Source organism: Triturus cristatus, chromosome 9, assembly GCF_964204655.1.
Source record: "Triturus cristatus chromosome 9, aTriCri1.1, whole genome shotgun sequence".
Taxonomy (NCBI): Eukaryota; Metazoa; Chordata; class Amphibia; order Caudata; family Salamandridae; genus Triturus; species Triturus cristatus.
This window is the reverse complement of record NC_140592.1, coordinates 60,214,668-60,503,025: the sequence shown is the minus strand read 5'-3', so window position 1 is coordinate 60,503,025 and position 288,358 is coordinate 60,214,668. Positions and strand designations below refer to the sequence as shown.

At 46.3% G+C, this 288,358-nt stretch overlaps 3 protein-coding genes across 5 annotated transcripts in view; 2 read left to right on the top strand and 1 right to left on the bottom strand.

Moving 5' to 3' along the window:
* Positions 1-58,517: 58,517 nt before the first annotated feature.
* On the bottom strand, positions 58,518-189,309 carry TPRA1 (transmembrane protein adipocyte associated 1). Of its 2 annotated transcripts, none has more exons than XM_085624408.1 (11): positions 189,153-189,309; positions 109,412-109,602; positions 95,664-95,796; positions 93,869-93,955; positions 91,111-91,183; positions 78,062-78,141; positions 76,147-76,257; positions 75,811-75,871; positions 72,755-72,857; positions 69,077-69,157; positions 58,518-63,657 (listed from the first exon to the last, which is right to left on the bottom strand). In XM_085624408.1, the coding sequence occupies exons 2-11, from the start codon at positions 109,588-109,590 to the stop codon at positions 63,423-63,425; spliced, it is 1,143 nt and encodes a 380-aa protein (XP_085480534.1). In that variant the 5' UTR covers positions 109,591-109,602; positions 189,153-189,309; the 3' UTR covers positions 58,518-63,422. The 2 variants fall into 2 exon arrangements, with proteins under 2 accessions (XP_085480534.1, XP_085480535.1); XM_085624409.1 differs by lacking the exon at positions 189,153-189,309 and adding an exon at positions 110,166-110,785.
* A 667-nt stretch (positions 189,310-189,976) lies between these two features.
* MCM2 (minichromosome maintenance complex component 2) lies at positions 189,977-227,824 on the top strand. Its single transcript, XM_085624407.1, has 16 exons — positions 189,977-190,112; positions 193,567-193,751; positions 194,344-194,513; positions 197,871-198,137; positions 198,330-198,549; positions 198,696-198,903; positions 201,329-201,463; positions 201,925-202,116; positions 202,694-202,787; positions 203,370-203,620; positions 203,791-203,917; positions 208,336-208,448; positions 215,618-215,860; positions 223,354-223,536; positions 225,345-225,500; positions 226,546-227,824. Exons 1-16 carry the CDS (start codon positions 190,107-190,109, stop codon positions 226,654-226,656), a joined length of 2,661 nt encoding a protein of 886 aa, XP_085480533.1. The 5' UTR covers positions 189,977-190,106; the 3' UTR covers positions 226,657-227,824.
* Positions 227,825-255,875: 28,051 nt separating this feature from the next.
* Positions 255,876-288,358, top strand: part of PODXL2 (podocalyxin like 2) — a 277,786-nt gene continuing 245,303 nt past the window's right edge. The window contains exon 1 of one of the 2 annotated variants that reach the window (XM_085624405.1): positions 255,876-256,095. In XM_085624405.1, coding sequence (XP_085480531.1) covers positions 256,038-256,095 — 58 coding nt within the window. In that variant the 5' untranslated portion in view covers positions 255,876-256,037. Of the gene's footprint in view, positions 256,096-263,624; positions 263,747-288,358 lie in introns of those variants that run through there. The other variant, XM_085624406.1, reaches the window with a different exon arrangement.

Below are 288,358 nucleotides of genomic sequence, written 5' to 3'. Positions count from 1 at the left end.
GGGAGTATGGTATTACAGCTTATCTTTCCGTTTCAGTTTCTGATCTCAAGTAAAGTTTGCTGCCTTTTGTCTTTGAAGAGAGTATTCAAATTCTCCAAGAGGATGCTGTTCGTTGAAGCTGCCTTCAAATTTATGGTTACTGTTCGTTAGCCTGGGATATTTTCCTTATGAAGAATGGATTTTTTTCTTTTCCGCTGTTGCCGGATCTCAGACTGTGTTTTTTCTTGGACTTAACTGTTATTTCACAAAGAAAGAGGATGTAGTATTGTCTTGTGCTCCTTATATAGGGGTCTACTCTATGGTTGTCATGTGATACCCACTAAGGATTATGGGTATTGTAGTGTGTATTTGTTTTTACTTTTCTGATTTGCTGCTGAGAATTTTCAGTAAAGAAACTGAGAAGCATAATCCTCGCCTCCGTGTCCTTAATAGAATTGAAAATTCTTGTCACGAATGTTCGCAAATGTTGAATTCCTGCCTTAGCAAGCCTTTGCCTACTGGGCCCCTGGACCTTCCTCCTGGCAATCAATCAAATCAGATGCTGCAGAGCATCACTCAGTGGACTCCAGGCCGCTCTCTGTCCCAAGTGGGACGCAGCCCAGGATGTGAGCCCTCAACAACAAGGATCTCTCTGTCTTCTCAGCTGCAGTGCCTTATTAAAATTACAAGTTAGTCAACACAGTCAGCTGACTAGTCGGGAACAATGAACATTGGACAAACCTCAGGCTAAGCCACACAGTCATGTCACATAGCTCACAGTCGGCAGCCAGGGCGATGTAGTACTCTCAACTAAATTATTAACTTGAAGTGGTTACGTCGGTCGGTGTGCCACTACTGGCTCCAGCCCCGCAGTCAGCAGCACAGATGAGCTCTCGGGTCAGCTGACTAAATATAGTAAGTTTTAAGAGTCTAGTTGTCAGCACACAGAGTCAGTACTACCCACTAACTGACTCGACAGCAGCACCACCGGGCTGCATTGATTGGGCAAGCCTCAGGCTAAGGCACTACAGCGCAGCAAGTGCTGAAATATCAAAATGTACGTCTTCGCGTGGCTCGTCCCTGAACTACACAGTGTGTGACCTGAGTCCAGACAGAATGAGACTCTCCCTGTCTCACTGTGTGTGACTGCAGAGAACTTCAGCTGTGTATCACAGCAGGGCAGGCAGCTGATGCAGTCTGCGCGCTAAATTTATAAAGCAGATTTTAATAACAATCAGTGACATGGTTAGGCTGCTCTCTTACACTCGCAGATTCACTTATATTCGCAAGGCGGAGGGTGCGCCAGCCCAGACAATTTGGTTTTTGGGCCACCTACAGCCCTGGAGTGGAGTGGCCGCAACAAATCATCCCACTGCAAACACGGTGCTCGGGCTTCATTCTAGAGAGTCAGGCTCAACACACAGCAGCATCTGCACACAGTCAGTGCTATGACTGCTGCTCCGGGCACAAGCACCAGCCGTGGTCCGTGGTTTGGCTCCCATTTGCGCAAGACAATCATATGCATTTTAAAAATTTCACCGCGGCGGTGCAAGCAGCTCTGCCATTTGCCACAGTTCCACTCATCTGCCTATGCAGCCACCCCCGCTTGCGCCACAGGTGGCAGCAGAACGTAGCGTACGTACTGCCCTAGTCAGCCGGTCCGTGACGTCAGGCTGTGACAGTGACGCCGCGCCAGGCAGGAATGAACTATGGCTTTAAAAAAATAATACATTGTTGCATCCTCACTGCTGTGCTCTGTGCTACTGGCAGCGCGTGCCCGGGCCGGCAAGTGACGTCTGCCGGCGCAGGCCGGCCACACAGGCATGCACGCAAGCTAGCATCCTGGAGTGGCCACTAGTTTACTAGTTTAGCACTTAGTGTGACAGCAGAGAGAGTGGCATCAAATGCGTTACAATGCATTTCAGTGTGGTGATGCGGAGCACCACACTGAAATGTGTTAGTCTAACGCCTGATACGTGATACTTGGCAGGACTGAATTGTAACACGTGACCCAGTGCATAAGTACCAACATTTGCGAACACCAAGGATAAAGACATAATTTACCCAAATTGAAGTGAAGAACGTTTTAAGAGAGAGAAAGGATGCATGATGTAAATTTTCTATAATACAATTGTGAATCTTCCACCTAAAGTGGGAGTGTTGGCATGCATATATGTGGTTAAGACACTCAGGGCCTCGCCACTCAGACCTGTGGAACAGGGTGCAAAAGCACAGCAACCCTTAACCCCTTCGCTGCGGCGGGAATTCCGCCGCAGCGCTGGGGGGTGCGGGGGGGCAGCGCGGTGGCGCTGTGCTCATGACGGAGCCACTCCGTCATGAGCCACGGTTGAGCTGTGCTCATGACGGAGTGGTTCCGTCATGACTCCGCCCAGTTGCGTTGTCCCCCCGCACTGGCGGGGAAACAGCGCCGCGTGGGCGGAGCGGCCGCCAACGGTCGTGGCATGACGGAACCGCTCCGTCATGAGCACACGGCAACCGTGGCTCATGACGGAGCGGTTCCGTCATGAGCGGGGAAGAGGTTAAGATGCGTTTCATCAAGCCACACAAAGCCCCCTTAAATGGCCCTGAGTGGCTTGATAAACCCAGAGTAATGCAACGCTGCGCACATCACTGATTTGTGTTACACTGCCCAGGGGCGTCTCACGGGTGGTGCATGGGTGTTCCCATACATTTTTACACATTTCCAGTGGTAGACCTGGGATTGTGCCAAAACTGCTATGCATCTCCAGGGGAGGCATAACAAGGAGAAATATCTTTATTTCTCCAAATCTTTTCCTCTTCTTTGCATTCTTCAGCAAACATAGAAAGAGGAAAATGCCTCAAAGGATCTGTTTTGTACAGGAAGCTGTGCCCTCCTGCACAAAAACAATCCTGCCTGCAACCTAGGCACCCTTGCACCATGGTGCAAGAGTGCCAGCGTTGATGCTAGGCTGCACATTGTGCACCAGTGCTGGGAAAATGCAGGAATACTCTGTATTATGTTAAATATGACACATTCCTACCCTTTCCCTGTCATGCAGCGTAACAAGGTCACTATGTGCACTGCGTGACTTCTTCATAGATATGCCCCTCATTGACTCCAGAGCCACACTAAATGGGATGTGACTGGACCAGTTGATGAATCCTCGCCCCCCAGCGGCAGCTCTTCCGCTAAATTGGAGGAGCGTCGCCCCTCTGCTCTCGGAACAATACAAAGAAAAAGTAAAATGATAATAACAAAATGTTATTGTCATTTTATTTTTAGTTGAGCTTGGAGCCAGGATAGGGCAGGGCTGGGCTCGCCGCGTCAGAGGGAGGAGGAGTGGTATACTGTGCACCTTAAGTGCGCATGATGGTTTGGCCGGTTGTCTTGGACTGGCCAACCCATCATGTGCACTTAGCATGTTCTCCACCCGGCTGTATTGCACAGCCTGGGTGGAGAATATGCACAGGCTCCCCCTCCATGTCTGAGTGCCGAACCATGGCGCTCAGATCAATCACGATGCTGCTGTCATGTTGGTGATAGCAGCATTGCGATTAGCTAGGGGAGTCTGGGAGCTTGGGTGCTGCTGAGTGCCAGGAGAACAGCAAGGACGGAGGGGAGGCGGTGGCTGGTGACCAGCGACGAGCATGTAAGTCTTCTTTTTTTCTATTTTTCTAACCCCCACCTCCCCCACCATAGTTCCCTACCAGCCAACACTTTTCGCACCACTCTAACACAGTCAATATTTGCTATATAAGTTCCACTGACGTTTACTAGACTAACCATCACATGAAAAATTATTTCTTTGTCACTGAAGAACTCACAGGCAACAATCAATCCGCTTCTGTAGTTAACGCAGTTGTCTATGAGTGTAGAATCTCGAAGGACGATTAGAAGAATATAATAGCCTGTTCAATGACACTAAGCGCCCCAAAGATAAGATGGTGAGGCTTCACATTGATGACTCAGTTAGGCATGTCACAAGTGTTTGCGGGTGAGGTAAAAACTACCAGGACACAGCAGCACAAGCACCTCTTTCTAAGTTAAAAAAATATATATCCTCCAGGGAAAGAGAAAATACAGCCATTCCAGCATTAGGCGGCACATAGTAGTAAATCTGTGTTAGCTTCCTCATCATTCTTACTTCAAATTCTATAAATAGATTTTGTAGCATGAGCACAGGGCCCTAGAAAGCTTAGGTCCTGGGAAATAGTGCCCCATCTGTCGGCCCCTCCCTTTCTGACATCCATGTAGACAGTACAGCCCATAGCCGAAGGTAACAGCAGGTAGTGTTCCACATCTTCTAAAAGTTGGAAGAAAAATATGATATATTTGAGAAAGGGTGAAAGGTTTCAAACATTTATTTTTTCCGTAGGGTCATCAAACGAAAGTAAAAGCAGAATTACTCAGTGTGCATTTGGTGTCGATATACAACCCAACTGTGCAATCAAGAGAGAAAATCTCTTGAAACAAAAATGAATAGACACCAATGGTTCTCAAAACTTGACCTCAACTTAGAACACCATCTCCATTATTAGGATCTATATCAAGATAAATCCTTACTTTCTCCTCAGATATCAGCTTCAGAAGATACAAGCATGTGAATTTTGGAATGTCCAGGGCACCAGATGAATGCAGAACTGCATCAAGCTAATCCTCACTGTCTTGATTGTGGTCACTAATATCAGTGATGACATCCAAGTGTACGCACTTTCAAATACCATCTCCAAACTGTACTAACAAGGCTGAAAGAGAGTGGACTCATTCTCCATTGCCAAAGGGTGAGATTCTAAAGCATAATATGGAGTTCTTGGGATTAGGAGTTTACGGGTGCAGCATCCGCCCCCAGCAATGTTGAAGATGTTAATGTAATGGCAGTTTTAGTCTGTGACTGAGGTACTGAGTTTCCCCAGTGTTAGAAATGGGATTTCTGGATGGCTAAGGTTTGCACCCAAGCCAGGCAGAAACCACCACTCTCGTCAGGACAAGGGAGTTACACTCCCAAAATAACTCCTGCTCACCCCCTTGGTAGCTTGGCACGGAGCAGTCAGGCTTATCTTAGAGGCAGTGTGTAAAGCATTTGCACAAAACCAACAGGAATACAATGTAAGCACTACAAACGGACACCACACCAGTTTTATAAAAATATCCAATATTTTTATATAAACAAGACCAAATACGATAAATATTCACCATACAGTACTTCAGAAATAGTTACTTCTCAAAATGTCTTTTAGTTGCAAAATACGTTGAAAAACACAGTTCGTACGAGTCGGTAGCTCGGTCCGAGCCTACCACGATGCTGAAAACAACAGAGTCTCGCAGTTCCCGCTGACCGCGTCGGTACGGGCCAGCAACAGCGGGACAGATTCGTTCACAGTACCTTTCTTAGTGCGGCTCACACGGGTGTTTAAGTCGGTCTTGGCATCCGTCGCGGTTGCGATGCAAAATGGAAGCGGTGCAAGGTGCGGTGTCCCTCGATGCGGTGTGAGCAGCGGCTCAGTGACGATCGTGCAGACGGCGTTGGTGAGACCAAAGGCTTGAGGTGCAGGGCGAGTTGGTGCTCGATGCGGTGCTGGCAGGTTGCGGTGCAGGTGACAGAGCCGGTTGTGGCGTTCATCACGCTCGCGGTGCAAGGTGGAAGCGGTGCAAGGTGCGGTGTCCCTCGATGCGGTGCGAGCAGCGGCTCGGTGACGATCGAATAAACGGCGTCGGTGAGACCAAGGCTTACGGTGCAGGGCGAGACGGTGCTTGATGCGGTGCTGGCAAGTTGCGATGCGAGCGACAGAGCAGTTGGAGGGAATTGGCACTGGCCGAGCCGGACAGCTGTGCGCGACGAGTCGGTCACGGGTGTCGAGCCAGCAGCGACCGTGTCGGTGAGCCCAGGCCAGCGAAGTGAAGCGAGGCGATGCAGGTTGCAGGCTCTGTGACGGAGTCAGTGAGACCAAGGCTTGCGGTGCAGGGCGAGTCGGTGCGGCCTGCGGTGCCTTCAGGACACAAGGCCAGCGACGGAGTCGGTGACGGAGTTGGTCGCGGTTCCCTCTTCTCTGTGGCAACTGAAACAGCGGTTCCAGGAGCGGTACCCAGAGGTTGGTGAAGTCTTTGCAGTCCCTGAGACTTCTTAACAGGAGGCCAGCTCGGTTCAGGCCCTTGGAGATACTCAGCACAAGTAGAGAAAGTTTAGTCCAGTCTTTTCACTGCTCAAGGCAGAAGCAGCAGCTGCAGGCCAACCCAACAAAGCAACAACACAGCAAAGGGACAGTACTCCTCCTGGCAGCTCTTCCAGCTCTTCGTCTTGGCAGGTTCCTTGATTCTAGCGAGATCTAAATTCTTGGGCTCAGGGTCCCAATACTTATACCCCAAAATCCTTTGTCCTCTGAGGGCAGAGGGGCCTTTGCCTAGTCCAAACCAGTTCTGATAAGTCCTGGAGCACTTTGTTTACATGACTCCTTCTTTCCTTTCAGAGTGCAGGGCAGAGACATCAGACGCCCCACAGGAGGTGGAGCCAGCATTGTGGAGGAAAGGCACAGCCCTGGAGCACTCAGCTGACATGATTCCTTCTCTCCTTTCACAGTGCAGGGCAGAGACATCAGACGCACCACAGGGGGTGGAGCCAGCACTGTGGTGGGCAAGCACAGTCCTATTCAGGTCCCAGGTGCAACTCCTCCCTCCCATCTAGATGCAGATCTCTCTATTCATCACTGGGGGGACTCACCCTGTCTCCTGGAATTCCCCAGCCCTGTCACTCAAACTCCAGACAGAGAATACACAACCTAGCAGAGGCAGGTTTGGATAGTTATACAAGAAAATACCTACTTTCTAAAAGTGGTATTTTCAAACACAGAATGTTAAAACCAACTTTACTAAAAGATGTATTTTATCATTCTGAGTTCAGGCATACTAAATTCGAATTTCTACCATGTTCCCTGAGTCAGTTAGGATTATAAGATGCAATAATCAAACTGCCCATTCTGGCCTATGGAGAACAGGTAGCCTTTCAATAGTGAAAAACGAAAATGGCTGTAATTCACTATTAGGACATGCCACACACACCAGGGCATGTCCTACCTTTCCCATACAAGGCACCCTGCCCACAGGGGTACCTTGGGCCTACCTTAGGGGTGACTAACATGTAGGAAAGGGAAGGTTTAGGGACTTGCAAGTGTGTGCACTTGCCAAGTCGACATGGCAACCCCAGGCTGCGCACAGACTCTGCAATGGCAGGCCTTAGACACACTTTACAGGCTGGTTGCGTGGGTGGCACAATCCAGTGCTGCAGCCCACCAACAGCATTTGATTTATAGGCCCTGGCACTCGCAGTGCACTTTACTAGGGACTGACACATAAATCAAATAGCCAATCATGGAAACACCAATCAAAACACAGTTTACAAAGACAGCATATGCACTTTAGCACTGATCAGCAGTGGTGAAGTGCCCAGAGTCCTAAAACCAACACACAAAGGTCAAGGAAAAATAGGAGGAAAAAACAAAAAGTTTAGTGTTAACCCTGCTAAAAGGGCCATTTCCAACACCCAGGATAATTAATTATCCATGCCCATTTATCAAGAACCTGGCATATCAGACCGGCCCTCTGTGGGATCACCTTAAAAACAGCACATTACTGCTGTGGTGTAGCACCAAGAACAAGCATTGCACAATACAAAAAAAGAATGAAATATCAAATATTGCCGGTCAGAGCATACATACAGAACTTGCCATGTGTGCAGGCTCCTATAGGGGTAGGCGCCGTCAATTTTTCGATATAAAGTTATGATAAAGGGCTTCCTTTATATGCCAGAAAATCACTGAGATAGTAAAATGTTCTTCTATATTGAAAAGGAAAACCATTATCTTACTGTATGGGTGCCTTTGCCTCCATTTAAGTTCCTGTAAATCGTCACCACATAGACACTCAAAACTATAGCAGGTTTATTATTTATTTACATTGCCCTGTCGAACATTGTCGTAGGAAAGTCCCTTATTTTAAAGCTGCTGGAAATATGCAATTCTGCAGCTGGTGCATTTTCCTCATAATTGAGGATTTGCTGAATTTGCCACATAATCTGCCATCTGCAGCATAATTTGCAGATTTTAACCAAAAAGCATGATTCTCGCTCAAATGGATCATCTTAAAAAAGCAAATGTGGTTCTGTGCAGTTTCACACCGTTTGAAAATATTATTTGGCAACCTTTCAGTTTGAGATTCCTGTATTTAGGGGTTAGGCTGATGTTAATGAGGTGAAACTTCTTCCCATGCAATTTTAACGTGTGTTCAAATGAGCCAATGATAATGCTACAGAATGTTCTCCATTAGGATTTTTCTTGCCTTAATCTTGTCTATCCCGCCACATAATTTGACATTCCGTCGTTGTAGGACTCTAGCGGTTCTAATCTCCTTATTATCCGCTGCTACAGAGCACCTCAGCAAGATGTCTGGTTTCCTCTGCTGTAAGAATTGACCCATCTTCTTACTTCCGGTCGGTGGTCAACAGAAGCGCGCATCATAGCACGTGCTAACACCAACACATCTCCGACTAGTTGCAACAACAACATTACATCGCCCCTTTTCCTAAATGGCAGAAAAGATAAATTGATTAGAGATATAAGGAAATGGTGAGGGCAGTCAGGCACTGGGCCTCCAGTATGGGTAAGCACTGAAAGGGCTGTGGAACAGGAAGAACAATGGAGGAAGGGAGTCAGTCAAAAGAGAATCAAAGTTACAGCCCACAAAATAAGTGAACCCTGTGGTGTTGTGGGATGGAAGAATGATGTGCGCACAGTGGTCTAAGTGGGGGAAAAAAGTAGGGGAACTGTGGGCAGAGAATCAGAGGGCGGGAATAACCCAAGGATTGGATCAGTGGGCGGAGCCAGAGGTGTGGCCGGAATGCGCAAACATCCCAATTTTTAGTATCTGTTTGGCATTTTACTGCCCAGTTTAATCAACCAATGGATACACTTTATTATTTAGGGTTATAATGAGTTTATTGACATTAAAATGTATTCACAAAGTGGGATATACTTCTAATCACAGAATGTCCCAAATACGATAAAATGTGGAAGCACAAGATTTGCCTCCGAGCCATGGAGTTTCTGTCATCAGTACTTCTCCCTTCTTCCACAACAGCAGTTTAAACATGAATGGCAAAATATCCTAGTTTGCAAATGTTTTCCATATAATTATGGCTCTGCCATATTTGCCTCATAATGCAATATCTACTGCATGATCTGATCATTTAAACTAATAAATTGTTTGTAGCTCACACGTCAATAAAAAATGTGTGTTGCTGCAGAGTAGATGGCTTATTGCAAAGGTTGACTGATCACCTTTCTCACTGCTGCATTTGTATGTTACACGGGTACTAATAAGGCAAAATCTTTCCAGAGACTGTTAGCATGTGTACACCTGTCAAAATAATAAAATTTCAGAAAATATACTGCATTACGCTGCAGCCTTTTTTTTTAATGCATAATTTAGTCAGCACTGGGGCATACTTTTGTCCTCTTTTGCTGCAAAATTAATTCCAGTGGCCCACAGCAGGCAGCACATGTTAAAAGGGCTTGTGAATGAAGCAGAGAGACTGTGAAGTTTGTGAACATAGTTTGGTGTACGTGGTGCAAATCCTGCATTCCCAATCCCTGGTGAGTTGCAGCTACTACTGCTAAAACAAGGTCAATGGAGGTACCTATGGGTGAGGCAGACTGGCCTCAAGGGCAGGGCCTTAGCACTGGTGGTGCCCTGTGCATTAATGTTTGTTAGTGCCCCCCAATGACCACCTCTGCCATGGATTCCCTCACTACCACCCTATAACTGTGCCCCTCAAGTCTCCATAACCACACTCTCTCTCAGATGCATTTAATTTGATTTACAGTGCCACTCATACCATTGTAGGTGTCAGAGCACTTTACATCACACACATTACATAGAGACAATCAATGTGTGTGTAAATCACCGTATAGAATATGTTACATATGGCTAAGGACTACAAGGTGTAGGAGTCACATGACAACCATACTAGTAGGCCGTATAGTTTTATAGTGATTGGTGTGGTGAAACACAATAGCCGGAATTAAAAACGTCATACCATGGTTGGGGGTTCTCTTTAATAATCAGAATTGATTTCTGTCCAAAAGAACACTTTGTGCAACATTAGGATAATCAAAGACTGGGGGGAAAAACATAACGCTCTCATTTATACCTTCCAGTTTGTATGCAGCTCTTAGATGACAGTTAATAGCTCACTGTTCTATGGTAGGATTTTAATATATAAACTGCAAGTAACAAAAGGATCTATCTGACAAAAGCAGTAGCCCACTGACCTATTTACATTATGTGCACTTTGTGATCTGCATGGTACATGTTCTTTGCAGCAGGTACATTAACCCTCTAAGCTACCTTTCCATAAGTCAAAACTTCCACTAGACAAAATTGTGATCTCTCTCTAGGAAGAACATAAATTACCAGTCATCATGACATTTTTATTGCTGCCGAAAATTGCTGGAGGCCAGGAAGGAGGCAGCAGGCGCTTTTAAAACCATAATATACTTACAAACATGATGCCTCCACCTAAAGTCAGCACCAGGTGCGGTCACACCGGTTGCACCGCCCTAGAGCTGGCCCTTCTCAAGGGTCCTGTGACCTCAGTGACAGGGTCACTGTTGTTCTAGGGTGTGCTGTTTCATAGGCCTGTCCGCAAGACTGGAGGTGAACTTCAGGATGGATAGTGGTGGACAAGCCTTGAAGGTTAACCTACACTTGTCATGCTAGGGTCCACCTGCTGGTGCTACGACACCAGGGCTTCTAAGGTCTTGGAACGCCTTCTAAGGTCTAGCAAGGGATTGTGCTCCCTCAGGAAAGTGGTCTGGTGGACTGGTTATTAAGGCGGAGCCTGGTTCCCCAGTTCCAAATTGAGCAGCTCTGGCCATAGTGCCACATCCTCTCCCCCCCTGAACACCATACTGCCCCACTGAGAAAAACTCACACTGCCTTCAACTACAACCCAATTGTTGCTGGCTATAAACACATGGATGTGGCTCAATTTAAATTACGCACTAGACAAGAGAAATATGCAGCCTACAAAAAAAAAGTAACAACATCCTGGAAAGAGCAAACACTCATAGGGAATGCTAAATTTAGCAAACCATGTGAAATGTAAGTAGGAACAACATGGTTACCTTAACGCTTTTATACTCACTATTCAGAAATCAGTGAGTGCTTTTGCCTGAAAAGTTAAGGACATGACTACAGGGCCCTGAATGGACCCATTTCAATGTCCATTTCTTATATCCTTACAAAACGTAAGCAGTATGGTAAAAAGACCACATCCCTGGATGCAGAGCCGCAGCACACATTTTGTTTTCCAATCCACACATTGCAGTACCTCCAGGATTGGTGCACTAGTTCCAAGTCCAGCGAAAACAAAGACAAGAAAACAAAAATAGCGCTTCACTGGCAAACTCTGTAAAAGTGGCGCTAATGTGTTTGGGTGTGAATAAAATCAATGTGGCCAGTTTGCTACCACTCTGTCTTACTTCATTCAGTTATTTATCTATTTTTCATATTTTAACCTTTTATTCCCGATGCTGCACTATGGAATTAAAATGTCAGAAAAATACGACATTTCCAACCAAAGTGTTTTTCTATTTTGGATCCATTTCACAGGGGAGCAAATAAAAGAAAGGAGAGGAAAGAGAGTGAGAACCCCGTCTTGAAGTCACGGTTTTCAGTAAGAGAAGAGCTGCTAGACAGAAAGAGAGGGAAGAAGGAAAGAGTGGGGGGCGTTCAGCTGAAGCGGCAGAGCAGAAGTGGACACTGTCTTTTCTGGGCAAGAAGGAAAAGACAGAGTCCTGTTACTTCTCTGCCGCCCCGCCCGTCACAAACACCAGGAACGCCAAGCTTTATCTATAGGCGATGCCGATTTCTTCGTCCTGGGACGCATTATCAAAATAAAAAAGTAGGGGAACGGAATCTTTAGAATTAAAGAAGTAGGGGCACGCCGTACCCTTCCGATTCCGCCCACTTCGACCACTGGGTGCGCAGCAATAATGCACCACCTTCAGGGGTTTGACTTGGATTGCGTCTTTTGACATTTTTCTTTCCCATAAGGGGAACTCAGGACACCAGGATGACGGGCTCCGATTTGATCGGGCACCACAGGGCCATTTCCATCTGGGACACTCGTGCTTTTTGCTCTGTTTATTATTTTTTACAGATTTATATAGCGCAAACTTGACCCAAAGGTATTGGAGCACTTTACATGAGCAACAGTTACGTTACACAAGAACACATTATTATTTTTTTTGGTAGGCACAGGGAGAATAAGTGATTTTGCCTAGAATCACAGGATGTGGAGTTGATCCCGAGGCTCGAACCTTGGTTTCCCAGCTCCAAGGTCGGCAGTCTAGCCGTGAGACCACATCCTAGCATCCTAGCTTGAGGATGTCGATCATAGACTCCCCCCTCCCCGATCTTGCAGGATTTGTCCTCTCAATTTGACTGACGTGTACCCTTGAATGAATTGTGCCCTGATTTCCCCCTGCCAGTCCGAAACCATACACGTGTTGGCTCATTCTTAGAGGTGTGCATTGAATGAGTCTACTGAGACGTCGGGGTTTGAGGTGTTTGTCATAGGAGGAACCTCTCGTAGTCGGGGTTGACGAGTGGTCCAAAATGGGCTATGAGAGCTGTCTTGAGCATATTGTCGGTGTGTGGCGGCCCCGTCTCCATGATTGTCTTCAACAGTTTATAGACTTCCTCCCCGTTGGGGTGTAAAAGCAGGGGGCATTTCCAGTCATCATCAATAGCCATGGCCGCAAAGTAGGTCTCCAGTCACTCCACCCATGTCTTTCATCGTGCAGCCTGTGTGAGCAGTTGAGTGGTGTGCAGGGTGCTAGTCGCCTAACTTGATTAGCAGGTAGAGATGTGGAGAGTGGCGCCCTCTGCAGCAGGAGACAGGTAGCAGCCAGCGGAAGCAGGCTGCAGGCTATGGTAGGCCGCGGTCTGTGTTAAAAGTCCAGCAGTCTTGTAGTAGCCTTCAAGACTTGTTCTGGGCCGCCCTGGCCAGCCCGTTTATTTAGAGCAAGCAGGCCCTTATGGAGGTCCAATTGGCACACTTCACTATGACTGCGAGGGCCTTGAGATATTTCTCAAAGTATACATGGCTGCCGCCAACATCATCCTCCCAAATAACAGGTCAACAAGGGATTTGTCCATTGTGCTGTTTGAAGTGTCTCAATAGTCTCTCAAATGTTGATATAATGTTTTTGATACAGGCTTTATGCTCATCTGGGCAATTTGAAAGTTTTTTTAGTGTGGCCACAAAACGCCATAACATTCCATTGACCTGTGGCTATGGCGGTGTGATTTTGTGACGCAAAAAAACTCAGAGTCAGAGAAATCACTGAGGTCCTTCTAATTAAAAAGAGGCACAATGTTCAACTCAACATCACATGGTACATCTTAAGTCAAGAAAATTCCATTCAGCACGGCGGGGATGACCGAGAGCAGGGCTGGATTACTGGAAAGCAGGAATATGTATCCATAAGTGCGAGCAGCTGCTTACCAGGTGGGAATAAGCCAAAGAAATCCACGGCTACATTATCATATACACTTCTGGTAAATTAGACAAGCGATGAAGCTCTGGTACATTGTCCTTGCTCAGACTCTGACATATGTGCAGCCAGGGTGACTGACGCTGGAATCTGGGGATCACGGTTCGATCCCCGGCGCCATGTGACTCTGGGCAATAGCTTGCTTAATCTTCCCGACGGCCCCCAGCGCCTAGAGACCCTTACGGGTGATTGTTCGCGCTTTACAAATGTGGATTATTATTATGGTAACGGTGAAGCATCTTTTCAATTAGCCAGTCAAAGAATTGGAGAAACAGCCTTTTTGTGGCCACAATGCCCAGGTGCCCATCATGGCAGTTGCACGAGTGGAGTACGCGGTGAAATAGAGAGGATTAAGAGCTCAACATTTGACTACAAAAGTGACGTTACCAGTAAGAATTCGGTATTTTTCATAAAAAGAAAATACTCCGTAGAGATCGTCTCAATATTTACAAGGTATATAACAAGGAAAACACGATCGAGGAGAAGTCCCTTATAAATTGGGTTTAAACACGAACATACCGCTCTCCATTGAGTTGAAATCGTGAAGTTGCACATTTAATTGCCCTAGTCCTGAAGAGGCCTGAAATAATTAAGGCTGAAACGCGTCGACATACAAATTGAAGACACCCATATGAAGTCAAATATGATTAAATAGATACAAAGAGTACTCTAGAAATATATGGTGGAACGGATGAACCTTTGAGTCTCTTTAAGAGAGTGATCTTCATTTCAAAGGAATGCTGGTTTGATAAATTGTTTAAAGCATTCTTATTTGATTAGTAGGGCTAAGAGAAAAGGTGTTGAATATAAATGTGTGTATATATATGTAGAAAATTCTTTTATATACATTATGAGAAATAAATAATGATAATTGTTTTTTGATACCTATTTGTCAGTGTATATATTATTGTGCTGCATTACCTTTTGACTTTGGATTTGAAAATTTAGATTTGTTCACCATAATACTTCGGTTAAGAAGAGATAACTAAACTACCTCTTCATTGAATAGCATTTGTATCGATTCCTTGGCATTATATCACTTTATGACAGGTGCCCATCATGAGCAATCCCACAAACCTTGTTCCTCAATGACTTCATAATAATTGGATGTGTTCATTGATGACATACTAATTCACCTTGCCCAAAGCTCACATTTCTTTGGGGTTCCAGTGGCGATAAGCTTTAATGACTCATTCTAGGTCTCTCGAGCACTGAGATTCAATCATCTCAGTTACTGCCTTGAGCATGATGTCCTCAGGAGTGACCTGAATAAGGTCATCTCTGAGTATAATCTCAGGTCTAATCTTCTTGACAGTGTATTGAAGGTGTTCTTCTTCTATCAAGGCGCTTGACGACATGTTGGCCAGTGGAAAGTTGATATAAGGTCAGAAGGATTCTGATCCTTTCCTGGTTGGTGTAATATATAGAAACAGTATTTTGGAATGCACAGACCACACCTTTGAATCTTGTGTGGCATGTTTGCTTCCAGCTTTCCCATGAGGGTAATAAGAGTTTGGTGATGGGTTATCACTGTCAGGACTTGCAGGACACCAGCAGATGAAAATGCTCACATGCCCACAATGAAACGTTTGGCTTTCCTCCTCTACTTAAGAACATGACATTTCAGACTTGTTCAGACAGCGACTCGCATGTGCAGCTTCAGGAACATGTTTGTGTTGATCAAGGATGGCATCCATGCCCTTGGGTCTGACATCAACTATCATTTCAGTGTGACGAAAAGGGACAAAATAATCCATGTTTTTGGCTTTTGAAATGGAATGGGAAAAGTAGCTTGACAATCGCAAGAGCAATGATACTCATGTCTCCTTTTCGTCAGTTCCCTCAATGATGCATTAATGGGTGCAAAGTCTCGCGTGTATGTTGAACAACAATTGGCAAGAAATAAACATTCCACTGACACATTTGAAGGAACAATTGCTGATGTGAGTTCTTTTAATATCTCAGGATCAGTCCGCACTCCGGGATGAGAGAGTATGTAACCAAGGATATTAGCTCTGGATGGCAGAAATTACACTTACCATTGAGGAGGGTTAGATTGGCATCAGTAAAAAAAGGACTTACTTTACAACAGACTTTAGTACATTGGCACCCTGGTCCAGGGAGTTAGTTTCATGATGCACCACTTTGCTTATTTATTCATGACCAACTTCTGCTACTGACTATTCACAGAAACTGAGTGTGTAGTATCAGATTAGGCCCATGTGAGTGGCAAAAGTGGTGATATAGCATGAGGAATCTTCCATCGATCTCTGACTGATCACAGCCTTTGTTGAGGTCTGATTTGCGTATTGATGCACCCTCTTCACCAGATGCATCATGTCCTGGATTTGAGACGTTAGATGGCGTTCTTTCTGTATGGTAAGTTGGGCAGTCGCAAGTACAGACACATGCAGATCTGTTCCCCAGACTGTCATCTAGGCACTGGAACAATAGGGGGAAACCATGGTGCGAGACCAGTGGCAGGATCAATAATGTTCTTCTGAGGGAGGTTGTCAAATTGTAAATGTATTTATAGAGCTCTTCCAACACCTGATGAGCCATTGAAGAACTTTTTCAGAGAGTAGCACGCTACCCTTGACCCGATGAGCTGGAAAAGCACTTGTAAGTAACCTTGCAGTGTCAAACTGAGTAGGCACTCTGTACCAGCGGAAGCCTCAATGATTTATAAGTAGAACATACCTTTTCAGCATTCAGGAGTAAGTTTGGCACAGAAATAATCTTTGCTTCTCAGTGGTCTTCAAAAGATACATTTAACAATCGTTATCTTGACAGGGTGGTGTTAGGTGTAAGGGGGCAATCTTAACAATAATGGAAGTCCTAGTGTCAAGCAGGAACAAAATCTCTGAGCCGCAGATATCAGTACCTGGACCAAGTTCAGTGAAATTGTCATTCTCGTTGATCACCCAATTGCGGACCAAGTAGATTTCTTCTTTTTCTCAGCAGGGCACATTGACATTAGGAGGAAGAGGCAATGGTGGACCTGAGTTGGAGAGCTTGTTCCCAACTAAAGCCCCTATGTTTCTCGTCCGTCAATATAGTTCGAGGAGTTTGAAATGTCCTTTTATTGCACAAGCATCACACTCATTGTCGAGTTCAGGGCACCCACCTCTATGTGGGAGTCAATACCGCAATAAGCGCATTGATATTTTTATTTATTTTTAAGGTGCGCACTGTAATTCAAATTACTTTAGTTAATGGGGAGGGTAAACCAGCATAAACCTAACAAAAAACAAGAAAATGAAAGGAGTGACCACAGCATTTGTTTGAGCACAATATTGATTTAGGCATTTTCTAAAGTTAAGCAGTGTAGGTTGTTCTTGGCTATCCAGTGGCCCTCAGTTCCAGCGGCATGGACCAAGTATAGAAATCAACAGTCTCCTTTCAGAATAAGATGCATGCGAGACACTGCCAGCAGACTATAAATTCAGCTTAAGGACATCCTTTAGGATATAATCTTGGATATACATTGCGACTTTCCTTAAAAACCATTCTAAGTCCAGAGGAGAAGGTATTCCCTCTCATCCAAAGGTGATGTGGAGGTAACTCTCACTCTGCAAACATTAGGGGAGAGGATGTAGCCTTACGGCTAGAGCGGCCGACATCGGACCTAGGGAACCGGCAACGATGCAACATCCTGTGATTCTGGGCAAATTACTTAATCTCCCCGTGCCTAGCAAAAATGAATGTGTTCATCTGTAAAAAAACACTGGGGCTCATGTAAAGCGCTCTGATACCCGATGTCTCGGGGCTAGTTTGCGCTATATAAAACTCTCAAAATATTTTTTTTAAAAAAGGTGGGTGTTCCTAGAACATCTCAGATGAGCCTCCACCTTGGATTTTGTACCCAGAATACGACAGATTGATTAATTGAAGCATTTATAAAGCGCACAACCATCCAGGAAGAGGGTTTCCTGGAGGTGGGTGGCAAGAAGCGAAACGTGATTTGTATTCAGGAAGTCAAGAGTTGCACTTTCAGCAATTTACAGACCTTGATAAGATAACTTCTGTCCCTAAGACTGAAAATAAATATGTTCCAGGCATGGGCAGTGATGACAGAGAAGGATCGGCCATTCAACCGAGGTCACTTAAACATAGAGACTTACAAGTAGAGAACAGAACTTGAGAAGGGGGTCCTAGTTGGCTTATACCATGGGAAATGTGAGCTCATATAAGTAAGAGATGGAGCATAAAGTGCTTTATGACAGGGGCACAAGGGCACATGGACTGCACCTGCCATAGCCAGGTACTTTTCCAACTCACAATTCGCAACTCTCTCCATCAGGGGAAGAGTGGCAAATGTATTGATGGTCTCACCAGAATTGCATCTCACATACTGAAATATATACCGTTCTTAGTCGACATTCTTCAGTGGCAATAAGCATTATCTTCCACAGGCTGCCTTCCACTTTTGTGAATGAGTCAGTTTCCTTGTAAGATACCCTGGGGGATGATTCGCGCGCGATATAAGTGATCAAATACCTGAAAAATAATGCTCTCTTTGCCTCGGCCCACCCAGTACAGAAGAGTGGGTGTTCAGTATCCTTGATGCCTGTAGCGGGAATCAAAATGGCGGATTTCTTGACTCAGCGGTTCCCACGTGGCCTCAAACTGTGCACCACAAACATATCAAACAAGGAACGCAGAGGCAAAGCTAGCAAATGGGCAGGAAGCACAGTGCCAGTTATTTCAGCACCTATTGAACCAAAGACCTTCTTTCCAGTTAGGGAGATAACTTGTTGGGGGCATTATATGAAAACAATGTGGGCATGACCCCAGATTGTGCAGTGGTGGTACACTGAGGGGAGGGGAGGGTGAGGGACCACCTTGCTATGGAACTGTGGTGATATACTGATAGAGACGCTGATAGAGACGCTGACAGAGACGCTACAGCGGGTTCAAAAATTATTTTCTTTGTTAATAATGTTGTCCAGCTGGAAGGGAAACCAGGAAACCGTGTCATTTGAGGAATTAATCATCTTATTCACAAAGGAGGTTATTAGACTGATGTCTTATGTCCTGATGAGACCCGCAAATTGACAATGTTGGGTCGAAACAACAATATTTCAGGGTCTTTCTTCGAATATTCGGAACAAGGATCTTACAGTCATATTGGACTTGGCCTGTTGGTTATTGTTTTACATCCCTTGATGTATCAGTGTACGTAAGTCACACATTCGCCACTTTTGAGCACGGCATTGTACGCACTATTGTCTCTTAATCATTGTATCATGTGACTATGACAGCACAGAATCATTTCATTAACACAGAGAGGCAATTGGCTGTATCATCTTGCGTATATTTAAATTGAAGGAATAATCCACACAGGTTGGAAATATACATTAAACCTGTGAAAATCGATTTAATAAAACCACTGTGTTTTGGTTTTATAATTTATCTAGGGTCCGTTTGTTGGGCTTAAGAGTGACTCCTGTCACTCCTGTCAAGAGTGACAGTGTGTAGCACTAGACAACAAAGTAAAGCAATCCAGTGAGTGATGATACAAAAGGCTTCAAAACACACTCAAACATCAAAAGGCCTTAGGACACTCCAGAACAGGTATTTTTATTCGACTCTTGATAGGGGGGAGCAGGGGTTTAAGGAGGATATCGAGCGAATAATGTCACAATAGGTGTCAAACATTCTGAAATCCTGAGTTGGTGATTGTTCATAACACAGGAATGGGTAAAGAGAATTATGTGCTATTCTTTTCAGTACCTGGTCGCTTTAAAGCATGTTCTTGGCTTGAGAGAAGGGGCTTGCAGTTTTAATTTCACCATTGCTACAAGCATGCAGATCTAGGGAGCCCAGGGAAACAACATCACTGGTATAGGTTCAGTGTCTGGGATAAAGATTCACATTCTTGTTCCAGTCCCGATGCTCAGATGAATATCCTGCAATTACCTTCCCTTGTCTGTTGCGCGGCGCCTTTGCGCTGACGGCCATTAGAATGCTGTGATGGATTGAACCAAGAGGTATCTGCTCTAAAAACTTGTAAAAAATGGCGTCTGTTGCGCCAGAACAGCTGATACAGGCGGCAGACATGTGCTGATGGGAGCATTTCCCACCACCGCTGGAGGGCTTCTTGGCGGAGGCGTGATTAATGCGTGGATCCGCACAGGCGCGCGGGTCTGCGCGCGCCATTCATCAGCGCGCGCCGCACCTGTTCGCCAGTCAGGCCTGCACGCGGGAGATACAGAGCAGCGCTCGCGAGCTGGCCCGGAAAATGCTGATGAGGACGGCAGTACCTGCTGGATGAGCACAGGCAACTGCCGCAAATGTGCCCACCGTGATGATCGTGGAGAATTACTAATCTGCACCGACTGCTAAACTCACTCAATTATGCTAATTAAAAACGTTGACCAAATCAGGATTCATTTTACAAAAAAAAGCGTGTTTAGGGGTTTTGAAACTGAGGTTCACAGGCATAACACGCTTTGTGACAAACACGTTCATTTTGTCAATATGTTTGTCTTGGGATTTCGAGTCCTCGGTCTCAGCCTCCCTTTGAATGAGGTCAGACTTTGGAAACCGCCTTCATGTCAAGTTCCCGCGGTTGCAGAAATTATGAACAATGCTGCCCTCGCAGCGCCCGTCCCTGCCACCTTATGCGACCCGCACTGGCCTTTACAAGGGTCTGTCGCTGTAGAGACGGGCGAGCCAACAAATTAACGAGAGCCAGAGCCGAGCTAAGAAACTAGCTCGGATCCTGGGGCCCGTGAACGAGCCGAAGCCTGAAGATTTTGGGGCATATTATCAAGTACGGCGTTAAAAATATCGCCGCTTTAGCGCCAGAAAACTAATGGGCTTGATAATATGCCCTTTGTTATGTTCCAGGCCGCAGGGCCTAATGGGGGGGGGGGGGGAACGCTAGGAGCGCCGCCAGCGCGGAGTCGCAGACAGACGGGCAACCACACATGCACTGCAGTCGGAGACCTCGCCCCCGAGCGGGCCGGCTCCCTTTATTGGTTCTCGCAGGCCACGCCTGGCCTGTGGATGACGTGCGGTCAAACTTACGTGAACACTGGACCTTCAACCATTACATCCCTATCCAACTTTATCGAAAACAAAACATTTTTCCCCTCCATTTACAGGACAATATCGTTACCCCCAACTTGCACAGTTATACAGGTGGCGTTACTTGCGTGCTCCTCGTCCGCCGCCTCTGGATACCTCTCAGCAGGCAAAGTCTCTCAGTCTCTGACTGGGCCCTGGTTTGGGCCTCAGGTGGAATCTTCTGGGAGAACTTCGCAAGCATGGACTGGCGAGGGGTCCGCCGGCTAGGGTAGGGCTGACCGTGGGGGCCGTACTGTCCTCGCCCCACCCGGTGTGGTGGGGGGTGGGGTGGCTGCTAGTCCTTCCGTGGCGGTCACGGGGTGGTCCTGGGGTACTTCTTTGAACCACGAGACGTTGCGGGATACTTCTTTGCCTCCCCTTTGGGCGGTGACCATGGTCCCATGATTGGCGGTGACTGTCCAGCTCCCGGGTTCGTAGTTGGTCCTGAATTTTCCTCCGGGGCGGCGGTCTCGGAGGAGTAGGTTGGCCCCCGTACGAATTGTTCTTTCGGTGGCACACCGCCGGTGACTCACGCGATTATTGCGGCGGGTCCGTCGGTCTTGGGTTTCCTCCTCCCTCGGTGGGGGGGGCGCCCAGCCGGGACACATGGGGAGTAGATCTCTTCCTGGGCCCTGGAGCATCAGGGCCCAAGGACTCCTCTGGGTGGTGCAGTGGGGCGAACTTCTGTACTCCCGCAGGAATTCGTGGAGGCGCTTCTCGGGGCCGGCCTGTTCCACCCCAGCGATTCGGAACACCTTGTTCAGTGTGCGCATGAAACGCTCTACGTCTCCATTGGCCTGCGGCCATTGGGGGGTTATGCGTCGATGGCGTATTCCTCTCTGTGCAAGGAACGTGGCGAATTCAGCTCCTTGAAACGGCGGTCCGTTATCGCTGCGGATTTCTTCCGGGAATCCAAACATGGCAAATGTCTTCTCCAGAATGGCTGAAGACAGTGAACAACTCGTTTTTAGATGGAGAGAAAAGGATGGGTGACTCCTAGCAGGTACGCACGGGGAATGAATTGTAACAGGAAGGTTAATGAAGTATAGACACGGTCTCGTGCATAGGGGTTGTTTGGACTTTAGAGCCACGAACATGAAAGTATGCTTTTCACATAGGGGAGGAAAGAGAATAGAGAGCAGTGAGGTGAATACGAGGTATAAAGGTTGCAAAATGAAGGGAAAGAAAGAAGAGTTGAGGTGGGTGCTGCAATCACATTAATTTAATGCATGTGATTTTAAACGGGTGAAAGGAGAAAGAGTGTTTCCCGGAACTACAGGGGATTATGACACTGTGAAAGAGGTTTTCGTTACAATTGCATGTGGAAATCATGGAGAAATGAATTTTAAAAGACTTAGATTGTTTTCAAATGAGATAACTTAAATACATTATGGAGGATAATTTTGTAATGTCTGTCTCATTGTTAATTTCAGTTTCCCCTGACGAAGGGCCCACCGAGGCCCGAAATGCATTGGGTTAATAAACTGCTTCTGATGAATACAGCGCTTGTACGTGTTCTAAATTAGAGGTTCGGATGGCCCATTTTGAACATTAGAAACTTAAGGAAATGGCTTTCCTTGCATGACGGTTTGATGAGTTCCAAGAGTCAAAGAATGAAGAGTTTTTTGGAGTAAACAGGAGTAAACATGGTTTGAACTGATATACAAGATAATGCTAAACGCAGTACTGGCAGTGCCACTGGATACGGGGTGGAAAGTCGCCCTGATATGGGGTGGTTCTCCAGAATGGCTGCCACGTGAGCGAATGCCGTGGACGACACCACCTCCACTATGGGGTATTTCGAGTATCCATCCACGAGGACAAGGGTGTGTCTCCCCCCCGGGAAACTCCCGAAATCTATGCTGACCCGAGACCACGGGGCCGTGCATGCGTCTTCTGTGATTACCAGCGCAGGCCGTTCTGTGCCCCCAGTCAGTTGGCACAGCGGGCACCGTCTCACATACTCCTCTACCATCTTCTCCAGCTCCGGGAACCAGACCTTCTCTCTCATCCTGCATTTCATTTTCGTGACCCCTTGATGCCCTCCATGGGCTAACTGCGTGGCCTTCTGTCGCAACGCCTGGGGTATTACTAGCCGGGGCCCTCGTAGCAGGATCCCATCAGGAGTGGCACTGAGTTCGTGCCTGATCTGCCACATCTTCGCTGTCTGTTCCCGTTCTCCCGGGCCCCAGGAGTTGGCTTGCTTCAGGAAGTGCGCCCATGACCCTTCTTGCACTGCCTTCAGCGTCCGGGTGTACACCCCGTCAGTCAGGGCCGCTTCTTTTATGTCCTCCAGGGTCATGTTCAGCGGGCAGGCTGCCCCCGACACCTGATGCACGTACTGGTCGGCATCGTCTTCGTCCTCCGAGGTGGCTGTCTTGTCCGGATGTCGTGATAGAAAATCAGCCGGGTTCTTGGCGCCGGGTCGGTACACCACCTCCATCTTGTATGGTTGCAACTGGACCGCCCATCTCTCGATGCGAGGTGGGGGATTCGGCGATGTTCCTTTAAAGAGTGGCACGAGTGGTTGGTGATCGGTTACCAGCGTGAACGGCTGTCCTTTGAGATATAAGTGGAAGTGGTGACAGGCCCACTTGATAGCGAGTGCTTCTCTTTCTATCTGAGCATACCGTGTCTCGGTGGGCGTGAGCGACTTGCTTGACAAGGACCGGGCGGCCCACCGGCCTGGTTCTCGTTCCTGTGCCAGCACGGCGCCGAGCCCTACGGGACTGGCGTCGACCAACACCTCTGTCCGCTTCGCGGGGTCGAAGTATGCCAGCGTGGCTTCTCCCAGGAGGGCGTCTTTGATACCTTGGAACGCCTCTTCCTCCCTCGGTCCCCACTGCCACTGGGCGTCCGACTTTGTGAGGGCTCTGAGGGGTTCTGCCCGCGTAGCCAGTCCAGGGATGAACCTCCCACAATACGTCGCCATGCCCAGAAAGCTGCGCACCTCCGTTGGCGAAGTGGGTGTGGGAGCATCTTTGATCGGCTGAGACTTCCGTGGGTCTACCTGGATGCCCTCCTGATTGAAGATGTATCCGAAGAATTCCAGGGACGGTTGGAAGAATTGGCACTTTTCTTTATGGAGTGTGGCTCCATGCTCCTGGAGGCGTGCCAGGGTGTTGCGGAGGTGTCTGTAGTGGTCGGCCGCTGTTGCCGAATGGATGAGGATGTCATCGCTCACGTTCAACACTCCTGGGAGTCCCGACAGCATTTCCCGTATGGTGTTTTGGAACACCTCTGCCGCCGAGGATATCCCAAAATTAAGTCTTTTGTACCTCCGGAGCCCTAGATGGGTGCTGAAGGTCGTGATGTAGCGGCTCTCCTTGGCCAGCGGGAGCTGGTGGTACCCCGCGTTAAGGTCGATCTTCGAGAACCACTCAGATCCATTTACATTGGCTATGATATCGTCCATTGTTGGCGTGATGTGCTGCTCCCTTTTTATGGCTTTGTTGGGAAGCCTCATGTCTATACAGAGTCGTATCGCTCCTGGTTGCTTTGGTTTTTCCGCTATGACCATTGGGGACACCCACGGCGTCGGGCCCGATACTTTCTCGATAACGCCAAGCTTTTCCAGGTTGTCCAGTTATTTCTCCACTAGCGGCCGCAGATGGAAAGGGACTCTTCTGTGCCTCAACGTGACAGGGACGACCGTTTTGTCGATATGCAATTTCACTGGGTCGCACTTGATGCGCCCGAGGCCTCGAAACAACTCCGGGAACTGATTGAGCAGCTCCTCTACCTGGTGGGCCTGTACCCTCCTTGCAAAGGATATTAGTCCCAGATCTTCTGCCGTGTGGTTGCTTATGAGGGTGTCCGCCTCCCTGTTGATGACATGGATCGTCGTCATCACTTCGTGTTCATCGGCCTTGACCGGGACTATTATCTTCCCCTTGAGAGGCAGGGGGGTGTCGGCTCCGTATGCGTAGATCTTTGTCTTGGACGGCTGCACCGGCGGGCGGGGTTTCAGCCGTCTGTATTGCTGAAGGCCCATTACATTCACCGTGGCTCCCGTGTCGATCACGGCTTGCACTTCCGTCCCTGCCACGTGCACCACACACGTCGGTTGGGGCCTGCGGCGTAGCTTGAGCTCCCTCGCAAACGAGATCAGGTGTACCTCTTCCTCGTCACCGCTTGACGACTCCTCACTCACGTCTTGATACCTCCTCCCTCTCGTCTGCTCGACTGGTAGCCTTCTTTCGGTTACGGACAGTTGTCGTACCGCTTTTGTCGGCGGTTTCCGGCTTCGGAACTCCCGGCCTCTGGCGCGTCTCCAGCACACGGACGCAAAATGGTTGGGGACTCCACAGTTGGTGCACGTCTTTCCCTGTGCGGGACAGTCTTTTGCTGCGTGCGGTTCATACCCGCAGTATCCACACTTCTGCTTCGGGCCTTCTTGGTGTACCGCCTTTTGTGGGTCTCCTCGCGGTCTGGCGTGGAGGGCATCCGCCCGCTCCGTCTTGATAGTTTCTGTCTTCCCTGGGGCCTTGACCAGTGCTTGTTCCATTTCGTTGGTCTGGGCTGCCGACAAGTCGTGCGATCTTGCCAGTACCAGCATGTCCTCCAGCGCGATCTTCGGCTGGCGAAGGATAAGGCCTCTTAGTGTTTTGTCTCTGCACCCTTGTATGAGCTGGGCGCGTATCTCTTTCGGCTGGTCGTCCTCCGTGCAGGTGCTTGCCAGCTCGCGTAGCCGGGCATAAAAGACATCCATCGACTCCCCTCCCGTTGTCGGGCCTGGCACAACTTGAAACGCTCGAAATCTGAGTTGAGCTGTGGGTCGAAATGGGCATCAAGAGCGGCCACCGCTGCGTCATAATCCGCAGCTGTACCTGTGTTGGGTAGGTGCTTGAACAACTTGAAGATTTCATCCCCCGCATAGTGTAGCAGCAAAGACCTTTTTATTGCATTGTCGGTCTCCCTTGTGACAATGAAGTAGTTGTTGAGGCGCTCTATCCATATCTTCCACCGAGGCGCCGCGGTTGACGGGTTGTCCAGCTCACTAAAAGGGGGTAGGACCCCCGACACTGCATGCTGAAAAGGGACAGGGGCTGGCGCCGCCACTTGGCCGGGTGCTGCTCCAGGTCCTTGCGCGGCCGCCTGGCCACCGCCGCTCATTGTGCCCGCTCGTGTGGGGGCTGCGTTAGCGCAGAGTAGCAGGAGGTGCGTCACTCCTGTGTGTCCCCGTGTGAATTCCCTCCTTTTCTCCCCTCGTGGTCCGGAGCGCGTGAGTCCGCTCAGCCGTATGAGCGTGTCTCCCCTGGGCGCTTCCAAGGGAAGCGTGCAGGACCCCTGTGTGCCTTGTGTGCGGATGAGCCACTCCTCGGGACAACAGCCACTGGGATATCTGTATTTCCCCTCTTGGATTGGCCAATGATTGTTGGATAAAAGGCGGTTCCTTACTTGTAGCAGCCAATGCTTGATGGAAAGGCACCGTGTTACTGAGGTTACCGACGTAACCGCATGGATCAGAGGCCCCTCACTCAGCCGGCGGCAGGCAGGCTCTACCACGAGGTCCCAGGCCTCAGCCCCGTTGACGCGCACGTGTGCGCGTGACGCTTTCCCGATGCCGGGAATTCAGGCTGCAGTGCACCGCCGGGTGGTTCCGCGGGAGCACGCGAGGCCGTCCGCCCCCATCCTCGTCGCCAGTGTTATGTTCCAGGCCGCAGGGCCTAACGGGGGGCGGGGGGGAACGCTAGGAGCGCCGCCAGCGCGGAGTCGCAGACAGACGGGCAACCAGACACGCACTGCAGCCAGAGACATCGCCCCCGAGCGGGCCGGCTCCCTTTATTGGTTCGCGAAGGCCACACCTGGCCTGCGGATGACGTGCGGTCAAACTTACGTGAACACTGGACCGTCAACCATTACACCCTTGTGAATTCCCATAGAAGCCCATGTTCACCCCAGAACATGGGCTTCTATTGGAATTCTCAAGGGCATATTATTAAGCCCTTTATCACCGCTATAGCGGCATTTCTGCGCTAAAGCGGCGATAATTTTAATGCCGTGCTTGATAATATGCCCCATGGTTTGCTATGTAAACAAACATCACCTACAATATTAAAAAGTCCCTTGAAAATTAAAAAAAAATGTTTCTTTAACGCGGGGAAGCTTTGCCATTGATGCGTCACATTATACCACTGCACTGAGAAGTAGTGGCGTAGCTAGGGGGATGGGCAAAGGTGAGGAAGTCATGTCTGTCGACTACCACTATCCCCCCCAGAACAAGTCATCTGTCGTATGCCCTCCCCCCCGAACAAGTCGCCCGTCAACCCCCCCCCTGCCCTGAACAAGTCGTCTATCATCCGCCCCTCCCCCGTTCTTACCTGCACCGGCCAGCAAACTAGGGGGCTGCCCCGGATGGCAGGAGGTCTAGCTACACCACTGCTGAGAAGTACTTATTAAAAGTTATAGTTTCTAAACATGAACTATCAGTGAACTAAGAGGCAAGACACTTGTCATGTAAACCCTGCACCTGGCCCGGATTATTACAGAGCAACATTATATTCTATTAAATCAAACACAATAGGTTTTTGTACAACTGGTATTCAGAACACACATATTTGAAAGTGCTTTCATAAATTATAATGAAGAAAAAGGAGTTTGGTGAAATAAAATATTTGTCTAAGATCACACAATTTAAGCAGGAAAGCCACAATTTTTCCAGCTTAATCGTAACTTTATAAAAATCATTTCATTAAATGTTGTCCCAAATGTCTGGTTCCATTGGCCTGGGACCCACATATAGAATTTACCACCATAACACCCTGGTCACCTCAGAAGCGGCAAGGGTGGAAAGCATAGCCTGGACTATAAAATTATGTCTAGGACTTGGAATAATCAGTCCATTTCCACATTATTCATCTTCCGCTTCCCAGTCCTCACATTGTGAAGATGTTCCCAAGCAGAAAGCCCTGACAAGGAGCAGGATGGCAAAAAAAACAAAGACAAACAATCACAGCACCTCGTGGCTCTTTAATGTAAGACACCAAAAGAAAAAACATTCTGACCTCTGAGGCCAGTGTATGAGAATCAAAATCAGATAAGAGACTCGAGACAATCACTCATCCTGATCCTGAAATGGGATATGAAGGAGTGGGGAGACGTCCAGGTTGCTGCACTGGATATGTCCTTTAGGGAAGCCCCTTTGAAGACCAGCCAGGAGATAGACCGACACAAAGTGGAGCGATCCAGGTTCTGACTGAGGATAACAGACCCAGAATTCTGGCAGGCCAAAGAAAAGGAATCCTGATCCAATGACTCAGGGTCTTAGTAGATGGCCAGAAATATTCCATTTATTGTGTAATATCAGTGGGTCATACTGTTTCACTCACTAATGATATTGAGGATCAGTCTTAACAGTAACTTAAACACACCAACATAGTGCTCGGCTGATACACCACACAGGTTACTATCTATTTTTTCCACATTATTTGAACTCAAACGTGATTGGTCAACATACATGAGCTTTGGGCTTAACAAGATCACACCAACAAAATTCCACCAGCAGTTTTCACAGATACTAAGTTGATCCTAGTTCAACTTTGAAGTGAAGGTTCCTGTAGATACACACCATTTAATTGCCCTTTCTGACAGTACACTCTCCAACCCATACAGTCTACAGCGTGATCAAGTTTCGACTTAACTCAACCTGGTAACTCTGATTTCCTTGAAGAAGAAAAAGCCCATAGAAGGGGGCGAAACATGTCAGAATTCTACTGCAAGATCAACCAATGCTACATTCATTGAGAATACAATCCGTTTAAGTTTTAAAACCGATGGACATTATAATCAGTGCATGCAATAGTATTAAATCTTAGGATTTTAAAAGGATTTGAGGATTCTGTAATCCTTTTCAACGCTTTTGAAACTTATGCATATGGTGTGCTGCCATTTTGAATTGATGAATTGATATGGAGTTTGTTGCATTAACACACAACACTACTGTGTACTATTGGCAGCCAGGCGTATGATGGACGTAACATCCATTTATTCCCTTATGGATATTTACATTCTTTACTTTTTTAGGACTTTTGTGGATCTACATCATTGTATAATCACTGCCACCATTCGAACAGTTCACTCACAGCGGAAAGTCACCTGCCCTTACCAAAGATGACAAAAAGAGAACTGACCTGCCAATAGCACCTCCAACTATCAAGAGACAGAGTCATCAGGAAGTGATGCGCTGGCGAATCCTATTTGCAGCTCTTGTGGGAATGGGGGTAGGAGTCTAAGATAGACACTAGGTGTAACTGGTATAATGGTTTAGGGTATGGGGTAAATCCTGTCTGTAAGATAAGGCACACCTCAGGAGGTAAGGACTGGGAAGACAGATTAGTAGGTAATTATTTACAAATGCCATGGACATTTGAAGCACTGTCAGTAGAGTTATGGAACACTCTACTACCAGAGGGCAGGAATGCATTGAGTCTCCAATACTTTTATTGTAGTATTTTGATGCACCCTTAAATGAGTGAGTGAGTGACTGTGATGGGAGGGATTATTTTAGCCTTTACATATTCATTGCTCTTAGTAGAACTGAACTACTTGTTGATCAACAATGACATCAGAGTTTGATGCAGACATTGTTACAGGTACCTCTACCATGGGACAATGTTAGAACTATATTATTTAGGTCAGTAAAGTAGTTATTCATTCATTTATTAGAAAGTTTAACATAGCAACAACCTATGGCACCTTCCGTCAGTTCAGAACACTATAGCTGCGCCAAAATCTGCACTTTGTGAGAGGGAGAATCTAGAGTTAAAATTGCAAAAACAGGCCCCCAGTCTGATATTCTTCAGTCGCTGCCAGTTTGCTTGGAGATCATGTGAAGGGTAGCTGGAACCGCTCAGCTTACAGGATTTTCTAAACTACCTGTATGCGGCTTTGCCCCTTGGCTTGGATTCAGTGCAGCGCACACCGTGATGTTTTGAACAAGCAATGTGACACCTCCGACATCTCTCCATGATCAGTGTTTCCAAGGGCAGGTTCCTGTTGGGTAGATCACGGGGTGCGCTTTTCTGGAAGTATTGAGGGAAAGATTCACGAACCTTTCATGCGACGCAGTGCAGCAAGGCAACTTGCTGCGCTGCGTGAAAGCGAGAGCAGAAATGCGCTATAGACACTAAGATATGGCGCATTTCTGCTCTCTCGTAGTGCTGGCGCACTTCAAGCAGTTAAGCGCAAACGCACCACCGTGCAAGGATACCTGCGCTACAAGGGAAATTGTTTTGTGCCTTCCTGCACAAAAACAATCAGTCGAGGCATTTTGCTCTTTCAATGTGTGCTGAAGAATTCGGCACAAATAGAAAGAGGAAATAACGAGAAGAAAAAAAAAAGATTGATTTCCCCATTACGCCATCCTCTAGGAGCAGTAGTGATTTCATGCAATCCCAGGTTTACAAACGTTTGTAAATCTGGGATTGCGTGAGATCCATGGGTGGATGCACAGGAACGGCCATGTTCCACCCATAGAACGCCTCCCATTGGGTTGGGTTACATTTCTTTACAAATCCACACAAGGCAGCGTAAATCACACTTGCATAGCTTTGTAAATATCTACTAGCATTTTGCATCGTGGCTGCGCCACAATAGTGGTACAACCACAACACAAAATGTTAGTAAATCTGTCCCGGAGTCTCTTTGCCCTTAAAGTGGGAAGAATCTGCTTAGATGATAGATTTACGTTGGCACCTTTGACTACCTCACTGACTTGAGAAGCGAAGGAGCACCCAGAGTGAAATAGGATTCACAGGTTCCTTACTTTCAGAATGTTTGAGGCCAACAAACGGTGGTGAATGGGATGCTGTGTACCCTCCACTCTGACCGCAGTTTCGACTCCTTCAAGCAAAATACTCTCCCTTTCATTCCTAGGAAGGCACTGCCCAAGTATTCTGGCTGGTTGCCAGCATTTTGTCCAACTGGAAGTGGATCTGGGTACCACTGGCAAACATCTGTAGGCTCACCTGATACTGCTCTAGCAGATGTGGTGAAAGGCCTTGTACTTCTTCTCCACTGCAAATTCTAGATTCTCCTCCTGGGGCACAATTTCAAATAGTCCACACTATACAAGTAACACATAAATACCTACAGAGGCTGGCTGGGTGCGGAGGATGGAACAAAGACACAGAGAGCATGGATCTGTGGCTGAGGACTCACAGTGTTGTCTGACATGGGGTATAGCTTTCAGAAAAGGAACAGTGTAGACCATGATCCCAAAGAATAGAAGTCAAGTCTTCTTCATTTGCTCATTAAATAATGAGAAGTTGTAAACTTCATTTTAAGACTTTACAACTTACTTCTCTGGGCACTGTTAGAACAGTCCTGTTTCTCTCTAAAGTTAGTTAAATTGCAAACCCTCACGGATTTCATTTGTACTTCTACGTAGAAATAGGCAGGCTTTGAAAGGATTTGGAAACCAATGGTAGCTAGCGGGCAGTGAATAACCCACATTTGCACCACATCTAAGGTCTCAAATGTGGTCAACAGATCTAGATATCAGGGCTCTGGACACAGCTCTAGTCCTGGATTAGCTAGTGAATAAATTATGTCGCCTATGAAAGCAGAACAGAATAGATTCCAAGGTGGAAACTCCCTAAGGTGGAGGGGGCTCACATCAAAAACTCTTGTAGAATCAAACTGGAAGTGTCCTTTCCACCAGACCTGGCTGTCAAGGCAGTAGCTCTTCATGAACATATGCACGGACACACACGGTACAGCCAGGACAGCTATCCCGTGCCAAAGCAGTGGTAGTGGACTTTTTTTTTTTTTTTTTTTTTTTAAAAAGTTTTATTGTGCAGAGAAAAGGGTACAAGCACGGGCCTACAACCGCCTGGGCCGGCCGCTACTAGTCAAAAAAGATCAAACAGTGCAAAAACAATGACTGGCCCACAGGGGCTCCGCACGTTACAGAAGATCAGACTGCACATAAGGGAAATCAGGATACACCCTTTTAACATAAATAACAAAAGGCGAGGCGAGACGACATGAAATGGGCGTCGGACCACAGCAGGGGGACTCCACACCCGACCACCCGATAGCGGTCAATAAGAAGGAGGACTGAGAGGTAGGGGGGGGCCACGGGAGAACCAAATCTATACTCAGATGTGCCAGATAAGCAAGGAACCCTCAAGGATCAGGGGGACAAGGCAACCTCAGACGTATCCACCAGGGGGGGAGCACAGATAGTCCCACGATACACATTCCACTGCCCCCAAATTCTACCCCATGCCCCCGGTTTACCACGAGCCACATACATAGTCTTCTCCCTGAACATGCACCAGTCCATGTTCTCCTTCCAGACAGACACGGTGGGAGGCCGTTGGGAACCCCAAAGCTGTGCTATATCTCTCTTTGCGATCATGTTCCCCAGGGTCGCCCACCGAGCCTGGGCCGCATTATAGTCATTGGGCTCCCACACATTCAGAACACAGCGACGCACCTCCGGCAACAGAGTGACCCCAGTGACTCGTCTCATAACCTCATGCACCTGGTGCCAATATTCCGCCACCTCGCGGCACTCCCATAGGATGTGGAGAAAGGTGGTACTGAGCCCGCAGCCACGCTTACAGAGCCCGTCCTCAGAAAACCCCATCGAGACCAAACGGGGACCCGTCACGTAAACACGATGGAGAATCTTAAGCTGGACCAGACGGAGACGGGCCGGGATGGCAACCTCCTTAGGGGATGACAGTGCAGACTGCCAGTCCTCGTCGTCCAACTCAACCCCATCTCCCGTCCATGCCTCCCGTAGACGCACCAAGAGGTCAGCCCGATTGTTTATCAGTTTTTTATAAATCAGAGAGATAGTACTGTCGGGAACGTGACCGTCAAGTATGCGGTCCTCGAGGGGCCAAGAAACAGGGACCTTGGTCCCTTCCCCAAAGACCGAGAGCAGGGCATGCCGAACCTGGGCATAACGGAAGAACTCCCTTTCACTAAGCTCGTACTCGCTCTGGAGCGCCGCGAAGGTTTTAACCGCGCCTTTAACCCATAGGTCCCCCACTCTGCTAATGCCGATCGTGTCCCAGTGCTCAAAGCCTTTCGTTGTCCAGAGGCTTCCCAAGCGGTCTGAGGCGAATAAGGGAGTAGCACACGTTAAACGCTCACTCCAGCCCATCGCTACATTCGCCGCCTTCCACACCCGTACCGCAATCCTAGTAGGGCCCGTAAGGGTCCTACCAGCCGATCGAGAGTAAAGCGCTCTGTTATAGTTACCGCCGGGAAGCAGGAATTTATCCATCTCATATGCCGGGTTCAAACCGGGAGCATACGTGGCATGGTTAATGGCCGACAGCTGGGAGGCCCAATAGTACCGTCTAATGTCAGGAAGCGCGATGCCCCCGTCATACCAGGGGAGAGTAAGCTTTGCCAAAGCGATACGCGCCCGCCCGTCCCAAACCAGTCTCCTCTGCAGACTCTCCACTTCCCGAAAGTAGGCCACCGGAATGACATCGAAGGAGTTCTGAAGTGCATAAAGAAATCTGGGAAGAGACATCATTTTAAACAGTGCCGCGCGACCAAGCGGAGACAAGGGCAGCTTACACCACCGAGCCGTATCCACCCTCAAACGCCGGAGTGGAGACAGGAGGTTCTGCTCATAGCGGACCGCCGGATCCAACGAAACGTACACCCGCAGGTATTTAAAGCCGGATCGAGATGTTTGGATCGGAAGCCGAGGCGGCAAGAGAGGAAGGTCACCAGAGATAGGATACAGGCAAGATTTGGACCAGTTAATTATCAGACCCGAATTTCTCCCAAAGGAAGTAAGGACATCAAAGAGAACATTAAGCGACTGCCGCGGCGAGGTGAGGTACAAGAGAATATCATCCGCGTACAACGAGACCCGATCCTCGAAGCCCGGGGCCCACCGGATCCCTCTGATCGAGGGCTCCCAGCGGAGCCAGGCAGCGAGCGGTTCCAAGGCGAGAGCAAAGAGCAGAGGGGACAACGGGCACCCCTGCCTAGTACCCCTCCCGAGAGCAAAAGGCTGAGAAACCCGCCCATTGACAACAACCTGAGCCATTGGTCCAGCATAAAGAAGCTTCACCCAGCTAAGAAATCCTTCCCCAAAGCCAAACTTCACCAAGACAGCCCAGAGGAATGGCCACTCGATGGTATCAAAGGCCATCGTGGCGTCTAAAGAAACCAGTACGGCTGGTTCAGAGAAGTACTCCGCCCTAGCGAGGACGCCGTGCAGACGCCGCAGGTTGAGAGCGGTATTACGATGAGGGATGAAGCCGCTTTGTTCCGGATGTATCAAATCACAGACAACGCTCAGCAAGCGATTGGCGAGGACTTTAGCAAGGATTTTGGGTTCTGCGTTTAATAGGGAAATAGGGCTATATGAGGCACAGCGGTCTCGTGGCTTACCATCCTTGGGAATCACGACTATAGTAGCCAGACGCTGGTCGGTGGGAAGGGAACCCCTCTCGAGCGACTCCTGAAACATACGACGGAGGAAAGGCGCGATTTTATCCGGGCGTAATTTATACAGTTCAATAGGCAGGCCGTTGGGGCCCATAGCCTTGCCCGAGCGAAGGGAGCGAATCGCAGTAGCAATCTCTTCGACAGACAAGGGGGCATCCATCTGCTCACGGTCCTCGACGGATAAGCCGGGCAGGGCAATATCCCGCAGCAGAAGACGAGAGTCGTCCTCATCTCTATCAGACACCGGGGTGTACACCGCCCGGAGGTGGTCAGCAAAACACTCCACAATCTCACCAGGCTCAGTCACACACACTCCATCCGAAACCCGAAGCTCCGGGACCACACGATTCACTCTCTCCTTCTTATCCAGCCAAGCAATCAGTCTATCCGCCTTGTCCCCGGCATCATACAACCTACCCTGCTGCTCCCTATACATGGTCTTGGCAGCGTCAGTAACAAGAGACTTGTATTCAAACTGCTTCAGGCTGAGGGCATGGAGCCCATCCGGAGTGACACCCGCCTCCAAGGCTGCCTCCAGCCCGATATGTCAGTCTCCAGCTTCACCACTGCCTCATTCTTAACCTTCTTAGCCACCACTATCTGGGATAGGGCATGACCGGGGAGCACTGCCTTAAAAGCTTCCCACAGGGACACTGCGGACAACACCGACCCCTCATTCTCGAGGAAATATTGATCAATCGACTTGACCAGGCTATCGCGGATCGTGGGGTCTCGCAGGTACCAAGGGTTAATAGGAGCGATCCGCCCAGCAGACCGCATCCCAGTGTCAAAAAGCAACCACAGTGGGGAATGATCAGAGATACCCCGGGCCAGGTGCTTAACCTCTCGAATCCGGGCAGTCTGGGCCGCGGGCATAAGAAAATAATCCAATCTGGAGAGACTCCCATGTGCCCCAGAGTGAAAGGTGTACTGACACTGTGTCGGATGCATTAACCTCCAACAATCTACCAGACCGAAGGTCTCCAAGAGTCCGCCAAGCCACGCCTGGGCAGCAGGGAGGGCCCTGGGCGGGTGGCGATCCCGGTCACCCGAGACTACCGAATTGAAGTCCCCACCCATAAGCAAAAGACTGTCAGGAAGCTCAAGCAGCATACGACCCAAGTCTGAGAAGGTGGAGTTCTGGAGGCCCGGGGGAACATAGACAGAGACCAAGGAAAGGGACTGCCCCTCCCACCTCCCAGTCAAAGCCACATAGCGCCCTCTATCGTCCGGGACTACCCTGGTGATCTCTAACGGAAGTGAAGATCGCAGGAGAATGCCTACCCCTCTAGAGCCAGTGGTGAAACCAGAATGGGCCACGAGTCGGTAACCCCCCCTGTTCATGGCATGACAAACATTACCAACCAGATGCGTCTCCTGTAAAAACACCACATCAGGAGTCAAACGACGCAAATACTGCAGCACAACACCCCGTTTGATATGGTCCCCCAATCCGTTGACGTTCCATGACATCAATCTCAACCCGTCCCCCCCCCCATCCCCTCCAATAGATCAAGGGTCCCCCAGCGGATAGCGCAACACCCGAAACTGGACCAGAACCAATACCTCGCCTTGAAAACAAAACACACAAATCAAAACAACCCCTCCCACCCCCCAACCCCCCCCCCAAATCCAACTCCCCTCACCCTGCACCCCTGCGGTCCAAAAAACCACCCCAACTTGCAGTGTGCCTGTCGCCCTACAAACCCCATTCTACGAAAAGACCCCGGAGGAGGAAAGGGACCCGTCCCCGACCGCCCCCCACACAGATCATAATGAAACAAAATGCACAAAAGAAGTAGAACCCAGCTGAACAATACAAAATGGCAAAGTCAAGGACCAAAAGTCACTCCGAAGGAGACCCGCCACCCTCGGTCCCGGCAAAGGGCCCAGGCCGGTCACCCCGGTCCGGCAGCGAATCCAGCCAGTCACTCACAGTCGCGGGAGAGTCAAAAAAGGTAGTCCGATCTTCGTGTTCCACTCGGAGCCTAGCAGGAAAAAGCATAGAGTACTTAAGACCCAGGTCTCGGAGACGACGCTTCACCCCCTGGAAACCCATCCGCTGTTTCTGGACAAGTTGGGTGAAGTCCGGGAAAAAGTTACTAGACGAATTCTCATATCGGACCGGGCCATGGACCCGTGAGGCCTGCAGAATCGCATCTCGGTCTCTGTAATAGAAAAGTTTGGCAACGATAGGCCTCGGGGGGCCCCCGGTCGCGGCCGACCGCCTGGAACTCGATGGGCCCGCTCCACGGCAAAGAACTTACTCAGGCCAGCGGGGGCAAGCTGTTTGAGGATGAGCTCCTCCACCATGAGATCAACCGGGTGGTTGTCGGAGGACTCCGGAACGTCTACGACGCGGATGTTATTGCGTCGAGCCCGTCCCTCAAAGTCCTCCAGCCGCCGGGCCATCTGATCGTTGGCCGACTTGAGGTCGCCGAGAGTGGTCTGTAGGTCCGACACATCCGCACCAAGGGTGGACGTCCGCACATCCAGCGATTGAACCCTCTCGTTGGTCTTAGAGAGATCCGCCCGAATCAGTGCAACATCAATGGCCACCGTGTCGATTTTACGGGCCAAGGCCTCGTACTGCGTAGCGATGGTCTCCTTGATGCCGTTAATGGCGCCCATGATGTCCTGCAGGGACAGATCCGGAGAAACGGACGGGCCACCACCGGCATCGTCCGGGGGGACACTGGCCGCTCCAGGGGACCCTCTGCCTTGAGTGTAGCGGTCCATGTTGTTCGTCTGGACCGGTCCCCCACGGAGGGATGTCTTAGTCTTACGCCCCTCGGGGCCCCCCCTGCCACCCAGGAGAACCACGCTCGCCAAAGGGGACCACCGATCAAGCGTCGAAGGGGCACAGGCAAAGCAGACAGGAGCCGCACCAGAGACCGCAATGTGGCGGTGCGAGGGGACCAAAGTCAATGGGCACACTGGTGGCAGGCGGAGACAAAGGCATCAAGCAGAGGCCAAGTAAACACCCAGCCGCACCAAGCAATTCCACTGTCCAGCCCCTCAGAGATCCAAAAGTGAAACCGAAAGTGATGGAGCGGCCACTGGCACAGCTCCGCTGCCGTTGTTGTTCAATTACGCCCCGGCTCCACAGTTCACCCTCGCACCGGGCACAGCCATCGGTTGGGCCTCAAAAGTTCAAACCACAATAGATCAGGATTCCCAGGTCCGATTTGGTTTCTGAAAGGAGGTCAATGTTCAGCCAGCATTCATCTTCCAGATTCCGTCAACCAAGTCAGGATAAAGTCAGGATAAGTTCCGAGGAGCAGCGAGGGTCCGGGGAGCCCTGTGCTCACGCGACCATCTTGGATGCGCGCTAGGCTCCTCCCCAGTGGGCTGTTTCTTGACCAGTGCACAGCAGATCCTAATGCAGGTTAATTCCTTCAATAGGGGCCTCTTCTGCACAGCCTTCCTTTTCTTTTCTTTGGAAAATCCCATAAAAGGTTGATCGTCCACTCAATGCTTCTTAGTATGATCTATATAAAATCTCAAAGCCCTTTTGGGGTTCAATGGATGAAGCCTCTCCTTCTCTATCAAAGAATGCTGGTACAATGATGTACTGCCCAACGTGTAAAGCAGTTACGACTTGGTAAGTAGGCAACCAGAGTCATCAACACCAATTTGTACAGAAAAAAAGTGGTGCAGGATGGCTGTACTGACAGTGCCTACAATTCACTCACATGAAGAGCTGATATAAGCGCAATGAGGAAGACAGTCTTCAAGGTCAGGAGACACAGCTATTCATAGACTTGAAAGGCAAACACGACCTACACATGAGGAATGTCGAGACCAAATTAAGGTTCCACAGCAGCAATAAAAACTGCTTGAAAGGGAACACATATATCAAACCCTTTAATAAATGTCATCACATCAGGTGATTTGAGCAAGGGCAGTTGGTCCGGGAAAAGCAAAAAGTCTGAAAGGGTCAAAAATTAACCTTTTACTGTACCTACTAATACACATTGCTAGGCTAAAGGCAACACAAAAAGGATACTGAGAAATGGCATTGTTGCTGTGAATTAATTGATGGACAGACTTTGAATGAGAACTGGTCGTTTCACTGCTTGATTTACATTTAATATGACCCGCAATACCAGCTATAATTTTACGTCGAGCCTAGGCAGCGCATGCGCTCTCTTCAAGGCATGCTGTATTCACTATATGGGCTTACAGCCCACCCGTTGCCTTTTTATTCATTACTTTGATTGGTCCTTAAAAAAGCTTGCTTGCTAGTGGGTAATCTTTTCTCTTTGATCCTCCTTGTGTTCATTTGTTTCCTCCCACGGAGCAGAACTGAACTACTGGTATCGTTCCACTTTAGTGCTTATCGGTTCATGTCTGAGATTATTTTTTCTTTCTTTTCTGCTCGTCTTTGTCGTGGTAGCTTAAATGTATACAGCTTCCACAGAGCCCCCTAATCCTCACAGCACTTGCTCCAGGCTTCCTCCGTAAACAGGACTGCCAAAATGATGAGAAGGCTTGAGTTCCACTGTGCGGTCTGTGCTGTACAAAGAAGATGTGTTCTCTGTATTCCTGGTTAATGGGCACCTAATATGGAAGTGACAGCTATGTACATGTACAGTATTTGGCGCAGGCTGCAATGGAAACCCTTATCTACAGAACATACATTCCAACTTGTTACACTTAAATGCTTGTTAGGCATGGTTGTGGTTCTTTCTCCTTTTTACGCGATTTACACAATCAACACACACCAATGGAGCGTCAGTGTCAGACACTGAACTAAATAACAAAACCAATCTTCATTAGAGTTTCAAAACTATTCCTACAGGATTATTAAAGCCAACAGCGACAGAATTGCCATGTAAAACAATAGACAGGATTTTACACATTCGTATTTAAGTAGCAGTCTCTGTCCCTCCGAGCACTCCCAGATCATCACAAATGCGAAGAAATGGATATTGCTTTTCTCTGAGACAGGTTCTATCCCTAGGGTAAGTTAGTTGCACCAAATTTGATCATAGTTTTCACCACCAGCCTTTGATGGTGGTATTGGAACACTGTAAATCCTTTCATGTTCATTTGTGTGTGCAATCTAGTAATATTTGATGTAATCGATTTTACTATTTTCTGGCTGGTCATGCACGGCTAGCTTGTTTGAGTTGTTGACAGGGCTGAAGTGTGGGTAAGTTCCCGGACTAACAAGTCTTAAGGTAACACAGCACGGCAATCACACCCTTTTAGTGCTAACCTGTGCATTGGAAATGCTTAGAATGACCCATCATAATCCAAAATGTAGTTTATTTAGCTATTAATGGTTGCTAGTTTGTACTGCATGACACACACCTTTTAGCTTGAAGTTTGCACAGGACCCAGTGATGCTCCTAGGAGTAAAGATATTTCTATTTTTGTGAATGACTTAGTGTGCACTCTGAGTCCATCTCTTACATTAATCTGCTGATTTGATCTCATGTTTTGATCCTTCCATGTTGCCACTGCCGTGAGGTCGCCTCTGCTTAAAAGTGCGGTTGACTGCTGTGCATTTTACACTGGGTGATCCATTGTCTCATCTTGGTACGTGGCTTCATTATGATTAATGTTTTGTGAACGAACCAGATCAGTCTGGCTGACAGCTCCTTCTAATTCTACACAAAATGAGGATAATGGACTGAAGTTTTTGAACAAGGACTTCAGATTGCCAAGCACACCATAGTGGCTTTCAAGTGCTGGCCAACATTTTTCTATTGGGCTGCAGATAGCAAGACTGAGTGTGAACCATGTTTAGTCACAAGGTTCTTGCTTCCAGGGTCGGATTCCTAATTACTAATTCATTCTTTTTTCACCAAGCAGAAACTCCTAAGTTTGGCCACATAAGGGGCATTTAGCTTCATATGGAAAATCTATATTGGTGCCTTTCAATGAAATATTTAATCATGTTCCAATGATAATTTAGTGTCTTTACACCTCCTTACTTTTCTAGGACTGCAAGGTCTAGAGGCTTTCATGCACAGCTAAATTCCTTTCATCATTTACAAACTTGTATTGCTTTAGGGGTGCAGAGCACCCTCCATAATCTCTACTGCTGTTGGCCCCCTCACTGTACACTTTATGTTTCACCTTTCCTATGACCTTGATCTATTCTAGGCAAAATAAGTATTTAACCCGAATCTATTTACTCTACTTAAACACCTTCTCTTTCTTGTAACCACCATAACGTCTGTTACTCCTTTTAGACTCCAATCTATAGCAGTATAAGCTATGACGTTAACAGCTGGTGCAAGCAATAACTTGTCAATTCAAAACAATGTTGTGGTAACGAAGAGCCAGATAGTGCAGTATTATGTGTGTATTATGTGTGTACCCTTCTCTGGTGTCTGCTAGAGTGTCAGGGAGGACCTGCAGGCTGAGCTGGATACAACAAAGGTTCCTGGTGGGGTTTGTTGTTCTATAAAAACTTGACCCTTATATATATGACCCGTAACTACAAATTAACAAATGCATGAAGACTTTGTGCTACTAAAGCAATGTTTAGCTTCCTGGGCTGCATTCGTTCTACAATATATGCGTTTTCTTTGGTAAAACTTGAAAAAATACTCCCTTGTATTTCTAGTTCAATAAAGAATGTTTTTTAGGTTGAGCCTAGCGCAGCGCCCATGCGCTGCTCTTTGGGAGGCTTCATGTCAGCACTCTAAAGTAAACTTTTCTGTGGGGGTCTGACTCCCCCCACGCATTTGGTTGGCTGTTAGCTGTGTCAATTTGAAATGGGAGGCTGCAAATGGGTAAAGGTGGGCGCATGTCTCACCTCTTTTGCAAATGTTCACTCCCACCGTGTTTTGCTTGCGGGAGCGAGCATCGGTGCACAGAGTGGCAGCTGCATTCCTTACTTTCCTTGCAGCACGCGCACCACTCACCGGCATGTTTTCCTGGAGCCGCCATATGCATAGCCCACTGAGCCTCCGGGGACCTGCGTTTACAGGGGCTCTTGTGCAAGTTTCACACAGCGCGCGCGTGCGCACACCACTCACAGGCTTGTTTAAGTTATGCAGGACGGCTGATGCACTATCTCTCCCTCTTGATGAGAGTTGACTGGCCCTTCCTCTGTTGTTTGTCTATTTTTTAATTTGGAGTCAGGACGTTCCCGATTGCTGCGAAGTAAAAATGATTTTCCCTTCCAAGATGGTGACCGATTCGGCCAGCCGTCCCATTGTTGCCACGCCCCTGCACTGAACAGTATACTCATCCCCAAGTTGAGCTCCAAGCACTCCTCATTTGTGCATGTGGAGGCTGCACAATCTGTGCTCGTTGATTGTTACTATTGGGCATTCCGCCACAGGAGAGGGATCAATGCTTGACCCTGGGGAGGCAGACATATTGTTTTTTTAGTGTATTTGTTTTTTTTCTCTTTGTGAGGAGGGCAGTGAGAAACTCTGGTTCATCAAATGTACTGATGCAGCTCACCCAGTTCAAACTGGTTTTAGGTATAGTACCCCTCAAGCTTACTTTTTTTTGACGGGGGGTATGTGGAAATGCAGTGAACTGTAGCTCTGTTACGTAGCAGAAAGGAAAGAGAAAATAAGCCAGCTTTTGCTGAAGGCTCAGAAGACCTTATTCCGCCTCTAATCCCCACCAACCCCACCTACTCTCTTTCACCTCCCCTTTCCTCCTTGGAAAGCTCCAGCAGGCTTGCACCAGTCAGTGCTGCTGTGACAAATGCTACAGACAGCGGTCCCCCCCACGAAAGGAGCTGCCTAAATTCATGAGACCAGAAAAGCAACCCGGTTAGGTTTATACTGCTTCTGCGACACTGTCGGAGAAGCATTGGTTGATGTGGGTCATAAGAGCGCTGTGTGTTGTGCATCGGGAGGGCATCAGCCGGCAGGGACTATCTAGCATGGGGCGGAAGGCTCCACCATCGGTCATGCTTTTAAGAAGCACATGGGATTAACTGCTGCTTTCAAAAATAGCACCAGACAACTTTTTTCCACAATTTACCAATTGTTTCTAGTCAGTATTGCGTTGAAAGTTGTTACGCTTGATCAGTCAGCGCCGGAGTGCACAGATACATGGTAATATTGATAGACTGGCGAGTGCCTCTGACAGCTCGGCAGGGCAAAAGAAAGGGGCAGGAACATTTTAGAACTGGGAGAAGCAAGGGTGACTCATGACGCATACGCTGTGTTTTCAACTCAAACGTAAGTAGAGGTTAGACACGGTACGGTGTGCCAGCATGTGGCTGACCAATGGGCGTGACAATCTTACTATCCTGCAGGGACAGTAAACTGCCAGCAAAACATAGCAGCGAAATCATCTCACTTCATAAAACTGAGCTTCATCCAGTCCTCTGTGTTCTGCTACCAGCACTAAGCATTCTGGAACTTGTAGTTTCACTTTACTTCTCATAAGTAAGCCTACAGGCGCCAACATGTGAAGTATTGCTGGTTGGAAACCGTGACAACTGGCTGCATGCTCAAGTCATCGGGTTAGATGGTAGCTATAACAAAATCCCTGATTCCCCCAGTGGCCTGTGAGAGATCACAGGCTCCCAATCCCTAACGGGTGAGAGAATGAGCAGCTTTTATACTGCACTCAGGCAAACAAAGGCGAGTCCCAGACAATAACAAAAGAGGAAAGTAGGAGGGCGTGGCTTGGACGGCAGCGGTAATGGCTGCCTAATTCCATCGCTCGGCAAACGAAGGAGTGATTTAGGCTGAAGACCGGGAGAAGCACAAGTGGATTACAAGGAGGAGGCCAGATTTCACCTCGTAAGGACATGTGGCATAGATTGTGACCGGGTGTTCTCATACCAATCGCTCAGACGATCACTAAAACGAAGATGAAGTGAGCGAAGCACGCCTGCCTTGGATTGCACAAAATGGCGTCAATGCCCGAGACGGCAGAGAAAGTCATGGAGCTATCGTGAATAGAAAGTAAGCTGCTACGTACCCTCACCCTGTGAGATCTACTGGCCATGAAGGTGGGTGCTTTATGCTAGAGTTGTAATCGCTTGGCAGCTTTGCAACTGGAAGAATCAACCCCTCCGTGCCTCTGGCTGGCAAAGCGATCTGCCTGACCCTGCAATGGCTTACCTGGCGGCCACTATCTGTGCCCTCTCATCCTTTCATCGCCGTTAACATTAACGTATTCAGCGCGATTCAGTTTATACCTGTGCCTGCATTGCCACCATCATCCGGTGTTAGCCTCACCGCCTGCATATAGTGAATAGCTCCGCAGGACCAGCTTGTGCAGCCTGGACCCAAAATGGCGGATTAGAGACAGTGAATCAGAGGGTGTAACAACACGCGCCAAGACCTCTCCGCACAAATATGGCCTTGGCAATGTCACTCTAGGTCTGTTAATAATGCCACAAAAACATGCCATAACCGCCTTCAGCGAGCTTCATTGAGCATCTGTGGCACCTGTGGCGGAATAGAGACTGCTACACAGTGCGTGCAGTGTACAATTACGTGCCAAAAGCCATCGTGCACATGTCTACTGCAAGCCTTTGAGCTTCCTCGCGCCATCCCTGCAATGCCCTCCTGAGACCCAATAGGGGGTCTTGTTGAGAATGACCACTGGCCAAAACGCGCCAAATACTCTGCCATAACCACCGCTGTGAATTGTTGTGAGTGGTTTGGTGAAGACACCTGCTAACCTGAGGTTGAGGACCAGGAGGGGGGAGAAAAAGACGCCAAACCTGACACGCAATACAGAAGTGGAGTGAGCTGCTGTGAGTTGCATGTGGTAGACACCTGACGACCAGAGGCTGCCAACCAGAGGCTGCCAACCAGAGGCTGCCAACCAGAGGCTGACGACCAGAGGCCAAATACACGCCAAATACACTGTCATAACCACCGCGAACCAACGCACTGCCGTCATTGACAAAACGACTGCCAGTGGCTGTGAACTGTTTTGAGTGGCATAGTGAAGACACCTGCTAGCCTGAGGCTGACGACCAGGAAGGTGAGAAAAAGACACCAAACCCGACACGAGCTGCCACATGGGCACAATACTGAAGTGAATTGAGTTGCTGTGAGTTGTATATTGTAGACACCTGCCAACCAGAGGCTTACGATCAGGAGGGGAAGAAAAAGGCGCCAAACCCTCTACAAGTGACCACACGGGAGCAGTACAGAAGCGAATTGGCACTCCGAGGTTCTTCTGTGGTCTACATACTGATCAAACTCCCAACAGTCACCAACAGTCTACTAGAGTCTACTACAGTTTACTACTACCCAACAGAACCAGCGTACCAAGAACCAGCGATATTGCCGAACAGCGAAGAAGTCGAGCCAGAACCCTGTGTGTGCCCCTGACCACAACAATCTCCTCACAACTTCCTTGCAAACGGGGGTGAGGGGTTGGTGCCAACTACTCACGATCCACGTCACGAAGATGGCTGACAAAGAAAGCAGAGCTTCTTTTAAAAAGTCAAAAGCGGAACCAACTATCTCGGACTCTCCAATCAAGGCCAAATCGGATCTAAATAGCACAATGGACATGATATTGAAAAAAATAGCAGAGGTACATGACTTGGCAAAATCTACGAAACAAAATACAGACTCCATGCAGTTGGAGCTCACAGCATCCGGGCAGACATGAACACTATGAATTCAAAAATGAGCAACGCAGAGCAAAGAATAAGCGACGTCGAAGATGTGGCCACCCAGGCCAGCAAGGGAATTAAACACCTCTGAAACACCACAAGCAGCGGAATTAGAAGACCGAAATAGACGAGGCATTGTGCGCATCTTTGGAATTCCAGAGTGCTTAAAGGATGCTGCAGGTTCATGCGTGGCCTTTCTGGAATCCTGGATACCCATGATAACTGGGATACATTTTCATCACGGTTTGGAAATGGACAGAGCGCATAGGATACCGACATTCAATTCCTCAAACAGAAAAGGAACTCGCCCCATGATATGCAAACCGCTACGCTACCAAAATACAGAGGCCATCCTAAACTACGTCAGGAAAAACCACCAAGTAACCTGGGAAGGCCACCGAATAAACTTTACACAAGACTACTTAAAGGAGACGGTAGATACGAGGAAGGGGTTCCTTCAACTAAGTGACAAATTGAGAAGGAAAAACATTCAATTCTTATTTGCAGGCCCATCTAAGTTTAGAATCGTTGAGAATGGCAAACCAAACCCCCAAGATCTGGCGTGACACCTGGAAGCAGCTCCAAATCAGGATATGGAACTTTCCGCAGGGGCCTCCAACAAACGAAAGACTTGATATCCTTTGAGTTATGATATCTGGTTTACCCTTCTTATACCCATTCACTTGCACAATTGCAACTGTATAATCGTATTTGCTTTTGCTCACTGCACCTAAGTAGTTAAGCAGACACAATTGTTTTATAATGTTCTATGACCTTCATGGTAAACACTGTAATTACCCTGAGCACATTGGTTTAAGATTCAGGCGCTTATTCTATGTGAGTTGTCTTATAAGCTCTCTCGCTGAATACCGAGCCAACAAGTTAATAAGTTATATAACAAGGTATACTTACTAATAGCGGTTAGAGACACACTTGAGGGTCAGAATATTACACATGTTTATAATAGTCGTAACTATCACTGTTATACAGTTGGTTATACAGTTATTTCTTCTAAGTTTCTCCAGATGTGAAAATCTTCAAATTGTTATCCCCCAAGATGCCTATTGACGAACCTGCCGTCGCAGCTCATGCATTCGATTTTCTCAGGGAGGGAGGGGAAGGGGGGGTGGGACAGTGGGTAAATGTACTTGTGGTTGTTTTCGTTTTGTCTTATGTAAGTTCTATTCGTTCCTTATATTGCGTTGAAAGGACAGGTATGCTCTATTTCAGATACATGGTCTGGGACAGGGCCCTTATGGGCATGAAAGTGAACTGTTTATATTAGCTGGTCATCAGTATGAATCTAAGTTCTATAGTGCAGATAACGAGGACATTATCACACACACACATACTCAACATGCTGAATCACTTATATAGCGATCTCTAGATCTGACGATGTCTCAGACTAAGGATATAGCAGAGGACCTTAACATAGTCTCCCTAAATGTAAAAGGGCTCAGTCGCCCAGTTAAGCGCAGAAAAATATTCGACTACTTAGTCAAAACTAAGGGCGACATCATAATTCTCCAAGAAACTAAACTCTCAGAGGAGGATGTTGGTTTCATCAAACACAATTGGATCTCCCATATCTCCTGCTCACCAGCAGACCATAAGAAACAAGCATTGGCATAGCCAATAGGTCTCGCCTTTGGGACCTTATGTGTTTAGCCATGCAACAGTTGATGTTGTTGCACCGAGGATATTGTGCTGCATAACTAAATACTCATAAGGTCCCAAAGGCGAGACCTATTGGCTATGCCAATGCCTGTTGTTAGGCATGGGTAGATTAAGTGATTTGCCCAGAATCACAGAGAGTATATAGCCAAAACAGACCATTTCCCTATGTGCAGCCCGCTGTCGCTCTTTGCAAATGACAGAATCTATTTGCCTGTGTGCATTCCGCAGACTGCCAAAGTTGATGCCTGGGTAAACCCGGGGTGAGCTGAATGTGCCCTACCCACCCATTGTGCCCTTTATCCAAGAGCCTTCAGGAAGCCCCAGGTGTGGGAGAGGTCACTGCCTTTCCAAAGGGAAGCCACATGTCCATATCCTAACATTGGTAGTCTATCAAGGCCAGTCTGTGAGCATCTTTACTGGGGCACCCTGGCTCTTGAGCGTGGGGTGGAAACCCATATGATGGTGGGTAATGTGGTGCTCGTGACCTCAGTTCTATGGGGGCTGCGGATTCCCTTCAAGAGTTTTTTTGGGGGGGGGGGGGCAGCGTGGGGAGAAGGGGAAGCTCCTGCACACACGCACACACAGAAGTATGTTGATTCCCGCTCCTTGTCTGTGTGAAACATGCTCTTCTGTGCAAGTAAACGGAAGTGCGTGTGCAGAAGACTGCGCCCACCTCCTGAGATGTAAAGCAGAAAGGAGAAAGTCTTATTGATCACAAATATGACATTACATATGAAGGCAAAAGTAGCAAATAAAAATCGGTGCCGAGTAGATACAATAGTGTAACCGGTGAAAGAGTTACGTTATGAATCCTCTGAGACCAAAGGCGCTGCAGCGCTGTGCATCGTGACATAGAAGTTATACACCACCCGGCAGGCTGACGCTTTGAGGGTAGTATGCTGTGGTCGCCTGCGCGCAACTCGAGCTGTGTTTACTGCCTGTCTGTAAATTAATGTTAAGTTGTTGAAGTGTCTCGGATTTTGCTATTTCGGCTCGTCTGCGGAGAATGTCACGTGACTGGGGGTTGGGGGGGTTGCCAGGGTGTCCGAACAACAAAGAGAGCAGGAGAGGAAAGGTTGCAGTTGTTTAATTTCCTGCTATTAATGGATCTTTGTCTAAACACCAAATTCAAATATTTGCCTTTTCGGTCTTGCAGTCTTAACGCTTTGACAGGTGACAAATAACTCCACCGCGCTTCCTGCATATCTGCGCCGCTTAAACAACGTTCAGACAAGTGCCCAAGATAGGCCGGAAGTCCAGAGGCTGCCCTCATGCTCTCATCTGCAGTACTGCACTCCTATGTTGCTGTCAGGACGATAGGCACCGAGGTAATGGGAGGACAGCTGGAAAGCCTGCAGGAAGTGGAACGAGAGCAGGGAAAGTAGTGTACAGGATGCAGGGGGCCCATTCCTCTGTGGCAGGCACAAAAGTACAAGACCTGGTGTTATTTAAGGACAGTGATCTATAAAGGATATAAGGGATACGTTGAATGGCTGCATAATTGTAGAGATTGTATAATTTACAGTGAAGGCCCCTAATAAAGTGTAAGGGTCTTTCTTGGAGGAGCCTGAACACATTTAAGATGACAATAATAACAAGCATTGGCCGCGCGGCCATAAAAGTAACACCGCGCCGCCGTGAAAGCGAGTCATCGCAGTGAAAGCGATCGCGATGACGCGCTCTGTGCTCAGCACGCGAGGGATGCGCGTGCAGCAGCGTTGATTGCAGAGGCGGAGCGTGGCGCGTGCGCTTGTGCGCGTAACCGAAAGCTGGTGGCCGACAACCGACTTTGGAAGTATTTCCAAAAGCCACTGACTAAATGTCTCGCAGAGCAGCGCATGCGCTGACTCAGCGAGACATAAAAAGGAGTTATTACCCTTATAGCCAGAAAATCCAATATCACCACTGTCTCACACACACACGACGATGATGGGAGGATGCTAGTCACACACCTGAAGAGAGGAGATGACCCCATCCACGTGCTTAACATCTATGGCCCTAACTCCGATCAACCCAACTTCTGGGAAAAGATCTCAAATACAAGTGAGAGCTTTCCTCAAGATGACCTCATCATAGTAGGTGGTGATTTTAACCTGCTGTTAGACCCCCCTTATCGACCGCCAATCAAAGTGTAGATACCAACCCATAAGACTCTCAACAGAATCTGATCTAAGTTCAACCTTAGAGACTCATGGCGCCTTCAGCACCCAGATACAAGGGATTATACGTTTTATTCAGCCCCGCATAATTCCTATACTAGGATTGACTATATTTTAATCTCAGGTGCATTCACACATCTCATAGACCAAACGGATACAGCCCCTAAACTGGTGTCAGATCACTCTTGCATTAACACCAAACTTGCAGGTACTCATTCCATCCTACCTCCTAAAAGGTAGCGCTTTAATGATGAGGTACTCTCTGACCCAGTAAAGAGAGTAAAGATCGAAACTGCTATTAGGGACTACATTAAGGATAACAACCTCCCAGATACAGACACATTCACACTGTGGGATGCGCTTAAGGCGACCATCAGGGAGGTCATCATTGGAATTAAAGCAAGGATCAATAAAAAAACTAAATTTTGAACTTGAGCTACTGGAAAAAGAAATCAAACTGCTAGAAACATCACATGCTGAGGCGTTAGATAACAAAGTCATACTGGATCATACTGGATCAGCTTGTTCAGATAAAATATGAATATAACAAAATTGTGAGTAAACGAGTTGGTGTGGATCAATAAATTCAAGGCACTCAAGCTCTGCGAAGGAAACAAAGCAGGCAAACTATTAGCCTCGTACCTCAAGCACAAGCAGAGACAGTTCACCATTTCCTCGATAAAGGACTCCAATAATAGCATCCAGACAAAACAAAGAGATCCTGCGTGCCTTCCACTCCTACAAGGACCTATATAAAAGTAAACAAACAGTAAACTCGGACGAATGCACCAGATACTTAGACTCGCCAAACTTACCGAGACTATCAGACAAAGATAAAATAGCTTTGGGGAAGCCCATGTCCTCTTTCCCCCTCACAATTTCTACTAGCTTTGGAACAGCTAATGCAAGATATCAAACGCAATAATGAACTAAAAGGAGTAGTCTTTGGAGACTCTCAAGTGAAATTAGCCGCATATGCAGATGATATCCTCATTATCTCGGAGGACCCGAGCTTGTCCATCAAGGCCCTGATGCACACCATAGAAATTTACTCCACGCACTCGGGCTATAAACTAAATCGAGATAAATCCTAGGTCACGCCCCTGAACATCCACTGCACCCAGGAAATACTGGGAGAATCTGGCCTTACATGGCAGCCAGGGTATATCAAATATCTGGAGATAGAATTCGGTAGCACTATATTAGAGTCACTCCAACAAAATGAAGCTAACACCCTAGAGAAAATCAAAAAATCTCCTTGATGCATGGTCTCCCAAGATTTATCACATGGTGGGGTAGGATTGAGACCATCAAGATGATGATTACACCACTAGTGAACTATTTAATAACTATGCTCCCCCTCACTCTGTCAGAAGACTTACACCACAAGTTAGACAACCTGCTTTCAACTTTCTTATGGAAAGGGAAAAGAGCCAGAATTGGTCTGAAAAAACTCAGATTAGACAAATCCTTGGGAGGGGTCAATCTAGCAGACTTTAAACTTTACCAGACAGCATTCATGGCAAAACAGGGTTCGTATTGGCCAGTATGGCTAGAAATTGAAAAATCATTACTTAAAAATCTTGCCCCAGCAGCCCTTCTAACAGCTAACCTCACCAAAGTCATTTGCTCAAAGCCCATATTTAAAAACACTAAGTCTGCACTTCCGAAAGTGGATAAACTATTAGGCCTCGAGTCCCTTTGGGATAACCATAAAATCTTATATAAAGGGAATACTCTGCATAACGAAACCTGGATTAATAGTGGTATTTGTTTCCCCTACCAATTGTTCGACGCAGCTTACCCATTAACGTTCAAAGAACTACAGGCCAAATATAACCTAGATGCCCTGGAGTTTTACAACTTCTTAAAAATAAAGGCAGCATTGACAAAAGCGAAATTATCGCCCTCACCACCTTCCCTGCCACAATATGTGGCAAAAATAAATAGATTAAGACATCAGGTTTCCAGGATCTACAAGTTAATCCGCCCACAACATTCTGCTCTCAATAAGAAACTCATATCCTTCTGGGAATCGCGCTCCTCATCCCCGATATCGGAGGGTGACTGGTCCAAAACCTGGAGCTCTGTCTCGAGGAATAAGATTACCCCTGCCCTTTCCCAGACAAAGTTCTAGCTTTTGCACAAGGCCTACTGGACACCAGCCCGATTACATTTACACAAGATTCAAGAAGACCCCAATTGTTGGAATTGTAATGAGGAAATAGGAGACCTAGCACATCTACTACTACTATGCAAATGTGTGGATCCCTTCTGGGACACAGTTTTTGACTTCATCTCTAAACTTTTCCCATGCTCCCTCAGTAGGGAACTATCTACGCTGACATTCGGTTACCTCAGAGTAGAGTCACTAAATGAAAAAGATAGGGCGCTTCTTGACCTACTTCTAACAGCAGCCGTTAAGATCACACTAAATAACTGGGAAGACACGCAAAAGGCATCTTTCAAGTGTTGTGTGAACTGTGTCACTAACCTAAGGTGGGCTGACAACATTGCTCTTTAGAACTCACCATGATAACCCCCCCCCTTAGGCACATGTGGGACAGCCTTGATCTATTCTTTAACTCACACAAACCGCCATGATCCGCAAAGGAGACTTGACAAACTAGTCCCTTACATGTGATACTCAAACACTTGTTCGCTGTACTACATCAATAAAGAAATACTGTCAAACACTATAGTCCAATGGATGCTTACCGGTTTTTATATATTCTGATTTATGATATCCTCTGTATTCTCCCTCGCTGATTATGGTTTGTACATCTCTGTTTGACGGTGACTACAGCGATCCGAAGTTATTTAACACATATATCTGACATTATACCCTGACGGCATTGCCCAGATTGTCATATTGCCACCCTAATCTGAATCATTACTGTATTTGTTTTTATTGTCCTTATTGCTTATATTCTTATGTCCTTTCATTTGTATTATTATGTGTTTTGCTTTTTCTGAAAACCACCAATAAAAAATATTTTAAATCAAAAAGAGGAAAGTAGGAGCAGTTTAAAAACAAATTGTTTGGAGTTTTGAAACAGTGTGACAAAGAGTTGGAAGTATGGCTCAAAGGCAGATCTGCTAATGTTGTTCACAGAGCTTGCGAGTTGATCTGCAGAAGTCTCAAGATTCCAAGACAGACAACATTTTTAATTCACTCTGAAGAAACTGTTGACTAAAGTCTAGCAAACTCCGATCATTATGGTAATTTAAATAATTTAACATTGTTTTTATGAAGCTTTTGTTTCCACACACCTCTTGCTTCAAAGCGCTGCAAAGAATAAATGTTACTGTTACCAAATTTAATGGTACCCAGTTTACTTACCTTGGAAGGATGAAAGGTTGAGTTGGCCTTCCAGAATATCAACTATCACAGCAGACGTTAACAGGATTAATGACTGACTTGGCAATAAAGGCACTTCTTTGCTATGGACCTATGTAGGTTTTCAGAGGCTCTGTCCAGTTGTTACAGTCCTGCTATACCACGTTTTTAACGAAAACGCTATTTTCTGTTCAGCCTGGGCTGCTGGCGTTTTGAAACATTTTTAGAAGACAATCAACATTCTCCACTTTCGTTGGGTCATGTAGGTTCTATCTTGTATTCAAACAGCAAGCAAGAAGGATTTATATTTATTTTGATTTAGGATTTTAATCATATATGCTTAGCTGACTGCAGTATTCTCGGCACCTCCTGGTACCCATAGTCACTGGCAAAGCAGAGTGGGAAGGAATGGATACACCATCAGCTCAGAACCACCTTTCTTCGAGCACAGCAGCAGCCCTTCCCTCTTCCCCAATATTCACCGGAGCTCCGTACCCTCTCCTGGTCGTGCCAGTTCCTCTCCAGCCACCACTCTCACCAGGCGTGCAACCCTCATTGGGCTCAAAGGGCTTCAGCCCTCCCCTCCGTTGTGTGTGGCAGCCCAGTCTGAGACAGCTTTCCGGGCACACACACAGCCGCACCGAGTACTTGTTTGCCATTTTCTTTCCACCAGGGTTTCTTTTTGTTACATACTTTGCAACATAACATTTGTAGAGCCCTTCAATCCCTAGTGGGTGAGCACCCAGGATAATGTGCTGCATGGCTAAAAATTTATAAGGTCTCAAAGGCAAGACCTATTGGCTTTGTCAATGCTTGTTGTATACTTGACGCTGGCAAAATGTTTGTTCCTAAATGGACAAAATTTGTTTACCCCCAAAATTCATTTTCATCTTCATTTCTTGCATCATATTCTCTGTCTGTCTGTACCTCTCATAGAGACCTGTTTCTTTGCCTTTACATAGCTATTCCACAGTCACACACTGATCACCCCCCTTCCCATGCCATGTACTCATACCATTTAGCCATGTTAAGATCTCTCTTTTACTCTTTTGTTAACTTATCGCTCTCAGCTGGTATGATCTCCAACTCTTTCAAATGCATACTCTTCTGATTTCCTTTCACAAAACAGGTCTTTCTTTACCTTTCTAAAAGTAGAGTGTATACTCAACAACCAACTATTGTTTCCTTACGGTATCCTTTTTGGATATCTTTTTCGTCCCCTATCGGTACTACACTTTTTTTCTCCCATTATCTCTTTCTCTTGATTTTCTTATGCTTTCTAGGTGGATGACTCCCTACTTTTTGTCTCCTCATCAAGCTAAATCCAATACACTCAGGAAGGCTTGCCATATTCAATAAAACAGAAATACTCATACTGTTCAATTAGCTCCTTCCCATTGTGCTCATCTTGTGCCTCATGCTATGTTAATAATATCTCACAGTTCAAGTGCGTTACTTTTGATTCTTTCCTTACTGTCTGGAGTCCCATACCGTCAGTCACCAGCACCTCAGAGTAGCAGTTTCACAACACTCATAAAGTCCCATCTTTCTTAAGCCAAAGATGGATCTTCTTTTGCCCTATTACTCTGATCTTCTACTTCTATCCGTGCTTCCATCTGTTTCTGCTTCATCTATTAGCCTTCTCTAATGCTCTTGTCATCTAGTTCCACCTCGTGCATCTGTTCATTGGAAGTAGTTTTGCTTCCTTCTAGTTGTCTTCAAAGTGACTCCTAGATTGGTTTCAGCTTATCTCTCTTCTCTTGCTATTTTCCATGTCCATTCTTGAAATCCCCACACTGCGACCCATATCTGATTGTCTATTTCTGATCTTCCTTGTACTCAATTTGCTTCTCAGTCTTCCAATGTAAGATCCTTATTCTCTGGATCCCTCGCTCTCCCTTTGTCTCACCACTACTTTGAATCCTTTTATCTATCTTCTCAGAGATCACTTGTGTTCCTCTGACATCTCTACTGCCATCATCGAGCTATTTCGTTTTTTGTACAAATCATTATTGAAACCGACTTTTGCAATGATATACCACCTCTCTATGTATCAATCGATCATCAAACAAACTTTGCCCCGGATAAAGGGTGAAGTGTACCGAAACAGAGTTGCTTTTTTTTTTTAAGGAGTATCAGAGCGCTTTACACAAGCATCAGTTGAATTACATGAGGATACATTCAATTTCTTTTGTTAGGTATGGGGAGATTAAGTGATTTGCCCAAAATCACAGGATGGTGCATGTCCTTGCCAGTTCCCCAGATTTAAGGTTAACCGCCCTAGCCGTTAGGCCAACTCCTCTCCTCAATCCCCTACTGGTCCAATGTCCTACAAGAAGGGCTGTAAGGTTTTGAGCCTAAGAGGAGGAATTACGTTGAAACATCTCTGAAACATCTTAAATCATTTGAGAGCTCATCACATTGACATGTTTGAAAGTTGAAAAGATACAAATAAATACAAGTTTACATATCCAGTGCAAATAGTAGTTGGTTAAAAGCAGTTTGCATTTTATACTCCTCCTCCTACAAGTTCTTAGGTAGTCGTGATTCTCATAGCCCCCACCTCGGTCAGGTAGGTTTGGTACTTGTCAAGCTACACCCGCTACAGGTGTGCAATAACTGATTGTTCAGCAGACCAGATCTGATGTCACCCACAGTCAGACGAGGTGTTCATCCTAATCACACATTGTCCTGATAACTTATAGGATGAGCATCTCAGACTGTTTAGGGCTTGGGATGAGGAGCCTATGAGACAATTCTAAAAAACTGAGATTGGTTCAAACCAGTGATAATTTGTAATCAATCGGTTTAAAAAGGATTTTAACCTGTAAGGTTGCTGGGGTTGCTTTAAACTTTGCATAATGCCAAATCTGTTTATATTTTACTATTAGAATGCTTTCGAAAGTGCCTAACCAACACATCTATTCACACATGAAGACTAATCTCTGTTTAAGGATAATTTAGCTTGCGGTCAATTCTTTTTTTTCACCCAATGTATTTATTAACATTTTTTGTAGTACAAAATTTTACATCAAGAAAAGTAAGTATCTAAAAGGGAAAGCATAATTATTCAGACAGGCAGGAGTACAGTCACATATGATAGTAGGCAGTGGCGTCAAGTTACATAGAATCCACCATTCATTCTCACGTTTCCCAGAGGAGTCGGTGATGAGGGCTTTTCAGTCTCTTTTCCTATATCTGACCCATAGTTTTGCTGCCAGGGGCCCCAAATCTTATGGAATTTTCTCGGTCACCCACTTGCTTTGTAGGGGACTTTCTCTGCACTCATGTATAATTCCATTTTCATTTTCCATTCCTGTGTTGTGGGGGACTCTGGGGCACCCCAGTGTTTGGCTATGTCTCTCTTGGCCACAATGACTCCTAGATTGCAGAATAGGAGCTTGTTTTGGGGAATATCAATCTCTGAGGGAATATGCCCAGCAAGATGTATTTGCCATCCATCGGTATCTTTTCCTCTAGTATCTTGTCAAGTTTTACTAAAACTGTGGACCAATAAGATTGAATGCGAGGGCATTCCCATAACGTGTGTATGTATGTGCCTCTCTTTGTTCTACAAGGCAGACATTCATGCGCCTCTGCCCTTCTAAATCTGTGTAATTGGGCTCTATCATAATATATTCTATGGAGGATCTTGAATTAATTGTAGCCTTAGTTTAATGGCTACCTGTCTCTGGTGCATTAGCGCCGCCTCCCAATCGATGTCGTCCATTTCCCCCATTGTAATTTCCCATTGGGCCCTCAAGATATTCAGGTTATTCGGCATGTTATTAATTAGCGTCTTATAGGTCCATGAGACGGCCTAATCTCCTATTTCCCATTGGCGCAATCTCCCCTCAAGGGGCACTTATTCAGGAACATCACCTATGTCTTGCTTCTCTGCCCTCCATACATGCTGCAATTGTAGGTATTTAAACTGTTGGTATCGCTTAACTGGTATTCGCGTTGGAGAGAGCTGAAGGAGATCAGAGACCCATCTTCCAAGAGGTCACCTAGTCTGGATATCCCTATTATGTCCCATGTCTTGAATCACTGCAGTTTCCCAATTTCCGGCAGACATGATCCCTCCCACAGTGGAGTTTCTCTGGTAAGTTTTTTCCCCACCGCATTCGTCTTTCTACCCCCCAGGCTTCTATTGCCCCTTGGGTTGCTGGCAGTACTGGTCTTACCCCCTTACTCCAGTATATGTAGTGGAGATATGTAGGTGTCTGAAATTGGTATCTCTCTAGAGCATAGGTAGGATGGTCACCTGGTAGCTGTCCACAGTCATTAATTACTATCAAGTGCGCAGCACAGTTGTATAATTTTATATCTGGTAGCGCAATGCCCCCATTATACTGTAGTGTCACCCTCGGGTGACCCCCGTTCCATAGAAGCGTACGGCCTTCCTTATCCATTGTGGCAAAAATATCATCTGGGAGCTTATGGGAAGTATTTTGGAGAATGTAAAGCAATTTCGGCAGCGTAGCCATCTTGTACATGGCGGCCCTGCCTAAGAGTGTTAAAGGGAGTAATCTCCATCTCTCGGCGTTTCCATGAAATTCTGTCAGGACTCTCCGGATATTACAGTTGAGACTAGCCATAATGTTTGTGGTTATGTAAAGACCTAGGTATTTGAACCCATCTCTGTCAATGCGCAAGTGCCCTGGGATGTTTCTGGTCTAAGTGCCCGCCCACCGGATAAAGGCTGTACTTGTCCCAGTTCATTCTCTATTCTGCATGAGTACCATAATTGTCAAATAGTTGAAATATGAGAGGAAGAGTCACGTTCGGGTGGGTAACGTACAGGAGGATGTCATCGGTGTAGAGTGAAATTCGTTCATCTCTAAGTGCCCCCGATTCATCCCTAAAACCTTCAATGACGGGGTGTGCTCGAGCTATGCAGACCAATGGTTCTAGAATGAGAGCAAATAGCAAGGGGGACAGTGGGAAACACTGTCTGGTATCCCTGCTAATGGGAAATTCCACCAATGTTGCTCTGTTGACCCTTAGCCATCGATGTTGTGTATAGTCATTTTATCCATGTCAAAAATTTGGGCACAAATACGAATTTCAACAGAGCTTGACGCATAAAGGGCCAGTGGACGGCATCAAATGCCTTCTCTGCATTGAGGGACCGAAACATATGGGAATTATCTCTTTCTTTTACCGTATGTAGCCAGTTGGAGAGGCAACGGAAATTAAAACTCATTGATCTCTTTGGCCTAAACCCAGATTAATCATTATGGATAAGGGAAGCAATTACAGTCAATAGTTGTGTGGCTAAGATTGTGGCCAGGATTTTCGTTTCCACGTTTGATAATGAAATCGGATGATAGGAACCACAATCCATGCTGGGCTTCCTTGCTTTATGGATCACCACTATGATGGCATTGCGGAGATCTGGGGGGACCACTCCTTTGCCTCTACGAACATCTTAAGGAGCTAGGGGCTCAATAGTGCAGCGTTACTTCTAAAGAGTTCGTACGGCTGGTATTCCATTAGGAGTTTTCTCTGGTTTCCGAATGCCTATAGCTGCCACTACTTCTTCTAGGGTAAAGTAGTCTTCTAGTGCTGAACGGTCATCAAGTGACAGGGTGGGAGTAGTAACTGCACTGATGTGATCTGTGTTTTGGGGTTCGTCCGCGAGGACTTGGGACTTATAAAAGTCAGTGTAATTTCTTGTGAACACGTCGGTGATCTTTTATGCCGAACTGTATGTGGCTCCACCCTCTTGGATGGACTGCACTCAACGTGTCTCCATCTCTTTTCTGCCCAATCTGGAAAGCAACCTCCCCACCCTATCTCCCGCTATGTACAGGCAGTGTTGAGCAGATAGAAGTAAGGATTGGGCTTCTTGGCGTGCCAGCGCCTGGTATTACCTGCGGGTAACTGTGATCCGACACATTATCTAGCAGGTCTACTTCTGGCCCCAAGTGCCCCTTCAGATCTACGAGTTTGTCCTCTAGGGCTTCTATCTCCCAAACTTCTTTTTTCTTCTTATGGGCAATGTTTTGTGCCCTATCACCAAGTACAGCTTTAGATGCTTCCCACAATACGACTGCCGATGACACAGAGTCCTTGTTTTCCGTAAAGTAAAGTTTTGCAGTCAATTTGTATCCTTATGCACACATGCTTAGTAATTAGCGAGCAACTGTAGTCAACGTTCCAAGTTATGATATCTTTCATTACTCCTGTTGGTTGAACTGTTAGTGATACTCACACATTGGTATTAGATGGGATATTCACAATAATCCATAGACGCAAGGTAGCTATCAATATTCATCCTGGAATTCTGTACAGTTCATGTTTTCCTTGTCCCCAGTACTATATCTCTTCCAGGTGTGACTCTGGGGCCTGCAGGAGAGGAATTGTAGCGTTTGAATACCCTTGATGGAAAATACGATTGATAGTAATTTTTGGACAGGTATGAGTATGACGATTGAGTATTGTTTACAGGTGAGGAGGCAAAGGAAAAACTGTGTAGATGTGAGACATCTGCTTTAGATTTTCTAATGCCTTTTCCGATGCTTCCTTTGCCAGAAAGAGTTTACCAACACAAAAAGATTTAACATCACAACCAAGCACACACTCGGACTCACTGTGATCTTGTCGGCTTTCCTGCACACGTTAAAGTGGATGTTGTCACCCCAGTACTAATTTCAGTATAGATGCATTACTACACACTTAATTCAGATCAAAGACTTTAATGTAAAACATAAGAAAAAGCACAGAGACAGTGTCACAATTGCATACAGTCTCCAGGAATGTTTACAATAAAAGAAAACTATTTTGATAGCCTTAAATAATTGATTACTTAAAATTAATTAGGAGGCAGAAAAATAGGATATGTTTTTCATTGCATCAAGATGAAGAAATATCACCAATATGAATCTTGCAGCTCAATATCCAGCACAGAGCTACTAAAACTGCATAACTTTACTACTGACGCCTGAATAAATTAGGCGCTTCGAACACTGTGGGTACTTGAAAACCTGCGTTTTTTTTAATCAAATAGTTTCATCTTGTATATTTTTCATTGGATTGTCTTGCATACTTCTTGAGAACATAAAGAGAACTTCTAAATAAAGAGGAAAGGTTTAGGTACATATATCCTTTTTCTGCAGCCTGTGTACCCAACGCAATGTATCTCTAGCAGTAGCCACCTTCAGAAACACTGAAGGTGCACATCTTTCCATGAAAAACGGATGAGTTGAAATCCTTTTTTGCCACAGGAGACAGCCCATGCTCTGTCCTTAATTAAACTTCTGCACTTAAAAGAGGAAAATAGGGCAATCACGTTAAAAGCAATCATCTGTGCATTTTTCTTTCTTCTTTCAACCAGTGTATATTTGAACCAATATGTAGTCACATCAAAACATACTTCATTCTTATACAAACAAAAATATATGTTCCTCTGTATATTTTCTTTTTTACAATATTAGTTGTGTCTGTCCAAAATCATGCCAGAACCTGGGAACTGTTTACTGAGGGTCTGTACTTCCTGGGTAGCTTGATAGCAGCAAAATGCAGAAGAGATGGACTGAAAGCTGGGGTTCTCGGATGGACCCATGGTACCGCCCCTCCACCCCTGAAAGAGTTGACAAATGATCTTCAGCATCCCATTTTTATGTACCAGTCTAGGAATGACTAATCTACATGTCTTGAAATAGCACCGTAATAAAAGATGTGGAAAGTCAAGTTCCTTTGCCGCTAGACAAGCAGAGCGGTCTAGCTGCCACCGACCAGTTGATTTTCAGGGAGACGCTGTTACTTTAACTCACAGATTATGTATCCAGGAAGCAGACATAACAACATTAGTAATTTTGGTTTGCCCACGAGGTTTGAAAGGTTAGTGGTCAACTCTCACCAGACCTTGGTTTCCCATCCTATGAGTAAGCAATTCAGTCTGCAGTCACATCACACCTACATAGTATTTTGACTACAAGAGGAAGCGAGATAAACAAATTGCACTCTCCACTAGCACTTGAAGAATGTTTGACTCATGTAAAGAAAATATCAATACTAGATCAAACTAGGCAACCACACTCCCACCAAAAATCACTGAAAATGTGTACACAGCTCTGAAGATGTTTTTTGGGGTACTTCCCAACATATGTATAAGAAATAGGGATAGCAGGTCGGGTGCTAGTTCCTTGTAGGGTTTCACTGTCTTGGCTTGTATATGCCATGAAATACTGTATACTTACGTCTCAACATTGACCATGAGCAGTTCAAAAATCCCTTCACTACAGGCCAAGAGACGCACGAGCTTGTGGATTCTCCGCATTTGCTCTTTATTGCAATCCGTCCGCTACAACAAAAGTAGCTTAGCATGTCCTTGGTCACGAGCAGTCAATGATTTGTTGGCTGAAAAAGCAACCTAGAGACTGGCAGCCAATCGATGTAGGACAACTGTATTTGAGGAACAGAAACAAGTGTGAAGCTCCTTTTCAAAATACAATATTATCATGAACTGTTCTTGAAAGACGGATTTCACTTGAAGGGCCTGGCAAATCCACGTTTAGGTCAACATAAAACTTTTTACGTTGTTTTATTTCTTATTTTATTATTAGCTGGAGGCACCTTACCTACATGTAATATGTATTTTTTCAATTAAAATAAATTCCTTCCTCTGTCTATGCCAGACAGCACTCTCTTGGATGACAACATAAAACGTACTTGTAACTACCTTGCTTGCTTTTATTTCACCTACTTTGAAACGAAGGTCTAGCATTCTGAAATCCACCCGGAACTTTTTAAGCTCGGTCATACCAATTCGTAGATTTCTACTGTCACAAGGTAGGTTTCCAACTTCACAAAGTGCTCCCGAACAATGCACTTTCTTTGCCAAGATGCATTATAATGTTTATTTGCTAATGTAAAGTATACTTTTCACAATGCCATCCAGGGCAAGTGAATCGTACTGAATAAAGTAAAATGTTAACACCCTTCTTGAACTTGTCCGGTAAAACATGATTCTTGTCTGCCAGTTCTCAAAAAAAAATAAGTTATAATGAATGGGATAAAAAAACCAGGAATAAAGAAATATGAGGAAATAGTCTGAATACTGCAAAAAAAAAAAAATAATTTAGAATTGAATGCCTTGTGTGGGTGGTGAAAGAGCATGTCCTATAGACAAAAAAGAATAATCTCTTCCTATCACCACCTCTCCTCTTACCAAACAGCAGAGGTTCGATGAGCATCGTCACTATTCCTTACTTCGCGATGTAGAATGAACACGCCCCCGAAATCCAGGCGTGAAGTAGGGTCAAGGGTGTTTAATGTGTTGACTGTCTTCCCAATCTATGACTGAAATGATTTGTGCACTTAAGGACTGAGTGGATATACACTTTCAAGTCATTTGTTCCACTCGGTCTTCATATCATCAATACTATCGAAGTGCTGAAATAAACATTAGAAGTGCACGCGCATTAGTAGTGATCAATGGCAATAGGGGGCGCTATGGAGCTCACGTCATAAAAATGTGGACATTTGGTTTAGAGCACATGAAAAGTTGGACAGAAAGCAAAGAATCAAGTATCAGCAATCTGTGAACTTTAAACTTTGCATTTTGCTTAACCATCTCTGGATTTTGAAACAAACTGGTGAATCAACAGATCTATGGTCTCTGAAGACTAGTGAATCCCCCAAGCGGAGGTGACCATCTTCCAGTCACACTGGACCAGTCTGAAGGAAGCTTTTATGAGATCCCCTTTCACTAGCGGACAGTTTTATTTGCAATGCTGATTCATTAATTACAATAACTATAATTGTTGATGATCAGAACTACAATGAAGACAGATTCATACATTTCAACTGAGAAAATGATTCAATATAGAAACCTAAAAAAGATGATTTGTAAGGGCAATAAAGCCTATGCCGGCAATCTATGCAGCGTATACCACATATTAAAGTATCACGGTGGACTTACTGAGCATTGCAAACACTAGCAACTTAATATAAAAAGATCCACGCATTTCACAACTTCTCCGTTCCCACTTTTGGCCATCACAGATGGCATATTCTTGTGTACAGCGGGAGATTTGGAGAGCCGCTATATAGCAAGCTTCCGCAACATCAAAGACCATGAATTACTCAACAAGTTCCATCTTTCCTCGGTCAAGGAAGAGCAAACCTGCCTGATGAAAGGGATTTAAAAAACAAGTATGGAAATGAGCAATAAATTGATTGATGTCATCGTTAGCATAAAAAGAAAGTAAAAAGGATTATACAATAAAATATTTTAAAATTAAATTGTATGCAGACATGCAGCCAGTTGTAGCTGACGGCAAAGTCAGAGTGAAGCGTAAGAAGTGACAGAAAGGCTGCTGGAGACCTCTTGAAGCTGGGCCCCAGGTTAGAGCACTCTACATCTGACCCATGAAACAACAAAAACAACATATCTGCCTATGAGGAACCTGAGTCCCAAGAAACTGCAATAATCTGCTGGTAGGGATGGAGCCCTTTCTCCCACAGGATCAAGTTTTATACCTTCACAGGTACAATTTGCTAAACAGCCAGTGTGGCAAAATGCTCATTAAAATCTCTGATTCATCATTTCCTTCTTCTGGATTTTTTCTGTGGTGCACACACAACCGGTTGGTGTATGGGCTCCATTTTTTGTTCACATGATGCGGTATTATTTACATAAGCAATGTTGGCGTTGACCCAATATTGATGAACCAATAAAAGGGGGCGCTCTTGCTCATGGTAACCCTCCACACTTCAGTGCTTACTAAATCTGATTGAGTGAACAGTATTCTAAACTTTACTGAAAGTGGAAGACGCCACTGTGTGTAGCAGGGGTCCATGGTTTTTCTTATTAAAGAAACCAGAAGTAATACACAGATTGGCAATATTTGAAAATGATAGGATTGTTTAGATTTCTTTGTTAAACACTTCCCTGGGTCTGTACTCTGAAACTCTTTAATTTTCTTAGTGCTATCCGCTGAACCATCTCCCTTTGAAAGAAATGAAGCAGGGGCAAAGGAACAGTAATGGTAAATACATTGGCAGGTGTTCCTAACTTTGCAAGAGACAAAACTAAAGGTTTTATGATAAAGAAATGAGTCTGTGCATAATCTAAGATCAGAATTCAGAGATTCTACACCAATAACAATGACTGATATTACACAAACAGATTGATCATGCTAACTCCAAACTTGTGAGAGACCCATGGACTCACTGATACAATCGTGTTTACATGTGTGAGTTCCTTTGTTGATCTGTGTAGACATATATTTACCAAGTGCTTTGCAAGACCATGACAGGTTTCCTTCCTCTGCTCCTAAAGTGCCAGTGTTACCTAGAAGGTGGGTCTGCCATTTGCTATTCTTTTGCACCCACAATTCCTACACACCAAATATGGAGGGTTCTCTTTGAAATTATCTGCACTCCTTGTGCATGAGGAATATCATTCTGTCACAGAGAACTGGGAACGTGATGTGTTTGTCTTCTGAGAATTTTAAGTACACTCCTAAATAAAAAAAAAGTAAGAAAAAATCCTAATGTCCATTCCTCGACTGTAACTCCAACCACAGAAAGGAGAGGAACTTGATGGAAGTGTAAGAGTCCTCAGCTCAAATAATGGGCCTCAGGTGTTTATAGGCTTCCATCTTTCACTGTCAATGCTGTTGATGCTGCCGACATGGTAGGGCATGGACGCAACGTCGTCCAGGTAGGCTGTTGTGTCTATTTGAGTGTTGGAGTAGAAGCCAGCATCGTGCGCCTCCTTCTTGGCCACGGCATAGGCATGTGGAAGGTGCAGATCTGAGTCTTCTGGTTCATCAACTTGGGATTTGTATGAGAATAGGATCTTTGGTTCAGACCTGAAAATAAACAATAAATACATATGAAACTCTGGACTGGCTTGCTGGACTTGAACTACAACTTTTTAAAATAAATTAATTGGTCTTAGAGGCAACAGTAAAAAAGAAAAAACATCATCCACATCAACATGATAGTAAAATAAAAGGCACAAGTCAGCAATTAAACTACCAGTTTACAAATGCGCAGATCAGAAAGGGAGAACTAAACAGGTGTTTTCCCCCCTGTGGAGAGTTGTGGGTTCAACCTTCTAAACCTGCATAAGAGTGAAATAAAGGAACATCAAACAATGTCACAATGCACCAATATCATTAAAACCCACCATGGCAGGTTACAGCTATTCGAAATTCCAAACCTAGCCAAGCACAAACGGAGACTGGGAGTTCTTCTTAGAAAGTAAAAATCCAAGCAGATAAAGCTTGGGTAACTGGGCTTGGGTGCCACTCCACGAAATCCACCCAGTACCCAATTTTCAAAAACACGGACACAACATTGAATTTCCAGTATATATGCCAGACGTTTACCCTTTCTAGCCAAACGCTAGAGCAGTCGGAGGTTCAATTCTATGAACCACACATGTGGTTATATGAGCCCTAGTCTATCTACTCGCCCGTTTGGTGTAAATAAAATGTACTGAGATCTAAATGATCAGACCAATCGGGCGTGTACCCTGAACTTGCACTTTGGATTGTAAACAATTGGTTTTTAAACTATTATCTTATCTTACATTTTTATCTCTCTATTGGTAATTTGGGATATTGGTTTTAAAACGGAAGTTGTGTAATTGGGTTGTATATTTGTAAATTTGACATAAAAACAAAAGTCATACAGGCACTAGCACTTTAGCTCTGTTTTAACAGGACAAAGCACTTAAATACTGAAACTCACTGAGCCTTGCGCCTTTTACGTATTCTTGTATCAAGTTTATGGTGGATGCATATTTGTTTTTTAATAACTCCAAGAGTCTATATAGGGAATATTTTATAGTACCTTTTATCTTGTCTATTGTCATATAAGATTAATGTGCTTGCTTCTTTTATGGTGCTGTAAAACCGAAATAAAGACTTTTGATGATGAGCCCTAGTCATGCAATTATATTGAAAAAGTTAAATTCTATTAATAGTTAAACGACCACGTTAAATATCATGGAATTGGTCGCCTAAATCAGCCTCCCATATTTCTTTCATCAAGCCACTTGGTATAGACATAAAGGGTCATGGCTGGTCAAACAACTTAGAAACAATGTTTCCAACTACTATGAATGGCTGTAAATCCCAATTTACTCTGTGTGTCTGAAGCATCCTTGAGGAGATGGCCCATGGCAAGGGATGCCGACTGCTGGAATTCCAAACTCTCCTTAACAAAAGAGGACCTAAACTGGTCATAGGGATTAAACCAACTATCTCCATATAGTTGATAGTTACCCTCAATTTTGCTGCTGATCCTACCTGAAATAGTAGTATGACATTCCTATCCAACAAACCCAAGTTGTCACGTAACAGCTAATCGGTCATACACAATCTGCTTGGTTCAAAACTGTACTAATCTACAGAGCCTTGCAGGGTCATAGACTTTGACAATGTTGCCTGTGAGACCGGCTCTGGAGGAAGGTGGGCCATGTGAAGGCTATGGGAGGGGATCAGGGTGAAACCAGTCAACCACGTGTTTCAAGACAGCTTCCTGACAATAGGCCTTAAAGTGAGGAGCTTCCGTCTTCTCTCAGCAACATTGGAGAACCAACAAATAATATGCAAACTTAACCATTCCTTATTCCAGTAAACGAGGATAATATTTTTGCCAGTTTTTATAAATGCTCCATGACTTGAAATCCTTAGGGCAGCCATAAGAGCAATATCATTTTGGAGCAATTACGGATAGTGGAAATTCTTGTCAGAATCCCATCTGATGGGAAACCTTCTACACAGGGGCATCGGCATCAGATTCTTCTAAGTTTGTCAATCTCAGATAACAAAATGGTCCTCACCAGACACTGTGATAAACATTTTCTCCAACTGCCATTGGTCACAGCCAGGCAATGGGTATTTTACTGACGTATTCCAATTAACCTTCCAGCATTAAGTCAGCCCAAGTTTCTCCATCACTTCAAACTTTTCAGGAAATGCCACTACCAATTCTTTCGGTAAAAAGGTACCTTATCAGTGTATTGTGGTATAACTTGGGGGATACCTTAACAGTCCACAGCATTGCTGCCGACACAAGCTAATGGCTAAAACCAAATGGGATAGTTGAGAACCCTGAGGAGTGCCTGGAGAAACCTGTATCATAGAAGAGAACGTCTTTTGGACCAGACATGAGCCAGTGGCAATGTATACAACAAAGTCTACAATTTAAGGAAAACTTCACCTAATTACAGAGCAGTTCAGTCCAACATAATGTACCTGTGGTCCAGGGTATTAAACTCCTTCTGCATGTATAGGCTGACAAGGAACAAGCAGCAACTCTCAACCTTACAGACTGCTAATAAGTGAAAGAACCTTCTGAAAATGGCTGGTTTGTTTCTAATTTGAGTGAAACATCATTGGCCTGAATGAACCCGGCTGGGTAAAGTGGTGCCCAAATGAGTTGCAAGTACTTTAATAAGGATTTTGGTATCAATGTTAATGAGTGTCTGTCTGTACAAACCATTGGCATCGATATCTCTATCAGGAATTGGTAGTAAAACCATTAGAGCCTCATGAATAAAGGCATGTAGAATACCCTTTGATAATTGTTCTTAAAAATAATCAACAGTAACACAGCTAACTGAGTGCAAAATGTGACGAGCAATCCATCAGTGCTGGGATACGTTCCCTTTCAATAGACTTAATGGCGCATGTGATTTTTCCAAATCATGACACCGTAACCTCTCCCCACAGATCAGCATCCACAAATGCCCCTAAATTAAGCATCTGAACATCACACTGCTCACCATAAAGCCATTGAATATGTTCCTTAAACACATCACTTATGGCAACTTCATCCGGAATCAGCACACCCAACGGGTGACGCAATGCCAAAATTAAACAAGAGCTCATCCCATGTTTACTAATTAGACAAACAGCCTACACTGCTTCTCATCCTATGCATGCCATATGGTTAGGATGAATCAAAGTTGCCTTATATTTTATCACCCCTGGTATGAGTCAAGGGCTGAACTGTGGTTTGCTGTTAATGTATTCAGCTCTCCAGGGTGCGAATCTCTGCAATCACAGTGCTAATCACAGTGCTAATCACACACTATATGACAGTCAAGAAAAACAATGACCTCCGATCGTCACCTTAAATGCCTTCCATTCCTTACTCTTCTTGAGGCAGTGTCCTTGTTCTTGCCGAAACACTATTTGATCAAGTCCCTAAGGTCAGCACTGAAGGCCAGATTGTTCAACCAGGGGGTTCTAAACTTCCACTTTGCAGCTGATGCCATGGCAATATTCACCGCCAGAGGGGCAGAGTCAGACAGGCACCTGTCGAAATATGTGGTACTCAACAAGTTCTGCGTATTGTCCATTCCGGTCAATAGAAAGTCTATTCTAGAATATAAGGAAGAGATCACTGAGTGGAATAAGTAGGCTAGCTGATTCCCATGTTCCAATCGCCACACCTCTTGCAGACTGAAATCAGCTATCAACTTAAGTAAAGGCCTATTTGACATTTCTCTGGGTAAGTGGGAATGAGTCCAAAGATGGACTAAGGATGGACTAAGGATGCAATTAATGCCTGTTTACGAAACCAAATGCTGAATGGCCTGGTCACTAACGATCTCGGCCATCCTCAAAAATAGGAAGAGTCATTAATATTGGAGGCATAAGAGCACATCTGGAGATGTATCAAACCATCACTGTCACCCCCTAACCCAATGTGGCGGCTAGTAGTGCCACCAGGAGTCTTCTATTGCATGAACCAAATCAGCACAGCCTTGGCTGAGGAAATAAAGAAATAATAATAAACCTGCTCCTTCTCCCCCATGTTGAGCTAATAACCATAGCATTATAAAGCTACATTTCACGACACCGTTCATTCCCTGAATATTGCAGCTTATCACCATTCCATCAATAGGATCCTTTTTCCTAGCTATTAAGCCCAGAGTTGAATAGGGAGCACAGCCGAACGTGTTTACTTTATAAAGCTCAGTGTAATCCAGGATACTTGCATTGCAGAAACCTGAAGAACCATGGCTTCCCCTTATAACCTTCACTCTGGATTGTTTGAAACTATTGCCTATTCTTATAATGGAATCCCACAAACTAGGCGGTTGGAGTCCCACCTTCATGACTGTTAGATGGACAGGAGGGTACATGTTCCATTCTGACAGATAACCTAATATAACCATTGCAGACTGACTGGATCAAGAGTTTAAATGTAACTGCAAAAAAATTCACATCTCAGCAGATCCTTAGTACAACATATTTGATCTATTACTATGTTCTCTTGCTATGGATCACCCCACAATACGTATAAGTGAGCTCTGAATGTAATCTGGCGTACATCTCATCAGACAAAGCACTCACAGTAAATGAGGCAAATTGCATGTGCACTCAAAACCAGACTTGCGCCAAATCCGAGAACCAAAACCGGTTTGGGGCTGCTTCAGTTCCTATGTGGCAGGGACCTGGTCTTGAAAGTTCGGCCTGGCCTTTTCCTATTGGAGCAGGACCAAAGCAGATTGGCACATGCGGGCTTCTGTTTAGAATGGCATAGTGGACACATCACAATGGATTGTAATGTGGCCCAAGCGCTTGCCAGTAGAGGATATTAATGCGAGGATTCCTGTCAACCTTTTTTGTTGTTTACTGTGGTAAACGCTCAAAGAGTGACAGGCATGCCCAATGGGCCACAGGAACCATGGTATACCTCGTTGACGAGGTCTAAGTAGGCTGAAAGCAGTTTGAAGCTGCTTGTGGTTCCATCTGGAGAGGACCTTGACTGGCAGTTCGGGCTGGACTCTTTGTCCCGGAGATGGATCAGGAATGATCTGTACAAGGCAGGTCTCGGTTTAGAGTGCACCCGTGCACGTAAGCTGTGGCTCACTCCTACTTGTAAAAGGCATCCAAGCACACATGTTCTGGCGAGCACCAAATCAGACTACAACAAGTTTGTCAATTTATGTACACCAGATGGTGTCAGTGTCTTAGTTGTTAATTCCATCAATTATATTCACAATACATGTATATATTTTGCTAAAACGTCTGCAGATTTCATTATAAGGTGGCTCTGAAATTAGCGAATTAATATATAAATAACAGCACACACCGGGAAGGTTACTGGGGTGTCGGGAGCGCACTTCGCACTGGACAGTTTCCCGACCCACCATGTAGATTCTATTTCTACTTCTACTATCCCATTAATCCTAGCGTGATACCAATGCACCTGACAGGAAAGATTTCCATCTGCTACAAATTCAGTGTTTCATTTGGTACTTACCCAAAGAAGCCTTTCAGGAACGCCACATACATAAGAGGCGAGAACAGACTGAAGTAGAGGAAGGTGGTGACATCAACAAGGCTGCAGGGGGCAAAAGAAGTCAAGTGATAATTAGACCACTCCTGTGTATGTTAAAAGAACACGCTTGTCAAAAGTAAGTGAAAACTAAAGTGCTTTCTTCAGTTACTTTTGTAAGGTGACCATATCCTGCCACTGCCACATAGGGTTCTGTTGCAGTTCGAGCGTTGGCGCGGGCCATGAGAAGGTCTGATGATGGGCAAAGGCTGGTGCGACACCAAGGGTTCTGCTGCAGCTCGAGCACTGGTGCGGGCCATGAGGAGGTCCACTGATGGGTCTGAAGTCTGTAGCCCAATGGCTTCTTGTAGCAAATGAAAAGGCACACTAAAAGGGGTTACTAACTGTCCTCCCTGCCAATGGAGCTGTGACTGCCAATGGAGCTGTGACTTATGCTCTCATGGCCCTCTCTCATTGGCCATAGAAAGCATCTGAGATGGCACAATGAGGAGTTGGAACTTGAAAGCGGTTGTCCTTCACAGGCGCTGACCTGCACAGAGAACCGGTTGGGGCTCTTTGAAGGTAATGGTAGCCTTTTGGACCTTGGGTGTGCAGGAGAAGTGCTTAGTGCTAAATGATGATGCGTAGTTGTAGGGAGTCTGTGTATTGCATTGCACATCCAATGACTGACTGATCTGGCCTTCTGTGGAGAGGTAGAGAAGGCAAGCAAGGGCACAGAGTATCTTATGACATAGTGGAACTGCACAGAGGCACATAACCTCAAGTGATGAGGCATGGAGAACAGGGTGAGGGTCAGAAATGGCAAGTTAGAGGGAGATTATATTCTGGGTCTACATCTGAACCTGAAAGACAGGTGGAGGCATGGATGATTGCACCAGGTATTTTCTAAGTTACCCATCTCTTCTGCAGAACCTTCCAAGAGCACGCTTCTTAAAAGAAAGTGTGATGGTCATTTTTTTATCTATCACTCTGATAATATCTTTCTTATGTGGTAATATGCTTTTGTGGGTAGTGATAATGGATTCAGACCTATCGGGATAGTGCACTGGGAGCAAAGGAGTAACTTGGGGGTGGGACGGAGAGAGGAAGGGAGCACAGATGAGTTTTTGAACAATAGGATTATACTCGTCTAACTGGATTTAAGGCACTAACACAAAACGTTGAACTCCGAAACAAGACAAGGTTCAACTTATTAATCACTACGTCAAGCTGTACACGGAGTTCTGGTCTAAGCTTCATACAAGATCCTCGCTACACTCAGCCTGGAAACCAAATGGAAATATATACAGAGGTGGATGAAATGCTGGGTAGGTTTCATCCTGCTGGAAGACTTGGAAGGGCTCTGGTATATTAGAAGGAATAGTTCAAAGCTAGGAAATGAAATTCAAGGTTACGTCAGGTTGGTAATTAATTCCAGACAGACTCATGCAATGTACCCTGAAGGCAAGGGTTAAAGACTGTGTAGGAAGAGGCAACCACTGTCCATGGGTGATGGCAGACTCTAAATTACCAGTCTTTTGAAATCCATGGAGTAGTTGCGGCCATTTTAGGACATTCAAAGAGCAATCCCTTCCTGACAGACAGAGGCTACTGACCTATCAACGCATGCAATGAGGTGACTGGCAGTGCAGGCAGCAAAGTGACAGTCTAGACACACAGGCTTTGTCATCTGTACCCCTGAAGGGAAGGTTCCTACAGCTCTTACTGGTTAAAGTATTAAGGCTTTATGGGGTTCACTGACAACTTGGTAAATGGCACGGTCCATTCACACAACTTGTAAGTGTGGAGTAGGTTTGTTTTGGTGCTGCTGGTTCTCAAGGAAACAATAAGCACAACTCAAGTCTTAATGTAATAAAAAAAGTAACCTGAGACCTGCCCAACCTGACCGGACCACTGACTTGTCTTAGCAGTCTGAGGAAAGAGGACAATAACATGAATATACATTCCTCCAGGACTCTAGGAGTGTTTGAACTTTGAATAAAGCACACCCTATGGTCGGCTATTATCCAATTGAACCCTTTTCCTGGCCTGTATGGTTCTAGAGACAGCATTTTTTTTTTTTTTTTTTTAAATCGCTCTCATTCCCTAAACCCAGTCCAGTTACCTTAAGGAACTCACCTTGCCACTGATTGCAGTACGTTCTCAATGGCACCAAAAGTGGGAAATATTGAAGACAGGTAAATTCCGAGATAAAGTCCCCTAAACCTTAGGTATCCTTGGGACTTGATAGCTGGCTCTGGCCCATTACTACTATGGGTTTTTAACTGGATGTGGGACATCAGTAACTTTGGAAGGTGTCTTACTGGGACACAAATAAACCAGCCTGTGGACACCATTGGCTTAATCAATTAATGTTCAAAAGAACCTCTGAATTCAGTAGGGTAAGGCATCTTCTTCGAGATGCGTTAGAGAGACTTACAGAAACTCAGAGTGCAAGAGAACAGTGGCTAAGAATGAGAAACCACCCACCCCATGCCCAATAACGACTGACTCAGGACCCCATAAAAAAGGTCTCGCATAATACGACAACTATAGTGCAAGAACCAAAAGTTACATTCTGGGGGCAGAGTACAGGAAATTAGAAGAAATAAAATGACCAGAACAAAAAAACAAAAAAAAAAAATCAGAACAAATTATTGTGCAAGTAAGATGACCAGATCAGAAAAGAATCTTCCAAGGGTACTGAAAGGAAAGTACTTTGGAGGTTGAATGAAAGTCTAAAGGGGGTGGGGGTGGGGGGGGGGGGTAGGGTGCTTGGGGAATTCCACAATAGTTGAATGCCAGTACAGTTCCAAAACTGCGATTGCCTTAAGCAACACTTCTCTAAAACCTTCATTATGGGTAGCTGGAGCTATGAAGTGTCGACATCAAGTACTGGAACAGGACCTAACAAGCTGTGGCAAAGCCAATAAGGTATGCCTTGCAGTTTGAGTCCTGACTAGAATAGTAAGCTAAAGCAGTGGTGAAAAACAAAAACAACAATTGACTGATGCAATGTATCAATGAGCTAAAGAAATGCGTGATCGTTGAGGGTACTTTTGAGATGCACATTAGTTCCTAATGCACTGCAATGCATGCAATCCATAGGAGGACTCAACGATACACGAAACATCCGACAACATGAGGTGAGACACATATACTTCCCGGGGTGGATCCAAAGCCCACTCTATAGCTCAAACAATAGTAATAATAAGTAAAGGCAAATGATGCGTCAAGACAGACCTAAAAGGGGTGTTTTGGGCTGACGCAGCAAACCTTGAGCTCAATTCAAGAGCTCTCCAAGAACAGGAGTGATGTCATTGAGGTTTTGTGCACCTCTAATTACTATTTTCACACCATCAGGCAGTATTTTCCCTGGCAGTGCTTAATAACCAAGTATTACCGTGTTGCTATTTCCCAGGCAAATGTTAATCCTAAGAGCTCCTGCTGAAACTAAACAGTCTGAGGAGTCTCTCTAGTGTCTGCTTTCAGACAAATTGGATAGTTCCAGATCTATATGTACTTATTTCATGTTTTTTCAAATCCTTCCTCCAGTGCAGAATCTAAATCTACTGCCTTCCTCGCAGCTCAATCATTTTCCTGAGAACACTTGAAGGGTGCTTTCAGCGGGGAGAGAAGTGCGGCTTATGCTGGGATACTTACCATAATCCCTGGATGATATCCGCACACAGCAGCGCGCTGCCCAGGCCTTGAATCAGGTTCAGCAGAGAAAGAATGGCAGCATACACGTAGAAGCTTTTCCTCGCTGTGAAAGAAAGCGCAGATCCTACAATCAGACATGGCAGCTTTGAACACTGACTGTGAGCAGGGCGCACAACACACATGCAGACGAGATAACAAACCGAGAGCCTTGGCAGAGAATGACTGAAATAGCTTTTGACATATAATAATTACTAGTTAACCATACACTGGATAAAACTGTTTTGTGGTCTTACACAAATAGTCCAGGTTTGAAACTGGGATTCAGGGGGAATGAGGGCAGAGAATGACTAATATGATATTTATACAATAAACCTGTGCCAGAATGCTTTTGTCAGTGTTTTGCATGTACACCCACTTAGTGAGTGTCATAAAAGGTGAATTAAGATAACTATGAAAATAATAAAACGTGTAATCTGACATAAAAATAATACAATGCACATTATGTATTCAAAACATCCAATAAGATTTCAAATGTAAAATTTACTAAGAATAAAAAATATATTGAGCATACCTTGCATACGGCCAGTCGCTCGTCTGCAGTGAGCCGGCTGTTCATCGCGGATCTGCTTCTGGCCTTCCTCAACAAACAGGTTCTATATTCACAGAGAGAACAGCCTGCTCATTGGTCAAAGGCTGGACTGGCAGTGCAGGTGCTGCAAACTCAGCCCTCCATGCACATAAGGGTACTGTCCAGGTGTCCAATGCTTTCTTCTGCACTGGATTCCAACAGCCACATGGGTGTCTGGACAAGGGGTGTAAATGTCAGCAGGCCCAGGACTCTGACCGAGGTGCTTTCAATGGGTTTACATTCTACCCTTAATAAAGGGAGTGGAAATCAAATCATGGAGAAAATGCTCAGACTGTGTGAGCATTGATGTACAGGTCTTTGCAGACTTTTGTGATTACTCCCAGAAACATGTCTCTCCACTGCAAGCATTGTACTCTTCTCCACTTTCTTTTTTCATAAACAATATTGCCAATCCGCCCACAATACAATGATATGGTGAAACAGATGGCCATTGGCACCACAGGGCACTATCTCAGCACAGACACAATGCAGGTGCTCCAAAGCCACATCCAAGGGCAAATGCCTGTCAAGCATCTACATTACAGGAAGTAAAGCGGTTATGGAGTCATATTTTCCGCAAGTTCTCATTAACTATTACAGAATGTGACTGCCTTGCTCTTACCCCCAATCTTTCTGTGCCATGTTGTGGGGACAGTCGGCGGCTGATGAATGGGGATTAGGAGGGCCAAGCGTCTGCCCATTCCTCAAGTCCAATCGGTCATAGTGGGTGCATCTAAACACGTAATTTTGGTGCAATATCTCCAGACTATTCCTCGTTTATATAGGTTATGATGCATCTTTTAGTTTCTATGTCGTCAATAATAGTACGTTCGGAGTACGGCTGATCTGAAAGCCCAGTCTTCCTCTGCTTCTTTGGAATGACAGCTTTGACTGCGCCACACCAGCTACGCCCCTCACCATTATTACAATAGATACATTTACGATTGTCCATAGATTAACGAACAGTTGCTTTTTTTTTTATAAACTAAAAAGAAAGAAGCTAGGAATAACTTTATTAATTTTATAACCTTTTGTGATTGGTTCCTAAAAGGATAAGCATCACTTAACATTCAAGGGCAACACCTTTCTAAGTTCTGATAACTTATGAAGTTTATAAAAATTGGCAATCATTGCTATCTACGTCAGCATTTTAAAACTGAATTCATAAAAGGTAGAATAGCAATCAATAAGTGAAAGATCCCGAAACAGAAATTTTCAAGAATTCTAAAATGTTTTTCAAATGATTCAATAAACAGAACACGTATTCAAAAAAACAAAACTAAAGTATACAACAAAAGTGGTGGATGGAATGCTTGCATTCATCTCAGCCACTGGCAATTCCTCGAGCCGCATCCCAATCCATTGTTATTTTGCACACCATGCCACCTCAGTTTGGACACAGATATATGCAAATCAGTCATGATCCTTCTCCAATGGGAACAGTCCAGCCCAAGCTACCATGCAAGTCCTCCCTGAACTGGAACACAAGCAACCTAAGACTGGTTCCGCCTTTATGAGGGCTCATCAGTCGGGGTGGCTTGGTTCCAGTGGCACTTTGGGCACAGGGCCCCATGTCTGGGCATTCCTGTCCCACTTTGAGCGTCACACTTAAGTATACGAAAAAAGGGATGGAATGAATTCTTGAAATAATCTCAGCCACTGGTAATTACTCGCGGTCACACCCCAGTACATTTTTATTATGCACACCATGCCACCTCAGTTTGGACCCAGCTAAAATGATGGTCTGGAATGCGGCCCAGAGTGATCGCCAGTGTCTGAAATTAATTCAAGCATTCCTTTCATCACCTGTTGTTTTTGCAGTACACACCATAAGTGCACCGGGTATGCACAAACGTGGGTCCTGTGATTACTATGCCATAGCACTCAAGTTATAGTTCTGATTGGACCTAACTAGGTCAAGATGGCCTGCTCCTATTGGAATAGAAACAAGTCTGATTTTCATAAGGTGGGTCTATGTCCTGAATGGCACAGTGGGTGAAATACTATGGTCTTGAATGCGACTCAGAGTGATCAACAGTGGCTGAAATTAATAGAAGCATTCCTTTCATCACCCTGTTGTTTTTGCACAACATGCACAAGTTGGCAAAATTCGTGCCTTTTTTCTGTTCTGCCACTTTGCTACATATATTGTACATTTTGTTGAAACACCACTCAAAGAAAAGTGAAGTAAAGAAAAAACAAAGCAGTAATAGTGCCTGTTAGTAATAACTACGGCAGACAGTGAAGTGTTGCCGCTGCTCCTTTAAGAATCTTGAGGGCCGCGCTGTCCCATCATGCCCAGCAGGGTCCTGATGATAGGAGAGGCATAAGATTCTATCCAAGACCCTATGATGCAGACCACTCATTGTGTCCTTATTGACAGCATCAACGGACTGGTCACATAACTACACAACAGCTAGTAACTTACAAGGAAGAGCAATCCGGTCTTTCACAGGTGTTTTTGGAAGTATGACGACCAAAGAATATACCTGCAGAGGAGCAAAAGAGAAAAAAAGAATAGTGAGAGCTTGTCCATGATGAGCAGTTTAGCAGTCTCAAGTTCCACCAAAAGCAACTTAGGTCATTTCAGACTCATTTGCCATAGGGACAGCTGACAAGCATCCAAACCAAGACTCAAGTACATTCAAGTTCGTCTGAAAAACTTACATTTTTGTTTCATGGGCAGAGCTGCCTCCCCTATGCATTCCACCCAATATCCTTTTTTAGGGCGTCAGATTGAGAATATGGCCAGAACTGTACTTACCAGGAAGAAGAAGCAGGAACTTGCAAGCCAAAAGTGTCTCCCTCCATGGCCGTAGATGTTGAAATCTTCTGCGGAGAGGTGGGCATCAGGATATAGGATTTCCAAAGTCCCCTAAAACACAGGAAAGAGATATTCTAAAGTGTCTCAAGCTGAGTTTTGATGTATGCTTCTTACAAGTACTAAAGGGTCAAAGGAGTTCATTTGTACATCGCACAACTGCAATCTCAGGGCCTGATTTAGATCTCTGGAGCAAATGAAGGGCAAACCCAATATACCCTTGAGGGCTTGGGCAGATAAATTGAAAAGGTAAAAATGCCAACAAGGGATTTTATTTGGAACAAACTATTTAGTTATATATTTCAGAAAATTAATTAGTAGGTGTATTTAAACAAATTGACACCTAAAGGATATTAATCAACTGATATAATCATCAAATATAAGAGGCACACACACGGGAATTCTTTTTCAGACTCAGACTTATTGTGGTTACAACAAAGTTGATGATTTCTCAAATAAAATCACTACTAAAGAGAAGCTTGCCTACAACATGTGCAGCTCAAAGAAACCTACTGGGGGCCAACTTGACTAGCTTGGTCAAAGAAACATCAGCATTCACCTTGATGTTCAAGGTGTTGATCCCTTTGGAGGCGGAAGGGTAGAGGGAAGGTTTACTGGAGGGGGGGGGGGGGGGGGGGTTTAGATCTTGGACCTCCATATTTACCCACTTATCGATTTAAGAGGAGAAAACTTGAGAATAATTTTTCTAAATATCACAGAGTGCAATGTTTTGTTACCTCTTCCCATGGTCTATTCCTCTGCCTACTCCTCTTCCCTCACCATTAATTCCCTCACCTAAATTCTTTCTAATTGGTTTAAGGGGTTCTGAGCTCTTTTTCAGGTATATTCTGTTTAATGCCCGGTTGTGTTATCGTCAGTTAAGAGGACTGAAAACTTAAGGTTGTGCCAAGAGGTCAAACTGTGGCAACATTGTGGAGCACCAGAGATCTAAGCGGGCTTACACGACAGACAGATGGGTAACGAGGTGATACTCTTCTACGTCACGATGCCGCTAAAACCAAGTCACCAGAGGAACCAGAGTACAGGAGCTTCCTGCAGTCAAACACACTGGCTCCTCTGCAGGGAGGGAATGAAAGACTGAAACCAGGAATCAGGCTTTAAGAGTGCAAGCTGGCCATGTGGATGGCCGGAGTCATTGGGCCCATCTGAAGCCAGTGAGAGGCAGTACATACTGCAAACTCAGCGCTGCTGAGCAGCCCATCGGCTTAGCAGGTTTCAGAGGCCTTCGCTGATGCCAGTGGAGCTTGGTCTCCCAGATGACAGACAGGCTGCACCGCCAATTGTTAGGGTGGGGGTGTTTTCCAGGAGAATTAGATGGATATTGGCAATAATTCAAGAATTTCAAGCTCAAGTCAATACAACGGAAATACGTGTCCCAGAAGGTTAGAGGTAGTACGTCGCAGATCGATTTCTGGAGCAGAGACTGCCCTTTTCCAAAATAATCATTATAGTTCAATGTAAGCAGCAAGTCAGTGAAGCTGTGATACTTAGCCCCAGTGACAGTAACAGTTTCACCACAGGTACATTTAGCTGAAATGCACAGAAGGCTCATGGTCTTCTTACAGCTTTGGCCTATATTTTGAATGCTAAACATGGCCATGGAGGGGGCATGGGAGGGAGTATTAGGGGAGGCGGAGAGGGGCAGTTCCGCTCTGTTTTAATTCAGTCAATGTATGTCCAGTTGCACTGAAAGTCCAAGCCCTGTGCGGCTGCATGGCTGGGGCACAAAGACATACCAGTGACCCTTTAAAGATGAAGCACATTAATAATATTTGTACAGTTCTACCGCTGGTCCTGTCCTGCGAGGACATTCCGCAGAGTGGAGGCACAGACTTACCTGAGTGACCGAGTATGCAAGAGATAACACTGTGGTGATTGCCAAGATACGCTTTACACTAGACTTGCTTTCAAGGTGACCTGCAAGAATGAGATAAGAAGCTGTGTTAAAACCATGAAAAGATCTCAACACAAAATAGACTATCACTCATAAAACTGATCTAGTGTCACCGACTGGCCCGTATGAAAGCATCTATAAGGGCCTTAGCAGCAGAAACATACATGCCAAAGCGCAAGAAAGCATTTAGTTTAGCACAACCAAGTATAAATAAACACACCAGGCTTGCGTTTTTAGAGAGACATGGATTAAAAAAACAAAAGAATCCTGTACTTAACTGCAGATTCCATCAATGAACCACATATATCCTCTTTAATTTCAATGTGTAATTGTGTTATGTCAAATGCTACATCTACAAAAAAGGCACTCTTAACAGAAACAAATATAAAACTATTATTTTATTTGCCTGTAAAATATGATGTGCATCGTTAAAAACAAATGTGATTGAGAACATGACGGTCTCGCATTTGTGTTCCAATAGGCTCCTCTGCGTTTCCTAAATATACACTGCCTACAGGGGCTCCCGGGATGTCTTTGAGAAGGATCAAGGAGGTTAACTATTGTAGAATTGGAAGACGCGCCATCACTGGAACTCCTAATCTGTGGCATTAAACGTGAGGTAGTTTTCACTTTTTTTTAATAATCTAAATTTACTTTCATTCTCTTTTTTTTATTTTTATTTTTAGAACTGGGCAACATGCACAGTGCTCAAGTGCTGGATATAATCACCAAAAAAAAAAACCAACATTCCCCTTCAATCGACATGATTAGCATTTCAATAATAATCCCACCGCTTCCTCCAAATTTTCCAAAGCCTCCAGAGACATCCCGGGGACTTCCTGTCTTGCACACCAGTTCATAGCTGTTCACCATTCCTCATAGGTGGGAGGGGCGAGTAGTTTCCATTTTTTTGGCAATGTCCCTCTTCACAATCACTGTTCTCATCACCACCATTATGTGATTCCACTAGCACCCCCCCATGCTCCAAGGTAACCAGGAGCACCACCCTAGGTGAGGGTTCTACAAGCCTCCCCAAAATGAGCAACAGGGTGGGGGAAAAATCCTCCTCCAGTAGGTCTCAATCAGTGGACAGGCACATGGAGGAAGTCTGCCCCCTCCCGAGCGGGGTGTAATGTAGGTAGTATGTAGGTAATTAAACTTTATGAGCCAAAGTCTCACTGAAAAAAACAAGGGATCTGGGTGCCATTCGTACATCCCCTAGTTGCTGTTGTCTAGGGGTCCTATCCAGCCCACCCATCTGGTTTTCTGCTCCAGGAAGAGTTCGGGTGGGGTGGTGGGGGTGGCGTTAATCAACAATGATTTATTCATAATTTGGGAGATCGCCCCGTTCCCCATAGGACCCATGAGGATTCGGGCTTTCAGTGGACTGTAGTCCGGTACTTCAGAAAGGGGGCCCAGGTGCTGTGTTAGGGTACAACCAATCTGAAAATACTTATAAAACTGTAATCATGGAAGCCGGAACTCCGTTTTGAGGTCCTGAAAAAACGTCATGTGGTTACCCTGCCAGGTGTTCCTCACCATCGCTATCCCAATGAGGTCCCACTTTCTAAATTCTGTCCGGTGGACACAGTGTTCCACCCAGCTGCTGTGCCACAGGGGTGTCTCCAGGGTGATCTTTTGGTTCCAGCAGATCCACCTGAACGCTAGGCCAAGAAAGCTATTCTCGTTACTTTGGTGAGTGCCTATGGGAGGGGGGACCAAGGAATTTATTCTGTCCCATGAGGTCCACCTCAAAACTAAAGGCTGTGTCCTGGCACACCCCGCACAGTAATTCAACACCAGGATTTGCGATGCCCAATAGTAAAGACGCAAGTCTGCCATGCCTATCTCGCCGTCAAAGGTCGATTGTGTGTATCGGCCAAAGTGTATGAGGCAGTTTGCATTTTCAAGTTTTTCCAGCTAAACGAGTGAAATTGCTGACGCCATTCTCTGATATTGAGAGCAAAACAAGAACTATTACAGCCATAAACATTTCACATGGTTTGCTGTAAATGGGGTGACCTGGCAACATTAACTGAATGATAACAGGCTTTGAGGGTAGCTCTGCAGGTGTATTGGTTATCTTGATTTTTCTTCTGCTTATTTTCTGAAGCGAGTTGTGGTGAAGATCTTAATTTATGTTTGCTGATTTTCTTTGGTCTTCACAAGTGGCAGAGGAGTAGAAGTGGCCTGCTAGGTCACAGGAAGGATCCGATTCCTAGTGCCCTATTTTTGGTCAGCCTTGGTTTTTGGCAGAGCATTAACGGAAAGGGAAAACTGAATCACAATACGGTCTGTTGAAAGCAAGGGGAGAAAGCAGACTTGCTTAAAAAAGGTATGTCCTAAGGTTTGGAAGAGGGTGAATGAATGAGGGCGGGTGCATGTAGACACGTGTCGACAATCAACAGGGTTCACAGGGGCAATGTGGCAATTTTAAATTATAGAAAATTATGAGATTTCTGATGAGCATTGAAACAGGGGCTGCAAAGCCACAGAGAGGGAAGAGAAAAAGGTCTTGCGACACTAAAGTAGACATCATGGAGAAAATAGAATTTTCATTATAAGGATGGCAGAAACTTTGGTGCACAACTACTGCAAAAAGATTGTAATACATAAAGGTTACCAAGCTAGACCTGAATTTTGGTCTTTGAACCACAGTAATGTTAACGTTGGGAGCCAAAAGAGGCAAACGGCAGAGAAGAAAGTGCCTAGATTAGATTCCTGAAAACCGTGTCGACCAACATAGCCCCTACCATCAGGGATCTTATCAACATCTCTTTCTCCCAAGGAACGGTGCCCTCTAATTGGAAGAATGCGGTTGTCAGGGCCTTGTTGAAAAAGTCCCATCTTAACCCGGACGACATGGCCAACTACAGACCCATTTCGCTGCTCCCATGTGTCAGCAAAATTGCGGAGAAGCTAGTGAATGCGCAACTGTCCCAATTTCTTGAGACAAACACTCTTCTGCGTCAATCCCAAACAGGATTCCGGCCCGGCCATGGCACGGACACTGCCCTCCTCTCCGTCATCGAGGAGGCAAGGTGTATCCTGGATTCAGGAGGATCAGTGGCAGTGATCCTCCTGGACCTCAGTGCCGCCTTTGACACGGTGGACCACCGTGTCCTTCTACATCGCCTGGCCAGGGCAGGAATTGTGGGAACTGCACTAGCATGGATTGAATCCTTCCTATCCGACCGCTCCTTCCAGGTGTGGGACGGTAACTCACGTTCAGACTTACTATCACTTAAGAACGGAGTTCCCCAGGGATCATCGCTCAGTCCCACCCTGTTTAATGTATACATGGCCCCGCTAGAAGATGTCGTGACCCCGTACGGGATAAAAATAATAAACTATGCTGACGATACTCAACTCGTCGTTTCCTTGTCCCACCTGGATAACCACCCAGACAGCCTGCTGAACTGTCTCCAGGACATTCACATCTGGATGTGTGAATCCTCCCTGAGGCTGAATGGTGAAAAAACTGAAATTATGCTCCTAGGCAATAAATGGACGTCCATCCCTCCATCAGTATGGCCGGACGCCTTCGGTGAAATTCCAACACCAAAAAAAGAGATCAAAACACTAGGAGTATGGTTGGAACCTGACCTCACCATGAGGACCCAGGCTGTCAAAACAGCTGGCACCTGTTTGGGTCTCTTGCGATCGGTTCGCAAGATCCTCCCTCTTCTCCCCCTCTCATCCAGGAAACTTCTGGTCCAGGGGCTCATATTAGCCAGGCTCGACTACAGCAACGCCATCTATCTTGGGGCACCGGAATTCACTCTGGCCAAACTCCAACGCACCCAAAATGCGGCGGCCAGGCTCATTATGAACCTTCCACCCAGAGCTTCAGCCAAACCGGCTCTTAAGGCCCTACATTGGCTCCCCGTTCGCCAGAGAGTAGAGTTCAAAGCCTTGTGCACCACCCATAAGCTCATCAACGGGGTTGGTCCGGCTGCTCTGAAAGATATGGTCATCCCCTACAAAGCCCCCAGATCCCTTCGCTCCGACGCCGAACACCTGGCCACTGTTCCAAAATTCAAGAAGGCCCGCACAGGTGGTCGCCGCTTCTCGGTCAAAGCGTCCACAGGATGGAATTCTCTTCCACGCAGTCTACGTTTGGAATCCTGTCACGCTCTATTCCGAAAAAAACTTAAAACCTTCCTGTTTCCCAAATAGTCCATCCCCTCCTCCCCCTCTCCTGGTCCACATGATTTATAGCGCGGGGATGCCTTTCGGGTCACCAGGCGCTTTAGAAATCAATAAATAATAAATAATAATAATAATAGATGGAAGATACAGTGAAAAAAGTGTCGCTGTTCAAATCAGAGATGATTCGGCACAGCTAATCTACGATTACAGAGGACGCCGTGGATTGAAGAACCTGATGAACAAGCTACTTATCTTAAGTAACGCCTTATGTGGTCGAGACTATCTAGCCGCAGAGTCCTTACCTTCGAATATTCCCCAGGTGTCAGACCGAATCTAGAATTTTTTTGAGCAATCAGCTTGCACCTGGTATGTGGCGTTGCTGGGCTAAGCGTGAAGTAGGCGGCACCAGAAGGGACGTGTGCAGTGCATTTATAGATGCCACTCAGCACGCTGACCTCAGTTCATGGCTGTTTTTCCCCAAACGAAGAATGGAGCTAAACTGAGTTGAAATGACCAGTGTACCAAAGTAAGGTCTAGCGTGGCCTGTCGCAAAACTAAAGTGGTGGTTTTGTGGGGGGTGTTAGGGGAACAATACCTTTTATTTTTCAACATACCGGTCGCTGCCACCGACGCTGCTGGCCGCCTTGGTGTTCCTCTCCTCCCGGCATTCACTGGGGCACAAAGCACAGGCTCCGCACCCAATGCAGATGCTGCTCTCATGTTATACCAAGAATGAGAGAAGAGCCAGGATTGGCCTGAGCAGGCTGGTCTGATGCTCGCTCCGGCACTGGGAGCCTATGCCATTTCTACACCCGGAAGTGCAACACAGCTGGGTTGGAGAAATGTAAATGCGCATGTCGGTTAGGCCGTCCTAAGACTGCCGGCCAAACTGACATTCGCACTCACAGTACCCATCACTCCTCCTCCCTGCCATGGCCCAACCCCGCCTCTCCTTATAATCCATGGCTCAGTGAGTCAGTAGAAAATAAAAAGATTATGTTTTATTATCATTTTATTTTTCGCTGTCGGACCCGGAGCTTTGGAGCGACGCTCCGCCACCATTACGGAGGAGCTGCCGTTGGTAAGGTCCCCAAGGATTTCTGCAATGTTACAATACAGTTCACAGAATGGGGAGCGTCCGTAAGGAACCTACAGCTAGATAGAGTCTCAACCAGATAAGTAATTACAGAAGGTAAGTAGCTTGTCAGTCTGAGACTTGCAGCTGCAGATTCCTTACCTTAGAATACACACCAATGCAATCTCTCCCTGGAGGAGGGTCTGTGAACTGCTTACACTAAAGTGTCCTGAAAGACCAAACGGGTGGAATGCCTATCAGGCTGACTAGGCCAGTACTTTTTTTTTTTTGGTAAACTTTTTATTAATTTTTCCAACAAACAAGCTGGTATCATCACATGACATTCAAAGATAGCACTGAATAATCCCCCCCACCCAGTCGTACATTTCCAGGCCAAGAAGTTACACCGACCTCTACAGTTTCTTGGGAAAGTGGCACATCTTAATATGCGTTGAACATAGCACAATACAGTGAAATATGAAGCTTAATACAGGATAAGATAGGGGCCATAGAGGGACCCTGGTATCAAAGATTCAGAGGAGTATCCCCCACCTGCGCCTTCAGTTGGGCCATCAATTCGTTCCGCAACTCCACCGTCGGAGAGATGCAGATGTCCCCCCTGTATTTATTCCACTTCCCCCATTTATGGTCCCATTTCCTGGGGCATCCACGGCCTTTAAAAACCGATCTTTCGTCAATCATTGCGACATCCATGTCGCTTGCCCAGGCACCCTGTAGTGGGAGCTCCCCAACCCCCCATTTTTGTGCAAGGTTTCGTTTCGCGATGGCGAATCCCATCACCACCCAAGTTTGTTCAGCCTAGGAGAGATCCGTAGTCTCCCAGATATTAAGCAAGCATAGTTGTGGAGATAGCTGTAGAGACCCACCACAGGCCCGCCTGAGCTGATGGACTATCCCCCCCCCAGAAATTCTGAATGTGCAGGCATTCCCATATTATGTGGGAAAAAGTGCCTACTTGGTTGCAATGCCGGAGACAAAGCGGGTCAGGCGTCTACCTATCTTCAACAAAAGTGTGGTAGAGACTGTGCAGAACCTCAAGTTGCAAGAGTCGCATATGCTGTCGAATGGCCACCTCGCGAGGGGACGCCAGGGCGTCTCGCCAGTCCTCGTCCTCCATCACACCCAAATCTTTTTCCCAACTCCCTCTCAGCTTTTGCATCGGGTCCGTCCGATTATTGACCAGTTTCCTGTACGTAAGTGAAATGGCTTTATGATCCATGGGATCCAGTAACAACCGATCCTCCAGGGGGGAGGAATCAGGAAGGGGGACGTCATTCGGCAGAGCAGTCGATATGGCATGGCTAATCTGTAAGTATCTGAAAGTCTCTGTTTGGGTCAGCTGGTACCTCGCCTGAAGCTCCTCAAACGTGGCTAGTTTTTTCTTCCCCCAGATGTCCCCAAACGTCGATATCCCAATGGTGTCCCATTTGTCGAACCCTGGGCATTTACTGAGTTGTCCCAGTATGTCAGGTTCCCATAATGGTGTTGCCTTTGTCAGCCGCTTATGCCAGCCCAGTCGTTTGGTGACTGTATGCCACGTCTCGACCGTGCGAGCGGTGGGGCCAATCAGTTGAAGTGTGCGAGGGTTAGTGTACAGTGCTCTGTTGTGCCCGCCTCTCCCCATGAGCCAGCGGTCTGTTCTAAAGTTAGGATCATCGTGGGGGCCGAAGACCCACCTGTTAACAGCTACTAATTGTGATGCCTGATAGTAAAGATGCAGGTCCGGATGCCCGATACCCCAGTCATACCAGCCCATAGTGAGCTTGGTCATGGCGATCCGTGGTCTTCCCACAATAGGCCACCAAGTGCACCGTCTATTTGAGAGAAATATGACTCAGGGATAGGGCTGGGGGTGTTCTGTAGCACATATAGGAACCGCGGGAGCGCTAGCATTTTAAACAGGGACGCAAGTCCCAGGAGGGTAAGAGGGAGAGAACGCCAATGGGCGACGTCAGATTTGAACCGCCGCAGGGGCCCAAGTAGGTTCTGCTAAAAAAAAAAAACAGAGATCAGCATCCGGGGTGACAAAAATACCCAAATAGCGAAAGACGCGTAGAGCCACCGGAATATCATAGCCCCTGGGACTGGCTGGTGGCCTGCCCCACAGCGCATACATCTGGGACTTGGACCAGTTTATACAATAGCCCGAATGGGCTCCAAAGATGTGGAAAATGTGAAGTACCCTCCACAGCGATCGTCCCAGGGAAGCCAAATACAAAAGCATGTCATCCACATAAAGCGAGATGCGGTCTTCATGGCACGGCGTCCATCGAAACCCCCGTATCCCCGGATCTTCCCTGACCCACACCGCCAGGGGTTCAAGAACTAGGGCAAAGAGTAGTGGGGACAGGGTACAACCCTGTCTCGTGCCACGGTGTAAGGGAAAGTAGGCCGAGCGATGATTATTAACAACCACATGTGCCGTGGCTTGCGTGTAGAGAAGTCTAATCCAACGAATCAGCTTAGGTCCGAATCCCATTCGGGCCAACACGGCAAAGATAAAGTCCAATTCTATGGTGTCAAACGCCGTAGTGGCGTCGAGCGAAAGCAGAATCGCCTCCTCCTCAATCAAGTGTGGGAATCCGTCCGAGAACTCCATGTACACGCTGCAGATTCCGGGCCGTATATCTCCCTGGCCAAAACCCTGACTGGTCCGAGTGGACAAGGTCTGTGATATAGGGGAGGAGTTGATTGGCCAGGAGCTTGGCCAGGATCTTAGCCTCGACCGTCAAGAGAGATATGGAGCGGTACTATTTGCGATCTTCCACTGGTTTATGCGGTTTGTGGATAACCACAATAGCCGCCGTACATATTTCCGCTGGGAGTCGGCCTGACTTAAAGCACTCAGTATTGAGAGTCAAGAGATGGGGAGCCAGCACCGTCGTCATGGGCTTAAAAAGCTCAATGGGAAGCCCATTGGGGCCCATTGCCCTGCCGACCGGACATCTTGGATAGCTTTTTGGATCTCTGTCACCGTGACCGCCGCCTCTAGGGCCTCCCTTCCCTCTGGAGATATAGTCGTCACCTCAATAGTGGCCAAGAGTTCAGCCGACCATGGGGCTTGAGACGTTGGGGTACTAGTATAGACCTGCTCATAGTGAAACGCGAAAGCGTCCGCTATCTGTTGAGGATCAGTGAGGCGTGCACCCTCCGAGTTCGCTATAGTATGCACCCATCTAGTGGCTCGTTCCCGGTGCTCCAACCATGCCAATAGTTTGCCTGTCCTCTCGCCCTGTTCATAAATCCTATGCCGGGAGGCCAGGGCCTGTGCCGTGGCGTTCTCCTGGACTAGCTGCCTGTAGTCCAGCCTTTTAAGCATAAGGTTGTGTAGGAGTGTGGGGGTTTGGATCACGCGCCTTCGCCTCCTCTAGATCCGAGATCTCCAATTCTAGTTCAGATACCCTCTTCCAGCGCTCGGTCCTATGGCCCACCATAAGGGACAGTGCCCTGCCCTTGATGACTGCCCCGAACGCCCCCCCATACCATCACTGCTGAGGCAATCGAGCCCACGTTTTCAGTAAAATAGTATTCCGTATCCTTGCAGAGAGCATCCTTAATATGTGGAATCTTAAGCGCCCATGGTTGAATAGTGATGGTTCCCATTCGCCCCGTCCGCGGAGCACTCAGCGAAGCCCAAACCGGGGAACGATCGGAGATCTCGCGTGCCAGGCAGCCCGACCCAATAAATAGATGAATGTCCTGGGCATGCGTGAATATGTTATCGACCCTAGATTGGCTACAGTGTACCCCTGATTGGAACGTGTACCGTGTGTGCAATGGGTTAAACCACCTCCATATGTCCACCACCCCTAAAGCGTTAGCAAACTCAGATAAAGACGGGCCCCTCAGCGGATCCCCCCGGGGCGGGAGACGGTCCACAGACCCATTAATGGTGAGATTAAAGTCTCCCCCCAGCACTAACACACCCAACGGAAGCTTCAATAGCAGGGACCCCACATCGCGCAATGCCAAACCCTGTAGCCAAGGGGGGGCATATATAGCCATTACGTTGATTGTCCGTCCTTCCCAGGTACCCGAGGCCGCGGCATATCTGCCCTGAGTGTCTGTCCAGGTTTTGTGCAAGATGTACGGACAACCCTTACGAAGGAGAATCCCCACCACCCCCCCACCCCCGTGAGCCGGAGGTGAAGCCAGAATGTACAATCATATTGTAGCCCTTCCTATTCAGAGCTCCACAGGAGTTCCCGACCAGGTTCGTCTCCTGCAGCAACACCAAATCAAGCTCCTGTCGCTCAACATATTGCAACACTAGTTCCCTTTTAATTTTGTCCCCCAGGCCATGAACATTCCATGTGGCCAAGCGAAGCGCTAACCCTGGGGCCATCACGTCACCTCAGAGGGAGTCAAATAAAGGCCTTCCATTCCTCGAGGCCTGCAGCGGCCGACACAAAGGGAACCTGGAAAAGTTACATTGATACCAAGTGTGCAGGTGGGACATTCAGCAATCAGGTGTATGGATACCAGAAACCAATAAACATTTAAACATAGGAAAAAACAATCCCCCTCCCACCCCTAAGGAAACCTCCCCCCCACCCTACCTCCCTGCATGACCGGTCTGTACCCACCCGCCTCCCGCAACTTGCAGAGTGCCTGTCGCCCACCCACATCAACTTCGGGAACGTATGCAACCCCACCCCCTCTAGCAGAAAGTAAAAACAAGAACCCAGCCCCGGCCCAAAGTCCCTCATATCAGGACACCCTGCTGCAAGATTGGACCCACAAATAAGCGCTTTAGCAGATCAGGCTGTCAATGTGCCAGTGCGCAACAATCCCCAAAATGACACGCCCAGAAACAATCCGCACAGTGCACATCTATCCAAAAAAAGACAGGGGGTACCAGGCCACAATAAAGCAATCAGTCCTCCAGAGTCACAAAGACCAAACAGTGCCCTGCTAAGGCCCCCGAAGAGGACGGCTTCTGCGACTCATCCCGGAGGGCCCAGGGAGCTCGCCTCGGATGGTGGCGGGCATCGATGTCGTTGCCGCCAATCATTGAATTCTTCAGCCGCTGCGATTTCTTGCCAACAGTGCGCCAACCATCAACCCAGTCCCAGGCCTCTTCAGTTCTAGTAAAGAACCAAAGTTTGCCATCGGATTCGACTCCCAAGTTTCGCCGGGAATAGCATGGCGTACATAACTCCGAGGTCTCTGAGAGCCCGTTTCACCTCCAGGAAGCTGCGGTGTGGTTTCTGGACTCTTAAGGTGAAATCTGGGAAAAATGATACCTTGCTATTCTCAACAGTCAAGGGGGGCGCTGCTCGTGCAGTCTGCAAGATCACGTCGCGATCCCGGTAGTTGAATACTCGGGCCAGAAGGGGACGTGTGGGAGCCCCCGATTTAGGCCTGCCCCCCGGCACTCTGTGGGCTTGTTCAATCGAGAAACATTTGGATAGGCCTCTCGGCTGGAGGTGTTTTAGGATGAGTTTCTCTACATATAAATCAGCTGATGGCCCCTCTGCCCGCTCAGGAACACCAAAGATGCTAACATTATTGCGGTGCATTAGTCTTTCGTACTCATCCAATTGAACTGCCTTCGCCTCCTGGGAGGCGCGCTGCTCAGTCACCTGCTTCTTTAGGCTGGCCGTATCGGACACCAGGTCCGCCGTAGTAGTCCCACCAGCAGCTGTAATTTTTCGGAGCGAAAATGGCCCCACGAGGCCAACTCCAGGTCCGCACCGCAACTCCAGTTAGCGGGTCTCCTCCTCACCCTCACGGCAGCCAGGCGTGGTAGAAGCGTGTCCCAGAGTCCAGGCGCCCACTTTCACACCGGGGGCACCCCAGGGGCCCATCCAGGAGACTGCGCAACGGGCACGGTGGAGGAAAGGGAGAGTCTGGGAGCCCCTGGAGCCTCGACACCAGAGGGGTCAGGCCCACCTGCAATAAGTATGGTCACTCACCGGAGTACCTCACACAGAGCCAGCAGTCACCTCCTAGAGGCATCTCTCCGATCCGAGGGGAGTCTCCCCCTCAACGTATGGGCCTCGTGGTCCTTGGCGTTATGGCAGCTTAAGGTGTGTCGTGGCAGCGCCAATCAGGCAGTTTCACCCCCTCCGCTTCGATCCAGCAGCTGTAATCACCCCTCCTGCCTCGGGTCCGGACACTCAAATGGTCGCGGGGCCCCGCGACTCAGACCACCCGCACTCCGTCACCTAGGCCGCAGCCACGGTCTGTCCCCCACATGGTCGCACCTCCGGCCGGCCGCGTCACTGCTGCTGGTGCCAGCGTGCGGAGCCCTCTGCGATCGGAGCCACCGATCGCCATGAAATTTCTCCCGCACCCGGGAGAGCAGCCTAGGGCGCCTCAGAGACAGTGGGAGCATTGATCGGGCCGGGGCAGATGTGAATAAACGGATTTACTTGGGAGTGGCGCGGCGGAGCTAAGCTACCGTGCAGCCATTCCCGTCGGCAGTTGGCCACACCCCCAGGCCAGTACTTCTTAACCTTTTGACTTCTGTGGACCCCCACTTAATCATTACTGAAACACAAGGACTTCCACCGAATCATCATTGGAATCCGCGGACCCCACTGAGTAATTACTGGAAGCCAGGGACACCGATCAAAGCATTCGCGATAATTTGAATCTCAGAACAATACATAGAAAATACTAAAACAAGCATTCATCAAACAAATATACAAATGATGAAATATTTTATTTAATTCACAAGCAAATATAAAAAGAAATAATCAAAATTTTAATGGGAAGGTTGGAGCTTATCTAATTTCAATTAAGGCCACTCATCATCAACCCTATATTCTATTTGATGCACTTGCACTTCTCCCATTATTCAATCTGAGGATAATAACAATGTTTAGCCTCCAATTTCAAACTCCTTCATGTTTACAGAAAGTATTAACATTTTCAAGTCTACATTTTGCTTCCTTGGTTCTATACACTTTAATACATTTGTTAATATTATTTAATTTTCTAGTCAGTCACAGACACCCTGATTTGGCTTCGTGGACCCCAGGGTGTTACATTATGTTTCCACACATAACTTAAATATGGCAGCATCCTTCTCATTACCTTCAAGTCTACCAGCTGGAATTTATCCGATCCAGAAGGCACGGGTGCACCACCAACATGTGCTATGCTGCTCCATCCTCGCCTAGTTCACCCATCGTCCAGTCTCTCCGATTGGCTGCTGCACCCACGTCCATCATCCACAAACTCATCATGACTGCCTTCTAAGACCTCCAAGTTGCAGTCTGCGGCTAAATATCTCCCTAAATAAGCACTTCCCTCTGCGGTTTCTTTTCTCCTGTGCATCTGTCCATTCTGTATGGCCCTCCCATGTCTGTCCCCAGTCTACCGTCACTCGGCCCATTAAGTCCAATTGTCCAGAACAGTCCGACACTCGCTATCCATCAGGACCTGTCATTTACCACTTCCTTTTAAATCACTTCTTAATATCCTTTACTTATGCAAAGCATTTCCCCTCCTGCATTACCCTCCTTTTCTATCTCCATCACTTCCGCATAGTTACTTGACCCCTCCCAAGCACACCATGCCCTCCCTGCACCCCACCACACACACAAACTGTCTGTAAATGTATTTTAAAACTGCTAAGTATATCCAAGACGACTCCAGTAGACCACAGAGCAGCAATAACTGTTGCACCCGGCATGTACAGAGTTGGTAGACGTTACGAACAGATGTGAAGCTAGGTGCCTGTTTCTTTCAATTTTAATTTCAACTTTTCAAAACAAAAAATGCAAGCACTTACCAAAGGCGAGGCCAAGTATTATTACACTGAGTTCAATGGCCAGAAGGAAGAACCTGGTTATTTCCCACAGAATCTGGAAGCAAAGAAAGGAAAAAACAAAATGATGAGCAGGAAATGCTGGATAAAAGGACAGCGCTGTCAAACATCTCCAGTCTTGGGGTTATTACTCATGGTTTAATAAGAACCCAAAGGATGACGTAGATCAGGTGCAAGGATCTGAGAATGATCACTGATCAATTTCTGAGAGCCACAGATCACACATTTGATCCATCAACATGTGTAAAAACTTTCTTGCAAATCAACCATCCATTAATGCAGATTTTTTGTGGGGGGGGAAGGCTTGTGCTGGAAGTGAGCATGTGCTGAGGCTGAAGCGTGGCTCTTTCTTCTGGGGTTCGGGGTAACGGCTGGAGGGCTACGTCCAACCAAACGCAGCCAATCCATGGTGTGGGAAACATTACTGCTCCTCAGGATAGACTCCCTGTTGGTTATCTGGGTGCTGTGAGCTGAGTAAGGACAACTTGCCCCTCGGTTGCTCGCAGATCCAGGATGGCCGTGGACCGTCTGTGGCTCGCGGAGCGTGAGAGCAGGGCAGACTGGGGATGGTGGCCTGGATTAGGAAACTGGCTTTTGGACTTCAGAAGGCGCAGACACTACATTAACTACTCACTCTTAGGCTGAGACTGGTGATACGGGGACAATGTGGGGGTGCTGCTTTTGGGGAACGCAATGACAAGATTGTGATGCTGTTTTACACCACTGATCACCATAGGGATTTTAAATTGTGCCAGGAAACTTCTATATTTTTGGAACGGACATGACGGTTTTATGGCGCTGTTGGAGCAGAGTAACATCACAACATAAAATGATGGACGGAGGGCTGAAACTGTTCAAACACTCCCAGTCGCAGATCCATCGTCGCGTTTGGCCAAAGGCACCAGTTTTTTCCGGTGGGAACATCGCTGATAAAAACAAAGTCAGGAGCAGAGCTCCGGATCCGTGTTGGAAGGCGCAGAAACAAAGGAACTGGTGCTAGTGTGTGTAAGGCTGGTGTGTTTATCTGCGACTCTGCTCTGCCACTCCTGGGCCAGTGTGCACATACAACCACACAATGTGACCAACAGTGCGCAAGAGCACAGCTACAACATTCTCTGGCTCGAGTCTGGTGCCTGGAGGAATATTCTTAGGGGAGGAATCTATGGTTAGAAGTATCCATCAGAAACTTCTATTGTAAGAGGTATCCACTGAGAACTACTTTCTGCACTCAATACAATGTTGGAAGTCTGTTGTAAATGGCATGCATGGTCGAGGGAGGCAATCGTTCAATATCCAATCAATAACAAAGTCAATCACTGCATTCTTTGGCAGACACACAGGAAGTGGGTGTGGCGGCCAAAGATGCATATATGAGGGGGCAGTGATTAAACACACCGAGGGACACTGTTTTCAAATTCTGTGAAGTGACCACATTCTTTCCAGAGAAGCTTTGTTTAGTCCTCTCTGTGGTACAGACAGTTCCCCAACCGTTGGGAGAAAGTGAGAGCAGAATACTGCGCCTCCGAGTCGTGTTCTTCCTTGTCCCCGATGGCGACAGCCTGGATTTTTTGCCATGGATTCTTGTGCCTCCCGCAGTGCCCATAGGACTGTCGGTCAACGGGGCTTGCTGCAGAAAGAACTTTTGTCACAAAGACACATTTGAACTTCAGGCGTTACTATGGGGCTTCTGACCAGCACCGGTCATCGGATCCACCAACGTACTTAGGTTAAATTTAGGTACTCTCATGTAAAGTGTTTCATGATTTGAGATTTGTAAGTTACAAAGGAGGAGTTCACAACTCTGTTTGTTCATATTGTGGGCTCAGTTAGGATCAGAGCATCAATGCCAGTGCGGGGAAGCCTTCCTGGCAGTCTATTCATTCTAGCCCAAGATTCTTGCTTCTGGTGTTTGGTGGCCAATAAAACCTGTGTATTTGAACCCAGAGAGAAGGTAAAACATGATGAACCCTAGTGTGCGACCTAGTGGAGCTGCTGTTGAGAGTCAACCCGGACTTACACCACCATCAGGTGTATCCTGAAGGAACAACGTGAGCAAGACAGAGGCTAAATCTCAGTTCTTACAGGAATCCGCCAGCGTGGGCAAAGAGTCACTGAGTGTAGGCAGAGCATCACAAGCCTGGTGCTCTGTCCTCAACCACGGACACAATGCAAGAGTGGAGTGTGAGTGCGTAAACATGGCCACTAATGTACAGTGCAGGAATAGAGCTGCAGTCTCCAAGCGCATACCCATTAATGTACAGTGTAGGAATAGAGCCGCAGTCTCCAAGCGCATACCCATTAATGTACAGTGCAGGAATAGAGCCGCAGTCTCCAAGCGCATACCCATTAATGTACAGTGTAGGAATAGAGCCGCAGGTTCCAAGCGCAAGATCAAAAATACCGCCAACATTATTTAATCTTTGGTTCCTCGGAAGACCTCTGTCCTCAACCACAGACATAATGCAAGAGTGGAGCGTGAGCATGGCCACTAATGTACAGTGCAGGAACGGAGCCGCAGGCTCCAAGCGCAAAATAAAAATACCGCCAACATGATTTAATCTTTGGTTCGACAGAAGATAGCAACAAGGTACTGAGCAGGAAGTTAATTCAAAGAAATAAAGCTCATGTCACTCATTTCCCCCCTCCGGACCTGCCAGTCACTGCAGGTGACAAACTGCAGACATTTCTTGTTAGTTGAAGCGCCTTGAGGCCTTGCACTTACCTTGTCAGTCACCGTGGCGGCGCTGGAAGCACTCACTGTCATAGACACAATGGCTCGAGCTATTCCGACAGCAGCAACAACAAACACCTGAAAAACCAACCAGGAGAGACACCGCTTTTATAATACCCACTAGAGACCACAAAGTGTCATTCTAAGCAATCATTATGTGTTCTGCTATTCAGTCCCGACATCACTGATCATATACGGATGGAAATCAAAATATTAGCAAATTACTGAAGCTGAACTAGCAATGTGGCGCACAACGTTCCACTCTGAGGATGAGCATATAAGCGACTTCCGCTTATGCCTTGAGTCAAAACACACACACACACTTTATTTACTTGTCATGTCATGTGGACTGAACCAGGAAGTCCTTCGCCCTGGTTATCTATTGCACAGTCAGCATACTACACTCCTTGGTGATCAGCTGACAGCAGCCAGGTCACAGATTGACATTCACTCACAAGCCAGGAAGTTTGGGGTGTGGGGCACCAGGGTGAGGTGGACTGTAGCAGGCTGCAAAGTGCGGCAGAAATGTGCCGTTACTCAGCTGCAACAGTCGATTCACAACACGGATTAAGATAATCCAGCGAAGATTCAACCCCTGCAAGTTGCACCGTCTGCTCTCCACGGTTCAGTCTCTCTTCTTCTGCGGTGATAACTTTAGTCTGCCATTCTGTGCGCTGCAAAACATTATATACGGGGATTTTTTATACTCCCATAATTTCACTCGGAGGTTCTGGTGACATTATCATGAACCATAAGGTCGAAGGCTACATTCATTAACCTTTCGTGGGAGACTGTTGGTTGAAATCCATGCTTCACAGGTAAAAAGTCACTCCTGTGAACTATTTCCTTAAATTCAAGAGCATGGTCGGATAGAGCAATAACAACTAATCGTGCCAGGTACAATTGTGTAGGAAATGTGTTGTGCATAATTGAGCCATTTGCTGCCTACAGAAACGCAGATTTGTGGTGATGATGATTTTTTCAGCATCCTACAGTGATGCTCTCTGAATGTCATAGAAAAGCGGGTATAGTCTGTCCCCCCCCTCTGAACCAGGGATGCTGCCATGGCTTGTACCAACCCCATGGATCCAACAGCACTCCTCCAAAGAAGGCATTTCATTGATTTGAATTAAAAGCAGGTCTTGATCCTGATCGGTTTCCATATTACTGTACACAGAATAACCTGTACACGGCAGCAATAAAAGTGAGATATGTTTGCCAAGGTGTGTTCAGTCCGGCCAACATGGCCTTGACGAGCAGGGAGACCTGCTCCAAGCACCGCCCCCCCCACCCCTCTCCCCCCCCCATGCATGGATGCCAGATAACCATTCAGGCGAAAGTTTAACGGGATCACCTGCAAGTCAGATTTAGCCAAAGAAACTTTTAAAGGGAACTTGCCAGTGTGCATTTTTTTTTTTAATTGATAAAAAGAAAATCTGACCAAGGGAATGCTGGGGTCTGCTTGTTACTAAGGCTGCGTCATCTTCATCTCACTCCAAATCTCCTTCTTCCACCACCCACACTTCTGTCCCTATCGCTCTCTTGCGGCTTCTTTTCATCCTTTCTTTCTCCCTTTGCAGCGGTTGTTCTATCTGTTTCTTTCTCCCGTTACTCTCTCTCTCTTACTCTGGATCAAAGTTTGATCATGTAAAACGTCTTGTCCCCAAAAATAAGTGCCAGTGCTCATCACCAGTTTTCACCGGCACAAATTAAGCACTGCTCGACCTACAACACTGAGGAGCATGTATTAAGAGCAGAAAAGGTTTCGTCCACGACTTGTACTTACTAAAATGTAGAAGGTTGTAAAGATAGGACTGGAATTGGCGCGGATCTTCGCTCTAGCTGAAGGCAGTTTCCAGAGCAGGAACGCAAAGAACAGCACATTGGGGATCAAGAGCGAAAGGTCCCAATATCGGACTCTGAAAAAATAAAAAAATAGTTTCAGGTTTTCAAAACCAGAAGCATTATTTCCCCCAAAATACAACATCAGTATTTGATCTGTAGTTGACTTTAGACAAACTCACTGTTAGGCCATCACCTACTAACGCCTTATCACTCAGAAGTGAAGATGCAAACATAAAAGAAGAAATGGCAGAGGGCCTGGAAAAGCACGCAGTCCCATCAAAAGCTCCACAGCATTAATTTCAGTAAAAGGGGAGTGAGAAAGGAGCAGGAGTTACAATGGAGGCAAATTAGATGCAGTCTTAGTTGAGAGCATTGATTGTGATTAAAACTTGGTGGAAGGCAAATTAGGCCTCACTTCAATTGCTCCAAATGACGACTTCCTGCTTCATGAGAGCCATGACACTGCCAAGGTTGAGATTCAACTTTCCCTGAAATGTGCAGCATTATCGCACTGTGCACCTGATCACAGGCCCAAAAGAGAACTTTACATCTTTTTGAATAAATCTCTGGGTCTACAGCTCACTGCGAGCTGATAGGGTAAGTGTTCCAGCCACAAAACTCACCTTCCTATGATCGCCATAACAATAACAAAAAGAGGAGGAAGGGCCGGCCTCACAGCAAGGCTCTGAGTAACGACCATTGGCAACGCCAACAGGTCTCACCTATGCAGGAGCGATTGGCTTGGCCTATGTGTTTTAGCCATGTTGCACACCGGCGTGGCTGCTGTTCAGCATGACTAAAATTTAGTGCTGTAGAAGAGACCGACCTAGCGTCTGAGTAGAGTGGCAAACAGTGGAGAAGAGTGACGAAGAGTGGAGTAGTGTGGAGTGGAGGGTTGTGGAATGCTGTAGAGTGGAGTGAACTGAAGTGAAATGAAAATGAAATAAAATACCAGCATTTGTAAAGCGCACAGCTACCTCCGAAGAGGTGTCCATGCACTGGGGGCCGTCGGGAAGATTAAGCACGCTATTGCCCAGAGTCACATGGTGCTGGGCTAACCTGCCGCCGGTGCCAGGGATCGAACTGTGAACCCCATGGTCCGGAGTCAGGCACCCTGGCCGCTGCGCCACACCTCATCCACGAGTAGAGTGCAGAAGAGTGTCACAGAATGGAGTGGAGTAGTGTGGCACAGCCTGGAGTAGTGTGGAGTGTCGTGAAGTGGGATAGAGTGGAGTGTCGTAGAGTGCAGTGCCATAGAGTGGAGTGCAGTGCCATAGAGTGGAGTGCAGTGCCATAGAGTGGAGTGCAGTGCCATAGAGTGGAGTGCAGTGCCATAGAGTGGAGTGCAGTGCCATAGAGTGGAGTGCAGTGCCATAGAGTGGAGTGCAGTGCCATAGAGTGGAGTGCAGTGCCATAGAGTGGAGTGCAGTGCCATAGAGTGGAGTGCAGTAAAGTGGAGTGGGATACAGTGGAGTGGAGTAGTGTGGCACAGCCTGGAGTAGTGTGGAGTGGGATAGAGTGGAGTGTCGTGGAGTACAGTGTCGTAGAGTGGAGTAAAGTGTCGTAGAGTGGAGTAAAGTGTCGCAGGGTGGAGTAGTGTGGCATAGGGTGGAGGGGCGTAGGGGCATGGAGGGGCATAGAGTCGAGTGGAATATAGTTTTGGAGTGAAGGGGGGTTTCAGTGTAGTGTCAGAGTGGCATAGCGTAGAGTGGATTAAAGGGTCAGAGTGGAGTGGTGTGGCCTGAAGTAAAGTAGGGTAGAGAAGCACTGAGTGTTGTAAATTGCAGTGGGATAGAGTGAAGTGGCACAGAGTGCAATGGCGCAGAGTGAAATAAAGTGGCACAGAGTGGAGTAGAGTGGCGCAGAGTGGATTAGAATCGCGCAGAGAGGAGCAGAAACGCGTAGAGAGGAGCAGAAAGGCGTAGAGTGGAGCAGAAAGGCGTAGAGTGGAGCAGAAAGGCGTAGAGTGGAGCAGAAAGGCGTAGAATGGAGCAGAAAGGCGTAGAGTGGAGCAGAAACGCGTAGAGTGGAGCAGAAACGCGTAGAGTGGAGCAGAAACGCGTAGAGTGGAACCCCTAGAGTGGAGTAGAAACCCACTGAGTGGAGTAGAAACGCATAGAGTGGAGTAGAAACGCATAGAGTGGAGTAGAAACGCATAGAGGGCAGAAGAAACGCATAGAGTGCAGTAGAAACGCATACAGTGCAGTAGAAACGCATACAGTGCAGTAGAAACGCATACAGTGCAGTAGAAACACATAGAGTGCCGTAGAGTGAAGTGGAGTTGAGTGGTGTAAAGTGTTGTAAAGTGAAGTGCAGTTGAGTGGCTTAGAGTGGAGTAGAGTAGAGAGAGTGTAGGGGCCTAGAGTGGAGTGGCACAGAGTGGAGTATGCATGGTGTGGTAGTGAACTGCCATTACAGACAACATATTTTTAATCGAAATGACCATTACATATACACAGACATACAGTTTTACTGATAAAACTATACAGTGTACAAATGATAATGTGTGGAAACTGCATCACCTTGTGAATTGATTTATTTTGATCATATTAAAATATTTGTTTTCAGAATACCAAATTTACAACTTACAGTACTTTATTGGGGTTTTCCTAATTCTGATATATTTTGAAATATTTGCACAGTTCATTTACAGCCATTTAAATTTTGTTGTGTGCTAAAAAAAAAAAAAAAAAATCAAGCCTTTCCTTACACACCACCAGATTGTCAGATATGTCCTCTCACTTTGAAGTCAGAGATAGAAAAATAAGCACCAAGCTCTCTGGAAGACATAACCTGACATTTGACCTCGGTTTTTCAATGCACAGAAAATGTGACAAGAGAACAACAAAATTTAAAGACCTGTTTATGGAAAGAGAGCACTCGTGGAAGAATACAATAAATAAGTTACGCTCCTCGAGAGGGATAAAGACAAGCTGGACAGCCTACAACAAAGCCAGCAAGCAAATGTGAGTTACAAACCAAGCAGCCAATGGTAATCAATGGACAGAATGCACTCCTAGGATATTTTCAGAATGTCCCCAAGAGGTCTTATCAACCAGAAAGCTACACTGTCTGGTAGGCTTCAACCTAAAAAGCAGCCTTAGACAAGCCGAGCTAGTTAGATAACAAGTAACACATTTAAAGAGTACAGAAGTAACCACAGAACAAGTAATCAGATTGAAAGACGTGAGCCAAGCTCATGTACTACACTCATGGTATCAGAAAAGACACCTCCTGGTCACAAAGATTTAAAAGCGGAGAAGTTTCACATTTGTAAGTGCCTCTCTTCACTTAATGTGAGGCTGAGTCAAATATACAACATTTTCTGAACCCGGTTTGCGGCTGGGCGGCTATAATGTTTGCTAGCAGGACCAGACCACATAGACCTCTTCAGGAGCATACTAAATGCTGCAAATGTCCACTGCACTTGAGCAAGTGGTGGGTTCTTAAGATGAAATACGTTACTTCCCTGTAACTACAGTATGTACTGGAATTTTGGGTATTGGCTTCAAAATTAAAGGAATTGGCAGTTTCACTTCTGGTGTGTGCCATAATTCTGCTGATGAAAGTTTTTGATGGCACGTACTCCAATCTTCCAAGGAGGCATCAGTAGCAAAAATATAACTGATTGCTGGAGAATTAAGGTTAGACTCACACTGATGTTGTCTGTCAAGCCACCATTGTACAGATGACCCAACGTGAGCTGTAATGGCCGCCTTGTCCACAAAGGAGCCTTGAGACTGCAAACAGTTTGGCAGCTGATTCAACTTGCAGAGGACTGTTATGAAGGCTCCAGTTTGGTATCAATGGTACACATGCAGACATTGTCTATAGTAGAGACTTAAAAACCCGTAATAATGTTAGTTTCATTCTCTGAAAGATTGTGGCTGTGTTTAGCCGGTGCACGCACTGATCTGTAGGCTACAGCAAGCCTTTTCTGGTGACAAGAATGGTTCATTAAAAGATGTATACAAATGGCTGGAGAAGGAGAGATGATTTTAATTTGAGTTTGCGAAAGAGCTGTAAGCAAGCCGTGGTGCAAAGAGCAGGTCTTTTCTTGGGCTCAGGTTGAGGCTTTTTAGCCAGCAGATATGACGTGAAGCCTACTAATTCCACTACTAGATCTAGACTGTTTACTGGGAAGGAGTAGAAGCAGGCCGAAGAAAACTTGAGCTCTTAGATGAAAAAAGGGAAGAGCAAAAAGCCTTTGAGAATTCCAGGCAGCTCAAATCAGCAGTTGGAATACCCAGCTGAAGGCAGGACGGGGAAATCCAAGGAAAAAAGCAGGAATCACTGGACACCTACTGGAGTGAGGAACAAGGAGAAGAGCAACATTGTGGAGCACCAGACAGGCTGACCAGTCGCTTTCTACATGCCCAGAGAGCTGACCTTCAAAGAGAAGAGAAAGAATAACAGAAAGTAAGTCTTCATGACGGTTTGGGAACTACTTAGAAAGTCAATAACCTGAAATAATATTTGCCACAGGAGTACCTGGGAAGGATTACAAAGACATACAAATAAAGGATCAGGATTTTGACAAGGGTTACTGAAAATATTATGAAATGGCATCTTCACAAGAAGCAAAGAATCAGCCTGGCTTGTTGCAGGAAGCGGGCATGCATCAGGAGAATGCGCCAAGGAGGTACGCCAACTCCCAGATGAGCACAGCAAAAGATGGGGTTGGAAAGTCACACTAGCCGTGGACATGCACAGTTACACCAAGTCCGCACACAGATGTGTCAGCACTGAACCACCAATGACAGTTGGCAAGGCACCCGACAAAACGCTAAGAAAGGCTGTGGCAAGTTGTGGTTTAAAATCGAACTGCGTTTTTAACAATGTTTCTTCTTTGGGGAGCTGTAGTCTTTCTCAAAAACATGGCAGGTGGTGGGCTCTGCTTTCTCAGATCATAATCTCCATTTGATGAGATAGTTGTCAAGGTATGAGAATACCTGATGGCCATAATGTAGGAGTGCGGCCATTGGAGCCATGCTCTTTGTAGAAATACAGGGAGTGGATCCACGACCGAATTAAAGAACTCAAAACTGACAGCGGCAATTGAAATTGGAGGCCCCTGTGATGTTTGCAATGTATGGAAATTTAGTAGTATGCACTCTGGAAATCCAGCGATGCCTTATGTTGTTCCATTTTTAAGAGTAACAAGATAGCCTGTCGGGTAACAATCCTAAACAAATGCCTTTTGAGGAATTTGTTTAAGCATTGTAGACCTAGTATCAGTTGCCATTCTCCAGATGTTTTCCTCCCAACGAAGAACCTGGACTTAAACCTTTATCTTGCTTAGACTTGGGGATTTGTTTGAGAGCCCCCTTTTTGTATCATTGAGAGGATGTAGCTGTGGAAGGAGCAGATAATGCTCCCAATGGGGAAGAGCGCATGATGATTTCTTGATGAATCTGAGAGTTTGGCACCACTGGCTTAAATTCACAGCCCATGTGTTGGAAGCGATGCATGACCATTCTTGTATACGGGCATCATCTCTTCTACCGAAGTCCTCAGGGGGATGGGATATGAGTGTATCTGGTGCCTGTCTGAAGTCACTGTCTTCTAGAATCATGGGATTGGAGTGCCTGCTTCTGTGCTTCATAGATGGCATGGAATATGACAGACCGTGAAATCGAGCTGCTTGATGGCTGGGAATGTTAATATGGACATCTGCAATATGGCTTCTGAACCAGCAGCTGTTGGTGGCTGTATAGTTGGTAGGAGGAAATGAGATACGCATCTGCGTACCCCTCGTAAAGATTGTGGGTCAGAGTGCCTGGAGGATGCCTAAGGACCTTGCTGTCCCCACGTCTGTTTTAATATGACAGGGACGTCCGAACTGCAACACTCCATCAAAAGGCAAATCCAGGTAGCAAATCTGTATCACCTGCCTAAATGAGGTGCACCTGAGCCAACTTTGGGCTATAATACAGCAGCGCAAACTAGCTCTTGAGAATCAACATTGGTTGAGTATAAGGAAGCATCGATGATCACCTTAAATGCTCTTTCTCCTTCACAGAGAACAGCCTTGATTTCTTCTTTTCCCTGTAGTATGAAGACTAGATATGGAGTTACGTCATTCTACATCTGCCAGTCTTAGCTACCAGGATGGCAAGGGAATTGGCAACATGGATGACATAGCTATGTGGGAATAACTCTTTTCCTAAAAGATTCCTTACGGCAACTTTCCATGTCAGAAGGCCCAGGACAAGGTGTGGATGGATTGCAGAAGCAGCTCTATTCACTACGAGTGATCACAATCTGCTTTTGGCTGACCAGTCTAGCAAACTAGGGGAGTTATCAGATGCTTGTGCTTTTTCTCAAGCCTAGGTTCTGTTGCAGGAACAGAGGATGGGTTTTGCATAGGTTTCTTCCCTTCCAACCAGATGGTGTCTACAAATAGAATGGCCTTGGATGCTATTCTAGATGGCTCACTAAAGGCAAACAGTAATTGTCTTACTGGACCTATATTGACAGATAAAACATCCTCAAAGCCCTCTAAACCAAAGCATGAAACTTGGTGATGCCATCTGGCAGGGACTTTGCCAGTGTAGGTTCCACATCCTCTAGGATGGGGGGGGGGGGGGCGTTCTGCAATATGAACATCCCACTCTTGTCCCTCAGTAGGTGAGGTTACAAACTTTTCATTTCTCACCCTACCTGGAAGAAATCTGTATCACAGTGAGGTGCTGGATCCGGAAGAAGTGAGGGCAACTGAGGAGGTGGATGTTAGGAATTGGAGATGCTCATGCAACTGAAGCAGGGTCTGTGGTTCTACTGGTTCAGGCTGGTGTGTCTGTGGTGCTGTAGGATGAGGTAGTGAAGGAAAACTGGCTAATAATCCACCATAATGGATAGACATTACTGCAGCAGATTTACTTGCAGCTGCTTTATAGGTGGGCCGTTGTAACCGTCCCCATGGTGCTCCTCTTCATAATAAAGATCTTACTATCAATCACAGTGTGGATGACGGCAGCCACAGGCACGACATTCATTCACACCATGATAAGAAGATGGATGTGGCTGGTATTTATCTGCATCTAAATTAAGGTCATCCTGACATTTGACATTAAAGTGGTCTGGGCTGTAGGCTGGTCCAAAGGGGTCATCATAACCGGATTCATCATCACCCCTTCAATGTCATTTCCAAACATTTTCCCAGGTGGGGCTGGCAACACCTTGCTTGGTGACCTGTGAACTGGCAAAAGTGTAGAAAGTATGTCCAAAGCAAATTTATGTACTGTCGTGCTGCTACTGTCTTCAGCAATTATGGTTTCTTGTCAAAGAGGATGTTGTCAACTGAGTCCTTGACGATGTACTGTTAATGAGAAAACTGAGATGATTACAGTCATTAATGATAATGAAGAGGTCTTAGTCGATGTTGGATGTGTCTATGTGGGTGCAGCTATCGAGGTCACTAGCATGGTGATCAATTGAGCCTTTGACAAGGATGCTTTTGCAGGTGTTATCGTAGACTACAGTCTGGCCAACAGTGGAGTGTTTGATGATGCTATGTCCACAGAGGGAATGACGGCTCCTTGATTGACAGTGAAGATGGCGTTGACAAAGATTTGATAGACGGTGGCTCTGTTAAAGATATCCTATATGTGCCTGCCTCTTAGGGGTGAAGGGTGACTCACCTCACGGTGCTTTAGTGGTTTTGTCCCTGACTTTTTAGGCACCTTCAAGTGTGGTTTGGCTAAAAGTAGAATTGACGATAGTTGAGGACGGAAGAGACGCGTGCGTACTTTTCTGTATCAGACTTGAAACGCGTCAGCTTCTTTTCTTAATCGATGGTTCCTTGTCAGGTAATCACACTTCCTTCTGTTTCCTCGTAATTAAAAATACTATTTTCTGTCCTGGAGGCTTTCTTTTCAAACATTATGCCACATGTTGCACTCTAGAGGGTTAATGTGTTGGTGCAGGCAATAATTGCACACATTACACTACAAGTCACACGAGGCCTAAAACCAGGCTTTTGAGCTGTCTAAACTCAACTTCCTGGCTCCAAATATCTGCAGAGGCAACAATCTTATAGGAAAAGCCCTGGACGAAGTGCTGGCATTTTCAATGAGTTGGATGGGCTACTAAACTAATGGTTTTTGTGACTTGTTGATGTTATGCAGTCCTACTCTATGTCACTAGAGGCTCGCCTCTCGACAACGAGGAAGGATTCACATGTGTAAATCCATAAGAGATCCAGGGCTGAAGAAGTGAAAATCACACAGCAAAAGCAACAAGGTAAGACAGTTACAAATGATAAAAAATGGGAGTTGCCAAACTGATAAAGGTATACCCCTATTATAATGAAAACAACGTTACCCCCGTACCAAGGTAGAGACATCCATTAGCCCAGCACGAATGCCTTATGGACTTCTACATTAATGTAAAAGAAAAACGTTTAAATGCTATTATTTTGTCCCATAGCCACTAATTGATTTACAAACTTCTGCAATCATCAGCTTCTCTCAAAACTATGACAACATGAGGAGAACTTGCTAAGTGAGTTCTGAAAAGCTAGTCGTGCCCACAGGATGGATGCAGGTGCCGTGGTTTGTGTATTTAATGGGGCCAGCGGCTACGAGATCCATTTGTTTTAATTAATCGGACTTCTCAGTGTGAAAAATAAACTCAACCAATAAAGATAAAGTAGAACCACCAATGTCTTAAAATTTGAATAATGAAAACCTTAACAGGAAGCAATAGTGTTAATTGTGTACGATTGATAGGCTGACTCAGGAATGTGTACTCAGTTGAAGAGAGTGGGTTTCACTTCAGGTCTCACCAGAGGCTTGAGGAGCTGAGAGGTGCCCCAATGATGCCACACAGCATGCTCCTCGAAGAGCAGTGACACAGCGAGGTTAATATAGGGCAGTGTGTTATTAGATCCCAGGGGCATAGCTTAATAAAACTTTCCCTACAGGCCTTTAAATGTAGCACCTTTTAATGTATACTATGGCGGTGTATTGGCTTTGGGAGTCATGCTGGCCTCTTGAGATGACCACCTGTTGCCCACGTAGGGAGCTATATTGGTTTTGACACCCTAGTTGAAGACCCAGCAGTCTTAAAGACGATGCAGGGCCAATAATGTTCTGTCTGGGTGGGTATCATTTTACTGTGCTTCTTATGGCATCCAGCAGTAGATATTTCAGAAACTATCCTGGCCAATTTATGGTTTTTGTTGGGAGTAGTTCCAAGAAACAGAAAATGCATTCTTTGTAAAACTTAAGAGGGAAGCTAGCAAAAACTCACTCACTTTCACTTCAGTATTTGAAAGACAAATGCCATCGTTGTTGATGCACAGGACTGAAATACCCATATCTCTTGATCAACCACTCACAAGGCATCATGAAATCACTAAAGCAGCTCAAAGAAATCTACTGTTTTTGACAAGGGAATCAGGAAATTATTTAAAAGTGAACAAAATGGTATAATCTGCATGTTTCTGTTTCGAGCCCTAGATACTGCTCCGCTATTAATGCCCAATCTTGTGAAGTCAAGAACCTCACTTATTAAGGTATGGACATCAGCCGTCCTAACCCAAACCAAAGCACATACTTTATACAACAGTATTTTCGACCCCCATAAACACACACACAGCAGATCCTTTGGATAAACCAGTCTATTGCAGCGCTAAGTATTTACGGACACACTCGTATGCATGATCTCTGTAAGGGCATGTACCATGAACACATGGCGCACAACTCAAGGAACCAGCTGCACAAAATCTCCAATCACTGCAATGCTCCTTGGTGGTACTCTGTTCACACGAACCGGTACAGAACAGAATGAGAGGACACACGTTACAAAGTCTGTCGGGTGGAAATAAACAGTTTAAAGAATAAACACAATATCATAAACACAAAGATAAGCAGTAAGCACGCATACCATCAATGCCAAATTTAGGTCCCAAAAAAGGAAATGAAATATCAAAAAACAGTTCATAATTCCAGAACATTTGAAGCAAAATAAACAACCTAAAGGGGACACGACTCAAACAAAATAATAAGTAAGCAAATCCACTGCCCACTTCTAAAAGCTCATATTGCAACCTATTTGACCATTTCAGGCAGTTTTTCGTTTAAGAGACAAACAACTCCATGTAAAACAAGCATTGGCATAGTCAATAGGTCTCGCCTTTGGAACCTTATAAGTGTTTAGCCATGCAACAGTTGCATAACTAAATACTGATAAGGTCCCAAAAGCGAGACCTATTGGCTATGCCAAGCGGCCGCGAAAGTGATCGTGATCAAACATCAAAGCGGCCGTGCGGTCGCGAAAGTAATCGCGATCAAGCGCGGCGCGCGCGCGCCCACGCACATGCACTGTAGCTCTAGGCTGGCCATGGTAGCACTTTTTGGAGCCCTCTCAAAAAGTCTCGCCAGACCAGCGCATGCGCTGGGTCAGGCGAGACCTAAATACATTCAGTTCTTACTCTTCATGAACAACACTTCTGCTACCTTCCAAAGTTCATAAAGCCCACCTAGGATAGGACAATGGCTTGGCCTTGGAGATGCAGCTTGAATCAAAACTACTGCGGGTCCAGAAGAGAGTGAGGGCTCTACTCGCTGACCACCAGTATCTTCCATCTGCATCTCCTGGCCGAGCTTCTGGATACCACTGGAGGTTATCACTTCATAACTAACAGCGTCATCGCAAAAGAGTACTTGCGCAACTGAGGAACTTGCAGAAGCAGCAGTAACAATCCTGTTCAAATTGTGGACTGAGAGGGGTTTGGCGGCGTAAAGCATATGTGCATTTCTTTCAGCGAAGGAAACAAAGAAACTGGGGGAAAAACTCCTTCAACTTGACTTCAACATTCGAAATGTATATCTGATGGTTATTAATGCGAAGCTTCATGCAGTCCTTGTGGATATCACACACATATAAATTATTTTTGAGAGGGTGAGTAAAGCTTATAAATGTAATGCAGGCCATGAGGACATCTCACACACAATGATTTATTGAGAGGGTAAAACAAGGGTGAGGCACCAGGGATTGTTGGGCAAAAGACCCCCTTTTTCAAAAAAGTCCTAAGCAGCCAAGCTCCCACAAGAAGGAAAGACTGCCCTGCGTGAAAACGGTGGCAATGACATCAATGCTAACCGCTGAATACGGACAAAGCAGTACCTGCGGCAGGCCTGCGAGAAAAGGTAACAGTAGGTGTATTTTTTCACGCTACTGGTCTGCATGTCACGACATAGTTGACTTTGCTTGGTTGTGAGCGCTTGACTGAAGGAGACGGGCACGCAGAGTGGGGAAATATGGGAACCTGTGTTTTCACAGAATTGGTGCCAGAAGCCTGGTCCGGATATCATCTCCCTTTGACAGACATTCTATTCGTTTTTGCTGTACGCCAACGCATGGAATCGAAGAACAGGAGTAAACCCGTTAACCCAGCTGAGACCCGGGTAGAGTTTGTAACCGAAAGACAACGTCTCAACCCGTAATCATTTGAGGGGGCAAGTACTAGGAGAGAAACAATCACTCTGGACAGGTAAAAAAGGAGACCACAAAAAAGATTCATCAGGAAGTAAATTCTTATTGCAAGTAGTTATATCGGCACTACAATACAGTTTATGCAAAAGTAACCAGAACACACAATTGTGCACTGAACGGGCTAGTGATAGTGAATGGTGCAGTGACACAAAGGGGTGAAGAACAGCGTGAGCGGCGCAATAAATATATACAGAGATCGAAAAGTGGTCAACGAAGCAATGAGGATTATATACGGAGTCAAGAGCTCTTCGTTAGGGCTGTTTAAGTAGACCACAGTGATACCAAGTATACACTGAATAGTCGACGGCGTTTCGACCGGTTTAATTCCAGGTCATCATCAGGACAAGGTTACTGTATTCAAAGTAGAGCTGAGACGGTAGTAGTGAGAGGGTCCAGAAGGTATTAAGAAATTGGTGGTGCTGAGCGGCTGTCAGTTACCCGCGTCGTCATAACTGACTGATTGCAGCGACTGCGACTGGCACTGTGCATATGGAGTAGTGCACATGCGCAGTTTTAAACGGGGTTGCAGGTATGCCGATGAAGGGCAACTACCCGGTATAACTAACAGAGAAAATTGGTGCAGTGTGGACAACTGACCCTTACCCTGATGAAATTGCCGTAAGATCACATAGGCAATGAAACATGATGGTTTTAATTGAGCAGACACACAGCAAGGAATAAAGTAGTATAGCTAGTGGCTGTCTAGCTCGTTTTTAGACTAGGTATACTGGGTATATATGACAGGGTTCATATATACCACACTGAACACGTTTTTGTTCTTTTTTCTTCATCACCTATTTGATTTATAAGTTGGCAGTTGCTAATGAGGAGAACCTGAGGATGCAGGCGAGTACCAGTCTGCAAACTCCCATGGTGTTACTCCCGTGAGGCACTGCTAACTTTCTCTCACCTTTTTTCACACTTCTAATTCATTGTTACATTACTCCACCCTAATAGTTTCTCTTCACATTAGAGGGAGGGCTATACAGGGAGAGACAGCACAAACACCAGGTTTGTAAGGAAATTAAGTGATTGAAGTCCCCTTATGGCAGATGGGAGATATTGATCCACTGTCCTGTCACACAAATTTGTGTGATTGCAAAAATACATGGTGGACGCCCATAGCAGGTCATACAGTTGATAGAACAGGTCTTTTCTTGTGTTGAATTAAGAAATTGGAGCCTGGAGGCAAATGTGTGGAGGTAATTCCTGATTTAATCTGTACCATGTAAGGACAGGGCGATCCAAGTGAGAGAATTGGGACTGAGTAAATTCGCAGCGTGCCTTGGTCCACGGAGATCGGACCGTCACTTCTCGTAGTGAGGCCAGCGGTCCACTGGGGGATCAAGGTGAGCATGCGGCTGTGTTAGAGGAAAAAGGTGGATTCACGGGGTGCTTGGGTCATGAGTAATCGGACCGTCACTTAATTTGGAGAGGCCAGTGGTCCTCGGGGAAAGCAGATTCGGGAATAAATGCGGCTTCGCAAGTTAGAAGCTAGCGTGTGGACAGGAGAATGAAGCGCCACGTCAGTCATCCAACGCATGTCCAAGTGGTGTCGCCAACCCAGGGAGACAGTCAATAGGAGATCCTTACAGACCAGGCTATGGCATGCGCTGAAGTGATCTGCCAGAGGGGCTCTCCTGCACAGAATGGAGTTCTCCAGCGTTGTTCCCGACCACATAAACACGGAGTACAAATGAGGATCACACCAATCCATATATTAATTAGTGTCCATTCAACTTGATGGATACATTACATTGAGGATCAAATTACTAGCTGAATGCATCTAACACGCTACTGTTTTATTATTTTGTCAAAACCACAGTGTCGCATATTTTTAGCGTCTATTAATTGGTTTATATTTTTTTAAGTGCTGTTAGTGCAAATCATATATATATATATTTTTTTTTAAGTGCATAAATGTAATTATGTTTTTATTACTCCAGGATGAACCAGCCTTATGGTGACATGCATCAGTAAAGATATTCAAAAGTACGATATTCAAAACAAAAGTTTATGTTGGCTACATTTTTTTAATAAAATGACTGAGATCTTACAAATATTTATACTGTTTAACTTAATGAACAAGCAAAACAAACAAAGCATGACAACTCAGGGGGTGACTAAATTAAAAAATAAACAATCACTCAAGGAAGAATCCAGACCCGTTCATGCTCTTGGTCTCACCTAGACTTTCCAATGTCCTCGTATAATATAACCAGGCACAGGTGCGGAAGTGTAATGTTGGTGTCGTTGGTTGCGGGCTTCGTTGTTTGCATGGACGTCACATCCGTCGCAGTCACGAAAGCACTGGTGTAATTGTCCACCAACGGAAAGATTGTTGCAGACTCCGTGAACTCCAGCATCCTGCCTTCAATCTAGGAAGTAGAGAAGAGAAAGGCGCGTGACTTCAAGTGAAGGGTAATAGAGCGGCTCTCTTCAGTAGCCACCCATATAGTAGGTGCCTTTGATATCAGGATTAAAGGGCGCGAGGCGATTGGCCGTTTTTATGATACAAAGGTCTACACACATTGGATATTCTTTCCCTCTTATATTAAGTCTCCATCAGTGTCTTCGACCAGGAGGACTGTGTTACTTTGTCACCAGTACCTCCATTGTGAAGTTTTAATTGCTGTATTAGCTTGAACAACAGCAGTAAATGGCTGCGTTTGTCTTCCTTTGCCCACCTTTATAGGCACAGTATACATTTCGAAGTCTGTTCTGCAGCACATTGCAGTTTCTGCATTAGAGTAGCACATGCATCTTAATAGTCACATGATATATTAGCAAACTTATGCAGCATTAAACCCTAGGAGTGGTTGAGCACCTGATCCATTAACATAATATTACAAATTCTGTACATCAACTCATTAATATGTGCATCTCGTGTATGAATCCTGTGCGTTTTTCCCTATCCCATTGCATACGTCAGAAGCCATACCTATGAGGGTCAGAGGCATCTCTAGTATTCTACGCTGTCGCACAGCTCCATCAGTGTTGGGGTAAGTAGGCGTTATGCAGCCCTGTGACAAGTGGCCCCAAAGTTCAGTTTTTGGCAGAGAATCCAGGAGGTGTGTCCTAACACCTGACAGGTACTGAAGCTTTTCGTCTAGTCATACTAGCACTACCTGCTCAAGGTGCCCTTGGACCTAAGTATGGGTTGTGGAGGGATTTGATCGAAGGGAACCAGCAAATTGATTAGAGAGGTGGAGAGTCAAACTGAAGTGGCAGGAGAGTGACAGAGGGAGAGAGAAAGAGATGTCGACAAAGGGAGAGAGAAAGAGAGGTCAACAGAGGGACAGACAGCAAGAGATGCAGGGTGAGTGAGATGGACAAAGAACAAAATTAAAACAGAGAGTGAGAATAAGAGCAAGGAAAAGTGAGGTAGAAGGAGAGGGAACAGGAGTAAAAAAGAAGGAGAGCAAAACCAGAAGTACGCGCAAATGTGACAGAGCGCGCGTGAGAGAGGGCGAATGAGAGCAAGAGCAATGGAGGGAGAGAGCAAGGGAAAGAGAAGGAGTGTGAGCAGGAAAATAAGAGAGCAAAGACAACAGCAAAAGAGAGAACGCAAGGGAGAGGAGGAGCAAGGGAGAGCGAAAGATCAGACGTGGTGCCAAGAATTCCTCAGTGAACAAACACAGAGGAGGGCATAATAAAACAAAGAGACAAAGTCCATGCCCATCAGCTGGTGATTCACAGAACATTAACCAGGACAGGCCGTTAGAACATTCACTTCTCCATGACTGTTCACAAAATCTAAGATCCAAAATAAAGAATCTAACATGTACAGAAAATAAACATGTAAGTAACGCCATGCTAATGCAGTGATGTCATTTGTACGAAGGAAAGTTCATCCATGGCATTTCAGGTCATATCCAGTTAGTCATCACAGCTGGTGAGTAACTGATCCATCTTGACCATGTAATCACTCAGCACAAGACCTCTTACACAATCTTTCAAGGTTTGCAGGATTAGTGGGTGGAGGTTTTAAACACTCATGTTTAGAAAGAGCCAGTCCATGCCACTAGAATGCAATATACAAACCACTCATAAACACACCAGCCACTATGTAACAATATATGTAGGGTGCAGTGACCCCCAGAATTTGGCTAGCCAGAGCGGGAGGCAGATCTCTGGCTTCGCTGTGATTTACAGCATGGAACAAGCTTCCTCTAGATCTTCGTGCTGTTAATAATTCAGCAATTTTTAAAAAAAGGCTGAAAACCTGGCTTTTTAGACAGGTCTAAAAACATACTTTCTTTTCAACCTGTGCGGTGAGCCGGGACCTCTGCGGAGTAGCTGAGCACAATACAAGTCGCTTTCATCCTCATCAGTACCCCAGGTGTTATCACAGACATCAAGTTGTGTGTGAATACCTTGAGCCTTCTGCCTAACAAATATTATCAATCATTGTCTAGGCATCTTACCAAGGTCTGAAACACTAGAGGAGGGAAGATGCCACACTGGACCTTAAAGAGAAAGCAAAGGGGGGAATCCGCCAATGCACAACCTTCCGCAAAGCCTGTCAAAAAAAGCTTACACCTTGTTTCCAAGGCCCCTTGTTGCTGAAAGAACAAGACTTATCCATCTCAGTAGAACAGGGATGGGGCCCTCAGGCTACCATATGATATTTCTCTAGGCACCAACAGACCAACTGCTGAAATGTGTGTACCATACAATATTCTGCATGGGGACAAGCCACAAAATACTACACATTTGCAACACATTTCTCTCCCTTCACGATAGCCCAAGGCTGTCGTCTAAGACTGGTCAGAAGCAGATAGTGCCTTGGATAGCCAAGCCGGCAGATCTCGAGAGCAGACACAGCACGCCTCAAAAAGCACGAGATGCCAGAAGCCAACAGGGACTGAGAAAAGGCAGTGGCATGAGGGTCCATCTGCTCTGCATCAAATTCACTGCTTTGAAGCACACTTGCATAGCAGCCATTACACTGAATACCACCATTCAGGCAACACATCAACACTGCAATGAGCTTCTTGAGGTTGGTGGGATAGAGTGAGGGTTGGTGTTACCTTTAGGACGAAGGTTAGGGTTAAGGGTACAGATGAGGTAAAGCTTAGGGTTAGCATTAGGTTTGGGGTAGGAAAGTTCTAGAGTGGTTTAAGGGTAGTGCAAGGTGTAGGCTTAGGGGCATTAAGAGGGTTACAGTATGCGTTAGGGTTAGGCTTAGCTATGTTTAGGTAAGGTCTAGACATAAGTTTAAGAGTAATGCGAGGTGGTGGCTTAGAGGGATTACACGTGTTATGGTATGTGTTAGGTTTATGAGTCGGCGGAGGTCAAGGTTATGGTATGGGGTAATGTTGGGGTACGTGTAGACACGGTGTTGATGCACTGACTAATAGCACTGCATACATACGTAACTGTTGAGTGGAAGTTCGATTTAGTGAGTACTTGATGTAAAGCTATCCTATACTATGGCGAGAAACTGTGACTAGAGCCTGGCACACTCACAGTGGCCACCGTAAAAGCAGTTGGAGGACGGTGTCATCCGCACACGCCCTGCCTGCGTACTAGGAATGCTGCACTGGTATGTGGTCTATCAGGAAGTATAGAGACTTTCTGTGCATAGGCATGTCTGACAAATATTGAATAACTGCCATAGAGTGCTTGCAGTCACCGTCTGCAGGTCTTACAATGACCCAATTCAATCTCAGACTATTACCCTAGGATGAGGGAAAGCAAGAGCTGCTCTTCTGGGATTTGAAGCTGGGACCTGCAAGTTGCAGAGACCAAAACGAAAGAATGTGTGTTTTCATGCTGCAAAGAAGGAACCAATGCAATGTATGCGATTTATTTTTTAAATCATGGAAAAAAACATTTTTTTCTTGCTAAAGTAATTAGGAGGAGTTGGATGACTGAGATGTGGCACATTAAATACGAATGTAATAGCGTATGCTTTCTGAATTGGCAAGTTTCTTATGGAAGCTGTTAATACAGTATTCGGAAAGCCAGAAATGCTACATGTCACCAAGGGATTAATGTGAGCCTAGTGCAGTGTACCCATTACACAGTTGGCCTAAACATGCTGTTAGGCATGCATTTTGCACCTACACAGAGCAAACATGGCACGACACACTCGGATGCTGACAGAATCTGCTCATGTTATTGGACATTACTTTCCATTCGTGAAGTGCACAGCCGGCCACTGGTATGCCCTTGTTGCTTAGCCGGATAGCTGGGGTCTGTTCCACACACCTCCAGTGATCCCACCAGTGGCTGATAGTTCTGGGATGAGAGGTTTAGGGTGCTCTGGTCCATGGATATTGACCGCACAGTGTGACCTGCTTGACATGAGGTTATTGGATGCATTAAGATATATAATACATAGAGGAACATCACAGCCCTTTAGGATCATCATGACACGCATTGGCAGCACTGGGCTCTGGGGGATTGATACTTGGTCCAGAGCACGAGGCCAGTGGGCTTTTCTACCTGCTTATGTGTTTCTTAAACCACTAATATGCACTTTGCCCAAAATCGCGGCTAGTCTGACCTCGCCATGAAGGATGATATGAGGGCATGGTCTTTTGCTATAACTAAGTACTTGACGTGCCAGTTATACTGTAAAGGTTCGGTCTACTGTGTACTGCTGAGGGGGTTATGGGACTTTATGTCTCAATTATGCATGCGCCTTATGTTTACAAGCAGGGTGCACACTGTTTTATCATGTTCAATGTGTAATAGACATGACCAACAGTAAACAGGAGCTAGGGTTCTGCAAAGTACCAACTGCACCCCTGAAGTTTGTCAAATTCAGTAAACTTTGCACATTACCAAGGTGGGTGAAATTTTCAGACTTTGCCAAAGAATTGTTTTTTCTTCACCTGGCCAAGGAGTCCTCCATGCAGCTGCATGCTCACAACTGGAAAGGCAGGCCATTCGACTGAAGGGAATTGTATCACTGGCAGCTAGAAGGGGTGGTTTACCAGCTTTGCCCACATCTTGCCCTAAGCGTCAAAGGGCAGCTCTACATTGGTAATTCTCTGCTGCCAGAAATCCAACCCTGGCAAGGTATTTCACAAGCATGGTCTAGCATTTCTTCATTGGCTTAAATACATAAAATTATGTAAAGAGGAATTAAAGGGCAGCAAAATCTTAATTGTTTTCCAGACTTCTCTATTAAGAGGAGTCATTAACATTCACAAGCGCATGTTTTTCTTTTTTAGGGCAACCCAAAGTTTACACACCCTTCCGCTAACTCGGGGGTTAACATAAGTAGCAGGGCAATTTGCTGCTGTGACCGTAAAATGCTGGACTAGACGTAGAACTGCGTGGAGCCCCTGAACTGCTATCCTCTCTGAGAAAGAATAGGATGTGGACCGCCCTGAGTTGAGAACTGCTTTATCTTCTTGGACCAGATTAGAGGTGCAGTAGAACGAGGTTTTCTATGAGGATCTATCGTCGTAGCTCACAGCTCAGATGGCATCGGTGGCGACAAGTTCCAGAGGACAAATACACCTTAACACACGGCTTGGATCATAAAATAAAAAATAAGATTCTGATGACGAGAACACTGCAGTGAGGTGCAGCAAAAAGAAAAATGTGCAGGATAAAAGTAAAGAGCAAACAAAATCCTTGTAAATTCTTCATTCAGAAACCCTCTCCGTTGAAATGCCCATGGTGTAAGTGGTAGAAAGTGGAGGTGTGGAAGCCCCAGTTACAGGGTGCAAATGAATCCTGGAAGGAGTCGAGCATTGCAGGACCAACACTCCCGAACCACTGTGGAGCTGATGTTGGGTGATGTGAAACTGAACCAGAACAAAATTACCTGCAGGTAATGTAAGAATTCAAGTGCAGCCTTGTGAGGACTCCCCAATAAACCTGCAACACCAAGTCACCTAACCTCGAACACAGACCTGCAAAAGTCCAACTCATTATTGTATAACATTCAGTCAGTCAGTCAGTCAGTCAGTCAAGTAGCTTTATTTCGATAACAAGTATCATAAAAGCGACATCATTCTTACATTCCAGAAACAAAAATTAAGAGTGATCATAAAAACAATAATAAAAGTAAGTACGTACATTCCAACCGAGCATGATATACAAAGGATTGATAATTTTGTTGATAATAATTAACAATAACACACTAATCTCTAAATCGAGATGGAGAATTCATTTGTGCATTTGATAAATAGTAAAATGTAATTAGTGGATAAAACTAGGTAAGTGAAGATAAAAAACATTACATCTTTTTCAGCTATTTGATGACACTTAAGAGTATAGAAAAATGCATTCACAGTGTAAAATCATGCCTCCCTAAGCAAAACTTTTGTCCTGACAAGCCAAATGCAGCCAAGGTACTTCGCCACACCACAGACAAAAAGAGCTCTTGAATCTGATCTCAGGATCTGCAGAGCAACACAGTGATCTGAAGTACCCAGCTGTCTACAGATCGGTTTTATCCATCTTGATCTAGCCTGGGAGTATGCTGGGCATGCGAACATGAGGTGTGCCACACTCTCTTCTGGTGCCTCACAGCAGGGGCAATCCGCGATTGTCTGACGAGGAGGACTCCATTTTGCATTGAGCTCACGAACTAAAAGGGAGCCGACCCTAAACTGTATGTAGAGTTCCCTATCTCTTGGGATCTGGATAAAATCTAAATAAGGTTCCAGCTGTATGTGCTGCTTAAACTGGTAAAAATAGTCTGCCATCCTACCTGCTCTGGGATTACTGAATTGCTGTGTGTCAACCCAAGCCCAATATGCTTTTTTGAGATCGTCCTTGCAGGGTGGGTTCCGGCCTTCCCAAGAGTATTTAAGGCCCTGGGCAAATACTAATTTCTTAACATTGTTAATCCAACTAACCCTGTGGTTGCCGTCTAAACTAATTACCTCTTTAAATGCGGCGGCATATTTGGCAAGTACGGCAGTTCGCAGCAATCAGGCCCAATAAAACAGCGGTCTTGAGCTAGCAATGTCTCTGTAAGAGCGTCTTCCCATATCACTCATCAAGGGCTTGAGTGGGACATTTCGGGGAAGGCTCACTAACTCTCTCAGAAACTTGTGTTCGGATCTACAGATCTCTTACACATTGTTGAACCCCCACAGTTCCGCACCGTAGAGGGCCGAACTAACTGCCTTTGCGGTGTAGATCGTGAGTGCTGGGGCAACAGGTCTGCTCTGTGAGGAGCGATGTTCTCTGCCTATTGCCCCAGCCTCACGTTTATGATTCAGGAGCATCTTATTAATGTGGGGATTCCAGTGCATTGTTTCGGAGAGTTGGATGCCCAAGTAATCAAAAGTGCAGACTCTCTCCAAATGCGTTCCACCCAAGGTAAAGATGTGCCTGAAAGGCTTATCGGGGTTGAATGTCATCAATTTAGTTTTTGTGGTGTTGATAATCAGCCTCCTTGAGGTACAGAAGAGCTGGAACCTATCTAAGAGTCTCTGCAACCCTACCGGGGTCTTAGAGATCAATAGCGTATCATCTGCGAGCAGGAGGGTAGGTACTCTATCTCCTGCCAGGGCCGGGGCATCAGCTGGGATTTCCTGAAGGAAACTAACCACCCCGTTCACATATAAGGAGAACAGGGTAGGCGCCATAACACAGCCCTGGCGTACTCCCATGCTCACTGAGATCCTATCGTTTTTTTGCTCTTGTGACCCCCATCTCACTTGTGCGTAATTATCCTCATGCAATCGAACAAGCAAGTTAAGAATAAACAGGGGAATGCCCATATCATCCAAGACTTTCCACAACCGATCCCGGGGGACCAGGTCGAAGGCAGTCTTCAGATCGATAAAGGCAAGGTAAAGACTGCCTCCACCTATCACAACTACCTTCCAATAAAGGAGAAGCAGCCTGAACGCCTGGTCAACTGTCCCAGTACTGGCCCTGAAACACGCCTGATATTGGATGAGGATATTCTCATCCTCAGCCCAGGATTGAATTCTCTGCAGCAGCACCCTGCCAACTACTTTTTGGATAGCATCAATCAAACTAATAGGTCGGTAGTTGGCAGGGTCCTCCCTAGCACCCTTTTTAGGTCGAGCCTGTAGCAGCGCGCATGCGCTGCTCTGCGAGACTTCATGTAGGGGCTTCTGAAAGCTGACTACACGCTCGTGTGTGTGCTTTTGTTTTCGTCGGCTGCAATTGGCTTTTGCGTGCATCTTTTAAAAAAAGACAGCACGCAATTGGTGAAAGGCGGGTGCATGTCCCAGATTCCTTTAGAAATGTAACTGCCCATGGCCTATTGGTGTCTGTTACGTGCAGCAGTGGCATCTGGTTTGAATTATAAACATGTGTTTATAATTAGCACGTGTTCGCTTTGCTGCCGCGCTCCCTCGACCCCGCTACAATGTGGTGCGCGCGCACCACTGGTTTCGATTCCGTGCTTGTTGTCAAGCTCTCGTTTTTTCAAAACCTTTTTTTTATACCAACGGGCATGGCTTAAGTTTTACAGCTTCCAACTTGCAAAAGAAGGGGCATGATGCGAGGAGCCATCGTGTAGCTAAAACCTTTTCTTTTTACTTCAAAACGCACACCGTTCTTTATCTTTAACACGTTACCTGCTTTAAAAAAAATAAAATAGAGAGCGTGCCGCGCTTTATCTATAACAAAGGTGCACACTATTAACAATGGTGCCCGTGGCTCGTAGCCAGTCACCCCGTCCTGTCCCCAGGCGCCGTGCTTAATGTTTAAGCACGGCACCAGCATATGGCTGCCGCGCACCTCTTATTTGAAAATGCGCGCTTCACCCTTTTTTAATGTCGGAGGGCTGGAAAAAGACCATTAGCCATCGATGCAGTTTTGTGTCCCAAAAACGTGCCTTCATTGGCAACGCGTGCACGTGTGGCGATTCCCTTGCGGGAGCGAGCTTTGACCGACAGAGGGGTATGAGCTTGCAAGGTCCGGAAGTTCCAAAACCAAGGCCTCCATGTTAGCTTTGAGCCCCTCATATTCTTTTTTCACTCCCATAAACAGTTCACTCTGGGGCTCCCGAATATTAACATGTGCTGCAGCAGTACATCCAGACTTTGTGGGAAAATCTGTGCATATGAATACAGCGGACCTTCACTGCCATAAATGGTAATGCCACCGTTAGCTGAAGAGCGCAATGCAGTTTTATAACCTTGTTGTAACCCATTTCATTAATAATTAATTTGTTTCCTTTGTGTCAAGCACTCCATGCACTCTGTGTTGTGTTACCCAAGTACTTCTCACTCATTCACTTACTGGTGTATTTCTCTTCATTGCTTTCCCCAAAAGTGGCCCCTCCAGCCCTTCAATCCCTGTTGGGTTTTGCGCCCCCTCTCATGTTGCTGTTACCTCCCAATATTGCTGTTACCCACCACCCTCTCTCGTGTTGCTTCCACGTTCCACCCACTCATCCGCTTAAAAAAACAAAAACATTTGCAATGCACTAGGTTAAATAGCTCAAACTTTCGCAATTGCAAGACCTATTGCATTGCAAATGCTTGTTAAAAATAGGCACCACCTCGGTGCCCTTCCACATTCAATACCAAGTCTTAACTAGCTCTATGCAGTCTACACAAGTGAAACTCAGAACGCAAAACCTGCAGCCCAAATAGCTGAACTCAAAATCCATTAAAAAACAAAATTTGAAATGTGGTGAACTAAAAAAACCAATTCAGACTCTCAAAAGTATAACAGTTTTAGAGTGTGGGCATACTGGTTGCTCTTTTTCATGGCTGGTTGGATCCACAATATTCCTGCTCATTGTGCAACAAAGCCTACTTCTAGTTAGAGCCTCGATTATCACTACCAGTGTGCACGGAGATTGCCTCTGTGACGTGGAGATTCTGGGACTTGTCTGTTCCTGCCTCGCCCATTACTGAGAGACTCTTCTATATGGTATAAAGCAAATGACAAGCAAAGACTGAGGTCAACAAATGCAAGAAGACCAGAATGTGCACGCAGTTCACATAGGTCAACCAGAACAGCATGTGCTGCACCTTGGCTCGGATACATTTTCCAGAATAAAAATCGTGTCCCGGATCAACCAATAAGCTGCCCTGAAGCAACAACACTAGCAGTTAGGCGAGAGGCCAGAGAAGGCGTTGGAAGGGGATGATACCTGCTTGGTGACCAGACTCTTGCTCCATGCGTTAATACAGTTCGCAATAGCACTCAACGTTTTGTAAGCTGAGCTCATGCTAGGGTAGTGTGCAGGTGTGCACTGAAGACGATACTATTCCCTTAGTGTCACCACCCCTGGTGGAGAAGAATCCCTTTAAGTACCATAGGCCCCATTGTCCATCTGTCTCAGAAGAACATTAGGATAACACCCTTGGTTCTGAGTCTTTTGGGTAATGTCCCTTTCAATAAAAGGGCTCCTAGAGTTTTTTAAATCTTATTCTTATCAGTCAAGCTAATGACTTGAGACTACTTTCATCCTAAATCTCAGACCACTTGGAAAGCATGAAGGAAAGGAAATGGATCCAGTCAACCATTTGAAGATGGGTTTGTTACTGGGATTAGGAGGGTTTGCAAAGATAGATTCTGCAGCATTGCCCTGCCTGCTGAGCTACGGAGCTATAATTTGGTTGGGAACTCACAGGCACCAGGCACCGTTATAGCAATTCAGCACTGAAGTCAAGATTTGTAAACACGAGTCATATCTACTAGCCTGGTTTTGATATTGCATGGTATAACACTGAGCAAAGTAGTACTCTTTGTGAATGCAAAACCCTAAAAAGCAATGTATTAGGTGACACGGAGTTGCAGGATTGTACGTATGGTAATGCTGCGAAGTAAGGTCTCCCCAAAAAGTACTTGAGTTGACTTCATATGATCTGGACCACAGTGGTGAGGCCATGAAAATACCCCATTACCATAGGCCTTTATTCCCTTCATTATGTCCCATCCATTCGATTTGAGAGTCTCTGCATTGTTAACAGAATGCCCCCATAATACCTGCCTGGAACTCATTATGAAGACATTAATTAACTATATTTCCAAATCTTCCCTATGCTCCGAAACTCCTGGATGCCAAGTAGGCTCCTCTTTCTGGCATCACAAAACTCTCGATTGGTCTTTTAGGTTGCAGGCCTCACGCCCGTGATTTCTGTACCCAGATTCATCTATCTTTCAAGTGTTAGTGAGTGTGAAAAACGTGACTTTCCAATCAATAACAGGCAGTCAACTACTGTATTGATATACAGCATTTGTATAGCGCCTAGTATCCCAATGTGGGCCTCCAAGGTTCTCGCCCACCCAGATAGAAAATGAAACAGTGCAGTGTAGGGTGTGTGATTGGAAGAGTTATGGTTTTGGTTTAAGATTATGTGGGAAGTGTTCTCAAGTTGTGTGTGATGACCACTGAGATGCAATTATAGTGTTATAGGACACAATGCCTGGTGGTGTGATGGGCTAGGGCAGTGATACTCAAAGTACACCCAGGGTGACGCTTGCGGCCCCCTTGACCATTACATGTGGCCCCCGGTGAACAGCAGCATGAGCTGCTGTTTAGTTGCTGAGCACTAATATTTAGGATTTTTTCAAAAAAATAAACAGGCAAGCATTTATTAACCTGCAAATAAATGCTTGCCTGTTTGTTTAACATGTTTTAGCCCTCCTTGCACAATCCCTGACCCACCCAGACCTGCTACCGCCACCCTTGGGCATCAGTGCGGCCCTCGGTCACACTACAGGCCGTACTTTGTGGCCCCAGGGCAAATGTTTGTGAGTTCCCATAGGATAGGGTATGAGAGAGATAGATACACAAATTATAACTCTAATGAGGATTAATACATACTGGCAGCTACACAGCAAAAGGCAAGCCATAGCGGTACCTGGAGGTTTTATGTATGTACACCAAATAAAGGTGGGGTAATCAAAGAAGATCCAATAATCCAAATGGCAAGGTGGGCCAGGCAGAAGCTCTGTCCAATGAGTAACAAATTGCAATAGGGCGGAGATGGGAAAGGATGACACGTATAGTAGTCATGCACCATTTTTTTCTTTTTTTTGTAATGAGGAGGACAGTCCCTCCCTCTGACCAAATACTGCTCATGAATGAGAAAGAAAGAGCAAGCAAGGCCCAGATTCCGCCAAAACCTGCTAGGGCAAAGCAAGCCAACATTTTGAGTAGGTGTTCCCAACCCAAGCCAGAGGCAATCGAGCCCAGTCTGGGGAGCCATATTCGGGTCGCGGCTTACACCCTGGCCAGACTGGCACCCGCCACATGCACGGGTGAGAGACATAGCACTTGGTAAGATGCTGCCCTGACAGTGCAAGAGTGAATCGGATTGCCTTATGTTACTCTTTTCACCCCACCATGTAACCCCAATACTCTTCTTAAAGCCCAGCGACCCTTGCTAATTTTTCTAGTTTACATAAGGAGGAACCCACCATACATTGTCTGCATCTACAAAAAAAAATGTTTTGCTAAAGGCAATGAGATGTCCGCGGGATTATGGTACTTGATACAAAAAAAAATATAAATTCTCAAAAATATTTAGGATCTGCAATATCTACTTTGTGAATCTTCAAGCGGGAGAAGGTAAAGGTGGCAGTGAAGGGGTGCACCCACTCGTCGCACGCGAGGTGCAAAAGGAGAAATAAAGAAGAGTCTGTTCCGGCTGAGAGGTACAGAAGAAATGAAGCAGGTAATAATCCTGAAGTAGCCTCTGGTCAAGCTCAGCTGTTAAGTACATACTAAGCAGGGTCTGTTCAGGGTGAGCAACAGAGGAGGAAGAAATGTGTCCAAACCACTTTTGTCAATTTATCAGATGAATTTGATTCGTCAGGTGCATGGTGTTTGGGTTTTGTTAACATTGACCATACTCTGGTTTTCTGATGTCAGAGTCTTCTGAACATCACCTGTGAAGAGCCAGCCCTTTATGGCTTTCCTGAACCTGGCAATATGCAAAAATAATCATCGTGAGGTACTAATGAGATGTCCTTACTGCTCAGATCAGATGCACCCACTGATTAGCCTTTGATTTATTTTCCCCAAGTATCTATAGTTATTTTCGGTGTTCATTAATATGCATGGAACGGAAACAACTGTATTAACATTGCTCTGAGGTTCAAGGCCTCTTTCCCACATTTCAAAAAGGCTGTACTCAACTTTTCAAACTGTACAGCTGATCATTCAAAACAGTTGTTTTCTGCATATTCTGCTTACACGTTTCTACCTCTTATGTCTCTTCAATCATTATTTCCTAAAATATCGTATCTTGGATCACTGTAGAGATACTTTACAAGCTCAATACACCACATATTTGGAAGATAGAAGTGCATAGTCACCTGAGTGTAGCCCCCCCCTCCCCCAAACTGCCCTCAGAAAGCTCATTATCCTGAAGGGTGTTCCTATGCATTAGTCAAATACAGGAGTCACCTCTCTACCTGAGGCCGCTCCCCAACATTTTCTACTCGTATCTCCTCGTTGCTCTTCAAATCGCAGCTTTAGGTTTACTAGGTGACATTTTCTTGCAAGCAGTACATACTGTTTTCAGACTCTTACAGGTTTCTACTGTCTATGATGGGCTGTTACCATTATTCACATTTTCTTTGAAAACAGCCACTAATTCACATCAGGTTTCTGCAATGGGCTTTTTTACATTAACCATATCTTTCCTCCTGAAGTAGGGCCCAGCCCCCGGCTTCTCTCCAAAATACAACTTCCCGCCTCCATTTCTCTAGCGTAGTGGACACAGCCGCTTTCCACACAGTTAAGGCCAATAGTAGGAAAATCTCAGCAAACTTAGTGAGTGCTTTATTCTTTTTGGGTAGCGGGTGTATCCCCAGCAGGCGGTCCTCCAGTCCCAGGTCAGTTTTCCCTACTGCGGGACTCACTCAGTCCATCACTGCACAGAATTAATTTTCTATCACAGGCAAGCACCACATCATGTGCTGAAAATTTGCGGTCTCATTTCCACACCTAGGGCAAGTAGAAGAGGCCCCTAGATATATCCAACTAATCTTGCAGGGGGTGAGGTAACCTGAACATATCGAAAGCAAGCATTACAAGATGCTTCCTATGGTTACTCTAAGGCTCTTCGCCGATCTTTGACACTGAAGACCCGACCCACCACCGGTTCCCATCTGTTCCAGAGCCCTTGCAGGGAGGCACCTGTGTGTTCTAGCCTAGGGTTATAAAGCCAGAATGCCACTTTCTGGCGCCGCCCTATAGTGTATAACGTCTGCATCAATTCATGTGCAGCGGGCTGAATGGTGTCCAAGTCCAATTGTTGCCGGAGAGCATGTACCTTTCTATTATACTCTAGAAATTGAAGGGGTGTCTCATTCATCTACTAATGTTTGAAAATCTATGATGGTACTATAGCAAAACAGGTGTCCTATAGCGACAACTCCTGCTGCATCCAAATGATGTAAATCTCGGAGGGTTAGGGGCCCCAATGTAGTCGGGAGTCTCTTCAAGGGACTCGATGGCGCAGAAGCCTGAACCAGCTTTGTGGGAGCCACACTCTGCCTCAGAGATCCCCGAGCTGACCTCGCCAGTAGTGGACGGTTTCTCCCGGAATTATTACATGGCATCAACACTGCCTGTAATGCTCCCTCGCAAAGACGTAACTTTATGGTTACTGTTTTGTCTAAGTGGTGATTTGCCAATCAGAACACAAGCCACAGTAATTGGGCCGCCATATAGTACCCTCTTAAGTCTTGGACTCCCATTCCATCTTTGTGAGTCGGCAGCTTCGGCTTTACCCGGACCACAGTAAGTCTCTTTGCCCCCATAGCACGGTTACCAATAATGTATCTAGCTCCTTAAAGATCTGTGCCGGGAGTATAAATGGGATATTTGAAAAGTAGTACAATAATTATGGCAGCATTACTATTTTGACCTCCTCATTCACCACACCACAGACAGCCGTAGCGTGGACCGAAAGACCACCTGTGATCTAGGGGATCGTATTGCTCTGTGCATATTACCCCCCATCACATCCACTGCATCAATATATATATGGATATCCAAATATTGAAAGGTGTGTAGTCCCCGTGTACCATTCGTGCACCCATGACGAGTGGAGCTGCAGCGGCGACTGTCTAAGGGGAAACATGCACGACTTGCTATAGCATTCCAACATTCTCGAAACTTCCCCAAATTCCTTGATCGTATTCGCTATTGATGTCAAATCTATCTCCACATCTCGCACATATAACATCATGCCATCTGATTATAGGGACGTGGTGCGTGTTGTATCCTCTAGCTGTATCCTCCATATGGGTCTACTCGATCTTAGTTTGCGTACCAGGGGTTATATAAGTGGCGCAAACTATATTGGGGATACCAGGCAGCCCTTGGTCAGCCTTTGAATGATGTGAGGTGGAGTGGACTCACCAGATTCAAACCTCCAAAGTTAAAAATAAAAAACAATATAAATCATACATGCACACCCCAACAGGCTACCCCCCACTAACACCTACAACAATAACTGGGCTGTGTGGCAGCCTGAAAAAGAGCACTTTTTAAGACAGCCTGCTGGCAAAATACAGGTGGCTTGAGTAGGTTTCTTCCCATCATCTGCAGTACAGGTCTGACTTTTCCGGGATTCACAAAGAATCCCAGAGCACTCCTATAATTCGACTACAGTTGTAGATGTCTACAGGGTAAAATTCACACGTGCACATTTATCACCTGCTGAAAAATCTGATGAGCAGATCATTATAACATTTACCACTTACATTTCTTAGCTACGTCTTCGCTTTTACCACCCTCTAAAGACCCCTGCCTGTGACGGGAGTAGTTTGGGGAATGTTCGATTGCAAAACAATGGAATAGACACAAATCTGCGAGTCTATAGATGTACAACAGACATGAACATCTTTACTCGGTTACCCACTTTCCTGCACATAACTCTATATTATATAATTACATTTTCTACAGTTGTGCTTCCAACATTTCAATAAACCTGGACTCTGCCAATCAAGATGGGGAATATCAAATCACTTATGGCTTTTTTGCACACAAATGCTACTTCAGTGGGTCAAGACCTGAGTGATCAAGTTGTGGACTTTTTCAGTAAGGTACCTGAAGAAATAGGGACTGGTCGCTGGCAGGATCAAGGATCGAGTTGGGACGCAGGCTGATGAATTTTGTTCGCCAAGTAGCGTGAGCCTAGCTTGCGAGTCGCCTTGCAGACCAGATAAATATCCTTCGGGTTCAGATTCTGTTTCACAGGCAGCTGATGTGAGGACTCAGCCACTGTCCCAACGCTCTCCTCTATGCAGGTTCTACAGGAGTGTGGTTGTGACAAGCTGAAGACAGCAGAAGCCATCTAAAAACAACGCAGGAGTTCCACCAAGTCCCTGCATAAAGGTTTCCTAGTGTTACTGGGACGAAATAGAGGCACTGGGTTTTAGTTAATGCAGATTTGATTTGCAAGTAGCCTTTCTGTGAATTTCAACTGCAAACTAGGAAAAGGCCTGCTATTTTAAAGTCTTAAAGTCTGTGGTTCCTGCATGTAAGCCAACAGGTTCAAGAAACCGAAGACTTTTCTACATTTCTTGTTCTCTTGTAGCATTTTAAATAGTCACCCTTTTAAGGTGCATACGAGTTTTGGAACCAGTTAAAAGTTGCTTTTGCTGGCTGATTTTCGCAGAAGCTGAGGAATTCCTTTTGTGGGCTGGTTTTGCATTCTTTAGCCAAAAATAGTCTGACTTCTAAGTATCTGCAGGCTGTAAAACTAACTTTAAATAAAGCAGAAGTGAGATTTCTATTTATAGTACTGTAAGGTGGAACAGACTCAGGCGGTGGGGGGAGTTGGAAAGGAAGTGGTGGTGAACAAAGGAGACTTTCCCCAGCTCTAGGCGGTCTACACTTACACCATGCACAATATGCAAACAACATACCGATAATCAATCAATGTTGGTGTACCTTGTACGTAGCTCATCTTGTGTTCAGATACGTTATTATCAGGATGTGGGCACATGATGTATACTTCTTTATTTTATCTACAGACTCAAAACTCACCACTTTATGACAAAGACATCAGGAATTACTTCCCATTCTCTCTATTTCGTGGGATACAACTGCTCTGCTAAGACCGTCATCTTCTTACATTCTGTCCTTGCTCCCCATCTCTCTTGCCGTAGCTACTGGAGAGGAGGCCATGCTCTGCGGTGTCTCATCTGGAGTGCTGGGTCACTTGCCAGGCAGTGTATGGGGAACAGTCACTGTTAGATGCTCATTGTGTACTCCAGATCTGCACATCTGTCATTTCATGGACTCTAGTTCAGGAGTGCATCTGGATCGGTGTTGTTCCTTGTTGAGGCTTTGGAAGCGCTTAGGAAGTGACTGGGTATCTCCATGACTGTTTTCCACTGCCCAAGGGTCCGTAGAGTTGGCCCTACTATTAGAGTAGGCTCTAACAGGGTAGCACAGGCGTAGAAATAATGGGGGACGCCACACGACAGCCCGTGTTCTCAGGGTCCTTTACGCGACTGCCTGGGCAGCCCCGCCACTGGATTATTTTTACGAGCCGCCACGTCACGTGCGACCCATCCATAGCCCGCACGTACACTGGGGTCTTTGCCTCAGCATCTTGGTTAGGTGGTACATTACAGCACCAATGTTCTGGTGCCTGGGTCCCAATACCAGGGTCCATGATCATGTTCCATGGTATGTGCCCACTTGAACCCCAAAACCCATTACAGTAATTTCATATTCAAATACTGAAGTCAGTCCAGATGCAGCTGTTATTTACCCATGATTCGACAATGACACGGCTATGTAAAGACTTACTCTAAAGCTGTACCACAAATTGCTAATACCGCCTTAAATAGCAGACAGTGGTCTAAGCCATGGACAAGGCTGCTATTCAAATGTGAACTTAAGTGCAGAAACGTCAGGGGGGAGGTCAGACCAACAGGGCAGAAGTGAGTTACCGTTTGTTCCAAGGAAGGGAAGCGCACCGATAATGGAACGATATGTTGATTAGGCCAGAGGAATTCTTTGAAAAAAGGAAATACAGACAAAGGCAGGAAGATCACCAACCAATGTAGTGGTAAACAGAGGAAAAACATATTTATTTCATTTTCCTCTTGTTAGAGGGTAGCACCGTTACATGGACACTATAAAAGGGAAGCTGTTTCGTGCCCTAGGGGTTACTCTGGTAAGGTGAAGTAGAGGCTAGAATTCCATGTTTTAACACTACACCAGTGTGGTGCCATGCGATATGAAATGGAAGTTAGCATTTAACTGAGGGTTGTACACGGACTGAGGCACTGGGTGCTGCCTTCTCTTGGGGGGAGGGGGGGCAGAAGAGCTTGGCCACTGATCTGAAGACAGTGAGCAAGCAGCTCACTGCAGCAGTGTAATTGGGTGTGGCCAGAGTTCCTAAGCCTGACTAGAGAAGAGATGTCCTGGGGTAAGCTCTGTCAAAGCAAAAGTTCAGCTACAGGTCGAGGTTCCAGAGCTACACACCACAGTTTACGGTAGGTGCCAGCCTCCACGGGACCCAAGAGGTAGGCCATGCTGCACCAGTGTTTCAGGTGGGTAGAGATTGATAGTTAAGGTTCCATTCAGGAGTCGTCACTGAGACAGTGGTGACTACATTAGCTGAGATCAGTATAGTATGAAGCAGAGATCTGTTTCCTCACACTATGGTGATACATTTATTTAATAAAATCGAGTGTTGAGAAGTCCAGGTGGGGATAACTAATACTTTAGTGCCTCTGTGCCCAGGAGTAGAGGTTGCTCTCAGGAGGAGATGAGCACCATCTTGAAAGGGTGGGAGGACAGATAAAGAAGTGAATGAAGGGCAAGAGGGCTTTCCATGCTCGAGAAAGAAGTAAGTGGGACAAGCTGTTTTACAATGCATGTGACGTTTTTAGTACAAGAGGTTTAAGAATATGAATCAGCAGGGGCCTAAATAGCACATAAGATGGTAGTTACAAATATTTATAAAGATAAGCATTGAGACAAATGTCCTTCCTATTACTTGATCTTGAACACTAGGGTCCAGGACTTCCCACACAATGTCTGCAGGAGCCACAGTCAAAGTTGCAATCTCAAGGCCGCAGAATACAAAGCTGTGGAATGTCACCCGGTACCACTGGAACATAGAAATCACCAACCTCTTAAGATCTTAAACCATGATATAGTTGTGAAGCAAGGTGGATCAAGGGACCTTATATTACCAGAATTTGAAGTCGCTAACAATACCCACAATTGTGGTACGGGCCACAGAGAAGGACTGTATTGTAGTGGGTTGTAGCAGAAGCAACCTCCTGAAAACTCTATGGCAGTTTTGGTCTGGCAATGCCTTTTCAAAGATGGCAACAAAATACAGTCCAATTGTGAATCATCATAGCTTGCAGGCACGGACACACTCCACTATTTCGCCTAGAATCATCCTGGACACCAGTCTCACACTTAAGTAGAGAACAACTTCAGAAATGATGTTCAAGCCCGCTTATTCTCACTTTTGGTCTGGGGTGACATCTGCTCTGTGGCCTCCCACCCTGCACACTGGCACCCCTTACAAGCATCCTACATGTCGCTGCACATCTCATCCAGTACTAGAAGTAATATGATCACATGACACTCATCCTAATGGCACTCCAATGGCTCCCCATGCTGGCATTCATATCTTCAAAACCATCTGCATCACTTACAAAGTCCCACTTTTATTGCAGACAACCTCAACATCTCTGGTGGTTCTTGAAAGATCTGCACCCAGGACACCATCAGACTGCAGGCATAGTGTAAAAGAGAAAAAAAAAAGCAGCAGGCCTTTTCAATCTACGCACCCAGGATTGGGAACAGCATCCCAAAAACCATCAGGACCATTCCAACGCTGTTCCAATTAACAAAAGAGTTGAAGATGCACCTCGTTGAGGAACACTACATCACATGCCTTAGTCATATATGAACCAGGTACCTCTCATCACTCGTTGACTTTATGCCTGCCTTTGGCCCTGTACAATGCCCCACCACCTTTTGGCTTGGTTGACGTTATTGTAATACCAAACACATATGCAAGTATCATTTGACATTCATGACAGTGGGCTCAACAGTAGTTTGAAATACTTCTGATATATGCTGTGTGTTTTCACACTATGTCATCCACTGTCTGAGGCGGGAAGGCTAGGAGACCAACCAAGCCTACATTGCTTAGGGAGGTCAAAGATTCCCCTTCCGAGTCCACGATGGCCAGGATTTCTTGAAAACCTCAAGGAGTCAGTTCCTGCACTTGTGAAGCTGCAGAAAGTGCGGTCTGTCTCTCCTTTCAGGCCTCATAAGAAAAAGGGGCACCTTTTGGTGTGGGAGGTTTTCTTTTAACTCCCATGAATGATGCACAGTGGTGCTGGCCTGTTAGGGGGGAGTCCAGAAATGTTATTGTCCTGGCACCATTCACCATAAAGTGGTTCACCAATCTGGCACAGCACACAATAGCGTGCTTGTCACTAAAGTTTACATTTTTGGTCACTTTTGGCCTACACAAAGCTCCTGGGAAAGGCAACCCAGAACACAGGGAGTTCTCTCTCTGTTACGAACATGGTAATCTCTCTCTTATGATCCAATCTTCCACATACTGGCTTAAGTTAACACCTTCGAGGCCCTCTGGTAAACCTATGATGCGGATGCTGCTGTGGCGGAACCAGTCCTCTGAATCCTCAACCCTGCCCTCCAAGAGTCTGACCCAGTTAGTCAGATCAGGTACTTGTCTTTGCAGTTATAAAGATTTAATCTTTACCAAATATGTGTGGAAGGAATAATACAGCTGTACAGCTGCAGGGGTCAAATGTCTGGATCCAGCAGCCATTTCCATGAGTTGGGTTTTCAATCGTTTTTCAGGAATCGGTCTTAAAATGTTGAGAATATTTACATACTGATCATCCCTGTTTGATCAAAGACAACACCCCCAAAGCGAACCTTTTGCAGTACGATGGATAATCATGTCTACCTGGAAGCCAATTCAAACAGTCCCCTACACTGAGAGAGGCATTCACATCCACAAGTTTCAAGTCCTCTTGAAGTCAGAGTCACTCTCAGCTGCGCTCTTCACGTACAAGATTCCACCTACACAGGCCTCGAAAAATCTACTTGCCCACTAGCTATGGCAAGTCAGATTTTATCAGGTCAAGCTATATTTAGGACCTACTCGCCTGTTCTGGTGAGTTGACAAAGAACAGGTGTTCTGTTCAGTCAGAAAGTGAAGGAGCAATAAAGATGCCTTTAAATCTTGTTTTAATCTTGTCACTGTTGCTCTCTGTGCAGAGGCAGAGGTCAGAAGTCCGTTTACAATTACTTTTCCTTCTCTGACTGCAGAGTTCCAGGATTTTGTAAAGTGGACTGTCTGACCTGCTCTATGAAGTGTGAAATTAAAGGCTGTTTTTCCTAACACACATTTAAATAGCTAATAAGTCAACTGTTCAAACATTTCAAAATATATTTCAGTAGTCGTAAAAGCCCATTTACTGTACTTTAGTGTGATAAAAAAAATATTTTAATAGGATGAAAAACAAATCAGAACAATTTACTTGGTGATATGCAAATGGAAAATATGTTTTCTGAACCCCAATTTTCATAGATTATTGTTAATACACTATATAGTTTTATCAGTAAAGCTGCAAGGTAGTGGGAAGGTTTTTGGCCATTTCTTGGAAATTTACTGTCTGTAAATGACACTGCGCTACAACATCATACCTTAGAAATGTATTTATTAAAAGTGAGTGTTTAAACATGAACTGAGAAACAGTCCTGCCCTTGCCTTGATGGCAATGCTATTAGTAAACTGAGAGGCAAGTCAGGGATTATGTGTACCCTATATGTGGGCTAGATTACACATGGAACAAAGATTTAGTCTGCTTAATCAAACAAAAGAGTTTTGTTTTGTACAGCATAAATGCAGAACTCACATTAGAAGGTGCACTCATGTGAGAATGAATAAAAAGGCGACTCTGTAAAATACATTATTGCCAATGATCACACAATTTGAGAACAGTTTACGGGTCTAATACATTACAATTAAGTTGAGTAGATTATTTAAATTACTCGACCTGCAGGTGTAGTAGCATTTTTATGATTTTTCAAGGCCTGCTACATGACCAGAAGTGTTCTATACTCATTGGTGTTTCAATTCAATCAAATGTGACTTAACTTTATTCGATATTTGTCCTTCTTCACATTCTAACCAACATGACTTCTCTACATTCATCACTTCACCACAGACACAACAAGAATCTTACTTCGATTAGAGGAGGATTACGACTAAGGTTTGATCAATAATCCAGAGAACCACAGGCCGTGTGTCTTGTTCATGAATTGAGCAAGCGAGACAGGCTATACAACCCCCACTGATCTTAAGTGTCAGCAGATGTGACAAGCTTTACCTCAAAGTGGAATATGGAAGCCACCATACTCTCGTTAATGGAACGGCCTGTAATGTGAATGACGACTAGCTCACAGTATCAAACATACGTTACAGCCAGGTTCAACAAGACAACCCCCAAAGAAAGGAGTATTCAAGTGCGGGTCATGCTCTTTGGTCAACAAGTGGAAATAGTAACAAACACCACAGATTCCAAGACAGAGGGAGACAGAACTGAACAAGAGAAGCAGGCACTGCCAGGACTGTATGCATGATTGAGAGAGGCGGCAGCTAGAAAATCCTAGAAGGAGAAGTTGATGAAACTAAAGAAAAAGACATAGACTAACAGAAGGCTACTCAATAATCATAGAAAGGAAAGTGTTCTGCTTAAAATGGAGAGAAGTATGTTTAGGTGAGCAGAAGAGGTTCCACTGTGAAAACCTATAGTTATTGCAATGATAACAGAGTCCCACACCTTGACCCCGAATCAAGGTGATTATCTCAATGAAGGATGTGTTCCTCACCAGGGGCAGGCATAGTAAGTTTATGGATATGCCACAAAGGAGTGAGCGCCAACATAGGGACATGGGCACAAAGACACAATATATCCATAGCAAGGCCATAGCAATGGCCAAAGTGCATTATAGTGGAACATAACAAAGGCAAATGAGAGTGAATGTCTGGTTGAAAAAAGGACCAAACCATCACTGCTCCTCCGTCTCCACAGAAGGAAAACAGACTGAAAAGCATGAAGTGAGGTGAAGGCAGCACACACCCTCAAGTACAAATTAGATAATTAGATGCATTGAGCAGCTGGCCCCACGTTAAACTTTCCAACACACCAAGGCCACATGCAACCAAACAAGCACTGCAATATTTTGTCAACAACTTTATTTAACAGTTTTTCCCATGCATTACATAAATTAGTACAGTGCAGTCGACAATTGGGTCAATCACATCACGTTCCCAGCATCCATCAGAGCAATGGCTTTTTATCCGCAACTTATTTAAACCAGTCAAATCTCATGTAAGGTACTAGATAATTCCGCCCAATTTTCAAGAGAGGGACAAGAACAATATGGCTGACAAAAACATACGAGTGATTAATTTGCCCACCTGATTCGTCACGGGATGCTTGCTATTTTCACTTAAGCTTGGAACCCATAATATGAATGGGTGACAGAAGACTAAGAATCACCGGCACCTCTTGGGCCAGTTGGGACCAAAGGTCCTGAATTTTTACATGATACCACTAAGAGTGAGCAACAGTCATGCCACAATCCAACAGAGATAGCATGACCCAAGCACCTACTTCAGCCTCACCGGTGTGAAAATCAAGCCATGGTTTCTTTTATATTATTTCTCTTTATACTGCAAGTATATAGAGAACTTTTGTGCTCCAACCCACATTGTGACCACATTTCCTCTGAAATAACCTTATTCAGTTCCACTCCAAACTTGTGTATAAAAGCATGTTTAAGCGGTTATGTGTGAAAATTCAACCAGTTGTAAAGCTAGTGTTTCTCTCTTTTTTAAGGGATTTTTGATCAATGTCAAATCTCTCATCCCCTTATTCCTGCAACCACAGGAACAATTGGATTAATCTAAAGTTACCACCCGGGCCAAAACAAATGCTTTTAAATATGCGGCATCAAGCCAAGAGCAAGCATATACCCTAGAGAAGCAGTATTCCCTACCTCCAGTTTTGAAAACCAGGTCCATTCAGGCTTAACGGTAAATTGGGCCTGAAAGTTAAATGAGACAAGGAGATGGGTATGACCCAAATTTATGTTTTCAAACTACTATATCTCAATGTTCCAAAAGCAGCTTTTCAGAATAATGATTAGAATTGTCCAAAGCCCTGTGGTGTGCCAGCAGCCACATAATATATTGGAAGGGAACAGATGACAGACCCCTCTCAAATATGACCCAAAGTTTAAAGCATGGACGTTTCGACCATGCTCGTGCGGAGTGCAGCTGAGCCATCATTATATAGGGACTTATGCAAAAGAATGCATTCGGTTAAAGTGGTCGTAATTTACGCACTCTTACCCAATGCACTTTTTTTTGTGAAAACCAGACAAATAGGTCTATCACAAAATACTGAATCGTGGCGGGTCGTAATTTGAGCTGCCTCATGAATTTTATCAAGATAGGTCACAAATTGTGAACAACTATGATTCGCTGCCATCACCTGGATCGTGACCTATTGGGGTCAGCAGACCACCACCTCTGTGATTGGATTTAAATAAACGGATCAGGGAAGGGCATTGTCTGCAGTTAAGGTAATATTTAGTGTCCATATATTAATGCTGTCCGACATATATATGGTTCATTAATGCAAAGCTATTATTAGGGCGAGCGCTCAAAGGAAAAATAAGCTCGAACTGCACTGCTGACAGGGGTCCCAGTATAAAAATGTGTACACATGTTTGCAAAATTTAACAATATTTGGCTATGTTTAATGCTCCCAGAATGCTCTCTGATTAGATGCTAATATTTGCAGAAGCTTGAAAGCAAAATTGAGGAGTCTTTACTTTCAAACTGAATGTTCACAAAAAATGCAACTAAGAAAAAACATTTTGCGTTTTAAACTACTGTGAAATTTTAGTTACCATTTCTTTGAAGCATCATCTACTAAAATGGGTCGATGCATGCTAGTATTTCAAAAAATATTTATAATGGAAGAATTAGTGCAACCAGTTTCAACAAGATTATGGGAAATATGAAAATAAGCAATCGTTGGCAAAGCAATTAGGCCTGACATTGGTGGTCAGCCTTTTGGTTTTGTCAATGCGTGTCTTGTTTTGACATGGTTTTTAGTAAAACGTTATTGTTGTGGGAGCTGCCAGGCTCTCAACATTATACCAAACATTGGCAAAAAGCAATCATATTTTTTGATGTCAAAAACCACACATTGCCACAGTAGCCTCTGGCACAGAACAGAACCACTTTGTGTGCCGATATGCTCCTTGTGAAAAAGCAGAATGCTGTCACTCACAGTGAAGCCAGTCTATAGATGGAGAGCGAGAAAGACAATTTTAATAAATATGGTCTTGGTTAACTCAGAAGCTAATTAGGGGCCCAATTCTTAAATAAAGTCACAAAAGTGCACCCAAGGCATACATGCCCTAGTATTAGTGCAGATTTGCAGCTTTATTGAATTCACAATAATTTACAGAAGTAGGCCAGGAAATCGTACCCATAGAAAACATTTGTGAACTGCATTTTAGCATGACCAAATATCCATGTGTACATGTGTTCATGCGAAAATATGTTGAGCATTTACAAGCTCACTTTCCATCCAACAACTTTTTTCCCTACCTGTGGAAGAAGTTTTATTTCTGCCCTTGTCAGGAGTAAATTTCCAACCTTTCTCAGTATGGGAAAACATTAGAGAAAAGCTTGTGAAAACCCCTAAAACAAGCACGTTAGTAGGTTTGCAGAGGATCCAAAGCGCATTCCAACCCTAGAACTAACAGTACCTCTATAACCCTAGTACGTAATTTCTACAAAGGTGGCAAAATGTGGAAATTGCTAGAATTCAAACCCTACTATGGTATGAGCCCCGGCATAATCAGACCGAGATTGCTGCCATCATTTATTGCCGCAATATGTGCACCAAATGGACAAGTGGATTTTTTGTTTTTACACGACAAGCATATTTATGTTATGTTATGTTATTCGCAATTTATGTAGCGCACGGGCACCCAGAGGTTTCATGGCGCTAGAGAAGAGTGAAGATGGTAAGCAGTATCCTAGCCGTGTGCTTGTTTGAACAACCAGGTCTTCAAAGTGCCCCTGAAATCCATTAGATTAGTGCAATTCCGAAGAGATAAGGGAAGCGAGTTCCAGATCTTTGGGGCCCAGTAGGCAAATCGGCATCCACCAAGGCGTTTCTTATTAAAAAGAGGCAAGGTAAGGAGGGACAGGTGGGCAGAGCGAAGATTACGAACCGGTTCGTATTTCTTTATGAGATGGTTTATAAACTTGGGGCTTTTTCCATGAAGGGCCTTAAAGGCCAAGCAGCCTACTTTGAAGGTTACCCGTTGGGCTAGAGGTAGCCAGTGAAGGGTAGCTAGAAGTGGTTTCGCCGAGCTCCTACCATTGCATTTAAATATTAGTCTGGCCGCTTGGTTTTGCACAATCTGCAAGCGATTCAAGAGAGGCAGGGGGATGCCTAGATAAATGGAGTTAGAGAAATCTAAGCGGGAGAGGACCAAGGCAATTACCACCTGGATGAGGGCGGAGCGCGTGAGCAGATGAGCAATCTTCTTGATCTTCCGTAGCTGGAAGAAGCATGAGGAGATCACAGTTCCCACCTGACTTTTTAAAGACAGATCGGTATTAAGGGTGATCCCAAGGCTTTTTACTGATGGAGAGGGAGATGGGGAAGATCCCATTTCGGGCGGCCAGAAATGAGGGCCCCAGCTGGTCACACTTTTACCCGGGAGAACCAACTCGGTCTTTCCAGGGTTGAGTTTTAGATGGTTCATCTCCATCCAACCTTGAATGTGCAACATGGTGGCCTGAAATTCCTCCACGGAGTCTGTGGAGTTTAATGGGAATATGAGCTGCAGGTCGTCCGCATAGTTGTATATTGTAACCTTCCTGTTTTTCAAAGAGTGCAGCAAAGGTTTGAGATATAAATTGAACAGGAGGGGGGACAATGACGAGCCCTGTGGGACGCCGCAGATGGTGGAGAGTTTGGGCGCCGTAAAGTTCTGAAGCTTGAAAGCCTGGAATCGGTCATTCAGAAAGGACTTGACCCATCCGAGGGCCGTGCCACGTAGGCCGGCCTGTTCGACACGGTGTAATAAGATGGTATGATCCACCGTGTCGAACGCTGCGGACAAGTCCAGAAGCACCAAGGCCTGATGTATGCCCTTATCGGCATTAGACCTCATTGTGTCCAGGACAGCTAAAATCACTGTCTCGGTAGAGTGCGCCTGGCGAAAGCCGGCTTGATTGGGCTCTAGAAAATCAGATGTCTCTATGAAACTAGAGATACAGCTGGCCACATGGGCTTCTAGAATCTTTGCACCGAAAGGGAGGAGTGATATAGGCCGGTAGTTCCATAGGTTGGAAGGGTCATCACCAGGTTTTTTAATTAATGGGACCAGCGTAGCGTTCTTGAAAGAGTTGGGGACTGTTCCTTGTAATAGGGACTCGTTCAGAAGGGGAAGTATTCCTTGGGATAATGTGGAGTAGACTTCCTTCAATATGTGCGGGGGACAAGGGTCATTGGGGGACCCGGATGTTACTCTGTTCATCAATTCTGCTAACCTCGATGGATCTATAGGAGGGATCACCTTGAGTTCGTAGGGATTTCTGCAGATATCCACTCTTTCCGCGGTAGTCAGGCTAGACTGAATACTCTCTTTTATGATTGCAATCTTATCCTTAAAAAAATCATTAAGCTGATTGCACATCAATTGAGTGGGAACTTGAGAGGGGGGAAGTTCTGACATCATTACATAGGTCATTTACGACCCTAAAGCTTTCTCTAGATTTGTTTTGGGCGTTAGAGATTTTTTCGGAGAAGAAAGCTGCCTTAGCAGATAGGATAGAGTTTTTATACTTCCTGCGGGCAGCTGTAAATAAAGATCTATCTTCATCAGAGTACCCATGTCTCCATTTTCTCTCCGATTGACGCAGTTCTAATTTTTGATTTTTTAGGTCTGCAGTAAACCACCTATGGGCATCCATGCGGCGAGCACGTGAGAGCTTAGTTAAAGGAACGTGCTTGTTGCTGGCTGCCAGGAGCCATTCAGTAAGATCTTTATCCATGAGATTAATGTCTGGGGAAAATGCTGGAAGAGAGTTGGCCAAAGTGGACAGGAAATCTTGTTTATTTAATGAGCTCCATTTCCTTACTAGCCCCCCCGCAGAGGTGGGAGCCTTTAGATGGCCGTGAAAGGTGATGGAGAATTGCAGTTGGTGATGATCCGACCATATGCAGGGCGTTATCATTGGGGTGGATAGTGGGACATTACGAGACCAAATCTGGTCCAGAATATGTCCCCTTTTGTGAGTTGGAATCAGAACTGATTGAGAAAAGTTCATGTGGGAGAGAAGCTCAAAGAGTTCTGTGGCCTGGGGTCCTGCTTCCGGGTTATTGTACCAATAGTTTAGATCCCCGATCAACATGACTTTATCGTAATTAACGATTAGACTGGCCATTTGCTCAGACAGCGAGACTGGGAAAGTGAGCATGGTTTTGGGTGGACGATAAATCAATACCAGCACCATAGTTCCTTTGTCTGAATCAGATTTAATTACGAGGGTTTCTGTGTCTGGTAGGTCCAAGGGGGGTAGGGTGGTAAACGTATGGTTTCTATGAATGATTGCGGCAACGCCGCCCCCAGATTTTCCTGGTTTTCTATTAGCTAATAGGATGTAATAGTCTGCCGGAAGAGCTGTGAGAATATCTGGTAAAGAGTCCTCCGTGAGCCAAGTTTCAGATATAAGTAGTATATCTGGTGTATCAGATTTAAGTAATAGGAAGATATCTAGTTGGTGTTTCACCAGAGATCTGGTGTTAAGATATAAACAATGAAGGGTCGGGACATTTAGGCTTGGAGTAAGGCTAGTGGAGGAGAAATTTTGAGGTATGGTATACGGGTTCTCCTCTATTAGATAGGGAGGATAGATGTTATTATCCTTTAAACGGGTGAGTATGGCAGGGTCAAGATCGGGGGTACCAGAGTGTTGCAGGGACAGGAGTTCAAGAGAAGTGTAGCTGTTTATTTCTCCATTCTGTCTAGTCCCTGGGCCCGGCCAGGCGCGGACGGGCGCAGACGGGCTTGCCTTAGGCGCGCCTTCGGCGCGCTGGCGGCGCGCCCGCTGCGCTCGTCCGCTGCGCGTCCTTGCTAGGCACATAGTTATGAGGAGGGATGAGGGTGTGGCCTAGCGGTAGTGGGCGTGGCTAGTGCGTGTCCCGGGGAGATGGCGGCAACAAGAATAGAGCCCTGCGTCAGCGCTAACCTCCGCTGCACGGGTGATCCTGGAAGATGCCCTGTCACCAGATCGGGTGCAAGAAGGGAATAGTAAGTAAAAGCACAGTGATAACAGTCACACATTTTAAAATACTGACAAGTTTTAAAATCCTAACAGCAATCCTCCCGGCTTCCGCCTCAGGAGTTAAGACTTATGAAGCAACCTGGCCTATGGACAAGTAGATGTTTTATTAAATTCCACACCCCTGTTGCCAACATTCACAAAAATGACTGGTCCCTTGGGGACTGCTTCAAATTTGCAAATGGGTGACCACCTCCTTTGAGGTGTTGGTAAACTATCAATGGCTTGCAGCCACAACTGCGGTCACAAACCATTGATGCATACCTTCAGAAATGGCAAACTGGAAAAGACATCCTAAATATACCCCTTTAAATCTGCGATTCTGTATGTGCTCGGAAGTCTAATTTGGAATTCGGAAACGACTTACCAAATCAAAATGCAGATTTCGTACATACCCAAAATCTATCTTGTTGTTGAAAAGTCTCAGATTTTGTGAATCAGAGCCTTTGTGACTACAAAAGAGCTTTGTTAAAAAGGCCCATAGTTTTCAATAGCTGGAAAAACAATGCAATTTAAGTGAAAATACATTTCTATCAAGGTAGATGCGTCACCAGTCCTTCCTCGTTCCATAGTTCTCAGAACAAATAGTGAATTAACTAGTTGGGTATGGGCTACTGTGTCAACACTATATATAAAGGAAATTTGTAGAAAAAAAGGACAAGGGAGACAGAAAGTGTGTGCGCATGACTGACAAATCTACAGCAAAAGTGACTTCTGAAGATTCCGAGATTTAAATCGTCCTGAAAATGCTGACCAGAGAGATCTCTATAAGCTGCTTATTATCTCATAGTGCACGTTTGATGCCGGCACTGACAAACATCACAGAAGGCGACGAACTTCCCTAAACAAAGACAAGGCTGGTGGTGGGTTATGGCACAACACAAGTAGCGTGAGGTACATGTCTGGCATGTAAGTTTTCACAGGAAATGTCTCCATGTCTATTACTATTGCTTTTAAAATCACATTTGGAATGCTGTCTTTGATTTAATCAGGTCAGATGACACCTACCTACTGGAAGCAATCATGCAAGGCTGATCAGGACGGCTGCGCCTGAAGTAGTCTTGGTGTTAGAGTTAGGGTAGACCCTCAGTTCAATGAAGTGAGCCCAGGAAATCTGGACTCTTAATATCAGTCTTTAACAGGGTCACTGTGGCTGATCTGGTTCGAATTACTTGATCGCCACATGCTACAATGTTTTAGTTGCCAGAAACTGGACAGGGGGAGGGGTTTCAATTTGATGCATTCATGACACAAGAAAATGGGCTTCCCTTAGAGAAGAAGGACATGAGCTTTGTATAATGCAGGTGTTGAAATAGGAATAAAGAGCAGCGGGAGGTTGTAATGAGAAGTTTGGCGGTGAAGGGACAAGCAATGGACCAAGTAACTTACAACCGATAAATAAATCCATATTAGCCGTCACTTGAGCCATGGGCACTCTGGCTTGTAAGTGCAATGCACACAAGAACTTGTGCTGGCGGCCTTCAGAGCACACTGTGAACACTCAGAGGAGGAACCATGGGTTCCAAACACGGACTCTGGCATAAGCCCTCAGGCAGCAGAGTCATGTGGGTGCACAAGGCTTGGCTCTCCCTGAGACAGCAGAGCTGGCCCTCAGCCTGTGCATGTTAGAGCAGAGCTTGTGACCTCCCTCAAATTGGATCTCAGGAACAAGTCACATTTCCGCCAGGCTGCTCCAGGCTCATTCCGGTCTCCTTTGAGACTGTTTTCTAAAGTATCCCAAGACAAGTGTCTTGCTTGATAAGTTGGAGGACACATTCATAGAACTGGCTCTGGAGTAAGTTGGATGAGTGGGGCCGATTAGACATGTGCTGGTTTCAGTAGCTGGACAGAATTGCATATTACTTGAAGCAACTAAAACATGCATGGGGGGGGGGTTCAATTACGCATTTCTTCAGCTGAAGATTGCCTTTTCTTCTTGACCACCATATTATACATGAGTTTTGATGTGCTTATAATAGTGCCTACAAAGCCTGATGGACAACGTAGCACATACAGGGAAGCCATGGAAGAAAGACTGCATTAGAACAAAACAAGTCACTAACTTGAAACAGGGAATTGGGTTCTTTTAAAATGTACAGGTATAAAGAACAAATAGCGTAAATCAAATATAACTTATTAGGGATTAACAATATATAAATTGATGACAGAAAATCCGGAGGTTTCAAAAACATTGTAGTAAGATCACGCTAGACACCAAAATGATGGAGACTTCTCTCAGTGTTTCTAGGGGCATTGGTCATTAGAAATAGTAGCGCAAATGAAGGGTGCTTCGGGATGGGAGGACCTCAAGAAAAAACGTATCGGGCAGGGAAAACATTGCCTTGAAGGGATATAATGAGGCCGCCAAAACAAAGAAGAAGCCTCACGAACATGCATGTATCCCAGGTACTCAGTGAGTGACTCCGATACCCAGCAAGGGGACCTAATAACAATATTTACTGAATTTTAGAACTTACCTTTTCTTGTGTGTTTTTCCATGTAGAGTTTGACAATAAGACATCGTTCCCATGATGGTCCCGGGTCTAGAAAATTATTCGTAAACTCGGGTAAGACACACTTCTAACTAACTTGAGGATTGGGGTATTCCTCTTTTCTCTGCTTTATCCAATGAGTGCAGGAAGGGTAGAGTCCCTCTTCCTTTTTTTAAGAGCTTGGCAATTGATGTGTCCACACAAACTCACGGGTGCCGGTTTAATTTTAACCGCACAAGTATGCTTTTAACTGTGGTGGATCAACCGAATAATCGAGAAACAAAGCACAACACTGAGGTGTACTAGCGAGGGTTATTTTATAATGGTATGAAGAGAGCTTTCTGAGGGGGAGCAAAACATAATTTGTATGTGTTATTTCCCTTACAGAAAATGCACATCCTAGTGGAAAAGTAGAAGGTGCATCAGAAAAAAAATGTTACTGATAAAATTCTAAGTGCCGCAAAGACCAAAGAGTGGGCTAAGACCATTAGCACCAAGGGATCCACACCCTGAAGAAGGCCTCGTTGACCCAAGGGGGATAAATAGGAAGGCCGAAACATGTTGGTACTTGCAGCGGGGATCTATGAGCAGTTACTCCTCCTGTATATCCCCTAATCACTTCATTTTTTAATCCTGCCAAGGGGAACCAAGAATAAAGGTAATAGAAAGGTATCTCCTTAGACAGTTTTAATTCATCTTTTTTTCTGCACTTGAGATCCCTTCTCAAGGGAATATTCTTCCCTATCCCTAAATTCCTTTTTAGGTCTCGGCTAGCGAAGGCTGCGCTTGCGCAGTCTCGCTCGCGAGAATTAATGACTTCGGGTGTTTTGGAGAAGAGGGGCTTGAACCCGCCCCTCTTCTCTCCTCTTCTCCATTGGCTGGCCTCTTAAATGCTGGCCACCCATTGGAGAAGAGGCTTGTCGCGCAAAACAGGCCCCGTCCTTTTCAGATTGGGGGGCGTGTTTTTTCGTTGCTTTTCGCAGGGCGTGTTTTTCTCTCCTCCAGCCAATGGCAAGAGGAGAGAAAAAGAAACACGCCCCCGAATCCGAAAACGCCACTGCGTTTCTCCGAGGCATTTGTGCTTCGCCTCGGAGAAAGGCGGTGGTGTCTCGGTATGTTCTTGCAGGGCTCAGGATGGTACCGCACACACAGTGCAATGTTTCACCCTAGCTCTACACTTGTACACACAGTGCAATGTTTCACCTCAGCTCTGCGTGTGTACACACAGTGCAATGACCCCCAGCTCTGCACGTGCACACACTGTGCAATGTTTCACCTCAGCTCTGCGCGTGCACACACAGTGCAATGTTACACCTCAGCTCTGCGTGTGTACACACACTGTGCAAACACACCCAGTTCCGGGTGTGTATGCAGTCACAGTACAATGTTTAACCCCAGCTCTTCAGTTATACACACAGTGCAATGTTTCACCCCCAGCTCTGTCTGAGTACACGCCGCCACGCTTTAAAAAACGTTAGCTCCCTAATCCTCTCTTGTGTACCAACACAGGCTACAGACATCATCCCTTCCATAGTACTCCTCCAGTGCGCATGCGCACAGAGAGCCGACCTGCTTCCCAATGTGGGCTGCACAAACGGCAGCATCACAGCCCCGGCTCCTAAAGCGACCACCTCTCTGCTCCTCGGCGTACACACCAAGCGGCAATATACCCACCCCCTCCCCTTGTCCCCCCTCAGTCCGACGTCAGAACTCAGCGAATAACTAGATGAAAATTGCGGAGCAGGGTCGGCCTCTCGGCGCTCAGCGGGGCCCGGGTGGAGGGGGGAAGGGAAGCGTTTATTTAATCAGAGGGGGCTGGGGATGCCTCTGTATGCTTCCCATTGGACGCTCTTTAGCGCCTCTGTGGGGATTTCACGTGCGCGGCGCTAATGGGACCACTGCAGACATGTTAGTCGTATTTTTTTAGCATAATTTAATCTACGTTTTAGGTGATTGGACGTGGCTGCATCCCGCCAGTCACAAGTTCCACTTTCAACCCAGTGAGGATGCTCTGTAGGTGAAGTTGACACTAAAATCGGTGTGCGTCCTGCATGCCATGAATTAATTTGTGTCACACAACTGTTCACTGCGAGATTCACCTCCAAAGTCGATACACTGAACACAGTCGAACCGGCGTCGCCACACCTGTTAATCACACCGGGCTTATTTACAAATAAAAACCCTCTCCCTCCTTACATAATTAATGCAATTGCTTGTTTAAACAAATTTTGAGGAGAGCGGGCGCACTTTGGTTTGTTGTTCGGCGGTGTTTTTCTGTTTTCAATCTTTTGCTCTGCAAGAAGTCGTGCGGGTGGGCTCAAAGATGGCGACTTTTGTGAGCGAGCTGGAAGCAGCCAAGAAGAGTCTGAGCAAAGCATTAGGGGACAACATCAAACAGTGAGTACGACTATGGCATTCTGGCGTTTAGTTCACATTTCTTTGACATAGACGTGCATCTGGTAGCAATCATCCCAATTATCTATTTGGCCATCACTCTGTCTAGCGTGTGATGGCCCCTCCTTCATCTTCCGTTTTCCTTTACGGGGATGTGCATCTAGAAACAATCATCCCGATCGCATCTACAGTGCGACTTTTACATTTGTTTATTCTTGCTTACTCTACCGGCAGATCTGTGCTCGCCACCCTCTGTGTTTTATTACCCTTTGCGCGAACTCAGAGAGCCGATTGCTGTTTCCATACTCGCCCTATTTTAAGAAAAGCAACAAAAAAGCAAACACATTTTTAACGTTTCCCCTTTGGAATGTCAGCGATTTCCAAAATACGCAACATCTTCTGGGTGACCCTTCAGCTTACACAGAGTCCTAACTGTTCAGTTTTAGCGCTTCCAGTTCATAATGTATGTTTTTAAGGGAAGCCTTGCCTCCTGCTCAGGTTTCTCCTTTCGGTTTCCCTTTGTGGTGTGTTTTTAAATATTTCCCCGCTTTGTGAGTAATTGGGGGCGCCCGCTTTAACGCAGTGCCCACTTTTATGTTTAAAAGGGCAATAGCTTTACGTCTCGCAATTGCGAGACTTATTAGATTGCAAATGCTTGTATTTATATCTGCCCAGCACCCACAAAGTGTTTTTGGAATAGCTTCAGCCCTTTATCTAATCTCCCCGCAGCTGTATAATTTGGTGGACTGTTGGCGTCTTACTCCTGCATACATCCCTGTATCTGTATATAATTATATTTGGAACTTACGGTGCTCATCTCATCTCATTCATTAACGAGGCACTAACAAGCGCTCTTAAAGCAGCAGTCTCCGTCTGTTCTTTGTAGCCAGGACATTCATCAGCGAGGCACTCACAGGCACCCTTACGATAGTCTCTGTATGGTGCAAAAACACCCTCGCTTAATTGACCAGCACAACAGCAACAACATTTTTTGGCCATGTCTTCAGCAGTTTCTCTAATCTCCCCACAGCTGTCGAACTTGGTGGAATGTTAGCGCTTTACTCCTGCATACATCCCTCAGCCCCTCCTCCATTGAACTCCCGGACATCGTGCATTTTTATTTATACCTGCAAGTGTTTTTGGAATTTCTTCAGACCTTTATCTAATCTCCCAGCAGCTGTATAACTTTGGGGAATGTTCGCATTTTACTCCTGCATACAACCTTCTCCCTTGCCATCGAACTCCTGGACATCATGCATTTTTATTTATATCTGCACAGCACCCACAAAGTGTTTTTGGGATGTCTTCAGCCCTTTATCTAATCTCCCCATAAATGTTTAACTTGATGGAATGTTAGTGTCTCACTCCCGCATACATCCCGTCAAACTCCCGGACATCGTGTATTTTTATTTATCTCTCCACAGCACATGCAAAATATTTTTGGGATGTGTTCAGCCCTTTACCTTATCTCTTTGTAGTTGCCTAACCTGGTGGAATGTTGGCTGCATTACTACCGGATATCGTGTATTTTTAATTATATCTGCATATAATTATATTTGAAAATTACAATGTTCATCTCATTCATCAACTAGGCACTAACAGGCGCTCTTAAAGCAGCAGTCTCTACTATCATTTGGTGTCATGGGTGTACACGCAAGGCAATATTCCCAATCTCTTCTTAGTAGATATATGTGAGAAACAGTGGTGCAATTTTAGGTGTTTCAAATCGGATGTGATGAGTTGCTTTCATGTTTTTATAAGGTTTCAAACTACAAATGTTGATAAACTCCCAGACAATGGCATATCTGGTTTGTGAAGTCTGGAGAATGGAGAAGTGCTTGTTTTCAGGGCTTCTGAGTACTGGCAGTAATGCAGAACTTCTACTTTTACGGAGGCAAGTGGCTACAGAACGAATTCTGTGGTAACACTGTACCACCAGCCCTAGGCTGTACTACAACAGAGTGGAAAATAAATAGCTGTGGCATGTTTTAAAGGGCTATTTAAAAGTGTGGCTACCTGGCTGGTCAAATTTAAATTTTCACTTTGCGCCATAGTTTTCAACATAATGTTTAAAGCATTCTGTTATTTTCTATTAAAAAAAAACGCAAACAGCATTCCAAGTGTGTGTGGGTGGCTCTGTGTGTGTGGGTGGCTCTGTGTGTGTGTGGGTGGCTCTGTGTGTGTGTGTGGGTGGCTTTGTGTGTGTGTGGCTCTGTGTGTGGGTGCAAATGCAATAAGTCTCGCATTTGAGAGTAATTAAGCTATGGACATTGTAAATAACAATGCCGTTTCTTTAAATGTTTTAAAAGCAAAAACAAACAAAAATAATGTCATGAGCAATGTCAATAGCTCTAACTTTAACAGTGCCGAGACCATTGCATTGTAAATGCTTGTTCTACCTTCTATCTATCTCCCTCACCACTGTATATATAAAAAAAAAAAACGCGCTCCATCCAGCGTGTTGGTCTGCACCTGGACGTTTGCAGCGGCCCTGTGATGAAGCATGCCACTGCATAGTGGGTGAGGGCAGTATTAAGAAATGTTTCCATTTTCCTTCTCTCTCATGTTTCTCATTTAGCAAGGACTGTTAGATAGCACAAGAACCTTATCATTCAACCCAGTTTTTTTTCCCTGGCCCTGTTTTTTACTGTCCTTCTCTCTTTTGTGAGTTTAAGATATCGAAAGGGGAGTCAGAGAAGGCTCATTCCCTGGTCTCTTTTTTGTGATTTTGACCAAACTAAATGTTACAGGTGAGCACCTCATGAAGTTATGGTTTGGGATGCACAGATCATGTAGGCGTGTACATCAACTAGAGTGATATTGCTCAAATTGTCCAGACTTTATAGACGTGCGCCCTTTACAGCCGAGATACAAACAGTATGTTGGGAAGCAGTAGTTTGAGCTAGCCGTTGAGTTCCAGGCAAAGCGGTCTAAGAGTGCACATACTTTAGAGGCTTGCACCTCAGAACCAAAGCAATCTTTTAAGTTAATGCAGGCAGGTGCCCGAGGAACTTGGGTTATCCATCATGGTGTACAGATGCTGCAGGCCAGTAAATTCAAGAGAAAAGCAATGGAGTGGGTGGCACAGATCTTACATATATACTTCAGCTTAGCGCTCTCTGATGACACAGATCCAACAGGCACTGGCTCCAGACAGCAGATTTATCCGTGCAAATCTATCCATGGTTACTCGTAAGTTGTAAATCAGCACCTCATACAGCAAAGATATCCCTCACCATACTTGATGCAGAAAAGCGATCACTCAAGGTAAACGGGAGATACTATTCTGAACCTCAGAAGAGCGCAGGGAAGCCACTTCCAAAGCATAGCCATCCTCGAGGTTACAGGGGACACAACAAGGCATTTGAAACAGTAGCCTAGTCCTTCTGATGATTGAGTAAGGCAGCACAGCCATCCCTGAAGTCAATGGCTTCCCCTGTAGAGACAGAACTGCGGAGACTCCAGCCGTAATGATGGGGTGCATCTCAGAACTTTGCTAAGGCACCATGAGTGTGAAAAGCTCAGAATCCTTCTCATTTCCATAAATAATCACTTTGGGCTGATTTGTTAATTAATTGATGGAACACAGAGCAGACTGTTCAATGATAGCCTAATGTCAAGGGATGAATTTTAGAGGGTACGTAAGGTCACCTGCCTCAGATGCTACTATTCAGAAGATGCTGCATATTTCTTGGTTTGCTGGCAGGAAGGATGCTCTGCAGATTTGAGCAACGCCCCACTTTGGGATGCAGATGTCATCCTGCCTTAAGTGAGACAAACCAGAGGTTCTCAGCCTGCTCAAGGGATTCTTGTCCACCAGCAAAAAGCAGACCTCTCTCTTGGTGCAACACATTTGCATCGCTGAAGAAGCTTCGCCCTGCTGTAGGTACCAGCCACCCCAAGAACCAAAAGTAGTTGTAGAAAAATGTTCATGCCTCCCCCACAGTGCACAGAGGGCAGCAAATGTGCCCAACCTTTCTCAATGAGGTTTGCTGAAAGACGAAGAGTTTATAATACAAACTTTCCCAAAACACAACGGTCCTGAGGGGGAACTAATTAAATATTCCAGTACTTCTGGACTGGTCACAGTACCCAATAGCAACTTTCTGATCTCCACTGCGAAAATGTTGGTATGGGGTTGGGGCATCTGAAGTGGGCACAAGTTTGACTAAAAGACAAACTTGGTGCTCATGGATGCAGTTTGGGGGATGAGGCGTGTGGGTGCATGAGATAGCCATAGACCATGCCCTATACGCTAAACCCAGAGGGCACCTGGGTAAAAGAATAGTTAGGATGGCAGGAGACTCACTTTTACAACTGTACGCCAGAGGGCAGTAGCACCCACTAAATGGTTGCTAGGGAACCTCACGTCAACACTGCAGTAGAGGACGGAAGGGCTGGACAAAGTCAGTAATCTGGGCGTGCCTTCTTATGTGCCTTTGGGTATTTCACTGGCGTGGTGTGTGGGTGTGTGCAGTCCTCTGCCTGCTGTTTTGTCTGATTGATCCCAGCGAGATGCCCAGGATTCTACATCTCTTGAACCCAGCTGGAGGGAGAGCTACACAGTTGGTGTTAAGTTTTCCACAGTTCTTAGTGCCGGGTAAAGTGCTATAGAGATAGAGACTTGTCGGCCAGCTCCTCAAAAGACACCTTTTTAAGCACTATTCAAGCAGGCCTCTCCCAGTGCTGAGGAAGCTGCTATCACAAGCAGCTTACTGGGTGCTGAAAGCCAAGAGAGCCGCCCTGGTACTGGAGTCTGTTGTACAGAAGGCGCCCAGCCTTGCTTCTCTTCGGTTTCAGTCCGGTTCAGCTACGCCTATTGGCATGCCAACTGGGGCACAGGAATCTCGCCCTGCAGTAACAGTCTATGCCCCATCCATTTATTATAATTAAGGCTTCCAGTTTGCCGTTTTTACTGATTGACGTAAAACAATCTAGGTCTGTATGAATTTTAAAAGAGGAAAATTACAGAACATTGTGCTTGTTGTGAGTGACACTCCTTGTTGTCCTGCATGAATTCCAGACCAACTGCTAAGCAGACAGACACCATGGAGTTTTAACAACAGGAAGCAATTCCCTTAAATACAGGCATATGTTAACATATATTTGTGTATAATGCGAATAGTTACCTGTCAGTGTAGTGTTTTGTTATATTCGGCTGGCTAATTTGCTAAAACGCAACAGGCATCAAAGTATGAGTGCATGTATATTAGTTAAATAAAGGTGTAAATGTACCATTTTATGACTCACTTTATTCTCAAAACATAAAATAAATATTGATAAATACCAATAAAATGGCCAAAGAATAACTATGGATAAATGCAGATGGAAATGTTAAAAAATCATCACCACAAAAGCGGGAGCCGTAGTTATAATGCCAGTCCTCCCCTGGATGCAGCTGGAGAGACTTCTTTCCCAGAATTCTTAGTGAGGCCTAATCAAATATGGATAAATAATCAGAGTGGGAGAGAGTGCTGTGCTTCTCGCTCAGCCCGCTCCATACACGTCTGTTAATTTTGATGACGTTCCTACCCATCGAGGGTCACTAAACAAGAATACTCAGACAGACAGTGGAGGCTAGCGTTTGAGTCTTCCTTTGGATCTGGTCAAGCTCCCACTGGACCAGGGACATGAGAAAATTGGTGAGGGCACCAACCTAAAAGTGGCTCCCATTAGTTAATTAGGAAGCCAAAATGGCGGCCCATAACCGCAGATTTGTGCAGGTTTGAACTTGTAACGACATGCTGTAGAAGTGTTTTGCAAAGTTTGGAAGACTGTGTGGATCTGAGCTAACTGCATGCAATGATTGTTTTAAAAAAAAAGGAAAATAAATCAACAGTAAAAACTGGCACAGGAAACAATAAAACCAGCCCACAAATAGCCAAAAAACAGCCCCCACACTGACCTTCCAGAGCAGCCCATTGGGCACTGCCCGATTGCCCTTTAGGCCAGTCCGACCCTGCCCATGACAGAATCACTTACAGTGGTCACTTTCAGCCTCAGCCCCTGGGCCTGGCCTACAGCCCTCTTGTACACAGTAAAGGCCACGCCCGACACTTCTAATCTGCCAGGAAGGAGCCTCGGCAGCAGCATGTGATCCTCTGTGGGGAATGGTAAACTTTGACCAAGTAAAATACAAACAGCACTGTGTCAGCAGCCCAGGACATGGGAGCGTGCTTCCTTGACACTCCCGAACGTAACCTCACTTCCGCTAGGGCAGAAGGCTCCGCGGATCATAAATCAAGCTGTTAACTAACTCTTTAGTCTCAGCCTGGCCTTCTCCAGGACCTATGTCCTGGGAGGGGGTGACAATCGCCAAAAGCTGCCCGAGTCCCTGGGTGAAGTGGCACTCTTTCAGCGAGAGAGAGGAGGTGGTTTGTTTTAGCCTGGACTACTGGAATAATGCAAATATGTGGCAGCAGAGTTTTCCGCAAAATTATAGATTTGCCTCATTTGCACATAATTTATCAACTTCAGCATGATCTGCAGATTTTAACAAAAAAATATGTTTCTAGCTCAAACGGATCAAAAGTTACCAAAAACGTTGCAACATGTGTTCCTTTGCAGAGGAAGGCCCTTCGTAGCGGATGACTGGACTTCTTTCAGCCGCTTATTGCTAGATTTTGTTGTTAAACTGGTACTAATGAGGTGAACTCTTTGCTCAAATAGTGCTATAATGAGTAAATGAAATGACAAAATAATGAAATAATACTATCACAAAGTGTGCCAGGTTATGGCACATCATTTTCATTCTCTGGACACATTATTTAGTCAGCACTGGTACACAAGTTGGTCCTGCTCTGCCGCCTAGTTCCAGTGGCCCTGGTTTTAGCAGGGCAGGATCAACGTGCCGTATTATCCATGCCATGGCAATGATGTGGAGTGCAGTTCTCTGGTGCCAATATTGCTGAGAACGTGGACAGGGGGTAAGTAAAGCTGATGTACAAACTTTCAAACAAGAAGAGTGTTGGTCAGGCGATCAAAGGTCAGCCTGGCAGACACGCTTCATGCTCGGGTCAGGTAGCCAGGCACTGTACATGCGCTAAATGTGCAGGCGTCTGGCTGCCCGAGACGAACTTGCTGGGCAGAAGATTTCACAGCTCTGTGAGCATGACCTCCTCAGCCCGGCAAAGCGCTGCAAGGTCCTCTTTCTCATGACGAGGGGGCACGCCCTTGAAAGACTCGGACACGGGAACTTCCGTTTTAAGCCCCAACGTGCCAAGGACGAATCTCCATCAGTGCAGTCTAAGTGCATTTAAAGTGCATTTAAGTCCATCACCCATTTGCACTCTGTCAGATCTACTCATTCTGATGTCAATAGAAAGCAGGGCTTTGTAGCGCCTTTTTAGGTCTCGCCTGAGCCAGCGCTTTAGCGCTGCTCTGGCGAGAGCTATAGAAAGCGGGATTTGGAAGTGCAAATGAGTGCTTTTCAGGCCGCTAACTACAGTGCATGTGCGCCGGGCGCGCCCACCATTTGGCAGCCTGCTGATCACTTTCGCGGCCGCTTTGATGTTCTCAGTGAGCCACGCGGCCACTGAGAACATCAAAGCGGCCGCGAAAGTGATCACCATATGCCAGCCTTCCCTGTGTTGCTTTAGCACTCACCGCCCACCACCTCCCTTCCATTTCATAACGTGGCTGATATCCTGTCCCTGTTATTACATGTTCCCTGGAATAGACTGCTCCTGCAGGGGGAAGAGTAACTCCCCATTTTCTACCACAGATGACCATCAAACAAATAGTGTCAGACCAGCGCTTCATGTCCTGCGGTGGTTTTGGGCAGTCCTTGTGACGGTATTGCCATTGTCCATGGAACCAAGGTGGATGCTACAGCGAGCTCACTGGATTTCGAAGTACCTCATATAAGGCTTTCACTTTCAGAGGGTAGAGGGGCCGAAGAGTCATGGCTTAGTCTTGGAGGATGGCAAGCGTTAGAACACCTCTTTGAATTAGTGCGTGTATAACTCACAATAAATATAATGTTCAATCCGTGTTATTCTTTCCGAAAAATAAATTAAATTTTATTCACGTTAAGTAAAAGTAGCTTCTGGAGGTTTTATGAAATTAATAAATGTCCTGCCTCTGGGCTGTCTAAAATCTGTACCCTCATATGTACTCTCACATTTCCTGTTTACGTTCGTGACAAAGACAGTGGTTCAAAATGCAAGTGTAACTCTAGTCAGATTGCCCCCACAACCTGAAGTTGCCAGAATCTTATTGTTTTGTATATGTCTAGCTTGCACATGATTGGACAGTGGATTGCACATGGAAAACGCACTTTGCTTGCACCATTGGTTGGTGCTATGCCGTGGTGTCTGTCTCTTCATAGGGGCTGTGGAGACCATGGACGTGGTCCGCAGTGCCCTCAGCGCCGGACGGCTTCAGTCTCTCCCTTAGGAAAGGCAGCACTGGGTTCAGACAGTCACCATGCACGCACCCTACCTGCTCGTTTGGTTGCAGTTGAGATGCCATCAAAGCGATCTCTTGCGGAGTGGACAGACATTTGGCTACTCATTAATTGCTGCAGAAGAGGAGAGAAGAGGAGAGAAGAACAGAGAAGCAGGCAGTAAAGGTACACAGCAGCTTTCCCCATCACTAAACCATTTGGAGTTCCCTTCCACCTTAAGGTCTGCATACACATGCTAGTCTTAAAAGCAGCCCACCCATTGGTACCCAAAGCACTGCTCACACTTCACATACAATGATGGATAATCAGGAGGGGTCCGTCTTGATATGTTGCACAGATTTACGCACAAGGCGCTGGCAGTTAATCTTTTACTGGGAGCAGGTAAAGGGGCCTCTGTCCTATAGCTGTTAATCAGTTGCCGTCAGCTGTCCTGTTGTGACCTGGTCTTGGAGACCGTATTTCTCCCGTGATAAAATGGAATGCCACTTAGGTTTACACCTATTGTTCAACAGGTTTCAGCATTGTTGTAAGCAGCAGACCAAAACATAGCTAACACATTTGACACAAATGAGTCTTGCACATGTAAACCGATCGGGTCATTCAGAATGAGCACATGAAGAGCTAAAAGCCACAGGGCTACTGTCCCAGAGAGTTTAGACCTTCATGCCAGGTATGGAATATTCTAAAAGTTGATTTTGCTCTGTAAAAAGTAGATTGGCGTGCGCACATTTAAATTGCAAATTCTAAAAGTTCACTCGTTACGCATGTTACATTTTTGTGAATTTAACAAAACAAAACTTCGGAAAACTAAACCAGTGTGTGGACATTCTTGCGTAAACTTGCTAAAGACATTTCCTGTTTGACCTTTGCTAGAGAATTTTCCAACAAAGAAAGGGGTATTCCTGATATGTATTCCAGAAAAAAAATCCTGTTTGCCCAATTTAAATGAAAGAAAACCTGGAACATCTTTGCAATGCTTGAAATGTTTGGCTAAAAATGTTGCTGCACGCCTCACACTGCTGCACGCCTCACACTGCTGCACGCCACACACTGCTGCACGCCACACACTGCTGCACGCCACACACTGCTGCACGCCACACACTGCTGCACGCCACACACTGCTGCACGCCACACACTGCTGCACGCCACACACTGCTGCACGCCACACACTGCTGCATGCCGCTGCACGCCGCACACTGCTGCACGCCGCACACTGCTGCCCGCCGCACACTGCTGCCCGCCGCACACTGCTGCCCGCCGCACACTGCTGCCCGCCGCACACTGCCGCACACTGCTGCACACTGCTGCATTACTCACTGCTGCACACTGCTGCATTACTCACTGCTGCATGCTGCACAACACTGCTGCACGCCGCACACTGCTGCACGCCGCACACTGCTGCACGCCGCACACTGCTGCACGCCGCACACTGCTGCACGCCGCACACTGCTGCACGCCGCACACTGCTACACGCCACACACTGCTACACGCCACACACTGCTACACGCCACACACTGCTACACGCCACACACTGCTGCATGCCGCTGCATGACACACACCGCTGCATGACACACACTGCTGCACGCCGCACACTGCTGCACGCCGCACACTGCTGCATGCCGCACACTGCTGCACGCCGCACACTGCTGCACGCCACACACTGCTGCACGCCACACACTGCTGCACGCCACACACTGCTGCACGCCACACACTGCTGCATTACTCACTGCTGCATGCTGCACGACACTGCTGCACGCCGCACACTGCTGCACGCCGCACACTGCTGCACGCCGCACACTGCTGCACGCCGCACACTGCTGCACACTGCTGCACGCCACACACTGCTGCACGCCACACACTGCTGTACGCTGCTGCATTACTCACTGCTCCATGCTGCACAACACTGCTGCACGCCGCACACTGCTGCACGCCGCACACTGCTGCACGCCGCACACTGCTGCACGCCGCACACTGATGCACGCCGCACACTGATGCACGCCACACACTGATGCACGCCACACACTGATGCACGCCACACACTGATGCACGCCACACACTGATGCACGCCACACACTGATGCACGCCACACACTGATGCACGCCACACACTGATTTTTTTTGCAAATCTGTTTTTATTAAGTTTGAATTGTAGTACAGGAGTATATTGTACGGCATCATGCTTCACATACATTAAGACATAAACTTATACAGGCTGGTAGAACATGCCGACTGTCTAGAGGGGGGGGGACAACCTGATGTCTGTTTGCGCGCCCACCGCCACCCCCCTGAGATCCAGTCACTTCACCCTTAGCAGTTCCGATGCCATCTCTTGAGGAGGGGCCAACACCACCACCCACCAGCCATTGAGCCGTACAAGGAAACTAAGCTCGCCTACACAACTGAGGCATCAATAAAGTCGAAAAGGTTACATGCAATACAAAAGGAAGAACCCATAACAAAGGCAGCGTTTACAGTGATTCGCATGGTGTGCTCCTACCACCATCCCACCCCGACCCCCCCCCCCGAACTCCAGGAGCACCCCTCCAAGCCCCAATGGGTGCAAATATCCCCAAGTGTTCCCAGACGCCCCATCTATGGGCCAGTGATAATGGGGGCTATGCTATCTCGTCAGCGAGGCTGCCTACACTGCGCCGCCGCTTGCGCCATTGCCATCCTGTCTGGCCTCACCCGTGCAGCCTGTGGTACCCTCCCCCTCCGAGCGCCAAAACTCAGCAAGCAACTGTTCCCAGCGGTCCGCCATGGGCTCCCTCCGCAGCCCCAGTGTATCCTCCCTGCGGATGGCCGTCCCCTCCGCTCTGGCCCATGCCTGAAACGACGAACTCCAGGCCCTCGCGTGCGGTGGGTCGGGTGCCTTCCATCTCCTGGTGATGAGGCGCTTCGCCACCACGAGCCCCAGGTCCAGGAATCGGGACGCTACCTTGTCCTTGGGCGATCTGGTAAACCGGTGTAAGATGTGTTCGGGCCAGTCAAAGGGAATGCTGCGCCCCACACTCCCCTGCAGCTGCCCACTAACCGCCCTCCAATAGGCGTGTAGCGCAGGGCAGCCCCACAGCATGTGTAGCAGCCCCGCCCCTAGCTCACGGCACCGAGGACAGAGCGCATCAGCGCAGTGGAAGTACCAGTAATCAGCTCAGGTGTGAGGTAGGCCCTGTGGACTATGAACAGCTGGATTTGATGGAACCGCATATTGCGGGGGATACGCACTGGGCTCTTGAGGACCCTCTCCCACTCCCTGTCCATCAGCGGCCTCCCCAGGTCCAGCTCCCACTTGCCGCGGAGTGGGCCCAGATCAACCGCCATGTGCTCCCGCAACGAGGCGGCGAACCAGCGGACCAGGTGCCCGCCCCTTCCCATGACATGCAGATATTGCATGGGGAGGTGTTGGGCAGGCTCTGTAGCCATGCTCCCCCATTTGGAGGTCAAGCTCGCCAGCAGTGACCGGTGCGAGAGGAATCCGCCTGGGTGCCCGTCCTCCGACACCAAGGTCACGTACGGTATCAGCTCACCATCCCTGTATAGGTCCCCCAGCGTGTGCACGTCCGCCGCCCACCAGCCCATCAGCACGGGGGCCGCAAGCACCCCCCCACCGCCAGGGGTATTGCCGGCGCATATGGCACTACTGCGCGCGTGAGGTACAAGGCCCTCCTAAAGCACCTGTGCGCCACAGCTAGGAGGAGCGGCAGCGGTCACGCCACCACAGCCAAGGGGTGGAAAAGCCCGGTCACACGTTCCAGCGAGTAGGGGGCACCGTGGCTGTGTCATCCCTGCCCCTGTCGGCCAACCAGCGGGCGATCCATTGCAGCTGTGCCGCCAGGTAGTAATGCTCAAAGCAGGGCTCCGCCAGACCACCCCTGTCCGTTGGGAGGGAATGCTTTGCTAGCGCTAACCTGTGCCTGGCGTTGCCCCAGACAAAATCCCGCAGCATCCGCTTGAGCCTGCCAAAAAAGGCGGGTGGGACGTACAGTGGTAGGTTGACAAAGTAGTACAGTAGACGAGGGAGCATGACCATTTTGGCGAGCGCCACCCTGCCCGTGGTTGTCAGCGGGAGCGTGTTCCAAAAGGCCACCTGCGACCCGAGCGCCGTGACCGCCCTCCCCAAATTGCCATCGAACAAGTCAGTTGGGCAGCGGTAAATGTGTATCCCCAGGTATCGAAAGGTGCCGCCCCTCCACTGCACCGGCGTGCCATTCAGGCTGTAACCCGGGTCAGCAGTCTCCTCGCTGAAAGCGTACAGACAAGATTTACCCGCGTTCACGCGGAGCCCCGAAACAGTGGCAAAGGACCGCAATAACGGGGCCAGCCGCTCCGGCATACAACCTACATCTCTAACTTACACCAGCAGGTCGTCCGCGTAAAGCGACACCTGGTGAACCGCGTCTCCCAGTGGTATACCATCGCCCAGGGTCGTCCGCAGAGCCTCCGCCAGGGGCTCCATCGCCAGGGCGAACAGCAGCGGGGACAAGGGACATTCCTGTCGGGTGCCCCGGCCCACCGGCACCGCCTCCGAGACATGGGGGCCCAACCGAACACAGACCGTGGGGTTCCTGTAGAGTAGGTCAACCATCCGTAGGAAGTCCCCATCCAGCCCGTACTGCAGCAACACCGTGGACAGATAGCCCCACTCCAAGCAATCAAACACCTTCTCCAAGTCTAGGAGGAGGCACCCCGCCCTGGGCCATCTGTGCACTGCCTCACCGGCCACCCTAAAGTATCGTCTGAGATTGAGCGACGTGGACCTCGCAGGGACAAACCCGTTCTGGTCAGAGTGCACCAGGAGCGGGACCACCGGCGCTAACCGATCCGCTAGGGCCTTCGCCAGTATTTTGTAGTCGACGTTGAGCATCGCCAAGGGGCGGTAGGAGCCCAGGGCCGTGGGGTCGCGGTCCGGCTTAGGTAGGGAGACCAGGAACGCCTCCTGCATGGAGGGTGGGAGCGACCCCGCTTCCAGCGCTTTGCTGTAAAGCTCGCGCAGCAGCGGCACCAGGGTCTCGAGATATGCCTTATAGTACTCCGCAGGCAATCCGTCCGGCCCCGGAGTTTTGCCCGTCGCCAATGATTGGATCGCCTCCCCAATTTCCTCTAGGGAAAGGGGGCCACTGAGTGCCGTGTTATGCTCCCTGGTGGCCGCAGGGAGGTGAATGGAAGCGAGGAACTCCCCAAGAAGGTGCCGGGAGCCTGAGCCGCGTACAAGCGTTTGTAGTGGCCTACGAAGGCCCTATGTATTTCACGCTGTGTGTGTACCATCACTCCGTCCTCCCCACGGATTGCTCCGATCGGGGTCCTGCAATCCTCCTGTCTGATTAGCCAGGCCAGCAGGCGGCCCGCCCTATCCGCCCTGGCGTGCGTTCTGGCGGTGTGCGCCGCATAATTGTGGCAGCGGAGCCGCTCCAGGAGCTCCGCGTGTTGCCCGCGGAGATCCTCCAGGCTGCGTGAGTGCCTGCCCCCTCCTTCTCCTTCCCTCTCATATTGCAGGAGGTCGTTTTCAAGGCGCGCCAGGGAGTCCGAGAGGGCCTTTCGTATGTTCCACTGGGTCCCCAGGCAGTGCCCCCGAATGGCCACCTTGTGGGCATCCCACTCCACCAAGGCACTGCTCGCCGTCCCCTCGTTGGCATCAAAATAGGCCAGGACGGCCGTACCAAGGGAGGAACGGAACTCCGGGTCCTCCAGAGCGCTCGGTTGAAGTCGCCAGGTGGGCACCGGCGAGCGGTCCGCCACCCAGCCAATCCGAAGCCATAAGGGGTTATGGTCGGAATGCGTCCGCCCCAGATATTCCGACTGTTCGATACGCGGGAGCAACGGTTGGGACCCCACTATCCTGTCCAGCCGTACATGGAGATCATGGACCGCCGAGTAATAAGAATATAGCCGGTCCGTCGGGTGAAGTGTACGCCACATGTCCTGCAGCGACCAGTGTGTGAGCCAGTCTCCCAGCGCCCAGGCGTTAGATTCCACCACCGTGGCCCGGAGGGGTGGGAAGGATCTGTCCAACTGGACGTCCAGTACCATGTTAAAGTCTCCTCCCAGCAGCCAGGGAAGCCCAGCATAAGGGTGTAGGAGCTGCGTCAATCGCGCCAAAAAAGAGGCCTGGTCCACGTTGGGCGCATACAACGAGCCCAGCAACAGCTCTTGGCCGTTCAGCTTCCCCCGCACTAAGGTGTACCTCTCCTCCCGGTCCACTACCACCTCCGTGCAATCGAAAGGAACGCCTGCTCGCACCCAGATGAGCGTGCCCCGCGCGTGCGCCGAGTAAACGGTGCCGTACGTGTGACCCCTCCAGCGCCTAGAGAGCCTGCCCAGTTCCGTCGAGGACATGTGCGTCTCCTGTAGGAGGGCAATCCCGACTGAGTGTCGCTGCAGATAGGAGAAGATGGCATAGCGCTTGGACGGTGTGTGCATGCCCCGTATGTTCCAGGTCACAATGTTAGTGTGCGCCATTGCAAATCTAGGTGAGCAAGCCGGGCTGGGGCCAGGGCGCCCGCGCCAGGGAAAGGGGGGGGGGGGGCACAGTCAGGGGGGAGCATGTTAACGCGCTGCCATGTAAACAGTAGAACCATTATGAACAGTGTAACAAACAGGGCGTATTCCCAATGGGGCATCCGTCCAAACCTCAGTAACGCCAAGTAATATTAGGCTATTGCAGTGTGGTAGCAAATGGGGTTCGTGCAATCATAGCAACCTTCTGACCCAGTACCCCTCCCCTATCCCAACTGGAAGATGAAGGAGCAGCATCGGGTCCGGAGCTAAATTGCCGTGCAGGTCCAATGTGAGCCCCCAGCGGGAGGCTTCCACAGATGCAATGTCAGGTGGCGTTCGCATCACCCAGCCCGCCCCCGCAGGGGCAGGCGCTCCCAGTTCTGGGCCCTCTGCCCCCCGAGTGGGCCCAGGGTCCCGGATTCATCCAGTACAGCGCCATGGCAGTCGCGCGACCCAGTTCAGTGCCTGCAGATTTTGTCCAACCTTCGGCATCCTGACTTCTGGTCACACAATCAGGTCCGCCGTCTGCGGGGTCACCACTGGCAGGAGCAAGTCCTCCGAGACCACCGGGGACGACGCCCAACTCGCTCCCGCCCCGCTGGGCGTGCAGGCCTCCATGTGGTCGCTGGCGGGTGGCGTCCCAAGCGTCGCCACCGCCTCCAACACCCCCCGCCGCTCCATCCGGATCCTCTCCGGGCTAGGTGCTACCGGTCCCAGCCGCGCCTGCTGCCGCGCCCCCCGGCGCCCTCGTCTTTTGGATCGCCTCCCCGGGCGGCCGTCGACCTCCGAACCAGCAGGCCTCGCCCCCGTCCACTGTCCCGACTCTTCCAGCCAGTCCCACACGTCCTCCGGGGAGTCGAAGAAGAGGGCCCCTTCTTTTGCCACCACTCGCAGGTGGGCCGGGAACAGCAGGGAGTAAGGCAGAGCCAACTCTCGCAGCTGGCGTTTCACCGCCATGTAGTTGCTTCGTCGCCGCTGGACGGCTGCGGTGTAGTCGGGAAAGAGCATAACTCGGCTACTGCCCACGGTCAGGTCACCAGTTCTTCTAGTTTCGCTGAGGATCGAGTCTCTGTCCCGGTAGTTTAGGAGCTTGAATAGGAACGGTCGGGGCCGGGCCCCCGGCTGGGGTCTCTGCGCCGGCACCCTGTGCGCCCTTTCCACCACGAAGTGTTGAGATAACACCCCCTGGGGCAGGAGGCCCCTCAGCCAGCTCTCCACGTATTGCTCTGGGTGCCTGCCCTCCACTCCCTCCGGGAGACCCACTGCGCGGATGTTATTGCGCCTCGAGCGTCCTTCCGCATCATCAACCCTGTCTTCGAGCGCATGGACCCGGTCCAGTACATCCTGTAGCGCCGCGCCATGGCTCCGCACAGTAGGTTGTAGTTCTTGGAGCGTCTGACCGTGCGACTCCACTCTCTCGGCCAGTTTGCGGTGGTCAGCATGGAGGAGGGTGAAATCAGACGTGACCTTGTCCATCCTTGTTTCCAGTGACGCCCGCGTCTGATCCAGGGTGGCGCCGAGCCTCTCCACTGCCGCTAGCAAGGTATCCATTTTGGTAGAGAGGGCCGCCGCTTGCGACTCCGCGTCCCCCCCGGCCGGCTCTGCGCGGGGTCCGCAGTCCCAGCCCGCGGCTGACCCTGCTGCGTCTTGTCGCGTAGTCGGCCCATCGCGTACTGTTGGGCGGTCGGCATTCACAGTTCGTTGCCAGGCGCCGTGTACTCGATCTGTCTCGGGCCCTCCAATCCACGCCGGCTCCCCGCTCCGCTCTGCCACCAACCCTCTACTCGGACCCCGAGGCCCAGCCGCCGGGCCGAAGTCTCTAGGGGGGGGGGGGGGGGGGAAATCGGGGGCACCCCACAGCCCGCAAGGGCAACCGGCCCCAGTAGGGGGGGGCCCAACCAGCAGCAGTCCTCCAGTTCCCTTCAGGGCTCCGCACCACCGCGCCCCCTCGCCAATGCTCCAGTTAGCCGGCGGTCAGTCTATACCCGTGCTGTCCCCGCTAGGTGCACCCAGGCGCTAAAGCCCCCGCCGGCCAGCACCACATCCGGGGTCCCGCTCCCAGCGGTGCAGCGTCCAGTACCCCGGGCGAGGGCTTCTCGCCTCTTCGATGTGCAGCTCCAGGCGGCCCCCTCAATGGCCAGTGCACCGTCCTCCGCCGCGGCCACTCGCAGTGTGGCGCCTCGCAAGGAAGTGCATCAGCCCCAGACCTCAGTGCCCGCTCCACTGCCTCCGGGCTCTCCCGCGCAGCAACTGTCCTCTCCCGGCCGCCTCAGTACAGGCTCCGCCGCACAGGCCACTCCAGCTCAGGGTCCTTCGCCACACGCGGCTCACTCCCATGCACTCCGAACTCACTGCTGCAGGCCCCCGGTCACAGCCCTTCACGCCGTCTCTGCGTCCACAGCGGTCCCCACCACTCGGGTCCACGGGCTCCCCCGGTCTCCAGTCTTGCCGTCCCCGGGGGGGGTCGCCGCTCCTCTGTCCTCCACCGCCCTGCCCTCCCCGATGCGTGGCGATCTCTCGACCTGCAGGGCCTGGGCGCCACGCTCCACTCCACGTCTCCGGGGCCCCCCGCAGCTCCGCAGCACCCGTCAGGGCTCCCACCGGCCCGCAACCGCCAGCAACAGCAGCTCCCAGCCGCCGGGGCACCGCAGCCGCCAGGGGAACAACCTCGCTGTCAGCGCCGTCTCCCGCTCCGTCTCTCGGCGTCCTCACAGGGTCCCGCACCAGGCCCCGCCTCACAGGCCGCCGCGCGCCTCCTCTCCGCACAAGCTCCGCCGGGCCGCAGCGCCTCTCAGTCACCGCTCGTGGGGCCACACCAGCTGCTCTGCACTGCCCCACACCGGACCCACGTCCAGCGACCACGATCTGCCCCCATCTCAGGATGATCGGCAGGATGTCCGGGAGGTAACGGTCGAAGCCTCAGTCGCTCGCGTCCGCCATGTTGCCCGGCTGGCCACGCCCCCCATGCACACCGCACACTGATGCACGCCGCACACTGCTTTTATGCTACTGACATTGTAAATGACAATGCCTTTTATTTGTTTTAAAACCAAAACATAAATAAAAGGCATTGTAATTTTACAATGCCAATAGCTCAAACTCTTATAAATGCGAGACCTATTGCATTGCAAATGCTTGCTCTTTCAAGAACCGAGACTGAAGCCAGGCGCTTAAATTAGGATAATTATATATGAGAGTTAAACCTTGCATGAGTTAAACCTCACAAACCAAAAGACCCCGCAAACCTAATATCTGCGTTCGGTTCTGCCACTTCAGATAAAGGAAATCCTATCACAAACCCCTCTTTTTCGCCCCTACTAATACCACTCACGACACTGTGCAAGGCTTGTTCCATTTGCAGGTGAGAGTCCAGAGGTACTGACGGACACAAAACGGACTAAAACCAGGCAAATAAACAGAGAACTGCACACATGTGCAGAGTGAAGATCGCCTGCACAACACACTCCATGGGCGAGGGGCATCTTATTCACCCATTATAAGGTGCCTGAAGGGATAAAACATTGTGGCCTCGTGTTGAGCAACTACAAACTGCTGCCGGTTTAACTTTCCTTGCACGAGTTCACCTTCTGGTCAAGAATTCCTTAAAAGGACTGGATTCATGATCTGAATTAAACCCAGATTACGAGGAGGTTTAAGGACTTTGGGGAGGACGAAGTGGGGATGATGTGGAAAAGTGACATACTTCTTTAGTGATTTCCAAAAATGTTTGTATGATGCAGGAAAGAAGTGTCCAAAATAGGCCTAGACACACGTCAAGTTTTCAACAAAACCAATGACTATGTAAGGAAGTCTCTTTTAGGTTAATTGCATGCAAATTAATCACGTGTCTACCTTGAAAATTTGCTCTTGGACATATGTTGGACACCTGTGATGCAGGACGATCTGCAGCACTGGTTTGGATCTACCTTATGTTCACCTGCGTTTAATTAATTAAATGAGAATTATCTAGGATGGACGGTATGATCTGATTGTGCAGGTCCATCAATAATAAACGCATGAACTCACATGAGACACCTCACTCAAAACCATTCACTCTCCCTTTTTGCAATTTCTACCCTGTTCACGCCTCTAATATTCCCCAGAACGTACATCAATAACCTTGCCAGTTGCAGCCGCTACCACTTGTAAGCACCGACAAATTCAGCATAAAAAAAAAAGCAATAGAAAATATACAAGTTTTTTTATTAATACAAGCTTTACTGTGTAACACCACAAAATACTATGTCGGGACCAGGGGTAAGGATTGTGCATACTGTAGGAAGGTGGAGAATGATGTAGTGAGGAGGGTTACACTTCACTATGCAATACTCTCACAAACCCCAAAGATGGTTCTTGGATTCACAATAATAAATCCTTAGCTCAGTCCTGTTAGAGTGGCAAAGGGCAGCCAGGCTTTACTAGAGGAACATGTGTTAAGCATTTCAGAGTACCAACATGGATGATAAATAATGGCGCAACTCAAAATAAATCCGACACCAATTACTAAAACTAAAGCAGATTTTTATATAAATTTAGACACCAAAACAAAGTATAACTGGATTTAAGGATTTGAGAAGCAAAAGTGAATCATTGAAAATCAATACTGGAATACTTTAGGATTGCGGTCAATGGTAAAAAGTACTAGTGACAATTGATCACTTGCAGGTCGAGTTGTATGGAACCAACTGGGGGTAAGGTGAGGCGAGTCCCAGGACCAAACCAAGCCACGACAGTCAGTTCGATTTTACCTGGCTCGAGAAGCCTGGGTGCAGAGCTGTCCTGGCTGTCTGTGGTGCTGAAGCGGGAGCCGCAAGAGAGCTGGTGTTACCCATTACAAGGTGCTGGTGAGTAAATGGGTGCAAAAAGTCAACAATGGGGTGACTGCTGTGGTTAGCTGAAGGTATTGCGGAGTGGAGTTCCATTGAGTTGCAGCATCGAGTAAAGGTGGTGGTTGCTGCACTGACCACCTATTTGGGAAAAAGGGGGTGGTGATGGACAGAGTTTCTGAATGATGCAGAATACTCTTACCAAGTCAAGAGATCATGGTTTTAATCCATCACCGTTTTTCAGCTCACTGCACCATCCCAGCTCAGAACCTGGCTACATGCAAATTAGTCTGTACCTGTCCCAGTGCATGATGGGAACAGGGCAAACCAAACTACCAAGCCAATTCTTATACTGGGAAGGAAACAAGCTTCCGGGGACCAGTTTCTGGCATCACAGCCTTCGTCGGCCCGGCTTGCCTGAATCCTGATGGTGCAATGAGCAAGGGACTCACGTCTGAGCATACCCTCCCACACTGAGTGTGGATAAAATCGATTTGGGAAAAAGGGGGTGGTGATGGACAGAGTTTCTGAATGATGCAGAATACTCTTACCAAGTCAAGAGATCATGGTTTTAATCCATCACCGTTTTTTAGCTCACTGCACCACCCCAGCTCAGAACCTGGCTACATGCAAATTAGTCTGTACCTGTCCCAGTGCATGATGGGAACAGGGCAAACCAAACTACCAAGCCAATTCTTATACTGGGAAGGAAACAAGCTTCCGGGGACCGGTTTCTGGCATCACAGCCTTCGTCGGCCCGGCTTGCCTGAATCCTGATGGTGCAATGAGCAAGGGACTCACGTCTGAGCATACCCTCCCACACTGAGTGTGGATAAAATCGATTTGGGATTTCCCCGGAAGCTTGTTTCCTTCCCAGTATAAGAATTGGCTTGGTAGTTTGGTTTGCCCTGTTCCCATCATGCACTGGGACAGGTACAGACTAATTTGCATGTAGCCTGGTTCTGAGCTGGGATGGTGCAGTGAGCTAAAAAACGGTGATGGATTAAAACCATGATCTCTTGACTTGGTGCGAGTATTCTGCATCATTCAGAAACTCTGTCCATCACCACCCCCTTTTTCCCAAATCGATTTTATCCACACTCAGTGTGGGAGGGTATGCTCAGACTTGAGTCCCTTGCTCATTGCACCATCAGGATTGAGGCAAGCCGGGCCGACGAAGGCTGTGATGCCAGTAACCGGTCCCCGGAAGCTTGTTTCCTTCCCAGTATAAGAATTGGCTTGGTAGTTTGGTTTGCCCTGTTCCCATCATGCACTGGGACAGGTACAGACTAATTTGCATGTAGCCTGGTTCTGAGCTGGGATGGTGCAGTGAGCTAAAAAACGGTGATGGATTAAAACCATGATCTCTTGACTTGGTATGAGTATTCTGCATCATTCAGAAACTCTGTCCATCACCACCCCCTTTTTCCCAAAGCTGCACTGACCACCAACAAGCCTTGGCAGCGGTAAGGTCAGGAAGAAGTTATTTGGACGTCCAGAGGTCTGCGGGAGAAACAGTAGCTGCTTAAAACTTGCTGGAGGTAAGGATTACGTTTCTCTCAATGAACTGGACCATCTACTTTTGGGCGATCCCTCGGAGGGCCTGATGGCCAGCAATTCTTTGGTTACGGAACTTTGTTTTACCTGCGACTGCAGGGGACTAGTGCCATTAGTCCCAGGGAGTCTAGAGTTGCCTTTGGCTCTCCAAGGAGTCCCTCTGTCTAGGGGAACTGGTCTTTGGTACGGGGCGAGTCGCAGTAGTACAGATCCAGGAAGGTTGCCACAGGTGTAGAGTATCGCACCTTTGTTTTCTGCAAGCCTGTTGTCGCAGACACAGGTAACTTCTTTGTCCTTTGTTGCAATTTGAATCAGAACTAAGGTTCTGGTGCCAGGGGTGCCCCTTAAATCCTCAATTTAGGGGTGTGGGTGCAAGTAGCCAATGGGCTACTAACCCCATCGGCTAATCTGCTCCTGAGGTGACCACCTTATCTACCCAGAACCCTCTATTCTACCAATTTTGAAAATGGCAGAAACCTTCCTTAGCTGTACAGACCAGGTAACCCACACTAGAGATGGGGCTAACCTTCGGGGGGTGTACACCTCCTGACTACATAATTTTCCCGTCCCCTGGGTGCAAATGTGCCTGGGGGCAGAGGGAGAGCTCTTCCCTCCTTTGGGGGGCAACCTAGTTGCAAATTACAGGCGGTGCATGCTTTGAAGCTTACTGTCTAGACGTGCCACTTCACTTGCCATCCTGTGAGGGAGTGAGTGTCACCAGCTTCCCGTCCAGGCCATGATTTCGGACTCTTGGGATGGTTCACACCTCCTGGCAAGGGGTCAGATTCCTGTCTTGGCGGCAGCAGTTGCGGGCTGGCAGTCTGAGCGCAGGAAAGTCTGGGACAACAAGGTGGGCAACCTTTAAGGTATCAAAAAATCAAATGGGGAATGGCTCACTTGTCCTGAGTAACCAGAGTTTTTTATAATTATCGCATAGTTTACTGATAAAAAAAAACCCTAATTCACGTACAGAGGTAGCGGTGGCGGTATATCTTGGTTCTCCGCCTTTCTCTTTAAAAACGTGACAGCATCATCATTGGGTTCGTTTTTATGCTTCCTCCACCGGGAGGTGTACCACTGGTTAGTGCAGTAGTGATCAGTGATGGTAGGATTGTGTACAGTGAGAAAAAAGGGGATAGTTAAAATGCTCGTATATCCAGATAACATTTTTTTTATAAGTCTGGATGCGAGGTTGTCTAAAAATGATTCTGTGGGTAGGGGGATTTATTATGAATCTCCCGCACCTAGTATGTCCATAAAAAGGTCGACATGTTTCAGCCCTTGCGTTTGCCCCTAAGGGTCAAGTGGGCTTTCTTCAGGACCTAGAGGGAAAAAAATGTAAAAATGGGTGTAGTGGGAGACCCAATGTGTCTCTGTGAGTTTAGACCATGTATTGTTAGGGTCTTAATGAATCTAGGTATTTTCTAGTTCGTTTATTTGAGAATCTCGGTTTTGGCCAGCTCAGGGAACCTGAAGTGAGGATCCTCCAGTTTTTGTTTATTATTTTCTTTACATCGTTAGAGGCTATGTTATAGTGTTCACACAGGTAACTAGGTCCTTTACTGGTACTCTCGGTGTTGTGTCTAGTAGACTTTCTCTTGGTTGGTGCTTAGCTCTTTTTAGGTCTCGCCTGACCCAGCGCATAGCCAATAGGTCTCGCTTTTGGGACCTTATAAGTATTTAGTTATGCAACTATTGCATGGCTAAACACTTACAAGGTCCCAAAGGCGAGACCTATTGGCTATGCCAATGCTTGTTTGACATTTGTTAATGATTTTCTCAGGGCAGTCGCGGTTCCTCAGTTTGTTACACAGGTCATCAGCTTGGCTTTTGTAGTCTTAGGTTTTGCTACAGTTCCTTCTAAGACGTAGAAATTGGCTATAGGGTAGGTTCTCCCTCAAAGGTCGCGGGTGAAAGCTCTTGTAAGAAAGCAAACTGTTTTTTGACGTGGGTTTAAAAAAGGTTTTGGTTTGCAGTTTATCATTCTCAGCATAGATCGTTATGTCTAGAAAATCCAGTGTTTTCTTGTCCGCTGTGTATGTGAATTTGAGCCATTCATTCCTTGTGTTGACCCATCTGTGGAATTCTTTGAAGCTATCAATGTCACCCTCCCAAATCAGGATGTCGTCGTCAATATAGCGTTTCCAGAGCAGAATCTTTTGTTGGTATGTATTTGAGATGTTCTGTATGTGGGTCTCCTCAAAATCACTCACTGATTTGGGAGGGTGACATTGATAGTTTGCTTTCTTACAAGAGCTCTCGCCTGCGACCTTTGAGGGAGAACCTACCCTATAGCCAATTTCTACGTCTTAGAAGGAACTGTAGCAAAACCAAAGACTACAAAAGCCAAGCTGAAGACATGTGTAACAAACTGAGGAACCGAGACTACCCTGAGAAAAACATTAACAAATGTCAAAAAAGAGCTAAGCACCAACCAAGAGAAAGTCTACTAGACACAACACCGAGAGTACCAGAAAAGGACCTAGTTACCTGTGTGACCGCCTATAACATAGCCTCTAACGATGTAAAGAAAATAATAAACAAAAACTGGAGGATCCTCACTTCAGGTTCCCTGAGCTGGCCAAAACCGAGATTCGCAAATAAACAAACTAGAAATCTCAAAGACATTCTGGTACACACCAGACCACCTCCAGATACACGAGGAGAAATGACTCCACGACTGTGGGACAATTCACCCCCCCCCCCCCGTGTTGGTGGTTCCTGCTCTGTCTGCAATTTAACAACAGCAACAAAAACAATACAACTGCTTCCGGATTTCAAATGGACGATTAGATCGCATACGAATTGCAACACAACACATGCGATCTATATGATCACCTGTCCCTGTTCCCTACGCTATATAGGGATGACGTACCGCAAAGTGAAACAAAGGATATGCGAACACAAGAGTAATGTCAAATGTAAAAGAAACACGACAAAAATGAGCAACCACGTTATAGAAACCAAACACACAGTCAATGACTTGAAATGGGTGATTCTGGAAACACTCAAGACAAAGAATCACAATGCAGAAAGAGTGCTGTTTGAAAACGAACCGAGATGGGTCCATCGCCTTCATACCAATGACCATGGACTCAATGACAATATCCCGTGGTTGAGTCTAAACCACTAAAACACGCATCTGAAGAACATCTAATACATCTTATCAACGAAAGTCTGATGCAGAACTAAAGATTGACACAGACCTCATTCTCTGGCGTAATGAATACTTCAGCCAAACTAGACCGTTCCACCATTCATAAATATACCTTTGAAATTATTAATCAAGAGATCGATAGCTATAAACACCTTACGTCTAATGAACTTAGAGATCGAAGAGCGATCTTTTATATTTATGTGTCTTCATCTCTACCTTAGAAAATAAGATAAATATCCCTATAACATTCCAGAAGGAATATTGCCTTTAAAAAGGGTGTTTTTTTATCAAGATCTAATAATTTTTCACAAACTAAACCGAACACCTCTTCTTGAACCACTTCAGTGTTAAACATCGCACAGTCTTTCTTCTATTTAGCCTTCTAAATATGACACCACAGTGAAATCGTTTACAACCGGGCCAGCGGAGGTAGAGTCAGTACAAGTCGTGCTGCACCAACCTGGAAGGTAGCAGCAAACCTCGGCGTGAGCTACAATCTACGAAACTGTAACGTATTATCAACATAAGTGTTCATTTAGAATTATTTTGTGTCATTAGGCAGGTGAGAAACTCTCGCTGGAAGCCCGTTGATGTCCATTAACGAGGACATAAGGTAAATCTACATCGTCGCAAACAAGGGGGCTGGCAACATCGATTTGTTTAGATGAATTTTACGGAGAAAAACGCACTCAGTAACATTTTACATCACTGTGCATCGAAGAGCAGAACGAACATTGATAGTGCCCACAATATTCTATGGACAGCAGCACTATAACAATTAGACCTTATACCCTTCCTCCGTAAATTCTTACAAACTAGCAATACGAACAAAAACACACGGCCGATTAACCTCTAGATCGGAGCGCGGCCTTTTTATTTATATCTACTTGCCTTCATTTTTACAAAAGCAACATATACAGCAGATATTGATTCTATTAGGACTCCAGTCCTTCGTACCACTCAAGACGAAATTCGGTTTGTAATATCCACGCTCAATGAGGGCGTTGGCCATAGAGTAGGTCTACGAGAAGCTCCCAACTATAAGAATCGTATCTAATTACTTGCTTTTAAAAAATTCAACTACAACTACGGGAAGCTTTACCAAACTAATTATATCCAACACCAATACTGAAACGGCCATCCCATTCACTCAGAATACCCACAGTATCAACATCTCATACGCCACAACGCTGTGATAATTTTTGGATACGCACACATTGTTTAGGACAATTTAACCAATAACAGAGACCAACCAGGAATTCAATCTCTTTCTTTTACAAGAACGTAATAACAGTTAGCAACATTTTATGTAACGCCAAACATGTTACGCTTATTAACCATTTCCTGATACAGTGCCATATCTTAGTCATCAGTCCACATGATAAATAAGTTGAAACATTACATTGAGTTTAACTCCAACTAAACTCGCAGCAAGAAAGGATTAGAGATTTTTATCTATAGGTCTGCCATAGAAATTTGCCTTGTTCTGAAGAATTGCCATTTTATAGTTTTAGCCTCAAGACAGCATGACCATTTATGAGAATACAGATTTGATATTCTCCTTTTATGTTTGTTTGTATCGTTTCCTCCACTTATCTACAGGTACTATCTGACCAAAGCAGAATCAGGTTAATATACCTAGATTCATTAAGACCCTAACAATACATGGTCTAAACTCACAGAGACACATTGGGTCTCCCACTACACTAATTTTTACATTTTTTTCACTCTAGATCCTGAAGAAAGCCCACTTGACCCCTAGGGGCAAATGCAAGGGCTGAAACATGTCGACCTTTTTATGGACATACTAGGTGCGGGAGATTCATAATAAATCCCCCTACCCACAGAATCATTTTTAGACAACCTCGCATCCAGACTTATTAAAAAAATTATCTAAATATACGAGCATTTTAACTATCCCCTTTTTTCTCACTGTACACAATCCTACCATCACTGATCACTACTGCACTAACCAGTGGTACACCTCCCGGTGGAGGAAGCATAAAAACTAACCCAATGATGATGCTGTCCCGTTTTTAAAGAGAAAGGCGGAGAACCAAGATATACCGCCACCTCTGTACGTGAATGAGGGTTTTTTTATCAGTAAACTATGCGATAATTTAAAAAACCCTGGTTACTCAGGACAAGTGATCCATTCCCCATTTGATTTTTTGATATCGATATAGAATAAGGAAGCTGAATGGATCGCAGTTCCTTCTTTCTCCCCCCTCCTTGATTTGTTACAACCTTTAAGGTAGCCACCTGGATGCAAGCCACATCGACCTCGACACGAGAATCATGTCAGGGATGATGAGGCACGTTGTTTGATACCAAACACAATAATATTTTGGCTGTACTATAATGGAGCTGGAGACCTCAGAGTTTACCCAGGGAACAGCTCATACTATCCTATGGCCCGTTGATCACTTATAGTAGCCCTTAATGCAAACTTGCACTTATATGTCCACACCTTTAAAATAATGCACCCTGCATCCTGGGCTCAGGAGGCCTTCCTTAGGGGTGACTGGCATATATCAAAATAGTGCTTTGACCTTGCCACACATGTTGAGGGCAAAGTAGATTTTGAGCAGTTTGTACTACTTCTGCAGTCTGCAATGGCAGGGTTGCTGTCATCTGTTTGCCTCGGTAACTCAGGGTGGCACAATCAGTGCTTCAGGCCTTGGTGACCCTTTTAACTCTCATGCCCTGGGTATCACTTACAAGGGACTTATAAAGGAGAGAGCACTGGGACCCGAGCAGCAGGCTCCAGTGCACTTTCAGAGTCATAACCATCTGAATTGGGGGGCGGGGGAAAGTGGAGAGAGAGACTCCATTCAAAAAGAGCACTTTCCTACACATGCCCCTTTTCACTTTACTTTGTATAGTAGTCGTTTCCAGGTACATTCCTTTAATAATAACTACATTTCCCAACAAACTCAAGGAAATCAAATTGCAACAAAATAATCATATAGTCCACCAATCACAGTAGCTAGTCCTATATACTGTACTCTGCTCCTTATCTTCCTCTTTCTTCACTACTCAGAGAAAGCCAAGTCCAACTGTTAGCATTTCTCTTCTTCGTACCAGATTACTAGTGCCCTTTTCTCTGGGGGTCTTGGTGATGCGCAGTAGGCTTTCAAATTGGGGCACCCAAGTGCACCAGGTACTACACCCCTCGTTGAGGGTGAAATTCTAGAGGTCACTGGGGCAGTTTGTCGTGGGCCTTTGCCAGGCAGCACTGGCACCCAGAAAGCGCAGGCTAGGAGAAGTCCTCCCAAAAGAGCTTGCACGCGGTGAGACGTGTCTGCCTCTCCTTATACTCGCACTCGACCGCCCATCTCCACACACTTGCCCCTGCTCACAAAGCATCGCTGAGGTGGTCAGGATTCTCTGCTGGGCTTTAACTACAACAAGACAAAAATATTGGGTTCTACATTGCACCAATGAGCAGGGCAGCTCAGCTAGTGGCTAGACTCCCAATACCCTTATGAGGGGGGAGTAAACTTTAAAGACAGAATCAGGAAAAACATTGGTATAGTGGCACTCTACAGCCTTCTAAGGTAACAAGAAAGCATGACACCTGGCACCTAGAAGGATTGGGAGACACAGATGGTGACAAAGTTACATCCAAGAAGGAGACGGGGGTAGCAGACCCTGAAGACAGAGTCCTCGTTTAGGAGGGACTGATACACTAAATCAGGGATCTCCAATCTTTCCTGTAATAAGAGCTACTTGTGTTCTATGAAAATCATCCAGAGTTACTATTATTTGTGTTGCAATAGTGGACACGTCATACAAGATTACAGGAGTGGCCATCCCATGCACAAGGAAGGGTTGCCAGTAGCAATATAAAAATGGCAAAATCAATTTGAAATGTCTCTCCATGAGTAATGCACGACAACCACAGCTGCAATTTCAATGACACCAAGGTAATAATATGTCTCGCCAACGCTACATGACTTAATACTCAAATATCAGCTTTAAATTTATTTTGGAAATCCATTTTTCTCAAAATTTCAGCTTGTGAGTTCAGCAACTTCATACATATTCATGTCAAAAACATGGTTTATAATTTTGGTGCAGATATATTAATTCAACCAAGCAAAAGCTACTAATTTAGTAGGCTGGGCTGCACATAGGAGAGCTACTTGCCAGTACCTGGAGAGTTACCAGTAGCTCACAAGTTACTCGTTGGAGAAGCCTAAACTAAACATATCAAACATCTTTGAACCTAAGCAGATCTAACATCCTAGATTATCAGAGAGGGTGTCAGCCACCAGATTATGTTCAAGGAAAAAAAACACAGAGTCCTTGGGCAAGGAGGTCAGGGCAAGGTTAAGGGCGGAATGTCCACGGCAATCTTTTGAAGGTAAAGTGATCCTGACACCAGATATTGATTCAGAGATGGGCATTTTCTTCTCTAAATCTATGAAGGAGGCCGAAAGGGGGATTGACCACTAGGGGAGTGCCAGCCAGGAGAAACTCCTGGGTGTAGTAGGTTTTCTGTCAAAAATACTGAATTTGGCGAGGAAGCCAAGGTCTCAGGCACTCCAAGCCCATCAAAAGAGGATCTTGCTGGGCCCAGAAGGTAGTGTGTATGCTGGGTAATGTCAAATGAACATGGACAGTGGAGAGCTGTAAATCCCTACACATCAAGATCACTCCCAATCTAGGCAACTTCTCCATGTCTGAGGCAGGTGCCATCGCCCAAGGGAATCTTTTCGGAAATGCCTTGGTCAAGGAGCTGGGAAAGTTTGTTGCAACTTTCTCTGGGCTGGACAAGGCTCAAACCTTCATTAAAAAGATTTTTCAAGGGAAGGTTTTCTATGGGGATCCAAGAGGCATGTGCCACGCCTCCTGTCACCCTTTTAACAAAGGTTCCTTCAGCGAGCAGAGCAAAAGAAATAACAGCTAGCAACATACTTACCAAACTGGAACCGTCTACCCTTCACAAGTCTTCTCAAGAGGCAGGGGAGGCAGAAGATCTTTCAAGAGAGGAGCAAACACCCTTGGGATGTTTTCAGTAAAGGATTTTCCATGTTGCTCTTCTAGAAATATGGGGGCGTTGAAGTGGTTCAAGAACAAGTAGGAGTAACTCATGAATGGTCCATGGGTCCTGAAAGCTGTACAGGGTTTCTACACAGAGGTTTATGGAATCTTAGTTTAGACCTCTCGCCCCACAACCTCTAAGATTTACAGAACAAGAGATGTACCTCATAAACTAGGAGTGGTAGAGAAGGTGATCAATTGTTCAATTTACAGGTTGGTATTATACCACAGAGATTCCCTAAACAATATTTTTCTGGTCAGGAAAAGACAACATTTTCTGACCAGTGAGAAGTCTAAAGAAATTCAACACGTGGCTGGCTTCTTGCCCCTTCAAGATGGCAGGCTTCCATCTTTTGAGATGTGCTCCCTAAGAGAGACTGAATGGTCAGGCTCAACAGAAGGATGCCTACCTGATGGTCTCTATTTTTCCTCCACACAGAAGATTTCCTCAATTCTGGTGGAAGGAATCAGGTGTATGAGTTTCAAGCACTACCGTTCAGCTGTCCTCAGCCCCTTGGTGCTTTACCAAGCTAGTGTGCCCCATTGCAGAATATTTGAGAACGAGGGGCATCAGAATGATTAAATTAAAGGATGATCTACCGCTGATGGATCAGTGTCAGCATCAGCTGTCCTGCAACTTGAACATGACTACTGCACTATTACAGGATCTGGAGTTTGACATCAACAAGGAGAAATCGGACCTGCACTCAAGCTAGACAATGTTATTCCTGGGATTTATCATAGATTCGGTGAAGGCCAACTTCAGTCTTTCAGAAAAGAAAATGACAGCAATAAAGGAGCTGCAGACCTTTATTCAAAGGGACAGGGTCACTAAGGCAACTGGCCAGAATAAAAGGGCTGCTGTCATCAATTCAGGCCATTTTCCCTTGCCCTCTACTTTACAAAGTTCTTCAGATGCTGAAGGCAAATCATCTCAGGAGGGGGGTGAAATTCTCAGAGCTCATACAATTATCTATGAAAGCAAGACCAGAGATCCAGAGGGTCATTTTCAGACCCTCCCCATAAATTATCATAGAATTAGATGCCAACTGGTAGGGCTGGGGAGCCAGATGCTGAGCCATCGCTAAGGAGAAGATGGACAGAGGACTAACTGAAGTTCCATATAAACTGATTGTTCGCTATTAAGCCCCCCACTAAGGACAAAATGCCTTCCTGTGTACTTCTGAAAATGGATAACTTATCAGCAGTGAGATATATCAATCAAGTGGGGGTGGAGGGGCACAAAATCCAAGAACTTGGGGGAACATCTGCCTGGAGTAGGACATTTTGGTTAACGTGGAATATCTGCTAGAGAAGCAAAACCAAGTGGCAGACTGGAAATCCAGACTCGGCTCAGACTCTAGCAACAGGAAACTGAACAGCAAAGTCTCTGAGGCACTGCTGTCTAGTTGGAGGGTTTCAGGGATGCTTGATTCACCAAGGAATTTCAGAGGGCCCTGCAGACTTTATCCACATTGCCTGGGCTGAAAGCATGGTCAAGAGGTACAGCTTAGCCTGGAGGAACTGGCGTTCATGGTGTACGAGACACATTTGGATCCTTTGGGGGCAGGAATTGTCCATGTCCTCCATTTGTTTTTATCAAAGATGGCAGCAGCATGTTCGGCATCTACAGAAGGGTCAATATCACCAGTTTGGAGATCTCTGTAGGGCACTGTGAAGTCAATGAGAACCTTTTGGGGAAACATCCTTGGTTGTGTAATATTATTAGAGCAATAAGATTATTCCAAATTCCGGAACCTAGCTATTCCAGCCTATGGGTTTGGATAAGGTTCTAAATCTGCTTTCCAGAAAAGACTATCATCAGCAAAATTTGCTATGCTACTAAATATGGTGTCATGCTGTAGGGTCTCCTATGTTGGGACACTGGAAATTTCTGTGCATATATTCACGCCCGATGGGGCCACATTCACCGTTGCCAGAAGAACAAAGACAAATACCAGAACCATTTCGTATTCATCTTTCGAGGAAAAGCAGAAGCTTTGTGTGGTTTAATATGTGATGGTCTATAAAAATATGACAGCTGCGGTAGAACGGCTGGGTAAGAGGCAACTCCTGATTTCCCTAAATAAATCCTTCAAGGAGGTTTTATCACCTGATCCTTCTCCCACTCATAAGGAGAATAATACCGGAGGCAGGTATAGATGTGTCAGGTTTTGAAGCACATTCTACGAGAAATGCTATGGTATCTACAGAAGTCTTAGAGGGAGGGTGACAGGAAGTCATTATGAATGCTGGAAATTTCTGTGCATATATTCACGCCCGATGGGGCCATGTTCACCGCTGCCAGAAGAAATAAGACAAATACTAGAACCATTTCGTATTCATCTTTCGAGGACAAGCAGAAGCTGTGTGTGGTTCAATATGTGAAGGCCTATCAAAATATGACAGCTGAGGTAGGACGGCTGGGTAAGAGGTAACTTCTGATTGCCCTAAAGAACTCATTCAAGGAGGTTTCATCACTTGATCCATGTCCCACTCATAAGGAGAAAAATACCGGAGGCAGGTATAGATGTGTCCGGTTTTGAAGCACATTCTACGGGAAAGGCTATGGTATCTACAGCAGTCTTAGAGTGAGGGTGATGGGAAGTCATTATGAATGCTGCAGATTGGTCATCAGAATCAACCTTTAAGAAGTTCTATTTCAAGCCCATTTCAGGGTCTGTTTCTCTGGGGTAAGTAGGCTTTGTCCATGCATTTTTCTTGTTTACGGTCCCAACGCCGAATGTAAAATTTCCTAGCAATCAAATTCTGTGAAGGACATAGAGGTGAGGACTTTCCCACACTAGAATCGTAGATGAAAATTTGGCAACACCCCCTCATGAATTTTGCCATTAAGAATACATTTATTTCAATGTTTTGATTTCTGCTGTGATGGTATTAGTATTGTCATCAATAAAAATGCTATTATCTCTGAAATCAGATGCTGTTCGCAGATGGCGTTTTCATACTGCATGTAGTTTTGTAACTCTTTAGTTCAACTGAAGAATTATGAAATACCAGTTTACAGAAAGAACTAGATTTACATTGCCTTATTAGTTCGGATCAGCAAAAAGAACAATGAGGTGAAGAGAGTTTAGGATTCCCTTGCAATAAGAAAGATGAAGATAAGGAGCAGAAAACGGACAATATACAGGACTGGCTACCTTGATTGGTAGACTATATAGTTATTTTGTTGTGGTTTGATTCTCTATGTCTACTTGGAAACAACTGCTATATAAAATAAAGTTTAAAAAGATAATCATAATCCTAGCCTTTGCGCTCTTCATAGAATTGAAACTTTCCTTCTCGATCGATAGATAACAAATTCTACATTCGGTAATTTCACACTTTGGCTTACGATTCTGAATTGCATACGAGATTAACAGGTCACTCAGATTTAGATCTTTTAAAGCAGAGAACATTATAAGCACTTTTCGCATGGACAGGCTAAGGTGTATTTTGGACTTAAGTGTTCAAAATAATGACTGGACAAAAACGACTTGGTATCTTCCACTTTTATTTGAAATGTAAGCACTCTGGCTGTTGCATAGAGACATTCTTCCTTACACAACCTCAAAGAACTAAAGCACCTTTAAAAACAGGTGCACTGGAATAAAACTTGGAGGGAGATTTCAGTAAAATATTTTCTACAGCTTCCTGGTACCTTTAAAATGAGGCTCTGTGTTGGAGTGTGGGTGCTTCCATGTTTAAAAAATCTACTTCCTGTGACTTTAGTTAACTGTATGAGCGTGTCCTCAAAAAGTACACCTGATCAGAAGAGGGCGTGGCGGAGGATGCATGCAGGAGGAACTCAATTAAAATTAATTAATGCTCTGCATTAGAGTTTCTTGTAAGGACTCAGCACAGAAACTGGTGCTACCGCTTCCTTTGCGTTTAAGCATTGCTTGTGTTTCTTGGAAATGGTGCATATTCATGTCACTTCCCTAACAGATTGTGATTGCTACGCTAAGAGCGAAGAGTTGAATGTGTGTCAGTACAACAAAACCTGCACATTAATTGTAGTGAAGAAGCACATTCTAAAGGTGTGAATGTCTTGCTTTCGGCCAGAGATAGAAAGCTGAGTTTCAGACTGGACGACTTTGTTAAAATATGAGAAAGTGATGCATTACGGACTGCGATATGGCAGGTAAAACATGATGTAGGGCTAATGATAAATGCATTTGCTTTTCGTTCTCTTTTTTGTTTTGCTAGAAAAGGAAAGAAAAATCATTCAAGAAATACTTTTACTTATTTGTGTTGATTAATTATGTAAAGTTGACAATTTTCTAAACTTTGTCTTTCTATCTTGTGTCCTCTTTCTACCTTTTGAATATTTCAATATCTTTACAAAAGAAATAACTGCACCTTTCAGGTAACGTGCCTAATGTGAGATTTGATTAACACAGTGTAGAGGCAGAAAAGGGCGCAGTCATCACATTCACTGTTTCGACCTTCAAATCCCTGGCTTACCTCAATACCACTTAATTATGAAAAAATGCATTATGGACGATTTAGAAGGCTTTCAAAGCTTACAATACCGCAAGCTTTGTGGGTGAAAATTAAGAAAAATAAAATAAACACTAAGCGTTGAGTTGCTTCTATTGGAAGTTACTTTTGGAACAAAACAATGGCTACTCCTTCCCCAGAAATAACTCTAGCTCAACGAATCACTTCTGATAACTAGGTGATTCTCCAAACTCCTGCTCAATTTTCAATCTTGAGATTATACAGATGAAAACATTCCTCTTCTTAATAAATGTAAGTAACGAGGAGCTTGGGGATTATCCGGATTGTAACAAAAATGTGCTAAAGCGTTCTAATGGTGTAGAAAAAAACCCATTGTGCAGGTCCTGCCACCAACAGCTGTTTTTAATTTAAAACAAGCATCGAAAATGCAATAGGTCTCTCCTTTGATTAAGTTAAAGCCATTTGCTTTGCTAATGGTATTGTATAGCAAAGCAAATGGCTTTAACTTAATGAAAGGCGAGACCTATTTAATTTGTAATGCTTGTTATTTATTTAATGCCATTTTATCTAGAGCCAACTTTACCCAAAGGTGTCAGAGCGCTTTACAAAAGAACCAATTAAATTAAATAGGGACTTCAGAGGACATGAGTTACATAAAAGTTAGAAACAGAAAAACTCTAAATTCCGATAAGAATGGTAGTAAGTACACACCTCTACTACAGATACTAGTAGTTAGAGTTACATATGTACGCGTTGCAAGTTCACTCAAGATTACATTATAAAAAGCGATTAGGATTGTACAATTATATATTACATATTTACAGAGCATGAAATTGTTGCTTTCGTTCAGCCACAGTTTTTTTATTTGTTGTTTGCAGTTTATATAGCGCAAACTCGACCGTAAGGTATTGGAGCGCTTTACATGATGAGGCTCGAACCTTGGTTTCACCAGCTCCAAGGTCAGCAGCTCTGGCCATCAGACCACATCCTCTCCGTGTTACACCCACAGGCAGTGGACTTGGGTCTGTAGGGATCCCCGAGGCGGTGGTGGAGATGGCCGTAGGGGTAGAATGGCTGCCTTCTAGGAGTTCTGTGCGCAGCTCGTGCCCCAGCCTTTCATGGAACAAACTAGTGCATTCTGGAAGTTGTAGTGCAGCGCAGGGGCGCACTCGCCCTTTTGTGCTCTCTGCCCTCCAGGTGGATAGTGTGAAGTCACCTTGACACTATGTCACCGCCCCATGCTTTAATGTACTCGACCAGTGTGTTCTGGGAAATGTAGTCCTATATAGAGGTTCGGTCCCTCCTCGGGATGGAGGGTGAAGCAGGGGGCGCTCCTTCCGTCCTTCCCCCCCACCAGCCACCCACAGAGATGATGTGTAATATGCTGCAGCCTGTCCCCTGACCCCGTCATGATGTTACAGCAGCGCCCTTGTATAGCGCGCACATTTCCCCCTTGCACTGCCTCGAAGCGATTCCTGCTCTCCACAGACCTTCTACGGGTCCCGGGGCGGACATGGATAGCAGCGAAAGTCTGCCTTGTCACGGAGCTGTGCCGTGTGACCTGGGGGGGGTGAAGCTCAAGACGCAGCCTCAGACCCTGGGGGCCCGGGTCATGCAGGGACTGGCTCCCTCCCTCCCCACTTTAATGAAGGGAAAACTCCTGTGTCAGTCTGGGAAATAAGGCTCTGCTGTTTCACAGCATGAATGGCTGCCAGGCCACAAAGCGGCTTAATTTGGACAAGAGGTCACAAGCATCCTCGGTCGCGAAATGGAAAGAAAACTTGGGAATTCTGAAGGGATTGGTGGCCCCATTTACACTAATGTATCTTCTGAGTGCGTTCGTTATGCCATATTGAAAAAAAACCTTGCTTTTTATTTATGGTTGTGCTATGGTATTTTAAGCGCGTTTTTACAGCGCCTACTTACCATGTGCATTGTCACACAGAGTTTTTGTAATCTGTGTTTGTTTGTAAATGAATTATAATCACGAACTGTAAACATGAAATTCTATATATGGAGTGTGTGTATTTATACATCTCCAACATAAACAAGCTAATGTACATATGTGCGAGCGCGTGTGTATGTTTGTATAATCATCTGCCAGCTGATGACGGGGGCCATGGGCATGACATGGAGGCCGGAGGGCACATGAAGGGATCGACACGGACACACCTCACACCACCCTCCCCCCATAGTGCAAGCTTCCCAGACACACAGACGCGAGGTGCAAACGTCCCACAGGCACACAGAACAGGCATGGTACAGGCAGAAGCAGTCACAGACACTCCCACGCCATTTCCTTCCACAACTTCAAACACCAGCGAAACAAGCTGTCGTAATTAAACCCGCGATGTTAAAATGAAAGTGGGCTTGTAGTTCTCCAAATTTATATAGCGCGACCTCGACCCGAAGGTATTGGAGCGCTTTACATGAGCTCCGGTTACGTTACACAAGGACAAATTCTTTTTTTTTTTGTTGGTAGGCACAGTGAGATTAAGGGCCATATGTAGGTGGGCTAATACCGGTCGGTAACGGCCAAAAATCGGTAAATTTCCCGTTACCAACCGGTATTTAGCCCTTTGCAATGTAGGAGGCTGGATTTAAGGATTCGGTAATTTACCGATTCGTTATTTTAAGGAATCGGTAATATACCGATTCCTTAATTTAAGGAATCTGTAAGTTACCATATCCTTAAATCCTATGTAGGGAGCACTCAAGTGAGTGCATTTTTGGTTTAAGGATTCGTTATTTACCACCAACTACAGGTTGGTGGTAAATACCGAATACCTTTTAAAAAGCAATTTTGTGCTATTTTAAAAGTGCCATGTGGCAGACATACATGCCCTTAGGGCATGTATGTGCGCCACATGTGCACACATGCACGATTCAGGGGTGCAACAGGGTGTCAATGTGACACCCTGCCACCCTCGAATATGCTCCCCACATTACCGAATCGGTAATAGTGAATGGCTTCCCATTCATTCCTATGGGCCTCCAGGCCCATAGGAATGAATGGGAAGGTATTCCTTATTACCGATTCGGGTAATACCGTATCGGTAATAACGAATATTACCGAATCGGTAAAATTTACAGATTTTTTACCTACATTCTATTTACCGATTCTTAAATACCGAATCGGTAAAATTCGGTATTTATGAATCGGTAAACAGAAATTACCTACATATGGCCCTAAATGATTTGCCCCACGTACCTTTCAGATCCGACGGCATGGTCCCCGCGCTGCTGCATGCTCTGCAGTTTCTGCGATTGTCTCGGCAAGATCTCGGCTTGTGCTCTCTGCCTCCCCCACCCCATCGCACACGGAGTGGAGTCTCAACCATGGGAGGGGGGCAGACACAGGCACACACAACTTAAAACAAGGAAGAGCCAAGTGTGTATGCTGAAGTCAGCGTATGTTCATAATAAGTATAGGTGGTGTGAACGGAGGGGAACAAGCAGTCGTACTCAGGTATTGAAGGATGTGGGAGGAAAGAAAGTTGATTGTCGGCTGCTTAGGAATGGTGTCCACGCCGTTGCTGACAGGCGGGTGAGGCCAAGAGGTTTAAAGATTTTGGAAAGGAACATAGATATCGCGGGAAGCTGCGTGCCGAAAAACAAAAGCGGGGCATCGGGTACATGCGAGTGTAACGGGTAATAATTGAAGCACGCTCTGCTTTCACTTTTCTCCGTTGCGAAAGCTTTCTTGTCCTTATGGGGCCATGTGTTTGAAACACATGGGCCCATATAGATAAGAAACCTTTTGCGACGAACGCAAAGCAGGCGAGGCCGTCCAAATGGGACGGCCGAAAAAGCCGAGCGAATACGTCACCAGGAGCTCTTTTCCAATGGCTGCCCACCATTTAGCATAAACGGTGACGCCGGCCAATGGAAAAGAGGGGCGGGGCTTAATGCCCTTTACTACAAAATCCCCATATCATTAAATCTCGCCAGCGAGACTGCGCATGCGCGCAGCCTACGCCAGGCGAGACCTAAAAAAGGGGGGTGGGGTTGTGGTAGAAATTGCCATCTGAGAAGTGAGGCACAATAAAAAAAATATGGGTACATACATTGTCCCAACATTCTACATTTGATTACTTAAAAATATTTGAATAACGTAATTGTATGAACACAGACACCTCTGTCAGTTGCCATCTTTTGAAGATGATCTTTGGCTGCTAATTGCACCCAGGTCATTAGTGAAACCTTCAGTTAACAGAACGTTGAGTTGCGAGAAACAAGTTCAAATGTACAATGGGAAAACACAAGTCCCAGCCTCCTTACTTCGGGCTCCTACACACTGAAACAATCTTCATTGAGATATATATTAGACGATCCCATGCTCTTCTGGGGAAAAAAACCTGAACACCCACCTTTGCAAAACGTATCTGTAAATCTACATGAACGCTCTTGCACACTTCTTAATACCTCTTCAGCTTTCAAACAAACTTTCCTTTCACTACCGCTTCCTCTTGCTTTTCTTTCTATCAAGGCAGTCAGTTAACTCCCACTTGATCTCTACTAAATGTATTTTTACTTGTGAAGTGCTTGGTTGCTCATGTGGCTAGGTACGCGCTATATAAATACATCTAATCATAAAGCAAATAATCAAATAAGGCCTGGTATGCAACGTCTTGTTTGCTAAAATCCCCAGGATGGGCTTGATGTGTTACAGGTTCTGGAGCCACATGGCAACCTTGGCATTCAGCAATCACAGCTGGGTTCCGCCCAGTTGGGGCTCAGCAGCTTCATATAGTAATGTTATTAGTAATTTTCACTGTTACAGCCTACAATATTCTGTTAGTATGGCATCACAGAGCCCTTCGGTAGTCCAATGTCTGGCTTGCAAAACATTTCTCACATTTGTGCAGTGCATGGCCAGCAATTATTGTGGCCTAGTAGCGCTGCATGCTCTCCGATGGAGCCTCAGCGCATGATTCTGGAGTTTTCATCACAGGCTGTAGTCCGAGTCATCCTGCGATGATATGTCCTGAGTATTTTGTTGTAGTTCACCTCTGATTCGGAGGTGATGTCTGACACTTGAACCGTTTAAGAATAATAATACACCGGTAGACACTGCGATCAAATAATGGTTTTCTTATGGGAAATAAATAAAGCGGACAAAAATGAAAGACTGTGGCAGATAAACATTTTCAAAGCACACAACATAATAACATCAAGTGGAAAAATAAGCACTAACAACAAAACGTCTGACTTATAACTGAAAGTGCCTCTTCAATCACATTTGTGTTTAAGCACTCAACAAGTCATCATACATTCACTATGTCACTCATCCTTACACTTATACATCCACCCACTGTCTTATTCATGCATTCACCCACTAAACACAACTGCAAAAAAAAACAACTAAACATCTACAAGTGTACAGAAGATAAATTAAAATATTTAGAAAAATTGGAAAAAAAACAACATGCTGCCACCTAAAAGTGGCAGACATATGCTTGCAATACGAAAATAATATTAAAAATAGCAATGGGCAGCCATCTTGTAATGGCATTGTCATACCTCGAAAAAGCAAAAAATGTTACTAGACCTGCAGGTTGAGTAACTTCAATAATCTTCTCGACCTAAATGTAATGTACTTGACCCGTAAACTGTTCTCAAATTGTGTGATCATTGACAAATATTTTATTGAGTCGCCTTTTTCTTCATTTTCACTCTAAATGTTTGCTCTATGTGTAATAAGAATCTAGCTCACATATAGGGTACACATGATCCCTTACTTGCCTCTCAGTTTACTAATAGCATTGGCATCAGGGCAGGGAAAGGAGTGTTTCTCAGTTCATGTTTAAACACTCACTTTTAATAAATATATTACTAAAGCATGATGTGGATGTGCACTGTCATTTAGAGACAGTACATTTTCAGGAAATAGCCAAAAAACTTCCCACTACCTTGCAGTTTTAATGATAAAATTGGGTTTCAGGAAATGTATTTATCATTTGCACATCACCGCGTAAAGTGTTCCGATTTGTGTTTCATCCTATTAAAACATTATTTTCATCACATAGAAGTACAAAAAAATGGGCTTTCCCAACTACTGAAATATATTTTGAAACGTTTGTACAGTTGACTTATTAGCTATTTAAATGTGTGTTAGGAAAAACCTGATACTCGCCTCGGGGCTCCCAATTTTCAACTTTACTGTGCAGCGGAACAGCTGCAGTGGCCGATGGCTTGGCTGTGCTCTCCTGCCTGTCCGGAGCCACCTCTTGTCGAGTTTTACTGCACGACGTGAGCATTTAAACTGGGCTGTCCCACCCCTCCATCCATCCCTGACACGAAACAGCCCAGATGGCGGTGGCCCGCACTTGCTGGCGTAGGTTTGTGCATCTTAGGGGTTCACACCAGACATACTCGACGCCGACTGCCACGTGGAAACTGCCGGGATTGCAAGGGATGACAAGTGCACTGACAGGGGTCTCTGGAGGGACGCGGGCATTGAACTGGGGGGGCCTCTATCCTGAGGGTACCGTCATGTCCTTTCAAGACATTATGGATACCTACTGCTTGACAGTAGACCAGTTCTTAATCTTTTACACTATACAACGTGTGTTGCGAACCGCCTCGGGTGGTGGGAAGGACCGACCTCCTACCTCAGCAGTGTTGCATATGCTGTTGTCCTCCGGAGGCACACCACATGCCATCACCACTCTTTATACGGCACAACAGGAGATTCCATCAGACCACGTGGGGGATGCGCGTGCCAGGGGGGACGCAGTTCTAACGCAGCCCCTGTCAGACGGGGCCTGGTCCCAGGCACTTCAAATGGTCAAAGGGGTATCCCACAACCCCAGATATCGGTTCACATAGTTCAATTATGTCCATCAGGCCTACCTTGCCCATCAAACACGTTTCCGATGTTCTCCCCTGCCTGGCACGCTGCATGTTACAAGAAGCAGAGTTCTACCATGTGGTATAGGACTGCCTAGTATTATAACCGACTTAGCACAAGGTGACCGCAACGGTGTTGATAACACACATCCTGACTACCACGCTTTCTCCCTGCCTGCTGGGGCTTCGCGTCCGTATGAAAGGTGATAAGAACTTGCATAGGTCTTGTTCAAGCGCCAGGTGGCCATGAATTGTAAGACACATGTCCCGTGTGATCTCCAGACTGGCTCCGTGACTTGTTGACAAGGACTCGAGCAGAAGCTCATACCCTCCCATGGCTCAGCATTCGTGGGATTTCCCAAACCGATGGCGAGTGCCAGGAGACTTTCCTATTTAATGTAGAAGCCAAAAATGATGTGTGTCCCCCCCTCCACCCCAGAGTCTGCACTTACGCACACACCACTCATGATGATGCATGCTGACACACGAAAGGATGAGTGTCTCCCATACACAGCGTGGGGACAACTAGTTTCCGAGGACGTTCGATAAGTATATCATACGCGCCCCAGCACTCATGATTGACCTGTCCCAAATCAATTGCATCTCCATCTCCTGTCCCGTCCTGGACCGAGCACTCCCACCCCCGCCCACATGTGCCTGTTTATAGGTGCTATTTGCTCTCAACACTTGATGGGCGACCCTCTGGACGGTTCTGCCCCCACTTCTCACATATGACTTGACTCCTCACATCTTCCGTACAGTCTCATGAGCTTGTTTGTTATGTTATGACATTTTTGATTGGTATGACTGTGTCTATTATTACAATTTACATCATGTGCCGATGTTTTTATTAGACAACAAGTGGCTTTCACATGCGCCGCATGTTGCAATAATTCTCTGTCTGCTGTGATGTCTGTAGTGGCTGTTTCACTTTATGCATAAAATCCAATGACATTTAAAATAAAAAAAACGGAAAAACATGATACTCCACAGCCTTTCATTTCACACTTCGTACAGCAGGTCAGACAGTTCACTTTACAAGATCGTGGAACTCTGCAGTCAGAGAAGGAAAAGTAACTGTAAAATGACTTCAGAACTCTGTCTTTGAAACTAGAGCAAATGTGACAAGTTAAGAATAAGATTTAAAGACATATTTATTGCTCCTTAGCTTTCTGACTGAAGAGAACACCTGTTCTTTGTCAACACGCCAGAACAGGCAAGTAGGGCCTAAATAAATCTCGACCTGATAAAATCTGACTCGCCATAGCGAGAGGGCGAGTCGATTTTTAGAGGCCTGATTGTACATGGTGTATTGTTGTTCTAAAGATCCAGCATAGCTGCTATGCTCAGAAGCAAAGTGGTGGCCCTCGTTGAATTATAAAATAATGATATACTATGGTCAATACCATTCTGAGAACTCGGCTCAATAAACATAGCACTGTGAGGCCACTTTCAGATGCTAAAGGGCATAGCGTATCACTATAGTACTGAGTCATGGTGCTAAATAATGCTTCTCAACATGGTGGCCATCTTGAAATGGCAAACAAATGATCCACTATGGACATTACCATTCCAACTATTTAAAAATAGTGGCCGAACAAAATTTAGCACACAGCAGATGAAATGAGTGGCAAGTAAGAGGCTTGGTAGGACGATCTTGGGAGCTTCAGAATATCCTAAAAACCGAGAGAATGATAAAAAAGGAAGAAGTGTAAAAGAAAAAAATAGAAAACTAAAGGACTGGACAACATCCCAGACACTGAACCACATCAATTTCCAGATGGCTGTGCACAAGATAGGGGAAAATGCTGTTTTTCAATGGCCAAGACACCATTGATAGAAATGAGCTAACCCACTGACCCTTGCAGAATGGTGTCATAGGGAGAAGCCGAATCTGAATGACACTTGCACAGACAGAAGGAAGGCACAAAAGCCCTGTATATATGTACAGCTTTTTTTATAACAAAAATCTGGCAGACAACTACCAGTCCCTCCTAAGAGGATGTAGCAAGGATTATCATAGAGCAGATTTTCTATCCCCAAGGTTTGTAAAATGTAGTAACCAACACCGAAATCCTCCATTACTATAGTAATGCATGTATCAAAATGTCTGTGTATAGGTACTAACACAGTGCATTTTCAATCCACCCTTAAAGGCCTATGTGCTTTAAAATGCGATTTTCACTATACATAAGTCAGGCCTACTGCTTTTCTTGTGATTTTTCATAATAAATCAGATAAGTCCTATGATATCGGACAAAACTTTCCAAAATGAACCAATCAGGCCTATAGCCTTTATTATTGGATCATCGCCAGAACAAACTCAGATCCACTGTAGTGAGCATTACCTTTTCCACCAAGCAATCATAGATATACAGTCATAAAATTACAGCTAACAAACCAATACACACCCTCCCTAAAATAACATTACAAGGGGTTATCGAAACCCAAATCTATCCCCAGGGTTTGTCACGGGCTGTACCAAGCAACACCAAACCCCTGCCCACTACAGTCATTAGTGAGATTCCTTGTAGCAAAATACTTGTCAACTATCTTTAACTCAGTTTAATGACAATCCACCATTTCAGGCCTATTGGTTATATCATTTTCACTATAAATAAATTGGGTTTGCTGTCTTTGTCATAACCTTTCACAATAAACAGATTAGTGGTATGACAACTAGCATTCTTTTCTAAATAAACCAACGAGGGCTATAACCTTCACCAACTCAAAGCTACTTTTTTTTTTTATCATAAACTTTCTTGCAAGGCATTAGGCAGACATGAAAATTGCAAATTTGTATAAAGTTACAGTGGGCAAATCAATATAGTCAACTCAACCCCAGAGGGGTTTACTAAGACCCTTGCTTACAAATCAATCTGTGATATTCCATGTAACAAAATACCAGACTACAGCCTTCAAGATCGTGTCATACAACCCACCCTTAAACATTTATTGACTTTAATAAATTGATTTCACAACAAATAAGTTAGGACTATTATCATTGTTGTAACTTTCCATTATAAACACATCAGACCTTTGGCATCTAGCATAACATTTCCTAATGCACCAATCAAGCCGACAGCATGTATTATTGGCATGATATTAAACCAACTGAGGTCACCTTCATTGCGAATAAGCTGGCAAAAAAATACAACCCCTCTGAAAAGGGCCTAACAAGGATTATTATATTGCATATCTTCGACTCCAAGTGTTCGTTAGAGGCGTAACTAGTAGCAAAATCCTTGCTTACAACAGTAATCTATGAGAGTTCCTGTAAAAAAATATCTGTCTACAGCATTTAACCTAAAGTTCGCACAATATAGAAAAACTGCAACATAAGTAATTTTTAAAAAATAGTACATTTTCAGCACGTGTCTGGGTTTTCTCGCCTAGCAGAGTTGCAGTAGTGACAGGGTGGCGTTGTATGTGTTCACTGTATTGATAGAGTTGTTTGGTGTAGGGTTTAGTGATGGTTCCTAATGGCCAAGGAAGACAACTCTGCCTTTTAGTTATTGTTAACATCGTTGACACGTCTCTCCGTTGCATGCAACATTTCTGAACCTGCAGATCATTACTGATGATGGTACTGGCTGTGGACGAGCAGGAGGCTGTGCTGGAGGCCAGGACTGAGGTGCAGTGTTATTGCTTCTTGTGAAGGTGCCAGCATTGCAGTAGCAGAGGGGCCAGTCTTCGAGAAAAGTGGGACCGCATGTTCTAAACCTGGGGTTGACTTCACTTGATTTACCTCTGAGCAAGCATGCTGATGAACTTTAAAGAGAGGACCTGAATACAATGATTTGCGGCTGTCCATAGTGAGTGGACATATAATAAAGTTCCCAGGGCTGCCGGGCATTTACCAGGACTTTAGTCGGGGTGGGTGCGGATAGACAAGTTGTGTAATTTCCTGTGATAACGGGACAGGGGAAAGTGCCACATGCTATCATCACTCTGCCAATTATTAGTTCTATACCTGAAATGGCTTCTCTCTCTTTGGTCACAGAATACTGGCAAGGATGCTACTGCAATGTCACCTGCCTACCCGCACAACTGTACCACTGTCTCCGGGGGGGGGGGGGGGGTGGAAATTCACTGTCACTCCTGGTATCCATAGGGGCCTAAGTGGGGGCATCGTTTCCTCTCTGCGGAAAGAAAGCCCCCAGTCTCGACAGGGGACAGTGCTAAACAATGTCACCATTCGGCTTATTACTAGTTTTAAAAACTGAAACAGACTCTCTTTCTCTCTTTGGTCACAGAATCCTGGCAAGGGTGTTGTTACTGTAATATCACCAGCCTACCCGCACACCTCTACCTCCGTCTGTGGGGGTGGAAAGTCCCTGTCACTCCTGGTATCCATAGGGGCCTAGGTGGGAGCATCGATTCCTCTCTGCGGAAATAAAGCCCCCAGTCTCGACAGGGGACAGTGCTAAACAACCATTCTGCTAATTATTAGTTTTAAAAACTGAAACAGACTCTCTCTCCTTGGTCACAGAATCCTGACAAGGGTGCTACTGTAATGTCACCAGCCTACCCGCACACCTGTACCACTGTCTGTGGGAGTGGAAAGTCCCTGTCACTCCTGGTTTCCATAGGGGCCTAGGTGGGGGTGTGTCGCTTCCTCTCTGCGTAGAGGGAGCCCCCAGTCTCGCCATCTTCCCGGAGTTGGGAAATGCCACATACCAACCTCGGGAGGGATGTAGATGATGTCTGAAGACAGTACTCCTTGCTCGTAGATAGAGTGACTGCCCACCCCCTGTCATCCCATGTAAATGCAGCCGCAGACAACAATGCAGACACTACACAGACCTCAGTTACAGGGAGCTGTAAGGCTGCTGCCTTGTTTACACGGGAGGTGCGACCCTGCTACCTGCTACGATCCAGTACCTGAGCCTTTTCGGGCCGCCCCTCTCACGGCCAGTCTTCGCCCTCCATACACAGCAGCGGGAGCAGGAAAAACCAACACCATCAGCCAGAGCTCAGCGGTGCTCGATAGCTCGGCGCTCAACAGCAGCAAAACAGCTCGGTGATCCACTCTACAACCTTCGCAGGCCTCGGCTGCTCGGAACTCCACTGAACCGGGTTTAGTCCACCCTTTGTGTCAATGACGTGGTCGTGGGATTTTAGTTTTGTAATCTTCTCGAATACCGCCCATTTATAGATCATGACCAAGTGCAGGCTTTCGATTTTCGGACATAACAGCTACTTATTTAAATCACATTTTTAGTTAAAATGTGGCAAGAACTACACGTACGATGTTGAATTTGTTGTTGAGCGTTAAAATATAAAATGCATGTTTAGTGAACAGCATATTAATTCTGTGATTTAGTTTAAATAAAAACTGATTTCCAGGACACTATACTGAATTGTTGACTCCTGAGACCGAACAGTTAACCATTTGAAGATGGCAAACTAGCAATACAACGGCATCTAGTGGGCATGCTCCAGTGGATGGTTTTCTCAAACGCGGCCTGTTCGTAGTATCCACCTACTTTGACAGTATGCATAAAATTAAATGTACTGAGCATGGCCGCTCTATGTAGGCGGAGCTAACGCCCATGTTCAAGTCAGTCAGTTTCAGCGTGGTAGCCTTAAGGATAGCACTGCGTTTGTGACGTTTTACCTGACCCTAACATGGCTACTCACGGGACGCAGCTTTGAGACATGCGCACAACGGTTTCTCAACCTCGCATACTGATGAATATGTAACAGTAGAATATTTGATATTCATGAGCTTTCGCGGGCTTTGTGATCACGTGGCCACTTTCGCGCGAAAACTCGCTTGTGCGGCAGCAGGACTGAGAGTGAGGAGACGTGTGCTGATCCTGTGGAGACCTCAACATGGCTGTGAGTGAAGGGTTCCCCCGTGGGGTGCGACTCGGGGGGTGAGAGGGAGTGGTGTGCTAGACCTGAAACGTGGGGCGCAGTCAGGGCTGTGTGAGACGGGACCAAGGGCGTTGAACCAGGGCCGGTTGGTTCCCGAAGGGCTGTTCCCGTTTTAACATACACCCAAATAATGTTCTCAGATGACGTATTTTCAAGGCTAAGTAGAGGTGTATCCTGACATTTCAGTATACCAACTCGATTAATTCTGGAAGTAGGAGTTCAAGTGTAGTTATAGTTTAAAAAAAAACTGAACACATTTTAGGAAATGTACTTTTTTGAAAGAATGCTAGGAAACTTACATTTGTGAAAGAATACCTTGTGTCTTTGGTGTTATCTGCCAGCCTTGGCTCGTATACAGGAGTGGCTGCAACTTTGACTGTGAGAGTGGCGCAAAAAGAACAGTTGATGGACAGAATGCTGACTAATGTCAAACATTCACCCCAGTACAAATGTCTGGGCCTACATCCATCGTTTTTTTGCTCCCCATGCTATTCCAGTGTAGAACCAGCCATATGCAAATCAGTCTTGACCCGGCTCCCTATGGGAACAGTCCAGCCCAAACTGCTAAATCAGGTCCTCCCTGGACTGGAAACAAGCATCCTAGGACCGGTTCTGGGGTATCACCTCTCATCAGTCATGCTAGCTTGACAACAGTGGCATGGAGAGCCTGGGACCCACACCTGGGCATACCTGTCTAACTCTGGGTGACAAATGCAAAAAATAACAATTGATGGACAGAATGCTGAACAATGTCATGCATTCACCCCAATACAGAGATCTGGGCCTAAATCTATAATTTTTTTCCATTCCATTTTAGACCCAGCCATATGCAAATCAGTCTTGACCCTGTGAGAGCGGTGCATGCAGCTGGGCTGTATGATGTGCTGTTTATGGGGTGCATGTGGCAAGGACATGGATGGTTTACAAGCAGAGTTGTTGAGTTTACCAGCTCCATGCTTGGTGTGCTGCTGAAGCTCCATGCATGATGTGCAGCTGAGTCTAGGTTTTTTCCATTTGAGTATGGGGGCTTGTAGTCTTGTTATAAAATGGAACAAATAAGACTACAAGTCGCAGAAAGCAGAGGAAAAACCTGGACTGCAACAGCACACCACGCCGGGACCCGAGAAAGGGCTACATATTTTGGGGGGTGCGTTGATAACGGAATGGCTTAGACTGATATGCATGTTAAATAAAGGTGGTGCCTGCTTATAAAGGGCCATGACAGAGAAGTCACAAGATGGCTGAGGGACTGCAAGTAATGCATGATTAAGAAAGATTTTAAAGGGTTACACACAACTGAGGGACTTTTAGACTGACTGATGCTATAAGCGGGAGGCCTGGCTAGTGCAGAGTTTGTGATATGGCTGCAGACTTGGCTGAGGTGCTGCAAGAAGGATGCATCTATGATGGAGTTGATGGCTGGGGCGGCAGTGGGGAGCATGGCTAAGGGTCTGTAAGAGGGGCCCACACTGTAAGGAATGCATGATTGAGTAAGAGGGTTGCACACAACTGAAGGACCTTGAGAGTGACCTGCTATAAGCGGGAGGCCTGGCTAGTGCAGAGTTTGTGATATGGCTGCAGACATGGCTGATGTGCTGCAAGAAGGATGCATCTATGATGGAGTTGATGGCTGGAGGTGGCAGTGGGTGCAGGTCTGAGGGGGCTGCAAGAGGGGCCCACACTCAAAGAATTATATCATCGAGGAAGGTTGGTAGAGTATGTTTGAAAGTGCCTATGGGGTGCATGCTGTAAGAATGGATTGCTCTGATAGTGGTGAAGGTGAAGGCGTTGATGAGGAGAGGTGCTGAGTTTTTTATTTTTTTATTTAAACAAACTTTATTGGTTTCCACAAGATTACAACTTCCGTCATCATTAGTATACTGCATAACATAGCAATATCGACAGATGCATCAAAGAGGCTCCAACATAGAAAGCCGTGAGACAGATATCTATAAGTTACCAATGGACAAATTTAACACGTGTCACCTGGAAGTGTTCCGGTTATTGCATCATCCATAATCCTGTTATTAGGTCGTTATCAATCTTGCCTCACACCTCTCAACCAGCAGTTCCATAGGTAGTCCACCTCTGCAGAGGCGAGGAACCGCACAGTACTAATATTGCAGAACAACAATGTGTGAGTTCAACACCTTGGAGAGTCCATTATCTTCAAAGCTTTACAATCGATGTCTCAGTGAATTCGCTTTATCCAAACCAACTTAAGACAATTCCCACCTCCCAGCCGCTTCCCCCCCAAACCAACTGCTGCCCCCTTGCCCCCCCCCCTCCCCGAGGTGCTGAGTTGCGTGTCAGTGATAAAGTCTGCAAGTGGAACAACGACTACTTGAAGCCTTGCTATTTGTCGGTCGTAATATCTCATGATAGTTACTGTTGCCCAGCGACCCTTTAATTGAACCCTTTTGTCAGCTCGAAGATGAGTCCGGTGATGTGAGGGTGTTCAGGGGAAGTTCTGTAAGCAGTACATGATGTGGTGGACAAATTGAGCTTTGATGTGCATGGCTGTGAAAGGGGTTGTATAAGCAGCGAGTGAGGCGATTTCAAGAGAGGAACGTGACTGAGACTGACAGGCCTGTGGGTCTGACCCAAGCTGATAGGACAGCGGGAGGCCCACAAAGACATCTCAGTAGGCCGCATTCATTGCACCTTTACTATAAAAGCAAAATAAATTGATACTTGTATAGCGCACTACTCACCCGCAAGGGTCTCAAGGCGCTTGTACGAATACCGCTGTGGAACCCATCCTGGCTTTCCCTGTGAGGCGTCCACTCCTGGGCACCCCCAAGGTGGAGGCCAGGCATCCTTTAGCGTTGTGGGGGCCGTTGTGGAGATTAAGCAAGCTATTGCCCAGAGTTGCAGAGTGTGACTCCATGATTGGAATGGCACCGAGGCGCAGGTCCGTGGAATTTTTTGAGCCCAAGACCCGCCGAGGCGGGGAATTGAACCCTGATCCCGGGCTAGACCTCTGCATCAGGGTCTGCCGCTCTAATCATTGAGCCACACTTCTCCGTTGATTTCTGTAGCATTCGGTAGCTGTTGTGCTTAATATTCTCATGGCCAACAAATTTAAGATTTAGTATGTATTGGCTGGGTTTTGTTACTTATTTGCCTGCATCTTATTAGCTACTGCCTTCATTCTTGGTCGTGTAGTGTCATTTTACAAGCCTTAGTACTCGCCAGTCGACGGATGCGTTTTTGCACACTTGAATAAAACACTCCAGGAAGCCTTGTATCCCACAATTGCAACGGCTGGTCACACTGTAGTGGAAACATTTATTTGCGGAAAATTCTGACAAAACCAACCTGTGATATTTAGGGGGGATTGGGCGTTCGTTTTGTAAGAAGTATCCTTCTCTGTACAAGCTACCTACGTTATAGTACTGTTTTCATTCTGCAGGATTCATCGGAGTCCTTCAACATGGCCACTAGCCCCAGCCGGGCCTCCCGGCGTGGAGATGCCCTCACTTCCAGTCCTGGCCGTGACCTTCCCCCCTTTGAAGATGAGTCTGAAGGGATCCTGGGAGATGTTCTCCCAGATGAAGAGGAAGATGGGGAGGAGCTGATTGGAGATGGCATGGAAAGGTAAAAATTCAGAAAATATTTTTATGAATATGTACTACGGCGATTATCAGGGACAAGTGTGCTGTCAAACACGTTCTCAAATACACTTAGTTTTACATCTTGGCATCTGCTGCAGATGGAAGTCACTATTTTGCCAATTCCTTTAGAGTAGTTGTAATTAAAATGCGTTTTAAGGTGTTCCCATTTGTTGCTTGACATTGTGTCTTAACCTCAAGCCATGCTTGTGAGATGTTTATGATAAATGGAAGAATTCCAGCATAAGGTATTTTTTTAAATAAAAATATTCAAGTCAGTTTAATGCTGGGCTGCCAATGTTTGTCCACAAAAACTGGATCCTCGCCAGTCTTTCAGACCATCCGCTTTAGGTAAATTGATGTGCATTGGACCAGTGATGAATGTCCTTAATTCATGAGACCGTTGTAACTTAGAATCCCTGCCAGAGTTTACACCTCAACCTTCCAACATGTTCAACTTATTCCGGAAAAGAGTGAACTAGTGATGCGATTACAAATATTTCTGCTGAACTTTTTGAGGGTTTTATTTATTGCCTTATGTCCTAGTGTCTTGATGTATATGCTTATGCTCTGTCCAGGGATTATCGTCCAATCCCAGAGCTTGATATTTACGAAGCTGAAGGTCTCGATGACGAAGATCTAGAAGAACTGACAGCGAGCCAGCGTGAGGCAGCAGAGCAGACCATGCGACAAAGGGACCGGGATATGGGGCATGGATTGGGCCGTATGAGGCGAGGTCTTCTTTACGGTAGGTGCATGGATACTGACTACACTAACGTTCATTTATTGCAGGAGATCATTTTTTCCACATGGTGCCATTGGCACTTTCTTATAGATTTTTCGGTCTTTCAGACAGTGCGTGTTACACAGTTCCTTACACCATCATACACACAACATGGATCCGTTCATTTGGCAACTCTACAGCATTAACTTGTGTTCTATGCGTACTTCCACCTTTTTGAGAAGTACTGGTAAGGCACACCCGCTGATAAACATCAAGCACAGCAGAATTCCAAGCTTTGTTGCCTGTTGAACTCTTGTAGCTTCGAGCATTTTTATTGAGCACTGTTCGTATTTCAACCTACACTATGAAGACCAATACTTTTATGTTTTAAAAGTCCTGATAAGTCTTGCTTGGCTACAATACATCTTGGTATAAACTTCCATCTGACTGAACTGCTGTCCCATCTTTTAACGGTAGCTCTTGGAAACATTTTGTTCGGATGAGTCAACCATCTTTTGCAATAAGTAGTTCAGAACACAAGATTCATAGTCTCTGCATGTTCTGTGCACATTGGTGGATGGTGAGACATGCTTTTTTGTTAAAGGTTTCCCCATTAACTCGAGGTCCTGTGTTGTCTTCCCTTTTTTATTGCTCATAAAGGAGCACCATTCAGTTGGATAATTTCCGGATTCCGTGTTATAAGTGTGTATTTGATTACAGACCTGTGTGTTAACGAGTCCATGTATTAGTGTTGTTTCCTGTACAATAGTGACAGAAGCAGGCAAACAATACTGGTTTTCTTCAACATCCTCTTTTACAATACACTATACATGAACCTACATTGATAAGGAATGGGTAGTGAAAAGAATTGGGGCCCACTGTCCTGAAGAAGTTCTTAAACCAAGTGTGTAACCTTTTTACAAGCGACTGAAACATGTCAGTCGGAACATCGATATAGAGGATAATGCCTACCCCTCAAGTTCAACATTTCATTTATCCTTACCTTAGAGAGACAATTACAAGTTTTTCCCCTCTACTACTAGGTAATTTTAACTTATGCATGGGGTCCCCCACTTTTGGGTTTTTGCACACCAGCAAAGGGTTGCATTTCAGAAAAACGCCCTCAGTTGGAGCCACAAGTTCTAGATGTTTCCTACAGAGTTAATGTTTAGGAACCTACCCTGGATATAAATTTAGTTTATTCAGGGCAAAGAGCAGGGACGCTGAGAAAGCATGCCACTTAGATGGTTGAGTACATTGTCGTTAGGTAAGGAAACGTGCTTCGTTCTGACTATGGGCTATATCCACAGTATATCAGCAACATTCCAGGAATCTCTGGTCTTCCCTACATGCTGTTGCACCATGGTGCTCCTGTTTCTTCCAGTTCATAGTTGAATAAACCTTGACTACCACAGCACTGTATTGATATTCTCCCACCAATCTCTGCATCCATAAAACATTAAACATAACACACCCTTGTTTAAATAACATTACATTAATCACACAGTTTGCCGGCATTACTGTACACCTAAGAGCTGTCCAAGACAAGCAGTAGACCACTATGCACATTAAGAAACGAAAACAGATGGCAAGGTTGACTCATCCATGCACTCCTGTTCACACAAATGTAGTCATGGTCTTGCTTGACGCTATCCACTATAATTTGTTCCTAAACAGTACATTGGCCTGCTATCCAATACAACTTGTTTTTAGTGTGAAATGCATCCAAATAGAATATCAGCACACCACTCCGACTCTGATCATCGCGAATGCTAGTACTGTTCAAGGACCCAGATTGCAAAGATACCTTATAAACGGTGGAAACCTGCTTTGCAAATACATTGAATGCAGCGTAAATCCTGTCTAATTAAATAACTCCCTTTTCCAAATTTTCCTTGCAGCCAACGTTTTCCATATCTAATTGTCTGCATGAATAGGTTTTTTGTTGCATGTAGGTCTTTGTTCCTAGTTGTGGGTAGTCGCATTCATAAACCGAGTTAGTTAAATATGTTTAATTGTTTTAGCTTGGTTTGTTGGTCATGTGGCTGCATAATGGTAGATTGTTGGGTGGGGACAGAATGAATGGAAGAAAGTAAACGAGCAAGAGAAGGACCCTTGTTTGATTGCTCTTCTCCGGGATGTCTTGGTCATTCAGCAGTCTGTGTTGTGGTAATTTGACCTTGGTCGGAGGCAGTAATAATTGAAATTATGGTCATGTGTACAGTGATATTTCCTGCGAGCCCAGAGAAGCAGAGCGCTACCCACTTCTACAGTGAATTCAGACCTTCCATGCTTCATCGTGATACATATTTATCTGTGGACCCATTGCAAGACGAGGCCGTTGGAGGGGAATGAAGTTAGCACTGATTGTTCTAATATTTGTGGCTTGGTCAAGAGCACCTCCCAAACATGCTGAAGAGCAGGCCCCAGCACTCATCTTGCCTACTAGGGTGGCCCAGTCTGCACTTCCAGTACCCTAGATTGAGTAGAAGAGCGCGCTGGGACAGACTTGCTTTTCTTTTAAGCCTTGTGACAAATGACTAGTCGATTATTTTTTTTTTTATAAATGTTATGGCATGCAAGGCAGACAGTTTGTGCATGAATGTTTCTGGCATTGCATTGCGATTTCTGGGGCAACTGCAAAGTGGCCGATTTGTAGATCCAAATACTTATGACCAGAGAGCTGGCACTATGATAGCAGAGAGCCTAGATGTAAGACTTGTGCTGCCTCTGCACAACATTATCTACCCCACAGAACAATGATTTTTCACATACTCATTGTTATCTTGTGGCACAGTGACTCCTTTGTTGGGCTGTTTCCTGGATCTGCCTTCAGTGTCTTGTGGTCCGAAGTCCCCTAAAAGTGAATGCGCACACCTGGATGTTTTACTGCACTTTTTTGTCAGTAAAGATAAGCCGGCAGGGGGACCTTGGGTCAAGGGCATTGGGTAAATCAGCCAAATTGTGACTGCTGGAGCAGCCTCTCACCTCACCTGAGCTCATGAACTAGTTCTACATCTGGGAGCACTGTAGTAATTTTATTCTGTGTAAAGACTAGAGGAAAACGGTTAGAACAAAGTATATGATATCGTGTTCAAGTTGTTCTTCCCCTTGAAAATCGCATCTGTGAACACAAAGAAACCGCATCTTTTAGTTTCTCTATTTTGGTCTTTGCCTTTCCTTCCCTTATGTTATACTTCGTTGTAACTATATTTGCTTGAACCTCAGGTGATCACTTGTAGAAGTGTATATAGGCTACCGTAGCTGTGAATGCATTGTAATGTAGTGAATGCCTTCTACCTGGACACAGGAAGGTCCCTGTTGGTTACATTAGATTTTTATGAAACTCTAAGCCTTTTATTGTTTCATTTAATTCTGCAGACAGTGAAGACGAGGATGAAGACCGACCAGCACGCAAGAGAAGGATGGCTGAAAGAGCTGCAGAGGGAACTGCGGAGGAGGAGGATGAGGAGATGATCGAGAGCATCGAGAACCTGGAGGACATGAAGGGCCACTCTGTGCGGGAGTGGGTAGTCATGGCAGCAACAAGACTGGAAATCTACCACCGCTTCAAGAACTTCCTGAGAACCCATGTTGACGAACATGGGCACAATGTGTTCAAGGAGAAGATCAACGACATGTGCAAAGGTACGCCTTTGGTAGCTCTAAAACTCTGGACTCGGTAGCTGTGTCGTGTGAGTGTTCGTCGCCTGATGCTTGTAGTTAAGAATTCGTAATCTGGGTTTGTAAGGAATGTCTCATATGGGATCCACCATTGTACTGTTTGTCGACCACGCATGCCGTTATCAACACTAAAAGTGCAGTCTTGGCTCCCCCTAGAAAATAAGGAAAGCCTGGTGGTGAACTACGAAGACTTGGCTGCCCGTGAGCACGTCTTGGCTTACTTTCTGCCCGAAGCTCCTGCGGAGATGCTGAAAATCTTTGATGAAGCAGCTAAGGAAGTGGTCCTTGCCAAGTTCCCCAAGTACGACCGCATTGCGCGGGAGATTCACGTGCGCATATCTCACTTACCTCTTGTGGAGGAGCTGCGATCATTGAGGTAAGTTAAGAAGTTACATAGGTTTTGGTCATGACCCAGTTGTCGAGTAATCGGAGTGCTTACCGTGTGCTATTATGTTTATAAAAAAAAGATGTTTGTCCAAGTCTTACCTTGAGCTTACTGTTGTTACTGTCTGTTGTCCACAGGCAGCTTCACCTGAACCAGCTGATCCGGACTAGTGGGGTCATCACTAGCTGTACAGGGGTCTTGCCTCAGCTCAGCATGGTGAAGTACAACTGTATCAAATGTAACTTCATTTTGGGGCCCTTCTTCCAGTCTCAAAATCAGGAGGTGAAGCCAGGCTCCTGTCCGGAGTGTCAGTCTCTAGGACCGTTTGAAATCAACATGGAGGAGGTAAGGCTGTTCCCAGGATTTGTATTTATTTTGCAATGCCTGTTGTAATTGAGAGGCTTTTCAACTAAAGGTATGCAGATCCTGGGATAGGTAAAGGAGGGTAGGTATTAAATCAGTAGGAAAGTAACTGAAACCTTGGGAGCATGTATGCTGGACCTACAAGGGCTCCTTGACCCCCCCCCCACACATTTTGTGATGTAATTAAGAAGCAACATGAGTATTGATATTATTAAGAGGCGCACATCAATTGCATCTACTCCTTCTTCATATAGTGTGCTTTTTTAAAAATAAATTGTGTGCAGATGTCGCAGGAAGACTTCCGGGGCAGGTGAAAGATTGATTCCGACTCAAACCCCTGTGATCGAGGCTTTTTAATTGTAACACCTACCAAAAATGAAGCCTACTCGATTAGATGTACATCGTGATAAAACTTTACTTGACTCAGTTGACCACTAATTCTCATATCAAAACAAATGAAGGCTGATTTGCCAAATTTTACTGCGACTTTTAAATCGGACTTGTTAATTATCCCACCCGTTATTTACAATCTGTATTCGTTAAATATTTTTTTATTTCGTGCAAACCCTGTTGCACAACATTTTTAATAATCCATCATACTGAGAAAAAAGATGTGATGAGGGGAATGCTTGAATGAATCTCAGCTGCAGGCAAAATAAGCTGCATTCCCGTAGTAAGGTTGTTTTGCTCACTGCACAGCAATCTGGATCAGCCGTATGCGACTCAACTTTCTCCTCCTCCAAGAGTCAGAGTTCTGCAAGAACTAGTAGGTCATGTCCTCTGACAGGGGAAAAAAGTAACCCAGCTTTGTTTTTAGGTTTTTACTTTCATAGTTTGGTGTAGTGGGGATCCTGTGTTACAGTAAGCTATGGTCTCGACTTCAAGCCAACCACCATTGTTTGGGTCAGAACTACTTAAACCACTTCAAATAGCACTTTCAGGCGTTGGTAATCCTTCATATTATAATACTGACCCATTCCTATCTTAAGTTTGAGTAAATGACTCCACCCTTTCCCATTGGGTGTCTTTCTAGATGCAAGCATTTCTGAAGTAAAAACCGGCTGGGTCTGTTTTATCATCTTAAATGATCCTGCCCGTTTGATACTTTTCCACTTTGTCTCTAGTGACTGTAATAGTGGATTTTCACCTTGTTTTTTTACACCAGCTTGCAGTGAACAAGAAAAGCAGTTGCTGAGTTGTCGACTGGTATAAAATGTTATAAACATGCTATTTTATTTTGTCTGCATGTTCGGTGCTGGGCCTGCAAGCAGCTAAATGTTAGTGTTCTTTAAACTCAATTGCATCGCCTCCGTTTTCCGCTTCGGTCACCCCACCCCCACTCTTGCAAGCGCTGAGTAATGCTTGCTGATACTGTCTCCTCCGTCTCGGATACAGAGTTCTGGAATCAATTTGTGACGTTATTTAGTAGATTGAAGACCATCTGGATTTCTGCCGTTGCTAGTTATGTACCTCACTATTATTTGTCTACCCTCTCCTCGCTGCTCACTTTAACCGTTTTCCTAGAAAGTGCAAATATATAAATTTGTCAACCTTTTTCCCGCCCTTCACATATGGTCTTTTTACATCAACAACTCTAGGCTTTCCCTTTCCCAGTATCAGGTTCACCCCACCCACCAGTACTATCCTCTCATGCACCTGCCGTAAGATTACTTGTTTCACCTGCTTCTTCCAATTCTGTTGGCGGCTCTTCCGCAGTGGCGGAGGAGCGTCACCCCACTCCTGGCTCAGGGTCGGCAAATGAAAAATAAAACTGTCATTGTTTTATTTTTCATTTGCTGGCTCCGAGCCAGCTTGCGCAGGGAGGGACAGGGCGGGGCATGGGGAGGAGTGCTATGTGCACCCCGTAAGTGCGCATGTGTGTTTGACCGGCCGTCGAGGGCCGACCAAAACACATATGCGGACTTAGGCTTTTCTAGCCCGGCTTTGAGAAACCACCGCAGATTACCTGGTCTGAGTGGAGCATCTTTCCAGCCCGCTCAGAACAATCCCCTCGCTGCTCTCACTGCTTCTGGGCCTTAAACTCCAGATTAAACACTAAAGTAACACTCGCATGGTTGGTGTGGTGAAAGGCTGGACTTTAAGAACAGATCTACGACGAAGGAAAACCGCAGGAGTGACTCAAGCATGCTTATTGTCGCTGGTATTTAAATATTAAGAACTAGAGGAGACGCTTTGTCATTGCCCATCCTAACTAAGCAACTACGTTTCATGTTAAAAAGGTGATTTCTTTATTGCGTGTTCCTTTAAAACAGTGTATTCAAGCTATTGAAAGTGTAAGCAGACTTTAAACCTTGCTCTATTTTCATCACATTCTGTTTATGTGCACTTGTTATAAAGCGCTTGCTGTTTTATTAATGACTAACAACTTGATTGTCCCTTTCTTTAGACTGTGTACCAGAACTACCAGCGCATTACCATCCAGGAGAGCCCTGGTAAGGTGGCCGCTGGACGGCTGCCCCGCTCCAAGGATGCCATTCTGCTTTCTGATTTGGTGGACAGCTGCAAACCAGGAGATGAAATAGTAAGTGAGCTGTCCGCCAGCGAAGGCTAGTTCTAAGAGAATATTCAGGTTTTGATCACTACCCAGTCGGCTTATTGTTTCTGCTTGCTCTTTAGATGGATGCATGCATAGTATCTGGCAGTATAGTATGCATGTATATAGGCACTCCTGAACGACTGGCTTTAAATATGTCATAGAATTGACCCCGATGCTGCCTTTCACTGGACAGTGACTGGCCTTTTTGAAAAGCCGGGTACCACAAGTGTTGCAAGTACTGGAAAAGGAGTGTGTTGAAGGCTAGGTTGGTGGTTTCCCACAAAATGTAAGTGCACATAGTATGGTGATGCGGCTGTGGTCTTGCATGTGAATGTCATACCTTTTGACCAGGCACTGAAAATGTATGTACTAAGATACTTTGAACCTAGACATTGCCAACAACGGTCCGCGTCCACTACATCACGTCTCCTTGTTTCCTTTTTAAGGAACTGACTGGAATCTACCACAATAATTATGATGGCTCCCTTAATACTGCGAACGGTTTCCCGGTGTTTGCCACTGTTATCATGGCAAACCACATCACCAAGAGGGATGACAAACTGGCCGTTGGGGAGCTGACTGATGAGGATGTGAAGAACATTGTATCGCTCTCCAAGGACGAGAGGATCGGGGAACGAGTGAGTACGCTCAAAATTACTCTGTGGGTGGCTTTAGAGACCAAATCTTAGGACTTGCTGATGACCACAATAAAAGGGCCAGCTTGTCTTAACCCCTTCGGTGCTCATGACGGAATGGTTCCGTCATGACCCACGGTTGAGCTGTGCTCATGACGGAACCATTCCGTCATGACCACGCCCGCGCAAGATTCCGTCAGCACAGCGGCGGAATCTGCGCAGCATCGAAGGGGTTAATATACTCAAGTAGAGGGTGGTGGTATATTTTTGAGAAACTTTGTATAATGGGAACGGAATCGACAATTTGAATGTCATGGTGAAGTGCTAAATAAAATGCTACCAAGATTAAAGACCTTGGATAGACCGCACTATCTACATTTTTTTGGCAGTCAACCATGGCTGTAGATCTATGAAACAAAAATACGCGAAATAATTTGTACTTCGGCGTGAACCCTTATTGTATTGTGATTGAAAGCAAGGGACAGCTTGCCTTTCAAGTATGTATCTTGGATATATAGTAGCTCTTGAATTGTATGAAAGTTATCGAGTGTGCTAATACTGTGGCTGTCTTGTCGTACAGATTTTTGCCAGCATTGCTCCATCTATTTATGGCCATGAAGACATCAAGCGAGGACTGTCATTGGCCTTGTTTGGAGGAGAAGCGAAAAATCCAGGTGATTATGGCTGTGGATTTTTTGGGGTTAATCTCACATTCCCATATACTCAGCTCCTCTACCACAGATTTGACATTTATGAAGCCACTGGGTACAAGGAACAGGTGAAAATGAGTGTCCCAAGTGGGGGGCACTCAAAATGAGTATGATTTAAAGTTCGAAGCAAGAGTCATGAGACGCAGGGAAGGATACGGGTTGCAGGGATAAGTCTGTTGTTTCCTAGTTTATCTTCTTACCCTGGGAGAGGGAGGGGGAGGGCTGCAAGTAAAAGCAACCGATTGCCTTTTTGTGGAAGCAATGAAACTGTGGTGTAAAGTTGGGGGGCAAATTCTAAAACCAGGTTTTGCTCACTGGTGCCCACTAGGAATGATTTGTTACTGTTTCCCACATCCTAAGAATGTAAATGAGAGCTCTTCCTCTTCAAGCTGCAGCGTAATTTTGTCAACTATTTACTACTTTAAACCAATGGTCCGCTAAATTACAGGACTGAAGTTTACAGTCTTGTCACTGTCCCCCCAGACCAACAATAACTGTTCAGCCTTCCATGTGCCAACCCCCCTGACAGTTTCTTGCTCCCTACAGGTGGCAAGCACAAGGTCCGTGGTGACCTCAATGTTCTCCTCTGTGGAGATCCTGGCACGGCCAAGTCCCAGTTCTTGAAATACGTGGAGAAGGTGTCCAGCCGCGCAGTCTTCACCACCGGCCAGGGCGCCTCAGCCGTCGGTCTGACAGCTTATGTCCAGAGGCACCCGGTCAGTAAGGAGTGGACTCTGGAGGCGGGAGCTTTGGTGCTGGCCGATCGAGGGGTTTGCCTGATCGATGAGTTTGACAAGGTAAGCCTCGTATTTGTTAAACTAATAGTTGTCGCATTTCGTCATGAATGCCCAGAAGGACCAGGCTTATGCATAAGGATAAAGGCGCCTAAAAAGCCTGTCCCAGTGATGTGCTTGCTTTCCTTCCCTCTGCCTTGCTCCTCATCTTCTTCCCATGTGATGTCTTGCAGATGAACGATCAAGACAGGACCAGCATCCATGAAGCCATGGAACAGCAGAGCATCTCCATCTCGAAGGCCGGCATAGTCACATCGCTGCAAGCGCGCTGTACCATCATTGCAGCTTCCAACCCTATCGGTAAGAGCAGGAGGTGCTGGTGTTCCACGGATGCACGGAACGAGCATGGCGGAGTATTCATTACCCTTGGCAAGAAAGCTCGCTCGAATATGGGCTTCTGCAATTAGCTGAGCTCTACCGCTCTAACCTCACTGTAAAGGTTTTCTTTTTTAAATGAGCATAATGAGTGATTAGAGTGGAGTGTGACTTCTAACTGATTTAGCATATTTGCATGATGCGCATCACGCTTGTCTATTGGTGCTGCTGCAGAGAGGTTTGCAGCTTAAAAGCACTTGGCCGGGATCCCTCTCTTTCAGGGCTTGCGTACCGACAGCTTTTAGCTGTCAGTTTTTAAAAGACGCGTTGTTGATTATACCAAAATCTGGCTTGGAGACAGTCTGCTGCTTACATTAGTCAGCTTTCTTGTCACACACTTTTGTTTACTTCTTATTTAATTGCTTCTCTTCCTTTTGTGTTTTTCTCTCTGATGGAGCTTTGCTTTGTTACCTTCTTTTTTGACTGGATGACTTGTATCCTCCCGCTGCTTATTTTCAGAGTGCATATGTTTTCCTAGTTCTCTCTATATTGTGTGGTACTTGCGCCAGTACAGCCATGGGCTCCGTGTTGCCCCCTCCTTTTCCTGCCCCAGCTAGTCTGTTACTGGCCAAACATTGCTTGGCTTATTTTATTTATTTCTAATTTCCTCTTCTGCCTCCAGCTCCTCCCGTAGTCTCAAAGCACTCCTCTGTTGTTTCCCCACCCCTCAGTGGCAGACTTTTAAAAAGTTTCTTTTTTCTCTTTAAGGCATGGCTTCAGCCAGATTCTTCAGAGACGCTCTTTTCTTTTTTTAAATATGCTTTTGCACACTTTTACGTTAATTTTCTTTTTGTAACCACTTCAAGATTGGTGTGTATGTGCCCTCTTGTAACAGTACGGTACAAAAGGGGGTGGTGATGGACGGAGCATCAGAACCAATCAAACACTCACACCCAGTCAACAGATCTGGGTTTGATCCATCACCGTTCTTTAGCCCACTCTGCCACCCCAGTTCAGACATGGCCATATGCAAATCAGTCTGACCCTGTGCCTCATGGGAACAGTCCAGCCCGAACTGCCAAGCTATGCCTTCCCTGGACCGGAAACAAGCTTCCTAGGACCGGTTTCTGGCATTTCAGCCGTCTTCAGCCAGGCTTGCTTGAATCCAGTGGCAAAGTGAGCAAGGGACTCACGTCTGAGCATACCCTGCCAACTTATGGCGAACAAAGCGGTACAAAAGGGGGTGGTGATGGACGGAGCATCAGAACCAATCAAACACTCACACCCAGTCAACAGATCTGGGTTTGATCCATCACCGTTCTTTAGCCCACTCTGCCACCCCAGTTCAGACATGGCCATATGCAAATCAGTCTGACCCTGTGCCTCATGGGAACAGTCCAGCCCGAACTGCCAAGCTATGCCTTCCCTGGACCGGAAACAAGCTTCCTAGGACCGTTTTCTGGCATTTCAGCCGTCTTCAGCCAGGCTTGCTTGAATCCAGTGGCAAAGTGAGCAAGGGACTCACGTCTGAGCATACCCTGCCAACTTATGGCGAACAAAGCGGTACAAAAGGGGGTGGTGATGGACGGAGCATCAGAACCAATCAAACACTCACACCCAGTCAACAGATCTGGGTTTGATCCATCACCGTTCTTTAGCCCACTCTGCCACCCCAGTTCAGACATGGCCATATGCAAATCAGTCTGACCCTGTGCCTCATGGGAACAGTCCAGCCCGAACTGCCAAGCTATGCCTTCCCTGGACCGGAAACAAGCTTCCTAGGACCGGTTTCTGGCATTTCAGCCGTCTTCAGCCAGGCTTGCTTGAATCCAGTGGCAAAGTGAGCAAGGGACTCACGTCTGAGCATACCCTGCCAACTTATGGCGAACAAAGCGGTACAAAAGGGGGTGGTGATGGACGGAGCATCAGAACCAATCAAACACTCACACCCAGTCAACAGATCTGGGTTTGATCCATCACCGTTCTTTAGCCCACTCTGCCACCCCAGTTCAGACATGGCCATATGCAAATCAGTCTGACCCTGTGCCTCATGGGAACAGTCCAGCCCGAACTGCCAAGCTATGCCTTCCCTGGACCGGAAACAAGCTTCCTAGGACCGGTTTCTGGCATTTCAGCCGTCTTCAGCCAGGCTTGCTTGAATCCAGTGGCAAAGTGAGCAAGGGACTCACGTCTGAGCATACCCTGCCAACTTATGGCGAACAAAGCGGTACAAAAGGGGGTGGTGATGGACGGAGCATCAGAACCAATCAAACACTCACACCCAGTCAACAGATCTGGGTTTGATCCATCACCGTTCTTTAGCCCACTCTGCCACCCCAGTTCAGACATGGCCATATGCAAATCAGTCTGACCCTGTGCCTCATGGGAACAGTCCAGCCCGAACTGCCAAGCTATGCCTTCCCTGGACCGGAAACAAGCTTCCTAGGACCGGTTTCTGGCATTTCAGCCGTCTTCAGCCAGGCTTGCTTGAATCCAGTGGCAAAGTGAGCAAGGGACTCACGTCTGAGCATACCCTGCCAAGGTATGGTATGCTCAGACGTGAGTCCCTTGCTCACTTTGCCACCGGATTCAGGCAAGCCTGGCTGAAGACGGCTGAAATGCCAGAAACCGGTCCTAGGAAGCTTGTTTCCGGTCCAGGGAAGACATGGCTTGGCAGTTCGGGCTGGACTGTTCCCATGAGGCACAGGGTCAGACTGATTTGCATATGGCCATGTCTGAACTGGGGTGGCAGAGTGGGCTAAAGAACGGTGATGGATCAAACCCAGATCTGTTGACTGGGTGTGAGTGTTTGATTGGTTCTGATGCTCCGTCCATCACCACCCCCTTTTGTACCGCTTTGTTCGCCATAAGTTGGCAGGGTATGCTCAGACGTGAGTCCCTTGCTCACTTTGCCACCGGATTCAGGCAAGCCTGGCTGAAGACGGCTTAAATGCCAGAAACCGGTCCTAGGAAGCTTGTTTCCGGTCCAGGGAAGACATGGCTTGGCAGTTCGGGCTGGACTGTTCCCATGAGGCACAGGGTCAGACTGATTTGCATATGGCCATGTCTGAACTGGGGTGGCAGAGTGGGCTAAAGAACGGTGATGGATCAAACCCAGATCTGTTGACTGGGTGTGAGTGTTTGATTGGTTCTGATGCTCCGTCCATCACCACCCCCTTTTGTACCGCTTTGTTCGCCATAAGTTGGCAGGGTATGCTCAGACGTGAGTCCCTTGCTCACTTTGCCACCGGATTCAGGCAAGCCTGGCTGAAGACGGCTGAAATGCCAGAAACCGGTCCTAGGAAGCTTGTTTCCGGTCCAGGGAAGACATGGCTTGGCAGTTCGGGCTGGACTGTTCCCATGAGGCACAGGGTCAGACTGATTTGCATATGGCCATGTCTGAACTGGGGTGGCAGAGTGGGCTAAAGAACGGTGATGGATCAAACCCAGATCTGTTGACTGGGTGTGAGTGTTTGATTGGTTCTGATGCTCCGTCCATCACCACCCCCTTTTGTACCGCTTTGTTCGCCATAAGTTGGCAGGGTATGCTCAGACGTGAGTCCCTTGCTCACTTTGCCACCGGATTCAGGCAAGCCTGGCTGAAGACGGCTGAAATGCCAGAAACCGGTCCTAGGAAGCTTGTTTCCGGTCCAGGGAAGACATGGCTTGGCAGTTCGGGCTGGACTGTTCCCATGAGGCACAGGGTCAGACTGATTTGCATATGGCCATGTCTGAACTGGGGTGGCAGAGTGGGCTAAAGAACGGTGATGGATCAAACCCAGATCTGTTGACTGGGTGTGAGTGTTTGATTGGTTCTGATGCTCCGTCCATCACCACCCCCTTTTGTACCGCTTTGTTCGCCATAAGTTGGCAGGGTATGCTCAGACGTGAGTCCCTTGCTCACTTTGCCACCGGATTCAGGCAAGCCTGGCTGAAGACGGCTGAAATGCCAGAAACCGGTCCTAGGAAGCTTGTTTCCGGTCCAGGGAAGACATGGCTTGGCAGTTCGGGCTGGACTGTTCCCATGAGGCACAGGGTCAGACTGATTTGCATATGGCCATGTCTGAACTGGGGTGGCAGAGTGGGCTAAAGAACGGTGATGGATCAAACCCAGATCTGTTGACTGGGTGTGAGTGTTTGATTGGTTCTGATGCTCCGTCCATCACCACCCCCTTTTGTACCGCTCTTGTAACAGTACAGCGATAAAGTAAATGGCATTCAAAGCATAAAAAAAAACGAATTTACCAATGCTTGTTTTATAATTGTATTCCAGGTCTCAAAGTCTGACCTCTAACTTCCTCCCAAAAATCGTGTAGTGTGCCTCTTGAGGCATAATCTCAAATTTTGGGCTAACACCCTAAATAAAAACAGAATTGATTTTTCTAAATCTTTTTCCTTTCTAGGTGGACGCTATGACCCATCCCTTACCTTCTCAGAAAACGTTGACCTCACAGAGCCCATTGTCTCCCGATTCGACATTCTGTGCGTAGTGCGAGACACCGTGGACCCTGTGCAGGTATGAGGTGGTAGAAAGCATAGAGCACGTTTGTGTGACCGCAAGTCTTGCGCCCCTTTGTTGTTTGAGTAGGTTTATCCATCACGTTTACATTTGTGATCACTGTTCTTACAGAAGACTGAGTTATGTAGATATTTCTCACGGGTAGGAGGAGTAAGTATAGGAAAACAAATGATTTTTTCCCCCCTATTATTGAGGGGTTCGTCTTCCTGAGCGGTTGGTCATTAGGCCTTAACCATTCAAAAAGTCATGATTGTGAATGTCCCGTGTACAGCAAACTCTTAAGCTGGGGTTGGCTACGAGGGGCATGGGTTTCAGTGTCCCTTGACCTGTTGTTTGTGATCAATTAACCTGCTGGTTATAGTGAAGCTTAGATCCCAATCAAGGCTATACATGCAATATTTGATGACGTGTGTAACATGAGCTTTAATTGGATTGTACTAGGATTATAGTTTGCACATACATCGTTAGTTGTACCACACATCTGCAATCATTGGAGAAATGCACTATTTGCAACATGTTGCTTGTAGTGCTGGCTGACCATGATGTGTATGTGTTTTTATTTGCAAAATGATTTTATCAATGTTCGATACTATGGTTTTACATATGTTCGAGGCATGTGGGCTGCTGAATTCATATCTGTGCATAGATCGCCGCCTAGTGTTGGGTCCGGATGTTTGCACGTTGTTGTCCTGGAAGAGTCTTCGAAGTATCCTTGGATAGGTGACTCCTCCCCTGGACTACAGTGCGCATGGGCATCCTCTCCATCCTCAGATTGTTTTTTTCCGCCATTGGGTTCGGATGTGCTATCTTAGCTCAAGTTAGGAAAATATTTTTTCGAGGCCAAAAGGCCTTTAGTTTGCGTCGGTACTGTTTATCGATCGGGTTTCGATACAATCCTGTTAGTTTACTAACTTTCAGCACCGACTTTTTTCGCATTTACCTGTCCATCGACCACTCCGATGGAATCGAGGACGCCATTCAAAAGGTGTCCGGTATGCAATGCGAAGTACCCACACATCGACGTCCATCCGGTGTGCAACAAATGCCTTTCGCCGGACCACGACGAATCGACATGCATGGCCTGTGCCCGGTTCCGTTCCAAGAAGACACTGCGGAATCGACGAGCGGCGAGACTCGAGGCGCAGCACGCGGCACCGGCCCCAACAGACATCTTCGACGAGGCCGAAGACGTCGAGGAATTAGAAGTCTTGCCCTCCAGTCCCGTTTCCGAACACGAACCCGGATCGGACGAGGTAGACGAGTCACTCTTCCACAGAGGTGAAGACGACACCGAGGTAGGAGACGACGAGGAGGCCTTAGGGGCCGAAGAGAGTAGCTCCAATGATGAACAAGGCCTACCTGTTCAAACCGTTGAATCAACAGTGCCACAGCCTATGGCTCCGGTCGAGGGATCGCCTTCGGGCCTTACCCGAGACCTATCCCGCAGTTCTTCGGCCCCGCCCTCGGGCCCGGCCTCGGACGTTCAGCGGCAGCCATTACTACATAAACAGGCTGGTTTCCCTACCACAAAACCGAAACCGAAAGCTGCTCCGGTTCCACCGAAACCGAAACTGAAAGTGGCGCTGGTCGGATCGAGGCCTTCGACGCCAGCGCACCGCGTCGGCACCGACCGCACCAAGAGGGACTTCGGTGCCGAACTTGAAGCGGGCGACGTTGGAGTCAACAAACGGAAAAAAGGCATCGGCACCGACAAACCTGCTCGGCTACCGGCACCAACGACACCAAGGGCCGTACCGCCTGCTGTGTCTCGCATCGCTCCCTCGACGACACCTAAGCCTCAGGTATCGAAGACTTCGACGGTGATCTCTGCACCTCGACTCGATGAACCGCCGGCGCCGAAAAAATCCACGGCCTCTACCAGCCTGGCCGGTGCCAAGGCCTCGAAGACGCCCCAAGTACGACCTGGTGCGACGCAAGGCAGCAAAACCGCAGCTGTCCTCCAGGACACCTCGGGTTCCGGTTCGATCGGAGCTCCAGCGGCCTCTTCGGTGCCGGCCAACATTACATTCGGCTTGCCTCCGTCGACAATCCCAAAAATGTTCCAACTCAGGACACGGGTCGCCCAACCTACGGTCACACCTGCTGAGACGTCTCCGGCACGTATCATCGACGCCGACACTGGCAGGATGATTCTCCATGACCGAAGGATAACTTCGGAGCCGCCGTTGGACCCTTTTAGGATCCCACTAAAAAGGAAGTTGCCTGCAGAATCGGAACCTCTCCTTTATGAGCCCTTCCATTCATCCTACCAGGATCCACACCGGTTCTCCCCCACGCGCTCCGATACGGATGCATTGGAGGACTACATGGATGACCAAGTCCCCTACCATGTAGACACGGACCCGGATGACCAGCAGGACCCTGATCAAACTTGGGGCGACCCTGCAGACCCCAGTGCACCTCTCGATGCACAGGACCAACAACTCTATGGGGCAAAAACATCTCCTACGGAGGATACTGCGGCGTTCAACGCACTAATTGAACGTGCTGCAAATAACCATGGGGTACAGCTTCACTCTGATACCATCGAAGATGACTTTCTAATGGACACCTTTGCATCCTCAGAAAGACATGTAAAGACTCTGCCAATGTTGAAGGGGGTCCTCAAACCAGCCAAGGACATTTTCAAAGAACCCACCAGGGCACGAGTGATAAACCCCAGGATTGATAAAAAATACAGATCAGCACCTGGGGATCCTACTTACATCAGAGGACAATTACCACTCGACTCCATCGTCGTAGCGAATGCACGCAAGAGGGCACACTCGCAAACGACAGGTGACGCTCCTCCCCCGGACAAAGAGTCCAAGGTGTTAGAAACGTCTGGCAAGCGAGTTGCCGCCCAAGCTGCCAACATATGGCGCATAGCCAACACTCAAGCGCTCCTTGCTCGCTATGATAGAGCGCACTATGACACACTGGAGCAAATATTCCAACATCTCCCTGACCAGTTCAAGGAAGGCGCAGAAATGCTCATCAGAGAAGGACAGCTACTAACGAACGCTTCCATCAAATGCGCACTAGACGCTGCAGACACGGCTGCCAGAGCCATAAACACAAGCGTCATGCTGCGACGACATGCCTGGCTACGGATCTCAGGATTCAAGCCTGAGGTACAAAACAATATACTGAACCAGCCTGTCAACCCCGACTATTTATTCGGGCCAGAGGTTGACACCACCCTCAAAGATAAAAAAGGACACGGACACTGCAAAGTCCATGGGCGCCCTACAAACTCAGTCCTTTCGGAGCGGGTCCTTTCGTCGCCCCGGAAACAAGGGAGCAGGTAGAGGACAGGGGTCACAACAAACATATAACAAAGGCAATACACAGACCACCTATGATAAAAACACCCGAGGTGGATATCGTGGCTCCAGCACAAAGGGCAGAGGACGCGGCTACGGCAACACCAGGTCCTCCCCCAAGAACAAGCAGTGACGCCCTCTCCCTTCCTCCCGACCACATAACACCTGTCGGGGGAAGGCTACAAAGGTTCCTGTCCACGTGGAATTCCATCACCACGGACAGGTGGGTCAAAGATATTGTAAAATACGGTTACTGTCTGGAGTTAACCTCCACTCCACCCACAATACCGCCAAGAAGCCGTCCTATGTCCTCAGAGCACTTAACGCTCTTACAGCAAGAAGTGCAAAGTATGCTCCTAAAAGGCGCTATAGAGGTCGTACCCATCCACGAGCAGGGTGCGGGAGTCTACTCCCTCTACTTCTTAATTCCAAAAAAGGACGGGTCGCTCAGACCTATATTAGACCTGAGACCCCTGAACCAGTACATTCTTTCAGAGCACTTTCACATGCTCACTCTACAGCAAGTCCTTCCGCTTCTCAAGCAGGGAGACTTTCTAGCCACACTGGACCTCAAGGATGCGTACTTCCACATACCCATCCACCCCTCACACAAAAAATACCTCCGGTTCACTGTTCAGGGCCAGCACTATCAGTTCAAAGTCCTTCCCTTCGGCGTGACAACAGCGCCCAGGGTTTTCACGAAGTGCCTAGCTACGGTGGCAGCACATCTACGGAGGCAGCATATACACGTCTACCCCTACCTAGACGACTGGCTCGTTCAAGCGAAGTCAGCCCAGCAATGTGCAAGCCACATGTCCCGCACCATTCACCTTCTTCACAGTCTGGGATTCTCACTAAATTACCCAAAGTCCCATCTCCAGCCCGCACACGTACAACAGTACCTAGGTGCGACTGACACTCTGACGGCCACAGCTCAGCCAAATTTAGTGAGGATCAACAGCATACAACTGCTGATCTCCAAGTTCAAACCCAATCACTCGCTCCCAGCGCGAGTGTTTATGCAGTTGATAGGCATGATGGCCTCCTGCATCTTCATAGTCCCGCACGCGAGGTTACATATGCGCCCACTTCAGGAGTGCCTAGCACGTCCGTGGAATCAGGCTCAAGGACAGTTGAAAGACCTAGTGTTGGTGAGCGGTCGGGCATACAACTCTCTGCATTGGTGGAATCCACAAAACCTTTGCAAGGGCCGACCGTTCCAAGAGCCTGTACCACAGATAGTACTGACAGCGGACGCGTCTCTCCAGGGATGGGGAGCTCATGTACTCCACTACACAGTGCAGGGACTATGGACAACACAACAAAAGAAGTTGCACATCAACCTTCTGGAACTGATGGCAATCTTCCTAGCCATGAAGGCATTCAAAGTACATCTATGCAACAAGGTCGTGTTGATCCGGACGGACAACATGACCGCAATGTACTACATACAGAAACAGGGAGGAACACACTCTCCACAGTTGTCTCATCTGGCTCAGAGCATGTGGAAGTGGGCCATTCAAAGGAACATGTTCCTCATGGCGGAACACCTCCCTGGCAAGGACAACCAGATGGCGGACCTGCTCAGCAGACACAGCCACCAGATGCACGAGTGGGAGTTACACCCATCAGTACTCCAACCGTACTTCCAGCAGTGGGGTCATCCGGAGATAGACCTATTCGCGACAAGCGAAAACGCAAAATGCCAAAGCTTCGCCGCCAGATTCCCACATCCGCAGTCGCAGGGCAATGCGATATGGATGAACTGGTCCGGCAGATTTGCGTACGCTTTTCCCCCAGCGCCATTGATACCGCTAGTGGCCCGCAAACTCCGACAACACTCCCTAACACTCGTCCTAGTTGCTCCCACGTGGGCACGCCAGCCGTGGTACACCACCTTCCTCGAACTTTCCGTGGTGCCGCATCAAAGGCTGCGGATCAAACCCGCGCAATTGACGCAGAACCATGGAGAGGTTCAGCACCCAGATCCGCAACAGCTGAACCTGGCGATCTGGCTCCTGAAGTCCTAGAGTTTGGCTATCTCAACCTGCCACCTGACTGTATGGACATCATCAAGGAGGCCAGAAGACCCACTACCAGAGCTTGCTATGCAGCCAAATGGAAAAGGTTCGTCATTTATTGCGGTAATAATGACATCAACCCGCTGGACGCATCCATCCAAAACATCATCTGTTATCTCTTACACCTATATCGATGCAATCTGGCGTACACCTCTATACGTGTCCATTTGACCGCAATATCAGCCTACCTGCAAACCAGGCAGCACCTCTCTCTATTCAGAGTGCCTGCCATCAAAGCATTCTTGGAAGGACTCAAACGAGTCGTTCCACCAAGCCACCCACCGGCTCCAATGTGGAACCTCAACTTGGTCCTCACACGCCTGATGGGTCCACCCTTTGAACCTCTACACTCATGCGAGATTCAATTCCTTACCTGGAAAGTGGCCTTCCTTGTAGCGATCACTTCCCTAAGAAGAGTTAGTGAACTCCAGGCACTAACCGTTCAAGAGCCATTTATACAGGTTCACACCAACCGGGTCGTACTACGTACCAACCCCAAATTCATGCCCAAAGTGGTATCGCAGTTCCACATGAATCAGACTATTGAACTGCCAGTTTTCTTCCAAAACCCACAAACTGTTGCAGAAAGGGCACTGCATACACTAGATGTACGGAGGGCCCTCATGTACTACATCGATAGGACTAAACCCTTCAGGAAGACACAACAACTGTTCGTTGCCTTTGCCCCACACCACAAAGGTAACGCCATCTCCAAAGCAGGGATAGCCAGATGGATAGTTAAGTGTATTCAAATCTGTTATCAAAAAGCAAAACGCACATTAACTATTCCACCACGGGCCCACTCAACACGTAAGTTGGGGGCTTCCATGGCCTTCCTAGGAAATATTCCCCTGCATGATATATGCAGAGCAGCCACATGGTCCACTACACACACATTTACAAAACACTATTGCGTAGATGTGCAGTCAAAACAGCAGGCAGCTGTAGGACAGGCTGTTCTCAAAACACTTTTTCAGACCGCTGCAGCTGGCACGGGTAGCCGCCGCCAATAGAGGGCACTGCTGTGTATTCTATGCACAGATATGAATTCAGCAGCCCACATGCCTCGAACTGAATATGCTACTTACCAGTATGCATCTGTTCTTGGCATGTAGGGCTGCTGACATTCATATCGCCCTCCCTCCTCCCCGGCGCCTGTCGCAGCTGCAGCTCTCAGAATTACTGCAAGCATGGTCATCACTTTCTGTATCTACTCCATCACTGCCACAATGGCGAAAAACAATCTGAGGATGGAGAGGATGCCCATGCGCACTGTAGTCCAGGGGAGGAGTCACCTATCCAAGGATACTTCGAAGACTCTTCCAGGACAACAACGTACAAACATCCGGACCCAACACTAGGCGGCGATCTATGCACAGATATGAATGTCAGCAGCCCTACATGCCAAGAACAGATGCATACTGGTAAGTAGCATATTCAATTTCGAGCACTAATATATGTAGGCGGAAAGTGTCCTAGAATATTGTTTCTCTATTTTTTTTTTTACTTGTTTTTATTAATCACTGCTTCCAGCTTATCCATAACAAGGACATGCATGTACATTTTCGATTGTTAAAGAGAAATTAATATATTGTAAAATTAGAAATTGATACATTGTAAAATGAAGCTCCCTGACTCGAAATGTTGGGTTTACATTCGACAGACACCCATTTGCTGGTGCAGCTGGTCGCCCCTTGAATTTTACAGGTGGGTCTTGACTGAAGTGTCGTCTATTTAAAGTGCCTCTATCTGTCCCCAGGATGAGATGCTGGCTAGGTTTGTGGTCGGCAGCCACATTAAGCACCATCCCAGCAGCAAGGAGGCTGTGAATGCGGGCGCGGAAGAGATGGTCCTGCCCAACACCTACGGCGTGGAGCCGATCCCCCAGGAGGTGCTGAAGAAGTACATCATCTACGCCAAGGAGAAGGTGCACCCCAAGCTGAACCAGATGGACCAGGACAAGGTGGCCAGGATGTACAGCGACCTCCGCAAGGAGTCCATGGTGAGCTGAGCGTAAGGCACGTGTTGGCGGAGTGGAGCACCGATGTGCTGTGCTCTCTGGGCTTTTCCTTGTCAGCAGGGTAACTTTTATAGGATTATACCTCCTATTCAGTGTCAGACGGGGATGCTTATGTGTGTTGTGTTCATTTAATTGGCGAGAGTGTACTCCCCTTCCTAGACATAAAAGGCCTTTCGTCACTTCCTAGAAGTAGGGCCCCAAGTACCCTTCTCAGGGTTTTTTTGATAGGCTAAAGCCTTTGACTTTTAGGGCGTTCATAAGGTTGAGAGTAAGAAAAGGGATTTCAAATAAAGCTGAGAATTTATAAATGTAATGTTTCTATCAAACTGATACGCTAAAGGTACTCAGAAAAATGCAAGACCACACTTTTGTGGTTCTTACTTTGTATACACAGCAAGGTTCCTCTGTTGGCTAGTAATAGTTGGGGTCACCATTGGAACCGTAACACACTTTGGGACTGCCTGTAATGGATACGGGCGTGAGTCTAGGGGCATCGTAGGGTGGCGGTGGTGACTGTAACAAATTGTTAAATTTCAAACAATTTGTTACTGCTTAAATTGTAAATTGAGAAAATATGTTCTATTCCAGTATGGAGGATTCAACTAAACTTGTGGCAAGAGCCTGCCCTAAATAGTGCAAAATCTTTGTGCACCAGTACAAGTTTCTGTAGTGTTCTAATGAGAAAGAACATTACCAGTTTTTAAGTTTAAAGTGTTTGTTGCTGTCTCGAGTATTTGATTTATAGACATAACGTTCCTTTTTACCCATCCCTTTTATAGACCTTTCTGGATTTAACGCGCCTTAAACCATTTTTAATCTGTCGCAGGCTGTAAATAAAATATCAAGGAGATCTTGCTAAATCGCGAATGCACAAAAATCATTCAACTAGCCTTAGTTTACTTGCTATGCCTTCTAGCAACCAGTAGATGGCGCTAGTTCGTAATTTTACATTGTTTGTGCTAGACCCTAAACTTTTTCTCCGGCCATCGGTATCTTCAGCAGATTCTGGTAAGATCCTCCGGAGCTTCACACTGACAGTGGGGTTTACTTCTATTGTGTTTTTTAATTTGCTAGCGTTTTCCTATCATTTCCAAAGCCTGGAGTCAGTGTTTTGGGCATCTCTGCCAAGTTAGTTTTGCATGATTCCGTGAATGTGGGGTTTTGTTGGAGGATTTGGTGCAGAACAATGTCATGCATTCACCCCAGAGATCTGGGCCTAAATCCATCGTTTTTTTGCTCACCATGCCGTTCCAGTTTGAACCCAGCCATATGCAAATCAGTCTTGACCCTGTGCCTCATGGGTACAGTCCAGCCCTAACTGCCAAGCCAGGTCCTCCCTGGACTGGAAACAAGCACCCTGGATTAGCACCATGTTGCATTAAGTATTGGGCAAAAGAGAGAGGTAGAATCGAAACAAAGAATGGTTTGGTGCCAAGCCATGCTCTTTAGAAGGGGTCGGGAGATGGCGCAGTAAGGTATTCCAGAGTTTGAGGTTCCACCTTTGATGCTAGAACCTGGTGATCCTATAGAATGGGTCATGTCCCTGAAAGGCCTAACAGGCAAAGCTTTGAACCAGATGCCTCTAGGGACAGGGAGCCAGTACCAGGGCCTTGACAGTAGAAGTGTGTAGTTGTGCCTGCTCAGGTTAGTATTTGTGTAGCCACAGTTTTCTGGATTTGTTATGTTGCGCTCTCTCGTGCATGCCAGGGCAGGCTGTTGCCAAAGTTGAGGTGTGAAAGAGCTGGCGCCGACCCATATCTGTCCATGGAAGCTTTTGGCCCATGTCTCGGTGTCAAAGATGGAATTAGCGAACAGCCTTCGGAGGCTCCGGTAACAGGTTGGCTCTAACTAAAAGGAGTTAAGGCTGCCGTTCTTTCATTATATATAGTATTTGTGAATGATTCCAGTGGAGAGGGGAGTTTGATCGGCAGGTTGTGTTTGCAGTGCTCATTGCAGGTGATGGGGCTAGTTCTAGTAACTGTAGTCTCTACTTAGGAGGGCATACTTACACCAAGAGTTTGGTCACTAGAGTTGTTGGTGGAGGTCGTGAACTTCGAAGTTGGTGATAAGCGATCCAGTGTAGTGCCGTACAGGTTTAACGGGGAGCGAATATTTGTTAGTGGTTGCTCCTAGATTGGCCCATTTTCGGGAAGAGTCTTCAGGGCCTAAGCAATGTATGTACTTCTGCACGATCACGCCCCCCCCCCCCCCACCCCCCCCCCTGAAATTAACTTACTTCAGTGTTGGTGAATTTTACTGTCACCTTTGAAAGAAAGGCACAATGAGTCAAATATTAAATTGCCTCCAAAAAGTCAAATGGGCGTTGGCCGAGCATCGCTCTGTCTTATGAGACTGTTTGTGCTGTATAGTTCTGACCACTTGCTCAAGTATGATATTCTTTGGCATATATCTGCTATGATCGGACCACTGGAATTATGTAGCAGGATGGTAAATGCATTTATATAGTGCTTACAACCATGGGCATCCGCAGAAATTTTTCCAGGGGGGGGCTAACCTGGCAAATGAAGGGGCGTGGCTAATGTTAATCAATAGGGGCGGGGCTAAAATGACAGACAATCAGGATCGGGTAATGCTCAGGCCAAGCTGAGAAAAAAAAGTAGTGAATTCTGCATTTGAAACTAGACAACAATTAGAGCACACATGAACCCTAAAATTACCCCCTGGCCTCTTAAAACTCATACATTCCCTGATCCCTAAACTTGTCCCCCTGGCACCCCAAAACCCATACCCGCCCTCACCCCTAAAATTGTCCCCCTGGCACCCCAAAACCCATACCCGCCCTGAACCCTAAAATGTCCCCCCCTTGCACCCCAAAACCCATACCCACCCTGAACCCTAAAATTACCCCCCCGGCACTCCAAACCCATACCTGCCCTGAACCCTAAAATGTCCCCCCCTTGTATCCCAAAACCCATACCCACCCTGAACTATAAAATTACACCCCTGGTACCCCAAAACCCATACCCACACTGAACCCTAAAATTACCCCCGGCACACCAACACCCATACCCCCCAGGAACCCTAAAATTACCCCCTGGCACCCCAAAACCCATACCCACCCTGAACCTTAAAATTACCCCTGCCCCTCAAAACACATACCCGCCCTGAACCCTAAAATTACCCCCCTTGCCCCTTAAAACCCATACCCGCCCTGAACCCCAAAATCACCCCCCTGGTACCCCAAAACCCATACCCACCCTGAACCCTAAAATTATCCCCTGGCACCCCAAAACCCATACCCACACTGCACCCTAAAATTACCCCCTGGCACACCAACACCCATACCCGCCTGGAACCCTAAAATTACCCCCTGGCACCCCAAAACCCATACCCACCCGGAACCCTAAAATTACCCCCTGGCACCCCAATCCCTAACCCACCCTGAACCCTAAAATTACTCCCTGGCTGCAAATTCAGGATGGTAAGTGTAAAAATTCAGGACAAAGGGTCAAAATTCAGGACGAAAATTCAGGACAAAAGGTATGTTTTACAGAAACATCAGAGGAAGTTGCGCGATAGTATAAAAGTAAGTAAATAGACAACCACTTAAATACAAGTCAAAATAAGTTTATATCAAGTTTAGGCAATCGTGCACTTCACGGTTTTTTGGTATGCGCACAGCTTTGAGCAACTGTGCAGGTCTTTTTGAGGTATTTCATATGATAATAATCTATTTATATGGTTACTGCACTGGGTTAGCCAGTCTGATGTTTTGTTTACAACTCATGGTCCTGAGCAGGCATGTTTGGTGCGAGAAGTCTTCAGGAAGATCTGCTCGGATAGACTTTGTTACCAGCATCTCATATCTGAATGCCATTGTGAGATGTAAAAGCGGCAAGCATAGGTGATTTAAAGGGAGGATTGCTGTGATGACCCCACTGTAGGGAACGCATTATGGGTGTTTCAGCAAGTGGAACTTAAAATATGGAATCTGACTTTGCTTATGGGGGCTTCGCAGAGAGTTGCACTAGCTGACTGAAATCACAAAGGTGCTTTTCCCTGCAGCTTTCTTAAAGAAGGCGCTGTCAATACACTATTACATAGTTTATTTTTGACACCTTGCCTATTGTTACAAACACAATATACATCTCAAGCACAGCTTATGGCACTATGAGGCTCTCCCTAAAACCTTACACCTAAGACAAAGCATGCAAACATTTACAATTACTAGTGTAACATTCAAGTAGTAGTTGGGTGTTACTCAAAATGTTGTATGTATGATGTATCAAATACAGAATAGTAATACATAGGAAAGGGAGTAGCCAGAAAATTGAAATACCTCCCACTTTGAACTAAAGCTCTTATGGCACCAAGAAAGCAAAGTAAGTCATCATAACCCTCCCCAGAAGAGGTATATTGTCCAGGGATCTAGTCATTCATCCTTCCATCAAACCCCTGGCAGCTACCATTTCAAATGTACTTTCTGTTATCTATTAGTGTTTTCATCTACCATTCAGTCTTTCACCATTCATTCTGTTCTTCCAACTGTGTTCCCATCCATATCCAAACCTTTTCCACCATTTGCAAACCTATCCAACGTCTATTTGTCCATCCATCATTTCACTCATCCATCTACCCTTTCACCCAATCCATCCATCATCCATCCACCCTTTCACCGAATCCATCCTTTCACTCATCCATCCACTCTTCCACCAATCCATCCATTCACTCTCATCCATCCAACCATTTACCCTTTCACCCAAGCCATCCTTTCACTCATCCATCCACTCGTCCACCCATCCATCCACTCCTCCATCCAACCACTTACCCTTTCACCACTCCAGCCACCATTTCACTTATCCATCCATCAACCATCCACCCTTTCACCCAATCCATCCTTTCACTCATCCATCACCCATCCACCCTTTCACCCAATCCATCCTCTCACTCATCCACCCACTCATCCATCCAGCCATTTACCTTTTCACCCAAGCCACCCTTTCACTCATCCATCCAGTCTTTCACCCATCCATCCAGTCATCCATCCATCCATTCATTCACCCTTTCACTTATTAATTAATCAATACATCCATCATTTCTCTCATCCATCCACCCATTCACTCGCCCATCACCCACCCTTTCACTCATCAATCCATCCTTTTACTGATCTATCTTTCATAGTTGGTGGTGTGAAGGGTGGGAAACCCCGCGGACAGCGCACACGTGCACACTATTGTTCTTTCACATCCCCTACTGCTCACCTTTCCAATCCCAATCCAGGTGAACAGAGCACAGAGCATGAGGCGCTGCACAATACAGTGAAGACCGCTCGTGTTGCGTCTCATAAAATCAAGGGCTTCAGCTGTATTGAACGTGCCACCATCACCCTCTGGGCCCATACCACTCCCGGTACCTTGGCGATGAGATTGGCAGTGTTTCTCAGGGACTCTGGTGCTCCACTGCGGTATTGTAATGCAGCCTTCCGAGGTTGCAGGACGGCAGTGGAGATAGCGCTGCTCCTCCTTCATGGCCCGAGTTTCGGCGCTCACACACCAGTATTGTGCGTGCAAGAGTGCGAGCTTTTCAAGCCTCGTCACGATCGGCCACACACTTAGACATAGAGCAGGTTGTTAGCCAGGCAGCTTCGTTTAGGAGCGGCCTTGCAAGGGTGGGTTCTTTAGTGGCTGATGGCAATTTTGCACACAGAGGGATGGTGCCTCCAAGTGTCACTCAACCCTAGGACTGTTTAATGCTGTGGCTCCCTTGACTGGGGGGCGCACTGAAGGACACACACACTGCCATTACGTTTATAGGGGGGGCACTCTGTCCTGCTAACCTGAAATCAGGTTCTCCCAAGCAAAGCGCTCCACACACTTTGTAAAAAATAACAACTAGTTGAAGACGCATTCGCGCCCCCCTGGGAATGCAGCCATTGACTCCCAGGGGGGCGCGCCCCACCGTTTGAATACCTCTGTTTTAAGCTAAGGGCTATAGAGGTTCCAGGGTGGGAAGTATGCCTTAGCAGCCCAGACTGGCCATTGTCATTCTGTATGTGATAATGAGCCACAGACAGAATGACAATGGGCGGGAGGGGCTGCGAGGAGGAGTGCGAGGCCTCTGGCAGGGAACAGCTCTGCTCCCTGCAGGGCCCAGAATTACAGACAAACAGCGTCTGTAAAAGCAAGGGCGTCTGCAGGTGGGGGGGCAAAGAGGGGCACTCCAGGGGGGGCAAGCGCCCCTCCTTGCCCCCCCCTGCGGACGCCCATGCTTACAACCCCAGAGGAGGCACTGAAGCGTTTATTTGGCAACTAGCACGCCACTACCTAATCCAAGTTTAGTAGCTAGGTTAGTTCCTTTTTATTTTTCTGTCTTGTGCATTGGTGGTTAGGTTTGTGCCCTTGATGACTAAGGGTTGACTAAATTATGTGGCAAAAGCCAAATGATATGGCATATTCCAGCACATTTTGTGATGGTATTGCCTCACTATCGTCATTTTTACATGTTAACACGATCTAGGCAAAGGTTTCACTTACTGGTTTGACACCCAAATACAGCAGGAAAGCCTCAGTAAGGTGACCATCCAACCTTTGTTTAGCCGTCTGCTGTTCAGGAACCTGTGTAGCCACATTTTTAATCAGCTTGATCTAGAAACAAATGTTTTTTTTGGTTCAAATCAGACTATGCAGCAGATGACAGATTGTGTATCGAATCCATAAATATGCGGAGAACATGGCTGCTAGATAAATGCACACTTTTAGTGTCTCCACATTGACCGCACATTTCCCCCAATTTGTAGGCTGAGTGCTGTAGGAATTGCATTGCTGTTGTTAATGACACTGAAAATTATCTGTGCAACTAAGATGTAATAAGTACTTTTTTGTTTGCTAGGCTGCACAGTTGTCCCCATTGTCTGTACCACACTCGCATGGCTACCTCGAGTGTTCCATGTTCCCAGTGCACAATAGTGTCTCGCTGATTTGCTGTACATTTGTATAAGTGTTATGCTCCAATGTGTTTATTGCACTGCAGTACACTATACTGTCTGGCTGCTGTGTTGCTGACTTGACGGTGCATAGTGTGTAGCTGCAGTGTGGCTGAAATCTCAATGCTGCCATGCACTATGGTCGAAGTGTCACTGAATCACTGTGCAGTAATGCTGGTTACGGCTGCAGTATTGCCGAACCACAATACAGCAGTAAAATGTGTAGGTCTGCAGTTTATCGCTTCTGCACAGTGCAGCAGGAAAGGCAACACTGCATTTGGTGTTTCTTCGAAACTCTTAGATTGCACCTTATGCTGAGTACTGTTGTTGTGTGTGTGTGGCGCAACCATCAGTTAAAGCGGCATGTCCTCCCAGAGAAGGGAGGAGGTGCTGGCGCCTACTTGGGCTATGGTTTTGCTCATTGGCATGCAGTTGTCTGATTACCAGGGCAGTTCTCGTAAGCGAGCAGTGGCTGGCCACCTTTGTGCTCTATGTGGACTCACCTGACTGGCCTTTCTCCCTCTTTCTTCAGGCCACGGGCAGCATCCCCATCACGGTGCGTCACATCGAGTCCATGATCAGGATGGCTGAGGCACATGCCCGCATGCACCTGCGGGACTATGTGGTGGAGGACGACGTGAACATGGCCATCCGCGTCATGCTGGAGAGCTTCATAGATACGCAGAAGTTTAGTGTCATGAGGAGCATGCGCAAGGTAAGGCGAGGCGGGTTCTGCCTTCGCGAGGGGCTGCCACCTTTGACATACGGGGGCTGGGGACCAATAGGAGTTTGCCTGTTAAACAGTAATAGGTGCAATATACATGTTGGCACCAAAAGCCATTCACTGAAAATGATTGTCTGCAGAAGCGTGTTAACAAATCCAGAAGTCTGTTCTCGACTTCTAGTTCTAGAGGACAGAAGAGAGCTTTTAAAGACCTCCCTGTTTTAAGTGTTGACTTTGGAAGCTATTCATACTCTTTTATGAAGGTCTTGACCTTAAAATCCGCATCCTACAATGCCACTCACGCGAAAATAATATATTAACTTTTCTAAGGGAAAAGATTTCACATGGTCGTTTGCACAATTCCCGAGACAAAGCCCAAAATTCTATCTACTTCTGAATGCGGCCCACATACCTAAAACTGCTGTTGAATGAACATTGTCCAACTTGCGTGTTTTCTAAATCACTAAATCCGGAGCAACTGTTTGGTTTAGTAAATCAGCATTGGCATGTGTGGGGGTGCGCGTGGTGTGACTCATGAGTTCCACAGAATGGGAATGAAGGCTGAAGGAATCGAAACTGGGCACTGCACAGAGTGGTTTGGGCATAACCAGCAAGTTCTGCATGGCATACCTAAATATCTGGTGGGTATATAAGGTCAGTATGCTGGCATGGTAGTATGGGGAAGTGTTATTTACTACATTGACCATTTGATTCATCTAGTCCAGTATCTGTTTTTGCCAAAGCACCACATTACTTTATTGCAAATGGGAGTGGTGTATGTATGTGTGTGTGTGTGTGTGTGTGTGTGTGTGTGTGTGTGTGTTTTTGTGTATGCATGGTCCCTAAATGTATGCAGGCTGTTGCAATAATCCAGTTTACTAGTTACCAGGAATTTGACCAGCGTCTTTAGCGATATGGAATTGGAGACCTGAAGGCGCTAGAGTCCGTGTGCATAGAAGGTTTAAACTTAACCCAAGGTGCCTTGTCGTGAGGGAGAAAGTAATGCTATGGGGAAAGCAAATGGAATTAGATGAAGGGGATGGGTTCAGAAGCTCTGGGTGGAATTAACGGTTCTTCATGTGTCAGGAATTTACCATGACCCCTAATGGCCACCCAGTGTCCAATAGCATGATGGCCATCATATGCGTGATTGATGGTAAGGGGAGATGGTGTCGATCGTGGTAGAAGTCGGGCAAGGAGAATGTCCCCATGGAGTTGTCAATAGTTTACTTGGGCTTGACGTTTGAGAGTCATTTACTGGGAGATCAGTTGAGCTGCACCAACTTCTGATGTTCCTATGTGGCGTGCTCCCTCTATTATGAAGAAAAACGTAACCTGTATATTATTGGTCAAGTTAGGCCACATCTTCCGGCACATCCCCTTACCCGTCAGCCCCCTAATACTTCCAAGTGATGGTACAAACCCTTCCAAGTTAATAGTTCAGGACATTTAGAAAACGTGGCAGGGTGAACTTTTCTACATGCCAAAGGGGTGCCCAGTAAGCGCTTGGCTACCCTGATTCTGATGATGGCACTATAAATGATGAAAAGAACGTGGCATTTGATGAATTTGAACCACATCTACATTATCCGGGAAATGTTACCCTTGATAGGGGTTAAAATGTGCGATGAGGGTGGTATCTTTTAATGGCAAATCGAATTTGCGATCAAACAACTCACTGAAATCTGCTGTTCAGGCAATGGAGAAGCACCTGGGAGCCACATATAGTCATTGATCATTTGCAGATAACTCCCCGGTGGTATTAATCAGTTTACCTCTTTGTGCCCTGTGCCATGCAGACGTTTGCCCGTTACTTGGCGTTCAGACGCGACAACAACGAGCTGCTGCTGTTTATCCTGAAGCAGCTGGTGGCTGAGCAGGTGACGTACCAGAGGAACCGCTATGGCGCCCAGCAGGACTCCATTGAAGTACCCGAGAAAGACCTGGTCGATAAGGTAGGCCTCGGTGCTGGCGTTGCTTCCTCCTATTTTGTGTACATTTTGCAACCTCCCATGTATCCCAATGTAATGTGTTAACATCTTTGAATGTTGATTTAATCAATAAAGAATCTGTATTTCCATCTACTCTCTGATGCTGTGCTCTGCAAACACCTTCCTGGGTGATAATATGAATATTTGAACATTCGAATATTGGGCGCTCCTTTGAAGGCAATGAAGTGGACCAGGGTTGTTAATGGCTGGTATAGGCCTTCTGCTCCAACGTTCCAATGTCTGTATTTGTTTCTCCTTTTTTAATTTGGAACATCATTCCCTGAAAGATCTAATCACCTTATTGGCCTTTTGTCTAATCCGCTTATTGGCCTTTTGCCGAAGGCTGTACCAGTTGTTAAAGGCCCCCTCCCTCGTTATTGGCCCTCACCTGCAGCTCTGGTCTATAACTCTGGTGCAGGGCCTTTAACAAACTGTATAGCCCTCAGGAACAGGTTATTGTACGGCACTAAATTGTAGCACTATGTTGCTTAGCTGCAGTGAATGATTCTTGGATACCACCTTGTGATAGGTGGGGTCCAGGTACCTCCTCAGAAGAGACCGCTTCATAAAAATGATAAGTGCATGTGATAACAACAAATTGAAACTGCAGCTCGGGAGTCCTTTAAAGTAATCTAATTCAAACAGCTGACATGTAAATTCATTCATAGCAGGCCTCTTAAGGGGGTAACCATCTCTGAAACTTAATGATTCTTAATTTGTACAGCCTGGTTACTGGTGTTTCAGCTGTAGCATTCTTAATCAAAAAGTCCAGCAGTGATCTATTTTGCTGTGCTTGCTTGGTCTTTGTTGAATTACTTAAATGCTATTTACAATAGGAAAAAAATGACCCTTGTAGGCACCTCTACCTGCATCTGGACAGGAAGGGCTATGCGGTCTCTCCTGCTCTAAAATTAAAGCAACTTCTGCATGTTTCTTCATGCGCCACCCAAACGTGCCCCCAGATTTCCTTTCTTTCAGGTAATCTCCTTTATTTCACCCTTCTTTTTAGGCTCGCCAGATAAACATCCACAACCTGTCTGCCTTCTACGACAGCGAGATGTTCAAGATGAACCGCTTCAGCCACGACTTGAAGAAGAAGCTCATCGTCCAGCAGTTCTAAGTGCCTTATTCGGTTTGTCCGAAGGCGTCGGTGTAGGCCACGCGGACTCTACTTTGCCAGAGTGCCACAAGACTTCCAGTGGTGTCTGCTGGAGAACAGTTGGCCTTCTGGGAAATTTATGAATTCTCTGCTGCAAAATGACCTTAGTTCACGAACATTTGGTGTGTGCTAAATGGAGGCAGATGGCTGGTGCGGGAAAAGGTATGGCATCAGAGGCTGCCTTTGATTCACCCACCAGCTCAATGCCAATTGTTTCTGAGAAACAAACCCCGAAAATGGAAAGTGTAGTTGGTGCTTTCTTAGTAAAGAGTAGAAACGCACAACTTAAAGCCATTTTATAGGCAGCATATCTTATGAAAAGAAGTACCCCGCATTTTTGTGTGTATTCGCCTCTACGTTGTCTTATTTGTGTCAAATGACACTTTATTGACTGGTTGCAAATGTTGAAGTACGGCATTGTCTGTTGCAGGTTTCTTCATATGCAGAACTTCAGTGACCCACTTACACACTGTAAACTTGCAGTTTAATACATTCAAGAATTTAGGCTTTCTAACCAGGTTAATCACATTAGCCAAGCTATGTAAGAAAGCTTTCCAGAGCTAACTTTAGCGTGTATTCTCCTGCTTTGCAGACTGTTTTTGGCAATGCCATCAATCTTGTGGGCGCCTTATTCTGGGGCTATAGGCAGCTGGCTTTGAAACGCTGGTTTACTTATGACCTGCTGTGCCGCCAATATGTAATTATCGATACCTTCATCTGCTGTCTAATGCTTGTGCCTTTGAAACCAATCCAGTTAATAAGTAACAAAAATACAATGAAAGGAGTTTTCAGGACCCTGATGTTCCGTAAACATTGGTAATGTATTTTGTAATTAAAGTAAGGTTTTAATTCGGAAGTGCTTTACTGAGCCCTCCTTAAAGCCTAGACCTGCATAGCGACAGTATCTGCTATACTTGCACCGGTTAAGGGATAAAGTTGTACGTGGATGTTACACCACAGAGGTCAGACTGTAAATTTGAGGGATCCCTGCTTATGTAAAACATTTTGTTGAGAGTTCACCTTTGCTACACATGACTTTTACTATACATACATTTTTGCTGACACTTTTTTGTATATTAAGAATTCTTGATGCCTTGTGTAGTTTTCTAAATAAATAACTTCATGTGGTGCCAGTCTCCTTTTCTGTTTACGCTGAAGAATCCTGACTTTAGAGGGTTGTCTGAAAGAAAAGCTGTGCAAGAATATCTGGAGCTGCCATTTGGGCTCTCGACTGGAGCACTCTGTTGTGATGCACTAATTAAGAGCAATGGTGTGTGTGTGTGTATATATATATATATATATTTTTTTTTAAGTTGCACACTGTACACACCAGCTGGGGGTTTACGTTAACCCAGTGTTTGAGACCGGTCATGTGACAGTACAACAAAAGCAAGCAAAGTACACTCTAAGAAACCTCTTTATCATGTTGGTTGCCTGCAACTCGTGTAAGAAGCTTCACATCGGGGGGAAAAGGGGCTGAGAGATTGGAGGCAGTTATAAAATCTACCAAGAGGATAAAGGGATGTGTGAAGCATACATGTATCCTCCGGGTGAATGTCATTAATATTCATCAACATGAACATAGTGTGTGAAGCCTTGCTTGTAACTGATAAAAACCTTTTAACAAAAATAAATCTTATTTAAATGAGAATGTCAGTGGATCTAAAAGTGCATGCTGCAAGTTTGCCTAAACCCTTTTCTCCCTTTCAAAAGAGGAAAACCTAGGAAACTGCTATTACCACTTAATATAAAGATAAGGAAACATCTCCACTGCCACTTTAAGGCAGTCATGGAGTTTCAGTCCCATCATGCATCACTGTACCAGTTGATTTTTTTTTTTTCCCCCTCTGTGTGGCTAACCACGGAACACTGCCTAATTCTTCTTACGGTGGGAAAATGTTTGCCGCCTTTGATGTTTAACGTCTGTCTGCATACAAGAATGTATTTACTAGTGGAACGTTTATTTTTGGTCCTTTTCTCTCAAGGATTTTTCTTCACTTTTCCAACCTCCAGAAGTAGACTGGATTGTTTTCTCAGGATTGGAGCCGCCATGCGGGTGGGACATTGTGGGCATTTGGGGGTTTATACATGTATTAGTCATCTGTCGTGTAGGCTGTACTTTAATTTTGGTTGTCTGATAACTGGTGCGGTCAAATGAAGCTGCACAAGATGTAAGGTTTGTCCAGCTTACACTTGCATTGCACGCAGACATGTCAAAACGTGAGGTACTGGTCCTATAGTGGAACTACAGTAAAAAACTGCTGTACAGAATTGCACCTCTCCGCATAGTGATATCACTAGTCCTAAAGCCTTTTTTTCTGTTTGGTGTGAAATCTGTTCACTGTTTTTCTACATATTTACGCAACCTAAATGTGCTGGGTTAGAGTTGAATAATTATTTATAATGGTAATTTGTAAATCATTTGCAGATCAGAGAATAAATTCAAAAAAAGTTGGAACTGGTCAACGTAGCCTATGCTCCCATTCAGCATCTTAGCGACCGTAACAGTTTGATTGCCTGGCTGTGACCGAGATATTGTTTTGCCACCATTTTTGCGATTTATGGGGCTTCGGGATAGTTGCTGATCCTGCGTCGCATATTTGCAAGCATGAGGAGGAATGTAAGGGGTCGACCATCCTACGAACAACTGAGGATCATGTATCCTGCCCTCAAAATAAACAAAGATCTGCGTTGGACTAGTAGCTCTCAACCCATTGAACCTGTGAGTTTGTGTCAGATCTGCAATTTTTTGTTTAAATGTTTGTAGTTTGAACAATTTTATTTTTGAACTCCTCACTGTGAATGTCAAATGAGGTGGTTTGTTGGGTTTTAAGGGATCATAACTTTCCTGTAATTTAAGTCTTCGGTACTTGTGTGTCACGAAACAATCACTGGACATAGTTAAGCCCTACAGGCCTACCACTAATAGAAATATTGCGTACCCGCAAGCAAGTCCTTTAGGAAACCTCCTGAGGTGCTCCCCTTCACAGGACAGATCTAGTTTATATTTGTTAGAGAAAGCCAGATTACGTTTGGGGAAGGTCAGTCTCCTTGTGAGCGAAGTCCAAGCTCTCCAAAAGTTTAAACAGTCCGGGGCCTAAAAATGAAGTGCACTGGTTTCTGTAGCAAATGTCTGGCAAACCCTTGGTCGCTGGTTCTAGTAGCAAGATTCTCTGAAGGAATGTGGTCAGTACATGTGCCACAACTGACCAAAATCATTTCAAAATGAAGTGTCCAAATAAGATCGAAATAAGATGTTTGTCGCACGTGTTGTTGTAGATACACATGCTCTGCATACTCCTGCCATTTAGTCTTGGGTCGGACATTTGCAACTTGTTTTTCTTTGCAGAATTTTCTCGAGTCACGAAGTATATGGTGACTCCTCCTTATGAGCATTGTGCATGGGCAGCGACTCCATTTTAGAAAAGAAAAATAACAAACCCTTCGAGACTTGTGCACTATGGATCTGGCACAATGTCCCTGTGTTCTTTAGGATTGCCCCGTCCGTGCTCCAATGCAGGAGCAAGCAGAAGATGCCTCTTTAAAGAATATTACTTCAGGACCAGTCCAGATCTAGTGTCCACCCTGCCTCGCCGACAATCACTTATTGACTGACTGTGCTTTTGACCCCATATAGCGCATCATTGCCTTCTGGTTAGGTGTGCGCTAGAGGTGTATGTACCGTTGCGTGAGTGCAAGCAAAAGGGAGAAAAAATCAGCGATCAAATGAATCAAAAATGAAATGTAAAATGCTGGGTTTTATTCTTGAACTGTCTCGTACGGGGGAAAGGGGGAGGGCAGCAGAGTATTTGTTTTTGGCACTGAATGAGAACAGTGCTCCAAAGCAAAATAGGACTATAAACCTATTTCAACCTATGTGCAAGTGTTTCGGGGCTACTTTGCCAGCCAGTAGTGCATAGTTTTCAGCTGCAAGTAGTCCTTCCCACAGCTTTAGTTCAGGTCCCAAAAAAATGATCAGTCGTAACTCGTTCCTGTGATTCTTTTTAAGCAGCTCTGCTTTTTCCAAGTCACCTTCTGTATTCCCCTGATACACGAAAGACATTTCAGAGGGAACATCTCTAGTTAAATCTGGCTTACTCCATGGCAGTCAAGTTCCTTTGGCTCCAGAACCCTTGCGCTACCCAGCTGTGGACAGCAGGTCGAGTAGGCAAGCAGGCTCTGGCAGGACCTAAATCCCTTTGTCCTTGAGGGGCAGCAAGAAACTGTCCCAATTCAGAGATAACGGGCAGAGGTTTCACCCAGGCCTCTGACTGTTGTGGCAGAAAGGCAATCGGCATGGGTTTGTCACATTGCTGGACATTTTCAGGACATCCCTTTATGTCCGTGGCCCCCATGAACTGATGCTTATTAGAGCTCACTGGAGGTGCTCCACTTTCTTAATGTTTTTTGTTGGCATCTGAGATGGTGTTAGTTGTTTGGGGGATATCCAGGCTGTAGCACCCTTTCTGAGTAGAGTGTGACTGTTGCCCTTTCAACCAAGGCTCTGCACACTCAGTCACTGGTGGCACTGATTCTAGTTAGTGGCACATCCATAGTAGCTCTCTGTGTAGGAGGCCTTTTCTGTTCGAGGCATGTGGGCTGCTGAATTCATATCTGTGCATAGATCGCCGCCTAGTGTTGGGTCCGGATGATTGCACATTGTTGTCCTGGAGAGTCTTCGAAGTATCACGAGATAGGTGGCTCCTCCCCTGGACTACAGTGCGCATGGGCATCCTCTCCATCCTCAGATTGTTTTTTTCCGCCATTGGGTTCGGATGTGCTTATCTTAGCTCAAGTTAGGAAAACTGTATTTAGATTTCGTCTGTATCGTTTGCGTTCGGTATCGATACTTTATTCTTTCACCTCATCGGATCGAGTTCGGACCGAACTTCAATCAACGTTCGAGGATGGAATCGAGGACCCCCTTCAAGAGATGTCCTCTATGTCACGCCAAATATCCCCACATCGATGTCCACCCGGTGTGTAACAAATGTCTATCACCGGATCATGATGAAACCAAGTGTATGGCCTGCGCCCGATTCCGGTCCAAGAAGACACTTCAGAATCGACGTGCAGCACGTTTGGAGGCCAACAAATCGGCGCCCACCCCGGTGAACAGATTCGGTACCGAGGATGAAGATGTCGAGAGCGTTGAGGAAGTAGAATCTGATTCTGCTTCGGAACCGGACTCCCAATATGAAGATGAAGACGAGGAGATCTTCCAGGACAAAGAAGTCGTCGAAGTGGTAGGAGACAACGATGGGGCCCTTGGGGCCGAGGAAGATAGCTCAAGCGAGGAGCTAGGCCAATCCGTCGATTCGGAGGCCCAGAGACACAATCTCCATGCGGCTCAGGTCAAGGGTTCGCCTGCGGGCCTCACCCGAGATCAGTCAGATCGTTCTACAGCCCCGCCTAAGGGCCCGGCTTCGAACATTTCCAATGAGCTGGAAATATCTGACACCACTGGAATCGATCCCTCAAAATCGAAACCGAAAGCTGCACAGATGAAATCGAAACTGAAAGTGCAACTCGTCCTCGTCGGATCGAAGGCTTCGAAACCTTCTAATCCGCTAACACAAAAGAAGGACGTCGGAACCGAACAACCTAAAGGCACCGTCGGTACCGAGAAAACAAAAAGGGATTTCGGCGCCGAGAAACACAAGAAGGCCAGCGGTCCTCCAAAGCCGCAGATGCCTTTAGCACCCAAGGTTGGGGCGCCGAAACCTACAGTCACGATAATCGATCCGCATACATCGACTCCAAAGGGTGCCGAGTCTGCGAAGATCTCCAATCAACGAAGCGTCGAGCCGAAAATTCGGATCGAAGTCCCTAAGTCGGGAAAGGGACCTGGGACTGCGTCCAGGCCTGTCCCCAAAGAGCCTGTCGGATCGAGGGCACCATCGCCATTCATGGTGAAGCAGGTGTCTGAGTCCCTAACGCGCATCAGGGACCGAGACACACCCGACCCGCAAAAAGGCCCGAGCCGAAGAAAGTCGCAAAGGCTCCATCGACGCCGGCGCCGATCTCTTTTGGTTTGCCACCGTCAGGGACACCTAAAATGTTCGAACTCCGGAAGAGCGTCGAGCGCCCAAAACCTGCGTCCACTGACAAATCACATGTCGAAGACTCACAGGAGGGGTTCATCGACGTGGATACGGGTAGACTGGTGTTTCGATAGCGAAAAATTGTCCAGGTGAACGCTTTAGAGTCATATAAAATTCCACTCAAAAAGAAGATGGCGTCAGGTTCAACACCACTGCTTGTGGAATCTGACCACATATATACCCAACAAACACTTGACTTTTCTCCCACACCCTCGGAAACGGATGCAGGAGAAGGCTATTATGAGGATACCACTTATCCTCTAGATCACGACCCTGATGCACCACAGGACCAAGATCAACCATGGGGAGACCCTACTGACCCGGGTGACATACACAATGCTCCTGACACTCCTGTTCACACTATAAAACCATCACCCGCTGAGGATACTGCTGCTTTTAACGCCCTTATTGAACGGGCAGCTGCCAATCACGGGGTTGAACTTCATTCAGAATGTTGAAGAGGATTTCTTGGTGGATACGTTCTCCACATCATTTACCAATGCTAAAGGGAGTTCTTAAACATGCTAAGGACATCTTTAAGGAACCAACAAGAACACGAGTGTTCAACCCCAGGATAGTGAAAAAGTACAGACCAGCCCCTGGAGACGCTATATACATTAAGGGTCAATTGCCATTAGACTCAATGGTTGTTTCAAACGCTCGCAAAAGAGCAAACTCGCAGACTACTGGTGATGCTCCTCCTCCAGACAAGGAGTCCAAAGTGTTTGAAAACTCGGGGGAAAAGGGTGGCAGCTCAGGCATCAAACATCTGGCGCATTGCCAACACACAGGCACTCCTAGCCAGATACAACAGGTCCCACTACGATACACTAGAACCACTGATAGAACACCTACCAGATGAGTACAAAGAGGGGGCCGAACTCCTCATTAGAGAGGGGCAACTCATTACAAATGCGTCCATCAAATGTGCACTAGATGCAGCGGACACGGCTGCAAGGGCCATCAACACTAGTGTGATGTTAAGAAGACAGGCATGGTTGAGAATATCAGGGTTCAAACCTGACATTCAAACAAATATCTTGCATCAACCAGTCAACCCAGACTTCTTATTTGGCCCTGAAGTTGACGCCACACTAGAAAAGATTAAAAAAAGACACAAACTGCAAAGTCTATGGGGGCTCTCCAATCACAGCAGTTTCGGAGTGGCTCTTTTCGTCGCCCCAGAAGTTCAGGAGCAGCTAGAGGTCAGGGGTCCCAGCAGCAGTACAATAAAGGAGGTTCCCAAAATACCTATAATAAAAACAATAGGGGTGGATACCGTGGATCCAGCACCAAGGGCAGAGGCAAGGGAAACAACAATACCAGGTCCTCCGCCAATAACAAACGGTGACATCTTGTCACTGCCCCCGACCATATAACACCAGCCGGGGGGAGATTACAACAGTTCCTGCCAGTCTGGAGATCCATCACCACAGACAGGTGGGTCTTAGACATTGTCCAGTACGGTTATTGTCTAGAATTAACATCCATTCCACCCAACATACCACCAAGACACCGTCCTATGTCCGCAGAGCACTTGACATTATTGCAGCAGGAAGTACTAAGCATGCTGCAAAAAGGGGCCATAGAACCCGTGCCTGTTAAACAGCACGGGTTAGTTGTGTACTCCCTGTACTTCTTAATCCTAAAAAAGGACGGCTCTCTCAGACCTATACTGGACCTAAGACTTCTCAACCTATACATTCTGTCGGCGCATTTTCATATGCTCACCCTCCAACAGGTTCTGCCGTTACTCAGGGAGACTTCCTAGCAACACTAGATTTAAAAGATGCGTATTTCCACATACCCATACACCCATCACACAAACAATATCTCAGGTTCACTCTTCAGGATCAGCATCATCAGTTCAAAGTACTCCCTTTCGGAGTAACAACGGCGCCCAGAGTCTTCACCAAGTGCCTAGCAACAGTGGCTGCCCACTTAAGGAGACAGCACATTCACGTCTTCCCTTACCTGGAAGACTGGCTTGTTCAGGCAAAGTCAGCCCAGCAGTGTGCCAGCCACATATCCCACACCATTCACCTTCTTCACAGTCTGGGATTCTCACTAAGTTATCCAAAGTCACATCTTCAACCCGCCCACGTACAGCAGTACCTGGGCGCGACCATAGACACTCTGGCTGCCAAAGCTCAGCCAAATTTAGCGAGAATCAACAGCATGCAACTGCTGATAAAAAAAGTTCAGACCTCAACACTCCCTTCCGGCGCGAGTGTTCATGCAGTTGATAGATGGCCTCCTGCATCTTCATAGTCCCGCACGCGAGACTACATATGTGCCCGCTTCAGGAGTGCTTAGCACGTCAATGGAATCAGACTTAAAGACAATTGAAAGACCTAGTGTTGGTGAGCGGTTGGGCATACAACTCTCTGCATTGGTGGAGTCCACAAAACCTTTGCAAGGGCCGACCGTTCCAAGAGCCTGTTCCACAAATGATACTGACGGCGGACGCGTCTCTCCAGGGATGGGGAGCTCATGTACTCCATTACACAGTGCAGGGACTATGGACGACACAGCAAAAGAAGATGCACATCAACCTTCTGGAACTGATGGCTATCTTCCTGGCAATGAAGGCATTCAAAGTACACTTGTGCAACAAAGTTGTGTTGATCCGGACGGACAACATGACTGCCATGTACTACATACAGAAGCAGGGAGGAACACACTCTCCACAGTTGTCTCATCTGGCTCAGAGCATGTGGAAGTGGGTCATTCAAAGGAACATGTTCCTCATGGCGGAACATCTCCCGGGCAAAGACAACCAGATGGCGGATCTGCTCAGCAGACACAGCCACCAAATGCACGAGTGGGAGCTACATCCATCAGTACTCCAACCGTACTTCCAGCAGTGGGGTCATCCAGAGATAGACCTATTCGCCACAAGGGAAAACGCAAAATGCCAAAGCTTTGCCGCCAGGTTTCCGCATCCACAGTCGCAGGGCAATGCGATAAGGATGAACTGGTCAGGCAGATTTGTGTACGCTTTTCCCCCAGCGCCATTAATACCGCTAGTGGCACGCAAACTACGGCAACACTCCATGACACTCATCCTGGTTGCTCCAATGTGGGCACGCCAACCATGGTACACCACGTTACTAGAACTTTCCGTGGTGCCGCCTCAAAGACTGCGGCTAACACCCAAACTTTTAACGCAGAACCATGGCGAAATTCAGCACCCAGATCCGCAACAGTTGAACCTGGCGATCTGGCTCCTGAAGTCTTAGAGTTTGGCTACCTGAACCTACCTCCAGAATGTATGAATATCATCAAGGAGGTCAGGAGACCCACGACTAGAGCTTGCTATGCGGCTAAATGGAAAAGGTTTGTCATTTACTGTAAAAACAATGACATTAACCCACTGGATGCATCCATTCAAAACATCATCTGTTACCTGTTACACTTATACCGATGCAATCTGTCATACAGCTCCATCCGTATACATCTAACCGCAATAGCGGCCTATCTTCAAAACAGGCAGCACCTCTCTTTATTCAGAGTGCCTGCCATCAAAGCCTTCTTAGAGGGACTCAAACGAGTGATTCCTCCGACACACCCACCGGCACCGGTGTGGAACCTGAATGTGGTCCTCACCAGATTGATGGGTCCACCCTTTGAACCTCTACATTCATGTGAGATTCAATTCCTCACCTGGAAAGTAGCTTTCTTAGTGGCAATCACTTCGTTGAGAAGAGTTAGTGAACTCCAGGCACTAACCATTCAAGAGCCATTCATACAGGTTCACGCAAACAGGGTTGTACTACGTACCAACCCCACATTCATGCCTAAAGTGATATCGCAGTTCCACATGAATCAGACTATTGAACTGACGGTTTTCTTTCCAAATCCAGAAAATGTCGCAGAGAGAATGCTCCATACACTAGATGTTAAGAGGGCCCTCATGTACTATATAGACAGGACACAGGATTTTAGGAAAAGAAAACAACTGTTCGTTGCCTTTTCTCCACAACACAAGGGCAACGCCATTTCCAAAGCAGGGATAGCCAGATGGATCGTTAAATGTATTCAAATTTGCTATGAAAAAGCTAAACGCACATTAACGATTCCTCCTAGAGCCCACTCAACACGAAAGTTAGGGGCGTCAATAGCTTTCCTAGGGAACATTCCCTTAGAGGAAATATGTAGAGCAGCCACATGGTCCACTATACATACATTTACTAAACACTACTGTGTAGATGTGCATTCAAAACAGCAGGCAGCTGTAGGACAGGCTGTTCTCAAGACCCTTTTTCAGACTGCTGCAGCTGGCACGGGCAGCCGCCGCTAATGGAGGGACTGCTATGTAATCTATGCACAGATATGAATTCAGCAGCCCACATGCCTCGAACCGAATATGCTACTTACCAGTATGCATCTGTTCTTGGCATGTAGGGCTGCTGACATTCCTATCGCCCATCCTCCTCCCCGGCGCCTGTAGCGGCTGCAGCACTCAGAATTACTGTATAGCATGGTCATCACTCACTGTATCTACTCCATCACTGCCACAATGGCGAAAAACAATCTGAGGATGGAGAGGATGCCCATGCGCACTGTAGTCCAGGGGAGGAGCCACCTATCTCGTGATACTTCGAAGACTCTTCCAGGACAACAATGTGCAATCATCCGGACCCAACACTAGGCGGCGATCTATGCACAGATATGAATGTCAGCAGCCCTACATGCCAAGAACAGATGCATACTGGTAAGTAGCATATTCGCTACTGAGGATTTGGGTCCTTCACCTTGTTAAGACCTGTTCAAAGGATATCTCTGGTGTGGGTAAAACCGTTCAAGTTGTGGATGAACTTGGGAGTGCTGACGTCCACAGTACGCCACATGTGCGCTTCACAAAATGGTAGTTTTCTTTGTGCAGGCCTGGATATGTCGTTCTGGACATCCGAGCGCATACGCACTTCTTGTCCACGTTCGGATACCAGTTTACCTCGTAGATTCAGTATGTTGGCCTTTATTGTAGGTTTCCTATGCCTGAAAAAAGCTCAGATATCCCTATCTTCCGTTGTTGTGGCCATCTCCCCATGGAACTGGTCTCGAGCAGAGGTGAGTACAAATCACACTGGATCCTGCTCAAACTGGTCTCCGTGTGGAGAGTGGGCAGAAAATCGTCCACCTTGGCCCCGAGAAATGGATGCTCCTGCAGAGTTGGGGGGAACCCTTAAGCTTTTAATTAAATCAGACCTAGGTCTGGGATCCTTCTGAAACTACCAAAAGGGGTACAAGTACAGGCCCGCCTCAGCCAGTGCTTGGGTCATCTTTTATGGTATGGAAAAAATAGGCGCTTACACCTGTGTAAGGAAGAAAGATAATGGACCATGTGCGGAAGGAACCTCTGCTTGGACACTGCTCTCCTTCCTTTTTTTTCTTGACCACATGACTAATCACAATAACCACTGGATTAACCCCTTACTCTGGGTTCTAGAGTAGTGTGCTACTCGCCATAAAGTGCTTCAATGCTTTGTCCGGAGTTGTAAGCGCTATACCAATACCATTGCAATTAACAGCTTTGGTCTCCATCTTAGAAAGCCTGTAGGTTCCCCTTGCTACTGACATCCTGAACACAAGGAAAACATGCCCGCCTTTAAGAGAAATTGGACTGCCATTACCAGCAGGAGTGACTTGATTCATGGAGTGACCAGGGATGGTTTGAAGACAGCTGAAAGAACAGAACCTGTCCAACGGCGCTGGGATCCCCTTAGCTCAGCTGCCAAGAAGAAGAAACGCCATCAGGTGGGTCAAAGGACTGCTACAGTGCCTTCATCGTGACGAAGAGTTAGCCTGCATCCTTCAGGCCCCTGTGTTGTCTTGTCTTCACGACCTTGGTGTGAGGTTGCCAGGCTAGAGGAAGACCCTAATTCCAGAACTGTTTTGACTCCTCATTGTAGCCCTTATGGTCCTAGAGAAAATGCTAGCTATGGTCTGTCCTGTTTCATTTGCCGTGACAAGTGCCTATTGGTAACCACCATGACTTTCTATGAAGGGCCCTCCAGCGGAAATTGTCTGCTGTGATTGGTACACTTGAGAACACTTTATGGACCGATAACAGAAACTGGACCCTGGTGAGGTGCTTCCAGATTAATTGTGATGTGGGCTTACTGCGCATATCGCATTTGCAAGTTGTCCGCCTCTTTGGTTTTCCCACTGGTCATACATGACTACATTTATTTGTGGAAAAATGGGCAGTAAATTGCAGGACATGTAGTTTTTTGGTGCCTTAAGCACCAACATCCACTTAATGTCCCATTTTCAATCCGAGATCGCAATTGGGTGTTGTTCATGGCACCTGGTAAATTTGATTCCTGCATTGTTGGAACATGTTGTGCGTGGTTGATATTACACCCTTTTCCGGGCTCACTGGTTGGGGCTTTAAGTGTTTGGGAACATAACGTTTTGCTGAATTTGGTAAACTGGACTGCGTCCGTCATCTGACACGCGTCACCAAGCGCCTCACTGGGAGCTTCTAAAACGTATTTTCCATTTCTGGTATTTTTTATAGGGTGAATTATTTTATGTACCAGGGCAGTACTTCAGAGTAGTGGTTGAGTATCATCAATCTGAACTCTGTCCCTGAATCGCCCTCTGTTTTTAACAGTTCCTGAACAGACCCGGTATTGTGGGCCTGCATCGCAGTAGTAAATATCCCCCATACACTAATGCCCTATAACTCGTGACACTCCCCGGACACCAAGAAAAGGGCTCACAGACCGGTAGCTGGAAGTCTTCAAGCAGGACAGTCTTGGGTCTAGACACTACTCTCCGTAAAGTAGGAGAAGTTAAGGTGTAACTCTAGTCTGCGGGCTGCGAAGACCCCTAAACAAATCCTTCTAAAGTGCTTGTGCTTTCTCTATCCCCGATTTAAAGTAAAATGCACTTTTGCTCCCTTGGGGGTCCTTACGTGCAGACACTGTACCCTAATTTCACTGCAGTAAAGCAATAGGCGTGTTGCGTGGTTCGCTTCTCAGCTAAATCTCTCCGAAGGCAGGCCCAGTTACTCCCATCAACAATAGCTTTCCCTATTAATCCCAGCTGTCCTCCCATGCTGTGAGTTGCATCATGTGCGAGGGAGAAGTGCAAGTTGTTTTTGCGTGGAGAGGTCACCTGGGCTTCTTGGGCGCTGCCCCCCCTCCTTGAAAGGTTTGTAGACCTGCCTTAGAAACCTGGCATTTGGTGGCCACTGCAGCCACAGGACAGATCAGAGATGATATCTGAAGACACAAGGGGTGTAATGACTGCTAACCATGCTGCTTAAGGTGCAAGCAGGCAAAAACGTCCAATTTTAAAACCTGGACGGTGTAGGTTAATAAATACAATGGTTGCATTGCTTATGCCATAGTATTTTTACTTGAGCGCTGCAGGTTTGAAGATTGGAACTGTTCCCAGCAGCGGTTTGCCAGCTAGGGTTTTTTTTTTTTAATCAATGTCCCACTTTAAAAGCTCACCTGGCAACGTGCTGCAGAGAGGTTGGTGTTTTAAGCAGATTGCATTTTCAAATGCAAACAAGGAAACCTTGCTTTCATCTGGCATCCTTAACTGACCTTTGTGTAACTGCACAAAACACGTGCACAATTACAATTTTGTTACCAATATGTCGAATGTAAAAGCTTTAAAACCAAAGCATGTTTCTTGTTCGTGGAAGGGCACGTGGGCCTCATCTGCAGATTTCGGTCAATTTAGAGACCAAATACCCTGTGTGGGTCACAAAAAGGACAAATGCAGAAAAAGCCAGTTTCCTCGCCGTTGCGTTGCTAGTCTTTCAGTGTAAGGCGGCTTGATTTGTAAAATAAGTGCCGGTGCCCAAAGATTTCCCAGAAACCCGTGGCCGGTGTTGCCGAATGTCATTGATGTGAAACACCACAATGTGTAGTCTTGATTGCCTCTCATCCATCACCAGACACCCTCTGCCCCTGTAGCTCACAATCTTGCAGGGTATTTCAGCCCTGCTTTCTACTTTTCTCACTCCTTTACGGTCTTTCTCTTCCACCTCCTTCCCTCTTTTATGTTTTTCTCTCCCTTGTTCTAGGTCTGATTTTGGGTGATAAAATAGGTGCCCGTCCGCAAAAATGAGGGCACGTGGCTCCCACCTGCTAACACCAGCTCAAATTAAGCTCTGATGCCGGAGAACCATGGTTCTTCCAAAGGTTACTATTCAGATGTATTATTGAGGCGTGCTCCTTCCATACTCCATTCAGGGGCCCCTCTTGATGGGTGATGTGGGCAATTTTGGGAATATAGTAATCTGCTTCCTCCTGCATATGTACCCAGTCATCAAGATACTGGCTGAAACACTGATTTATGAGTGCCCTAAGCAAGTAAAAGCAAGAAAGATCTGTTGCAACCGGAGCACCTGAATTTCCCCAACCACTGTCCCCACTGCCCGATCAATTTGAGCCAGGCATTGAAGCATGGATGGTTACTTTAATCTTTCTGACGGCCTCCCCCAAATCCCTCATCCATTTTCATATTCAAGAAAGGCAGTGTTTAATTTGCAAAGAAAAAAAAGTGCCAGGGCCAAAAGGAACTAAATAGGAGTCCACTCCAGCTGGCACTACCACATGCCGGGCCACAGCTGCTGAATGCCAGAACCAACATTACATATGTGCTAGATTTATTATTTTTAATTAAACAGTGTGCTGATGATCTCTGCTGAACAATAGACTCCCAGCGCCACCATGTGGTGTAATCTCATAGTAGGTGTAAGTGTTTAGAAATAAGTACAGGTACTGAGCACCTGAAAACACCAGCACATATTAAGCACTGCAGAAATGACAGTGGTATAAAGCTTCAAGGCAACTCTTCATGCATATTCACGTCCTTTTTTTATTTGAATTTTCTCTATATTTGTAGAGCCCCCAAAAAATCTCACTCTTGCTTCTGTACTGTAAAATAAATCTTTTTTTCTACTGGTGAGTTTACAGTTGACTCAAGTGATTCAGATGTATGCTTTCAGGGTGACCAGATAGTGTAGGCGGCTGCGCTTGGATCAGAATCTTAGGCGGAGCCATTCATCTGAATCCCAGTTCCTGTTTTAGTGGGGTTCAGTTCCCAGAGCACCCTGTGTTGAAATAAAAGTCCCAGTACATGTAATTCTCTAATTTCAGGCAGGACTGTTAGTCAAACCCAGCTCCTGTTTGCTTTTTTCCTCTGCTTTGATATTGGATTTCCATCCAAATCAAGCCAAAGATCATTACCTTGAGTTTTGACTTGATTGGTCAAATGTGTCCAGTTTTGTTACACCTCTTGGCTAATTTCAAAACCCTCCTAATTCTTTCAGGATAGCAGCTGAGTGAAAGTGATTTTAGGATGGATAGCAGGAGACTAGTAGTCTTAGGGGACTTGAACATATTATGGGTGCGGTTATGCACATACACCTGCATAGATAGCACATTACTTACTGTTGAATGAATGTACTGTTTTAATGCACGGAACAAAGACAACATTCTGCATAAGTGCATTCTCTCCTTCTTGTGCTATATTCATACACATTTTCGCCACCATTTTATAAAAATAATGTTTCTTTTAAAGGCACCTTAAGTAAAATATTTTCAAATCTTGATTTATCTTTTGGCAAACGTGTGAAGTGACATGCTAAGTGCATTTTCCTTTACCCTGATGGCCTGTTGAGTCTGGTGTGAGTGTCCAGCTGGGCTGATGCTGTCTTCTGACATCTCCTCGTGGGGGACTCTGGTACAAGGTAGTCATTGAGTTCATGTGCATAGATGGCTGAGGGCTTTTTTGACCTTGACAGGCCTTGTTTCACAGCATGAAGTGGAGCTTGTAAGACACACCATATTTTATCAATGTGCTCAGTGGTGCATCACGCTTGGGGGTCAGCGAAACATCTTTGTTATACAACAGAGATCAAATTTCTGGGTGAAGGAGATTCCTGCTGCCTCTGTTTATGATTTCTTTCTTAGAGTGAAGGAACATAGATTAACATCTTTTTCGTTGTTCGTTAAACTAAACTGGTAAGGACCTCCGAATTTTTTTTTTTATGTTAGTTTTTTGGCAGTGTTTGCATGTACTCGAATGAAAAGTATGGTTCTTTTATTCTGGAAAAGATTAAACCTGCGTGAGAAGGTCAGTGCTTGAACATTAATTCCTCTCTTTTGAGGTGACTCTCTCTCCCACAATGGATTAGACCATATTACTGAAGACCTAAAGAGATCGCTTAACTGTAACGCTGCTCACACAGGCTAGGGAGCTCTCAGAGGTGTGCTGGTTAGTAGACCTGCCTATAGTAGTTTCCAGTTATCACTAAAATGCAATTGATCTACGGATAAGTCATAACTTTTTACTTTTCAAGTTAAAGGAGCCATGCTTTGTTTCAAAAGTATTCCTTTGGGTGCACTTGAAGCATGGGCCCCTCACAAGGGGAGATTATGCTCAAGTTTAACCTTTCTTAGGTTCCTTGCTTCAGACTGAATTTATAGATAATTTATAGATAGGCTGTCTGGCTTTAGGTTTAAACCTATAATAACTGATAAAACCCCACCGAAAGGAAAATAGCCATAACCAGTGTAAACATATAAACACTGAAAAAACACCTTCACAAACTGCCATTCAAAGAAAGGAAAAGATGAGTGAAAGATTCCTTAAGGGGCAAACACAATATAACTTTGTTATACAAGTCAGCAGTGAGAAAGACTGAGCTAACATTCTGCTTGAGTTTTATGTTTAGGGATGTCACAAAAAAATTGTTTCTTCTTCCATCTGCTTTTTAGGTCTCGGCCTGGCGAAAGCAGCGCATGCACTGCCCTGCCATGCAGAGGCCTTTTGGAATCGATACGATTCCAGCGTGCACGCAGGGAGACAAACAAGACAGAAGATGTGCATGCGGGGATTGGATGCTTTACTGGCGGCGTGATACACTGGAGACTTTTTTTTGGGCCGTCAGTAAAGACAGTCCCCGCGTGCAAATCTTCTGTCCGTCCCATGACGGGCCGCGTTGTTACTTTTCTACTCTTTGTCTCCACTTTTCGTTGCTCTATCTATTTTGTATGATCATTTATTGAAAAACTCATAGTAAAGTGTTTTAATGAACTTTTTTCATACTATAGGGTACGCTATTTCGTGTTTTTTAAAGCCCCTTTCACATAAAACAAATGTACAGAGCAAACCGTGACCGCGTAAAAAAATGCTATTTCATAATTTCAAAGTATCTTGTTTAAATGGAATTTCCTATGATGACTGCAATACACCTATGTGGAAACTAGATGGCAGACATAGCACATGAGTGAGTCATATCAACTCAGCCTTCATCAAATGAATATGGGATGTCAATTCTTCTAACAAGTTGTCTTGAGACTCACATGGCTTATAAGTGTAACGTGGAATGACCTTTTTTATGCGCCTTCCACTACTATTCACAAACCACATTCTCCATTGCAATAGCCACTAAATTTGCTCAGACAAGCAGTTGATTACTTATAAAAAGAGCACAAAGGAGATTGTGTGAAAATTGTGTTTCAGGAAGTAAGTATGTCTTGTTTTAATGTGGCCCTAATAACATTTTTGCCTCCATCACAAAAAGATTTGCCTCGTTTGTGCTTTCGGAACCATTGATGGAGTCAGAAACGTGTACAGTTCATTTACATTTTATTTTGTGTTAGAAAAATGACATCTACTGTACCCGTGCATGGTTGCCACATAGCTCACTTTACAAATCATCTTGCTATGCAGTTAGAATAAGTAAACACCATTCTCCATTTTAAAACAATAAACAGAAGTTATTGCCTCGCGTTTGGCCTCTGAATTTTAAAGGCATCTTTATTGCTCCTTCACCTTCACCTTCAGAATTCCAGCATGGTTGATTTGGGGTTGCTGCAGCACCCCCAGCATTACGACTTCCAGCGTCTACGTCTTGAAGTATTGAGGACACATACGCGGCCTACTGGGTTCCGGGTAAAATAGCATTTCAAGACTAAAGCAATGGCCATGGAAAGTAAGACGCAGATTTAAAATGGCTGCTCGATATTAAAGGCAAGGGTTGAAGCCATTAGATACCAGTGAGGAAAAACACCCTGGGAGTCACAGGCATGCTGACCTTACTTATCTGTAGATGAGTGGCTAACACACACCACTTGGAGAATGCGCGATGATGAGGATAACTTCATTTGGGCACGTAAACAGCAACATAACTAATAGGAGAGAAAAATGGGCGATATTAATATAATAAGTTGTACGAGAGCTATTTGCCAATTACTTTACTTTTTTATTCCTACGATAAGATTTTGGACTATCAGATCTAAGAGGGTTCTCTGTCTTTTATGACAGCAGGAAAGGATTTTATTTCTTCCATCAAAAGTAATTCTTCCAAACTAAGAAACTCTAATTTCTCTGCCTTTCCACTGGAAAATAATCACTATGTTTCTGGGAGGCTGCCAGTCAATAGCACCGCCATGTTGATAAGGCTACACAGTGAGAGTAGCCTGACAGTTTTCTGTTCTTGTTTTTAATTTGCAGCTATCGTTAAGTTTAACAATGGTTGTATAGTTAATGAAACGAGCATTGGTAAAGCCAATAGCTTGGCTTTAATGTTGCAATCTGCAAACACAGGCATGCACAAGTGCACATTTGTGTATTTCTGTGTTTGTGGGCATTAGCATAAAAAAAGCAACAACTGATGACATGACCTCTGGATCTTACTTTCGCATAGAAAGGAAACCAAACACTACCTTTCACACATTAGAAAAGTCAATAGGTCTGGCCTTGTCAAGGTGGCCAGCAGTTGACTTTTAAAAAATATATATTTTTAGGTCTTGGCCTGACGTAAGCAGTCCTTACAAATTTCTCTAGACTACTGCTCAAAATTAAAGGAGAGCTTTTCTAGCTTTATAACAGTTTCACCGATTTGCTCTCTGCCCCTTACTTGAAAGAGTGATTACACGCCTATCTTAGCTGTCCAAAGCAATGTCTGTTCTTACTTGTATAAGTGCCTACCAATTTAATACAGAACATGCATTGAGAAATGTCAGTAATTTATAACGTACTGCATAATGCTGAATCTCATGGAGCAGGGTGATGATGGGAGGTTCCCACTCTATTCTTGACAATGGTCCCGTTTCCTCACTCTCCTGTTTCTCATCAGACAAACATACTGCTTCCGCCTACCGTAGCGCCATTGCCAGTCAAGGTGAGAGGTGACTCCATGATACGGGTGAGCCCTTAATCAGCATTATATGTTTATTTAAGCAAGAGCACTTTGCATGCTGGATTTATAAACTCATATTTGCAATGAAAACCAAAATAGAACTGCGTGTCCCAGAATGCAAAGCACTGTTGGCTCAAAAATGGCATGGAGGTGGAAGACGTCACACAGGATATTCAGCCGCTTTCCAGGCATGTGCACATAAGACCCTCACACCCTAAATACCAACGGGATCCTAACTAGAATTATTTAGCATTAATTTTTAGGTCACAAAAAAAGATAAACATCCGACGCTATTACCCACAACTTACTGCCACCTGTAGTCAAGAAATCACACACGTCTGTGGACTGCTCTCTCTTTCAAGTGAGGCTCTCACGGAGGGTTCCCTGTTTGAACAAGCATTAAAAATGCAATATGTCTCGCCTTCTATTAAGTTAAAGCCATTTGCTTTGCTATACAATACCATTAGCAAAGCAAATTACTTTAACTTAATCAAAGGCGAGACCTATTGCATTTTCAATGCTCGTTTTAGTTTTGTGGTCTTTGGTCTAAAGATGCAGTGTTTAAATAAGACCTTATACATGCTTCTAGTTATTTTATAAACTGTAGACAGTAAATATCAAAATCATATTTGATATTTTGGCTACATTTGCTTTCACTGAAAGGTAAAATGGCTGGTTTCATAAGAATCTTTCCTAATATATACCATCACATTTGCCCAGAGACAGAATGGGTAAAATCCTTTGATACACCAGCCCCCTTTTCTAGCGAGATATTGATTGTAGATGAATTGCCGAACACTCCAGACTTTAAACATTCAATGCAAGGTGTAGTGACAGGTATATGTGAAAAGAGTGATGCCACCAAGCATCTGAGATAGTGGTGAAAACATGACACCAGGCGTTTGGTAAACATGGAACGCAGTGTCACTTGGAATGCTGCTGCAAAAAAGTTCCTACCAAGTTCAATAAAGATTGGAGTGATATTGTTTGTATTTGCAGTAATTTAGCTACGTATATGAAAAGGTTGTTTGATGACCTGTCAAAATCGATACCTGAGCTGAAGTGCTTCCCTGTAAGAGATCCTGGTAACTTGCTTGATGGTATGCTGAAAGCATCTTTACAATCTTCAGAGTTAATGAAGAATGCCATTGACTTTGTAGTCCCCTCTGGTGCACTGTTTCGGTATGCCCAGGAACTGAAGTGCAAATATTTCGCATTTTGCGCTTTGTGTGGCATCAAAGCAAGTAGTCATCATAACTGTTATTTAGCTGGTGGTTCTCAGTCCTAAAGGCGGTGAATGCTAATCATCCATGTAGCGACAGTTTACAGAATTTTTACTTAGTAATGATGCCAAAGGCAAGAAATGTGATGATCTTTGGTCGCATATTAATAGTGATGTGAAAAAAGTACAGTCTACTGCATGCTTAGGGTTTTACAGGAATACATGACTGCTGTAGTGGACATAATCAAAATACTGGACTCTGAAAACACCCTTGTCTACCAAGTGTTCAGCGTAACTGGTGTAGATCTGAAACATCTCCTTGAGAGTAGGCTGGGCGACACTTTTAGTGACTTTGGCCCTGCAACATGCTGCATGTTAGAATTCTTGCTACTTGGTAAGCAAAGAAATGTTGAGGAGCAATTCAGGAAATGTTATTTTATAGTCTATAGGGAAATGGCTTGCAATGATGCGTAGAAGTGTCCCTTAACCAACCATGGCATTTGAAGTTAATGACGCCTCACTGAGGTGCTCTGCACAAGTTCTAGATCCCGTCTGAATTTTCTCCAGACTTGAAAATTACTGCTTCATTTTTTACTGCTTCAGGAACCGGGGGCATATGTGCCCAATTCAACGCATATGTTGCAGAACATGTCCTAGAGAATCACAACCTTCATGTGCACCAGTACTGGCATGGAAAGCTATGTCATTGGCCAGAGTTGGGAATTGTGTACTGGCTGTTTTGGCATTGCCTGTCTCAAGTGCCAATGTTGAGAGGGCCTTTTCACAGATAAATGTTTACATAGAAAGGAAAGAGCAAACGCGCATTACCACAGACTCACTAAAGAAGTATTGCATGGTGTACTATAATAAGTTTGATTTGTAAAAATGTATTTGGACCTCATATACCCTGTACCACACTGTCTATACACATGCACTATACCCTGTACACACACTGTCTATACACATGCACTATCAGTGCAGAAAGCAAGCAATAATTAAAAGCAAAACATTCCATAAACACTGGAAAAACACTGTTTTTATTGTTTTTAAAGGCACGAAAAAGTGTAACCACTCATAACAACTGTTTTTAGGGTATTGAAAACACTGAAAAACCCCCACCAGAATTTACCAAGAATAGAAACTGAAAACAGGAATGCCTATTTATAGATTTAAAGGCAGGCCTGTTCATTAACGAGAGGCAGCTAAGCATGGCTGTACCTGTAGATGGCACCAGAGACTGCTGTGTTTTCCTCTTTCCTTGGAGGATGCTATTTTTAGGTCTTTGGTACAGGCTGCTTTTAGCTGTCTGTTGTTGAACACCTATGGTGGATAATACCAACACTTACAGTGGGCTTGGTTGGCTTTGTTGTCAATCTCAATACTTTATTCTTATTTGATCGCTTCATTTCTCCTTGTGTTAGTCCCGCCCCCGGAGAATAGCTTTGTTACCATTCTTTTGATTGGATGACTTGTGTCCTTCCATGGCTCCCTAGTGAACTACTTTTTGTTTCAGCACTCCCTGGAAGCAAATGACTTTCCTTCAGGGGCGTAACACAGGCCCCCGCAGCCCCTGTGTTGCGGGTGGGCCCCAAGCTTCAGAGGGCCCCCTCAGCACAGCACTCTGGCTGCAGGGCTCCTGATTGAGCCCGGAGGGGGTCCCCCCAGGTGCCCTGAAGGGAGGCCCCCCTCAAGGTTCGTTATGCCAGTGCTTTCCTTGTTTTCTTCCCTTCTAACAGGCTTTTTAACTCCATGGTTTCTACATCCATAGCAATGCAGACAATAAGTAGAGGCCTAAATTCATTTCCGCTGGACCACCAAAAAGTAAAATATATATATTTTTAATTATAAGAACTTTGGTCGTGCTGCCTAAATTCATGTCCAGAAAAACAGTTGATGGACAGAATGCAGAACAATGTCATACATTCACCCCAGTACAGAGATCTGGGCCTAAATCCATCGTTTTTTTGCTCACCATGCCGTTCCAGTTTGAACCCAGCCATATGCAAATCAGTCTTGACCCTGTGCCTCATGGGAACAGTCCAGCCCGAACTGCCAAGCCAGGTCCTCCCTGTACTGGAAACAAGCATCCTAGGACCGGTTTCAGGGTTTCACCCCTCTTCAGCCAGGATAGCTTGATTCCAGTGGCATGGAGAGCACGGGACTCACGTCTGAGCATACCCGTCCCACTCAGGGTGACAAATGCAAAAACAACAGTTGATGGACAGAATGCAGAACAATGTCATACATTCACCCCAGTACAGAGATCTGGGCCTAAATCCATCGTTTTTTTGCTCACCATGCCTAAATTCATGTCAGCTGCAATCCGAAGATATATTTCCTGTTAAGCATTATTTAACAGCACAATTCACAGCTCTTCAAAGTCAGGCCAGGTAATGTCTTCTTTTCTTACATCACCATCAGGCGGCCAAACGCGCTCTCGTTTTGTTCATTTCTCTTGATAGCAGTGAAGCGTGGCGTGTTTTCATTTTAAACGCATTCCAGCTGTAATTGTGCGCTCTGATTTCATTTCAGCTGCCGGGAAGCATCTCTACTGGTAACAGGATTAAATGCGTCTTCCCTCAGTGCTGTTTATTGCTTCATGGAAGACACGTTCCTTATTTGGGATTATTGTCATCTTTGTTTACTTTCTCTGAGTCCGTTTTTTAAATATTTTTGCCCTGTTTTCTTTTTTCTCTTCTTACCAGCTGCACTATAACCTTGACCCTGAACCCAACAGTTAACAGAAAAAAACACCTTTTCACGCCTGTACATTGCTCTGTAAGGCTACATGCGAGTCCTGCTTTCACCTCGCCCAAACATGACACGTTTTCGGTTCTAACAATAAATCCGCAGACGAGACTTTTTCCCCCGTCGCTGAACAGTGGCCCAGACCTGCCCCTGCTCGTCAGCATCCGTTGCTTCTAAAAGGGTCACCTTTGAAGCTGAGCAGACACCGGAAATGACGAATGGCGCTGGTTACAGCAATTTTTGTAGCAACGCCTGTCTCTTTCTCAGGCAACATTGTGTCTGGAGCTCAAAATGTAGCCATAAAAATACAAAGTGTTTTGCACAAGAGTGTGAAATCCTGACCATTCACACTCAAAGTACCACAATTTGTTCCCAAACTCATTTTAAGCAGCATCCTGACAGGCTACTACATTGTATTACACACATAGCAAAGGGTGTAACTTCTGTGATTTAAAACATCTTCAGATATCATCATAGCACTCACTTGAGAAAAACAAGCTGTGACTGCTTCAGGACGGTTCACCTTTATTTCAGACAGTGCTGTTCCCCACAGGTGGGTAGTGAGGTGTTAGGTTTTTTGCATCTACAAGGGGCCTTGGTGTATGGCACGCAGGGCCTTGAATTTAACCCAGATATCTGCTGGGAACAGGTGGAGTGCTTTTCCCATGGATCTGATGTGTTCTTGCTTAAGCGCACTCTGGCTGTCTGGTTCTGAAGCCTTTGCAGCCTTGTGATGAGTTTATTTGAAGGCCTGAGTATTTGACATTGAAATGTTGAGGTGCACCAGAAGCAGGGCTCTTGTTTGTCTGACTCTGTGGTCAGCGTGTAGGAGAAGGGTTTATTGCAGCAGAGAGCTCTCACTGCATCACTTGAGGTGCAAAATAGAGATTGTAATCAGAGTTTCCAGATTCCTTCAATTGTAAACACCAGACTGAGGTTTACCAAGGATGGGCAAAATGCAGCCAGTAGGGAACAGTGTGTCTGAGCACTAGAATCTCAATTTTAGTGCAATTCGTGCACAGCGAGCTCTTTTCATTCATTGGAACATGTGATCCAAGCATGACATAATAGTGGTCGGATTATCTGGTTCATTTCAAGGTGGAAATGGAAGATTGCATCATAAGACTGGGGAGAGGATGTGGCCTCACGGCTACATCGTTTGACCTTGACGTTGGGGAATTGGGATCCAGTCGGATCCTGTGATTCTGGGGAATTCACGTAATTTCCTTGCGCCTAACAAAAATGAATGTGTCCGTCTGTAACGCAACTGGTGCTCATGTAAAGCGCTCTGATAACTTTGGGTCATGTTTGCGCTATATACAACTCCGGAAAAAAACAACTTTTGGAAGTTCACCTGCCACTTTTCTAGGATCTGTGGCTGATGCTGAACACAGACACTGATAAGTTGATATGAGAGGGATGATGCTTGAGGAACACACAACGGTCTGGTTATCAAGATGATCTGAATGGTCTTCAACCGGCTTTTGGATCGAGTTAGTGAGAAATTTGTAAAGTAGGGTAAAAAATGTCTGTTCAGAGTGCAGTTAGTTGTTTGTAGCGGAGTTGAATTGCAGATGTTGTTGTAGGCATTGAAAAGATGAAGGACTAGAAGGGTTGTCTTGTCAAAGGTAGAAGACCTCTTCCTCAAGTTGGCCAAAGTCATTGCGGTATCCCATGCAGGGCAAACTTTAGACTCCAGTTCCATATGCACTTGAAGTTGTTTCTTCGTCTCCTCACTTTACATGGGTTTGCTGTTTTTCAGGGAAGTGGAAGCTAGGTCTGTTGTAGGCCAAAATATTTGTGTCAGCCAAAAGGTTTTTAAAGAGTTGCATGTTTCTTAGGGCCAGGAATTAGGCCACCTAGATGGGAGGTGTAGGTAGCATTGGTTGCGTCCGCCACAGGTGGTGAAAGAGTGTATGAGGCATGCTGCTGTACAGCGCACCACAGAAGACTTGGAATCTTTTGTTTAGAGGACCAGCTCGAGAACAGCAGTTTCGGAAGTTGAAGAAGATTGTAGTGGACGAGGAGAGCTAGGGTAGAGCGGACTTCCAGAATGTTCGTAAGGGATACGTTGATTTTCGCAATTTTAGACTAGAACAACTCAAAGAGATGGCCAGAGTGTTCTTGAAAAATACATGGGCTAATTTTTAGGGCATCTGTGTTTAATACTTCCTGGTTGATACTGAAAATGTCCTTCACCTGATTCTGTGCTTAAAGTGTGTGAAGTAACACTTTGTGTCTCCTTAAATGCCTTTGTTTGAGCCTCTTCTGTTTTTTCCTGCTATGGAATTTGTTCTCTTGAATCTTTGCCTTGTGTGATTGCTGTTCCAGTTTAGGGAGGGCACATTTCAATTCAGCAAGTTCTCCCTTGAGCAACTTGTTGGAAAATGTGAGGTCCAGCATGGGTTTTCGGGTTTTGGTTGGAGCAAGGATGTATAGTCCAGGTAGGGCATGCCTTTTGCAAGAAGTATTATCACCACTTTGGGCATCTTTACAGTAATTAACAGATGTGTTATGATACTATGAAGCAGCAACCATAGAGTGATTTAAAGTGGCTATGTGGATCCTAACTAGACACCATAGTCTCAATTATCTTGGGCACATACCTCAAACTGGGCAAGGCTAATATCTTGCAGGTGGCATTTGCTTGAACTGGGCAATAGCATTGGCTGCACATAGCAAACAATACTACAACCATACAGTGCCTAATATGAGCAGGGGTAGGGGAGCAGGGGTGCCGGTTGAGTGTGGGGAGAGGGGACTGTGTCGGGGTTGGACCACCACTAATTTTTAGGCACGGCTCTTATTTTTCCGGATTAGATATTTTCCGAGAGCAAGAGAGGAAAAGACTCACAAAGGGGAACGAAGACGGACGAGAAAGATGGCAAAACCGTTGCAAAGGGAGAATGGAGGAAGCTGCAAAGTGAGATAATGGGAAAGGAGGTGCCAGGCAGCAGATTACGGAGGCCTGAGGTGGATTGATGATTATGCAGCCTTGGGATTCGGCACTCTAACATTTAATAGTGCCAACCACTGTCTTCTGAGCACAACCTTGGGCACTCATTCTTCTATAAATTAAGCACGGCAACTATAGACATCCACGATATATCAGGCACACCCACACTACTGATGATCCTGCACAAACAGAAAACAGATTCTGGTTTGCAACAAATGGTCAAGACCAGGGTGTGAATGTACCTGAATCCAACTCAATGGAACAATTTTATTTGTCTCAGAAGGATGAAAGTGTGATTGGCCACAGGGAATGGATGCACTATCCTTTATTGGGACTTCTTGGTACTAAACACTTTATTTTCCATTACCCAGGTCAATGGGACTAATTTCTAGGCCTGGATGGCGAAAAAACTCTGTCGTGCTCTGCGGAGTTCTGCAAGCGGCGGAGTGCGGTAAGTCACGCTGCCCGTGCTGATTTTTAGCACCGGGAGTTTATCCTGCGCTGTAAAATCAGCACAAAAGGCACCACGGGCAGCGCAAGAGTGCGTTGCTTCTTTCTGCCTCCCTAGTAGATGTTCTATTCGAGCAACAGCTTCCTCAAAATGAGGGGCAGGTTTCTCAAAGTGAGCAGTAGCGACCTGCCGCGACCACCCGCGTTAAAAAATCTCACCGGAAGGTGGTCTAGCGTGTGACTTTCCTCACTCATGTTGGCGGGCTGTGCAAGAGGAAAAACTCCACTCCGCGCCACTTAGCGGAGTTTTTTTTTCAGAACTCTAGCTGTACGCGGAGTGGACAGAAGCGTTCACAGCCTACCTACCTATAGAGCCTTCCATGATTAGCGTAGACATCAGAAGAGAAATCACTCTGAGTCATTTCATCCCCCCTACGGAGGACTCTTTTCATGAGTTAGCGCGGGAGATTTCATCAGGATCACCCTTGGACCCCCTTCCGCATAAGATCTGGAAGGAGCTCGGACCGGCCCTATTTCCAGATCTGTGGCAAATTTGCTGCCAATCTCTGAGTGAAGGCATTGTGCCAAGCAGGTGGAAACAGGCAATGGTCACCCCATTATTGAAAAAACCTTCTCTTGATCCCTCTGTGCCGGCTAATTTCCGCCCAATTTCCCTGTTGCCATTTCCAATTAAGATCTTGGAAAAATTAGTCAGCAAATCCCTGTCCAACTTTTTTGAAGAACATCTGATCCTGGACAGGGACCAGTTTGGCTTTCGGCCTGGGCATGGGACGGAAACTGCCTTGATTACCGTTCTGGACAAACTTCGAATGCGTGCCGACAGTGGATGTTCCTCTGTGTTAGTACTGTTGGACATGTCGGCAGCATTCGACACGGTTAATCACTCAGTGCTGCTGGCAAGGCTAGAAGATATGGGGGTGACAGGTCTCGCCTTGGAATGGCTACGGTCTTATTTGACGGATCGTCAACAGGCAGTGACATTAACACCTTTTGTTTCCTCCTGGACCCCGGTTCGCCATGGAGTACCTCAGGGCTCAGCTATCAGCCCTATACTCTTTAACGCCTATCTGAGACCCCTGATCCCTCTAATAAAATCTTACGGGATCGAGGTGGTTAATTATGCTGACGACATCCAGCTAATGTTCTCCCTGGAGGGAGAACATGCAGTGCCCATGAATTCCTTCCAGGCCTGCATGCAAAAAGTCTCAGAATGGCTGAGAGCCAATTCATTGCAGCTGAATGCCGGGAAAACGGAGTTACTACACTGCTGTGCAGCGAGAATGTCTAAACATCTCTTGGGTGAGTTCCGACTTTTGCCGGAAGACGCCCCGATACTGCCAGTAAAAACAGTCCGTAACCTGGGGGTTATGATGGATGAAGATCTCCAGCTGCAATCCCAGGCGAACAAGACCATAGGCACCTGTATTGCCCTACTTAGAGCTTTGCGCCAAATCCTTCCGCTCCTCCCTATTGAGACTAGATCTCTGGTGGTCCAGAGCGTGATCCTAAGTAGGCTCGATTACTGTAATTCATTGTTCTTGGGTGCCTCTCGGTACACTGTACAGGGTCTGCAAAGAATACAGTCCGCCGCAGCCAAACTGGCCTTGGGAAGACAACGTGACTCCTCAACAACACTGGCATTGAGGGACCTTCACTGGCTCCCGATCAATAAAAGGATCGAGTTTAAATCATTGGTCATGGTGTACAGAGCCCTCCATAAAATTGGTCCTCCTCCTCTGTGCGATAGATTCTCATGGTACGAACCAAAGAGACTTCTTCGGTCCACCAGCCAAAGTCTGGCAGTGGTTACCAAAGTTAAACGCACTAAGACGGGAGGCAGGGCCTTCAGTACGGCGGCAGCCCGCCTTTGGAATCAAATCCCCCAAGATCTACGCCAAGCCACATCATTGCTGAGCTTTAGGAAGAATCTTAAAACATGGCTCTTTGGTAGAGATTAGAGTGTAACATTCTTGGCACTACGGCAAACGTTCCTACTGTCTCAGGTTTTCTTCTATAGTCTCTCAGCGCCAGGATGCCCGTAGGGCGACAGACAGCGCTTTAGAAGAACTTTATACAATACAATACAATACAATACCCCATCTCATTTCATTTTATTGGCCTATAAATGGGCGGTAGTCTGAGTAAACACGCAGAAAACTGAGCTTGACCTTGGAGTGAAACAGAGTCTTTGGGTGAGACCATTAGTCCACTGAACCAAATTATTATCATTATTATTAGAAGCTTCACACCTAGTGTCTCCGGGATAGGGTCTCGCTGTAGTGCTCACGGATAGACACCAGATTGTGTCTAAGAGCTGTCAGCCAGTTGCCTTCGTGCTGCATGCATGTAGTGTTCAAAGACTGCCGCCAGAGGGCGCCCCTCGCCTTTCTCCAAAACTTGGTACCCAAATGATGCTACAGTGCTTTTAGACTGTCGACAGAGGGCGCTCCTTCCCTGACAAGCACTAGGAGCTGTGACTGCTGCATGCAGTACCTTGGAGAGGGGGAGGTCTCTGCTTTGCCTGCTGCAGCAGCAGCTCTTGCTGCTGAGACCCGAGCAGATAGATCTCGACACACATCGCAGGGGCTCGGGGGAGACAACCGATGACCCCCACGCCTCCCTGGAGAACCCTCCCCCTGATTGCAACACCTTCCAGCCTGGATGGCTGGCACCCCTGCAACCATGAACCTGCTGCCGCACATACTGCTTCTGGGCTCTGGTAGGACACTCACCTTTCCTATGTTTATTTATGTATTGGTTTTAAATCATGCTTTACTCCTGTCCGTTTTAACATAGTAGCGTAGTCTAGTCTGCCTATCCCTGACATGTATTAAATGGGGACTGGCATGAAAATTAGCCACTTTTTGTATGTAGCGCTTGCAGTCCCACATATTCACTTCTTGGCGCTGTAAATTATAGATCGGATCATTGCCCAACTCACCGGTTCTCATGTTACGAACACACGAGAAGAGTGGACAGAGTTTGCCCCGCGGGGAGTCCAGGCCGTGACTTGCAGCTTGCATGTAGGTCTTCGCTGCAGGCACGTTAGCCCACTGAGGTATCATAAATTTGGTGTTGGGAAAATATTTAATTATTTCATCTATCAGGACAGCAACATCTCGTGAGTGAATTATTGTGAGGCTGGTGAGAGACAAACCTAAACTCTGAACATCGTCAACGATGTTGAAATGGGCAGGAGTCCTCCTGACACCCCAGCACCTGCCTCCTATTGCCCTGACAGTGGTTTGTGGGGTATAAGCGCCCCCGCGAGCCGCTAGCAGATTTTATATATGCAGGGGTTCTGCACTCACTCTGATATAGAGTGCCTCCTTAGTTCTATCCTCTCCTGGGAAGGGCAGAATCTCCCCAAAATATCTGCTGAATCACTGAATGCGCAGGCTGGATAATATGCCGAGTCTTGATAAATGTACAGCCTTTCATCCTTCTGCGATAACACAAGTGGCACTGTGTTTGTAATAGCAGCACCGTGCCATTTACAGAGCGAATAGAGCAAATTGGTTATTTTATGTCCCGGGATGGGACCAAAAAGCAGGGACACATTTAGGGGGACTAAATACATTAGTAATAAAAAAAACTCCTCGCCCCCTTTACAGCACAGCTTCTGGAACGGCGGGAGACGATGAAAGACCAGACGAGAGAGAGACAGAGTATGTGAGTGAGAGATTGTGAAAGGTTTAACGTTAATGCAGGTTGTAGAGCCCGAATTCCTGCATAGCTGAATCTCAGACAGAAATATAAATGTCTAATGGGAACCTGCATTCTAAAAATTCACGCAGCAGTATTCTACAATGGGCCACGCTCAGGGCTGGTCCCAAATTGCTGCTGAGGCATGAAGTAATTCTGAGGCATTCAGACTTATTTTTACCAAATCTTTAAGATATACATGCAGCAGTGCTTAATTTGTAAAAAAAAAAAAAAAAAAAAAAAGTGCCAGTGTTCTCGTCAGGAGGCCACCGACACTTCTACTACACATTGCCCTGCTATGCTGCCAGTGATAGTAACAACACAACACCTAACCATCACACCCCTAGAAGTGTGACACTTCGGACTATTCCAGGCCCCCAAAGCTATAAGACTGGCTTGGCGGTAGATAATAGTCATCTTTAATGTATACTGAATTAATAATTGACTGTTGCTGTGATCATCTCAGGCAGTGTCACCTTGTGGCAGACTGCCACAGGCCCCGGCAGACAATTAAGTGCCTGTGCCGAGCACCGGAAACCACCGACTCAAATTAAGCATTGACATGTAGGGGGCTTATGCTCCTCCCAACGGAGTTTCCCTTTTTCCTCAGGCTATTGGACAATTTGTGTATGATTCCTCCTCCTATACAGTGCTTGCATTGCAATGCATGAGGGGCTATTTTACATCTCAAAACTCTGAAACTAGCACACTGCATCCTTTAGCTCATCCATGCATTGCACATAGAAAGCAATGTTTAGTTTTGGCTTTGTCATTGCAGCAGGCATTTTAATGTAGTCCGGACTCGTGTGTAGGGCTTTCTTTCTTTCATATTGTTCCTTCTTACTTATGTCTTTCCTATTGACTTTCCACGTATTTTCCATCTGAAGTTTCAAATATTTTTTCTGTCTCTTAGCCAGTATTCTTCCTACATCTGTTTTCATGTTAGAAAAGCTTTAACAAAGCAGATAGGGGTGCCTTTAATGAGGTGACACATACAAATAAGGGAATATATTACCAGGTACTAATATTATGAAGCTAAACCTATTGATACCATGTAATAATAGCTTCTCTTCTGAAAACACAGTTTGCCAGCCACACTGGTAAAACGCCATTGTTTTTAGAGACACTGTGGAAATGCCACAGAATGTGTAAATACTTACCCGTAAACAGGTTTCCCCCACCCTTCAGACAACCTTTTGTGCCTCCCTCTTTTAGGTGCTTGGGGTTGCTTGCCCTCGAGTTTGAAAACCACTGATATAGGCTGATGTTAAAACCTTTAAGATTGTTGCAACAAGAGAAATAGCTCTGCTGTTTAAGACAAACAACTGTAAGATTGCTTTCCTTTCTATGGTGCTATGTAAGGCCTACGTAGTGCAGATCTATTGGAAACAGCCGCAGGGGCAAGACCGACAGTCTCGCTGTGGGCGGGGCTATGAGCTTGGCAGAGTTCAGGTATAGAGCAGCTGGTGGGTACCGAAGCATCCACCTGCAGGAGGCCATGGCATAGCACTCACCCCAAACCTTTTACCTGTTGTGTTGCATTCAAAATTCAAATGTCCCAATGCCCAGTGTGTTGTAATGGGAGCCTAAGGCTGCAGATCACGAAGGCCCATCAGGGATTCATACAAGCTCATACAACCTCTTGTTTATATATACATGTATACACATATATAGGTCTCTCTCTCTCTCTCTCTCTTTTTTTCTCTCTCTCTCTCTTTCTCTCTCTCACCTCTCTCTCTCTCTCTCTCTCTCTCTCTCTATATATATATATATATATATATTTATTTATTTCACAGTGGCGGTCATCACTGTGAAGTTATATCAGGCTTGCCATAGGAGGAGCGGTTTTTGCTTTGCTAATATCTTTGACGCAGTTTAACAAATCTTTACAATACTTTCCCCTAAAAAAGTTCATCCAGCTGAACTCCTTCCTGGAAGTTTCAGAGTGATCCATAAAGTGGGGGAGCCGAGAAAACCGGGCGTCCCAAAAGAAATGTTCCCCGTGCGATTTCCATAGCCAAAATTACTGAATTGAATTACACCAATTTGACAGAAAGCTAGATCTTTACAGAGAAAGCATGCTTTTCATGATTTAATGAAAACTGTTCAGTAGTTTTTGAAAAATGAAGGCTAAAAATGTACATTTACGAATATACTAACGGTTGCACTTAAATCAAAAAATGCAGGGGTTCTGATTGGCTGAAGGGTCCTTTGGAGCAAGTGCTGTGATTGGCTAAACCCAACATGAACAGAAATTTTGCAGCGGCCATTACAGGGCTCGAGGACTTGATCCTTGTGTGTCCTGAAAATGTTTTGTAAAAAAGGACATAAGGGGACAGGGTAGGGATACCCTGACCCCCATCCCTTTGTGGGGGGTGGGGGATCAGAGGGTCACCTTTGGGTCCAAATAAAAAATTAAAAATTCTGGGGTCACATTGATCACACTAGAGTCCTGAGGGAGTCCCGCAGGCCCGGGAAAATGAATTAGAAAGAAAAATGTGGGGTGGGTGTCCGTGGGAGCTGGCCACCTGCGGGAGGTTACATGCAGGACTTGGCTGTAGGCCGTATGTGGTGCAGAGTTCAGTGCCTGTGGAGGGGTGGGGGCAGGGCTCTCCTGCAGCCAGGCTCTGAGCCAAACCCCAAGCCATTCATGGTTAAAGGCTGTGCGCGGCGGGCGTGTTGGCTGCCTACAGGTGGTTGGGTATAGTAATAAGATCTTACTTTTCTTTAAAAAATCCTTAGAAATGCGTTGAAATAAACAAATGTTAAAGTGATGCTGGAGTTAGGTATGGTAATAATATCTCATTTTACATTTCGAAATTCAGAAACTTTAGAAAGTTACTGAAAAAACAAAGTTTAAAGTGACATTATAGTTAGTTAAAAATGTCAGTGAAAATGTAACATTTTAAACTCAAAGAACCACTGAATCAATTATAGTTTACCGAGCTAACTAGACTTTCTTCCCCAACCATTCTCTGCTTATGACCTCACAGATTTCACCACTTAAGACATGTTGAATGACACCATTGATGACAACACAAATAACATCTTAAATGACATCATTGATGACACCACTGGGCATTGTGGGGGCACAAGTTCTAGTTAGCTCAGTAAACTACAACTGGTTAATTTCAGTGTTTTATTTAGTTTAAAATGTTACATTTTTATTAATATTTTCACCTAAATATAATCAAACTTTTCCTCTGTTTTTTCTGTAAGGATATATATAAATATACACACACAAACATACATACTTAAATATTTTTTTACTGAAAAAAATAAACTTAAAAGTATAGTTATGGTTACAAAACATAAAAACCACATAATTTCTCCAGTTATGGTTAAGTAACTAACTATAACTCGCGTCCCTGTCAAGCACTACCTATGACATCACATATGATATCAATTATGACATGTTAAATTACATTATTGATGATATCGCTGAGGACTTCTGAAATGGCATCTAAGATGACATCACTGATGTCTCTGCCCATGTCCTGCACCCTTTGGCTGTGAGCAGCAGGTATCGGACTCAAGGCCTGGCATCCAGGCCTCTGATTGGGCCCTGTCCTAAACCCACAGCAAGTGGCCATCTCCATCGGTCCAGGCCCTGTGACAAACCCACAGCGACGACCAAGCCACCCTGCACATGGCCTTTCCCCCTCCCTTCTTTTTCGGGCCCCAGCTTGATGGATCTGTGCTAAACTTTCCATAAAGAATCCAAAGTGGATATACTTTTTGTTTTGGAGTTTTATGCAGATTTGTCGAATGGTGCCAAAGTTCTTAAGAAAACAATAATACCTTCTCAATGCAAAGTCTGTCCTAACTGTAGGCAGCTTGGCCACTCATGAGTAGGCTAAGCACATAGTCTCAAGATCCGCTGCCTACCAATGCAGACCATGCACCTTCCTCTTTGGCACACACAGGGTAGCTTGTAAGTTCCCTGCTAGATTCTCAGCACATTTATAACAGTATGAGGACCAGAGGTGTGCTCTTTTTGTGTTGCAGCACATAACTTGCACACTGTGGACCACACACATTCCACACTCCTCACGTGACCCACACAGAATAACACCAATACAACGCACCTACCCCCTTTAAGAACCCACACAAAACAAGACCAACAAAAAAACAGAAAGAAAAACCACAACAATTATCCCAACTTAAAATCTTCAAAACGAGCCGGGATTCACTTCAACCTGCCACACCGACGCAATGCATTATTATCAACACATGATTGGTGTCTGGCAGCTTCTTCCAACACAACATCACTACTTCACAACTCCACACCACGATCCTTCCCCAACATGTACCCACTGCACTCCTCCTCAGTAGCCACTTCTCCACCAGGAACACCATTCCGCCCGTTACACAAACTTAACTTGCAAAAATTCTATCTCCTTCCATCTTCCATCTTCCAGCTCCACTGCACTACCCAACACCTTCCGCACTCTCAAAGGCCCTGACCAGGCAACTTCACCCTTCAACACCCTTCTAGGATTCCTTACACATACCATCTGACCCACTTTAACAACAGGCCAATGGTAATTACCACCACGTGAATGAACAGTACGCTCCTGGAACGCCTTAACTCTAGATTTAATGTCCTCATCACGTACATTCTCACTAGACTTCATTCTAGAGTTCCTTCTCCTCAACCACCATGGAACCAACACTGTTGAAGGTTTCTTCCCCCTTAGCACTTCGAAGGGTGTTTTACCGGTCACAGAATAGGGAGTAAGTCAATAAGCCAAAAGTCTCTCTTGCAAAGCCTTCCTCCAAGGTAATCCTGCACTCAAAACCAACTGAATTGCTTCCTTAACCACTCTGTTGAAGTGCTCCATCTGGCCATTCCCTTCAGGATGATATAACGACGACCTCACATGCTTAATACCCATCTCTTTTAAAAACTCTTGCATCTTGTCAGATATCAACTGGGAACCATTATCTGAAACCAAAATCTCTGGAACACCTTCCCTAGAAAACACATATTCCAAAAATTCAATAACCACATAAGTGGTCACACTGCTGGCCATTCTTACCTCCGGCCACTTAGAAAAATAATCAATCAAAACAATAGCGTAACCATCTTTAGCTGATACTGCAGAAAACTGACCCATGTTATGTTATGTTGTTATGTTACTGGGTATTTGTTGAGCGCGCGGCTACTCCCAAGAGTGTCCCGGCGCTGTGTGCTGCTGGGGAACCCATCCTGGCTTTCCCTGTGAGATGGTCCCTACTGGGCATCTCCAAGGTGAAGACAAGCATCCCCGGCGCTGATGGGGCCGTAAGTGGAGATTAAGCAAGCTATTGCCCAGAGTTGCTGAGTGGGATCTATGGTTAGAGTGGGCACCGAGGCGAGAATTATCGTGTCCGCTGACCTTGGTTCAAGACCCTGCCGCGTCGGGAATCGAACCCTGGTCCCGGGCCGACTTCTGCTTCTGGGTTTGCCGCCTCTAACCAGTGAGCCACACCACTCCACAATAGCAATTTTTTTGCCACGGTCCCACAGGCAACTCCACCATGGTCAAGGGTATACACATAGGTTTAACCACCTTATCACTAGCACCACTCGCCTTACAATTCCTAACCCAATGATCTACCAAAGAGTCAACACCGGGCCACCAAAAACTTTCTTTTATTCTTCTTTTGGTAGTTGAAATGCCACCATGACCCTTGTGACTCTTGTCTTTTTAAAAAAAAATAATAATTCTTTTGGAAAGTCTGGTATATACATAATTTCATAAATAAATATTGTTATATTGTAATTGTGCTTACAACCAAAGTCACAGTACAATACTTTGCCTTCAACATTCCATATTTACATATTTAGATACATATGTGAACATTACTTCCTAAATGTCTTCCTTATATATCCATGTCAATAAGCGTTCCCATATCTTCATTCCCTTCTTCCTTGCTTATTGTCCTTTACAGTTATATAAGGAAATTTCCTGCCGACTAATACTCAATACACGATGTAGCCATAAGTGGTAGGTAGGAGGCTCACTGTCTTTCCAAGCAGTAGCTATCAATAAACGTGCTATGGCTAATGTTATAAATACAAAATCTCTTGGTACTGTATCCAGATTTGCCCGATTATCATATCCTAGAAGCATCGTGGCTGGGGTAATCATAATTTCTATATTCAATGTCTGTAGCCAAAAATCCTCTATACCTTTTTTAAGATTTGAAAGTTTAATACTGGAATAGAACATATGTATGATGTCTGCCGGACCCCTTTGGCACCTCAGACATTTATCATTTTTCCTCTTCCCCCATCCATAAAGTTTAGCTGGTATGTAATACAGATTATATAGGGTTTTGTAGTGTTGGGCTTTTAAATTGGCTGACAGGAAGATCTTTATCCCTAATTCAAGTGCCATGTCCAAATCGACCTCCCCGTCGCCCAGCTTTCCTACCCATTTTGATTGAGTTTTATTCATATCTCCTGCCTTTCACCTTCCCCTCCGAAGCGGAGTCTTTCCGGATCACACCTGGAGCTCGGTGTCCCAAGCGACGTGCCGTTCCTGCTTCCAGCTCCGCGTCAGTGCCCGTCATTGCAGCTCGAGTTCCCTCCATCCTGGGAAAGCCGGTTGCGCTCGTCAATCCCTTCCCTTGTACTCTGGATTGAATCGACTTGGGCTTCGGCTTCATATTGCACGGTGAGTGTATGTTGTGGATGGCAGCGTTTTCCAGCGTGATGCTTAAATTGTAGCAAGCGGACGATGACCCTTGTGACTCTTCTCAATGATATCATTTCACATGCCCACAGGAGGCACAATCCTGCCCCCTCTCTAGATGATACCATTCGACACACACAACTCTTCCTTAATCTTCCAAAAAGCAGAACATTCCCCACGTAAAGATGACTCCCTCGGCCAACCGCCCACAATGTTCTTCTCTACCTCTCTCAAAACCACATCCTTATCCATTTCATGCAACCACAATTCTTCAGACAACACATTACACATTACCTTCTCCCCACATTCAATAGACATGATATCCTTGAAAGTAAAAGCGACCTCACACTCCCTTACCCCTTTCACCACATCAGTCACATCCATGTTGATGCTGTTCACAGATGTAGACCAACGCCTCGTAGATGCTGACGCTGTTAAATATGTTAACACAACCGGTCACTTCCTCACTGCTCCGCCGTAACTGTAACTTCTAAATCACCGCTGTACTAGAATTATGCTTCTCCTTCGTACTTGAAACCGTCCCAAAATGGCCGCCACACATCTCGCAGAGATGTGAGGACGCGACTATCCTAGTAAAATGGCTGCACTCAATAGAACGCTGACTCAGCTGCCAATGAAGCAGTCCAGCTGCAAAATGGACGTCGCTTGAATGACGTCATCAACATTTCATACTGCGACTTACACAACGTTAGAAGAATCGCTTCGCAGATTGGCACACCAAATCCTCAGAAAATGTCCAGACAAGAAGTTTCAAGGCACAACAACACAGTATGCACCAGTAAAATCATCTTCAAGAAGTTCTACAGGAAGTCGACTGCCGAATGAAGAACTCAGAAGAAATCTATGGTGGATCATCATGGAGTCGCCGGTGCCGCTTTTAGCCATCCTCGTCGCCATTGTTGAAAAGAGGGTCCTCAGACGGTAAGTGATGGTCAATAAACTTTTAACTGACTTACGTAGCATAAGCGGCACCAGAGACATCAGCCTTTATAGTCCTTCCAACCGTCCCACTCCCGAACCTCCACCCTCAACATTCTCACCACACACATTCCACATGCCTTATGTGACCCACACAGAATAGTAATAATACCACACACACCTAAGTTGGTGAGGTAGTATAATTCTTACCAGTGTACTGACCAAGCACCCATTCTTTCTATGGAACATAGTTCAGAGGGTATCCAACTCTTATAATCAAAACTCATCCGAGTTATGGAACTGGCAATGCCAATCATGATGCCTGCATCACACGACTCAGGAATATTCAAACTGCCAGTTTTAATTGAAGTATTCTGCAGTGCTTCCCACCAATTGGAGTGTGAGCAGTATATGTTCAGGTCCACGAAGATAAAGGACATTGATGTAGTGCAGATGTGAACGCACAAAGGGCGATGGTCACCTGGGCTCCAGGAGGGAGGGGAAGATTCCCCTGATAGTTCTCAGCCAGTGGGAGTATGCCTTGACATCCACACTGATCTAAAGTCCAAAGTTGAGGTCAGAGTCCCACATTAATGCAAGGCTTTTCACTGTGGGCGCTGATGAGGGTAGGGTGTCAAGTTCCGTAGTCCTCCAGACTGCAGCCATCATGTAAGTCAGTGATCGACAGGTGAGATTTTATGTATTTTTGTCTTTTGGCTTCAGATGGTTTCTAGTCAATTAGGAGTGGAAAGCAGAGGCAGGATCTGAGGGCAGAGTAGTAGATGTCTGAAGGGGTTTCCAGTGTCTGTAGGACCTTAGTGTTGTCTGCATTGTTGTAGAATTTGAGGCAGCATGAGTCAATGCGTCAAGGCCACCGCTTGAGATAGACTGTGGACAAGATTGGAACATTCAGAGAGCTATCTGGTACCACACAGGTGATTGGATAAAGAGATGAGTTGAAAGGTGTGGTTTACATTACAATTGTCCAGTTTTAGAGGATGAATGACTTCCAGTATGATGTTGTGTCCTGGATCCCAGTGCCACAAACGAGCATAAATGTAGGGTGAAGGACCATTTCAAAGGACGTGTGGAGGATTTGTAGTTAATTGAAGGCTGCATCTCTTTGTGTTCCCTAGGGACTGTTACAATGATGGAGAATTCCAGCCCATTGTGTTAGCAGAAGTTAACCCAGGAACCAACTAGGAGTTTTAGTTCTTTATGTAGATGTTGAGTTGGGTGAGCATTGCTCTTCCATTGGCTAACACAGAATTGGTCTGCTGGTGATTGGCTGTCATGGAGATTAGTTCTGAGTGACCCAGTTTGATGGATCAAGCATGAGCTTCTTTAGGAATGGTGTAACATAGGAGGTCTCCAAAATACCCACCATATTTTGTCTAGGAAGAAAGAGTGCAGATTTATTTGCACTGTGGGAAATGCAAGGAGCTTCCTGACATGACTGGCAGTCAGGAGCCGGCTAGGGGTCGAGATTTATGTCTCCATGTAACCAGATCCGGGAAGTTGGAGGCTGATAACTTGGAGAAAGGCTTCAATGAAGCAGAGGTAGGAGACAAGGGCGAGGGCCAGGAGTTGGATTGGGAGACGCTGAGGCTGGTCGAATTGTTGCAAAGTGAGATTCCAGATCAGCAGCTTTGGTGTCAAGGTGATCCACCAGCACAGTGTAGATTCGTTGAGGTGCAGTGGGCTCAGCGTTGCTTGCTGTATTCAGGCAGGACCATGAAAAGTTAATTTGAGAGGCGGTTGAGTCAGTGAGAAGGGCGGCACAGTTCTCATTTACCTTTCTGTTGGATGGCCTATATAGGGTCTGAGCTGGTGGTTGTGTCACAGTTTGTCCACTGGTTCTGCACTGGTCTTCTGTGTACATTCCAGGATGTGATTCTTTGTTGTGAATGCACAGAGCAGCTTCTTAAATCACTTCTGCCCTTGGCAGTGGGGTCAGGAGTGTGAACATCTACCACAGAATTGTGGGGTCATTCCCAAGGCATCCTTTCTGAAGGCACACACCTGTGAAAAGTCCTGTGATGCTTTGTCTGAGTGTTACCACAATGTTTATGTAAGACACAGGGGATAGATTTCTTACTGGAATTGACATTTGTGCCTATAAATTGATAAATGTAGCAGGTACTTTACCACCCACTCGTCTCTTCATATCTTCCTGATCTATTCTGCATTGAGCAAACACAAGGAGATGATGGACGGAGCACTGAAACTTTTCAGACACTCACACCCAGTCACAGATCTGGGTTGAATCCATCATCGTTCTTTAGCTCACTTCGCCACCTCAGTTCATCTCCTCGTGTTTGCTCTATTCTGCATTGAACCTGTGATCCACAGGGTAAAGCAGACCTTGCAGTAGGCATAAGGGAACATTTGACCTGAAGGTCTCTCTCTATACCTCTCTTTATCCCACTCCCTGGCACAAACACCTGCCGCAGGCCCCCCCTCCTCTGCAACAACCAAGTGAACTTAGTAAGCTATCTTACTAGTATCACTGTGACAGGCGCATACACCCGCCAAGCTATGTTATTTGCTTTGGGAGGTGCAGTCTGCAGGGTACACACCGATACCTTGCAGACTGTACTTTCAGCAGATGCAGTAACCTAGCATGCTACTTTAACAAGATTGCAGCCACTACTCTTCAGGTTACACAAACACACAAACACACTTACTTCTCCACAACATGCACATTAACAATGTCATTATCTTAATTCCATTGGAAACTGCAACCTGCAGGCTTCGTGCAGATCCCTGTACTAGACAATCATCCCCGGAGCTGCATTGGAAGGACTGCACCAGTGGCCTGGAAGTTACACAACTTTCTGTAGCATAATCTCAAGTCTCTGAGCTCTGACCAGTTTGTTTCCTGCTCTTTTATCCAACATTTAAAGGACTAGAAATCTTGGCTGGATCTGAAGGATGTCTTTCTACCTCTTGTGCAGAGGTTTATATAAACGGTCGATGTAAGTCAGGGGTCTGCAACCTTTTTGGTAATAAGAGCTTCTTATGGTCAATGAAACTCACCTCAAGCTACTAATAGGATTAGTGTTGTAATCGTGACGCATCAGACAAGATTACGCGAGTCACCTCCCTATGTAAACTTGCCTGCAGTGACCACCTCAGTGCAACAGGCAGCATTGGCAGCAGTAATGCGAAAAACACAGGCGTTCGCCAATGTGCTGTGTTTTTACGTGGGTAATACATAACGGCCATAGCTTAAAAGCCCCTGGAACCAAGGTAATAATATTAGTAATAAACCTCTCCAACACCACATGATTTATCACTGAAATATCAGATTTGAATAGATTTTGGAAATTCAAACATCAGCTTATTGGTTCGGAAAATACACACATTTGCGTCTCTAAGATGCACTTTTTTCTAAACTTATTCAGTCAAGCAAAAGCTTCTAGTCCATCAGGCTGGACTGTACACAGAAGAGCCACCAGTGGCTCACGAGCTACTCATTGGAGAAGCCTGAATGGAAGCAGATGGCACCACGGCTGGACTGGTAATGCAAACCAGCCCTGACAATCAACTCGGACCAGCCCCCAAGGGAGGGGGGGGGGGTGGTATAAACACTGCTGCTGTGCTACGCTGCTGCTTTTATTTTTTATACCAGGGGCCGAAATTGCAGCGCTGCTGCAAAACTGGCCTTCAGTAGCAAAACCGGACCCCAGTGGTGCAAAACTGGACCCCAGCCTTCTGGCCCGCCGGGAAAACATTGGTGCCCGCTACGGCCAGTCTGGCCCTGGATGCCACAGGCTGTGTTTTTATGCTACACGTGTAGTGAATTGCCTCGAGGCAGTGAATAGCAAGTGTTCTCATCACCGTGCCGAATTGTTTTAATTTTATCAACCACAGAAGGATGAAAAGGTGCGCTGGTCCCTCCAGGATTCGGAAGTGGAGCCATGTAGATTGAGCAGATCTCCGCAGCAGATGTGCTAATCTCATCAGGAAGAAGAAAGTGTTTCAACTCCCTCCTGAAATGCTTGATGCCAGCTCACTTAATGAGAGAGCTCGGAGTGTCTCAGTTCAGAGATTCCACCACACACTGCAAGTTAGAACAGAGGTGCACTGAGGGAGCTGTGAAGACGTGTCATCACTGGGACCACAGTGCACTCTGCAGATCAGGGAGAGGTGCTTGGGGAAGCTCTGATGAGGTCTCCCAGCTCCAGGCTGCTCAAGTATGAGTCACAGTCTGCTTTACAAATGAAACATTAATTCATTAATTCATTCATTCAGTCATTTGTGTCTCAGTACTGCTATAGTAGGCAGGGTGGGAGGATAAATGCTTACCCTGGGTTTTTTGAGACGATAGTGGGGTGCTGAACCAAAAGATTGGAGTGGTGCACTACTTCAACAAGTCATTTAGTCTCGTTATATTGTCTAAGTAATTCCTTTATTTTTCATCAATTTCCAAAAGTTTAAGATAGTGGGGTGCTATTAAAACCAAGGTGAAGACACATTGAGGGAACATTTTAGACTCCCCAGTAATGGGGTGCAGATGCCATGTGCAAGCTGAGATGGCGGCAGGGGCGTAACATAGGCCCCCGCAGCCCCTGCGGTTGAGGGGGGGCCCCAAGCTCCAGGGGCCCCCTCGGCACTGCACTCTGGCCGGAGAGCTTCTGATTGAGCCGGGAGGGGGCCCCTCTTCGTACCGTGCAGGGAGCCCCCCTCAATTTTCGTTACGCCAGTGGATGGCGGTGCTTTGAAGAGAGTGCCGTAAGGCCAGTGCATAGTGCAATCCGTGTGAGTACAGTGTGGCACCTCTGATGCGGAGTACTGGTGTACTAGAGTATTATGCAGTTCAGGGCTGAGGGGTTTTGTGAAGCTGTGTTGGATATCTGCCTCTTGCTGTTCAGAAGCCCATTATAAGAGCTCTCCAAAGAGGTCACTAGTGGGATGTCAGTGTCAGTCAGTCACAGAGGCAGACTGTGAGAGTCATGTCTTTGTCGGGGACTGGAGTATCAGCGAATGATGTGGGCAGATTATTAGCTTTGTATGTGGTATTTCTATAGCATGAACCTAGTTTAAAATGCAGCGGAGCGCGGTGCAGGATCAAAGGGTAGCATACTGTTCAAGAGGGATGGTTGTGGACGGTTAGTACATTCTTATGTAGTGTTCTATAAAGAGGGAGTCTTCAATCTTTCCTAAATTGGAGCATCATTAGGGCAGGCCTGATGCAAATGAGGATGCTGTTCCAGATCCCGGGTGCATAGATGGAAAAGAACTGCTGCCCTGTTTTAAAAAAAATTTAATCACTTATTAGAACATTTGAAGAGCTCCATTGTAGATAATGGAGTGCTCAGGGCTTCTAATGGCTAGTAGAAGCCTGGAGAGCAACATTCCAATGTTTTTTTCATTTCACAGCTGTTGCTGAGAACAAAGGCATCTCAGAGCCCGAGGGGATTTACACCCCCCTTGGGCACCGAGAGGCCTTTGTTTTTAGAAATTAGAACAATTTGCCTTCTAGGGGCGGAATGCTCTAATAGCCTTAGAGCCCTCCATGGTGGGCTTTAATGCCCATTAAAGGCCCTCTCCCTTGTTAAAGGCCCTCACCTTCGACTCGGGCTTTTAATGCTGCAGCGGGCCTTTAATGGCCGGTAGAGCCCTCTACGGAGGGCTCTAAGGCTATATTAGTCTCCAGCCTGAAGGAGACGTCATAGTCTCCAGTCCAATTTAAAGTGGGCCCCTGTATGGCCACTGAAAAATGGGTAATTACCAAAGTATTGCCGCACCTGAGTCCTGCAGCAGTTTCTAATTTTTGTGCCATTTCTAACCTGGAAATTTCACCTGCTTTTGAATGGATGGAATGTCAGAGACGGCGAAGAACAGTACTGCGTGATTTGGCTATTAATTCTGTTTCTGAACAAACTGTGAATTCCTAGACACTTGTATTGGAATCTTATGGACGTAGTGTAACATGTTAAATCCATTCCCTCTCTCTAAAAGACAGAGTGCACTACAAACACACTATAAAACTAAAACTTTAGCACTGGATAAACTTTACTTTGTAAATATATGGCAGACAATCAAAGTTCTGTGTTAACCTATGTTGTGATATATTTCACTTTGTAGTTAATAAGTAGGGTCAGTGGAAGTATAAGATTATGCGGCACGGTGTGTTCCGCATCATTATGGATTTACTGCACTTGGCACATAATCCACCATCTGTTGAATAATTTACAGTTTTAAACACAATAATTATTTTTTGCACTAACGGATCAAAGGTTACCAAAAATATACTAGACATGATGCTGCACAGCCTAACTGATCATCTCTCAGTTGCTGGTTGCTGTATTAATGGGTTAATTCAGTACTGTTGTGGCCAGGCAGTATTAATGTGTGTTGAAATGACAAAATAGTGATATAATAGTGCCACAGAGGCTGCCATTTCTTGGTACTTCATTTAGCAAATCCTGTCATATAATATGGTCTTACACAACTGTATAATTCCAAGATAAATACTTTATTATATTTCTTACTTTTCCGAATATCATCTCCCCTCCCACAGGCCCCGCTGGAGCATCCCCTTCTCCCTACTCTGCCCTCTCGGCCTCTGTCCTACCAGCTCATCGCCCTGGTAAGGGTCACCCCTCACATCTCACTAAGACATAAGTGTGGCACACATGCTCAGCAGTGGTCCTGTTTTGTGACTTTGAAGCACTGCAGGCGCTAGATACAGGGGCACAGGGTCCAGGCTGGATGCAGACTCCAGATGCAGGACACAGGGCCCTGGCTGGATGCAGACTCCAGATACAGGACACAGGGCCCTGGCTGGATGCAGGTGCCAGATGAAGGGACACAGGCTCCTGGATGATTTTAGGTGCCGGATGCAGGGACACAGGGTCCAGGCTGGATGCAGGCACCAGATACATGGACACAGGGTCCAGGCTGGATGCAGAACCAGACGCAGGGACACAGGTTCCAGGTTGGATGCAGGTGCCAGATGAAGGGACCCAGGGTGCTGGCTGGATGCAGGTGCCAGATGCAGGTACACATGGTCCTGGCTGGATACAGGCCTGCCTAGCAAGAAAGATACAGGGTCCTGGCTGGATGCAGGCCTGCTCAGCAAGAGAGAGGCACAGGGCCCTCACTGGATGCAGGTGCCAGATGCAGGGACACAGAGTCCTGGCTGGATGCAGGCGCCATAATGAGGGACATAATTTGAGCATCACTGGCCAATTTTTGTATCACTCTCAGCATAATTGCCGTATATGTTCGTCATGGTTACCTATGGATCTCATAAACAATCGTGAGGATGCCAACGGCAATTAATGTACGCTATTGAACCTAGCATGGTGTGCTGTACCTGGGTAACACTAATTACCTACACCTAAGGTTACATTACACTAAACCACTGCTGGTGCAGTCACCATCCTAATTTCAAAGTTTGAATCATCTTCACAAGCACTGGTGCTAGTTCACAGTTAGACACGTACCTCTAGCAATGTGACTTTTAGACTCACAATATTTAGACTCACAGGCTCGCTTGACTTGATGATACTATACTACACATCATAGAGCATGTGAGTTCATGTAAATTGCTCCTTGCATTAGAAACCTCCCTAATTGGACCTTTGGTTGTTCTTGTTTTTATCTCCCCCCCTTTCCTTCCTTTCAGGTCTCAACTTGCTGGGCCAAATTGGACCCGGTTTTTCTAACTGCAAACTGGTTACTATCATACCATAATAATTCTGGGACCAGAATTGCGGTAGTGCCAGAGTACAACCAAAATCCTTCTACCATGGTCCTGATGAAGTACCACTTCACCCGCTAGGGGCTACTCTTGGAATGAAACATGTCGACCTTATACACCAGACAAGCCCTGTAGGACCATTATATCCAGCCAGGGCTCCTTTCTTTTAATTAGGCTAGTGCCCCCCTCCCCTTGGAATAAAAGTCAATCAATCAAGCAATCAATCAGGGAATTGTATGCACGCTACTCACCCATGAGGGTCTCAAGGCGCGGGGGGGGGGGGGGTCCGCCACAGATCGGTTTAGCTGAAGAGCCAGGTCTTGAGGGTCTTCCTGAAGGTGTTCAGGGAGGGGGTGCGTCTGATGCCTGCCGGGAGCTCGTTCCAGGTCGTGGCTGCAATGTGAGAGAAGGATCTTCCGCCTGGTCTGGCTCTGTGGATGTGCTGGGTTTCAGCCAGTGCGAGGTTGGAAGATCGGAGGTTTCTTTTGGGTACGTGGAAGTTGATTTTGTTGTTGAGGTTTTTGGGTCCGTTGTTGTGTAGGCATTTGTAGGCATGAGTGAGGATTTTGAAAGTGACTCTTTTCTCCACGGGGAGCCAGTGGAGACTTCGTAGGTGTTGGCTGATGTGTTCGTGTCGGGGGATGCCGAGGACGAGTCTGGCGGCGGTTTTCTGTATTGTCTGGAGTTTGCGGAGTAGGGAATTGTTGATGCCGGCATAGAGTGCGTTTCCATAGTCCAGTCTGCTGGTGATGAGTGCGTGGGTGACTGTCTTCAGGGGGGATCCACTTGAAGGTCTTGCGGAGGATGCGGAGGGTGTTGAAGCAGCTGGCGATTCATGGTGAGTGATGAGTCGAGTATGATGCCGAGGTTTTTGACGCGGTTTGAGGGGATAGGTGGGCTTCTGAGGGCGATCGGCCAACAGGTGGTGTCCCATGCAGAAGGGGTGGTACCGAGGACGAGGACTTCTGTCTTCTTGGTGTTGAGCTTCAGGCAGCTGTTGGTCATCCAGACTGCAACGTCTTGCATTCCTTTCTGGAAGTTGAGTTTGGCAGTGGTGGGGTCTTTGGTGAGGGAGAGGATGAGCTGGGTGTCGTCGGCGTAGAATACGATGTTGAGGCCGTGTTGTCGGACGATGGCTGCGAGGGGGGCCATGTTGATGTTGAAGAGGGTGGGGCTCAGTGAATCACCCTGTGGGACTCCGCAGGTGATTTTCGTGGGGTCGGAGAGGAAGGGTGGGAGTCTGATCCTTTGGCTTCTTCCGGTGAGGAATGATAGGATCCAGTCCAGGGCTGTTCCTTGTATGCCTCCGTTGTGTAGTCTGGCGACTAGTGTGCGGTGGGAAACGGTATCGAAGGCTGCTGATAGGTTGAGTAGTATGAGGGCTGCGGAGTGGCCTTGTTTCAGGAGGGTGCGGATGTCGTCTGTGGTGGCAAGTAGGGTGGTCTCTGTGCTGTGATTGCTTCGGAATCCGGATTGGGACGGGTCAGGACGGCGTTCTCTTCAATGAATTGTGTAAGTTTCCTGTTGACTGTTTTCTCTGCAACTTTGGCTGTGAAGGGGAGGAACGAGATGGGCCGATAGTTCTTGAGGTCGGTGGGGTCAGCTGTGGGCTTCTGGAGCAGGGATCTGACTTCTGCGTGCTTCCAGTCGTCTGGGAAGGTGCCTGTTTTGAAGGTGGTGTTGATGGTGCGTTGTAGTTCGGATGTGATGGCGGCCACGGCTCTGTGGTAGATGTGAGGTGGCAGGGGTCGGTGGGGGCCCCCGAGTGGATGCTTTTCATGGTCGAGGCGGTGTCTTCGGCCGTGATCCGTGTCCAGTTGGAGATAGTGGGCTGGCTGGTGTTTCTGGGGGGGCGGGGGCCATCTGTGGTGCCTGGTGGATGGTCGATGAAGTTGTCGTAGAGGTTTTTGATCTTGAGGTGGAAATAGGTTTCAAGCTTGTCGCAGAGGTCTTGGGATGGCGTGATGTCCGTGGCTTCGCTGCGTGGGTTGGTGAATTCTTGAATGACACTGAAAAGTTCCTTGGAGTTGGTGGAGTTGACCAGGATTTTGTTGTGGATGAAGTTCCTCTTGGTGGCTCTGATCTGGTTGTGGTAGTCCGTCATGGCGTCCTTGTAGGTGGTGTGGTTTTTGGTTGTCTTGGTGTTTCTCCAGTTCTTCTCCAGGCGTCTGCAGGTGCGTCTGGCTTCTTGGAGAGCAGTGGTGAACCAGGTGGCTTTCCTGTGGTGTTGTCTGTCAGGGTTGCTTAGCGGTGTGAGCTCGTCTGCGCAGTTGGAGATCCAGGTGTGGAGTTCTCTAGCTGCGTCATTTGCATCGGGTGCCCGGGTGTGGTTGTCTTGGGTGAGGGTGGAGTTAAGTTGCTCGTCGGTAACCTTGCTCCAGTTCCTTCATGGTGGTCGTGGGGTTGGTTTGGGTGCCTTGTGTTTGTTGATGGTGAAGTGTATGCAGTGGTGGTCGGTCCATGGCGGCTGCGTTGTGTGGCTGAATTGGATGCTGTTTCCTGCAGCGAAGATGGGGTCGAGGGTGTGTCCTGCTCTGTGGGTCGGTTTGTTGATGAGTTGTTTAAGTGCGATGCTGGCGAGGTTGTCACGAAGGATAGTGGAGTTGGGGGTCGCTGGGGTTGTCGAGTTGGAAGTTCAGGTCTCCAATTAGTATGTAGTTTGTTGAGGAGATGGTGTGGGGTGCGATTAAGTCGGTGATGGTGGTGGCGAAGGGTGTTCGGGGGCCGGGGGGGGCTGTAGACTAGGGTTCCTCAAAATGTGGCTTTGGGGGTGGTCTGGATCTGGAAGTGCAGGTGTTCGGCGGAGGGGAAGGTTTCGCTGGAGGTGGTGAAGCCGAGGGTGCCCTTGTGGGCAATGGCGAGGCCCCCTCCTGGGTGGTTGGGGCGCTCTTTCCTCTGGATCTTGTATCCATCTGGGATGATGGTGCTGATGTCTGGGGCGGAGGATGCGTTGGTCCATGTCTCTGTGAAGAAGGCAATGTCGGGCGAGAGAGAGTCAAGTAGATTCCAGATTTCCATGGCGTGTTTGTGTATGGAGTGTACGTTGAGGATGATGCATTTCAGGGTGTCGCCGGTGCTGGCGTCAGCGGTGTTGGAGGCTGGGGTGGCGGTGACTGTCTGGCAGCAGTGGAGGCAGGAGAACTGGCTGTGGGTCGTGTTGGGCGAGGCCTGTTGGCATTCTCTAAGTCTTCCAGGTTTGAGTGCGAGGAGGGTGGTGGTGTCATAGCGATGGGTAATGGGAGGTCCAGGGTTCCTGGTGCTGGCCGTGATCGGGTCGCGGACGGGCACAGATGGGCTTGTCTTTGACGCGCCCTTGGCGCACTAGCGGCATGCCCACTGCACGTGTTCCCTGCGTGACCGCACAGCGGCCACCATTAAGTAGGGGAGGTGGGAGGGAGGAGAGGCTGGGAGGTGGGAGCGGGTGAATTCTGGGGGGAATTCTGGGGGGGAGGGGCCGCAGGGGCAGCAGCGGGAAAAGGCGAAAGGAACAGGCAGGCACGAGAAAATAAAAACAGTGGTGGAATTAGAGCAAGACACAGATGGGCAAAATAACAGTGGCACGACAGGTAAAAATTAAGAAGAAAAAAACGACTGAGAAAGGTTATGGTGGTTGCAGGCAGTCTGATCCCAGTTGGAGCGGCCAGCAGGCGCAGGAGCGCTCAGCAGCCTCGAACCTCCCAAAGAGGAGGTCGGTCTGGAGGCAAGAGACTGCACAGTGGAGCTGCGGGGAGATAGTGGACCTAGACCGAGGTCCACTCTCTAGACCTATTTTAATTTCCACACTCACCGCACGACCTAGCCTACACACCCGCACTCACCCTACGGCTTCATCAACAAAAGATCTCCACCAAAGAGCCCCTCCGTGGGTGCCCGTCGGGCATTGCAGCGCCGGCCCGACGAGGAGCAGGCCCAATGATGAAGCATGACATCCTTCGGGGTGTGTGAGGGCACTTTTTAGAAAGACCTGACTTCTCCCTCACTCTTAGGAACTGCATACCCCCTGTTTTTGCCATAATGAGGGACACAAGCTCCAGGCTGGATGCAGGTGCCAGATGCAGAGACACAGGGCCCTGTCTGGATGCAGGCCCCATAATGAGGGACACAGGGTCAAGGCTGGATGTAGGTACCAACAGCAGGGACACATGGCCCTGGTTGGATGCAGGACTGCCCAGAAAGAGAGGCACAGGGTCCTGGCCGTATCCAGGCATCAGATGCAGGGACAGAGGGTCCTTGCCGGATGTAGGTGTCATATGAAGTGACACAGGGTCCTGGCTGAATACAGGTGTCATATGCAGGGACCCTGGGTCCTGGCTGGATGCAGGTGCCAGATAACGGGACACAGGGTCCTGGCAGGATGCAGGTGCCAGATGCAGGTACCCATGGTACTGGCTGGAAGCAGGCCTGCCCAGCAGGAGAGATACAGGGTCCTGGCTAGATGCAGGTGCCAGATGGAGAGACAAAAGGTCCTGGCTGGGTGCAGGCCTCCCCAGCAAAAGAGACAGAGGGCCTCACTGGATGCAGGCGCCAGATGCAGGGACACAGGGTCCTGGCTGGATGCAGGCCGCATAATGAGGCACACAGGCTCCAGGCTGGATGCAGGTGTCAGCAGCAGGGACAGAGGGTCCTGGCTGGATGTATGCGCTAGATGCAGGGACACAGGGTCCTGGCTAGATGCAGGCGTCAGATGCAGGGACAAAGGGTCCTGGCTGGATGTACGCGCTAGATGCAGGGACACAGAGTCCTGACTGGGTGTAGGAACCAGATGCATGGACGCAGTGTCCTTGCTGGGTGTAGATGCCAGATACAGCGCCACAGGGTCCTGGCTGGATGCAGGCTCCAGATGCAGGGACACATGGTCCTGGCTGGGTGTAGGTGCCAGATACAGCGACACAGGGTCCTGGCTCTAGATGGAGGCACCAGGTGAATGGACACAGGGTCCTGGCTGTGTGTAGGCCTGCTCAGCAAGAGAGCGTGAGACTCATGCACAAGAATCCTGAGCCTATCCGTCCTGGGGAACATGTACAGCAAGTTAAAACAATGCATTGTAAAGGTCGACATGTATTACATGCGTGTCAACGACTGATAGTCATGGAGTCAGCTCGTAACCTTAGTTACATGTGGCAGGCATTGAGAATTTACAGAAGCGTAGCGTTTCCTGGGTTAGGGAACGTCCCTCTGAGCACAGCTGGGAATGATCGCTGAGGCCGATATTTAAAAAGAAATTCAGAAAAGGTTCAAACTAAAATGAGGTAATCCAAGTAACGTCGTGGTTGCTTGAAAGTCTTTTTAATCATATGACGATATTAAATTCAACATATCGTGATTCAACTTCAATGCATATTATACTTGACATTTTCAAATATCCCACTGCATTTTGGGCATTCATTTGCCCTTCATCAGGGGAAATCTAGACAAAAGAATGATTTGAAAATAATGAGGGACCTCTATTATGTCGGTGTAATTGCCAACTATATCAGAGTGCTCAAAGACGTGTGGTGAGTGAAAAATATCATTAGAAAAAAGTGCACGAAAATCTCGGTGTTTTGAGTGATGTTAATCACTGGCGGAATGTTAAACATGCAAAAATTCTATACCCGGATGAACTTTGGTGATGTTTAGAAGAAAATCCACAATCAGTTGTAACAATTCATGGACAGTAGACCCTGATGTATTATATTTTAACACCTTTCAAGTTGGTCTAATTGTCAATTATAGATGTGGTAATCAATGACATATTATTCTGTCTGTTGGTTTCTCCCCGCTAAGCAAGGTGCTAGATAAGTGATAGATAGGACTGTGTTTTATTGTGTTTCTTAATTTTGCATTTTTACATGTTTTTAATTGTAACCATATCCAGCAACTAAGGCCGTTTTTGGATTTTTAATATTGATTGACAAAACACTATGTGTACAGATTTATACAATAAATTGAAGTGAAAAAAAGTTTTCTTCGTGACATAAGGATTTTGTGTGCCAATACGGAGTGATATAGGAGTGATGAATTATGAGTGTTGAATGTATGCTGAGTGACAGTTAAAAATTACGGGACTCTCCGTTTCGCTTACTCCCAGAGGACACTTTTTGATTTTAGATGTTTAGAAGCCACAAAAATGTGGGCTGCAAGCAGTGAGGCGAACGGATGTACAAGATCTCTCGTGTGCGTTAATCCAAAGTGCCGGCAATCTGAAAGCTATTGGTGGTGTGGAGAATTAAGTCAGTGAACGGTTAAACGCAAATGTGGTTTAATGGAATTTGCTAAACGTGACGATAGAAAAACATTCTGCTGGTCCTTCAGTATGTATCTGAGTACCAATGCGGTTAAACGCTAAGTGCGTAATAGTGAGATGCAAGAACGTGTATTAGACATGCAATGGAAACGTGCTCTCGATCCTTCAAGGCGTCTTTGAATGCCTATTACTTATCTAAAGTGTCTGGAAGAACCGGGACATATTACAGTGTTGGTGCCGACTGTGATTCTGTTTGATCGTTTTGAGAAACTCGAAGTGGAGCTGGAGTGTAACAAATAAGAGACACAAAACTGAAGACGGACTTCATCAATTCTGTGAACCTTACACAAAAATGGGCGCCATCTTGGCAAGTGCAATAGCTCAATGTGTAAAGAACTTGTCCTGCGAATATTATCGTGAAGCTATAAACAGTGCTAACATGAACATGAAATATGAAAACCTCACAACCAAAGATGAAAGCCATGGGGGTGCGTGCATAATGGTAAAACCATGTTCATAACGATATTAGTAAGTCCGCCATTGATATTGACGAATCTGTATGTGGGGTAAAACACAACATAATGTGAGTTGTATAACAATGAATGTCTCTGTGCCTAAATTCACGGAACAATGAGCAGTTCTAAAGGGAACACCTCTAGGGTGACAATAGTGACAAAATAAGAGTAAACAAAGATTCCAGAACAACAGACAATCTATATGTATAAAATCACTCAAAATGTCATTAAAGTCATACGTAAGAAGATCATAGGTAACATGCAAATTCCATTCGGTCATTAAGACCCCTGGGTTTTATAGCGTCTAAAAAATGTATCCAATAGTTCTCGCTTTGTAACAAATAGTTGTTGTCTCTGCCTTCAATTTTTTCTACCACCTCCAAGATCGTAAATATCAACTGTGCCATGTTGTGATTGTTCTCAGGAAAATGAACAGCTATCACAGATTTTAATTTTTTTGTGTGGATGTTACTTTTGTGTTCATGTATGCGGGTTTTGATTTTCCTTTCTGTCTTGCCCACATATACAAGGCCACATGGGCATTTTAACAAATTGATCACGTTGCTCGTGTCACATTTGGCAGTCACGTTTAAACGAATTGGGGTGCCCTTCCTAGGATGAGTGATAGTCGTACCCTTGATAAGATTATTACAATTACTACAGTTGTAACAAGGTGACGATCCTTTGTAGGGTGAGAAAGCAAAAGACACACAATTGATGGACGGAATGCAGAACAAACCAAAACATTCACCCCCAGTCAAGAGATCTGGGTTAAATCCATCATTCTTTTGCTCACCATGCCACCCCAGTTTAGACCTGGCCATATGCAAATCAGTCTTGACCCTGTGCTTCATAGGAACAGTCCAGCCCGAACTGCCAAGCCAGGTCCTCCCTGGACCAGAAACAAGCATCCTAGGACCGGTATCGGAGTTTCACCCCTCTTCAGCCCGGACAGCTTGATTCCAGAGGCACAGTGAGCCCAGGACCCACGTCTGGGCATACCTGGAACACTTAGGGCGAGAAAGCGAAAGACAACCAATTGATGGACGGAATGCAGAACAAATCAAAACATTCACCCGCAGTCAAGAGATCTGGGTTAAATCCATCATTCTTTTGTTCACCATGCCACCCCAGTTTAGACCTGGCCATATGCAAATCAGTCTTGACCCTGTGCCTCATGGGAACAGTCCAGTCCGAACTGCCAAGCCAGGTCCTCCCTGGACCGTAGACAAGTATCCTAGGACCGGTTTCGGGGTTTCACCCCTCTTCAGGCAGGATAGCTTGATTCCAGATCTCTTGACTGGGGGTGGATGTTTTGGTTTGTTCTGCATTCTGTCCATCAATTGTGTGTCTTTTGCTTTCTCGCCGTAAGTGCACCAGGTATGCCCAGACGTTGGTCCTGGGCTCACTGTACCACTGGAATCGAGCTATCCTGGCTGAAGAGGGGTGAATCCCCGAAACCGGTCCTAGGATGCTTGTTTCCAGTCCAGGGAGGACCTGGCTTGGCAGTTCGGGCTGGACTGTTCCCATGAGGCACAGGGTCAAGACTGATTTGCATATGGCCAGGTCTAAACTGGGGTGGCATGGTGAGCAAAAGAATGATGGATTTAACCCAGATCTCTTGACTGGGGGTGAATGTTTTGATTTGTTCTGCATTCCGTCCATCAATTTTGTGTCTCTTGCTTTCTCGCCTTAAGTGCACCAGATATGCCCAGAAATGGGTCCTGGGCTCACAGTGCCAGTGGAATCGAGCTATCCTGGCTGAAGAGGGGTGAAACCCCAAAACCGGTCCTAGGATGCTTGTTTCCAGTCCAGGGAGGACCTGGCTTGGCAGTTCGGGCTGGACTGTTCCTATGAGGCACAGGGTCAAGACTGATTTGCATATGGCCAGGTCTAAACTGGGGTGGCATGGTGAGCAAAAGAATGATGGATTTAACCCAGATCTCTTGACTGGGGGTGAATGTTTTGATTTGTTCTGCATTGCGTCCATCAATTGTGTGTCTTTTGCTTTCTCGCCCTAAGTGCGCCAGGTATGCCCAGACGTGGGTCCTGGGCTCACTGTGCCACTGGAATCGAGCTATCCTGGCTAAAGAGGGGTGAAACCCCGAAGCCGGTCCTAGGATGCTTGTTTCCAGTCCAGGGAGGACCTGGCTTGACAGTTCGGGCTGGACTGTTCCCAGGAGACACAGGGTCAAGACTGATTTGCACATGGCCAGGTCTAAACTGGGGTGTCATGGTGAGCAAAAGAATGATGGATTTAACCCAGATCTCTTGACTGGGGGTGAATGTTTTGATATGTTCTGCATTCCGTCCATCAATTGTGTGTCTTTTACTTTCTTGCCCTAAGTGTGCCAGGTATGCCCAGACGTGGGTCCTGGGCTCACTGTGCCACTGGAATTGAGCTATCCTGGCTGAAGAGGGGGGAAACCCGTAAATCGGTCCTAGGATGCTTGTTTCCAGTCCAGGGAGGACCTGGCTTGGCAGTTCGGGCTGGACTGTTCCCATGAGGCACAGGGTCAAGACTGATTTGCATGTGGCCAGGTCTAAACTTGGGTGGCATGGTGAGCAAAAGAATGATAGATTTAGCCCAGATCTCTTGACTGGGGGTGAATGTGTTGATTTGTTCTGCATTCTGTCCATCAATTGTGTGTCTTTTGTTTTCTCGCCCCAAGTGCGCTAGGTATGCCCAGACGTGGGTCCTGGGCTCACTGTGCCACTGGAATCGAGCTATCCTGGCTGAAGAGGGGTAAAACCCCGAAACTGGTCCTAGGATGCTTGTTTCCAGTTCAGGGAGGACCTGGCTTGGCAGTTCTGGCTGGACTGTTCCTATCAGGCACAGGGTCAAGACTGATTTGCATATGGCCAGGTCTAAACTGGGGTAGCATGGTGAGCAAAAGAATGATGGATTTAACCCAGATCTCTTGACTGGGGGTGAATGTTTTGATATGTTCTGCATTCCGTCCATCAATTGTGTGTCTTTTACTTTCTTGCCCTAAGTGTGCCAGGTATGCCCAGACGTGGGTCCTGGGCTCACTGTGCCACTGGAATTGAGCTATCCTGGCTGAAGAGTGGGGAAACCCGTAAATCGGTCCTAGGATGCTTGTTTCCAGTCCAGGGAGGACCTGGCTTGGCAGTTCGGGCTGGACTGTTCCCATGAGGCACAGGGTCAAGACTGATTTGCATGTGGCCAGGTCTAAACTTGGGTGGCATGGTGAGCAAAAGAATGATGGACTTAGCCCAGATCTCTTGACTGGGGGTGAATGTTTTGATTTGTTCTGCATTCTGTCCATCAATTGTGTGTCTTTTGTTTTCTCGCCCCAAGTGCGCTAAGTATGCCCAGACGTGGGTCCTGGGCTCACTGTGCCACTGGAACCGAGCTATCCTGGCTGAAGAGGGGTAAAACCCCGAAACTGGTCCTAGGATGCTTGTTTCCAGTCCAGGGAGGACCTGGCTTGGCAGTTCTGGCTGGACTGTTCCTATGAGGCACAGGGTCAAGACTGATTTGCATATGGCCAGGTCTAAACTGGGGTAGCATGGTGAGCAAAAGAATGATGGATTTAACCCAGATCTTTTGACTGGGGGTGGATGTTTCGATTTGTTATGCATTCCGTCCATCAATTGTGTGTCTGATCCTTTGTAGGGTGGCGTTATAAGATCCCTTGTCAGGGGTGGTCTGATCAATTCTTGTATGTTTTTGCATCTGTTGTATGCAAACATAGGCATGTCTTTAAAAATTCCTTTGAAGTCTGGTTCTAGAGCTAAGATAGACCAAGGGGTGCGGATGGATTGTTTGAAACGGTGGCTCATGGTGGAATATTTGGAAACTACTACCATTCGTTGATGATCATGTTTCGTGGTTAGAGTCAGTAAATCAGATCGAGATTTACTCAAACTTCTTGCCTTGGCTTGTTCAAGGATTTTGACAGGATATCCACGTTTTTGGAATCTTTGTAGCATATTGTTGGTTTGGATCTGACAGTCAGTGGGGTCAGACACGATTCTCTTGACTCGAAGGAGCTGAGAGTAAGGTAGATGATTTTTGAGCGAGAATTGATGAAAGCTTTGATAATGCAACATGTTTCTATCCATGGACTTTCTGTATATTGTGGTTTCCAGCCTTTTTTTTACCTCTGTTTAACTGTACAACCAGATACGCTATTATGGATGGTTGGATGTCGAAGATGAATTGAATTCGATCATTAAGGGTGTTTAGGGAATTCAAAGCAGATGTGAGGGAAGAATGAGATCCTTTCCATAGGACAAAAATGTCATCGATGTATCTCAAAAATATCAAAGCATGATCTTTCCACGTTTCAGAGCTTAAGATGAATTTTTCTTCAAATGTGTGCATAAAGATGTTAGCGTAGGCTGGAGTGGCACAATTACCCATTGAAGTTCCAGACAGTTGGAGATAATATTCATTTTCCCATTTGTAGTAATTCTGGTACAAGGTAAGGTGAAGAAGTTCCATAAGAATACTTGAAACTTGTGATCGAGATTGGAATATAGGAGAGCTTCTTCAATAGCCTCTAAACCAAGATCGTGGGGTAAAGAAGTGTACAGAAACTTGACGTCTATGGTACACAACCACATTTCTTCATCGGGGTTCAGTGTGGTTTGGTTAATATTGTTAAGAAAATCGGTTGTGTCTCTGACATAAGTACGCATATTGATGACAAAAGGTTGTAGATGTTGATCCAGAAATTTGCCCACTGGTTCGTGTAAACTCCCTCTGGTGGAGACGATTGGGCGAAAAGGTGGGTGTTGTAAGTCCTTATGGATTTTTGGAAGCATATATAGAATTGGCGATCTGGGGTTAGTCTGCATCAAGTATTTTCTTACTTTGTCGCTGATGATACCACCTTCGGTTTCCTTCGTCAGTATAATGTTGAGGGGGTTCTGAAATTGATCTGTCGGATTGTATGTCAATTTGCAATATGTGTCAGCATCATTGACATGATTGAAGACTTATGTCTTTTAGAATGTGGTATCCATAATGACAAGGGCGCCGCCTTTATCCGCCTTCTGGCTATATTTTTAAGGATGTAAGATCTGAATAAACAGACAGATAACACTGCTGAGTGAGGCCTGAGCCTGTAAGGACTGAGTAACCTGGGACATAACACTGCTGAGTGAGGCCTGAGCCTGTAAGATCTGAATAACCAGGGAGATAACACTGCTGAGGGACTCTCAGAGATGCCATTCTTCTGTTATCCGAACCCACCGGCTCCCTTTAAGCCCCCTGTGGTCCCCCCTGTAAAGGCGCCTGATTGGAAACGTTTCCTTGGAGCATTAGTTGAGGCTGAGGGAGGGCTGTGGTCCGGGATCCGCAGAACAGTAAAAAGCAGGCTTGTTTCAGGAGACCCACAATGAATATGCATGAAAGTAAAATTACCTCTAATGAGACCTGGTGGAGCGGATTTGCATATTTCTCAGTCAGTCTAATAACCTTTCTGCTTTTATTATTCAATGAGTCGAGCCGCCCAGGCCTTGTCTGGGAGAATCGTTTGTGTAGAATATATTTTTATAGGCGCTATTTGACTCTGTAGTCACCAGCGCTGAGAAGAATCCAATGTCTGCAGTTAAAGTCATTTGCAGGGATACAAGACGACTTCATGCCACCTAGTTTCCCAGTCTGTGCTTTCGATGAACACCGCTGCATTCTGGGTGTTGTAGTCTGTGTTCAATTCATTTGGAGTGACCTGCTTGAAAACAATGATTTCTGAAAGGAAAAGCCACAAGCGGAAAAGTTGTGTCTTGGTGAGAGCAAGTCATCTGGTAACCCTAGCCATGACAGCCCTGGTCCAGAGGTGACCCCCTCGCCTCAAGCCATGTCTTCCCAGACAGTTTCCAGTCCATGACCTTTAACCTACAATCATTTGTATGGAGTGCGATAGACTAATTGGCAGCACTGGGCTGTGAACCAAAGTCTGCCCTGTCAAACATGCGTGCGGCTGTGCTGTACAACAGGAGTCACGATCAGGCCTGCGGCGTGGGTGGCCATGGCAGCCCACCCGTCTCTGAAAGCAGCCCCATCACCGGCAGCCCACCGGGAAATGTCAGAATGGCCAGTCTGGAATGAATAATCTGGTGAATGAAAGAAAACTCTAATTACAACAGCCAGAGCATGCGACATTGCGACACAAAAGCAAAATTCCAGGAGGAAACAGTGTATAATGACATGGTCTCCCTCTGACTAAGCAAATATTAAACTCACCTTGGAAATCAGCTCAAACCTATACTGTACGGGCAGATTTACAAGCCCCTTGCGCCATTTTTGCGTCACTTTTTAACATGCGAAAAGTGACAAAAAAATGGCGCAAGGGGCTTGTAAATCTGCCACTACATTTCTAAATACATCCTAACTTTCTCAGAGACGGTACCTGAAGCAGAGAGAATGCAGGTGTTGTGGTCAGGATCACACAATTTGCTGACTGATCGAGGTATTCAGGAGTCAAAAACGGAGCTATTGAGTTCCCAGGCGCATGCGCGAGTCATCAGTCCAGCCAAGGTTTTTTCTTTCCATTCTTGATTTTACAGTGGGATAAGCAGGATGAAAAGTCCGATAATGCAAAGCTAAAAACCAGGGCAGATTTATGTTTTACTTGCGCCTCATTTACGCCGCCGTTGCGTCACTTTTGTGACGCAGCAGCGGCGCAAATCCTGCGCCATGGTGCCGGGTATTTACAAACGTGACGCATCTCCCAGATGCGTCACGTTGTAAAGCCCTGCGCCACATGTAGGCGTTCCAAGATTTCACTCAGTCACTTTTAGGCCCATGCTGCGTCAAAACCCTGCGCCTGCTTGAAGCAGGCGTAAGGATTGACGCAGCATTGTAGAGATAGGGCCCCCCAGTTCATTGCTGGAGCTGCGTCGTGCTTGCGTCGTGCTTGCGACGCAACTCCAGCAATGCGCCACTTTTCGGCACAGATGCGTTACGCATCTGTGCCGTTTTTGCCCCATGGTGCGCCGCATTATAAATGCGGCGCATCCATGGTGGCGCAGCTGTGGCGCATAATAACTGGCGCATCCCTGCTGATATGCAGGGATGCGCCAGTCGTCATAAATCTGCCCCCTGATTGGATGAGTTTGTCACGCATGGACCTGTGAAACCCGAGCGCTCTAATACAGGCCCCCAGAACACATTTTCCTGCACAAACTGTCAAATAATAAACAGATTTTCGTGAAAAGATGACAGAGGAAGAGATGATTACTACAAATGTTGCACCGAATGCCCACCCATCTAATGCTGTAAATTTACCATCCGAAGTCATTATCATCATGTGTGGTGGTACAGTTGGGTATACTGAAGCAATACAAGACTGCGACTCCCAGAATGCATTGCTGTGAACCAAACCAAAGGGGGGGTCCCTCCGCCTTTGTCTCCCCACTGCCAGGAAGCAGCAAAAGAAAGGAAACAAGCATTGGCATGGCCAATAGGTCTCGCCTTTGGGACCTAATAAGTGTTTAGCCATGCAACAGTTGCATAACTAAATACTTATAAGGTCCCAAAAGCGAGACCTATTGGCTATGCCAAGTGGCCGTGCGGCCGCGAAAGTGAAAGTGATCACGATCAAACATCAAAGCAGCCGTGCGGCTGCGAAAGTGAAAGTAATTGCGGTCAAGCGCGGCGCCCGAGCACATGCACTGTAGCTCTAGGCTGGCCTGGTAGCACTTTTTGGAGCCCTCTCAATAAGTCTCGCCAGACCAGAGCATGCGCTGGGTCAGGCGAGACCTAAAAATAAAATGATAAGGAAATGTTATCATTTTCTTTTGTCCTCCTGCAGCGGCAGGGTGCGTGAGGGGGCGGGGCTGCAGAGCAGGGGAGGAGTGGTAGAACACTCCTGTGCGCGATGACTGTTTGGTCGGCACTCTCGGGCCACCCAAAACAGTCATGTGCACTTCCCTGTTCTCCATAGGAACATGCCCCCCCTCCAGCCCCTGGTTGAGCGCCGTGTCACGGCACTCAAGCGTTGTGATTGGCTGTGGGGAACGTAGGATCCCTGGTGCTTCCTGCTTCCTGTTTCTAACAAGAAGCCAGGAAGAGGACGGGACGGGACACAGGAGAGGCAGCGGCGGCCTGCCAGGTGACCGGCTGGCCGGGAGGTAAGGGATTTATTTTGTTTACCTGATTTCCAGCCCTGCCCATTCGCCCCCACCCTCCCCACTGCTGCTTCTAGACAGCAGCCGCGACTGCAACCAAAAGCTCAGGGCTCGAATAAGGCATTTGAGTTCTCAAGTTTTCTAGTTCCATGTGTGGGTAGGTCACCCAGTCCAGGAATTGTGTTTGCATACTGAGACTTGTAGTCCTGGTTTTTATAATGGGTTAAACAGAACAACAAACGCACACATGCACATAAAAAAACCTGAACTGAAGGGGCTACTCACGCTTGAATCTAGGTAACGTGAGAGGTCAGGAGTGTCCAGATTATATGAAGCATGGTGGCAACCCTAGTGTTGTACGCCGGTGCCGAAAGGATTTGACCCACTGATGTATCTCGTCATTTTCTTATCTTCTTGGGTCCCATGGGGCCTGGCAACAGAACATTAGCCAAGGTACTTAAGCTCCATATTTAGGATGAATATGTTCTCACAAATTGTAAACATTTTATTATCCATATTAATGTTCTTAGGGCCCAAATCACAAACTGCTTTTTGGAGTACGTAAAGTAGCACCATTTATTTACTACACATTGCAATTCACAAACCAACACGTGGAGATATCTGCATCTCCTCTTTCATGTAAAGAGGTCTCCTCCGCAGTCCTGTTGATCTCTGCACTACTAGTTAACCGTGTTTGTGGTTAATGTGCGGGGGAACAGGGCGGGTGGTTGGAAAAACCTGAGCTGTTACTATGAAAAGGGTGTGGTTAAGGGGGGTTTAAGGAGGGGGTGAGGAAGGAACATGCTAATACAAAACACACACTCAAACAAGTAAGACCACTGCGATTCACAAAATACAGTTCTAAATTTACTACAGCCCTAATGGTGTCAAAACACGCTTAAATGTACTTCAGCTCAGCCTTGGAGCAATTCTAGCATGCCACATGCCAACCATTGGTACTGCAACACATTCCCATAGAAAACAGTGAACATATTAAACTAACGCCCTGTAGGAATTAATGTTATATTAATTACATTCAGTATTATGCACTTAATTGAAACTTCAATCATGCTGCTTGACTTATATTTTGTAAGATA

Bases quoted from the DNA above. Each gene is read 5' to 3' on its own strand.
- TPRA1 (XM_085624408.1), bottom strand. From the start codon at position 109,590: ATGCTGGAGTTCACGGAGTCTGCAACAATCTTTCCGTTGGTGGACAAT. The intron at 93,956-95,663 runs GTAAGTACAAGT...TTGGTTTTTCAG, and splicing joins TTACAACCTTCTACATTTTA to GTGTTTGTTGTTGCTGCTGT. The intron at 63,658-69,076 runs GTAAGTACCAAA...GTTTATTTTCAG, and splicing joins TTCCTGAAAGGCTTCTTTGG to GTCTGAACCAAAGATCCTAT.
- MCM2 (XM_085624407.1), top strand. The intron at 198,904-201,328 runs GTAAGGCTGTTC...CCCTTTCTTTAG, and splicing joins TTGAAATCAACATGGAGGAG to ACTGTGTACCAGAACTACCA. The intron at 202,788-203,369 runs GTGATTATGGCT...TGCTCCCTACAG, and splicing joins AGGAGAAGCGAAAAATCCAG to GTGGCAAGCACAAGGTCCGT.